At 40.0% G+C, this 237281-nt stretch overlaps 11 protein-coding genes across 18 annotated transcripts; 4 read left to right on the top strand and 7 right to left on the bottom strand.

Moving 5' to 3' along the window:
• Nucleotides 1–3748: 3748 nt before the first annotated feature.
• Nucleotides 3749–21837, bottom strand: LOC124135617 (cytochrome P450 2U1-like). Of its 2 annotated transcripts, none has more exons than XM_046501026.2 (6): nt 20908–21836; nt 9183–9395; nt 8420–8549; nt 7710–7972; nt 6324–6451; nt 3749–5768 (listed from the first exon to the last, which is right to left on the bottom strand). In XM_046501026.2, the coding sequence occupies exons 1-6, from the start codon at nt 21460–21462 to the stop codon at nt 5540–5542; spliced, it is 1518 nt and encodes a 505-aa protein (XP_046356982.1). In that variant the 5' UTR covers nt 21463–21836; the 3' UTR covers nt 3749–5539. The 2 variants fall into 2 exon arrangements, with proteins under 2 accessions (XP_046356982.1, XP_046356983.1); XM_046501027.2 differs by having other exon boundaries at nt 5597–5768; nt 7705–7972; nt 20908–21837.
• A 1895-nt stretch (nt 21838–23732) lies between these two features.
• On the top strand, nt 23733–25399 carry LOC124135666. The gene is made up of 3 exons (XM_046501107.2): nt 23733–23835; nt 24098–24202; nt 24695–25399. The coding sequence occupies exons 2-3, from the start codon at nt 24115–24117 to the stop codon at nt 25309–25311; spliced, it is 705 nt and encodes a 234-aa protein (XP_046357063.2). The 5' UTR covers nt 23733–23835; nt 24098–24114; the 3' UTR covers nt 25312–25399.
• Nucleotides 25400–30278: 4879 nt separating this feature from the next.
• LOC124135667 lies at nt 30279–32310 on the bottom strand. The gene is made up of 3 exons (XM_046501108.2): nt 32180–32310; nt 31564–31648; nt 30279–30924 (listed from the first exon to the last, which is right to left on the bottom strand). Exons 2-3 carry the CDS (start codon nt 31640–31642, stop codon nt 30332–30334), a joined length of 672 nt encoding a protein of 223 aa, XP_046357064.2. The 5' UTR covers nt 31643–31648; nt 32180–32310; the 3' UTR covers nt 30279–30331.
• Nucleotides 32311–35105: 2795 nt separating this feature from the next.
• Nucleotides 35106–47794, bottom strand: LOC124135569 (cytochrome P450 1A2-like). The gene is made up of 6 exons (XM_048391601.1): nt 46854–47794; nt 45282–45494; nt 44520–44625; nt 37857–38119; nt 36052–36179; nt 35106–35468 (listed from the first exon to the last, which is right to left on the bottom strand). The coding sequence occupies exons 1-6, from the start codon at nt 47406–47408 to the stop codon at nt 35243–35245; spliced, it is 1491 nt and encodes a 496-aa protein (XP_048247558.1). The 5' UTR covers nt 47409–47794; the 3' UTR covers nt 35106–35242.
• Nucleotides 47795–57758: 9964 nt separating this feature from the next.
• On the bottom strand, nt 57759–85717 carry LOC124135619. Of its 4 annotated transcripts, none has more exons than XM_046501031.2 (5): nt 85625–85717; nt 64351–64515; nt 60238–60435; nt 58110–58192; nt 57759–57856 (listed from the first exon to the last, which is right to left on the bottom strand). In XM_046501031.2, the coding sequence occupies exons 2-5, from the start codon at nt 64478–64480 to the stop codon at nt 57818–57820; spliced, it is 450 nt and encodes a 149-aa protein (XP_046356987.1). In that variant the 5' UTR covers nt 64481–64515; nt 85625–85717; the 3' UTR covers nt 57759–57817. The 4 variants fall into 4 exon arrangements, with proteins under 4 accessions (XP_046356987.1, XP_046356985.1, XP_046356984.1 ...); XM_046501029.2 differs by lacking the exon at nt 85625–85717 and adding an exon at nt 73316–73462; XM_046501028.2 differs by lacking the exon at nt 85625–85717 and adding an exon at nt 73125–73294.
• A 12-nt stretch (nt 85718–85729) lies between these two features.
• Nucleotides 85730–107766, top strand: LOC124135620 (AP-1 complex subunit mu-1). Of its 2 annotated transcripts, none has more exons than XM_046501033.2 (11): nt 85730–85846; nt 92266–92327; nt 92634–92858; nt 93557–93687; nt 94538–94682; nt 95757–95883; nt 98312–98454; nt 99078–99149; nt 101232–101390; nt 104435–104560; nt 105140–107766. In XM_046501033.2, exons 2-11 carry the CDS (start codon nt 92286–92288, stop codon nt 105236–105238), a joined length of 1269 nt encoding a protein of 422 aa, XP_046356989.1. In that variant the 5' UTR covers nt 85730–85846; nt 92266–92285; the 3' UTR covers nt 105239–107766. The 2 variants fall into 2 exon arrangements, with proteins under 2 accessions (XP_046356989.1, XP_046356990.1); XM_046501034.2 differs by having other exon boundaries at nt 85744–85846; nt 95757–95874.
• LOC124136809 (uncharacterized protein K02A2.6-like) lies at nt 87206–91249 on the bottom strand. Its single transcript, XM_048391597.1, has one exon. The coding sequence runs from the start codon at nt 91247–91249 to the stop codon at nt 87206–87208; it is 4044 nt and encodes a 1347-aa protein (XP_048247554.1).
• Nucleotides 107767–113781: 6015 nt separating the features above from the next.
• On the bottom strand, nt 113782–121668 carry LOC124135621 (serine-rich adhesin for platelets-like). 2 transcript variants are annotated; one of them, XM_046501035.2, is made up of 2 exons: nt 121595–121668; nt 113782–118998 (listed from the first exon to the last, which is right to left on the bottom strand). In XM_046501035.2, exon 2 carries the CDS (start codon nt 118968–118970, stop codon nt 114276–114278), a length of 4695 nt encoding a protein of 1564 aa, XP_046356991.2. In that variant the 5' UTR covers nt 118971–118998; nt 121595–121668; the 3' UTR covers nt 113782–114275. The 2 variants fall into 2 exon arrangements, with proteins under 2 accessions (XP_046356991.2, XP_046356992.2); XM_046501036.2 differs by having other exon boundaries at nt 121578–121657.
• Nucleotides 121669–121950: 282 nt separating this feature from the next.
• On the top strand, nt 121951–130409 carry LOC125377684. Its single transcript, XM_048391596.1, has 6 exons — nt 121951–122027; nt 124373–124458; nt 124754–124978; nt 127809–127875; nt 129128–129331; nt 130370–130409. Exons 2-6 carry the CDS (start codon nt 124410–124412, stop codon nt 130407–130409), a joined length of 585 nt encoding a protein of 194 aa, XP_048247553.1. The 5' UTR covers nt 121951–122027; nt 124373–124409.
• On the top strand, nt 130368–163570 carry LOC124135622 (DNA excision repair protein ERCC-6-like 2). 2 transcript variants are annotated; one of them, XM_046501038.2, is made up of 23 exons: nt 130368–130435; nt 130787–130890; nt 133990–134118; nt 135078–135161; nt 136551–136669; nt 137913–138012; nt 139225–139284; nt 141741–141856; nt 142492–142607; nt 142948–143031; nt 143750–143898; nt 144934–145170; nt 147324–147395; nt 148721–148866; nt 150816–150911; nt 151289–151388; nt 155193–155345; nt 156319–156502; nt 156993–157169; nt 157874–158025; nt 159157–159317; nt 160695–160921; nt 162353–163570. In XM_046501038.2, the coding sequence occupies exons 2-23, from the start codon at nt 130804–130806 to the stop codon at nt 163321–163323; spliced, it is 3720 nt and encodes a 1239-aa protein (XP_046356994.2). In that variant the 5' UTR covers nt 130368–130435; nt 130787–130803; the 3' UTR covers nt 163324–163570. The 2 variants fall into 2 exon arrangements, with proteins under 2 accessions (XP_046356994.2, XP_046356993.2); XM_046501037.2 differs by having other exon boundaries at nt 144880–145170.
• Nucleotides 163571–165121: 1551 nt separating this feature from the next.
• Nucleotides 165122–199032, bottom strand: LOC124135623 (choline transporter-like protein 1). Its single transcript, XM_046501039.2, has 20 exons — nt 198895–199032; nt 194978–195094; nt 192012–192154; nt 189836–190081; nt 188570–188669; nt 183869–183932; nt 182548–182656; nt 181599–181713; nt 179470–179517; nt 179010–179081; nt 178428–178494; nt 176762–176823; nt 174076–174182; nt 172435–172488; nt 171675–171761; nt 171276–171391; nt 170160–170326; nt 168769–168861; nt 167749–167841; nt 165122–166862 (listed from the first exon to the last, which is right to left on the bottom strand). Exons 1-20 carry the CDS (start codon nt 198937–198939, stop codon nt 166785–166787), a joined length of 1983 nt encoding a protein of 660 aa, XP_046356995.1. The 5' UTR covers nt 198940–199032; the 3' UTR covers nt 165122–166784.
• Between the last annotated feature and the right edge of the window lie 38249 nt (nt 199033–237281).

Genomic DNA, 237281 nt, shown 5'->3' with positions numbered 1-237281 from the left:
ATGAATAACTCAGGTATTGATTATATGACAGTGTATGTACATTAGAACAATATTACAATCTCATAAACGTCTTTTCTGAGCAGTCAGATCAGATAAACAAGACAAATTCTGAAGAGAAATAACATTTAAACATTTATGAAATATGAATACCGGTAGAATGACACCCTGTCCTTAAGTAATGAACCTTTATGTGAGTGGATGGACTGTGTGGTCAAAAGTGGATGTATACATGCGTGTCATTATCACCACGATTATAGTGAAGGCATTCAGTTATAGAGAATGAATGAACTTCATTAAAGTCTACTATACATGATCACAAAGATGATTTTTTTTGTCCCGGGGATGGGTGTTCATTAAAGATTTCCCCTGACCCCTTCCTTTGGACCTAGTGGAATGAAACTTGGCATAGGTATTAGTCTTTCTCCACATAGGAACCACCAAGAGTTACACACTTCTCCCATCGTTTTATGCAACTATGGAGACCTCGCTTGTAAAAGCACTCATTTTGCGTCTCAAACCAGGACTTGACTTCAGAAATCAGTGTTTCATCATCTGTGAAACGTTTTCCCTTCAAAAATGACTTCATGGTTGGAAAGAGGTGGAAGTCAGATGGTGCAAGGTCAGGAGAGTAAGGAGGATGTGGAAGGATTTCATAGCCACAGGACCGCGCGTCTGGCTGGGCAACATGAGAGTTGTGTACTGGAGCATTGTCTTGCAGGAGACGGACACCCTTGGTCAGCATGCCACGCCTCTTAAGCTTCATAGCGTCCCGCAATTTCCGCAGCAGTGAAGCATAATAAGCTCCTGTAATTGTGGTACCCTTTGCCAAGAAATCCATCATCACAACTCCGTGCTGGTCCTAAAACACCGTGAGCATGACCTTGCCTGAAGAGGGTTGGACACGTGTCTTCTTTGGGGGTGGGGGTGGGGGGAGGGGTGGGGGGGGGGGGGGGGGGGGGGGGAACTCCACATGCTTCTATTGCATCGACTGAACTTTAGTCTCAGGATCATAGTGATGGACCCATGTTTCATCCTGTGTGATAAGTCTGTTTGCCTGTTTTTTTTGGCACATGTCCAAAAGATCCTTTGAGCAATTGACTCGTTCCTGCTTTTGGAATGGTGTGAGCAACCTGGGAATCCATCGTGCAGACACCTTATTCATGTTCAAATTGCCATGGATGATTTTTTCCACAGACCCTACACCGATCTTGAAATCTTGTGCTAACTGGCGAACAGTTATACGTCGGTCTGCCAAAATGGCGGTCTCCACTTGATGGATAGTGTCCTCATCAATGGCTGAATGGGGGCGACCAGGAATGGCAGCTGTTTCCACAGATGTCCGACCACACTTGAACTGGCGATGCCAGTGTTTAACAACGTCATATGATGGGGCATCTTCCCCATAAGTTGCTTTCATTTCATCAAAAGTTCCTTTTGTTGTGCGACCTTTCAAATATAAAAACCTAATCACTGCTCGGTATTCTACTGGCTCCATTGTCACACCCTACTCGATCATAACACCTGTAAAAGTGGTAAGATTAATAGTTCGGTGCTGCAAATTCAGACATAACCCATAGATACATGTATCATTACACATGTGAAATTTCAAACAAATATGATAACCCTAAGTGGTTTAGGGGAAATCTGTAATGAACACCCCTCGTATGTGTAGCGAAATTCCTAACTGAATTGACAGATTGCAATTTAAGAAAACGTACAACTTCACGGATAACAACTTCTGGTTTATTGCATATAGCGACGTTACGATACAGATTCTTATCAAGCTGGAGTAAAGATGTGTGATAAGGGTGTAAGAATCTACATCAAAACGTCGCTGTGTGCACTAAACCTGAAGTTGTTATCTATAAAGTTGTACGTTCTCTTACCCACCAACATCGAGCGTGTCAATCAAACAGTTAGATTGCAATTTGATGAAAGCAATTGTATAATTATATTAACATTATAAATTATTTCTGATATGATTAATAAACCAGGGGATGTTACAATAACAGTAGATACTTGATATTTGTTGCTTCTATTCAATTACTTCGAAAATTTTAAATTGTATTTTTCAGACAGAAATATTGAAAGGAACAGACTTCCCAGTAACACACTCATTAGTTTGAAAAAAAATTTCATGATGTCCTAGTGAGTTGATGTGAATATATTTCCTCAGCCTACATCATCTGAACATCTAATGCTCTTTCTGTCAGCGTTTTGTTTGTGTCTGTAATAAAACCTGTCATGACCACCAGATGAAATCAAATGGGTATCACTGAAAACTTCAAAGGACATGGTAGAAATCAGCCACACTACAAGTCATGATAATACCAATTCAGATCAGCAACATCTTGCGCATGTGGATTATGACGTTCACACTGTTAGCCGCGCAGCAGAGAAATCCAAACAGTCCTTTCACAATTGACTGTTGATTTATGTTTGTTGTTTATTTGTTGTTTAACGCCGCTCTCAGCAATATTCCAGCTATTTGACGGCGGTCTGTAGATAATCCAGTCTGGACTGATTTTATCTGTTTTCTTTTTTTTATCTTATGCCAGTGCTGAATGTCACTGATAATTTCAATATAAGCATTGAAATATCACATTGTTATAAAATACAATGACGTGGATATAACTATCACCGATTCTTTTCCTAAAGACTCAATACAGCTGCCATAAACAACTACCGCGGATTCCGTTGTGCGACAAAGCTGCCATACAGGTTGTGTAAGTGAGTATGGTTTTACGCCGCTTTTAGCAATATTCCAGCAATATCACGGCGGGGGACACCAAAAATGGGCTTCACACATTGTACCTATGTCGGGATTCGAACGAGCAAACGCTTTAACCACTAGGCTACCCCATAAAGGTTGAACAGCACGTACTTCGCGTGAAGCTCCGGGTTAGAATAGGTCTTCTGCAATCCATGTTTGTCGTAAGGGGCGACTAACGGGATTGGGTGGTCAGACTCGCTGACTTTGTTGATGAATGTCATCGTATCCCAATTGCGTGGATCGATGCTCATGATATCAATCACAGGGTTGTTTGGTCTAGACTATTTACAGACCGCTGTCATATAGTTGGAATAATGTTGAGCGCGGCGTTAAACAACAAACTAAACAAATACAAGCTTTTAGACTTGGTAAAGTATATACACAGTCTCTTAACATATAATATATGTTAGGGGAGATAACCCCTTCTACTACATTTTCCCTTTATCAAGATCTAACCACATGAAGCGTAGTAAAATCCGACCCGTCTCGCGAGAGATAATTGATACGCCAGCAAAGAGATTCTTCGAGTCTCTGTGAAGTAGGTATTTGAGTATGATAAATGGAGAGACATCATCTAAACTCAAAAATATTAAACCATAACAGGATGCGAATCAATAATGTGCTTCGTTCCGCTCTTAGTTTTTAGATTTTATTGGACTACTATGTGTAGCAATATTCCAGCTATATGACGGCGGTCTGTAAATAATCGAGTCTGGATCAGACAATCCAGTGAATAACGACATGAGTATCGATCGCAATTAGGATAAGATGACACCAAGTCTGACCACCCGATACATTTAGTCGCCTCTTACAACAAACACAGGTTGATGGGCAGCAAAGAACTCCCAAATGTACCGCTTTTTACGAATCTTTGTGTATTGTACTTGTAATTCACCGAAGAAGGCCAATGTATTCACTGTATTAGACATATGTATTGACTGAAGTAGACATATGTATTGACTGAAGTAGACAATGTTTTATGTATTCACTGAAGTAGACAATTTATTCACTGAAGTAGACAATGCATACACTGAAGTAGACACATGTTTTATATATTGACTGAAGTAGACAAAGTATTCACTGAAGTAGACAATATATTGACTGAAGTAGACATATGTATTGACTGAAGTAGACAATGTTTTATGTATTCACTGAAGTAGACAATTTATTCACTGAAGTAGACAATGCATACACTGAAGTAGACACATGTTTTATGTATTGACTGAAGTAGACAAAGTATTCACTGAAGTAGACAATATATTGACTGAAGTAGACATGTAATAAATGAAGTAGACAATGTATTCACTGAAGTAGACACGTATTTTATGCATTCACTAAAATAGACAATGCATACACTGAAGTAGACACATGTTTTATGTATTCACTGAAGTAGACAATGCATTCACTGAAGTAGACAATGCATTCACTGAAGTAGACAATGCATTCACTGAAGTAGACACATGTTTTATGAATTCACTAAAGTAGACAATGTATTCACTGAAGTAGACAATGCAGTCACTGAAGTAGACAATGCATACACTTAAGTAGGCACATGTTTTATGAATTCACTAAAGTAGACAATGTATTCACTGAAGTAGACAATGCATTCACTGAAGTAGACACATGTTTTATGTATTTACTGAAGTAGACAATGTATTCACTGAAGTAGACAATGCATACACTTAAGTAGGCACATGTTTTATGAATTCACTAAAGTAGACAATGTATTCACTGAAGTAGACAATGCATTCACTGAAGTAGACACATGTTTTATTAATTGACTGAATTAGGCAATGTATTCACTGAAATAGACAATGCATACACTGAAGTAGACACATGTTTTATGTATTTACTGAAGTAGACAATGTATTCACTGAAGTAGACAATGCATACACTGAAGTAGACACATGTTTTATGTATTCACTGAAGTAGACAATTTATTCACTGAAGTAGACAATGCATACACTGAAGTAGACACATGTTTTATGTATTGAATGAAGTAGACAATGTTTTGACTGAAGTAGACAATGTATTCACTGAAGTAGACACGTATTTTATGCATTCACTAAAATAGACAATGCATACACTGAAGTAGACACATGTTTTAAGTATTCACTGAAGTAGACAATCCATTCACTGAAGTAGACAATGCATTCACTGAAGTAGATACATGTTTTATGAATTCACTGAAGTAGACAATGTATTCACTGAAGTAGACAATACATTCACTGAATTAAACACATGTTTTATGCATTCACTGAAGTAGACACATTTTGTATGTATTGACTGAAGTAGACCATGTATTCACTGAAGTAGACGATGCATACACTGAAGTAGACACATGTTTTATGTACTGACTGAATTAGGCAATGCATTCACTGAAATAGACAATGCATACACTGAAGTAGACACATGTTTTATGTATTGACTGAAGTAGACAATGTATTCACAGAAGTAGACAATGCATTCACTGAAGAAGACACATGTTTTATGTATTTACTGAAGTAGACAATGTAATCACTGAAGTAGACAATGCATTCACTGAAGAAGACACATGTTTTATGTATTTACTGAAGTAGACAATGTAATCACTGAAGTAGACAATGCATTCACTGAAGAAGACACATGTCTTATGCATTTTCTGAAGTAGACAATGAATTCACTGAAGTAGACACATGTTTTATGTATTCACTGACGTAGACAATGCATTCACTGAAGTTAGTATTAATGTGCACTGTATATATTAACTGAACCAATTAAATGTTTTCACTGAAGCAGAGGACGGGTATCTCTCAGTTCCACCTTGCACAAGACTTTCTCTGGTTGAAGAATTAAACCTGGTGACCAGGTTCTCACATCGGACGATGACGTCATCCCGCCCTCTGGAGGTAGAAACTTGAAATGCTGGCATAGAGTAGTTATTAATAGAAACATCCTCGTTTTGGCAAACACTTCTCCAGGACATTGTCGTTTTCCTACACCAAATGGCAAGAACCTGTGTCGGCAGAAAATAGAAACTTAGGGCCCAACCATTTGACATTTCGGGAGGAAGATTGTTTAAACATGGTGGTGGGGGTGGGGGGTGGGGGTGGGTGAGGTGGGGTGGGAGGGGGGGGGGGTGTTTTGGGTTCAGATAAAATTGGGTCATTGCATTTATGTAGCGCGTGCGTGCGTGCTCTTGTACTAGTCCGGACTTTTACCGGTCTTTAAGTGTTAGCCCACTGAGATACCATGCCACAGTATAACATCAATGGATACACACTCAGGCAGTGTATATTGACTCCAAGGCCGACCAGTCCATGTTTTATCCTCTTAATACCAAACACCAGGCAGGGTAACAACAAGTACCATCTTTTAACATCTTTTGGTATGACCCGGCCGGGGATCAAACCACCGACCTTCCGCTCTCTGGGCAGACGCTCTATCCATAAAACCACGGAGGCGGTCCATATTTTAAGTGGTGAAGATACAAGTAAGTTTGGTTCGATGCCTTTTAATGATGTATCTTGAAAGCTGATCATACTTAAGAATGTACAAAAGGATTGTTTACCGTTGCCGAACTGGATGATCTGGCGGCAGTAGGTGACCTTGGTCATCAAGGAAACGCTCGGGCCGAAACACCCATGGGGAGTCCCACACCTTCTCGTCATGTGCCATTGACCAGAAATTGGCCAAAATCTGTAAAAAGACGAATTAAGTAATCTGTAAAACAAGGAGTATAATCAAGAATAGCACCAAGACGGTAAACATTCAAGTCGAATGTGTCAAATGTTGTGAAATCTTCAGCCACCAAGAAAGGGAATTGTGGTTGTGGTTATTGTGAAAGTACAACATGTTCATGTCAAGTGTGACCATATTTGAACAAAGACGTTGACGGGTGCAACCGGTGGAGCAGGATACGCAAACACTTGGTATCATTACTATCTGATAGCTGTTCTCAAGCACATGCTCATGGTACAATCATGGAAGCAGAGCTTTCTTGTGGCTATAGAAAGGGTTTTGTCGCGTGTATTTATATGTATGATATTATAATTCGCAACATCATGAGTGGAGATGATGGTGCATAAAAGAAACGTATAATTAATTTCACCAAGGTTCAGCTTGATCGCTGTGATATTCTAACGTTTAATTATATAAAAATTGCAAAAGAAGGTTTATGTCTGAAACTATATGCCACGATTTAATTTGTTTGGAGCACAGCGTTTTGAAAGGGAGGGGGTGAGTGAGTGAGTAAGTGGTGCTTTAAGCCGCATCAGCAATATTCCAGCTATTCGCGGCTAGAAAGAGAGGGAATGCACTACAGCATGCTAGATGAGCATAATTCGGGAAAAAATGAGTAGTAAAACATTACACGTTGTTTATTCAATGTGGACAACAGAGTTGACATGGATTACCACCTTTCTCTTTATCCCAATGCGACGTGTAGGTACAGATGCTAGTACGCTTTTCATGCATCTTCTAAAGGACACTCAAACAATTCATTGTAACTTCATTTTGAAGCATGATGTTTTGTTTGTTGTTTTACGCCGCCCTCGGAAATATTCCAGCTATATGACGGCGGTCTGTAAATAATCGAATCTGGACTAGACAATCCAGTGATTGATATCATGAGCATCGATCCACGCAATTGGGTAGGTTGGTTGGTTGGTTGGTTTGTTGTTTAACGCCTCACTCAGCAATATTCCAGCGATATGACGGCGGTCCACGCAATTGGGATACGATGACATGCATCAACCAAGTCAGCGCGCCTGACCACCCGATCCCGTTAGTCGCCTCTTACGACAAGAATAGAAAGCATGATGTAGTAATATGTTTTCGTATACGCTTATATGTCTCAGTAAACTTGACAAAAGAGGGACGCGCACAGAACGCTCTGGCTCCGCGTTTGTCGGAGAACATGAACACCTTATATATAGAGGTTTCTGCCAGACCTTACAATTGAATCCTTGGGTATCCTGTAGCTGTCTATCTCCATGTCCTTGTTGGTCCGGTGTGGTAGGGATACCGGCCCGTGGGTTAGGTATCTCAGGACTTCCAGTACCATGGCATCCACATACGGAATTGACCCTCTGTCCACGACATTGACCTTTCGGTCGCCTACGCTGGCCTTGATGTGTTCGTACAGCGTGTCTTGAAGATCCGGTTGTTCCATCAAAGCGAGGAAAAGACCAAGTAACGTCCCTCTTGTTGTCAGGTATCCTGTGAGGGGAGTCACGTGGGTGTCAACACTGCACTATCACACACATACACGCACGCACGCACACAGAGAGGCAGAGTTGAGGTTAGACTTCACTCCAGGACCGTGCAGAAGTCCCTCTTTAAGACATTAACGCTCCCTCTTTAAGACACTAACGTCGCCTCATTTAAGACAGGAAGCCTCCATCTTTAAGACGCCCTAAAGCTCCATCTTTAAGAAGCACTACCGCTCCCTCATTAAGTGAGTGAGTGAGTGTGATTTTACGCCGCTTTTAGCAATATTCCAGCAATATCACGGCGGGGGACACCAGAAATTGGCTTCACACATTGTCACATTGTTCGGGCTGACGAGCGAACGCTTTAACTACTAGGCTACCCGACCGCTAATTCAATTGAACTTGTTAAAAATGCAAAGGACATTAGTTCTTTAAATGATGACAGAAAACTTACCAGCTGAGATTATTTCTAGCATTATAAACCGGATGTGATCATCCGCCATCTTGGATTTGTCGCTCATGTTGTGTTGAGTTTCTAAGGCAGCTTGAATCAAACCGCGGGGCTCACCCGGGATGTACTGGGCCTTAAAAACAAACAAGAAATTAAGAGTAAAATACAGTAAAGTAAAGAACAATAATAGAGCATTGCAAACACGGAACAGCGTCGGGGAGTGCAGCTTTAAATTTCTTATTGCATCCTCTTTTAGCCCCCTGACCTCAACATATTTCATGTACAGCTACAAATTCCTGTTTTTCACATGGTATATATTTTTCTTCCGGTATCGCGTTACTTACGAAAACAACTTTACATATCACCAGTGTGTATACTTGAGAAGATCATCTTGAACCTTGACAGCCTACATCCTGAAAGCTGAATTTGGGAGGAAAAGAATTGTGCAGAGTTGCGGGCCTTAGACGTGCCAGGACCCTATGGGCATGGCTTCAAATTCTGGTTCACCCAGACTATGTTTATAGGTTTCAGCACCGTGTTCGTGGATGTCACCACAGTGGTAAACGTTTAACACCTTCATCACTTCGTGTTTGCTTCCCACATAAAGTTGATACATCGTTATATGACTGACATATTGTCCAAAGTGGTGTTAAGCCCAACTCACATAATCACTTAAAATACGAAATTATAGCCAACAAACATACTAATTATAGGAAATCTAACGATATCCATTAACTAAAAGTGGAGATTCAAAGTAAAACGTTACCTTCATATTCTCATATATGGATGCGTACAGCGCTTCTATACAAGATTTCACATTGTCGCACTTCGTTTTGAGAGGCCCCGGTAGATAGCGCAGGAAAGGCATTATAGTCAGAGGTTGGTCAACTTCTAGTCCAAACAACCTGTTGACAGCGCTGTTGTACTCTTTCATCTGGCGGAGTGTAGAATCGCCATCGTTTGGACGTTCATCTGTCAGCTAAGGAAAGGCAATATGAAAATGTTTGTTACTGTTGCGCAAAAAAAACATTTGTATTTTTGGAACCTGTATTACCTATTATTTCCCTCGAGACTCTGATTTGGAAAAAATACAATTAATATAAATTCAAAACTCACCAAACTGGTAAAAATGAATGGTTTTACTTAGACACCCACCCACTAAAGCGGTGTCGGGTAATACAAAACAACCGGCTATTACCCCAAAATATCTAATTTTATTTCCGTGTTTTTTTCTCACATCGCCTATTGTAACCGTTATTTCTGTGTGCAAATTGATAAAAGTAAATTTCCTCTTCAGAAAGGTGTTTCGCCTGATACGCAGAAAGTTTCTAAAGTTTCATTAGACAAAGTCATAACTATGCAATATTGCACAGACGTCAGTGAGAAAATACAGCACTCTCCTACCCAGAGTTCCATGCGGCCGGTGTCACGAAATATATTCGCCCCCAGAATAAAGTCTCCCCCCGGCGAATTTATACCGGTACAGTTCCGCCCCTCTCGAAATAAACTCTCCCCCACCCTACGAAATAAAGTCTCCCCCCAGAATATTTCCACCCCCGGTCGTTTTATAAATCCTTGCCATGCAGTTCAATAGTTGATGTTATTTTGGGTTAGGTAATATTGTAATCTATTTTTAGCCATTGATTCCATTACTTTGCATAAGTTTGAAGTTGAGATTTTGGTCGATATGAGTTAGCTTGATTAGCTGGTTTATTAGATTAGGGATTGGTATGACTAGGGCCTGTTTCCAGGGAGTAGGATATAGTTTTAGGTTGTTTTTTTTAATTATTTGTTCAGAAGTTAGGTCTAATCCTGGGGCTGTGCCCTTTTTCCTGTTTTGGATTACGTAGAGGAGCTCCTCCATTTTGTAGGGTTGGTTTATTTCTAGATTGTTATTGTTTGGTTCTTTTGTGGGTTTGTTTTTTGTTTTAAGTTTATCTTGGAATTTTTGGCTGAAGTTGGTGCTACTGCTAACGGCCGAAAAGTGGTTGGCGAGATTATTTGCTTTTTGGGCGGGGTTGGTTGAGTTGTTAATGTTAGTTTTTTATGTCGTTTTAAGCCTCTAATGGCGTGGATTTTGCGCCAGACCGTTCTGACCGTTGGCATCTGTACGGTTTTTTATACATTCGCAGAATTTTTTCCAGTCTCTACTTTTGGCTATTTGGACTAGTTTTTGAACCTGGTGGTTTAGTTCGTGGGCTAAGTTTAGATGTGTGTAGTCGCGTTTTGCTTTATTGAAGGCTGATTTACGTTTTCGTCTAGTCTGTTCTATTTCCTCATTCCACCATGGTACCGTGGGTTTGCCTGATGTTTTGAAGGGGATGGAGGTTTTGGCTGCCTTTATTATATATTAGTCTGTTAGGTTTTTACAATAGGTTTCTGGGTCATTATTTTCTATTTCGTTTAAGTTAGCTTCGTTGCAGATATCTTGGGATTGGTCCCAGTTAGCTTATTGTAATAGAATTTTGGTTCTTGGTTTTCTGTTTTGATTGGTACGGTTGTATTTACTATGGTTATGTTTATCGGGAAGTGGTCACTACCTAGCGGGACGTCGTGCACTTCCCATTGAGTACTTTGAGATAGATCTGCGGTGCATATGGTTAGGTCGATAGCCGACATTTTTTGGTTTATCTTATCGTAACTCGTGGGTTGGTTGTTATTTAGGAGTACTAGGTCGTTTGTTTCTATCCATTCGGAGATTAATTTGCCATGATGATCTATTTTATCATCTATGCTCCATGTAGGATGGTGAGCGTTAAGTTTCCTAGGAATATAGTAGATTTATCGCTTATTTGAAGTAGTTTGTTTAGATCCTCAGGTTGGACTTTCGTTCCGCCCAGTGGTATATATTTATGATGTTTATTTTTCGGTTATTTAATGTGATTTTAATGCAGTTGGCTTCTAGGTTTGGCGTGTCTATTTTTATTTCTTCGTAATTTATATCTTCCCTGATAAATATGATTAGTCCTCCTGCGGCTCTTCTTGTTTTTGGTTTAGCTCTGTCAGTTCTAACTTAGTTGTAGTTAGGTAGTGTGGATTTGGATTTTTTTGAGAATTTGGTTTCCTGGATACAAGCAATGGGAGGGCCTTTATTTAGTTTAAGTTTAGTTTTTAGTTCATGGCCGCGGGAGGTGAGTCCGTTGGCGTTCCACTGAAAAATATTTAGTCCTTCCATTATTGGGTTCGGGTGATAGGTGATTTAATTTTTAGTTTTTATTTTATTCGGTGACTTCTTTTAGGTGGAGGTTAAAGAGGAAGAAGAAAAGATCGGTTAATTTTATATTGAAAGCTACTTTGTGGAAGGATTTCATGCTAGCTTTTGGTGAGTTTTGACTATGCATGTATACTAGGAGTATTTAGGAGGTTATTTAGGTTTTGGGTGTTGGCTGGTTGGGGAGTTTTGCGGTTTAGTTATTTCTTCCTTTTGGGGGCTGAGAGGGAATTTTGGTTTGTTTTAGTTGGAGTAGTGTCTATTGTTTCCTCAGTAGTGGAGAAATCTTCATCATCGGTTAGATTAGGTTTAGCTGTTTGAGTTTCCATAGGACGAAAACACATTAAATGGCCTGGCCCGTGTGCGAAATACGCATCAGTCGAAATGCGCAGGTTGAATCTCAAAAGTAAGTAAGTAAGTAAGTCAATAGTTGAGGGTATTGCCTAAAAGTCGGGCCAGCCGGGCCAAGACGGACCAAAGTGTTATTGGCTAATTTCTTCATTATCGGTGATCATACCTACATATCATTGATGCAACATAGACACATGAGATTTATGAACAAGCACCAACCAAAAATGAGATGTAAGCGTCGCTGATCTAGGTACATGTAAAAGATCAATCGTTAAACGAAATAAGATTTGAAACGTATCAAATACTTCCAGCTATCCTGATACAAATTTCCATCTGTCGGCGTGGCGTTTATATTTATAGGAACGTACTATTGCTAAGTAAATACCACTTTATAATGTCACTGTTGATCGTATTTAAAGCAGACACGTTTGTTATAGTAGACCTCTTCTCCCCATACTCTCAACTGTCACGCAAGTGTTCGGTCCGACTTGGCCCGGGCTGTCAAGATCAACTTAAACCTCACAGATGTAACATGAAATGGACTCACACCTATAGACTAGTATTATATCTACCTTAATACCACTTTATAGTGTCTCAGATCGCGGTATTTAAAAAAATAAGGTGCTCAAAGTGAAGCGCTTTTCCCTCTACATTATCAACAGTCTCTATCAGAAGTGTTTGTGTTCTGTCAGACTTGGCCCGGGCTGTCAAAATCAACTTTAAACACACAGATGTATCATCAAATGTGTTTATATCTATAGACAAGCAAATCACTTCTGATAGACTTACTTACTTATATTAGGAGATTTTACGTGCGCTTTCCGACTGGAGCGTATTTCGCACACGGGCCCGGCCGGGCCATTTAGTGGTATAAAAGTGGTAGCGAGAGGAGTGCAACCAAGGAGGGGGGTTTAGTGGTTGCTTATATAAAGTTTTGAAATTTTGAGATTTGGAATACATGCCTTGGGGGAGTGGTTGGGACTAAGGGAGTGTGTGGGGGTGAGTTGATGTTTTTTGGATGTTTAGTGTTGGTGGTTTAGTGAAGTTTTAAATACGGTTAATTAGTTCTGTTTTGGTTAGGTAAATGCCTAGGGCTTTGAAGTTTTCTATTTTATTTTGGGGGTTAAGGATTGCTTCTAAGGTAAGAGCGTTATTTGGATTTAGGTTGGTTTGTAATGTTGTACGTTGTGTGAGGTAGTGGGTGCAATGTAGTAGTACGTGGTCTATTGTTTCTGGGTGAGTGCAGTGTGGGCACTTCCCGTTTGCGTGTTTTTTTAGTTTTAGAAGGTGGTTATTTAGTTTGGTGTGTCCTGTTTGGAGTTTGGTGATTATTCTATCGATTTTTTTGGAGGGATGGAGGATTTTTGGTTTGGTGAGGGGTTTTTTGAGGGTTTTTAGGATTTGGGTTTTTGTGTTTTGATAGAGGTTATGCCATTTTTGGGTGATTTTACGTTTGTTTATACTTTTGATTTCTGCTTTAGATATTGGTAGCTTAAGGCTTATGTCTGGTATTTTTAGGGATTGTTTTGCGGCTCTGTCTGCGTTTTCATTCCCGTAAATTCCTACGTGAGCTGGTATCCAGATAAGTTGTATGTTTTTGCCTGCCTCTGTTAGTTTGTTTACGCTTTTGAGAATTTGGTTTATTAATTTGGGGCGGTTTTTGGTGTTTTTGTTTTGGAGGGCCTGAAGTCCGCTTAGTGAGTCTGAGAGTATTAAGATTTTTTTTGGGTTTTTGGTGTGATGGCTGTGGAGCGCCGTGGCGATACCCATGAGCTCTGCGGTGAATATAGATTGGTTGTTTGGGAGTCGGAAGGATTGAGTATTTTTGACTGGTTGGGCTATATGGACTCCGAAACCTGTGTGATTTGTGATCGGATCAGCGGATCCGTCTGTGTATATGTGACACCAATTTGGCCATTTTTGATGGATGTAAGCTAGTGATGTGCTTTTAGCTAGGTTTGGGTCGGTTTGTTTGTTTATTGTGTTGGCTAGGGATGTGTCTATTTTGGGGATTTTAAGTTTTGGGGTGAATACGTTTGATTGTTTGCAGTTTTGTTGTTGGTTTCCTATTTGGTGTTCGTTATGGTAGTTTATTATTCGTTGGGATATTGGGGTGAGTAGAGGGTGTTTTCTAGTTAGTGCCTGGTTTTGGGGACGTATGTTTTGGTTTAGCATGTTTTGGAGAAGGGGGTTTGATTGAGATGCTGCCCAGAAGTTTAGTGTTAAGTGTTGTCTACGTAAATTTAGTGGCATTTCTCCTGTAAGGGCCTGAAGTGATGTGAGGGAGGTGCCATGTTGAGTACGTGTTACTAGTTTGAGGGCTTGATATTGTATTGAATCTAGTTTTTTGGTTAGGGTTTCGTTTAGGGTATCGTATATGGCACAGCCGTAGTCTAGTTTAGATCTGATTAGGGATGTGTAGAGGCTGAGGAGGGTATCTTTAGAGGCTCCCCAGTTGGAGCCGGTTAGGCATCTTAGTGTGTTTAGATCTTTGCTACATCTGGTGGTTAGGTTTTGGACGTGAGCATCCCAGGAGAGATGCTCGTCGAAGATTAGACCTAGGAATTTAGTTTGCTTTTGAAATATGATTGGTTTATTGTTTAGTTTGAGGAGAGGGGAGGCCCGTCTCATATTTTTGTGTTTGAATACTATTCCTGTCGTTTTTTCGGAGTTTAGGGAGAAGCCCCATTTGTCTGCCCAGTTTTGTATTTTGTTTAGGGATTTTTGTAGTAAGTCCTGAGATGTTAAGATACTTTTGGAGCGGATCCATAGGGCTCCGTCATCCGCAAATTTTGAGGTGTTTATTTTGGGGGATAAGCCATCAAATAGGTCGTTTATCATTATGTTAAAAAGTGTGGGGCTAAGAATGCTGCCTTGAGGGGTGCCGTTTTCCAGGGGACACTGCTCTGACAAGGCCTGGTCTATACCCACTGTAATTTTGCGGTTTTGGAGGAAGCTTTGGATGTAGTTTACGATTTGACCTTTAAGTCCTATTTTTTTAAGTTTTTGGATTAATCCGTTATGCCATACCATATCAAAGGCTTTAGAGAAGTCCAGAAAGATGCCTGTTGTGTATTGTTTGTTTAGTTGACCGGTTTTAATATCCTGTTCGAGACGAGCGAGGTTATCTAGGGTGGAGCGGCCAGGAGTGAAACCGCTTTGATCTGAGTTTATTATGTTATTTTGAGATAGATAGTGTTGAAGTCTATTTTTGGCCATGGATTCCATTACTTTGCAAAGGTTGGAAGTAAGAGAGATTGGTCTATAAGAGTTAGCTTGGTTGGTTGGTTTACCGGGTTTGGGAATAGGTATGATTAGCGCCTCTTTCCAGGGGGTTGGTACATGGCCTTTTATGTAGATTAGGTTATATAGTTTGAGTAGTGTCTGGAGTAATTTAGGGGGGAGTTTTTTTAATATTTGGTAGGAGGTTAGGTCTAGTCCTGGGGCTGTTCCCTTTTTCCTATTTTGGAGTTCATAATTGAGTTCTTCTATTGTGTACGGCTGATTTATTTCTAGGGCGTCATTATTTGGGTCTTGGCTAGGTTTGGTTTCTGTTTTAAGTTTTAGTTGGAATTTGTCACTGAAATTGTTATTACTGCTTTTGGTCTGATAGAGACGATGTTTAGTTTATATGCTAGTCGTTAGGTACAAAGATTGTTTTGTAACTTTAGAAGTTATTAACACGTGTCGTGTCAGCCCTAAGACATTCGCGATTGTCCACTTCCAGAAAACATCCTGTGTTGGTTTAACATGAATTAGTAAAGGTTCATTAGGGATGCCCAACACGTTAATTAATGAAAGACGAGTAGTCAAAACACTGTCATTTCCTGCCCAGGATATCACACCCCTACACACTAAGGTCGGTGAGAAACATTCTCATCAAAGAAAACAGTCAAGACTATAGATTCCCGTCGTCTAGCTACACATCCTGTGATGAATTAAAGGTTGAAGAATTTTAAACTGAACTGTCCTAAGTTTATATCTAAAATTTTGGAATTGGATACAGTGATAAAGTCTTATATACTCATAAATATTGGTTTTATGTTTATGCGCCAAACCGCGCACTATGGAAACAAAGTCGCCGAACTTTTGAGCATACTTTTTGCATAGCATTTCAAAAGCCTGGGTTGTTTGCATTAAAATCAAAACAAAGGAATCTGTAATTAAAATGTGTAAGGTGAAAAAGCTTTTACATAAAAGAGCAAAATACATGGGGGAGAGTAAATATATAATTCTATATAACTTTTCTTGAATGGAGCACATTTGAAAAAAAAAGATAATCCAAGAATATTCGATATTACCGTGTATAAAGAATTTATATAAGTCATATATTTCTAACTTAGATCACCCGTATGTAGCCCAGGTAAAGCATGCACATCGGGGAACATTGTAATGTTGGTACAGTTTATCGTGTCTTCTTGCTTTAGTATTACACATTGGCTTTTCATATTCCTCAAGGTTTGAATGTTTATTTGTTTAATAAAAAAATGTATTTTTTATTATTTTTTTTCTCTCCTTTATTTGTTCTGGGTTATATATTTATCTAAATATACATTTAGTTACTTGTGTGTGTGGTTGTTTCCTTTTATTTGTTGATTTTGATTTTGATTGATTTTGCGGGTATTTTTCTTTCTTTTTTTTGGGGGGGGGGGGGGGGCACTTTTCCTTTCGTTTTTCATAATATTATTTTTTTAAGTTGTATATAACGTATGAATCCCTTCTCAGATTACTTTATCTCATTTCTATATGACGTGCTATTTTACTTCTCTGTGTTTTTCTTGTTTTCTCTTCAGTATGAGGTTATACTGTATCATTTTTACTATTTTGATGGTTGTGGTCGATCAGTTTCGGTGTGTCTTTTTAACAAGGTGTTCTTCATTAAGATTCACGGCCAGCCCGATTGTAACAATTACATGTACACTTTGCTTTGACGATGCCGGTTGATGTTATTCAATACAGGCTGGGGTGGGTTTTTAAAAAAATCTATTCTACATGCTTATCATTTCGGGAAGATGATACACATTTCTCTATATTTTGGGTTACTTTGCTTATCTAATTTCCGATTATCATTCTTAGTTTTACTTTTTCTCTTCGGCTGCGGTGATATCCATCCGAATCCAGGACCTTTGCATAGTCCAGATTTAAAGATTATATATCTAAACGTACGCACTCTTAAAGACAAAGTAGATTTTATCAGTGCTGAATTAGATAGTTATGATGTTGTATGTTTAACAGAAACCTGCTTGCACCATGATATTCTAGCCACTGATATTACACTGATACCATTTTCAAATCGTAGCCTGTATTAAGGAATATATTTTAGATCTTAAATCAGAGTATAACGGACAGCCTGAGCTGGAGGCGCGCGTGGATATGTTGACAGTTTTTACGTAGTTAGTGGTAAAACAGAATGTTTGCGAGGATTAATAAGATTTCTGAATTCTGTTACAACAGTAACCGTACATGTATTTGTTACATTAAGTCATTTCATTCAAATTTGTTTGGTATGATTATGTCTTATAATTATTTTAGGATGGAAGGTACAGTTACCAAATAAAATATGCTGAAATATCAATTCATTATGACCATATTTCATAATCTATTTTTTAAAGTAACCCTCCTTATATTAAAGATAACTATTTAAAGAATATAGTACTTAAAGACATTGCAACAAACCGAATAATCAGGGGGGGGACTTTATACTGAGGGGGGCGCGAAACATATCCGCCCGGGGGAGATTTTATTTCAGAACAGATTCTCCGGGGGAGAATCTGTACCGGTATAAACTCTCCGGGGAGAGAATTTGTACGGGGGAGAGTTTATACCGGGACACCGGCAGCCAGCTAGCAAAGTACCTCTGCCACAGGCCAGAGCCATGTGACGATTCGTCACATCTTTCATAGTCCATTCAAGATATTGCATATGCTTTTCATCCGTTTCATGTTTGACAAGTCTACACATTTTCATAAACAAATGTCAAAGAATGGTTAACTTTCATTCAGAAAGTATGCAAATACGTAAACATCTACTTATTTTTGCTTAGTGATCCTATGTTTACATTGGTTGTACGGCTCCACGTGCTGTCATCGAAGCCCAGCGGAGAGCTAGCGACACGGTCACTTTGATGCATAAATATATATTGTCATGCATCTCACTGTCGCAGTTGTAGTAGCATATCTATATAGTTATGCAAAACAATATGTAAAGCTCCCCCAAATACTTGCATTAGTCCGTTCTATACTGATTTCTGAAAAAGCGCGTTTGTTTACAAACAAGAGAAAAGTCCGGTCACGTGATATGCAAATTAGCCTGTGGCAGTGGCGTTATGCTGAGTCACCACTGCGACGGATCGAGTGTGAAAATACAGGTCCTGTTAGCAGCGCACGCACGCTGTAGAGATTCGTGTCCGGGTAGGGTTACGCCATGCAGACTGTACGTTCAAGTGACAAATGAAGGGTCGACGGTTGCTCACGCTATAACAACCTTTTGAGAGAGAGAGAGAGAGGGGGGGGGGGGGGGGGGGGGGGGGGGGTGTTTCTTTCCAAAAAGAAGATCGAGAGCGCTAAAAACAGATGTCCGGTACAGTATCCCAAATCCAGCCGAAAGGGAAAGTCCCCCGAACAATGTGTAGTCAAGTCCGGTTGAATACCACACTAAATGGTGCTAAAACAGAACCTGTTCCTGTATATACGGAAGTAACTGTATCACCAGGAACCTGTTTTTTTAAGTGCTACAATCTCATTGTTATACGCATCAAGTGAAAACGGTGTTGAATGAATTTGTAGTTGTTGATGCTATAAACTAAAGTAATGTTTGTCCCAACATATATAAGGCTGTTAATCCTCTTTCGGTACACGCGAATCAGAGTCTATTAAGAGCAATATGGGTACGCGGGATGCAAATAGAATCGTACGAAGATTTCGGAGGAGCATCTTCCCGAGGCAAGAGAGTTAACTGACTTTAAACGTCCAGTTTCCACCCTTGCTGAACTGGGCTGGAATTCCTGGGCTCGATCGTAGCGCCACCAGTGGTTATTACGAGTTATGTCTCTTCTTAACCTCTCCTCTGGACCAATCAGATTCCTACTCTCTGTATCACTGGCATTTTATTCAAACAATTCGGCGGCGCCCAGTCAAGACGATAATCAAGATCTATATTGTGATAAAACGGGTCCTACATCGCAAATTGCATCGAATCACGTGAGCACCTTGTTTAAAATCATAAAAAGATTTTTAAAAATGTCTGTTGACAACGAGTTAGCGGTGCACATGCTTTGCAAATCCTGCAATCGACCGAAATCAGCACGACAGTTTACGAACCGGATTTCGATTTCGTTGCGCGATTTTGATTTGACTATGCATAGACTCGTTAGCCCAGTCAAAATGTAACTCCATAATACCAGCCTAGTTCGGCAAGGGAGGAAACTGGACTTTTATAGTCAGTTAACTCTCTTGCCTCGGGAAGATGTCGGAGGAATGGTGTATACGTAACAATTAAAATCTTTAAATTTTATTTTTTTCACTAATTTAATTTGAAATCGAAACTTTTCGCAATGTTTTTTTCAGATTTGTGCAGTAGTACTCGGGATTCAGGGTGGACTGTGAGACGTAAGATACGGCGAGTGAGATGTACGCTTTCAAAAAGGTCGCCCAGAAAACGATTTTTCCGGACCCCAAGCATTCGGATTAACGAGGTCCCACTCTATCTCTTTTCCTTAAACTTGTCAGTAAATATCAGTAAACTACGGTTATAACGAACTCAAAGGGACTACTATTTTAATTCGTTATAACCGTAGTTCGCTATAAGCATATATTCAGCATAACTACAGCAAATAGCCGGGACTAAAATGTTAGTTCGTTATATCCGTCAGTTCGTTATAAGCGTGTTCGTTATAACCGTAGTTTACTGTACTTTGGTTTGTATCAACATACCGACATATGGGGACCCCTGCCAAGCCAGACAGGGAAACTTAAACGACACACACGGCACCTTAACCTTCGGCTCAGTTTTTCTCATAATTCAAGCAATATAATACCTCCGACATTTGGTATTTCGCGTCACGCCTGTAATCTACACAATTGATAAATATAAAGTCACTGGTGGAATGCAGAATTGCTTCGTCCCGTAAACACCAACACCACTCAACGACATTGTGTATCCTTCATGCTCTAGTTGAGGAGTTAATACAACATTACTCATAAGAAAACTAGACCAGAAATAAGCGAGTTAATAAAACTCGTTTGTGCACTTGTGCAAGTATCACTCAAGATTCTCGCGCACCAGTGTATTGTTTCCGTCATCCGAACGGCATTGTTGACGTAATTCGAATCTTGTTGTGATCTATGTCGGAATGACGCTACACAAGAAATGACGTCATAGCTGAATATTGTTACGTCATTCGATAAAAAAATGTGTTTTTCTCGGACAGCGGTGGTGAACATTGCATCTTTCTAAGGGGGAGCTCAAAAGCATTAAAACATTATGGGTAATAAAGAAACTCGTGTAGGAATGCATGTATTACCCTCAAACTCGGGAAATACAAGAATTCTGACACTCGTTTCGTATATCAGTATGACACACATGCTCGCATAATAATCTCTATGACAGCTACCGCGTCATACACATGGGATGTATCGTTTCCCTACACTCGATATATGAACACTATAACTGGGTGCAACTGTACTACAAACAGAGTCATCATGACTGTCCCTGACTTCCTTTTTATGAAAAAAACTCGATACACGGATCTGAATATATGTTTTTTAAATAAAATACCCACTGCAATTTGTTTACTGAATAATTTGTATTCATATCGCATGTTATATGTTAATGGCATCCCGAATTCCCCAATCTGTATCCAAGATTGTTCAGCAATCGCCAATTAAGTGACATCGTTGCAGAAGGGACTTAAAATATATACAATACTTACGAGAATGTGTATGGCATTCAGCAAAAAGTTGGATATTATTTCATCCAGTGGTACTTCCGCGTTCGAGTTAATCTGCAACACAACGCGCCGAAGTTCTTCAATGATCGTGTCCTCAAAGCACTGGACGCCATCCCCGTAGAGTTTCAAGGAACTGTGAAATAGCTTCCTCATTCGTGTGTGATGTTTACCCAAGGAGCTCACTCCTATACACTGGTCCTTGAAAACGAACCTTGAAGCGAACGAGCTCGGTCTATCATTGGTGACCATTTTCAGGGAATCGTCACAGAAAAACCTCTTCATTAACCTCCCCTCGTTAAGGATGACGATATTCTGCCCAAACAGTGCCACTGAAACGATGTCCCCATACTGCCTCGCCCAGCGGTCGGCGTGGACGTGGAGAGTGAAGTTGGAAACAGCATTTACAAAATTGAAGAACGTCCCTAACCCTCTTGGTCCTGGGGGTAAGGGCTTTGACGATATATCTCTCCATTTTTGATAAATCAACACAGAACAGCACACGCTAAGCAGAATCACCAATAAGGTCACTAACTCCATAGCATAGACAGAAATCGTTTCGACGGAAACTCACGGAGTACTGTTGTAAAGTGGAGCTTCCTGGTGTGACGCCACACTTCAACGAGATCGCAGTATGAAATAATTACCCTAACGTACAGTTGTACTGACAACATGGGTGGCTGATCTGGCAGTTGTACATTGTAGGGATTTCGGCCTTTCGCCACATGTAACACAGGTGGGCTATTCAGGTCACAAGGCGAACTGTAGCTTCACTATACCTTGAGATAATTTGAGCCTGGCGCCATTATTCTACCATCTGCGTTGTAGAGTGTCAGGTGTGTGGGGGAGGCTCAGTGAACAACCCTACGATAGCTGTGAACAACGTCAGTGGCGATGGGTTGGGTGGCTCTGACTAACCTGTGCTACGTGCAGGGTGTGTTTGTGTAATCAAATAGTAGAAACGGGGTAATGCTACCCATATTTGTCATTTGAGTGAAAACCGAGTCGCAATAATACCTTGCTTATATTACACAACATTTGCTTTGGTATTTAAAACATTTCCTTCTCATAAATCAGATAAACACATGCCTATTTGTCGGTGGGTAGACCGCGAACTGTTTCCATCTTAATGCGCATGCAGTCACGTTTAAATATACAGAACAAAAAAGTTAGTGATCATGAATATTTTTGTGGATATTTTTTTATACAATTGTGAACTCGGTCTTCACTACAAAACAGATATTTAAAAAATGTTCATTATTCACTTTTTTGTTAGTATATATGGTATAACGACTTCATGTGTGTGTGACTCATTATTGCCGTCTCTACTCTAACCACCTCCCTCCATCTCAGTTACCTATCTCTATCCGGTCTTTTCTCCACCTTGTCTCCCCGAACTAACCACCTATCTCTACCCTCACACCCCTCCCCACCCCAACCACCTCCCTCCACCCAACCCACCTCGCTTCACCCGACACGCGTCACTCCATTCGCCTCTCTCCACCCTGAGTATGTATGTCCACCCTACCCAGCTCTCTCCACCCAGAACACCTCTTAGTCTCATATCTCCACCCCCCCCCCCCCCCCCCCCCCCCCCAACACACACACACACACACACACACCCTTAACCACATATGTCCACCTGTGCACCCTAATGCTGACCACATCTCTCCACCCTAAACACACACACACACACACCCTTAACCACATATGTCCACCTGTGCACCCTAATGCTGACCACATCTCTCCACCCTAAACACACACACACACACACACACACACACACACCACCACCACCACCACCACCACCACCCCAAACACCTCTCTCCATTCTCGACTCTCCCAACGTTTTGTTTGCTGTTTAGCGCCGCACTCAGCAACATTTGTGACGGCGGTCTGTAAATAATCGAGTCTGGACCAGACAATCCAGTGATTGACATCATGAGCATCGATCCATGCATTTCGGATACAATTCACGTACATTCCAAGTAAGGGTTGGCTATATTTAGCAATGCGTGCTTTAAACACTACACGAGCATGCTTTTTCTACGCGATAATCGCGATATTACCTGATTTCTTTCAAGTGGCGAGGACTACAGATGCATTAAAAGTGTATTTCATGTTTTCAAAATATTGTGGTTTTTTTAATTGAGAAATCATAAGTACATTTAGTGATATCAGGTATTCATTTTGTTCCTCATAATCGCATTATTGATAACAGTTATACATGTTTGGTTTTGGTTTGGTTTGTTGTTTAACGCCGCACTCAGCAACATTCCAGCTATATGACGGCGGTCTGTAAATAATCGAGTGTGGACCAGACAATCCAGTGATTGATATCATGAACATCGATCCACGCAATTGGGATTGATGATATGCTCCAACCAAATCAACGAGCCTGACCACCCGATCCCGTTAGTCGCCTCTTACGACAAGCATAGTCATCTTTCACGGCAAGAATGGGTTGCTGAGGGTCTATTCTACCCCGGATCTTCACAGTTATACATGTTGTGATATCTTAAAATAATAGTGAATTTTAGATATCAATAAATTTAATATGTGATATCAACAATTATACTATTTTCACATTAACAGCTCTCTTGCCTGTGAGGATTAGGAGTAAGGGGCAAGCTGGACCCGTGTCTCATACCGCAATATATGCTGGCAACGCGCATAGCGAGCCGAAACCAGTTTAAGTGTGGGGATGCATGTTCGGCTTATTCCGCTCCTTACATAGGCGTGACGAAAGCGAACGAAGGTTGCCGACAAAATGGTCGCTATGACGTCGTCTTCCCATACTGTGACGTCATGTCATTGTCACGGCTGTAGCCACAGAGGGATCACAGAACAGCTCCACGATTATCGGAATTAATTCAGTTTGTGAACGATTTCAGTTGTCTGTACACATTTTAGGTAAGAAGGTATTACATTTCCTAACTAACTAATGTATGTGGACGTGAGCTAACGATTTATTACTCAATTTTAACATAAAAATAAAACCTTACACGAAGTACTAGGCCTAAATGTGAAAACTATTCTTATCAGGTTCTTATCATTGCATCTGATTGTGTTCGATACTTGTCTAAATGTGAATCTTTATGAACCTGTAGGTCTTCTATGTTATGATTAAGATATCCTAATATCGTGTAAACTGTTTCTGGTTTGTTTTGTCTAGTTACAACGAACTGTAATATGCCGGTGGACAAACTTCTGTCCGTGTCTGAGAGTGAGGGTTACAATTCCGAGGTGGCGGAATGTTCTGCCCCCACAGAGTCGACGGGTATGTGTATAGTAACCTTGAAATGTAGAAATATCAGTGCAGGTTTTGTTGTTTAAACAACAAATCGTTCATAAACAAGGGAGATAGTTATATGGCTATACATCTTCTTTCTTACAATGAATGCCCCGTTATGGTGTAGCTGCAGTCAAACACCGTTGTGTCGAGCTTTGATGTGTCGAACTTGCGGTTGTCTCGAATAAAATTTCGTTCCCTTCGTATCCCTTCTTTATTCATTATTTGCGGTTATGTCGAACCTCGGATAACTCGAAGTATTTACGTAGATTCCTTCAACTTCGACACAACGGTGTTTGTCAATCCATGGAACCATCTCCGTTGTACTTCATACAAAATTCTAAATGCTACTTAAACCCAAATCGTTTGTACTTAACAATAATTTACTTATTATTAATTATGAGCCCCGTTATCATCACCATAGTCATACTATTATTGATAATTGGTCAACCGATACGCCACTTTTTACATTTGTTTCAGTGTCCCTTGATGCGGTTCCAAACTTTGTCACAATCAAACCAACCCCCATCCGTTCTCAACCACCATTCCAGTCGGACTTCAGTAAAGAGGACACACAACAAGCGAGGAAGCACGAGCTCCGCGTGCAGATGATGGCTGCCCTTGCCCAAGTGGAGGCTCTCCGCTCTGACATCCAAGAGGCTCGAGTCTGTTACAGATGTCTGGATCTGAATAACCTCCATCTGAAGACACAAGTCGGACAACTGTCGGATCAGAAAGACTCCCTAAGGGAACAGGTGCAACGCTTGGGGAAGGAGGTGGACATGCTGAAAGGGAAGGGACAGCGTGTACATTCAGGGCAGGATGAACGTGATCTACTTGCTCAAAGGTCAGGGGTCATACAGACCACATGTTTTGACCAGACTGGCCAAGCCCAGAATATTATGATGTCTCATGGCCAAGACAAGCTGTTACCAAGGCGTCAACTTGAACTCTCTCAAAGCAATCTGCCATCAAGGAAAGACTTGTCATCAAGCGCAACCCATTTGATAGAACATCGTAACACGGAACAAAATGTACAGAAATCGAAATCTTTCTTTAATGGTTTAAGCCAAATGTTCCGAAGACACAGATACTAATGTGTGTAAAGTCTTTAACGATCTATGTTTGCATAAACTTGATAATAACTAAAAAGAAGGTCTTGGTTATGTGTCCTCAATGGGCGTTTATTTAACGACAAAAATCATTAAAAAAATCCCGCTATCTGTGTTGTTGCCAAGGAAACGCTAACAACTTCACCTTTCAAAAAATATTGCGGGAGAGAATATGTTTGAAAATGTGTTTGAAAAGAAGACAGGTTTTTGCAGGTATAATTTTGGTATTGGCAATAAGACGAAAATCAGGTGACGAAAATAAGCAATCTGATTGGTAGTTTGTATACAGACACGTTGTAAAATTCTGACACACGGTGAACGAAAGTTCCAAACTACTGGGTGCACAGATGTCGGCCTGGAACAGAGCCGGTCTCTTTCTCGCCGACAGTTTGAGGTGAAGTTAAAGGGGGACACGTGGGGTATTTTTTGTTGCAGATGATAGTTTAACCGATAGGAACTGTCTCGTGTGGCATGGGTTTTTATTGACTTGATGATACCTTCATTGACTATCTATATGTCGTTAATGTACTTGAATTGTTTTCTTTAATTTTAATCTTCTTGTATGTCTACTGACGTTATGCATACTACGTCGAAATTAACTATCGGAACATTAGCCCAGTATTGGTCAAGGTGTTAGGAATATCACTATATTGAAAGGAAATCAATGACACATGGATACAGTTGATCCTTTTTAACAATTACTATCAGTAGTAATCGTATTATTGTCATGATTATTACGCATAGAACTCCACACCTCGCAGAGGGATGCTCACATTTAACGACATTTCTACCCCGGTTAAGACATCAATGTGCATTCACAATCTGTTATCAGTTCTCTAACGTATGTAACTAAGCTGAAGGTTTTGAATCAACCATTACCATCCCATCCTACCATTTGATGGTGGGTGAACGGGCAGATGTTGAACAAGGTCATTTTAAATAACCTGTGTTTCAGTGTCGGGGAGGGCCGAAGCTTTAGAAAGTCAGTGTTCAATCTTGAGCGCTGTCACCCATCCAGCTACTCTCCCCCGCCAGCGGTTAACATAAGATCTTTGTGTACTGAACCACCTGCAACAACCAGTTATATAGCATCTAGCGGATTAATCCATTCGAAACTATGTTCACAATTATTACCAAGTTTGTCATACGATGAGGCCTTCATTATTATATGGTTTATAGGTCCTATGAACCGTGGGACGGTTTGGAATACAAAAACAAAATTGACTTATTTTCTTATCGGAAGTTCAAATTCTCTATTTGGTTATTTCAGTCTTCGAGCACATATAACTTGTGTGACTCAGGCAATTGCTGCTTTTTGTTTCTTGTAAGTGCGATTATTAGGTTCGGTGGAAAAAAAGACACTGGTAAAAAACAATGTCATTCGTAACAAAATTTACACTCCAATAAGCGGATACACGCACGCATCACACAGATATGTGCTCCAGAAAGAGTGAGTGAGTATGGGTGTACGCCGCTTTTAGCAATATTCCAGCAACATCACGGTGAGGGACACCAGAAATGGGCTTCACACATTGTACCCATGTCAGGAATCGAACCCGAGTCTTCGGCGTGACGAGCGAACGCTTTAACCACCAGGCTACCCGACCGCCCCTTATCCAGAAAGAACGAAATGTAGAGGGAAACTTTACTTCACTGTGGAATGAATGAGTGAGTGCGTTGGGTCTAACACCGCTTTAAGCAATACGTCAGTCATATCACGGCATGTGTGTTGGTTAACCAATGAGCACGGGTATGGTGCAGACATAATCATGGATTCGAACCCACGATCAGCAGATCCTGATGACTGTTTCGCGTAACTTGAACCACAAGACTACCTATGGCCACTTCTGGCGAGTGAAAGAAAACATTCAGACTCGTACACAAAGATATAACAGGTGCTGAAAATTCCATTGACAAACAAATATAGTTCTTCGAAACCAGTTTGTACAAAACTCCATGTGACCGGTCTTACTCGATGCATGGCCTCAACAAATACGGAGAAGGGGTCTACAACGTTATCCAATGAGGATAAAGACAAAAAAAAATCAAAAAAGTGAACTAAAATATGAAACTACATAGATGGGATATGAGGGTTCACTGGAAATGCCACGTGCTTTCAAATATACCCTTTTCACCTACAAGTCATATCTTTGAGTTGCACAAACACAAAGATATAACTATACACGAGAAGCTGGAATATGTGTTTGTTTGTCTGTTGTTTAACGCCGCACTCGGCAATATTACAGCTATATGACGGCGGTCTGTAAATAATCGAGTCTGGACCAGACAATCCAGTGATTGACATCATGAGCATCGATCCACGCAATTGGGATACGATGACTGCATCAACCAAGTCAGCGAGCCTGACCACCCGATCCCTCTTACGACAAGAATAGTCACCTTTTACGGTAAGCATGGGTTGCTGAAGACCTATTCTACCCGGGATCTTCACGGGACTGTAGCTGGAATAATTTGGAGTGCATTACAAACCCCGTGGGATGTCAAAATTCTTCCACAACATCTTCCCGAACATACGACGGATCGAAAGAGGTTTACTTGGTGAAATTAATTTCGACGCTCCGAATCTGGACATAATTTAACACATAAGGTTTGACGCTACAATTCCAACATTAATGATTTTCCTGAGAAGATAATCCCAGTTCAGTTCATCTCTATTGATTTCGTGCACATCATACAAATACGCCAGCTCTCTCATATTGTTTCACGTTGGCTTTCTGTTAAAAGTTACTACAAGCTTCAACTTTTAACTATTAGTGAAGGGCGGTGGGGTAGCCTGGTGGTTAAAGCGTTTGCACTTCACATCAAAGACCCGGGTTCAATTCCCCATATGGGTACAATGTTTGAAGCCCATTTCTAGTGTCCCCTGTCGTGATATTGCTGCAATATTGCTAAAAGCGGTTAATGGGCTATAGTTAATTGCGATCTAAATACGACACAGTGGACTTCCTATTATACATACCATTTCAGGACCAGTGCAAAATCGTGATGCTAATAACAGTACGTTGATGTGGGCCTCGTTTTGGGATTAAGCATCGGTCGGAATATGTGCTCGATATCTACCTTTAGTAGGAAGAAAGTCCACGGTGACGCATGTTACATGCGTTTACTACTTTGGCGAAACCAACACCTGCGGCTGTGGTGCTGACAAACCAAGGATTATTATTTGGGATTCGAACTATCAGCCACAGAATCGTGGCAGCTAAGGCCACACCTCTATTCAACGATGTTCCAACCATATCGCAGTGTTATTATCGTGTCTGGGCCACGCAACCCAGTGGTCGGTGGGATGAGCAACAACTAACGCCAGCGGATATCATACAGACATCTAGTTGACACATTGTCACCATCTTCCCGAGGCAAGAGAGTTTACTGGAATTGCTTGGCTCGATCGTAGCGCCACCAGTGGGTATTACGAGTTATGTTCCTTCTATGCCTCTCCTATGGACCAATCAGATTCCACCTCTCGTATGCATTTGATTCAAACAAAATGGCGGCGCCAAGTCAGGACGATCAGGGCCCACTTGCACAAAGCGATCTTAGCGCTACGACTATTGTAAGCCTTTGTTAAAGTATGGGAGTTACGATCATCTTAGCGCTAAGATCGCTTTGTGCAAGTGGGCCCTGGTCGATAATCAAGACCTAAATTGTGACAAAACGGGTCTTACGTGAGCAACTTGATTAAAACCATGAAAAGATTTGGAAAATATCTGTTGACAACGTTTTGGCGGTGCACGTTTTGCAAATCCTGCAATCGACCGAAATCTGCATGACAGTTTACGAACCGGATTTCGATTTCATTGCGCGATTTTGATTGGAATCGTTAGTCCAGCCAAAATCCATACTCAATAATACCAGCCTAGTTCGGCAAGGGTGGAAACTGGACTTTTATAGTCAGTTAACTCTCTTGCCTCGGGAAGATGATTGGTCACCAGCCGATGCTCATTGGTCCGCTCTTACTGGGAACCTATGAGTGTGCATGCCTTCAATTGAAATATCATTCATATCTTGGGTTAGAATTATCCTCAGCAATCCATGCTTAGGAAAGGTCTTTTCGTACCGGAAACAAAGTTCTATGTTTCCCTCCCACGATACGTAGATTGAACCGTTCAGGTCAGTGTTGAAGGCGCATGCAGTGAGCATGGTTTTACGCCGATTTTAGCAATAGTCCAGCAATATCACGGCGGGGGACACCAGAAATGGGCTTCACACATTGTACCCATGTCGGGAATCGAACCCGGGTCTTCGACCTGACGAGCGAACGCTTTAACCACTAGGCTACCCGACCGCCCCTGAAGGCGCATTCAAATGAACTCGTCATTTTTCGTCGCTTCATTTTTTCGCCAAACCAAAAGACCAGAAACATAATACCTTTGTTGACTTTATACAATTCTGATATGCGAATCTAAGATCACATTATCTGTTAAACTACTGGCGATGACGTAATAACTCATTGTCGTTATTTTCCACAGAAACATTGGCATCGACAAAATAGTCACATCTTAGCTTTCCTTCGACATGTTAAAATAACATAGTCTTAAAGTTTACTGGGGCAGAAATTACTTGATAACTAAACTGGGCGAGGGCATGGGTGGCGCAGCCTATGAGGCGCAATGTTGCTGTGGAGAGCTACATGTATGTCCCTAAGGCGTACCATTAACTTCGGATCGTGGGTTCGAATTTCAGCTCCGACCTCATAATGTTTCTATGATCGTCAGCGCGTAGATTTAAACAAATGGAAAACGTTTAAAAAACTTGTATCACTGAAGGTTTTCCTCTCTCATGATGCTAACACGCCGCGATATAACTGAATTACTATTCAAAACGGCATTGGACCCATTCACTCCATTCATTACCATAGTCAGCACTTAGCAATGTATCACACGTACTCTATCCAACACAATCTAATAAATACAAATAACTATAACGCATTATTTTTAAGCTTAAGTTAAGAATTTATGCAAATTTAGATCGTTATAGACATACATCAGGATCTGTGTCTTCGGAACATTTTGCTTAAACCACTAAAGAAAGATTTTGATTTCTGTACATTTAGCTTCTTGTTACAATTTTCTATCAAAAGGGTTGAGCTTGATGACAAGTCTTGCTTTGACAGATTGCTTTGGGAGAGTTCAAGTTGACGTCTTGGTAAAAGCTTGTCTGGTCCATGTGACATTGTAATATTCTGGGTTTGGCCAGCCTGGCCAAAGTATGTGGTCTGTGTGACCCTTGACATCTGAGCAAGTTCAACACCTTCACCTTGCCCAGAATGTACACGCTGTCCCTTCCCTTTCAGCATGTCCACCTCCTTCACCAAGCGTTGCACCTGTTCCCTTAGGGAGTCTTTCTGATCCGACAGTTGTCTGACTTGTGTCTGCAGACATCTTGAACAGACTTGGGCCTTCTGGAGGTCAGATCGTAGAATGTCCACCTCGGCAAGGGCAGCCATCAGCTGCACGCGGAGCTCGTGCTCCTTCGCTTGTTGTGTGTCCTCTTTACTGAAGTCCGACTGGAATGGTGGTTGAGGACGGATGGGGGTTGGTTTGATTGTGACAAAGTTTGGAACCGAATCAAGGAACACTGAAACAAATCCAAAAAGTGGCCTTTCAGTTGACCAATTATCAAGAATAGTATGATTATGGTGATGATAACGTGGCTCATAATTTGTCCAGAATATTGTTGATAATGATAACATCATCCTTTTCTTAAATAACTAAATTACTGTTAAGTACAAACATTTTTTCTTTACGTAGCATTTAGAAGTTGGTAGAAAATGTACCAGTTTAGTATAAACTTCCCTACAATATGACGTTCCATGGTTCCTTTTACTGACCCATTGATGAGGACGATGAAGAAAACGAACATCTATTTTTTTTATAATAAATTCAACCAAATACGAACCCTGAAATTAAAAAGGCATTTTCAGTAGGCCAATTTTCAAGGAAGTATTATTGTGGCAATGGTGATCACAACTGACTTTTCCTGGGGGCACGGGTGGCCCAGTCGTCTAAGGCGCCGCGATTCGCTGTGCAGAGTTGCGTCCCTTGGGTACACCAGAAAACTATGATTGTGGGTTCGAATCCCGGTTCGCCCCAATTATCTTTCTAGGTTTGTCAGCACCATACCTGTGATCGTGCGTTTCACCGAAGTGGTAAACGTCTTTTAATTGAACAAAGTAAAAAAGGGTTTTCACGTTTATCAAAGTAACAGCGCACATACCTGTCGGCTCTGCAGGGAAACACTCCTTCACTTCGGGATCGACCCCCTCACACTCACACAGAAGTCTGACCACCGGCATATCGGGCTACGTTTGGGATAGAAAGCAAAGCCAATTTGCTCGAATCCTTACTATAGTTGCACATATGTTGGCATTTTCTCAGCAATCATATAGATTTACATCGCAAACGTTTGAATGAGGGTAATATCTATAAGTTGTAGCACGGGATGCGAGCGGTACCTTTGATCTTACCCGTGCTGTATCATGGTAGTAAGAGCACGGTTTGTTAAAGATTATTACCATTGGCTGATGCCAAGATCAGCAAGCCCCGCCTACTAGCTTCAGAAATTTCAAACTTACAACAATGTTTCTTCAGTGTTGTACACAGTGTTCAAGAGTAATTACGTAAATAAACAACAAAAAACAATTGAAATGTGTATAACTTGATTAAAAGATTACAATGAAACTGCCCCTCGGTCCTTTTGTCTGTCAATCAAATGCCAAGCCAAACCGTGCTCTTACTGCCCAAACAACTCGTCTTGATGTGTTGTAACTATAACATAAATTGCTAGATCGTGTAAAATTGTATAACCCATTCGGATGTAAGTAGTCCCTTACCAAGCTCGTGTGCTGACAACGGGAATTGTTCTCAAACTGAAACTTATCTTGACAAACGTAGAGATGTGTCTCGACGCCTTTGTAGCTAGCCAGCTAATAGCATGACGTCACAATATACCCGAATGACGTCATAGCGACCATTTAGTCGGGAACCTTCATCAGCATCCGCAGAGGCAAGTTTGCAAAAGTTTGCTTCACTGCAGCCCATATTTCTCGAGTTCTAAGCATGTATGCCAAAATGCTGTCCATTATTTTTAAGGAGAGGAGAGTTACGAGGACACTATAAATACATATATGTAAATTTACTATGCGTTCACATGAAAAGCATTTAGGTGTGTAAATAAAGTATGTAAATTGTGTAAGGCACACATATTCGTCAGTCTGTTCACGACTTTCAACACAAAACAGGTTGTTTTCCAATAAAAGTTGAATGAGAAGGGAGATACTTTCGCGTGAAGCAACATGTGTTTGATTTAATTTAGGTTTTGACTCCTTGAAACCAAAAATAACCACCGTCCGCTCAACTCTGTATATACGTATAAAAGTTGACAACTGTTGACAATTTGTTTGGTGTTGGCAAAAGAACAGATATTAATTAGATCATCCTCTTACGTTGACATAAACGTTCACATTGCAACATATTCAAACAGTGCAAATTTACCTTTACATGTGCACCTGCTCCAGACATGATACAAAGTATACTTACGTATGTATTTCTACACACGCACGCACATATACACATATGTATAGAGGCGCATGTGAACGGGGTATGTAGTGTAGTGTAGTGTAGTGTTATTAGTGTTATTAGTGTTATTAGTGTTATTTCTCTTACTGACCAGTGGCGAGGTATACCCCTTCACATGCACAACATTTACTCACGTAAGTAATTTTACACATGTATAACTATACATACGTGTGTATATGTAAATTTATCATATAATGGGTAGGTTTCTCGTCAGGATAAAGCTAACGGATAAAACGATATCCGTTGGGGGTCAAATGCGGATAGAGATGCAAATATCAAAGGTCAAGTAGGGACTACTTTCAGTGGTTATAAACAAACATTGCGTCGCCCATATATAATTGTCATTCGGCAATCGAGTCGGAATTAACCATCGAGAATCTGGATAAACTACAGAGATAATTGCTGTCATTATCAAAAGAACAGTCTAATATACTGAAAATCAGTGTCTAACTGTTAGGTCGCTAAGGCATTTTATATGTTTTGGCAACTTTGGAGATATAAATTTCGAAACAATTTTGCGAGGGCGCTATGCCTAGCAAAACGTGATCAGTAGCCATATCTGACTCTGTGCTTGTAGACCTTTGCGGCTTGAAACCTTTTCAACAAATTATAATAGTTGGATTTGGCCGAAATATGTTTGAAATGTTACCTTGTTTCGTTTTGTCGCTGTGTGTACATCACTTCTTAACGTTATGACAGGACAGACCGACTATCAACAACGTCTGAACGTGGCCGTGACGACTAGGGTTAGAGTAGCTTCCCTTTGACAAAGGGCAGTTTCTTCTAGCGGACAGACCGAATGATTGCCGCGAAATGCAAGTAAAAACAATTGTTGTTTTGCATATATGTTGCTTCGCTACTGTATAAGAAACAGATTTCAGTTGGAACTATATTGGCTACTGTCACTGTCCGACTGACACATCACTTACCCAGTGACGTAATAAATATTAATGCGCGCATTACAGGAAAACTCGCAATGTTTAGGTAATATAATGTTTGTGAGAGAGGGAAAGCGATTTCCAAACACAGAAGTAAAGAATGACATTATATGATAAAGAGGTTATCACGCTTGTGTGTTTGGGGATGGTAAATATTCTGCATTAGAAATAAACACTATGTATTTAGCTCGCCAAGGCTCGCTAAATACAATCTTTATTCCTAATGCAGGATATTTACCATCCCCAAACACACTCGCGTGATAACCTCTATATACTTATTACTATGCGTTCACATGAAAATCAACTTATGTGTGTAAATATAATATGTAAATGGTGTGAGGCACATATATTCATCAGTTTTTTCACAACTTTTTAACATACAACAGGATGTTTACCAATCAAAGTTGAATGAGAAGAGAGTTACTCTACCGAAATCTTCGCATGAATTAATTTGTACACAAAGTTTTGACTCCTTGAAACCCAAAGAAAACACCGTCCGCCCAGCTCCGGATGTCCGCGTAGGAGTAGGTATTGCTGTATACTGAATAGCGTCAAATTCAGAATACAGAGCTGTTGACAATTTGTTTGGTGTTGGCAAATCAACAGACAAATTAATTAGATCATCCTCTGACGTTGGCATAAACGTTCACATTACAGCATATACATACAGTGCAAATTTACATTTACGTTTGAACCTGCTCCAGACATGATGCAAATTTACTCCTGGTGTAAATATACAGTACACACATGAGTAAACGCGTTCACATGACAAGTATACTCACGTGTGTATTTTTACACACGTATGCAAATATACACACATATGTATAGAGGCGCATGTGAACGGGGTATTACTGTGCATTCAGCATACGTTATCTCATTGTAATTTCATGAATGTCAGCGAAAAGATGACATACATTGATAAATAGGAAAATATGAAGCTCTCATGCTTCCATCCTTCTAGAAAGGCATATGGCCCCGTTTCACAAAGCTATCTTAGCGTTACGATGATTTTAAACCTCTATTTTAGTATGGGAGTTACAGTCACCTTGGCGCCAAGATTGCTTTGTGGAACGGGACCTGCGTGTTTGTGCGAAGAGGTAATGGCGGCGAAAGCGCAAAAATATCTTTTGGGTTGTAATTTTCTCCCCGAAAAGCTGTATCTGCCCCTGAAAGACAAGACCGGATTGTATCCACACCCTACCTCCCCAAAAAAGAAATAAAAAACATTTTGCAACAATGTAATTTTCGTCGCATTCAATTTATTTTTCCAGTCTGAAAGCATTATTATTTTATTCAAGAAGTTTGTGGGACAATTTATTTTTCTCGATAAAATCCCTAGGGGATTGTAGCTGTAGCTGATACAATATCTATCGTCGGTTGTCACAGAAGTGGGCACGTCTCCCTTCGAACCACTCTACATCCAGTTGGCAAAGGCTGAAGAATTATTCCTGGAGACCATGTTCGGGGATCGGAAGATGACGTCATCCCGCCCTCTGGTGGCAGAATTTTGAAATGCTGGACAAGAGTTGTGATAAACAGGAAGAGTCTCGTTTTGGCGAACACTTCCCCTGGACATTGCCGCTTTCCTATCCCAAAGGCCAGGAACCTGAGGCAAAAAAACAACAAACCTTTGGTGTACTTCCGTCTGGGATCATCGTTAACTTTTCTATAAAATCAGACAGTGTTTACGATTAACCTTAATCAATCAATACAATTCTCTATGTCTTTGAATAATCTGTTCAAGACGAAGCGGCACAAACACCCCCCCCCCCCCCCCCCCGGTTTTTTTCAAACTTTCGACTTGGTATTTTGTGCCTAGTGATAACCAGAATCAATCAAACCACCATTTAATTTTCCACATTATCTTATAGCGTTATTATATTGAGGAACGGATATCATCAGATTGACTAAACATCCGTAGTGAGTGAGTGAGTGAGTATGGTTTTACGCCGCTTTTAGCAATATTCCAGCAATATCACGGCGGGGGACACCAGAAATGGGCTTCACACATTGTACCCATGTCGGGAATCGAACCCGGGTCTTCGGCGTGACGAGCGAACGCTTTAACCACTAGGCTACCCGACCGCCCCCTAAACATCCGTAGTCGTATGTCTTACCATGGACCCTAAATCGTAATTAAGTGTCCGTGGTCCTACCAGAGATATGACATGATGTCTGGCCCTACTTACTGTTTTCTGATCGGATGTTCCGGTGCTAGCAGTTGGCCCTGGTCGTCAAGGAAACGCTCTGGTCTAAACACCCATGGATCATGCCAGAGACTCTCGTTGTGGTTTAAATACCAAAGATTGATCAGAATCTGCAATTGTATTATGATTAATTATCCACAGTCGAAAATGAAGAAATATTTGGCAAATATGTTAGGCGATACCTGATATTGCGTATCGTAATTTCATCAATTGTATCGTAATTTTCATCAATGGCCAGTGATAGTTCCAGGTAATAAAACTAATATTTCTTTCACACTCAGCGTATCCTCGAGTATTCAGAATTATAGCTGCATTCCATGGCATACTATCTCATCCCACCTAACATTAACATACTACCTTCTGATTGGTTTAGGAGCGGGCAAATATTTTCCATGTAGCCACCTCGAAGGTGGGGTACAAATATGTGTGTGTGTGTGCGTGCGTGCGTGCGTGCGTGCGTGCGTGCGTGCGCGTTTGTACTAATCCGAACTAGTGCCGATTTTATATAGATAGCGCACTGAGATACCGTGGCGCATGAATACCCAACTCAGACGCAGTATACAGACTCCGAGCCGACCAGTCCTTGTCTTAGCCTCGAAATGCCGAGCGCCAGACAGGGTAACATCATGCCCCATCTTTTATCGTGTTTCGGTATGACGCGCCCGGGAATCGAATCACCGCTCTCCGGGAATCGAACCACCGCTATCTGGGCAGAATCTCTATCAACTGGGCCATAGAGACAGTCAAAATCGCTGTTTTGCAACCTCCAAAACTCTTAATTTTTGTCTGTCTATTCATATTATATAAGTGTTGCTCAATCAGTCAGGTAAAGACCATATTTCACAGTCTCACTTTCCAGTATTACGTCTAGACCTCGACTGGGCATTTGTACTAGACAGTGGACCATATTTGTCTTATAGACCTATGAACTTTGAATGTCTGCTCTCGAGCAATGCAGTAGTATATCCAGTGTGGGAAATATCACACCCATCCTCGATTAGCCAGAGTGTTATATCTCCGTTCTGACGTGGTAAATACACATGGAGATAAAATACGCTGGACTATCGAGTGAGTGAGTGAGAGAGTGAGTTGGGTTTAACGCCGCTTTTAACAGTATTCCAGTTATATCACGGCGTGTCAGCGTAATGTGGGAGGAAAGCCCGAAGTGATGCATGTCTCAGACGTTTACCACTTCGGTGAAACCCACGAGCACGGGTGCTGACAAACCTAGAAACATAATCGGGACGAACCGGGATTCGAACCCAGTATCATAGGTTTCTGGCGTGCACAAGGGACGCAACTCTGCACAGCGAATCGAGGCGCCTTAGACGACTGGGCCACCCGTGCCCCCCTGGACTATCCAGGATATACAAGGGCTGGTCAAGTTTTTCTATCTCCTTCATTGATAGATGCTGAGGGACGCCCAGACCTAGGTCATGAATTTCTTTGGGGGGGGGGGGGGGGACTTTTCTCTGCAGTCAAAAACTGAATGACTACTCGGTACTTTTTCTATTAATGTGTCCATTTGGACCCCTATCACGTTCAACTGGCTGTCACTAATATACAAAGAGCCCCAACAGACCAAATACACATGCAATGAACTACTCAAACAATGTACTACATTGACTAGTTCATTTTGGTATGGCATAGTGGAAAGTTAGTCATGCATAGAACTTTTTTACCAACCCTCGTAAAACCAAGAGGACTGTCAGTTTACAACGACCTGCAGATTCCTTTATACGACTAACGGGATCTGATGGTCTGATCTGATAGAAAGAGATTCTTACTATCGCCTGATTTGGGATCCTGTAACCGTTCACTTCCAATTCCTTTGTAGCCATGTGTGGAACTCCGTGGGTACCATGAGACAAATATCGAATAGACTCGAGAATCACGGCATCAACATAGGGAAGGTGAACTTTGTCCTCGACCTTGACACGTCTGTCGCCGACAGTGACCTTGATCTGGTCGTAAAGCTTTTCTTGCATTTCCGGTTGCTCTATGAACGCCAATATGATTCCAATCAACGATCCTTTAGTTGACAGATATCCTGAAAAAATATATAGATTAGATGTCACCAGTATGAACACATGTTTGTGTTAAAACTAGATTGTTGAAATATGGTCTTTACGCGTGATCAACAAAGATTTTGTCTGGCCTAGACCCCATTATTTACAGGTTGCAGTGATGTGGCTGGGAGTGAAACAACACTCACTCACTCACTCACTCACTCAAGTAGTTTTATCCTATTCATTGTTTTACTCGACGATATAATAGTTCTAAACTGTCGGGCAAACGAAACTATATTACCCTTGTTCAATGGTTACTAAAAATGACACAAACAAGAAATGGTTATTCGATGTTGATACGTACGGTGGCCCATAAGGGACATGGAGTCTGTTTTTCCATATTTTGATATTTCACTTACTTTTGTCGTTACCTTTTGCAAATTAACACGATTTGTCTTACAAATATGTGGTTAATCATGTGTAAAGAAGATATTGAATCGCTGAAAAGTGAACTAAAAAACTAAAATGAAAATGTCAAAAACTAAAATGGAAATGTCAAAAACAAAAGCGAAAATGTCAAAAACTAAAATGAAAATACAGAAAACAATTTCCACCGCGGTGGAAATAGTTTTCTGTGGTTTCATTTTAGTTTTTGACATTTTCGCTTTTGTTTTTGACATTTCCATTTTAGTTTTTGACATTTTCATTTTAGTTTTTGACATTTCCATTTTAGTTTTTGACATTTTCGCTTCACATTTCAGCGACTCAATTGACCTTTTTCACACTTCGCTACTTCCGGTTTGAAAGCGAGGCTTGGAGAGCGGAAGGTGAAGGCTGTATGGCACATGAAACACATGGAGATGTCAACAAGGCACGCAATCGGGACAAACTGTGACAATTTAACCATCCCGGTACATTTATCGTAAGTATTGAACATTATTCTTATTGACAAACTATTCTACTGTTATCTGGTCTCCTTAACAATATAAATTTGAGTCTGGCCGTTCTGTTGTGATTTCAATTTAAAATATCCATGACCACCTGGTAACTCCCAGTGCAGTTTATGGTAGCTGAACAGACTTAATACAAATGCTACTGAAATCTTGTAAAGAATAATTCATTGTTTACACACCATTAAGCCAAACTATTTATTGTGAGTTTAAATAACTTTGCGGGTTGTATTTGAAGTCGAAATATTGACCTTTTGACCATATCTAGATATATGTCGGAAACTAACTAAATTGATATGTTGATATAGGCTAATGTATCAAATTGTAACCTACTGAGAATTTACAATCGTAACAAATCAGAAGTTTGCATCAGTTGCGTATTTGATGTAAATTGTAATGGACTCAAATGCATTCCAATAAAATATTAGACCTCTAGATCTACTTGTGCTGTTGTGATTGTGAACAGTTGTTATTTTGATTGTCAATGTTGACAGATTAGATAGCATGAGGTGTAATATTTCAACTGAATTATAACATAAAGGGTGTGTAAATATTTAAAGTAAAGTACAGTTTGATCTGCAATTTTGGTAACAATTAATATTTCTACCAAAAGGATATTTACTTTACTGTACGAATTTAATCATGTCATGAAATGAACAAAAACCCAACTAATTAATGTCCAGTAAATGTTCAATCTACATGTGATCTTTATATAATTTACAGAAACAGATAACTCTTTAACAGTTTGTATTCAAATATTTCAAATGCATAAATTGATATTGACATTACTAAAAACTTAAAGTATAAAAAAGAATTATTTTTAATTCCCATGTGTATTGCAATCATAACTCATTTCTTCCCTTTGTTTAATTGTGATACCCATCTGGTTTTATGTCCACAAACATGTTTTGAAACTTTTGAAACAAAAAGATGTCTTTTGTGCAAGCAATTGCCATGTATTATTGATTATTAATCATTTCAATTTATATATAAGAATATAGTTGTGCTTACTGTGTCATTTTGCAATAATTATATTGTTATGATGTAATATTTTACTATTGTTATCAATCTTAGTTTATTTCAATCAAGTCAAGTGGTGTGATCATTTTGATATTTTTTTATAATTCAATCAAAACGAGAAAAATAAAAAAATATAAATACATAGAAGAAATATGTTTTCCTTGTCAAATAACGATGATAGCATGAATTTATCTCATGCTCCTTGTACAGCATGCTCCTTTTGAAAATTCATTCCATTTCTTCTTCGAATGTACCTTATATGATGATTTTAGGGAGACAATACTGACAGCTATCGATAATCTTTGAGGACAAAAAACCCTACATAGTATTCTTTTTGGTGATCCAAACTTAGATGTTTTCCTGAATACAAAAATATTCTTGTCTGTACACAAATTTATAGAAACGACTAACAGATTCAGTAGCTAGCATATTATTGTTTCCAAACTGTTAATCAATAATATTGTTAAATCTATATTCAACACTAAAATGTATAATATTAGGATATGTATGAGATGCACACTGTCTTCACTTTCCAGCACATTGTACATATCCTTCATATGAGCACTGTATATATATTGTGCACTATGTTTCCACAATGTGAAGCTTCAACTGTAAATTGTTCATTTTCATTATGCAATATTATGTATAACTGTATATAGGGAGATAGGGAGGCGGTAATAAGTGCTGCCCTTTGTCTTTTTGGACAATAAAATATATTTAATAATATTTCATCTTGTGATCTGACAAAGTTAATATTTTCAAGTCAAGATATCAACTTTAGTAAACCACATGAAGAGATAAACATTGCATTTGACAAAATAAATTCAAGTCTTATTTTTTCTTTGTGATCTTCATGACCTTACTCAGAAAACCATAGTGTCAATGAGGCAGACTGACTGTAGGTGTGACAAAACGTGATATTTCACCTGATTTTAATAAAAATCTTATTTATTTCACTCTAGCGAAAGTATGTTTTCAGCATGGTCAGTCTAAATAAAGTATTTCATGATTAAATACATACCGGTAATACAAATATCAAAACGTGTTTCATTAAAACAAGAGTGAATTTCTGTGTGACATTGATATAAAGAGCTGTAGTACACTGTCATTAAATTGATGCATCTGTGGAGTTTACCGTTTAAACAGAATATACTGTTTGAGTTTTCGACATATCAGATGAATTGATGCCTTCAAGATTGTTCTAAAGTAGCATGTAATCTCACACACTGTGATTAATTTTCCTTAAACTTCTCTATTTCAGAAGAATGTTGTTTTCTAAATAAGCAATATTATGAGAGAAGGTGAATATCCATTGTTTATAAAAAAAAAAATGTTATTGAAGTAGGAATATTATTACAATATTGGGGGGTCGGGTAGCCTAGTGGTTAAAGCGTTCGCTCGTCACGCCGAAGACCCGGGTTCGATTCCCGACATGGGTACAATGTGTGAAGCCCATTTCTGGTGTCCCCAGCCGTGATATTGCTGGAATATTGCTAAAAGCGGCGTAAAACCATACACACTCACTATTACAATATTATTGAATTATTCATTTCAGGCCAGCGAGTCAACACGATGAAGTACTAGTATCCGGTGACGGATGTCTGGAGGAGCTTTCTGCTGACAGTAACACAATGGTTACAATGTGCATCCTGTCAAAGGACGAGGAAGTGAAAAGCCATATTCATTCAATCAACAAATGTGCTTCCTGTCACACTTAAATAGGATGAGGCAGTGAAAAGCCTTATTCACTCACAAATCAACATGGCCAATATATATCGGACACTGAAAAAGCACATTGTACCATTTGTTTACAAGCAAGAAATTTTTTTTCTCCTGGTATTTAATTAGGTGCTTTTGACTGACAAAGACACCCAGTCCATGTTAAGTTTTGAAAACTTATATTGTGAGAAATAAAGATATGAAAATTTTGGTTTGTTTTTTCTTTGTTAAATATGAGAAATCCAGATTGTTCCATCAACATATTTTGTACCGATACATATATTTTATCTGGGCTTGATTACCAACTGAAGTTGATTCCTTTTGTTATTTTATCTGTACCGTATTTTCTTGAGTATAGTGCGCACCCATGTATAATGCGCACCCCCCTCTAGCGGGTTCAATATTTTGGAAAAAAAGAAATTTGAATATTATGCGCAGAATTTTTTTACACCGTACCCTTTCAGCGAAGTCCGGCAAACGAACGGGTGCTGAGAAACTTGTCAGTACAAATTCGAAATTCGAGATAAAAAATCACCAGACATGTTTATTTACCGTTTAAATAGTATTTATTGTTCTGCTAGGCATTGTTTTATATTTAGGGATTAAGATTACCTTGCGTATTTTCTCGTAAACTAAGCTGGAAACAGCAATCAGCTGTACACACGTTTTCTTGGAATCGACCGGTGATTCGGTCAAGACACACCCAATGATATAACTTTATAAGATTTTTAATGCAAGGATCGGCAACAATTGTATCTGAAACTATTTTATTTATCAGGAATAATATATTCCATTATTTTCTTAGTTATATGCAACCTTTACTAAACATATTTAAAATAATAATAACCCTAAGCGAAGCAGCTGATCGCTATTCCCGGGTATTATTTTTTACATGGAACATGTCTGACCAGTCACCGTCAAGGCTCACGCGCACGTAATCACGTGATAGCGAGAATTTCATGTTGACATAGAATCGTCAAACAAAAACAAATATGACTTTTAACGAGTCAAAGTATGTCATTTATGATATATGTATCCATTCTCTGTCAACTAAAGTTTGTTTCAAGGCGTCAATAGCGGTATTCTGACCGTGGTTGCTGTTAATAACGGTGAGTTGTGCGATCTTCCGATCGCTTCACACACGATTTCGCCGAAATTTATAAAAACAATATTATAAGGAATTTTGAATAAAATCAATGAAATAAGTTACAAACATAAGTCCAGATATACAAAGAACACTTTTTATAGCCAGACAGTGTAATTACATAATTATTTTGCGTACTTCAGTATGGATTTGTTGACATGGTATTCCCGGTGTTTCGTGCTCACAGTAATGTCTTTCCATGGGGGGAAAAAACATCCAAACTCATAATTCGTGTATACTGCGCACCCCCTTCTACACAGCTGTGTTTTTTCGAAAAAAAGTGCGCACTATACTCAAGAAAATACGGTACTCGTATCTGATCAAGACATTTTCAAACTATTCAGGATAAATGTATTAGTAGCTTCCTTTTGATATACAATTACCTATCATCATACAGGATTAGGTGAGGGTGTTCAAGAAGTTCATGCATTATTTATATTTATCAATTTTTAGTTTCCTTTTAACTTATTTAAAACAGTTCACACATTATTACTTTTGTTGTGCACGGAGCAATCTCAATCTGCAATAATCAGTTAAGTAAGTGATGTTTGAAGAACAAGTAAAGTATCATCTGTCATTGTACACACTGAATAGAGTTATCGCCCCTTCTGAATATTTATTTTGACACCCGAATTATTTTCATAATAAACATTGTAATATGTTAAAATGAAAATCATAGCAGAAAAAGTGTCTTTTGTCAACTGGACTCCTGGCAAAACGATAGTGCGTTGTGCAGCAAACACCACTATGAAACGTGAAATAAACATGATCTCAATCTTGATCTAGAGTTCGCCAAGCCACGCATTGACTGAGCAATTTTGCAAAAGTACATTGACGCGTTTCACGTCATGCGGATTATTTACGATACAAAACTTCTGTCATTGAATGTACTGTCACACTGTACCTATATGCCGACAAGGTTATGATAAAACAATCTATTTCTGAAATACGTATCTCGAAATGCACCTTTCGATTCACTTCCGGGATCCTGAAAGCAAAATGCTAATTCCAGTGTATTACAGGCATATTTTAGTTGGACCTTATGATTTAATGTATTAGATACAGAGGATACCATTTTTGGTTTGTTTGAAATGTCCATCAGTGAAATGCACAACATGCTGTCTGTTCCCTATGAGCTGATGCGACTCTCACTGCATGGAGCTATGCTCTCCAAGCCTCGTTTTCGATCCAAGATGGCGAAAGTGTGAAAAAGGTCAATAGCTACTTTAAAGTTCATTTTCCATGTTTTTGATTGGTTTTTATACATGATTCATCACATATTTGTATGACAAATTACGATAAAAGTAAGTGAAACATCAAAATATTGAAAAACAGACTCCATGTTCCTTATGGACCACCGTAGATACGGGTATCATAAACTGTATTTTGTACCTTAAGTTTGCAGTGTTTCCGTGATTGTTTTCAGCCCAGTAACGTGTGATTTTTTCGGGTGAAATCCAATTTCTGCGTGTATACTTTCTTTTGCCCGGCAGTTAATTTCTGGGTATTTTAAGTGAGAATGAATTACATTATTATCTTTGATCCTCAGTGGGATCTTGAACATGTTTCATTGCTCTGAACAAAACATTGGGTTCAGGTGTGTTTTACCAGCAGCGATAATCTCAAGAATCAGCAACCGGATGTCTTCATCCGCCATATTGGATTCCATGGCAGCATGGATCAGCCCTTTAGACCGTCCAGGTATATAAGATTCCTGTAATATGAACGTGATAAAATCTGTATCATTTGTTTGCTCCAGAAAAGACATGAAGAATAATTTGGCTTCGGGTTCAAACCCGCATAAATGATTGACAAGTCCTGCTATAAAATGAGTTGTGGGTCCGAAAACTTGCTTGAGCTCGTTCTTTCAGAGAGTAAAAGTCTGTGTCTTGCAGCGGTTACCGAAAACATTACATGATAATAGTCGGTCCCATCCCACCCCACACATACAAATATGTATCCCTTATAATACCCCCAATTTCCTGCATCCCTAAAAGGATATGTTATATTGTTTGTTTGTTGTCTGTTGTTGTTTTTTGTTTAATTGTAAATTTAATCAGAACCCCGATCTACGCAGTTTGCATCAACCAAGTCAGCGAGCCTGACCACCCCATCCCGTTAGTCGCCTCTTACTACGACAAGCACGGGCTGCTGAAGACCAATTATACCCCGGAACCTGACGGATGAACAAGATATGTCACATCCCTTAAGCTACCAGTGGAAACATGTACATCCAGCAAACAATCCAAAATTAAATAACACTCAGAGCCCTAAAACATGAGTTGATGCCATATCCATCGGTTTAGGCTCTAAGTTTTGGATTCAAACTGATGAAAGTTAATTCTAAAAGTTTCAAATAACAACACATACCTTCATAGCATCGAACACAACATGCAACAAGTGCTCTGTTCGAGAGTGCGCCCTATCACAGGTAGTTTTAAATGGCCCCGGCACATGACGTAGAAACGGCATCGAGGTCAGTGATTGGTCGATTTCAAGAGAGGCCATCTCGTTAATGATGTCATTGTTTGCTATCATAGCTCTCACCGTGTTTCCGCCATCATTCGGCCTTTTGTCTGTCAGCTGTTAAGAAAGAAGCGGGTCAATTGCAGATGCCATTTTCACTGCCTGAAAATTACTAGCACTTTGTGCACTAGGATTCAAACAATTCTTCAAAATAGTTTTACTTTTTAACTGTTACTATAATTTGATATTTTTTAATTTTTTTTTAAAGTTTCGCATAATACACAATTGTTTATTGGTATCTTAGACATCTTATTTTTTCGGCAAAAATGGATGAAATACCGCTAAGGGTGTATGTAAATGTGGCGAGAAGAAGTTTAGTACTGATTAATGTAACTTTGTTCTAATATGGGTGAAATATTGCCGATGTGACCTTAATTTAACTCACTCACTCATGGTGACAGTTGAATTACAACATTTGTATTAGTAATGTAGGGAACTTTTAGGGAAAGATTGTGTTGAACAAGCTTCTCTTGATTCCCTTCATTGTATTGGTGATAATCACAGGCCTAATACGGAGCCGTGGCACAAACGCCTCATCGGCCATAAAAAAACAAACACAACATATACGAGGTGCACAGGAGGGTCCAGAGGGGGTGGAGTGGGGGCGTCTAAGTTTTGAGAACCAACTGTAGTATTATGTTGACAACCAATTGTAGCATTATGCTGACAACCAACTGTAGTATTATGTCGACAACCAAATGTAGTATTATGTTGACAACCAACTGAGAGAGGAATTTTGGACCCCTCCGTTCTAAAAATGCTGGATCCGCCCTTGAGGTGTAATATATCTCCATATATTGAGATAAATACTCCATTCGCTACGATAGCTACGCTTTGAGTCTGATACGAAATACGCAACGCTAAAAAGAGGCGTCCAATCAAATTACACTGGTGAGCAAAATAAATTTTGTTACTATAACTGATGGAGATTGTGACGTCACTTCCTAAACGAATCTATGGAAGCGAGTGGATCCAGGGTATTTATCCCAATAGAATGGAGACATAATAAACTGGATAATCGAGGATCAGAGAATGGTAGAATAATACACAATAATCGTTGTACTTGGAATTATTGTGAAATGATCATTATTTTTTATAACAAGTGAGTATGATTTCCAGCAAGAAAATGTTCCAGTCATATCGAGATAGAACATACCAAGATTAAACATAGAACACTCTTCAGGAATCGAACCTGGGTTTCCCGTGTGACGAGCGAAGACATGAAACCCCTCGGACTCGTTTCACAAAGCGACCTTAGTGCTACGACTATCGTATGTTTACACTGAGGAATACCCGCAGTGCAAAAGCCGCTTTGTGAAACGGGCCTCCCTGGTTCGTATACGATCCCTCCCACGCTAGAAACCAAGGTTCGATTTCTGAATGCAAGAAACAGACAATTACTTCATGTATACTTACCAAAATATAGATAACATTCAATAGGGAAGTGCCAATAACTTCCTCTAATTGAAATTCCGGCTGAGAGTTCATCTCCACAACGAGGTTCTGAAGTTCATCCATAATGGTATCTTCAAAGGCTTGAATTCCATCCCCATAAAGCCTCAGAGAGTTGTGGAAGGTCTTTCTCATCGTCGTGTGATGCATCCCGGCCGGGCTAAATGCCAGGCTACGTCCTTTGAAAATGAAACTAGATACAAAGGATTTCGGCCTGTCGTTAGTATAAGCTTTATACCCATTGTCACATAGAAGTTGCTTTGCCAATTTGACTTCATTGACAAAACACAACGTCCGATTGAAGAGAGTGATTGAAACTATATCTCCGTACTGTTTGGCCCACGTTTCGGAATAGAAGTGCACAGTGGTATTCCTTGCTGCTTTCAGAAAGGTGAGCAACGCAGCTACCCCTCGTGGTCCCGGGGGTAGCGGTTTTGAAGCCTTGTTCGTCCAGCTTTTAAATAACAAATATACAATCATCAAAGCTGACGCCAAGAAAGTCAACGTTGTGAACACCATGTTTGATACGTGACTGTTTGTTCAAGTGACCTATAAACCATATGTCGTCAGTCCTGCGTGACAATAAGTTTATGTATGCCCCCGTGGGTGATGGAGAGATTGACGTGTTGGTAACACTATAGTCTAGTTAACCACCTCGTCACCGTGGATCGCGTTTATTTATGTGCCTCTTGCAAAGTCTTAAGTTTCAAACACTCTGACGACTACAAGATGAGATAGACATCGAAATTTTCAACGTCTCTGGCCAAGTACATAAAGATAAAGATTATCAGCAGGAGGTATGTTATAAATAAGGTCGTAGATATAAATTAGGAATAAAACGTGTATATATGCGAGTCTTTGTATCGTGCTATAGAAAAGTATTCGCAATGTAGCGTAAAGGGTTAATGACCCCCATCGCCAGACATTGTACAGAGAGCACGAAAAGTACACGGCAATGGATAGTTCCTTTTATGTGTTGTGTTGACTGGTTGATCGGGTTAGTATGGAATACTAGACGGGACATTTAAAAATATTTAAAATATTATCTTATCTTATCTTTAAAAAGATCGGAGTCTAACAATGCGACAACTGGTTAAATCACCAAGGCCGTAGCCGGGAAGGTGGAGGGGGGGGGGGGGGGGGGACGTAATAAATATTACCTTTTCTTCGGTCTGTGGTTATAAAACCGTCGTCGCTCTTTTGTTCATCTTGCCACCGACAACGCGACAATGTCCCTCTTGGCTTCCATAGTTCAGGTTCAAAAACCTCATCGCTCCGAAGAGTTACAAAATGAGCTGTTTGTGTGTTTAAAATACAGTTATGACGCCACTCTGTTGTTTCAACTGCAGATTTCGTGTAACTAAATGACTACTGACCTATTTTATGCAATACAAATTTAAGCTCATGCATTAATTTTAAGCACGTGCATTACGAATGTCCTGGCTACAACGATCAAGTCGTGCAAAATTAGATAGATAGATAGATAGATAGATAGATAGATAGATAGATAGATAGATAGATAGATAGATAGATAGATAGATAGATAGATAGATAGATAGATAGATAGATAAAATACAAAAGTCCAAAGATGAGCTGTATAATTTACTCAACCGGTTTCACGCATGTGATTTTCAAGAGTCTTTGAATATTTTCAAGAGTTTTATATATATACATATATATACGGGTTAGTTCAAATGCAGCACGGATATCGAAGCAAGAAGTTAAAGATTCTCATGTATTACTGTATGGAATTTCTGTGCAGCTTATTTATTTATTTATTTAACTTTCAGGCTGTATTTCAAATCTGCTTACGCAGTATTCGTTACAGATAATGATATTCGTCATCTCATAAATTACTTGAAACGAATGTCCAGTTACCGTGCGGTATCCTTAGAGGAGAGAGTTCGGGATGACTGAAAGAGTGAATATGCTCCGTGGTATCTTATCCATATTCAGTCTACGCCTAGACTTTGTAATAAGGATTTTTTGTGAAACTGAGCCATTTGTCTCTAAGTAATTAGGGTATTCATGAGGACGCCAGCCTACACATACCCTGACACCCGGTTACCATACTATTTTTCATCTAATTAATATCTGTTCTTTTGCCAACAAATTGTCAACAGTTGCCAACTTTTATGCGTATATACAGAGTTGAGCGGACAGTGTTTTCTTTTGGTTTCAATGAGTCAAAACTTTGTGTACAGATTAAATCAAACACGTGTTGCTCCACGCGAAAATATTCGGTGAAGTAACTCTCTTCTCATTCAACTTTGATTGGAAAACAACCTTTTTTGTGTTGAAAGTCGTGAACAGGCTGACGAATATGTGTGCCTTACACAATTTATATACTTTATTTTCACACCTAAGATGCTTTTCATGTGAAGGCATAGTAAATTTACATATACTCACGTATGTATAGTGTATAGTTACTTACGTTAGGAAATGTTGTGCATGTGAACGGGGTATGAGTCTCATTGCCCACCCCTAAATCCCGAATAATACTTAACATAAATCCCAAAACACTGAGAAAAGTTAAATTACTGATACAATTATCGAAAAAATATAATATAAAGTTTTTTATAAAGGAATTTACATACACCTTCAATATGCGTACCAAATACGATAATTTTTGCGTCCCGCATATCCAAAATGCGGAGTCTAGAATACCCTCTAAATAGACCCCGAATCCCACGGTTTGCAACCTTACTCATAGGTTTTTAGAGTTAAAAGACAATCAATGTGTTGTTGAACATCTACAATACATCTACGGGTTTAAATTATATCTACCGTGATGGAGAGAGTGAGTGAGTTGGGTTTAACGCCGCTTTTAACATTATTCCAGTTATATCACGGCGTGTCAGCTTAATGTGGGAGGAAAGCCCGAAGTGATGCAGATATAAGACGTTTACCACTTCGGCGAAACCCACGAGCACGGGTATGGTGCTGACAAACCTAGAAAGATAATTGGGGCGAACCGGGATTCGAACCCACAATCATAGGTTTCTGGCGTGCCCTAGGGACGCAACTCTGTACAGCGAATCGCGGCGCCTTAGACGACTGGGCCACCCGTGCCCCCCTACCGTGATGGAGGAACGTAGTGTATACAAAATATGTGCAGTATTGACGATGTGTTTCAACATCAATCAAATTTGCTGGGGCTTGTCGTATAGTCGTATATTTTTAGGCGACTATGCTTGTGAGAGGCGACTGACGGGATGGGGTGGTCAGGTTCGCTGACTTGGTTGATGCATGTTATCGTATGCTCATGATATCAATCACTGAATTGTCTGGTAAAGACTCAAATATTTACAGACCCCTTGAGTGTGGCGTTAAGCAACAAACAATGCATAGCTCGTGTTTAGTTGCCGACGAGAGGTTGCTTAAACATCAAAATCCATTTTAGAAATCTGCTGAACATCAAGATTTGACTGTCTCATATTTGACTGGGGTGATTATTGAAGCTTTGTTTGGGTAATTCCTAAGATAACATAGAAATGTACTCCACTCTATTTTAGAAAATTTCAGGTATTATACATTATAACTGCTTATCCGTTTTAACTGTAACATATATACTCGGACCCCGTGGTACCGCGGCATTCATCGTATCGCGGCATTTGTGATTTCCGATAGTTCACGCGGGACACGCCTCTTAGCGGCTGTTTATTAATGCAAATGAGTAACCAGGAATGGCTCACTTCGTAAACAATTTCAATTTCCTCGAAATGTTCCGTCTGCTGTAAGTAAGGAGTTATTAATTGTTGATACATACTTCTGGCATCTTTTTTAATATTGCCTTACCCCCATCTGTCAATGGCCAACGATATAACCCGCAGTTCCCCAAGTAAACTTTCTCTATCGACCTAAACTAGATCATCTGCATATTTATGGCGACTAATAAGGTAACGGAAGTACGTAATCCGCACATTTTTCCCGCTCTGTGCCCAGAATCTATTTGGAGATCATAAGGGCCATAATGCCAAATTTAGAAATACGTTCTCCACTAGTAGCCAAAATATAAATACATACTTTGGGCATACTAGGAGTGTTTTTTATATATTTATTGTTGACTTTTAACATTTTTCCATTTTGTGACAAATTATTGTCATCCAATTTATTTTAGAAACAATCTTAGAATATAATTTCTGATATTTTGTTGTTGACTTATAAAAATATTTTTCTCTTACTTTTCGGTAAATATGCATTGAATACCTATTGCTGATAACACATTTAGAATTTTACTTGTGCTGTCTTTGCACTTGTCTGGACAAATCACTGATGTCTGGCATGATCATACCAAGTGGTTGGTAGAATTATGTCCTCTTTTTGTCCAATTCGGACCTCCATACACAACTTTTCTCTGTACCATGATACGATGGAGTTCTCTCCCTTGTCAAACAGAGCGCGAGGCCCGGCTTTTACTCGGAGCTACTAATGTAAATAATGAACTTTTATCAGTGAAATATGCATTGTTTGATAAAATAAATGATATCTGATATGGAGAACACGAATAATCATAAAGGTTAGTGAGTGCATTTTGTTTCGATTAGCGTACGTACATGACAAGTATCGCGATACCCCGAGGTTGCAGGCTACATTTTAACATTAAATCTACGTTAGTTATTAAATTACGTCATATAAGTGGAAGAATGATTGCGGGAGTTGGGTTTTAACCCCACAGCATCACAGCCCTTTATGGGTATGGAGGGACGTTGTGTCAATATGACATTTATGCCCGCACTACCTGTATCTGTATTTGGTGTTGTCTTGGCGTATCTGCCATTTTTTAAAACTGAATTTAGTGACTGATAGAACGAAAGGGTCTAACGCTGCTTTGACAGCAAAGTAAACTGTAAAAAACACGTGGACATACGAGACGAAAATTCAAACTTAATGACGTCGGAATAAAGGACAAGGGGTCCACCATTGAATATTCGGGGGGGTGGGGGGGGCTTGGAATTTTGTTGGAGACTAGAGACTATTAATTGTTTCAGTCACTAGTTAAAAACACGATTATTTTTTTTTGAATTGAGGATCAGAACAATTTCATTTGTTTCACAGCACATTCTTTACAGAACATCAGGTGAAATATATTATTTTATTTTTGTAAAACCTAACAATATTTATATTTTTCTGGAAAAAATTAGGTTTTTGGTCCAGTGGAAAGAACCCGGGGAGCGGACCGGTAGGTCGGTGCACAGGAGTCCGTATCTAAAAATAGACGCCCTCATGCATATTCATGACCCTTCGGGCTCGCGTGTGGAGATGGTCATGAATATGCATGAGGGCGTCTATTTTTAGATACGGACTCCTGTGGTCGGTGGTTCGATCCCAGGCCGCGTCATACTCTTAATTCAAAATAAAACCATTCTGAAATAAAGGGGCCTGGTAGGATTTCATCATCGGTATTTGTGGAATAAAATAACATCAAGGAGGTGATAGTTCTATGCCTCAAATGTGTGCGGATTTCAAACGTCTTCATTACCCATCAGCCAGTGCAGGTAAGGGAGGTAACCTACTCCACTGGCACATCCAGTAACCTGGTGGTAAAAGTGTCCATTCATCGAAGGTAGGTTTTGATTCCCTTTATGGATTTTTCTTTCCCTTGGGACACTGCTATAGCATTACAAAAACAGTATTGATGCCTTAATAATCTTCGTGACCAAATTCTGTTATTAATGCAGCCAATCACAGTGACAAGAAAAATTGCAGTTATCATTAGAATCAAACCCCAGACCTCTGTGTAAAAAGAGAACACACTTTCAACTGGGCTACTGTCATATGAATAAGAAACATCTACAGTGATGAAAGAAAACAAACTTCCATTGATTGTAAAATATGTATTTACAAAAAATAAATGTTTTACTTGCATTCAAGTTATCCTTACAAAGCTGTCAATACATACATAAAGAAAATACACTGTATTATTTACATCACAAACAGGACTTAAACCAGTTATTATTTTGAAATGAATTAATACATACATCTCTTCATAGTACATAAACTACATCTTACATAGGAAAACAATTCCAATTTTAAAATGATAATTGATTGTTTTATAACAATAATAATATTGCTATAAGCCCCATTGCAGTTAACATGCAAAGTTGGTCGCAACATTCCATTGTGTTACACAGCACACAATAAAATCAATTCTAACAATCAGGTCCAGACACCTGAGTGGGTGTTGGAGGGAGATTAAACAAAATTCCCACTATCATACTTGGGATTTTAAATCCCGTGTGAAGTGACGCGTCAATGTATATGGCCCGTGAAGATCCGGGGCAGAATAGGTCTTCAGCAACCCATGCTTGCTGTAAAAGGCGACTATGCTTGTTGTAAAAGGCGACTAACGGGATCGGGTGGTCAGGCTCGCTGACTTGGTTGATGCAGGTCATCGATCCGAATTGTGTGGATCGATGCTCATGATATCAATCACTGGATTGTCTGGCCCAGACTCGATTATTCAAAGACCGCGGTCATATAGCTGGAATATTGCTGAGTGCCTCATAAAACAACAAACCAACCAACCAACGTTAATGTATATACAGTTCTGGTTTGTTCCGCCACTGCACAAGTGGATTCAAAACCTAGTCAATTTCACACATGCAACACTATTCTCAATATAACAAAAATAATAACAAGACAATTTGTATTGTGTGAGAAACTGAACATCGAAGACAAGTTCACAGCGCACAGAGTTAAAGTCACAAAAAACATGGTTCAAAGTAATTTAAACATAAATAACTAATACTTAATACGAATACTCATGACAACTACGAGCACACAGACATTCTTTTCATAAATATACAAGACAATTAGTATTTATATAAAACCATTCAGATGTGACTGCACATTTCAGTTAATGATCAATTTACATAAACAAAATAAACCTAAACCAATAAACATTTTATTACATATTCCAAATTATAATTTCTAAATTTCACAACATGGCTTCAAAAACTTTCAGCTGCAAACAAAGTAAATGCCATGTGGTATTTGGGTTTGAATCAAAGGATTGGGAACTATTTAAAAAATATGTTTCGGGTAAAACAGCGGAAATACATGTTATGAAAAAGTTCATAAAAAAAACTACTTCAGCTGAGGTTCAGGTTAACATAAGTTTGTGACGACTTCATTCTGTAATATAGTTGAAGCTGTCATTACAAATCATCTGAGGTCATTATACAAATATCTTCAACAGATGATGTCACAGGTGGTTTCTAAGATCAGGGAGTGCGGCATTAAAAAAATAAGTTCATAAACAGACAGATGAAACAACTCTGTTAATCTCATGCTGTTTATTTGTTGTTTAATGCCGCACTATTCCAGCTACATTCAGGGCTAACCTCAGGAAGAAAGAGTGAGTGAGTTGGGATTAACGCCGCTTTTTTATTTGTATTCCAGTTATATCACAGCGTGTCAGCTTAATGATGGAGGAAAGTCCGAAGTGATGTAGGTCTCAGACGTTTACCACTTCGGTGAAATCCACGAGCATGGGTATGGTGCTGACAAACCTAGAAACATAATCGGGGCGAACCAGGATTCGAACCAACAATCATAGGTTTCTGTCGCGCTCAAGGGATGCAACTCTGCACAGCGAATCGCGGCGCCTTAGACGACTGGGACACCCGTGCCCCCCCAGGAAGAAAGACGAGAGGCTTATTGAGTACCAGACCTAACTATTTTCTTGGTTTTAAACATCGCTCATGTATATTTAGAATGTTTTTGTGTTAAAGAATTCTGGGACGAATTTAATGCTTTCATAAATGTTATTTTCGGACATGTTTTCATTACAAAACAAGATATCTATTTTGGACATACAAACAACATCTTATTAAATCACTTATTGATATTTGCAAAAAGACACATTTACGTAACACATATTAAAGGAGTAAAATCATATCTTAAGTCATACAGAAATATACTGAAAGATATTTACCATGTCGAATTGTTCCTTGCAAAATGAAACGGGACAATAATTTCTTTCACTTAAAAATGGAGTTTAATTGAGAAAACCATAACGCAGACGGATTAGCTTCCTTAATCTATATCTCTTACAATTATTACAATGTATCAAAGGTGAACTTACTGTCATATCACTTCCTGTACATTTTTCTCATTATAATTAACATGTAATTTGATGCCTCCTATGATATGATGACTATGTACCCTCTGGAATGAATAAAAACAATTAAAATTATTTATTTTTTTCTTATTTTATAGATGTTCTCATGAAATTGGTTAATACCGGGGTACACATATGGCTGAAATCTTATTATCAGGGTTAAAGTGACGTTCCTATATGAGAAAGTACTTTTTAGAAGAGTACCAACAAATAGTTGATCTCTATTTTCAATCACACATTATGTATTTGATTTTTTTAAATTTTGCAATTCGGGAACCACGTAACCACTAAAATACAAAACTCTGTGCTTATGTTAGACATACTGAGATTCTCATATTAAAATTTCAAAAATAAAATCCAATGTTTGTCAAACTGTGAAGTAAAAATATATATATTATACAAGTTGATTTGCTAACTGCAATAAAAGTAAATCCGAATAAGATCACATGTAAATATTATTATTAAAAAATATCACATCAAAATGTAACTGTATAAAATGGCATTTGACTGGTTGTTCAAACAATGGACAGTGGTAGCGTCATCCTGCAGACAAGCATGGCTACTGAAATACAAGCTTGAGCAATTTGAGACTTCTCACATCAGGAACGCACCAATAAGGGCAAAATATGTAGGTATATCTAGGGTAAGTGACATATTCTTGTCCTGTATTTATTTTATTTATACATACATATCTATACTATCTGTCTATTATGAGGCAAAATGCATTACACTGTATACAATAATAGAAACTGGTACTCTGTTTGTATAAGGTGGAACATAGTATATAGTCCCAAACAAATTGACCGTGTACTCATAGTGAACACTTTCTTGATAATGCATCTTTTCTTAACTTGGTTTACTGAATAAATGACTTAAAATTGTCTTACACTGCATCAACAATTTTCCGGGTATCCGTGGCTGAATGCACATACCTAAAATAATGAAAAGTTAAAAATAAATAAATCTGAAGAGCAACAATCTCTGTCGAATGCAACTTATCTGTGGATCAGGGAAAATAATTGTGCATTCAACAAGTTAAACGGCAAGACTGATGAGACAGGAGACCGACGAGACATACTCAGATAACCTTTACTTGAAAAAAATAAAATTGAAATGTCTTTCATTTATTTTTTTCCACCTACCAAACCAGATTTTTCCCAAATGGATCTATAAACCCAAAAATCTAAAGGTTTGGCCTTAATGTATTTCTGAATAGCTGAATCATGAAAATGAAAAAAAGGCAATCACTTCTCTTCCACAGCTTGTGGTAGAAACGAAGAATCTTTGGGCAAGGTATGTCATCGGGCTGTTACTTCCCGGGTACCCGATCCCCTATTACCCGACACTACCCGAATACCCCCTGTAGGTCTCAAGTTGGCTACAAAATGTCCAACTGAGAATTGTTTAACAGGAGCCCTGGCAAAAAATACTTAGCCACATGCCTTAAGCAATCTGTTCATGCATACATGGAGCTGACCGAAGCTTTATCTTTACGCAAACATATAAACGTCAGAAGCAATGCGTGCATAGTTAGAAGGAAATGCGAACATTTAGCGACTTGTTGTGTAACATGGAGTTAGATTGTCATTGTCATCAAACAATATATCACATGACGGGTAACTCGAGTACCTGGTTCTTTCTCAGGACCCACCCGACCCGAGTACCCGAGTTACCCGTCCCAGTCCCAGTATGACAGTTATCTAGTGGAAAACCTTTGATTGGATGCCAAATGCCGAGTGCACTGATTGAATCAAAATCATTAAAATCAGATCTTAGTTCTGGCTATTGCTAAACAAAGATATGAGGACATCCCATAAAGTACACGTCAGAACTACCTTTCATCTGACCAATCAAAGCGTCGCTTACTAGGTCATGAAAGTGAGTCGGAATGTGTATTCTAATCATGCAACCTTGAAAACGTTAACATGGGGTATTCCGAACGACAGTTATGGCCCGTACGACTGATTCCGTCAAAATTATTGTCTATCTCTTGCTTCCTTGGGAATTTTAATCAAGAACTGCTTCAACATATTTTTCAAACGTTGTCTGAAAATGGAAGTCGCCAAGTTGAAACGAGTGCCGTAAAGCTCGAGAAAGCTGCTATCTAATTGGCTGATGTCGACTTCTTTTTTGTTGTTTCGGTGGTCGGTCAAAGTTCGCTAAAGGTAATTCTGACGTGACCCATAATGGGATGTCCTCAAAGCTTTGTTTAGCGGCAGCGAGAACTTAGATCTGATTTTAAAGAGATTGCTACATGCTTACCTCAAGAATCATTCATCCTCCAAAACAAACAAACCACTTAATACTATCCACATAACTCACAACATCTGAAACTTAGGGAACATTTAAGCAACACACGCTTCATGCTCCTTTGTGTACATATACGTGAGACAGCAAGGCCACATTGCCAGTGTGCTCAGGTCATTGACAATAAACAATATGGACCCTCTGCCCATACTTCTGCTTCCTAACCCATGATCACTTGACCAAGAAAAGGTCTGATTCAGTCTGCTGTGGCTCCCCACGGAGCTCGGGATGTGGAGTGAAGCAGATGGTGAGTGGAGCCAATGTAGAGGGAGAATGACACATGCCTGACATACCTGACAAGCAAATATGCCACCATTATGATGAACGCATCACTGCACAGACTGGTCTCATCAAATAATCAACCACAAGGCAACAGGTGCGAAATATGCATCAGTCGGAAAGCGCACGTTAAATCTCCAAACAGGTAATGTCACCCATTGCTATGCTGCTGCTGCTACTGCTGCTGCTGCTGTTGCTGCAGGCACTGATGTCAAAGTCACAACTTTTGTAGAAACTGCTGGACAGTCATGTACTCCTGTCAAAAGGGATAAAATGACAATCACAAAAAGCACAGACTAACACTTAGTCTCGGAAAATATATATTTTTGATAGAAACATGCAACTCCACTTAGATAGATAAGGAACCCCAGTGAGATGGGAGATTCAGAACCTGTGGAAAATCTAGACTTGCTTCATTTAGGGCTATTGCATTTACACGAAGGGCTGGGCGGAAGGGAAAATAATATGGTTGAGGGACTCTGAGACTGACTGTCAAATTTCAGAGTTACCTGTAGATTGGTGAAGAGGAACGATCGGGCAATGTAGAGCTTCTTCTCCAGCTTGTCATACTTCCACAGATGCAGCACCCGACCTAGGGGAGACAACTCATGTAATACTTGTTGAACACCCAACCTAGGGTAGACAACTCATGTACTACAGTGGAGCACCTGACCTAGGGCAGACAACTCATGTAATACTTGTTCTTATTGCATGAATAGTAGTGATATTGCCTGAATCACTGCACCATGGAACGCCAGATCCTAACAATAGACTTTACAAAATGTGTATATAATTGTTCATGCAACATAATAGAAAATGTAATGGGACTGAAATGCATTCAGGATAAAACATCTGAGCTCAACAAAAAACCTTTTCATTTCTTTGTTTTGTTTGTTGTTTAACGCTGCACTCAGCAATATTCCAGCTATATGACGGCGAGCTGTAAATAATCGAGTCAGGACCCGACAATCCAGTGATTGATATCATGAGCATCAACCCACGCAATTGGGATACGATGACATGCATCAACCAAGTCAGCGAGCCTCACCCCCAGAAGCCGTTAGTCGCCTCATATGACAAGCATAGTCACCTTTTACAGCAAGCATGAGTTACTGATGACCTATTCTACCCCACATCTTGACGGGTCATTTCTACCTAATCATGATAATATGTAATGAGACCAAAGCCATGAGGCAACTGACAAGCAACATCATCATGTTCTATAAGCATGCCAACCATTATCAAGGAACCATTGTCTTATCACCCAGAACTTGGATCACAGATCCAACTACTCCAACTTTTTAACATAATATTTAGCTTTTTTTTCTGCTGACCATATATGCTGACATTTCCTAACCTTAATGCAGCAGGTATGAAGCAAAGTGCAGACTAACCTTCCTACTATCATTCAGCATCATAGTCTGACAGTGTTTATGAATACTGTGACCCAAACCAAACACTAAACAAGTTGGGGTGGTGGGGTAGTCTATAGGTTAAAGAGCCAAAGACCCGGGTTCGATGCCCCACATGGGTACAATATGTGAAGCCCATTTCTGGTCTCCTTCTCACAAAATGGGTTAATCTACATCTTACTGCTCCAGGACAGGCGTATTACACAATAACTTACAGTTTCAATATTCATCTAAACAGAATATAAAGGTGAAATGCTGCACCCAAGACTTGCCCCTAAGGTTTATATAGATTCTGCATACTATATTTTTGTTAATCCCTGCTTGCTAACAAAACAGCTTTTGAGCTCTCACATGGTTCAGTGTTGGGATCACAGGCTTAATCAATCATATATGTTCGTTTGTGACACTTTAGGTTTGTTTTCATAATTTTATGTGTCTCATGACCTGACTGTCCCTAGCATTTTTATTTTATTTTTTAGCACTTTTTAATATAATTAAGAAACATTTTTTTCCCACAAAAGAGGTCATGTGGTGCATAAAATCAAGTTTACTGACAGTTTGGTAACCTACTGAACATGCTTAAAAAATAAAACAAACAAAATAAAACCTCCTTCCCTATTTATCTGAAACAAATAATGCAAAACTTAATCAAAGGGCAACAGTAGTTTTTGACAAGTGGGAATTGTAGTTCAAATATTAAAGTCCCAGCTGAGAAAAGAAATTTTGTCAGCATCATTTCCCCTGAAAACCAGTTCATCTGTGACTTTTTATAAATGTTCATACTGAATAGATAAAACTACTTTGATGAGTGAATGAGTTGGGGTTTATGACACTTTGAGGTATATTCCAGCCATATTATGGCACCAATGATGTTTGTTTGTCTTTTGTTTAACGCCACACTCAGTATTTTAGCTATATGACAGCAGCCTGTAAATAATACAAGACAATCCAGTGATTGATATAATGAGCAACAATCCATGCCTTACGGTACATTGACACGCCATCAGATTAATTACCAAGTCTTATCATCCGATGCATTAAATTGCCTCTTATGACCAGCATATGTTGCTAGGGAAGTCTAGCCCGGAATCCAAATTGTTGGCACCAATAATGCGTATCACACATAGCAACAGTATTACGGAAACAAACTCAGGTTTTCAGTGCGACCAGGAAATGCTTGAAACACTCGGCTACCCAACTGCATCTTTGTTTCGTCTCATCATACCTGGGACAGTCTGTGAGTAGCTCCCTTGATCGTCAGCTATGAAAAAATCCCCTTCTCCACAACTGATCTGTTCATGTTTGAGTGAGTTTATCAGCAGATCCTCGAAAAGTGGCTTAAACAAGGCGGTTCCTGTCGGATTCCACTCTTCAGTGTGGAAGACACAATTGCTGCGGCGGATTGGGAAGAAATGGTTGTTTCCTAGTGAAACATAAATCATGTTAAAATTATATAATTACAATAATTTACAAACCTTCAAAATAAACAATATTAAAATTTATTCTTACAAACAGAATTCAAATACTTGTCACTTGGGTTTCCTCCCCTGATATTCTCTGGCCAACCCTCCCCATCGTCATGGGTCTGTATGAATCACACACTGCATTCCTTCATCACCTCATCTTCCCGACTGTGACTGACTGTAAATGTCCAGTTTCCCCCCCTTGCTGAACTGCGCTGGAATTTCTGGTTTTGATCCTAGCGCGACAAGTAGCTATTACCGTATATGACCGCAGATAAGCCGACCCCGTAGATAAGCCGAGGTGTTAACTTGACCATTGAAATACGTAAGAAAATGATATGACCCGCAGATAAGCCAAACCAGGAAATGAAAGGAAAAAACACTGCGAAGTCGGACTGCAAGACATGTGCCGGTACTCGCAGATATTCAAAAATATCAGATGAAAAACGTTGTAATTATATTAATAGTCCCTTCTACATCCCTGCTATTGACCAATCAGATTCCACCTCTCATATCACTTGCATTTGCTTCAAACAAAAATGGCAGCGCCAAATCAATACAATCTGATTGATAGGGGTGTCACGATAAATCGAAATATCAATATATCGCTATCGGTAAGCAGTAAAAGTCAATAAATCGATTGTTAAATCAGTTTCCAATCAATAGTATCGATTTCAGTTAGGAATATTGAAAGTTTTGATTGTATTTACCAAATCCATAAAATATATACAATGCTGTTCGAATTTGTGTTTCTTTTGATCATGAGTGTTAGTAATTTACACATGGTAATGTGGAAGTTACTTTTTCTTAAATTATTAGGGTAAAGAAAAAACGAATCAGTCATATCTCAAACTCTACTTTTTATTTGTTGTTATGGTTATCACATTCAAAGGAAACTTCAGTTCCAAGGTTTAATTCAACTGTAAGATCCATCTAAAATGACACTGAAAACCATCGATATTTATCGCAATAGATGCTTGTAATATCAATAGTTATCGCAATAGTTTCTTTCGATATCAATAGTTATCGCAATAGTGATTTCCAGTCCATTAGTCACCCATACTGATTGATAATCAAAATCTGTGAATTCATATGTCTGTCATACGATGTTGTCGCTATTTTTAACAAATCAAACAAAGGCCGAAGTAAGCGAGTAATGAGCGCTCAGTTAACATTGCACATCTTCCCAAGGCAAGGGAGTTAACTGACTAGGCTCGCTTAATATTTTAGCTGCACTAATGAGTCTATGCATAGTCCAATCAAAATATCACAACGAAACAGACATCCAGTTCGGAAACTGCCATGCAAATTTAAGTCGATTGCAAGATTTGCAAAGCATGTGTACCGCAATTTATCGCACAACATATATGTTCCAAATCTTTTCATGTGTATATTCAAGGTTTTCACGTGATTTGACAGACATATGTATTCTCAGGTGATGGCATCTTCCAGAGGCAATATCGAAATCGAGTAATGAAAATGGTGCAGATTTCGCTCGATTGCAGGATTTGCAAAGCATGTGTACCACCAACTGGGCGTCAACAGATATTTTTCCTAATATTTTCATGTTTTTAATGAAGTTGCTCACATGACTTGATGCACCTTACCAAGTAAGACCTGTTTTATTACAATAAAGATTTTGATTATCTATCAGATCGTCTTGACTGAGCATCACCATTTGTTTGAAGCAAATGCAAGTGATATGAGAGGCGGAATCTGGTTGGTCAATAGGAGGGACATAGAAAGGACATAACTTGCTCTAGCCACGATTGAGCCCAGAAATTACAGCCTAGTTTGGCTGTCAATGTCAGCCAACCAGAGGGTTCACACTATGTTCATAGAATGAGTCGGTTTTATTTGACACCTATGAAACATAATTGACCTCATTTCAGAGGTACAAACCCAGGGAGTGTTCAGATGAACTGCCCCTAATTCTCTCCAGATCACACTCCACATTTCTGTCTTGCCTATCCTCGCCGCATTTCATCCAGCCAACCCAAACATTTTTCTCTCCATCTCACCCTCTGTTGTTTTGCTCCTGACATCTTAAACTCTCTCCATCTTTTCCTCAATCTCATTAAAATCAGATCTAATGCCGCTAAACAAAGATCTGAGGACATCCCATTACGGGTCACGTCAAAACGACCTTTCGTGAACTTTGACCGACCACTGAAATGACTAGCAAGAAGTTGACATCAGCCAATTAGAAAGCAGCTTTCTTTAGCTTTATGGCACTCGTTTTAACCTAGCGACTTCCATTTCAGACTACGCTTGAAAAATATGTTGACACAGTTCTCGATTAAACTTTTGAAAAGGAACATTCTGGAATGTCTAATATATGGTTGAGATTGTATGGCAGTGCTTCCCACATTCTGTGCAATGCCTCCTTCATTCAAATGTTTATCCCACGTAAGTGAGAGATAATTTTGACAGAATCAGTCGTACGGGCCGTAACTGTCATTCGGAATGCCTTGTGTTAATGTTTTCAAGGTTGCATGATTAGAAAACACATTCCGACTGTCACTTTCATGATCTGGTAAGCGACGCTTTGATTGGTTGGATAAAAAGGTCGTTTTGATGTGACCCGTAATGGGATGTCCTCAGATCTTTGTTTAGCAATAACGAGAACTAAGATCTGATTTTAATGATATTGTCTTTTCCTACACTTATCAATCTATAGTGACATCATCCTACTGTTAGGCCTACATTTTATTGAGAAACCTCACAGATTGTCAAGACAGTTAAAATTTGTTGGAATAAATGCCGTATTTCCCGAATCTGTCTTCCTTTGATGTTTATCAACATTTTGAAGAACCTCTCATGAGGTAGTGTTTACATCACTAAAGATCTATAAACATCTTCTTAATATGCATCTAATGTTGATTATTGACACATCAAAAGTCACAATGTTTTCACATGAAATTCCATTCAGAAATTTGAACCTGCAAGCTCACATATCATAATTAGTAATATGCCACCGGGGCAGGTAATGAAAGGGTCTTCAATCTTACATGTCCCGAACTTCAGTTTCTTTTTCTCACCCGCTGTTATCGAATTCGTTTTACACCACTACTGTTTTGCTTCACTATAAGCATCTTCCCGAGGCAAGAGAGTTAACTGACTATAAAAGTCCAGTTTCAACCCTTGCCGAACTTGACTGGTATTATGGAGTTACATTTTGGCTGGGCTAACGAGTCTATGCATAGTCCAATCAAAATCGCGCACCAAAATCAAAATCCGGTTCATAAACTGTCGTGCAGATTTCGGTTGATTGCAGGATTTGCGAAGCATGTGCACAGCCAACCCGTTGTCAGCAGATATTTTCCAAATCTGTTCATGTTTTTTATCAAGGTGCGATGTAAGACCCGTTTTATCATAAAATAGATCTTGATTATCGATCAGATCGTCCTGACTCAGCGCCACCATTTTGTGTGAAGCAAACACAAGTGATATGAGAAGTGGAATCTGATTGGTCCATAGGAGAGGCTTAGAAGGGACATAACTGGTAATAGCCACTTGTGGCGCTACGATCGAGCCTAGTAATTCCAGCCTAGTTCGGCAAGGGTGGAAACCGGACTTTTAAAGTCAGTTAACTCTCTTGCCACGGGAAGATGCACTATAAGATATCACAATGGTTTTTTAAACTTTCTGGTATTTTTTGCAATTAGATGGTTCTTAAGTTAGATTTTGGTTGAAAACGTAAAACCTTGAGCAAGGGCTTTTCCCAACCAAATCCTCAGAGTTGTGTTTTAACTGTAACATATCTCACTGGCCCACCCTCCCCTTTATGATCGAGCTTGAAAACATTTATTCCTTTGTGATACAGCCCATAACCATGGCAACAGTTAATCTAGCCTTGTAACTCATATTCTTACCTGTAATCATTCCGTTGCTGTTTTTGTCACAGGAATCGTTCACCTGGCAGTCATAGTCCTCTAATCTGCGTCGTTTACCTGCGATGTGGCTGTTGTTTACCTCAGCTATCATGCATCGTTGGTTGGCCATGTCACATCCTCCTCCCTTCCCTCACCTTACCTCATCTAAAACACAAACATCTCTCTAGTCACATCATCATCCACTTTCAGGGCCCTTTGTTTCCATATCTTTGCCCCAAATAAGGATGTTTTCATCACAGCTGCAGAAATATTACATTGAAAACACAGTTCAACATCTTAATAATATGATCCAGGCCATGGATATACTCCTTCAGGGCCATACTCTCTCACCAGTCAAACCTAACTATGGAAAATGTAATTTCAGGGTTATATTCCCCCCTTCAAAAGTTCAAGGTTACAAGAGTCATTATAGGCTATAGAAGTGGGCCATGTTATAACACCTACTATTTTGGGTGAGGGTCTTTGTTAGATGGGAGATCCATTGTTCATAGACCCCCTGGTCTGTTTTACATGAGTGACTCATCATATTTGTGGTAGGTTGTACTTGTAGGCTGTCAGTTAGCCAGCCAGTAACCAGCTGGTGACCATTATATAAGGCAACATCCTTTTAATTATTACATTTACTGACCAGGGTATGAAACTCCCAAAATTTTCAGCCAGACCACAGGACTGGCTAGCTGAAATACTTGCCGGCCCTGACCAAAACCTGCCTGCCCACTATAATCATATGTTTCTCAGGATAATTTAATTAAAACTTTAAATCGAATTCATTGAACATGAAGTGATGCAAGAAAAGAAATAGAAAACACTTTTTAGGTCAGATTTGTATTTAATATCCTAGAATACATCATGTAAATAATGCTTATCATCGGGAAATATTTAGAATATTTTTACATATGAAATATAACCCGACCGTCGGGCAGGGGGATTTGAAAATCTGGCAGCCCGAGTTGAAATCAACCCGTCTCGGACGGTCGGGCAGGCAGGTATTTCGAACACTGTTCTGACTGGTTTTAATTTATTTTATTTCATCTGTCTTTGATGAATTAATAAATAATAAACATACAATTACAAAACTCAAATCAATATTTTTGAATAATGATCAAATATATAACACGTCAACAACAAGTCTCACTTTTGTGCCAAAACAGATTCTATTGGACGTAAAAGAAAAATAGCGGTAAAATTTATATGAAAAGATCCCAGAAAATCAGGGATGACACCAGGTGTTCGTAAAGGGCAAGCATTACCTGACCCACCGGTAGCACTTGCCACTCACACAAAGTTATTATTTTATTGTTGCTGACGCTACACAGCAGTACTCCAACCATGTGACGACGGCCTGCAAATCCAATGACATGACAGCTCATCCACTCATTATTTTGACACCAAAAATGACTGGGTCAACACATCATCCCGTTGCAATAGTCTTTGGACCAGTTTTCCTGTTTGCAGCAAGGCGTCATGACTTCATGACTGCCACCACATTCAGAAATGACCTGCAGAACGACAGAGGCATTTACGTTTCTCACGTCTCAACTCCGATCTGGGAGGGCATGCATTCGCATCCCACAGACTTGACATCACAGGAAGGCATGTTTAGATTGGGCTGAAGATCACATCAATTGGAGATACCAGGACTGAGCTTCAGTACTTTTCACTGATGAATCATTTGTTCGTCAAGCCAAAGACCCGAGTTCAATGACTGAGAGGTGTACAATGTGGGATGCCCATTTCTGGTGTCCTCCACTGTGATATAGCAGGAATATTGCTAAAAGCGACTCACTCACTCACTGATGAATCGAGATACTGTCAGACTTCACAGATCGTTGTGCCCGAGAGAAGGAGAAAGATTTCAGGATTCCAAAGTAGCTGAACATGACCACAATGGAGGGGGCTCAATCATGATTTGGGGTGGGATCAGTAGAGCTGGAAGAACCAATCTCCATGTCCTACAGCAGGGCACGATGACAGGTGTGCACTTGAGGGATGACATTCAGGACGTGTACTTGAGACTGCATGCTGGTGCAATCAGACCGGACTTCATCCTCAAGGACGATAAATCATTGCCTCATCGCGCCAGGTTCACTGATGACTACTTAGAGGAGGAGACCATTGTCCACATGTGAGTGGCCAGCCCTCACCAGACCTCAACCCCATTGAACACAAGTTAAACGAGCTACAGACCGCCATCTCACGATAGCCTATCTTTCCAGCAACTCCACAGGAACTCAGCAATGCTCTTACTGAAGAAGGAACAATCTTCCTTTGGCAACACTCCAGACACTTATTGGGAACATGAGACGCCGGTGGCGTTGTGTGGCACATTACAACAGACTTTTGTTCATTAAACATGTCTTCACGCAATATCATCAGAAGCAAACCATTTGACCTATTACCTTTTAAAGTGGTGACCCTTAGCAAACTTTGAGTAGTATACCTACAGCCAGGATTTTACCTTGACTTCCAAAACTGGGGGTCCGGGGGGTAATGAATTTCAAGGGTCCTTATAGGAAATATTATGAGGACCCCATGAAGTAACAAAAGTAACAGAATGGTGTAGTGTACTGTACATTACTTTAATTTACAGGATCTTTATATTTCATGGGGGAAGCACCATCTCCTTCCATTCTCTACATTAGTGCATACTGGACACATATTTCTGCATCATGCAAAACCCTGCCTGTAGCTACCTCAATAACAAATATTATACTTCTGGTCCGATTACCTTGGCTCTCGGTTTTACCTGACCACATACTTGATAATTGCAAGTTGGAAACAAGGATGCTAGCTCCTACAAACATGTGACACAAACACACCTGGGAGTGGCTCAGTGAACAAAGAAGCAGAACTACGTTAAGTCACTCAAAATCTTTCATTGACCCAGAGTTTTATCTTGACTAACAAAAGACTGGTTCCAGGGAAACCCAATAATAAATTTGTAGGGTCCTTGCAGGCAATATGAAGGTCCTGTGGAGTAATGAAATGGTGTAGCATACTGTACGTTTAGATAATTACTTTAGAGCCTGGAATTAATCATTGATCATCTGGACAGTGGTCATGATTGATAGATGAAATGACAGACGTCCATAACTGCTCTTGATGCGCTATAGCTACAATGACACAGCATATTCTTTTTCTGCGTCCATTCACTATATTTGTGCATACGGTACGCATATTTGTGCATCTCGTATAACCCTGTAGCCCCAACCCAAGGATATGTAGTAGTGCATGACACTGAGAGTGAATTTGAGTGACAAGTATATCAACAACATTCCCAAGGGCTACACATATCAACATATCAACCAAACATTAACATCTGCTAAAAGATACTTCATTTCTTATTTGGATTTTGAACAAGGCACATGAGCTTTCATGTTACGTTTACCTTGAAAAGTTATTTATTTATTTTCTACCATGAAAATATTACAGACTGTTTGTGTTGGCAAAGATACTGAGTGAAGAAACATGGGTTGAGTTCAATATTTTTATTAGTTGAACTGAATTCAGGAAACCCCAATAATGGTCCCTTAAACAAAGTAGGTCACTGTACATACTCAAATATTTGGTGGTTCGATCTCCAGCCACATCATACCCCCCCAAAAAACAATTAAAAGATGGTGCTTTTTGTTACCCTGCCTGGGGGTCTGTGGTTCGATCTCCAGCTGCAACATATAAAAATCCTGTTAAAAGATGGTACTCTTTGTTACCCTGCCTAGCGGGATTGAGGGGATAAAACAAGGACTGGTCTGTTGCAGGAGTCAGTATACTGTGTCTGAGTGTCTGAGTGTCTGAGTGGAGTATCCATGTTAAAACTGGGGCATGGTATCGCAGTGGGCTATTATTTGGAAAATTGGCATTAGTCTGGACTAGAACAAACATCCACGCACGCATGCACGCACGCACGCACGCACGCACGCATGCACACACGCACACACACATGTACATGCACAATCTCAATAAAAACAGATACTAGTTCTCGCAACACAAACAAAGATCTGAGGACATCCCATTAAGGGTCACGTCAGAACGACCTTTCATCCGACCAATGAGAACGTCACTTACCAGATCATGAAAGTGACGGTCGGAATGTGATTTCTAAACACAGGGTATTCCGAACGATAGTTACAGGCTTAAAAACTGAATCCATACAATCTAGACCATCCATTAGCCATTCCAGAATGTTCTTTTGTTCAGGTTTCAAATTTCTAATTGAGAATTTGTCAAAATATGTTTCGAAGCGTTGTCACCAATTTGAAATTAGTACCGTAAAGCACGAGAAAGGTGCCCTCTGATTGGCTAATGTTGACTTCTGGTCAGTCATTGCATTGGTCGGTCAAAGTTCACGCAAGGTTGGTCTGACGTGACCCATAATGGTTGGTTGGTTTGTTGTTTAATGCCGCACTCAGCAATATTCCAGCTATATGACAACGGTCTGTACATAATCGAGTCTGGACCAGACAATCCAGTGATCAATATCATGATCATCGATCCACGCAATTGGGATTGATGACATGCATGAACCAAGTCAGCGAGCCTGACCACCCGATCCTGTTAGTCGCCTTTTACGACAAGCATAGTCACCTTTTACGGCAAGCATGGGTTGCTGAAGATCTATTCTTCCCCGGATTCTTCATGGGTGACCCATAATGGGGTGTCCTCAGATGAGGACCCATAATTGGGTGTCCCCAGATCTTTGTTAGCGGTAGCGAGAACTAAGATATAATTTTAATGAGATTGGTACATGCCCATAGCTACATAAATGCAATAATCTTGAATGCGACATTAAACCCCACCCCACTTCACTTCACCTCACCTCACCAGTAAAGCTGTAAGTCTTTATGATGACCTGAGCCTAGACTGTAATGACAACATGGAGACATACTTGACATTGTCCTATACTATTTTCTTTCATTACAAGCTCATTTTATCATTTTTCTAGAATACATTTAATTAGACTTTACAGTCTGTTGCATACAATACTTTGTTATGTTACAAATACTCAATAAATCTTTGGTATGATTGAAAACATGACTATCAGTTGGTTTCATATTTCCTTGTTAGCCTTGAGTCCTAAGTTACACGCAAGTGGGATCGATGACATGCATCGACCATGTCAGCAAACCTGACCACCCGATTCTGTTAGTCGCCTCTTACGACAAGCATAATCGCCTTTTACGGCAAGCATGGGTTGCTGAAGACCTATTCTACCCCGTATCTTCACGGGTCCTATCTGCAATGCGAATGTGTTGGGCGGTGGGGTAGCCTAATGGTTAAAGCATTTGCTGGTCATGCCGAAGACCCTGTTTTGAATTCCCACACAGATACAATGTGTGACGCCCATGTCTTATGCCCCCCGCTGCGATATTGCTGGAATATTGCTTAAAGTGGTGTAAAACCATTATCACTCACTCTAAACACGAGCATTACAAATATACTGGCTACAACGATCACATGCTACAATGATCATATCTGATTGAAGGTTATCTTTTGTATCCTACTTGTAAAAGAATGTAATTCAAAGTATAACTGACTTACTTTGTATAAGCAGTCAAATCTTGTTGTGTCAAACTCTGATGTGTCAAATTCCCAGTTGTCCAGAACTCATTCAGCATTTCCAAGTATCCAAATTCAGCATAAAACTCCCCCGATGTCTCAAACCCTGGATAACTCTAACTTTTGTCCAGGTTCCCACGGGTCGACACAACAAGGTTTGACTGTATCTTGTACCACACAGATGGCAATCAATTGAATAATTATTCTCTCACTAGATGTGAGATATTGCTTTTCCCTGGCTTGTTGGTATACACACTGCCAACAGAAACGCGAACAACAGAAACACATAGAGAAGTATGTACGTTAAGAAGAGATGTTTCCAATGTGTACCGCTTAATGACAAAACTATCAATAAGTCAAGTGTTATTACAGCGTGTCTTTATTCTTATCACAGTATGCAGCAAATGATTTCCAAACTATACACGCTTATCCTGCACATAACAGTATGTTCATTTGTGCATCCAACCAATCTAAAATCTTTTGAATATGAGAAATTATTCATATATTAACCAACATGTATGGTATTCGCATTTCTGTTGTCGGTGAGTATATATGCAAACTGTGCACAAAGCAGGGCCCATATAAACTAAGCGCCCTGCTCTAATAAGCGCCCACGGCAACATTTGCTAATATACTGGCAAGTGAACAATCCCAATTAGCACCCCTTCCGATTGATCAATGTACACAGGACTTATTTATTCGTGTATAATACGCACTCGTGTGTTGTATGCACCCTTAATTATGGGCAATTAAATTCTGGAAAAATATACCTGTCATACATAAACACTTCAGGCTGTCAGCATAAACCACAAAATTTATCTTTCAACTCTGTTTTTTTCCACCAAAATAATATTCTAATAAGAGCTCCCTATTTCTAATTTTGAGAGCGCCCTGGGCGCTTATTACGTCGAATACGGTAGTTAGTTCCCAAAAAGTGTTTTGAGTTTATGAAATCACCCCTGTCTTTCATGCAGTGTTTACTTCTGTATATGTAGAGACTTTTCCTGGATTCTAAACTAAGTGACCCTGGCAGACAAAATAGGAAAAAAGTTATTTGGCTGAAAATAGGCAATTTATTTAAGATCTTATTTTCAATGGTGTTTTAACATTGTGTTTTGTAAGTGATGCATATGTAGATACATATGGGCAGAACACTAACCCCCTGTCATGAGCTGCATGATGGAACATCGTCACACCCACTACGCTGGAGAAACTGAGACCTATTCTCGCCACACTTCAGCAACAAATATCAGAATATAGGTTTGGCATATGAGAGAGGAATAATTACGCAATAGATCCGATTTATACACAGGAGTGACTTCCTCAACCATTAACAGCTATTACCCTCTGCACAGGATTCATGTAACCACAGTACAAATTAGACTGGTCCTATCATGACTATAGAGCACAGTGCATCAAGTGTAAGGCACTCTGTCCCTGGGCATGCAAGGCCGGAGTTGGTCTAAAGTTAAGGCACCCTGTCCCTTAGCATGCAAGGCAGGAGTTGGTCTAAAGTTAAGGCACCCTGTCCCTGGGCATGCAAGGCAGGAGTTGGTCTAAAGTTAAGGCACACTGTCCCTGGGCATGCAAGGCAGGAGTTGGTCTAAAGTTAAGGCACACTGTCCCTGGGCATGCAAGGCAGGAGTTGGTCTAAAGTTAAGGCACTCTGTCCCTGGGCATGCAAGGCAGGAGTTGGTCTGAGGTTAAGGCACACTGTCCCTGGGCATGCAAGGCAGGAGTTGGTCTGAGGTTAAGGCACACTGTCCCTTAGCATGCAAGGCAGGAGTTGGTCTAAAGTTAAGGCACTCTGTCCCTGAGCATGCTAGGCAGGAGTTGGTCTAAAGTTAAGACACTCTGTCCCTGGGCATGCAAGGCAGGAGTTGGTCTAAAGTTAAGGCACTCTGTCCCTGGGCATGCTAGGCAGGAGATGGTCTAAAGTTAAGGCACACTGTCCCTGAGCATGCTAGGCAGGAGTTGGTCTAAAGTTAAGACACTCTGTCCCTGAGCATGCTAGGCAGGAGTTGGTCTAAAGTTAAGGCACACTGTCCCTGGGCATGCAAGGCAGGAGTTGGTCTGAGGTTAAGGCACACTGTCACCCGGCATGCAAGGCAGGAGTTGGTCTAAAGTTAAGGCACACTGTCCCTGAGCATGCTAGGCAGGAGTTGGTCTGAGGTTAAGGCACTCTGTCCCTGAGCATGCTAGGCAGGAGATGGTCTAAAGTTAAGGCACTCTGTCCCTGGGCATGCTTAGGAGTTGTTCTGAGGTTAAGGCTCTCTGTCCCTGAGCATGCTAGGCAGGAGATGGTCTAAAGTTAAGACACTCTGTCCCTGGGCATGCAAGGCAGGTGTTGGTCTGAGGTTAAGGCACACTGTCCCTGAGCATGCTAGGCAGGAGTTGGTCTAAAATTAAGACACTCTGTCCCTAAGCATGCAAGGCAGGAGTTGGTCTAAAGTTAAGGCACACTGTCCCTGGGCATGCAAGGCAGGAGTTGGTCTAAAGTTAAGGCACTCTGTCCCTGGGCATGCTAGGGAGGTGTTGGTCTAAATCTAACAAAACTGGGGGAAATGGGTGATCACAATGGATGCTGGCTGTGGACAGTCCTGGGATGAGGTTTCATAAAAAGACACTGAATAGTATTCCAACATAGCTAAAAGTAGGAGAAAGTCTTTGTTTTGGCAAAAATATGAAAAAAGATGTATTTTATCAGAAAAACAAAATATTGAAATCAAACTTTGCACTTAACCTCTCCTATAGGTATTAAAAGTGTTCACTTAGTTTGAAAAGACTCTATTTAGTTTTGAAAGTTATAGGTTGCACACAAAAATGTCATCAGAAGGACAGACGGAAAGAATTCCTTGGTGCAACTATATACCCCCACCCCACAACTATCTGTATTGGCTGGGCCCTGTCAATCCTCCAATAAGGGAATATGGCTACTTAGGATAAAAGATCAGTTTATATGTATCACATTGTGTGTCAGAGCATTCCTGTCACGCCTATTCCTTGCTCATATTGAGAGATACATAAAATCTCCACAACCTTAGTGAAAGGATGTTTATGTTAACGTTATGTTATAAATGATATACAAAACATTCCAATCCTTTAAATTGCCCGAGCAGTGCATTGTAAAGATGACACCAAAGCACTTAACTATACAATCCTATGGTTGACAGGTTTTAGTAGAACTCTAAACTTACCTCAGTACTACTCGCAACAAGCAAGCAACAAAAACGAAAACCAGCAATGCTAGGCGCAACTCTGCAGTGTATGACCCACTTAATCGTCCTCACCAAACCATGTCACAATAACATCACTCCACACAACATAACATTGCCCTACCACACATGCACATGTTTACTTAGTGCAAGTATAGGACCTGACTACTTACACGAAGGCTTGGTTAAGTCAAGTGCAGCTATAACTGAATACTGTCAAATCACCTTGGCCTAGAAACGTTGAACAACATACATCACAATATTTCTAGCTCCACAGGATAGGGTAGATCTGTATCAAAAGAGAGGTCCTGTTCGGTGAAGCATGATCTTCCTCAGCTCAAAAAACCTGCGATGTTCGCCGTCATGCATGAAAGCATGAATAATGGATTCCTGTGTGTGACAGGAATATATCTGCACTGTCATAGATTGTCATTTTATACGTTTGACATTTCCCCTCTGGGAGAGTGATTATGGCATAAAACTTATTTTCATTCACGGCTGCATGTGTTGGATTACAGTGAGTGAGTGAGTGAGTATGGTTTTACGCCGCTTTTAGCAATAATCAAGCAATATCACGGCAGGGGACACCAGAAATGGGCTTCACACATTGTACCAATGTGGGGAATCGAAACCCGGGTCTTCGGCGTGACAAGCGAACGCTTAAACCACTAGGCTACCCGACCGCCCCGTTGGATTACAGAGAAGGGAACTCTGAATTTGTTTAAACATAAGTTGCTCCAAAAATTACAGAAAAGTAATACACCATGGTACAAAATTTCCCAAGTCACCATGGTGACCGTGGAATATATGATGGACTTTGTACTAGTTGGCTGATTGTTTTTACTGTTAGTGACATCAGTATATATACAGTGACATATTAAAATATATTTGAATCTGGACCAGACAAACCAGTGATTGATATTAAGAGCAACGATCCACACAAACACACACCATCAACCAAGTCACTGAGTCTGACTGCTTGATCCATTTAGTGACCTCTTACAACCAACATAGGTCGCTGGGGACAAAGGGGTGCAGCTCAATGACGGCACTGAATTACTTTATCCAGGTCCCTGGGAACTTATAAATAGACGATGGGAGGGTGTTTATTGATGAGTTGAATCAATGATTCGTCCCAATTACGATCCTTGATCTATCAGATGAATACTACTATAATATGGTACACATCTTCACCTGTGTCTCTGGGTTTGCCTCCCACATTAACACATCGTGACATACTGTAGTGGGGGCGGTCGGGTAGCCTAGTGGTTAAAGCGTTCGCTCGTCACGCCGAAGACCCGGGTTCGATTCCCGACATGGGTACAATGTGTGAAGCCCATTTCTGGTGTCTCCCGCCGTGATATTGCTGGAATATTGCTAAAAGCGGCGTAAAACGATACTCCCTCACTCACTCACATACTGTAGTGCTCATAATAAACACCCTGGCATTTAGAAAATTGACAAAGGGAGGGCACTTATTAAAGATTTGAATCACAGATTAGCTCCTTGATCTTTCAGAATACCTGCAATTTACAGATGTGGTAAACATAATATGCAAAATAAAATACTGAATGTCAAGTAAAAGATCAGCTTCTTAAAACAGATTACTTACAGACTGGTCTACAAGTTGGCTCAAAATAGCAAAAGGCACCAGCTGATGTGCAAAGCATATTGCAAGTTTTGTTGAAAAACATTGAACGGTTCTCAAGTATTGGCTCAGAATAGGATGGGAACGCCAAAGCCAACGCCAACGGGAACAAAAACAATATGATATTATATAACATAACATAATGAAGTAAAATGTTAAAGATGTAAAAATGGACATACAACCTCTGAATCCAACCAGAAATACATTCACAACTAAATTGACCACCTCCACAATACACCATATACACAGTATATATATATACGGTACATACCACACACAAAGTCACTCTGATCCCCTGCAGGTCAAGCATGTGTAAATCCAGGCCTTGCTGACTGAGCAGTGAGGTAATAGGTGATCAAAATGGACCCAAGCTGTGTCATTGTCCAGCATAGACAAGGTGTCTACGAGTGTGGTGATTGACCAGGCACAGTCTATAATCAATGGGAGTTGATGGTAACAGTCTTAATTGATGAGGCTTGATAAAATAAATTTATTGTTTCTCATTACTTTCATGACCCTAAAGTTGCCCTGCCCCCTTATGATTTTAACTATTAACCATTGTTCAGAAAGGACTCTTTCAACCCATTTTGGACAAAATTATGATGTTTTTCAAATGCTGTGCGAGTCAGATCCACAATAACTGAGTTGGGTTTTCATCGCTTTTCAACGGAATTCCATTGAAATCACGATTGCTGTTGAAGAGGAGGGTACCAGAAATGTATTTTACACATTACACACTATACCAAAGTGGAATCAAACCCTTGCATTTATCATGACAAGCAAAAGCATCAAGCACTAGGTTACGTCACGACCCCTTACAGGGGAGTCAAGGTCACCATGGCCTCAGGTCTGTCTCTTAATAGTTCTCGGAGGTCACCTGGTTTACTTTGATAGATTTGTAACTGGCTAAAATTGAAAAAAATAAATAGAATCCTCCCTCCCTACCCAGTTTTGAAGGTCAGGAGAAACAACACTATTCATATAACTGTCCTCGGCTAGGTAACTGCTACTGATTATAGCTGAGCCATAGTGGAGGACAATGCTGGCTGTATAGTAGTTACATGTAATCTGTTAAGTCCAATGGATAACTCAGTGGTGCATTTAATTACATGTATGACATTGTCAATATATGATTATGACAAATTTGACAGCTGTCATTTGATTAAACTGTTTTTTATCTGTTTTACTGAGCTGTTAAGCCCGGTGGATGCTTTTTCGTCCTTTATTGAAACACATTTTGACATTGTTAATATTGATTAAATTAACAGCTGTCATCTGACGTAACTGCTTTTCTTGACAAAATTTGATTTTAGTTTATCACGTTGCATTTCACTTTGTACAGCAAAAACATCCTTGTCTGTTTTTGTTCAGAACAATCTCTGCTATTGGATCAATGGGAAAGTGACATTGTCTACATCCGATTTTCAAATACTTTGAGAAAGAAATATTTCATTAACTGGTAAGATGGCTGGCCAAAATGTTCTAAGCCTAATAAACAAAACCAACAATTGTGAAAGTGTTTTTAGTTTTGTTTTTCAACATAATCTCCCTGCTTTTCAACAAACTTCTCATATTGACACAGTGAAGATTTTCAATTCCAGTCAGGAAGAGGTTTTCTGAAGCTACCCTGAAAAACCCATTCATGACAGCTTTTGAGGTGAACGAGGTTCTTCGAACCCACATTGTCACACAGCAGCCTTTGCAAGTCAAGAGGTGTGAGAAGAGGCATTATCATGAAGGAGTAAAACTCCAGCAGTCAGCATTCCTTGCAATCTCATCTAAAATCAGATCTTAGTTCTCGCTACCGCTAAACAGAGATCTGATGACATCCCATTACGGGTTATTTTTTAAAATGTGGGCCCACTTCTCTCCAGGCATATATATGGTGATCCAAACAAGTGGGCCCACATTTGTACATCTCCAAGCTTCATTACATTGGCGACACATGAAGATCTGTGGTAGAATAGGTCTTCAGCAACCCATGCTTGCCGTAAAAGGCGACTGTGCTTGTTTTAAGAGACGAGTAACTGGATCAGGTAGTCAGGCTCGCTGACTTGGTTGATACATGTCATTGTATTCCAATTGCAAAGATTGATGCTCATGATGTCAATCACTTGATTGTCTGGTCCAGACTCGATTATTTACAGACCGTGTCATATAGCTGGAATAACCTGAGTGTGGAGTTAAACAACAAACAAACATTACGTTGGCTTTGTGTTGATAATCAATTTCTAAAGGTAGGACAAGTTTTTCCCTCATAATGATTGCAACACTTTCATCTAAACTTGATTGGAACTTGGAAATGAGACAAGCCTATGACCAATGATTTCAAACTATCCCAGCAATTTGTTCCCTAAAAGATATTATTCATCATGAATATTAATGAACGCATGATCCAGTTTTGCAAAGTTCATTGAAGTGAGTTCTGCTTTAATTTTCACACATTTGCACATTCTAATCCAAATAAACATTGTTAAAAGTCAGGAAACTTACTTAATATAGACAAAATAGTAGTTTTTATACAGTTTTTAGACATAGTACATAGTCTCTACAAGTACATTCAGTTTTTAGTGTGGGCCTATCTTGCCATATCGATTAGGCAAGCAGAGTTAGCTCCCTTCTTGAACGACCGCAATGATAGAATGGAGATAAACATACATGTTTTCAATGTAGAGCTAGGTTACCTGTAGATTTAACCGCACTAAATTTAACCTTTGAAACCTCACGCTGCATGTTCGGTTCCAAATTCAATTTAGCGCAGTTAAATCTACAGGTAACCCCAGCTCTACATTGAAAACACAGTATGTGGATCTCCTAAGTGGTGCATAGTGTTCCACCATGAATACACTTCAACAGAATGTCTACATATATACAACAATTGTGTTCTAATTAATTGAAATAATTGAAGATTGATCGAATGGTCCAAACAACCAAGCAACCAAATGCAATCTTCCATAATGGAACACAAACTCGAAATTCTCAACTGTTGAAAAAATCAGATTACACAATATATTGTGTCTGTATTTTAAAACACATAGATAATTTTGTTTCCGGGGGTGTATTCAATACTTACTCCTTTGTTCTTGGAGGAAAGATTGACATAAAGTGCTTAAGTAGGTATTTGTGTTTGTTTTTGTTAGGTGTGATCTAATTCTACTGAACTTAACATTGAAAAACAACAAAACGATGCTAACCAATTCATTTGGATGATTGGTGGGGGATGACCAAATAAATCTTGATTTTACAACCAAATTTCCAACAATTTGTGTACAAGCTGTAAATCACTCCTGCAATTGCGTAATAACTGAAAATGCCATCTGCACTTTGTCTTTGTTCTCATATAATAGGGGGCACGTGTGGCCCAGTTGTCTAAGGCACCGCGATTCGCTGTGCAGAGTTGGGCACGCCAGAAACCTATGATTGTGGGTTCGAATCCTGGTTCGCTCCGATTATGTTTCTAGGCAGCAATGAACAGAGACCAAGGCTATTATATCCCGCCTGCTTACCATCACCTAATTGCTAAATCCCTTTGTCCATCCAATTAATACAGTGGCTTCCATCATCTCCATCAGTCTGCTTGTTTACTCTGCTTGTATACTCTGTGTTCATTAGTCATCCACTGGCTTCCAATTAGCTTAATCACCTCTCTGTGTCCATCAACTAGTCACTGTAACAACTTAGATGTCAATAAGTGTATATATACCTATGTTGTTTAGCCCTATCCATCACTTGCTTGATAAAGGTGTTAGGATCTACACCGAAACGTCGCACTAATTGTAATAAAGAAGTTGTTCATCCATAGAACTCGTCTTACTTAATAATAACTTATCATTGTGTAACATTTATACAAAATTTCATATAATCATAGTTAGCAAGTAATACATTAATCAAGAAAAACTGCAGATACAAAATATCAGTAGTTTCAGTTATAGCTTTTTAGATAGATGCTAGCCTAAGGTGACAAGATCCCATCTCCCAGACATACTAATCAATACGACAAAAGTTATGTCTACATAGTTTTATAGATTGCCTTGAACTATTTTACTTAAGTAAATCTGTCATCACCTATCTTAGAATAACATTAAGCAATTACTTCAATTTAAACTCTTTAAGGATTAGCCCCCATACAAGCTCGTCTATACTGATACCATAATCTCTTTCCAAGCACCCAGTAATTATGTCAACAAGATTATTGCCAGTCCAACAGGATTAACAGGATTAAGTAAGTATTCCTCTCTGTCTAGCCATTCTTTAACCATAGGGCACACCCCATCGTGTATCAACCAATCATATTCTTTTTTATTGTTCTAATCTTTGTTAAATACATACAGAAGCAAAATGTTAAGCAGAAGGGGTTTGACGCTCATACCAAGCAGACCTCTCTCCACAGCCCAGAGGGTTGTACCGACTCTCTGTGGCACCCTCAGCTATATTCTAAGATATTGTTAATTGTTCTTGTAAATAAAATTGTGATTAGTCTCCTGTGACTCCAGCTCTTTGCTGAGCAATTCCACCAAGAAAACCAGCACGCCATTTGGAAGGTTTTGTTCATCTGAATAGAACCATAATACCTCCATCAACCATTGTCCACATGGTTCATTCCAGCCTCTAAAGTAATTATCTAAACATACAGTACAAGTCAAGGTAAAATCTTGGTGTATCATATGTGATTTCATTGTTATCTAAAAAAGAAATGAACACCTGCCCTGCTCCTGCCCTGCAAATTGACCAGATTACACGTCAAGGCAATATATTTGGTACAGTTTGAGTGTATACATAGAGGTTATCAGGCGAGTGTGTTTGGGGATGGTAAATATCCTGCATTAGGAATAAACATTGTATTTTAGCGAGCCTTGGCGAGCTAAATACATAGTGTTTATTCCTAATTCAGGATATTTACCATCCCCCAAACACTCAAGCGTGATAACCTCTTTATCATATAATGTCATTCTTTAATTCTGTGCTTCAAAATCGCTTTCCCTCTCTCACAAACATTGCCGAAACATTGCGAGTTTTCCTGGAATGCGCGCATTAATATTTATTACGTCACAGGGTAAGTGATGTGTCAGTCGGACAGTGACAGTAGCCAATATAGTTCCAACTGAAATCTGTTTCTTATACAGTGGCGAAGCAACATATACGCAAAACAACAATTGTTTTTAATTGCCTTTCGCGGCAATTCATCGGTCTGTCCGCTAGAGTAACTGCCCTTTGTCAAAGGGAAGCTACTCAAACCCTAGTCTATGAGACATCACGGCCACGGTCAGACGTTGTTGACAGTCGGTCTGTCCTGCCATAACGATAAGAAGTGTACTCAGATGTACACACAGCGACAAAACGAAACAAGGTAACAATTCAAACATATTCACGTCAAATCCAACTATTTTAATTTGTGGAGAAGGTTTCAAGCCGCAGAGGTCTACAAGCACAGATATGGCTACTGATCCCGCTTGGCTAGGCCTCGTGCCCTCGCCAAAATGTTTTGAAATTTATATCTCCAAAGTTGCCAAAACTTATAAAATGCCTTAGCTACATCACATTTAGACACTGATTTTCAGTATATTTTACTGTTCTTTTGATAATAATAGCAATTATCGCTGTAGTTAATCCAGATTCCCGATGGTTAATTCTGACTCGATCGCCGAATGACGAGTGCGACGCCATGTTTGTTTATAAACAGTGAAAGTAGTCCCTACTTGATCTTTGATATTTGCATCTCTATCCGCATATGACCCCAACGGATATCGTTTTTATCCGTTGGCTTTATCCTGCCGAGAAACCTACCCATTATATGATAAATTCATATATTCCGTTCATGGTCTTGCATACTTGAAACCCTGTATGTGTTTGATTCTGCAGGAAAAGCCCCACTCATTTTATTCATCACACGTTCAACTTAAATACTGCCTCAGGATCAACCACTGATGATTATTTCAGTCATATTCTGTGTCTAAATTTGGAATAAATTACTGTATGACAAAAAGCTGTTTTAGGTCAGACAAGTGTAAATATGGTGTAAATTTTTAGAGAAATTATAAAACATTGCCAAGACATAATTTTTGCTTAGTGGGATTGTTATTAGACACTTATCTGTAATACTTCTTTTGGGCTCAAAAACCAATAACACAAGGATCCTATAATATTTCAATGTATTCACATTTTAAAAACCTTTTAATCAAATAATGCTGTCTTTATAACAATGTGTTGGTAAATATTTCTGAATTTCATAATTTTACTCCGATAGATAGGAAGGCCTGTCCTAATTGAGACAGACAATACTAAGTCATTGTTTTTTATCAGTGAGTGAGTTTGGTTTTTCACCGCTTTTTAGCAATATCACGGCAGGGGACACCAGAAATGGGCTTCACACATTGTACCCATGTCGGGAATCGAACCCGGGTCTTCGGCGTGACGTGCAGACGCTTTAACCACTAGGCTACCCGACCGCCACTGTTTTTTTATCAGCCTTTCATCTGCAGGTAGTGAAAACATGATATGATGAGCACTGAGATGAAGTTGAAATCATTAGTTTGTGTTAAATGTCAAAATTCATGAAATAGATTGGTGTAAACAAAGATTTTATAATCAATGATAATGCTTTTGTTAGTTTGGTTTAAGCTTGTTGGCGTTTTAACTATTTCACATAATAACTCACCGATCATGTGTATAATACTTACAGGGGCACTAGAGGAGGGTCTCGAAACAAGCTTCCTGGAATAACCTTTCAACCTGTCAGAAATTCTAACTCCTCTCTTAGATTTGGTGAAATAAATGTAAGATCAGCCAAAACACATAATCAATATGTTGACAAAACCCCAGTAACCATGTGACCTTGTATGTGAACATAATATGGACCTTCTGGCTATCACTGAAACTTGGCTTCGATCAGGAGATACCGATCACATAGCCATGAGGAAGATAACTCCCACTGGATACAAACTCGTTGTTGTGGAGAAAAAATAATAAAAACCAAACAAACATTGTTTCGGTTCATGTAACATGAACATTTAGCACAAACGCAACATGCTTCGCAGAAATCAGATCGTGGCTTTCGTTTCACGTGCAGAAAATGAATGCTGACACGTGTTGCATTGCAATCGTCAGTGCAGGCTTTTCGTTCTTTGGAGCAAGACACACTTTACTGTCGTTGACCAACATTTGTGATCTTTATAGGAACTAGTTATCGTTGAACCAATATTCGTGGTCTTGGTATAAACTAGATGGGACAATATTCGTGGCCCTTAGAAACTTAAAGTGTGTACTTGCTCCTATAGTCAATTATTCATTCCTGCATTCGTGGTCATGGACCTTGCATAGTTTCTTTATTTTTCATTAAGAAGAGAATCATGTTTAGTTCCCCATTATGTCATATAAATAGAATTATGTTTAGTTCCCCATTAATCGTATAATTTCCAGTAGAATAGGAAAGACGAAAGGTAGACACATGAACATTGTCGCCTTCCACTGCGCAACACTCATTCATATACCAAGACAAGGTAACGTGGCGGTGGATGTGCCATTGTCTATGACAGAGCTCTTGGAACCATCTCCATTTGAGATTCTTTCAGCAAGACTTGAAGTTTGCGGTGACATCATACAGTTCAATGTTGTGTATCCACCACCCAAATCTACGCCTCTGGATACTTTCTTCATCGAATTCGAAGATCTGACAGATAAACTGAACAATGTCGGTGGAAAATTACTGATTTGTGGCGATTTCAAAATCCATGTTGACAAAGCATATGATAGTATTGCACAGAAGGTAAAATCTGTATCTCAAACCAAAAATCTAATTCAACATGTCCTACATCCGACACACATATCCTGGACTTAATAATCTCTAGAGCTGAAGAACTTTGTTGTCATGACTTTATCTATGATCACTCGGTACTCTCCGATCATTTCTGCATACTGTGCTCCAAAAACATTCAGAAACCTAACAGAACTCAAAAGGAGATCAGTTGTAGAAAGTGGAAGGACATCGACATGTCCTTATTCTCCTCTGATATTGAGTCCTGTATAAATTCTCAACAAGTAGACACTGTGTCTGATGTGGTCAAGCTGTATGAGGATACACTCCGAAATACCCTACACAAACATGCTCCTATGAAAATACAAAGAGTGACTGTATGCCACCAGACATCTTGGTATAATGAAGATGTTTGTTTTGCTAAGAAAATTTGTCGGAAGCTAGAGAGACAGATGCACAGAACTAAGTTGACCATCCATCGTGAGATGCACGCAGCTCAACGAAACATCGTAAATAAATTGATTGAAGATGCAAAGAAATCATACTTCACATCAAAGATAAACAGTGCAGGAAATCAGAAAGAAGTTTTCCAAGTTGGAAATTCACTGCTCTTCAAGAAAAAGCAGAGTGCTCTCCCTTCTCATACAACAGTTGATGAGCTTGCCAACAAATTCATTAACTTCTTGACGGAAAAGATTGTAAACACCCGCAGTGAACTGTTTGAATCACAAGACAGTATGGTGTCAACAGGCGCTCGCGACCTTCCAGCTAGACCGGTTGAAATTCACTTGACACGTCATACTGACGCTTGTGATCTTCCGGTTAGGCTGGTTGGCGTTCACTTGACATACCTCCCACCAGCAAGTGAAGAAGAAGTGACAAAACTATTGGCAAAGAGTCTGACCAAATCCTGTTCTCTCGACCTATGTCCAACATGGCTACTTAAGAACTGCCAAAGTGTCCTCATACCAACCATCACGGCTATCATAAACCAATCACTGTCTCAATGTGAGGTTCCCTCTTCTCTAAAGGAAGCATTGATAACTCCACTCCTCAAGAAGAAAACCTTAGATCAAGATGTTCTAAAAAAAACGACCGCACAGTTTCCAACCTGCCATTTATTTCAAAGGTGATTGAGCGTGCGGTAGCATCACGTCTTCATGACCATATGCATGCAAATAATGTAGGTGAAATTATGCAGTCAGCCTACAAGACTGGCCACAGCAGGGAAACAGCCTTGTTGCATGTGCAGCATGTGCAGATTGACCTACTTCATGCTGTCGATTCTCAGGGAGCTACAGTTCTTGTGCTCTTGGACCTATCGGCGGCTTTTGACACTATAGATCATTCCAATCTACTGATAACACTCGAATCACGAAGTTGGCATTACTGGAGATGCCTTATCTTGGATTGCTTCATATCTCTCAGGACACTATCAATCAGCCATCATTAATGGAGTAAGATCAAGGAAGTATGAACTTAAGTTTTGGAGTGCCTCAAGGCTCTGTCCTTGGCCCAATACTTTTTCACCATCTACACCCTACCAGTAGGAGATATAGCAAGATCTCACAATTTAAGCTTCCATCTGTATGCTGATGATACACAATTGTGTCTGGGATTCTGACCGTTGACTACATCATCAGTCAGCACTGCCTTTAAAGCAATCTCATGCTGCATAGATGACATCAGATGCTGGATGAAAAGCCACTTTCTCAAACTTAATGATGACAAAACTGAGCTCTTGATTATCAGCTCTAAACAGATGCAGTCCAAAGTACGAGTTCCTTGTTTGAAAATTGGGGACTGTACGGTTGAGCAAAACTCTTGTGCCCGAAATCTAGGCGTGATCATTGACTCAACACTTAGTCTGGATAACCATGTTAGCAACACGTGCAAGACGGCTTATTTTCACATCAGGAACATCAGGCAGATAGCAAGATATGTAGACACAACACAGCATCAGTCAAGTGCCTAGTCCATGCATTCGTAACATCAAGACTTGACTATTGTAATAGTCATCTGTATAGTATCCAGCAACATCATCTGGATAGACTACAGCGTGTGCAAAACACTGCTGCCAGACTCATCACATGTAAGTCAATGCATGAACACATTACACCCGTCCTGAAAGAGCTGCACTGGCTACCTGTGAGACTCAGGATCGTGTTCAAGCTGATCATGTTTTTCTACAAATCGATCCATGGGTTATCCCCAGCATACTCCAGGAACTCACTGCCCTTCACCAACCAGCAGAACAACATATGGCGACAGAACCTTCCGAAAAGCAGGAACAACTCTATGGAATTCACTGCCCATTGATGTCAGGGGATATGAAGATGGTAAGACCTTCAGATCAAAGCTCGAGACCATCCTCTTCAAAAGAGCAGGGGGCATGGCTGGCCCAGTCGTCTAAGGCGCTGCGATTCGCTGTGCAGAGTTGCATCCCTTGGGCACGCCAGAAACCTATGATTGTGGGTTCGAATCCCGATTCGCCCCGATTATGTTTCTAGGTTTGTCAGCACCATACCCGTGCTCGTGGGTTTCACCGAATGGTAAACGTCTGAGACCTGCATCACTTCAGGGTTGTCCTCCCACATTAAGCTGACACACCGTGATATAACTGGAATACTGTTAAAAGCGGCGTTAAACCCAACTCACTCAAAGAGCATACGACTGAGCGCTCTTGAGCAGCGAGTATATCTGGATAAGTAGCTCTATATATGCTTGATTTAATAATTAATTAATATCAACTGTTGATCTACAGCATCAAATTAAAAATATAAACACTACAAACTTCAACTTGACAAGTTTGAAATTGAAAAAGAGGTTCAGGGACATTTATGCCAATATATATTGTCTCAAATATGTTTTCTGTGTATGTCATATGTGATGTTACTTACCGGAAATATTCAAAGGTTATTAACTTATACTGCAGTGCCTGTCAGAGGTAGTGATGTTATCATGACAACAAAATTCCATTCCACAATTTCTTTCTTCAGGCTTGCGATCGATGTTGATCATGTTTCTAAGAACCGTTACTATATGGACTGATATAACACATGCCGAATACGGACAACAAGTTACCTCAGTAATTAGGACGCAGTTGATAAGTTATTTGAGCTTCCCGCCGCAGGTAAATGTTTAGTCTGTTTACACGGAAACAGGAAGTGATCCCCCCCATCTTAGCGCATGCGTGACACGCACCTGTAATGGTCGCCGCTTCCGCTTTATGTGAGGTGGAGAAAATGATATGAACCGGCGACTGGAAACCAAATAATTCGATTGACGATCTTTGTGGTAATTCAGGTACTTGGCCCCTTTGAATATATCTCCTTGTTTATAAAACTGAAACTAACAATGTGTGATTTGTGCCATTATTACAATGTTCGAGCTGCTTTTCCAGCTGGCTTTGGTAAATAATTGCTCATATCTAAAGATATAGTCTGCTGTTTGTGGGAGAGGAATAGACTGTGAATCAAATACTATCTTTATACATACCGCAGTCATGTATATGGTAAGTGAATAATACAGGCAGTAACCATGATGCCCTAAACATGACAACGAGTTCCAATTGACAAGACTAGTCGTATACAGCCATAGGCCAATATCCTGTTCATGTTTTGATTGTGTTAATCATCTGAGTTGGTAGTCTCAGGTTAATTAATGAGTACGTGGCTCGTAATGTATGCATGTAGGATGTCTATGGACAGTGAACATAAGCATGGTGCTGAATTTATTGATGAGGTTCCAATTACGAATCCCTCGAACATGATCAGGAATTTTATCACAGAAATGATCCTCAAATTCTTATGGAGATTAATGTTTATGTTACTAACCTTGGTCATTGTTGGAGAGATGAGTCATAGCCATGATAGCAGTGGTCCTCAGCCAAGAATTTATAGGTAACTAGCATTACTTTTACAAGCAGGAAAGATTAATCAATAGAAAGGGTTCATGACAATCAACAGGTAGTATTGCTATGATTACTAGTCACTGCTGTATTTGTCTATTGGCCACATTATGTTCACTGCAGTGCTTCAATAAGCACCCACTGACCAACTTCTTGACCAATCTGTTAGTAATTTTTATTTATAAACACCTCTCTATACCATGTATACATGGTTTAAGATCACAAGTTGCATGACAATCCAGATTTTCTTGTGAATATTACAGATATTTTTGTGATGACTTTGGCAGCTACAACAAACACTTGGCTTTCCGGGGAAAGGTTGTATTCTCTCATTACATGTCAATACACTCAGTCAAGTGTAGTCGGCAGCCATGTGGTCTGCTAGCGCACAACACACACACTTCCGGCGCTGTTACACGTGCGCACTCATTTATATAGAGACATCGTATGGATAAAGCGAGTGACTGGTTATATGATACTAAAACGCTACATTCCTCCCCCTTTAGTTAACAACTTGTTGTTTAAGCAATTAGTGAACAATGTTACTAACTCATCAGTCACTGAGAAAGAAATAGTGATCAACTCCAGAGGTTCAAAGGAAATTTTCCCATAAAGTTCACTGAAGTATTCTTGAACACTGAAATTCACAAACTTAATGTTTATTCACTTGGTTTCTGAAATAAATGAATTGAGCAAGCACCTTAAAGTTCAATCTGAAAAAAACCCCAAAACACTTAACAATGAAATACAGTAGTTTACAGATTTAGTCTATCTGGAGCTCGACGCTCACGAGTCGATCTTCTCAACTCAACAGATGAGGACAGTTCTGGACTAGTGTCACATGTAGGTAACCTGGTACGCGGAAATGGCGTGTCTGCGGGTGATACTGGTACAGAACTAGGCTCTGGGAGCTCTGGTGAGAAAGTGATGACAGACTTCGACACTTCACTTTCTTCCAACAATTCTGGGGATTCTGGTTTCACAGCATCGGGGTCCACATAACGCTTGATGAGGTGATCTACATGTCGCCTCGCAATTTTGTTATTTTCCAAGCTGACTTTGAAGGAGATAGGACCTGTACACTGGATTATCTCCCCTGGTAACCATTTAGGCTTACCAAGAAAGTTCCTGACGTAAACAAGATCACCGACAGCGAACTCCCGTGACTTTGTATGTCTATTGTGGTAGTGTGCCTGCTTCTCTTGTTTATGTTGAACTTTAACACCGATGTCAGGGTGAAGCAAGTCAAGATGGGAACGTGGACGTCTTCCAAATAGTAACTGCGCTGGAGATGACCCTGTCGTAGTCTGCGGAGTGTTACGATACCTGAACAGGAATCTTGACACCCTGGTGTTGATGGAACCGCCGCTGAGCTTCTTAAATCCCTGTTTGAACGTCTGGACACTCCTCTCTGCCAGTCCATTGGACGCTGGATGGTAAGGGGATGTACAGATGTGTTGAATTCCATTTCTCTTGATGAATATAGCAAATTCATCACTTGTGAAACATGTCCCATTATCAGACACTATTGTCTCAGGTAGACCATGAATGGAAAATGTTCTCCGAAGACACTCAAGAGTGGCACTCGTAGTTGCACTGTTGACAGGGAAAACATCCATCCACTTAGAGTGAGAGTCTACGATGATGAGGAACATTTGACCTTGTAAGGGACCTGCATAATCAATGTGCAGACGTGACCATGGTTTGGACGGCCAGTCCCACGGATGTAACTTTGCTTCGCAGGGTGAAGAACGACTCTCCTGACATATGGAACAAGTCCTGACCTTGTTCTCCAGCTCTGAATCAATGCACGGCCACCATACAAGACCTCTGGCAATAGCTTTCATCCTAGCTATTCCAGGGTGAGCTTCATGCAACACATCTACACACTGTTTCCTACCCTGAGGTGGAACCACTACTCTGTTACCCCACAGAATCACACCATCCTGAACACTTAGCTCAGTTTTCTTCTGAATATATGGCTTTAGCTCTGTATCTGGCTTCAGGTTTTCTGGAAAACCACATTCCACTAACTTCTTCACTCTAGCTAACAAGGGATCCTTCCTTGTCCAAAACTGAATTTGTCGCACATTCACTGGGAATTCTGCCATGTTCTCGAGGAGCATTATTGTGTCTCCTGGAACAGGCGGCACAGACACAGAGGTTTGCAGAGGCAATCTGCTCAAACAATCTGCGTTTGCTAACTTTGAGCCTGGTTTATACACAATACTGTAATCATACGCTGCCAGCATCAAGGCCCATCTCCGGAGTCTGGCTGACGCCATCACTGGAATGCCTTTCTCTGCATCAAGTAGACCCATGAGGGGTTTGTGATCTGATAACAGCTGAAATTTTCGTCCGAACAAATACTGGTGGAATTTCTTTATGCCAAACACTATTGCCAGTGCTTCTTTATCAAGCTGTGAATAGTTCTTTTCTGCAGGTGACAAGGAACATGACGCAAACGCCACAGGCTTCTCAGTACCATCTGGCATGATGTGTGACAGGACGGCACCTACTCCATATGGAGAAGCATCAGCTGCTAAGTTGAGAGGAAGGTCTGGATTGTAGTGAGTCAAGACCTTACATGAAGACAAGTGAGATTTCACCTTTAGAAATACTGTATCATGCTTCTTGGTCCATGACCATGGAGCGTCCTTTTGTAGTAACCCATGTAGTGGCACTAACGTCGTGGAGAGATTTGGCAGGAATCTCTGGTAGTACTGTACCATCCCAAGGAATGACTTTAACTTTGTCACATTCTGAGGAGCTGGTGCGGACACAATAGCGTTTACCTTCTCCTCTAATGGATGCAGTCCCTGTGCGTCAATCCGGTGTCCCAGGTAAGTGACTGAGTCTTTCTTGACGTGACACTTTGAAGCGTTAAGACGCAAACCTGCTTTCTGCAATCTGTCAAGGACTTCATTCAGATTCTTGTTGTGTTCTGCATCATCAACACCTGTGACGAGAATATCATCGAGGTAGACGCACACATGTGGCAAGTCGCTGAGAAGACATTCAATTGTCCGCTGGAAGATAGCAGGAGCTGCCGACACCCCAAAAGGTAATCGTTGGTACTCGTATAGACCTTTATGGGTGTTAATTGTGGTGAGTTTCTTGGAATCATCGTCCAACACTATCTGCTGGTAGGCATTACTCATGTCCAATTTCGTAAACTTGCGACCACCTGAGAGTGATGCAAATAAATCCTCAATCCTGGGTATTGGGTAACAATCTGGTTTAGCAACCTGGTTGACTGTTAGTTTGTAATCTCCACATATGCGCACTGAAGACTGATCCGACTTCAACACTGGTACGGTGGGTGCTGCCCACTCTGAGTACTGCACTGGTTTTATGACACCCTGCTGCTCTAACCGTTCAAGTTCATTCTCAACCTTGTCCCTCAAGGCATAGGCCATGTTCCTGTGCTTGTAGAAGCGTGGTTGTGAAGGAATAGATATGTTAATCTTCACTTTTGTATCTTTCAACTCACCAAGTTCCTCCTTGAAGACATCGGAATGTGAGTTAAGGATACTTTGCACATCATCACAATCTACTCTGAGGATTGTTCCCCAGTCTAGACGAACATGTCGCAGCCAGTCGCGACCAAAGAGATTAACTCTTCTCCCTTTCACTACAATCACTGGCAGTTCTGCTGACTGTTTGCCGTAGTTCACTTTCACTGAGCATGAACCAAGCAGAGGTATCTTCTCACCTAGGTAAGTACGTAACAAGGTATGAGGAGGTCCTAGTTTGGGTGGATCTTTCCCTAACGATCTGTAAGTGTCCTCATTAATCACTGAAAATGTTGCACCTGTATCCAGCTCCATGCTTAATGGCAGACCATTAAGTGCTAAATCAATAAACATTGGTGGTTCCTTCTCTCTCCTCCCAACAAAAGGTGTAGAGCTAGTCTCCATCTTGTAAATGTCATATATTTCACTTTCAACATCATCATAGTTATCAGGAGTGACCTGATTTGTCGCTGAACGCTTGTGCTGACCCCGACTTCGACCTTGACCTCTAGATCGATACGAGCCACGTCCACAACGAGAACCTTTACTATTCTGTGACTGACGACATACCTTCCCAATGTGGCCAATCTTACCACAATTGTAACACTTTGAGGTACGAAAATGACAGTCCGGAGATTTGTGATTTCGTAAACCACATCTGTCACATGGCGGGTAGACAGGAGCATGTTGAGATGATGACATCTTGTGCATGTTACCCCCTGTAGCTGCTGAAACACTTGAAGCACCAACTTTAATATCTTCTTCATTCTTTGCTGCCAATTCCATTGACTGTGCTAGTGTAAAAGCCTTATTGTAATCCAGAGCTTTCTCTGCTAATAATCTCCTCTGTATTGCATCATTATTAATGCCACAAACTAGTCTGTCTCTAAGTGAATCATCAAGAGTAGTACCAAAGTCACATGTACTTGCCAGTTTGCGCAACTCGGAAGCATACGCTGCAACACTCTCTTGAGACTTTCTATCCCTCTTGTGAAATTTAAGTCTTTCAACTATCACTGACGGTGTTGGGTGTTGATGATCGCGCATGACTTTCACTATCTCAGCAAACCTCATTTCCCTAGGTTTCGTAGGAGCGCACAAATTCCGGAGAAGTGTGTAGGCTGTCTTACCCATTTCACTAAGCAGAATAGCTCGTTTCATCACAACATCCTCGTCATCAACACCTCTAGCCGTAAAGTACAAGTCTAACCTCTCACAATAAATGTCCCAGCTGTCAGTCTCTGTATTAAATTCGTCGATCTTCCCGGAGGTAGACGACGCCATGTTTATGGAGCGAGTGAAACACGACAGACGTTAATCACACAAAATGTCCACAAAAAACGCTAAGACATCCAGTTTTATCTCGTCGCCAATTTATATGATGACTTTGGCAGCTACAACAAACACTTGGCTTTCCGGGGAAAGGTTGTATTCTCTCATTACATGTCAATACACTCAGTCAAGTGTAGTCGGCAGCCATGTGGTCTGCTAGCGCACAACACACACTTCCGGCGCTGTTACACGTGCGCACTCATTTATATAGAGACATCGTATGGATAAAGCGAGTGACTGGTTATATGATACTAAAACGCTACAATTTTCATGAAAACAGCAGCACTGAAGTGGTATAAAAGTGTTGCCTCGTAACATTTGAACTATATTTGTTCACTACTGTCCGCACACTCTCTTACAACAAATTAGACTTGTGTATGGTTTGAATGCGCTCACCTCTTTTAAATTTCCTTATTACATCAGGGGCACAGGTGGCCCAGTCGTTTAAGGCGCTGTGATTCGCTGTGCAGAGTTGCGTCCCTTGGGCACGCCAGAAACGTATGATTGTGGGTTCAAATCCCGGTTCTGTCTGATTATGTTTCTAAGTTTGTCAGCACCATACCAGTGCTCATGGGTTTTACCAAAGTGGGAAATGTCTACGACCTGCATCACTTTGGGCTTTCCTCCCACATTCACATGATTAAACTAAAACACCCTGATATAATTGGAATACTGTTAAAGGCAGCGTTAAACCAAACTCACTCACTCACTCTTATTACATCATCACGCTAAATACAGTATACAGTTAGGGAAGCCTATATGATATATCATGTATACACCATGGAATTGATGCTTTATGATACAAGTATCATTTGAAGACCATTTTCTGGTACTTAGAGTTATGTCGCTTGTTAGAGTTATTTGTTATGCCATGTGATTAAATTTGTTGACCACAAAAAGTGCTGTTACTATTATGTCCTTTACCATGTTTACCTTATCTAAAAAATCATATTTGTTTTTGTTTGTAGGTGTCACTGACTGATTCACCATGTCTGCTTCAGCCATTTATCTCCTTGATGTCAAGGGAAAGGTAATGCTATTATTATGCTAAACCCGTGAAAACTTGGGTTTTTGAAGGTATGCTAATGATAATAAGAACCTTTCTTATGTTTCATGGCCATTGAAAATGCCAAATTCAAGTTAATGAAACACTTAAAATTATTTTTTCTTCTATTTGTACTTGCTCATGTGACTATGTTTCTACCACTTGAACATTTTGAACTTCTTAATATATGAACATGTACAGACACATGACTAGTAATATGAGAAAAAGTTGCAGGTCATTTTTGCAGACTAGTGGCATTCAATTTTATTTCAACCTTGTCTGTATTTTCAGGTTCTGATAAGTCGGAACTACCGGGGTGACATCGACATGTCTGTGATTGACAAGTTCATGACCTTAGTGATGGACAAGGAAGAGGAGGGCAATGTATCCCCCATCATCCAACATGGTGATCTGGCGTACATCTACATCAAGTACAACAACCTGTACCTGGTGGCCACTTCCAAGAAAAACGCAAATGCGGCTCTGATGTTCTCCTTCCTGCATAAACTTGTACAGGTACAACAGAAGTGCTGCTTTTGCCCTGTGTGAAAAGCACTGTTAAATTTGGAATTTGTAGCTTTTGAGACTTATAAATAATGATGCTGCTGAAGTTTGGAAGAGATGTAAGACTCATGCCATATTACGCCATGTTTTAATTTTAGTTCTTCAGAAAACACTTTGAAGTGGTTAAAAAATGAAAAGTTAAATAAGATCTTATGATTATATTATACATTTATACACCACACTATTCCAGATACTGGTATCTGCTCATGTGCAGTTTGTTATCCCCGACCAGTGGATCCGTATGCACTCCAGTTATCGTTTTCAACTCCCTGGGGAGTATATAACCCAAGCTGCCTACGGGTGCTAGGGTTGTTTTTACATCCACCTCACATATCTGGTTCCCATTCCCTGCTGGGTGAACAGAGGCATTATTGCCCAGGGTGACACCACACATTTTGACACTTGTGTTTCGGATGTATGTAGGTATTCCTGTTTCACTGTTGGCAAAGCAATCGTAGTGCTAAGGTGAACATGAATCACATACTTTAACACAGACATACAACAATCAGAGCGCTAAGATCGCTTTGTGGAAGGGGATCCTGGGGTACTACAACAGTATTTAATCTCATCCATTTCACGATTTTGATTTCAAACAGTGCTTGATATACTTTGGCCATGATGTCACAGTTGAGATATCTCCTTTCTTACAGATATTTGTGGAGTATTTTAAAGAGTTGGAAGAGGAAAGTATCCGAGACAATTTTGTTGTCATTTATGAGCTTCTGGATGAGGTGATGGACTTTGGCTACCCTCAGACTACTGACAGCAAGATCTTACAAGAGTGAGTATACCATGTGGAGCAGTATGTAACCATTAGAGGATAACCAACAATCTTTCGGGACACATTATGTCCTGAGGCATCGGAAGTAAGAATGGTGGATGTTCCAGAGAAAAATGGTGATGATTTCATCCAAAGTTTTGATCCAGGGATTTATTAGAGTTTTCAGTTACATGCCAATGGAAAGGAGAATATGAAACCTTAGTTTCTTAAATAAAGACTTCTTTGGGCGTATTCGAGCATTGCATTCAATGCAATGATGTAAACCGAAGTACTAGGTCCATTTTCTTTATTTGTCCTATTATCGGTTAGGTTGGGTAGGGTTGGGTTAGGTTAGGTAAGGTAATGTTAGGTTATTTGTTGTTTAACGCGGCACTCAGCATTATTCCAACTAAATGACGGCAGCCTGTAAATAATTGAATCTGGACCAGACAATCCTGTGTTTGACATCATGAGCATCGATCCATACAATTGAGATACGATGACATGCATCAACCAAGTCAGCAAGCCCGACCTCCCGATCCCTTTAGTTGCCTCTTACGACAAGCAGAGTCGCCTTTTACAGCAAGCATCGGTTGCTGAAGACCTATTCTACCCCGGATCTTCACGGGTCGGTCCTGTTATCAGTGAGATGCAAGTCACCACTGCCAAATATGAATGTTAACCTGAATTAAGAAAATGGTTTTAGTCAATTTTTTTTAAAATGAACTTGCATTTGCTTGGATCATGTGGATGAAATTCCTGGATTATGAATATTCTCATTGAGTTGACATTTGTCATTATTTGTATGTGCCAATGAGTAATTAATATTGTTATGTCAATCATGGATCTGTATTGCATGTGTCTGTTACAGGTACATCACCCAAGACAGTCACAAGTTGGAGATTGCTCCTCGTCCACCCATGGCTGTCACCAATGCTGTGTCGTGGCGATCGGAAGGCGTGAAATACAGGAAGAACGAAGTCTTTCTTGATGTCATAGAATCTGTTAATCTTCTCGTAGGTGTACTCAGATCTGTGGCATAAAGTCAACTGAACATACCTTTCAGTAGAATTCTCTACATTTCTAGGCTTAACTTATGGAATGTTGTTCTTAGTAGTGTTTTACTAGAAGCTCACTATGCATGGAGGTAGTTTTCTCCAGTGAATAGAATAGAATGGTGTGTAATCAAATGAGCAGTCCTCAGTGCATGAACTTACCATTGCCTGATATTGAGGCAGTGTGAGGCCTGTGTGCTCATTGGTCTGAACGCTTCATTCATTGACTCACTTCAAGCTTTCCTTCCCAAAAATGACTCGCCATGATATAACTGGAATACTGTTAAAAGCGGCGTTAAACTCCACCCACCCACCCACTCACTCACCGAATTCACCGAACCCACCCACCAAATCAAAGGGATATTCTGGGGGTAGATCTAACTACAAATTTGTATGTAGCCAGCAGAGCTTTTTCCTTTTAAAAGTTACTGGCCCGTCATCAAACTAACGGGCCCACTACTAAAATGATGGAGTACCCGAAGCAGCCAAACCCGAGGTCACATAGCGACTGAGTTATCTGGGGGGGCTCAAGAAATTTTAGAACCCCTGTTGTTGTAAGCAACATTACAAAATGGCAGCCGATTGTCATTCCACTGAGATAATCGATGTCTTACTTTCTTTCACCTAACCATGACCTCACGCCCCTGTATATTTTCTCATCTAAATTACACGATTCATGAGATGCATCCAAGTTAAAAAAAATTATACATATACACAGAGAAATGGTGAAATTTTGAGTAATTTACATTTCAGCAAGCCCTTTGCAAATTTAACTGGCCTCAGGCCAGAAGGCCACCTGTTAAATCGACCCCTGGTGTCATACAAATAGTTTCCATATTGCCATGCAACTGGAGCATGTTCAGCTTCAATTAGAGTTAACGAAAGTAAATATACAATTAATGTACACCAGTTACGTAACAGTATTAATTGCCCAGTATCCCACTAATGTTTGGAGTAGTATTGACTATAATAAACACTCCATCTTGCTTTGTCTTCAACTAGAGTGATGTTGTCAGATGTTTTCTCTGTTCACAGGTGAGTGCCAACGGCAATGTGTTACGGAGCGAGATAGTAGGAGCAATCAAAATGAGGGTGTTTCTGTCAGGAATGCCTGAACTACGCCTCGGCCTAAATGATAAAGTTCTGTTTGAAAGTACAGGCAGTGAGTAATATTGATATTTAGTTATATTTCGTTCATGAATATGAAATGTTGTTTGTCAGGTTTATGTTGATGATAATGATGTTTATACAATGATAATTAGGTTAATAGTAATAGTCTTGTAAAGCCCATAACCACTGATAACTCATGTGTATGTATGCTCGAAGCACTGCATTGTTATCATCGATTAAACAACATTATTCCCCAAATAATTTAAAAAGTCCCGTTTATGCCTGTCATCTTCAAATGTGTATTATTATTTTAATCAATACATGTTAAATCGACTTTTGACTTCATCTTACCATGCTTTGAACAGCTAAAGGCTCAGGTCCAGTCACATGTAGTACTGTTATTAAAGAAATAAGTGGCTAGGGTGCCTTGTTCTTCATATTGTGTGTGGTTTATCGTGCGGCTGTCAACAGTGCCACTCAAGGTGTATGTGCCTTGAGATTTACACAAATGCATGGGCTTTGAGTTGAAAGTGATAGCGCTGTTTGCACTCACTATTCACTATGTACACTGATATGCTATTTGCTGAACCCAAGTATTGGCTGTGTTCTGAGGACTCGTGACATGACATGGATGAAAAGGAACAGTTATGAGACCAATAGGACTCATCTTCATCCCACACTTTGTTCTTGTAATGGTACCTTTATGTGCTGGTCCAGTCCTGCTACTTGTCCTCTGTTACTTACCTGTGCGGCTTATGGGTTAAACTTGGTCCCTAGCTACCTGGTCGTAAGAGGCAACCAAATTGATCGGGTGGTCAGACTCGGTGGCTTAGTAGATTATGCGTCATCGTACCCTAATGGCTGCTCATTATATCAATCACTGGATTGCCTAGTCCAGATTTGATTATTTACAGGCCGTCATCGTATAGCTGGAATATTGCTGAATGCGGCTTTAAGCAACAAACGTAACATGAGTAACACAGAGTTTCGTTAATGTTCAGCAAATGTGAATGTAAGCTGCAGTCTGATTGAAAGATGATGTCAGCTGAAATCTTCTGGATGATGTATGGATCCTTTTCTTTCATTGTTTGCTTTCCAGAGTGATGCAGTGTTTCTCCCGGTTGTTTAAATATACAACAGGGAATTTTCTAGGCAAAATATTTCTATTTATCATATAATGGGTAGGTTTCTCGGCAGGATAAAGCCAACGGATAAAAACGATATCCGTTGGGGTCATATGCGGATAGAGATGCAAATATCAAAGGTCAAGTAGGACTACTTTCACTGTTTATAAACAAACATGGCGTCGCCCTCGTCATTCTGCGATCGAGTCAGAATTAACCATCGGGAATCTGGATAAACTACAGGGATAATGGCTATCATTATCAACAGAACACTCTAATATGCTGGAAATCAGTATCTAACTGTGACGTAGATAAGGCATTTTGGCAACTTTGGAAATATAAATTTCGAAACAATTTTGCGAGGGCACGAGGCCTAGCCAAGCGGGACCAGTAGCCATAATATCTGTGCTTGTAGACCTCTGCGGCTTGAAACCGTCTCCACAAATTAAAATAGTTGGATTTGGCCGAAATATGTTTGAATTGTTACCTTGTTTCGTTTTGTCTCTGGGTGTACATTTGACTACACTTCTTAACGTTATAACAGGGCAGACCGACTGTCAACAACGTATGACCGTGGCCGTGACGCCTCATAGACTAGGGTTAGAGTAGTTTCCCTTTGACAAAGGGCAGTTACTCTAGCGGACAGACCGATGGATTGCCGCGAAAGGCAATTAAAAACAATTGTTGTTTTGCGTATATGTTGCTTCGCCACTGTATAAGAAACAGATTTCAGTTGGAACTATATTGGCTACTGTCACTGTTCGACTGACACATCACTTACCCTGTGACGTAATAAATATAAATGCGCGCATTCCAGGAAAACTCGCAATGTTTCGGTAAAGGGAAAGAGAGGGAAAGCGATTTTAAAGCACAGAATTAAAGAATGACATTATATGATAAAGAGGTTATCACGCTTGTGTGTTTTGGGATGGTAAATATCCTGTATTAGGAATAAACACTATGTATTTAGCTCGCCAAGGCTCGCTAAATACAATGTTTATTCCTAATGCAGGATATTTACCATCCCCAAACACACTCGCGTGATAACCTCTATTGATCAAAGTAATGATAATTTTTTGGCCAGATTTCCTGGCAAGGGCACTTAGTTTGGAATCCTGGATTAATCTCTGTACACAGAAAGATTATGCAATGGAAACTTTTCGGTGCAGACATAAAATCAGCACTTTCAGGTCCTGAGTCGCTGATCAAAATCAAGTTGTTTTCCGAGATCATGTTGGAATCATTATTCCATAAATAATATGTTCCTCATTGCTTTAATTATAAATGATCCAGTCTGATCTTGACAATGTTGTTGTAGTGTGATCTAGATGTAAGAACGTGTGTGATCTATTGCAGGGGGGAAGAGCAAGTCAGTGGAACTCGAGGACGTTAAGTTCCATCAGTGTGTGCGACTGTCCAGATTTGAAAATGATAGAACCATCTCCTTCATCCCACCAGACGGAGAGTTCGAACTCATGTCCTACAGGCTCAATACTCATGTAAGTCATGCTGAGCTGCATCTTTAGCCTTCGTAGAGATGTTATTGAGATGTTAGTGCTGAGTATGAATGGACTAATGGCTGACTGGGTGCACTGTAAAGGCAGCTGTTATGTTGTGACTTGTTGGTAGTTTATTCCAGCATTTTGTCTGCCAGTCTCAAGTTCAAGGTGAGTGCACTGAAGTCATTTTGATCTGATGCATCAAGAGTTGTGTCCCTTGGGCCACACTTTGTTAAGGCTTGAGACAATAAAAGAATTGTTTTTTCAGGCAATGGCTTTTGAAAATATTGTGTGGGCGGGCAGTGTGTTTTTTGTTTGTTTTTTGGTTCAAGCTAGTATATATATTTTGTTTAAAATAAATTCGGCGAAATCATGTTCTTAAGTATTGTAGCATTTCACTGCTGGGATCGTGTGTTCAAGATGCGGAATATTTAAAGATATATTTTTTTCGGAAAATGGAAATAAAAATGGAATGTACGACAGACTTAATGATGTTAAGCAAGTTTTAGAAGATCTACGACAGATAGCAGATCCAACTGCTGTTGTTGTTTCAGCCAATTGGCATGAGCCTTGTCGCCCTTTTATCTGTTCTCTGCTATTGTTATTGTGTTGTGTTGTTGCAGGTGAAGCCGCTGATCTGGGTGGAGTCGGTGATTGAGAGACACGCCCACAGCAGGGTGGAGTACATGATCAAGGTAAACATACACCTGTATTGTCATGTTGTCCTTGAGGACTTGTTCCTAGACTGGAAATATGTAACAAAGTGATGCCAGTAACATTGGTTCAGATAAGAGTAAAGCCTTATGATAAGTACCCTTTATCAACCGACATGCTGTGATATAATGGTAATACTGTAGCATTATACTAAGTTCACTCACTCACCTTGAGATTTCCTCCCAAGTTATCATGGTTATGCTGACTTCCTGATATATATAAATATGTAAATAACTGTCAAAGCAGTCACTCACTCAAGCACGTTGTCTGCTCCTTGCATAAACTTTGGTGACATGGGGACAGTGACATAAACCCAAAGCATCATGAATTTGGAAAATACCCTATTCTGATTGGTCAATCAGAGGTTTTAAATCATGATAACTGCCTCTGATTGAAGCACACGTTGCCTGCTCCTTGCATAAACTTTGGTGATATGGGGACAGTGACTTAAACCCAAAGCATCATGAAATTGGAAAATAGCCTATTCTGATTGGTCAATCAGAGGTTTCAAATCACGATAACTGCTTCTGATTGAAGCACATGTTGACTGCTCCTTGCCTAAACTTTGGTGATATGGGGACATAAACCAAATGGAACCATGAATTTGGAAAATACCCCATTCTGATTGGTCAATCAGAGGTTTCAAATCACGATAACTGCCTCTGATTGAAGCACATGTTGCCTGCTCCTTGCATAAACTTTGGTGATATGGGGACAGTGACATAAACCCAAAGTATCATGAATTTGGAAAATACCCTATTCTGATTGGTCAATCAGAGGTTTCAAATCATGATAACTGCCTCTGATTGAAGCACATGTTCATGCTCCTTGCATAAACTTTGGTGATATGGGGACAGTGACATAAACCCAAAGCATCACGAATTTGGAAAATACCCTATTCTGATTGGTCAATCAGAGGTTTTAAATCATGATAACTGCCTCTGATTGAAGCACACGTTGCCTGCTCCTTGCATAAACTTTGGTGATATGGGGACAGTGACTTAAACCCAAAGCATCATGAAATTGGAAAATAGCCTATTCTGATTGGTCAATCAGAGGTTTCAAATCACGATAACTGCTTCTGATTGAAGCACATGTTGACTGCTCCTTGCCTAAACTTTGGTGATATGGGGACATAAACCAAATGGAACCATGAATTTGGAAAATACCCCATTCTGATTGGTCAATCAGAGGTTTCAAATCACGATAACTGCCTCTGATTGAAGCACATGTTGCCTGCTCCTTGCATAAACTTTGGTGATATGGGGACAGTGACATAAACCCAAAGTATCATGAATTTGGAAAATACCCTATTCTGATTGGTCAATCAGAGGTTTCAAATCATGATAACTGCCTCTGATTGAAGCACATGTTCATGCTCCTTGCATAAACTTTGGTGATATGGGGACAGTGACATAAACCCAAAGCATCACGAATTTGGAAAATACCCCATTCTGATTGGTCAATCAGTAGTTTCAAATCACGAAAACTACCTCTGATTGAAACATCTGATTTGATGTCCACATCACTGCAGAAGCTAATATTCATAATAAAGTACCGGTACTTCTTTCTCAATTATCATCATATTTAAATACCAGTATCTCCAGTACTAGGTTGCAATGTTAAATTTAGCATTAAATCAACAGGTAACCTAGGTAACAGGTCTACATTGAAAACAGTATCTTTACCTCTTATCACACTCACTGCCTTATCAGGGGGCACGGGTGGCCCAGTCGTCTAAGGCGCCGCGATTCGCTGTGCAGAGTTGCGTCCCTTGGGCACGCCAGAAACCTATGATTGTGGGTTCGAATCCCGGTTCGCCCCGATTATGTTTCTAGGTTTGTCAGCACCATACCCGTGCTCGTGGGTTTCACCGAAGTGGTAAACGTCTGAGACCTGCATCACTTCGGGCTTTCCTCCCAAATTAAGCTGACACGCCGTGATATAACTGGAATACTGTTAAAAGCGGCGTTAAACCCAACTCACTCACTCACTCACTGCCTTATCATGATCTTAGCGCTTTGTGCACGGGGACCATGATCTTTATGTTGTGATTCTTCCAGGCCAAGAGTCAGTTCAAGAGGAGATCCACAGCCAACAATGTTGAAATCATTATTCCGGTACCAACTGATGCGGATTCCCCCAAGTTTAAGACGTCTGTTGGGAGTTGTAAATACTCTCCAGAAATAAGCAGTGTTGTCTGGAGCATCAAGTCTTTCCCAGTGAGTACACGACAGCCTGTATGACAAAGGATCAACTTGATTAGGGTATTAGCAATGGTAACTGTGCACATAACTTTTGTGTCTTAACATGCTTGTGGGGACCTGGATAATAACAGCACCCCAGCACTCTATTGCTTGTCATAACAATAAGAACAGGCAATGAAATTGGTTTGATGGCAGGCTTGGTGGCTTGGTTGTTTGTGTGTCAGGGATTGATTTAGCTATATAAAACATGCACAAGTGCAACCTATTATTGAAAAATGCATCCTAATAGTTATGTCTCCATGCACAAAGTCATCTTCCCGAGGCAAGAGAGTTAACTGACTTTAAAAGCCCAGTTTCCACCCTTGCCGAACTTGGCAGGAATTACTGGGCTCGATCGTAGTGCCACCAATGGCTATTGCCAGTTATGTCTCTTCTAAGCCTTTCCTATGGACCAATCGGCAAAACCTCATTATCAGTGGTTCATATTGGGAAAGGGAGGTCACTCTAATTTCAAACGGGAGCTATCTCCGTTGTTTTCGTATTTGCGAGAAATGGCGTCACCCACGCTGCACGTTGTTGGTCCAGCTATTAAATGCCCAGCTTATCCCTGAGGTAAAACGTAAGGTAATTAAATGTTTGAATGCATTATATATTTATGTTTCCATTGGTACATCTTCTAAGATTGGTTTAGTGGTGATAACCATTTTCTAACATGTGGGCCCACACCTTTCCCGTCATCTATGGTGATCGAAACAAGTGGGCCCACATTTGTATTTCGCCTAGCTTTGTTAGGTTGTTTCATTAGTTCTGATAATCAATCCCTAAATGTGGGCAGACGTTCTTCTGTCATATTGATTGCAACAGGAGGGACCACATTTATTAATCGCAAAATTCTATTTAAATATTGATAATCACTTTCTCACATTGTTCCCGTCATATATGGTGATCGAAACAAGTGGGCCCACATTTGTATATCGCCTAGTGGGTAGACGTTCTTCCGTCATAGTGATTGCAAAAGGAGGGACCACATTAAAAAATTGCTAGCTTCATTAGCCTGGCTTACTTATAACCATTTTCTAAAATGTGGGCCCACATTGTTCCCGTCTTATAGTGATCGAAACAGGTGGGCCCACATTTTTAAATCTCTGGGTTTCATTAGGTTGACGAAGTCATTTAGGCTATTGGGCTCACGTTTGTCATTATGTGACATTTTATATTATTCATATTTTGTAATATTGATGGGAAATATCTTTATAAATCATTTCGTGTGACATTAATTCCATAAAAGGCACAAAAGTCTTTGAAGTTTGAATAACTGCGTCATAGCTGACCACACTAGTTTTACAAAAATAGCTACCAAGCAAGAAACTTAAATCTACTTCAAATTAAATTTACAGAGGCAATACCACTCATTCTACTTTTTCCAATATAACACATCAATCTAATCATAAGTGTTGGTGGCGATATAAGCCTGAACATATGTCTACACTTGAATTGATCTCGGACATGATACAAGCCTCAGACGTTTCCGAGAACTTGTTCCATAAAAGGAATAACTCATGAATATTAATGACCCCACGACCTAGTTTGGCGAGGTTCGTAGAAGTGCTGTATTGCCATCTTATTTGTACATTTTAATCCAATTATAAGTCATAATACTTATTTTAAATAGACAAATTATGAGTTCGTTATGCGGGTTTGTTTACGTAGTATATATTCCAACAACAAGTGCGTTTACTTTCGAATGTTGGCCCACCTCGAACTTTCGATTAGGCAAACGGAGTTAGCTCCCTTCTCGAACCACCGATAATGCGGTTTCGCCCAACCAATCAGATTCCACCTCTCGTATCACTTGCGTTTTTTTGCTTCACACAAAATGGTGGCGCCGAGTCAGGACGATCTGATCGATCATCAAGATCTATATTGTGATAAATTGTGTCTTACATCGCGAAATGCATCAAATCTTGTGAGCACCTTGATTAAAAACATAAAAAGATTTGGAAAATATCTGCTGAAAACGAGTTGGCGGTGTACATGCTCTTTAAATCCTGCTATCAACTGAAATCTGCACGACAGTTTACGAACCGGATTTTGATTTCGGTGCGCGATTTTGATTGGACTATGCATATAGTCGTTAGTCCAGCCAAAATGTAACTCCATAATACCAGCCTAGTTCGGCAAGGGTGGAAACTGGACTTTAATAGTCAGTTAACTCCCTTGCCTCTGGAAGATGGCACCAAGTGGACATCAAAAGGTTTCGAATTTTGCGTCTGACTGACCCTTACCTGTCCACTCAAAACCGACCTATGAACACACTCAATGCCGCTAAAGTTTATTTACCATACTACATCACTAATCCCTGTCTTACGTGTTAGTTGGCATACTTTGGGCTTGACGTCATCAAACTGTGGGTACTTCAAGATTATGTGCACAGTATTACGTTTTAAAGCAATGCGTCATAAATTTATGTGACACTGGCAGCAGACCGGCCTCTGCTTCATCTTTGATAAATTTATGGAACTAGGGTGCAACTTGGTTTTCATGTCAACATGCATCTGGTGCAAGTCAAGTCAAGTTCCTTAAATCAAGTTCTGTGTATCATCATACCCTGTTGTCGATAATATCAATCACTGGTTTGTATTACCCAGTCTCGATTATTTACATGCCCCTGGGGACCCGTGAAGATCCGGGGTAGAATAGGTCTTCAGCAACCCATGCTTGCCCTAAAAGGCAACTTTGCTTGTCGTAAAAGGTGACTAACAGGATCGGGTGGTCAGGCTCGCTGACTTGGTTGATGCATGTCATCGATCCCAATTGCGTGGATCGATGCTCATGATGTCAATCACTGGATTGTCTGGTCCAGACTCGATTATTTACAGACCGTCGTCATATAGCTGGAATATTGCTGAGTGCTGCGTTAAACTACAAACCAACCAACCAACATGCCCCTGGGATAGGGTTGGAATATTGTTGGCTGTAACGTAATTCAAGTTTTCAGTCAGATTGAGTTCCTACAGTTCCGTACTGTTAAAACACTGTAGCAATAACCTTTCTTCCAGGGAGGGAAGGAGTATTTGATGCGAGCCCACTTTGGTCTGCCCAGCGTGATGAGTGAGGACCTTGAGGGTCGGCCTCCAATCAATGTCAAGTTCGAGATTCCTTACTTCACTGTATCAGGAATTCAGGTAAGTTCAGTGTCTTGACTTCCAACATCATAAACCTCCGCCTAAGATGAAGATGGGCTAGCCTTTTCCCACACTCACAGCTTTCATCAGGACTTGGATACATCTGAACTATAGTCCTAGAGGTGACAGATCCTCTTATCATGTGTCCGATTCTTGTCCTTCAACACTGAAACGGCATGCTCCTTCCCAGCAAGAGACCTTCGTTATCAGTATCATTGCTGCAGCGGTGTGCATGTAGCCATTACAACAATATTGAAAATATTTCCTCTTGCCCCAACTGTAGTGACTTATTTTTGTGTGTATGTCTTTTAGAATGCCATTATAATGAATTGGGAAAAGATTTACGACTGACATAGTTCATTACAATGAATTCTCAAGTTTGACTTTCCCACACTGGTACAAACTTCAATCTATGAAGAATAGTATAAGTGTAATTGTGATCTTCCTAGATTATTAATGTGACGCTAAACCATTTTCATTCATCCTTGCCTGTGAAGCCTGACCTCAAAACAAGTCAAATGTAGTGAAACTGGTAGTGTTCTGTGTCCTGTGTTCAGCTGGATTGTGTACTTGTTGCAGGTTCGCTACCTAAAGATCATTGAGAAGAGCGGGTATCAAGCGCTGCCATGGGTGCGCTACATCACACAGAACGGAGACTACCAGCTGCGCACCCAGTGAGAAGCTGCTTCTCATTGTCTGGCATCCTAGGAATCCATGTACAGTCAGACTATAAGCTCATCGTTGAAACAAGCCCCTACGTTCGGTCCTTGTATGTCACACAGAGGGATTGTAGCTCAGAACAAAATGGAGATCATTTTTGTACGATACAACGTGGATGATTTTAATTATACTGACAGAGAACTATATGTACTTTAAGTGTATGAAACTATTTATATATTTGTTTATGTAAGAAAATGTAAATTTTATTGTTTAAGGAGAAAGAATTATTTGTTTTGAAATAACCTAAACTGAAACACTTTGAAAACACATATCCATGGGTTTTTTTTATGTTATTTGGCAAAATGGCAACAATAATCAAATTAGATTGTTCAGTGTATTTAGGCATGAGGTATTCAAACACAAAATTGTCTTCGTTGGGTTGGAATCCCACTCGATGTGTTTAAGATTATGTGTTTTCATTGTGTGTCAGTATAGCTTATTTCGTTTTTAGTTGTAGGAATGGTGGTCCAAATAATAACACATTCATTGCAATGTGGATTGGCAGATCTATAGCTGTCATTAAGGAAGCTATTAGGATATAGTGTTGGAGTATGGAGAGGATTTTCTGATAAGAGAAGCTCTATGACTTTTGTCATGGATACCGGTATATTATGTGTGACATGAAATGATGTAACTGTTTGATGCCGTCTTTGTTAGTTGGTGAATTGGCTATTCCGTGGACAGCAGTTTGATGTATATACTTGTTGTTGGCCACAAGAGACGGACACACACAGATCCTCTTGTATTTATTTGTGTTGAGTAGTTGATCCATCCTGTTTGCTACACTTACATGTCTGATTTATTTCGAGTACTGTTTAAGTATTACAAAGGTCAAGGATGATTTGTTTCATTTTGTCGTATATATAATCAGAAATTGTCAGCAATCAAAACATCAATCGTAACCTTAATTTAAAGATTGTGCTGAATGCTTTTTAGAATTTTTCAGTTTGTAGTAATTTGATATTGTTTTGAAAATATTGAAAATATATATGTGCAGTATGTGACGTATATAACATATATAACACTTTAACAAGTTAATCAAGTTAATAAATTCTGCCAGCAGTTTTCAATAAGATTGCAATAAACATTATAAGGTATGTGACTGATTTTAAGGATCAGTAGCATTAGTTGGTGGATGAAAGGACCGAGGAACAGAGATGTTACTGAATAGTATAAATATGTGATATATAAATGAAATATTAGAATGATGCATGTTATCATTGTTATGACAATGACTTTTCTGAAGATAATGTTAAAATAGCATTGATAGATTCATTGACTCCATTTCATTGAATTAAGATCAGATGTTATAAAATTGAGGTTTCAATGATGTCATGATCAGTGCTTTTCCAAGTTAACTGTAAAATATCACGACTAGAATTGATTATATATGTGGGATGTTATTTACCGTTAATGAAATGTTGTATGGGGCATTGATTTACTTTGTGTATGTTTTATGTCACTTTCAATACAGCTATTTAAGTATTCATGGTTGCTAGACTTTTGACCATCAGCATATATGTCAAGAGGTCATATATATGTTTCAATCACTCCTCAAGGTACAACATAGGCATACGTACTTTGTCAAGCATTTTTCTCAAACTGAACCCAGTTATAACAGCATTTTACCTCTTAATATTTCCGGTAATTTCTGTATCTCGGAATAGGTTTACCTCAATATATTTATTGGTCCATCCTCACAACATAAGCAGGTTCCAAGATTTTTCTAAATACATTTGGCACAGGAAATTTGTTACTGAAATAGGTTATCATGTTGCTTATGAGTGGCACATCTTGTATTAACACATTTGTTCAATGATATATTTTCTCAAAGCCTTTGGTCGTTTATGAAATATAAATAAATTTAGTTTTGTCAAATTTGAGAGGAATGTTAACAATTTTTTCGAGTTCAGACTGTTTGGAGTTATGGTGAGTGGATAGTTATGAACAGGTGATATAACATGTAGCACTTTTCTCAGAACTGTGATGTTTTTGTTCATAAGTGAGATTATCAAGCTTGGTGTTGGTTACCACATAAAGTTTAATAGAATGTTTTTTTACTCTTTCCTGATTGTTAATTCCGTAGACCTCTAAACCAAGTAAAACAACATAAACAGCCCAATCTCACTGATAAGAGGACTGTGCCATGTTTTACTAGAATGACTTTTCGAACACTATTATACACAATAAATTGTATTGTAATTTTGTTATGACATTAGTGTGAAGCAAATATGGTAACAAGAACTAGGTAAGATTTAGGGGGAAAATGTGAAAGAATGAAGTTTGAGATATTGTACTGGTTGCTATGACATGTTTGCGACAACTAGTGTAAGATTATGTTCGCAGCCTATGTGACAAGTCCTGGAAATGACATCGAGATTGAAGGAAGCTGTCCTTCTGTCAGACTAATAAGCAGTGTGTCTACATTCCTCATGGTTACACAACTTGTTTGTCATGTATTTCATCAATTAAATCTGCAAGTGCTATGATGTTTGTTGTTTTCTTTGATGCAAGGACAACAGGTGTTCCGGTCGTCTATGGCAATGTAATTCACTGTGCAGAGTTGTGTCCCTTGGGTGAGCCTGAACACTGGGCCCCGTTCCACAAAGTGATCTTAGCTCTAAGTTGATCGTAACTCCCATTCTTTAACACTGACCTACGGCAATCGTAGCGCTAAGATCGCTTTGTGGAACGGGCCCCTGGTCAGCAGAGATAGTAGGTTCAAATCCTTGATTCACTCTGATAATGATTCATTTGTCAGCATTACAATGCATGTGAGTTTTACCAAAGTGGTTAAAGTTCAAGAACTGTATCCCTTTAAGCTTTCCTCCCCATCAAGCAGACACGCAGTGATGTAAATGAAATACGGCGGCGTTAAACCAAAGTCTGTCACTCGCTGTAATAGTAGTCCATTATCCACACCAGGGTAAGGTGATCATGGGTTAAAAATAGAACACCATATCCATCTTGTTGGTTTCATTAAAATGGTGAATGTCGGTGACTTATGTCACTTTGGGCTTTCCTCCCTCTGAGGTGCTGTTATATATAAACTTAAAGTAAACACTGGAAATAAAAAGTGATCCACAACTTTTACATCAGTGTCCAATACAGATTCTTCATAGTAAAAAGATAACCCATAAGGTCAAACTTATCTCCCTTTGATCGGCTGTGTAGGTCATTTCAATAGTCCAAAGACTGGTCTTATAAGCTCAGTTAATAAAAGTCAGCGTATCAACAATAAAATCTATTGAAAAGTAGACTAGAAAGTTTTATAACAAACTGAATTCACCCTTAAACATGTTAAAATCATACTTGAAATATATTCAATATTCTATCTTGCATTTGCCTAAAAAAGTCGTGGCCTAGTGTTCTGTCTTGCTTCTAAGTAATGCCTATCAAACAATTTGTTCCATCTTGCATTTGCCTGAAGAAAGTCGTGGCCTTGTGTTCTGTCTTGCTTCTAAGTAATGCCTATCAAACAATTCGTTCCATCTTGCGTATGCCTGAAGAAAGTCGTGGCCTTGTGTTCTGTCTTGCGTTTGCCTGAAGAAAGTCGTGGCCTTGAGTTCTGTCTTACGTTTGCCTGAAGAAAGTCGTGGCCTTGAGTTCTGTCTTGCGTTTGCCTGAAGTGCACCATGAGGCCTTGCGAGTAACAACATATCAATCCTTCCATTCATATCACTGGATTTTATTTGACATTTTTGGTATTGTTGATTAACATGGTCAAGAGGATCATCCCTGATTAACATTACAACAATAATTCTGAATATACACATATGTACAAGTATTACATTTACATAACAGCTGTACAAGCCCAAAAACAAACACATTTTGGTAACCATGGTATCAACTAAATTGCAAGGTTATTCTATACTCAAAATAAAATAAAACATATAAAGCATGTTTGAGGTACTAAAAAATGCCCAAAAAGCAAAATAATGTACATGCACGTCATCATTGGGGCCTGCGTCTTGAAAGTGAAATGGTTTATACCTATTGTGGGAAGTGGTGAACAAATATATTTGTTACAAACATATTAACACTCTTGATTATTCAATGTATCTCGCCATTCTATTTTGACAACACCCAGGACCAATTCGCCACCAAAGATAAGTTTCAGAATCGATGTCACCAGCTCCATCTTACTTGCCACCAACCTATTACACCTGCGCTTAAAGTCAACAATCGATCAAAACAGATTCTTCTAAATGAGAGTTTGGCATAGATCTATTACTCATAGCTCACACGAGCAAACCCTTGATACATTAAAACAAATCGGAAGAGTGAGTGAGTGAGTATGGTTTTACGTCACTTTTAGCAATATTCCAGCAATATCAAGGCGGGGGACACCAGAAATGGGCTCCACACATTGAACCCATGTTAGGAATCAAACCCAGGTCTTCGGCGTGACGAGCGAACCACTAGGCTACCCGACGGCCCCACAAATTGGAAGACTAATAAATGATCTTAAAGATAGACAACAATGATCTCATTTGAGTCCGATAGAGGAGGGAAGCTCTTATGCTTCAAAGGGTTCCCTGTTGTATTTGAGACAGTATGCAACAATGCGAGTCCAGAACTGGTAACATCACTGCTAGTTGCAATCGCGAAAGAACAAATAATTTGATTGGATGGCTATTTTTAGCATTGTTTCATCTGAACAAGACTCCAAACAAAGCTACAGTGGCAAATGTGTCCAGAGATATTTACACTGGATAATCGTCCATTGAGAATGAAATTCTGATGGCAGAAGGTTCCTGCTTGCATTCATGAATGAGTGAGTGAGTGAGTTGGGTTTAACAGTTAACAGTTATGAACACTATTTCAGTTATATCTCTGCATGTTGGTTTTATGTGGAATCAAAAATAAATAATGCATTGCCTCCATGGTCCCCGGTCACTTCAGTCTTCCTTTGAATAGAAGAAAAAAAAGCTTTTCCAGAACTTCAGAAGGCATTACCTATACATGATGTTACTGTAAATATACTAAACATGCTGCACTTTATCAGTGTTAAAAATACCTGCCTGCCCACAAGTCCAAGAGTGCCCCCAACCTTGTATAAGCGCCTACCCTACCTTGTAAATTTTGAAAGTGCCGAGTAGTATTACGGTGAAATAAAGTATGTCCTACCATGTTAATGTGGGAGGCAAGGCAAAAGGGACACAGGTTGAGATGTTTACTACATTGGTCAAACATGGATATTCTACTGATAGGTCAAGGACAAGACTGTCATTCAAACTTATGCAAACCAGCAGGTCCTGGCTCCTAAGGGAACCAACTCTGCATAGCAAATTGAGACACCTTAAACCTAATGTGCCCCCAGATATAATCGGTGATGGGGACAACAGAATCTTGAGCCTCGGAGAGAGCAAGTTGGGCTTAAGTCTGCTTTGAAGAGACTTTCAGTTCTATCACGATGGGTCAGCTTTGTGTGAGGAAAGCCAAAAGTCTTAGATGTTTCACTTTATTATGAGTATGGCGCTAATAAAACTATAAACAAAACTATAAACAAAACTAAGCTTTCAGAGTATGTAGACATACGTAATCAGTTAAGGTATACCATGCAGTTGTTGCTAAAACCAACCTGTATGTTCACTACTCATAGCTAGCCTTCAGGTATGACATGTTTCCTATTGTCTCATCCAGAGTAAGGGGCGGTAAGGTGGTCTAGCGGTTACAGCGTTAGCTCGTCACGCTGAAGACCCAGGTTCGATTCCCGATATTGGTACAATGTGTGAAGCCCATTTCTGGTGTCCCCCGCCGTGCTATTGCTTGACTATTGCTAAAACCCCGCAAAACTCACTCACTCACCCAGGGTGGAGGGGAAGTAATCAGCAAACAGTACTATATACTAAGCACCAGGGTTTTCAAAATAATTCATATTGCGAACATTTAAACAATAATTGGTGTGACAAAAGCACGAAACATGGAACTCATTACACATACCTCTGCACCAATACAATACTTGTCAAACTGACAGTCTTATTTCATTGTTCAAACACTACTTGGCTGCAACTCAAAATTTATGTTGAATTTCAATCAACCAGATAAAGATTCCCCAAAGTGCTGTATGTTGTGTTTAAAACTCCTCATGTAATTTGTATTTTATAATGTCAGTGAAACATTGGTGTCAGCTGGCGGTTTCAAATGTTCAAATTTCATGGCATCAAATACCCAGTAACACCTGCACATCTGAAAACATGCAATGTTATCTCCTAACTATTGTTACATTTGATAAAAAGAAAGCTGGGCCCACTTGCACAAAGCAATGTTAGCATTAAGACTACTGTAAGTCTATGTTAAGGTATGGAAGTTCAATCCTGTCTGTGTTAAGATGGCTTATTGCAAGCAGATCCTGGTCTGGTGCCCTATTCCAGAGTAGATCTAAGCATAATTAGTACCCTGCAGTCTGTAACTTTAGCCACTTGTCCATAGCCAGAGTCTAGAAAACATTCCTTCGGTCTTGTAAGCTTTGCAAATAAAATTCCATACATTAATAATTAATAATACTGAGATCTGCCGGTACGGAAAATGATGTCAAGAGACATGTCTGGGTGAGTAGACTCACTCCAAAGTTTGGACCTGTTATAAGATATTTCGTTAATGCCAGATCTAGATTGTAAAACATGAGCTAAAATATCATAACAATCCCAAAGTAAGACATGCAGCTCAAAGACATTTACCGGTACCACAAGGATAGAAGTAAAATTCACGATCACAGTAGGTTGCTGGCAGACCAATTATCATAATAAGTGAACATTCAAACCCATGACAGCTGATCCTGGCATCGCCATGGGACACAACTCTGAACTACAAGCTGCTGCGCCTTAGATCATTAGTCCACCCCCTGATGACAAGAATGCTGAACGCCATTTCATTGGGCTTAACCCCATCAACGATCCAGGGACTCTACACAAAGTGGAGTCAAGATGTGGTGTTCCAGGCAACAAACATCACATCTCCCTGATACAGTGGAATCTGTCCAAATCAGACTCTGCTAAATTCGGATTTCCGTGGAAACTGGACTTTTTCTGCAGTCCCCTCAGTTCTCGAATAAATTATCATTACTCAAACTGACCTACATGTACAACTCTCTAATTCAGACTTTTTACACTTTTGACTTTGGACTAGAATTACAGTCCCAACAAATAATTTATTATTGAAAAAAAGCTGTATAAATTGTCAGCTAAAACAACAACGCTAATCCTGCATGAAAACAAATTGATCTGAACACTTTGTCCACTTAGTTAATTATAACTTTTTCACTGGTTAATGAGAAACTCAGCTTAATCAGATTAACTCAGTGTCAATAAATAACTGTAACAGCTGGTCATTATCAATCGCTCCCAGTTACCGAGACACTTATTTGAGATTGACCTAACAATGCATAGAAAGAGAAGGGAAATTCTTCTGTTTATAGATAACACTCCATCTCATCCAAACATCATATTGCGCAGTGTGAAAATTGAATTTTTGACTCCTAACTGCACCTCTGTGTAATCTGTACCTTGTCGTAAACCAGACTTTCTTATGAGTCCCAACCGAGTCCGAATTGGACAGATTCTCTCTAGCGATTATGATCATTCCTATCTCAGTACAATACAAATTATTCTTGGTTATACATATACAATCTGGACTGCCTCACTGAACAGGATGAATAAATAATAATAAATATAATAACTGACTTGTGATGCCAATGGTTTTCTTCCAGTGGGAAATCATCAACAGCTGGATTAGTAAAACCTCTAGGAATCTCTTTTACCAACTGTAGCTGAGTGAGTTTGGTTTGTTTGTTGTTTAACAACGATCCCGTTAGTCACCTCTTACGACAAGCATAGTCGCCTTTTGTAGCTGAGTGAGTTTGCAAGATTAATGTCTTTGAACAGTATTTCAGTTATAAACAGTGTCAGCAGAATGTGGGAATAAAGCCATGCAAGCCCAAATGTGTCACAGAAAGTGTTTGATTAACCAGTAGTGATCAGCAATGTTCAAGCTGAAGGGTGCCCTCGGGTCATTGAGATTTGCTGCTATCCTTTACATCTGGGGACTCCCTAAATCTCTATTGCTATGACAAAGACCCCTTGGTTTCCAGCCTAATATTGCCCAATGGATCAGTGATGTTTGTTGTATGCCAGCTACTCTCCATCCCTCTACCTATGTATCCAACACTTGCAATAAGTGAATCAACCACACCGGACAGAAATTAGTTTACTCAAGATCACACTTATTTCTGCATGCTGGGCCCCCACTTCACAATATGACCACACTGCTACTAATTATCATCTTCCCTAGGCAGGAGAGTTAACTGACTTCAAAAGTCCAGTTTCCACCCTTGCCGAACTTGGCTGGAATTCCTGGACTAGATCATGGCGCCACCAGTGGTTATTAAGAGTTATGTCCCTTCTAAGCCTCTCTTATGGACCAATCAGATTCCATCACTTGCATTTGTTTAAAAAAAAAACGGTGGCGCCCAGTTAAGACAATCTGATCGATAATCAAGATCTATGTTGTGATAAAACGGGTCTTACATCGCGAGCACCTTTATTAAAAACATGAAAGTGTTTGGAAAATATCTATTGACGAGTTGGCGGTGCACATGCTTTGCAAATCTTGCAATCAGCCGAAATCTGCGCGTCAGTTTACAAACTGGATTTTGATTTCGTTGCGAGATTTTGATTGGACTATGCATAGACTCGTTAGTCCAGCCAAATTCTAACTTCATAATACCAGCCTAGTTCGGCAAGGGTGGAAACTGGACATTTATAGTCAGTTAACTCACTTGCCTCGGGAAGATGCTAAGTATAGAAGCTAAAACAGTCCTAACTCTATGACTGCTATATCCATAAATATAAAATCTTATGTACATGATGTACAGGGTCACCTGTAAGATCCTCATCGGTTCAAATATATAAATGCACACTAATCCAAGAATGATCTACAAGACAATGTAGTGCATGTGAGTGAGGAAAGACATAAGATCAATCAACACATTCATTCAGTCTGATACTATTTCTCCTTCACTCAGTGACTCTTCTAAGTCTCTTGTCACTAAAGGTTGATCAACCTGTCTGTTAGGACTTGCTGGTGAGTCAAAGTTCTCTGAGGAGGAAATATCATCATAAACCTGCTCATCATCACTATTATCACTTAGTTCTCCCGAACTACTATCGTCATTATCACTATTTTTAAGTCTTGAGTCCACAGCTGGTCTCACTGAGGTCTCATCCAACCCCCTTGACATGCTTGCTGTTGATGAAGCTTTAACAACGGTTGAAGAGTGTCGTGCCTGATTTGACTGAAACTGGGATATTCTATAACTTTCTGAAGCATGTCTGCTGCTGCTGTCATCAGACTCTGAAGACACATTGCTGAGATCCTCTATCTCTTGAGGTTGGACGTCATCATCGGAAGAAATTTCGCCCTCATCAGAAGAGTCTGTATTGTCCCCAATAACTTGAGGATTAAGTTTAGAAGATCCTGATACAGAACTAGGAGTTGGTTGAGGGACCTCCCCGAAATCACTCTCCTCTGAAGATATATCACTAGCATCTGCAATGACTTGGGGATGTTTCTGGACAAGTGCCTCCTCTTCATCCGAGGAAATTTCACTCACACCTTCAATCATTTGTAGTATAGGAGCTGGTTGCGAGTCACCATTTTCAGATGAGACAACCTCGCCGTCGTCAAGAGAATAGTCACACCTTGCACTGGTTCCTTCACCAGCGGAACTGATTTCAATGTTACTTTCAGCTTCCACAAAATGCGATGACATGCTATCAGATGACAGTTCCCCATTGTCTTGTTGGGGAGAATTCTTAGGCAAATGTGAGGTTACATTATTACTTACACTAGCAAGAAGTGGGTAAGGCTGATTTGCAGAATTGCTGACACAGGCTTCTGCCATGGGCCTAGTACTGTCAGCATTGGGTTGTCCACTGTTCACTAACGGAGACATCAGGTGCATCTGTTCACTAGCAACAGGCTGTTCTGAACCATTTTCATCTGACCCAGCATCTCTGGAACTAACAAAAGCGATGTCATTTCTCATTCCAGCATCAGAATCTCCAACTACATCAATGTCCATAGATTCTTCAGACCTGTGGTCGGTTGCAGTTCCGTTTCTATTATTTACTGGAACTGGGTCAGATGAATGGCCCCATTCAACTCCTACATCAATGGATTCTTCTCCAGAGGTGGATGGATTCTGGCTTATATTTTCATTGCTGCTGTTACTATTCTTTATGGAGTTATCGGAAATTTTTGATGCACAAGAATCCCCAGTAATCATCTCATTCTTGTCAGTGTCAGGATCAGAAGTGTTGGCTGTTGAGGAACTTGCATTCACGGAGCACGGATGATTCGGATGTAAATCTTGTGAATCATGTAGTGCGTCTGGCATAACAGCTGAAATTAATTCTGGTTGTGAAGTGTCCCCGGTCTCACAAGGAAGGTCTTTGCTGACACCATCTGTGTCTTTGGACTCATCCTTCTTGGAGGTCATTTGTGTCCTCTCTGGTGTTGAGAGGTCCTGAGGTTCGTCATCACTGTCAATGACCTCCATTACAGCATCGGAGGCTGTTGGTCTTCCAGTAGAACTAGCCTCCTCGATGATGGTATCACTATCCGAATTCACAACACTGATTTCCTCTTGGACTTCAATACTCTTATGACTATGTATCTCATCACAGAGAACAGGAATCCTGTCCATGAAGTTGACTCTCATCAGGTCCTGGAGTCCTCGGTCTCGGACAGAATTGCTGCTGGATGACACTGCTTGTCTGGAGCTGTTATCTACAGATTCTACGACAACATCACTATCATCACTGGAACTCACCATCACTGGGTGGTCCAATGAGGTCACTTGAGCAGGAAGTCTTGGTAAGAAGTTTGACAAGCTGGACCAATCAGCAGCGGGATAGCCATACATTAGACTGGTATCAAATAAATTTGACATCATCCCAGGGATAACTGCTCTGAAATCAGATTGTGGAGTCTGAGAAAGCCCTTGGTTACTCAATCCTTGGAACAAATGAGCCATTGCATCCAGTACTGGGATCCTCTGGTCAGAAACTTGGGATACACATGTACTACTGGTCACGGTGCTTGTGGAAGGGTCAGGAAGCCGTGGTAACTGCCTCCTGCTTTTCTTGTGTCCAGATGGATGTTTCTTGAATGACTTTCTCTTAACTTCCACACAGTCATCAGAGGAGTCCGAATCTTCCTTCTTTCTGTCAGAGCCTTCTTTAGGGGTTGCTGGTTTCTGCAGAGTAGATGAACTGGTTTGGTTGTGTGACTGTAGTGTGGAGCTTGTACTAACGGGGATCTGCTGTGTGGAGCTTGTGCTCTCTTCACTTGTCTGTGTGACTGTCTCATTTGATGCTTCAGTTGTACGCTGAGGACTAACTGGCTCTGTTCTGATAACTAAATTCTCAGGGATATCTATCTCAGGATAAACAACTGGAGCAGCATCAACAGTGCTGGACACCACAGGTGTATCTTCGGACTTATCTCGTTTGATGGTGATGGACAAGAGAGGGTCTTTGGATGATTTTCCATCACATTTATCCTTAACTATTTTATACTGGACATTATTAGAACCACTCTTCTCTTTATCTGTGTCCCGGCTTCTTTTGTGCTTCTTATGATGTTTCTTGTGTTTATGTTTGCTTGTTAAGACTTCAACACTAGAACTTCTTGATCCTCGATGTCGTCTAGAACTTTTTGATTTATTATGTCTACTTCTGTGGTATTTCTCAGAGGATTTCGACCTTGACCTAGAAGAGGAGTCACTGTACCTTGAGTTTCTGTGGCGGTCCCTTTTCTTCTTCCTTCTAGCGTCTGAATGTATCACACTGTTTGTTTCTGGAGAACGTGCTGTGCGTCTTGAGAAGCCAAATGCATCCTCGTAAACAAGAGATCTGGATCTATTCCTTCTTTTGTATCTTGACCTAGAGGATGGTGAAGGAGACCTATATCGCTGATGCCTTGACCCTGACCTTGACCGACTGCGATAACGGGAAGATGTTGATCTTCGCCTACGTCGATGTCTTGACGCCGAATGAGATCTACTTCGCCTGTGGTTAGATCGGGATGACGATGACCTTGACCTTCTTCTTCTCCGTGATTGTGAATGAGATGGACTTCTTGACCTCCTTCTACTTTTCTTGGAGTCTTCTTGTCGCTTGGATTGGGCTTTCTTTCTCTTAATTTTCTCAGCCTTTTCTATCATATTTTCTTCTTCTGTATCTGTTGAAACAACTACTGGAGTCCTTTCTTGCCAGGGCTTGTCATACCCAGTACACACGACATCACTACCTGACTCCGAATCTGACTCAACCAAATTCGTCTCCGAATCTACATTGATTCCAGCAGCACCTTCCACCTTAACCTTTGACCTCTTCCTTCGGGCTATGTTATTAAGAAATTGATAGCTTGGTCCTGGCTGTGAACTGGAGCTTCCAGGAATTGCAAGAGCACTGCTGGTGTCAGGAGTCAAGTGCCAAGAAGGACCAGCAATAGGAGATTCCCAGCCTGAGTGGGATGTGATTTGGTCATCATCTTCCTCCAATAAGTCCCGGAGACTGACAGAGTACGGAGTTATCTCGGACCGAGGGTGGTGGAGTCTTACGGCCCCAGGGTCACGTCTTCTTCTTGCAGGATTAGGGACATAGCTCGGGGATGTTGGACAATAAGTTGGGGATACTATCATAACATCGCTGTCATTTCCGTCAGAGTGAACTGAATCTGAATCTGATACTGATTCTGGTTTTTGCTCATAGATAGCCTTTTGATCATAGGATGAAATACAGAAGGGCGACTTTGCAAAGCTTTCAAATTCATGCATGAAGTGTCTTGTGTGTCTGCTGATAAATGGAAACACGTGTTGAAAAAATTCTTCACTCTGAATAGGGAACCTTTTAATCAGATCCATGATCAATTCCAGAACAAATTGCACATGTTCCTCATGATTGTATAGCAAAGCATTCAACTCCCTGTTCAACCAGGGCACAAGGCGATGGGATGTGGCAGGGTTTGAGGCAAAGAATTCAGGTGATATATTCCTAGATCGTCCACTTGAGTCTCTGATTCCTACAACTCGCATGCCATTGATGTAAACGCGTCGCCTGAATTCTGACGTAGCTGCTTCTCTCTGCCGACGCCAGTTTTGACGGGTGGTAATCGTCGTAGGTAAACGGCTTCCGATATCAGGATGCTGAGAATTTCTTCTCGGTCGGAAACCAAAAACATGATCCTGGGTCAATGTTGTCCGATAACGAAAACGGCGTCCGTTGGGGCTACCAAAAGAAAACTGGTTCCCTACCGCGTCAACTTCAAGGTGGTATTGATCATAGTCATCATAAGAGCGGACATTGTGAATAATACTCTTGAATGGCTGTTTGCACAATGGGCATTCTGCCTTGATTTTGGACCACTCCAGGAGACACACAAAGCAGAACATGTGAAAGCAGCTGTCAGTGAATGACTTATTCTCCAGCTTGCTGAGACAGATAGCACAGTTGGGGTCTGGAGATGAGGTTGATCGTGATGGAGAGTCCGGTTTATCCATTTCTTTGTCTTCATCTTTGTCATCATTGGCTGCCATAGGTTCTTCCAATGCCTTATTTGCAGCCTTCCTTTTACTCTTTCGAGTTCGACCATCGGAATTCGGCACCTCTGCTACGTCAGCCATTTTCTGAGTTTTTCATCTCATTCTATTTCTGAAATAAAGATAAATCAGTGTTAGAACTTGATTGTTTTGTTGCAAAGGAGAGCAAACTTGGCTCTGTAGCTCACTGTATCTTTGAGAATTTGCATCAGTGGATACAGGTTTCATATAATCTTATAAACAGGCCAAATCTGGAATGGTGTAGCAAAGTATTAATGTCGCCTATTGATATTTTAACTTGTAATCTGTGACTTGACATCAGCTTATGGAACTTTTCAGTGCATCATTGAATATTTTTATAAAATATTACAACCACCATGACCAAAGCATTGTCAGTGCAGTGTTAGAGCACTATTGATAAGAAAGTTAACACCTGTTGTGTAAAAGTCATTTTATCAGGTAGAAAGATTTGTTTGTTTGCTTGTTGTTTAATGCCGTACTCAGCAATATTCCACCCATATGGCGGCAGTCTGTAAATAATCGAGTCTGGACCATACAATCCAGTGATTGACATCATGAGCATCGTTCTAACCAAGTGGGATACATTGACATGCATCAACCAAGCCAGCGAGCCTGACCAACCAATCCCGTTAAGTCGCCTCTTATGATAAGCAAATCGCCTTTAACGGCAAGCATGGGTTGCTGATGACCGATTCTAACCCGGATCTTCACAGGTCTCAGGTCTCAGGAGGCTCATACAGATGGCACATTCATGACAGGATGTTTTTAATGCCATGAAGAATATCTCAAAAACATTTCCGTCATATCACAGCATGTTCGTTGGACGTAGTATGAAAGCCCGAAGTGATCATTTAGATGCAGGGCTGAGACATTTATCACTTTGCTGAAACCCTCGAGCACAAGTATGGTGTTGAAAAACCTAGGAATACAATCAAGACAAATCTGGGATCATAGGTTTTGGGCACCAAATTGCGATACCTTAGCCAACTCAATATAAGTATGGCTCCACAACACCTGTGAAAAGACATTTTCAGGTCATAAACAAAGTCCTGGTCTCTACACATGCTCCAGATCAACCAACAACTGATCATCCAAGGGATACCATTTATGGTATGTCAAAAAGTTAGCAACTGATAAGTATTCAATGATAAAATAACTTACTTATATAAAAAACAACAACTGACATCTCATTTCAGCATTTCGTGTAAAACAATATACTTTATGCTGAAACTAGTTGTCTATCCCTATGTCCCTAGATCCATGATACCTTCAATATGTTCAAATGATCAACCAGCGATAGACAATAACATTTTTAATCAACAAGTCCTTATATTGATAAGATATAGCAAAACTCTTAAAAAAAGGCAAATTTCTACTACTAGTCCTTATGATACCTTAACTATTGGGCAGTTTGGCAAGGACTACAGGACCAGTGCCGCTTTCTATCACTGTCAATAAGAAATATTTTTGGATGATAATTAATAGTATGCACGGTATGTAAGAAACAGAATATATACTCTCTACACTGGGAAACAAATAAGCATTTGCCTTGAGCAATCTTGCCCATGGTCATAATGTTCAAAGGATAAGTTGTAATATTTGAGTTTTTATATAAAGTCAAGCATATTCATGTTACTTTTATAGGCTTTGTATCTGTACATTGGGCTGCAAGGGTTAACATTGTAATAATGAAAGTGGGAGAAAGACACCTTTGGTGTCTTTGTCACATCATGCAGACAAGACTATCAAACTATCATTAGTCTGTGTGATTACCATTTGTTGACAGACAGGAAAGTTGTTGTCAGTTATTTTCCAATTTAGCCCAGCCTTAAATGCCTGAACCAACAGCCTAATTATTAAGCCAAAGGCAATATATTTAAATTTTACCTTTAACATGTTTACCTCCTCATGTACCCTATTTTCGAACAGAAAACATGACATTGAGGATATTCGTTGGATGAGTGAATCAAATCTCAACATGCTCAAATTCTGCTTCATACCAGTAGTTGATGTCTTCAACAATACAATTTCACCTATATTCCAAAAGAAACAAAATCCTTGATAAAAAGCGTGACTGTCTGTAAACTTCTGCTGCAGTCGAGTGATGTCATCTATTGTCAAACTCCTCATTGGTTTGGTACTTTATGTTCTCAAAGGTAAGACTAAATTTTAGCTTATCATGCTTATTTGGATTGTTATTAGACACGTATATCAGAAGTACTTCTTGGAGGCTTGAAAACACATAACACAAGGATATAAGTATGGGTGTACCAGATTTGGAAATTAAAAACAACAGGGATGCTGTCTCATTAAATATCAACTTACACTGAAATTAAACCAACTGTCAGACAAAATGTCCTGTGAAGGAGGATATCCTACAAATTATATTGAAATGAGAGTAATAAGACTTAACTGTTCATTTACTATTAAGTTTGTAAAGTGTTAATCACTAGCTACAGAGAGCTCGATAAGAAACTTTATTAGAAAAGCTATAGAATGCACCGTCATTCAAGTCAATTTACCGTCTGGCCGACTTTATAACCCACGATGATAGAGAAGGAAACACGTATTGAGTGACAAAAGAAAGGATTTCAACTAAATACATTTCTTCCTAGTCGACCCAAGAAACCATCATTTGCGAGACGAGTGAATGAACTACGTATTACAAACCTTTTGATCGTACTCACCATTAAATAAAGGTGGTTTTGATCATTCAAATGTTCACAAAATTACAGCAATGTCAACCATCATTATCAACAACCGGAAACTAAATTTTCGAGCACATGCCTTGGATTGTTAATACGAGGATCTCCATTGGTTCACCTCTGATATTTACACCAATGGTATTCTACGTATTAAAAATAGGGAGTAATTATTGTTTGTTACTGTATAATTATCGAGGGGTAATTTGTTGACAAACATTGGTCGTTCTAATGAAGTGATCTTGAAAGTTACAGTAATAAAATATATTTTCTAATTTTTCATAGTGTATTTGTCGCGTGATTTTGACAATAGACAATAAATAATCATACCATGTATCAATGAAAAACCCATGCTCCAGCTTGTCAATTTCTGCATGGTTTCGAAAATGGACTTTTACCCGCACGGAAATCAGATAAGGTGATAATGTAAAGTCAAATATAGCAAATCTTAGATGCATGACAGGTCACGCTAGCTCCAGGTTTTCAAAAACCTTATTCAAATGCGATGTCATTCTCAATGAATTCGACCAACATAGTCTGTTACTCTGAGACCAGTCGGCTGTCTGCTATCACTGTATTACACTGTATCAGCTGGCCTCCCCATTATTGCTGTTTCGAAGAAAAACAATCAAATTGGCCTAACCCCAAATCGCCAAAAGCTATTTTAGCCTGTCTTTCCCATCGCAATGGAATTTAAGTTGCAAGTACATGTTGTTATATTACATTCAGCCAAGTTTATATAGTCCATTAGCCTACGTATCCTCGTGCTTATGTTTAGATTTAATGTTTTTAGAAAACCTGTTACCCAAGTTTTTACACCAACACTAAAACAAGGGTATCCAGGAATACAAGAAAACAAGAGTCAACATTATTATGTTTGTTTTGGTGATAGGTATCGGCTAAATGGATCCATATGTTCCTGGAAAAAATGGTGTGAAATTGGTGAAAACACCTCAACTCATCTTGGCAAAAAACATCATAAAGAAACAAGAACTAGATCTATGTATATGAGAGAAACTGAATTTAACCCTGTCATTCAGTAATCAAACATTTATTTAATATCATAAAAACTGAGTAAACTCATACTCCACAGTGGAATCCCAGAACATTTCAGACCGCCTCAGTGGCCTTGTGGTAGAGCGTCCGCCCGGAGAGCGGAAGGCCCGGGGTTCGATCCCCGGCCGCGTCATACCAAAAGACGTTAAAATATGGTACTTGTTGTTACCCTGTCTGGCGCTCGGGATTAAGGGGCTAAAACAAGGACTGGTCGGCTCGGAGTCAGTATACTGTGTCTGAGTGGGGTATTCATGTTAAACTGCGGCATGGTATCTCAGTGGGCTAGCACTATAAATCGGCATCAGTCCGGACTAGTACAAGCAGCCACACACACACACACACACACACACGTGCATGCACGTCGCTATATAAGTGCAATAATCTTGGACGCGACGTTAAACCCCATTCCACCTCACCTCACCAGAACATTTCAACATGCAGGTTATGATAGTAGTTTTCTTCGTCTTTGATAATGGGAAACAGTTATGAAAACAGGGACATATACATCTTATAATATAGTTTTATTAAATACCACTACATGTATGCCACTATTTTTTCACAGTTCTTATTAATTTCTGCAAAAGTCAAAACAGGAAGCTTTTTCATCTTAAAGGGACAGTATAGATTGACAGTTCTGTGTGTTCTTAAATCATGTATGATATGATTTCTGAGTGTGATGTCACATGCCTGATTTGATTTTCAAACTAAAACAATAGAACTCTGCACCGTGAAGGTGACAATGCAAGTGCTGTGCAGAGTAAACTGGCTTCAGTTATGTTTTTTATTAGAGGCAAATTGAAGTGAAAAGCTTGCTTGTTTTCCTTACAGATGAGTTACAAACTTCTAATTTCCTAAAAAACAACGTGCAAGAAATGGTGGTGCCAACTCCTTGTAGATTCTTAAGTAATTGTTTATATTATTTCAGTTGAATCAAGAAGCAATTTGTCCCTTATTTTTCACAATATTCAGTATTATAATGTCTGAATACGTAAACTTTTACAGAGCTCCAGATAAGCTGCGTATCTGCGTAAAATACGCATCAGAAATGCAGAAATATGCAGTAAAACAAAATCCAAGCGTATCAAATACGCAACGAACATTACAGATATGCTACAAATATAAAACTTGTGCGTATCATCAAAATATTGTGAAGTAACCCTGCGTATTCGATTAGCAAATCAGCAACTTATTTTGAAATATAAACGGGCATTCCGTCAACCTTGCCAAACTCCACGATGACAGTTACATCATGATCATTTGCCATCACACTTTCTTGTGGAAGAATCGTGGTATTTTTGAGTCCTGTAAAGCTCTCGAACCCACACGACACCAGTTTGCAGGGACTAGATGAATAGTTTTTTTAAATATTTAACTTAAATACCCACATGTGTAAAAGTAGTGGGTAACAGAAATTTGAATACCCAGATAGAATTACTGATACCCAATGATTTTAAAATGCATGGGTAAAATACCAACATTACCAAAAGCTTATCTGGAACTCTGCTTTTAAGATGGGCAGGCAACAATTGTGGGTCACCTGCCTGACTGTCTTGTTAAGATTTAAGATTATTTCGAACACTGCACTCAGAGCATGCTGAGGTGGGTACCCGGAAGTTTCAAGTATGAAGAGAAAGATACGCACGACGTATAAACCAAACATGATTTTTTTAAAAATGTTTTCCAATCAATGGCTATGTGCTACTGCAGAAGAAGCAACATGGGTTAAACCTTGAGCAGAGTGACGATGCCCCACACCAGTGATGAGGAAGGAGATGATAGAAGTAAGCAGAAAGGTAAATCAATGTCATGATGATTATTATGTTTGTGAGTCCATGTTCATTATAAATGTTACCATGGTTACATGTTGGATCGAAGTCACATTATTCTGTAATAGTATGTTCCAGGTAAAAGAATAAATCTATATCTAAAATAAGTAACAGTCTAGTCTTTGTGTATAAGGAAGAGAATATATGGACGTCAACTTTATTATGAGGGACACAAGGTTTCGGAGTGTATGTTTACTCCTTCATCAGTCTTTGTGTAATTATTACAGATTCACTGATAAAAGTTAAAAACATATTTCAACAGTTTGGGCCCGAGGTGAGAAATGTCTGGCACCATATTCTGGTGATGGGGAGCTATACAGAGCATGCATCAAAGAGATTCACCTTGGAAACAGAAAGGGGGTATTTGCTGTGGTCAAGTTTGATGAGTATGACTCTGAAGAAAATGAAGAAGTCCCTATCTCCAGCCTCCAACCAACCAAGCAGAAGTCTGGATGGAGGAAAAACACTGTGGATTCTGCAGAAAAAGGTGAGCTATGGCACCAGTCTGCGACAAGTCTGAAGCCTGAGTCTAGTAAAATTCTTTTTGGTCGAGTAAGCTCAGCTAATAGTTGTCCATATAATAGCACTGTTGAAAAAGATATTTAGAGCCATGTTCAGGCTAGTAGCCTCAAAATTATTTGGCACAGACTGTGGAACTGAAGATCTTTTGGAAAACTTGAAGCAGTACTGGTTCCAAATAATTTGAAATAATATGAAAGTCAGGCCAATACCCATCACTAGTCTCTGACTAACAGACTTTCTGGCCATGTCCGTCCTGTAGTGTTTAGGTTCTATGTATTCATTATTTGGACAAGACATGTTACTGGACGAAAGACTAGACTAGCACATCAGGGCGATGGACATTAGACACCAGATGACACACTTCCAGTGAATTTAACAATTGAAAATGAGGTACAATACTAGGGCTGGGACGGGTAACTCAGGTACTCGGGTAGGGCGGGTACTAAGTAGGACCCGGGTACCCACAGGACTACCCAGACCCCTGGTTATTCACATGATATATTGTTTAATGACAAAAAGTATCTAAACCTCTATGTTTAAACTATAAGTCACTAATGTTCGCAGTTCTTCATGTCTACTACGCCAAATCCTTCTGACTTTTATATGTTTGAATAAAAATATAACTTCAGTCAAATTCAGTGTATACACCAGATTGTTTCATACAAACACATTTTACCAGAGCTACGGTCGACTTTTTCCAATCTTGACAGTTTGTACCTACCTCTGGGGGACCCGGGTAGGGTCGGGTAATAGAGGGGTGGGTACCCAGGTTGTAAATTTGGACTCGTCCTAGCCCTATACAATACACAAGACTTCTGGTTAATGACACTATACCCCTAACAACTAAACAACTAACATAACACAAACTTCTGCTGAACTCTACATGTCCCTGGTTTTTTACTCACCTGACTGAATGTCAAGTGAACATATTATGGCCTGCTTGTCCAGTGTCTGTCAGGGGGGTCAGCAGCTGTGTCAGCACCTGTAAACATCTATTCCTCAAACAACACATGGACCACATGCTTATTCCCACTGATGATAAAACCTGAAGTTCATCAGTTCATCAGTTCATCAAGAGGTTCCAGTCTTATGTTCAAACTGGTCACCATGGCAGCCATATTAAAAAAAACCCCTTTAATGCCCATAACTTGGCTCTCTTTTAACAAATTGTAAAGAAGTTGGTGCATAACATATATGTCCAGTTTTTGGGGGGTACTCTGAATTTTGACCTTGATTTGCCTTTTACACTTTTGCCATGTTTACCAAGCTCTTAAATTCTCACAAAAGACATTGTTGGCCCCCGTAAAGCTGCTGGACAGGTGAAGCTAAAAATACATGTTCCTTCTAATGATGGCATCATATTTCAGTTTTTCTGTCGCAAACATAATACATATTTCAAAAATTTCACAAAAGATTAAACTTTAACATGTTGACCTCAAACAGCTACAGTTTGAGTTACATTAGGAGAGGTTTTGTCTGTTTGAGTGTGTCAGCTACCCCTTAGCCTGTCGGGGGCACGGATGGTGCAGTCGTCTAAGGCGCTGTGATTCGCTGTGGGTTCGAATCCTGGTTCGATTATGTTTCTAGGTTTCTAGCACCATACCCGTGCTCGTGGGTTTCACCGAAGTGGTAAATGTCTGAGACCTGCATCACTTCGGGCTTTCCTCCCACATTAAGCTGACACGCCGTGATATAACTGGAATACTGTTAAGCGCGGCGTTAAACCCAACTCACTCACTCACTCACTCACTCACTCACTCACTCACTCACTCACTCACTCACTCACTCACTCACTCACTCACTCACTCACTCACTCACTCACTCACTCACTCACTCACTCACTCACTCACTCACTCACTCACTCACTCACTCACTCACTCACTCACTCACTCACTCACTCACTCACTCACTCACTCACTCACTCACTCACTCACTCACTCACTCACTCACTCACTCACTCACTCACTCACTCACTCACTCACTCACTCACTCACTCACTCACTCACTCACTCACTCACCCACCCACCCACCCACCCACCCACCCACCCACCCACCCACCCACCCACCCACCCACCCACCCACCCACCCACCCACCCCACCCACCCACCCACCCACCCACCCACCCACCCACCCACTCACTCACTCACTCACTCACTCAAACCCCAAACATCCACTGCTGTGATTGTCTAGCAGGGCAAGGGACCTTGGTTGTAAATATCTTCTTTTCTGATAACTGCTTGCCTGATGCAGCTGAAATTTTGCATGTATGATACTTCTTACGAAGACATTTTAGTTAGTTAAAATCATTATGAAAAGTTTTTGGTAAAACATTTTAAAGTATAATACAGTAAACTATGGTTATATTGACCTTGAACCGCAAATTTTAGTTTGTTATAACTGTATTTCATTATAAGCGATTTGACCATCTGACGTTTTGGATTGCATCATGTGACTTGATAAATAACAAAAGTGTGCATTGTATAAGTAAGTGTTTAATCATTTCATAAATGACATAAAAATATATAACATAAGTAAATACATTATATAAATGTATTATTGATACAGTTTCATTGACATACAGAGATATGAGTCACTTGCATTGAACATTGAATTATTGTTAAATTGTTTGATAGGCATTACTTAGAAGTTGACGGATGACGAGGTAGACACAATTTTATGGATAACAACTTCTTTAATACTGTATAAAGCGACGTTTCGGTATAGATCCTTATACCGTTGTCAAGCAAGGTGTCAGTACTTGTCAACACATCGCTGAGATACCACCTTCTTTACAGATGAGGATGCTCTTGAGAAGAGTATGTTTAAACCACTGTCTGGCAACGAGGAATATTTACGACTTGAGTGAGTATTTATGCATATTATCATTTCAATGACAATAAAACTCAAATCATCTTGCATTCATAGTGACTTCCTGAACCTAGCAGGCTAGCAAGCAAGCTGTTTTTATGTTTTTGCAATAAAAGGACAATGACCATCTTCCTGAGGCAAGGGAGTTAACTAACTGTAAAAGTCCAGTTTCCACCCTTGCAGAACTAGGCTGGAATTTCTGGGCTCGATCGTAGCGCTACCAATGGCTGTTACAAGCTGTATCCCTTCTAAGTCCCTCCTACTGACCAATCAGATTCTGCCTCTTACATCACTTGCATCAAACAAAATGGCGGCGCCCAGTCAAGAGTCTTGACTCTTGACTCTAGACGATCTGATCAATAATCAAAATCTATATTATGATAAAACAGGGGTTACTTCACGATTTGCATCACAACACATGAGTGGCTTGATTAAAAACATGAAAAGATTTCAAACATATCTGTTGACGCCGAGTTGCCGGTAAACATCTGCAAATCCTGCTATCAAATGAAATCTGCACACCAGTTGATGAACCGGATGTTGATTTCGAGTCCATAATTTCAGCCTAGTTTTGCAAGGGTGGAAACTGGACTTTAATAGCCAGTTAACTCCCTTGCCTCGTGCAATGTCATTAAAATCAGATCTTAGTTCTCGCTACCGCTAAACAAAGATCTGAGGACATCCCATTACGGGTCTCTTCAGACCAACCTTGCGCGAACGTTGACCGACCAATGGAATGACCAATCAGAAGGTAGCTTTCTCGTGCTTTACGGAACAAATTTCAAATTGGCAATTTCGCTTCAAAACATATTTTGACAAATTCTCGATTAAAAATTTGAAACCTGAACAAAAAAACATTCTGGAATGGCTAATAGATGGTCTAGATTGTAAGGATTCACTCGTTAAACCCGTAACTATCGTTCGGAATACCCCAAAATTTTCGAGATTGCATGATTAGAAATCACATTCATAATCTGGTAAGCGACGCACTGATTGGTCGGATGAAAGGTCGTTTTGACGTGACCCCTAATGGGATGTCTTCAGATCTTTGTTTAGCGGTAGCGAGAACTTAGATCTGATTTTAATGAGATTGTAACTCGGGAAGATGGACAGTCCCTTTTATATGTCTCAAATGACCATAGTTATCTAATTTCTGTTAAATCTGATTATTCCACAGATAATGTATCTGTACTTTGAAAATAATGTAAGTATGTCTGTCTCCTTAAGTCACCTGTTTCTATTCTAGGGGAAAATTCCACACGATGGACAGTGACAGTGATGAGGACCGGCAGTCCCATGCACCTAAAACAAAGGGTAAAGTTTCAGAATGGATGATGAGCCTGTCGAGTGCAAGGGGCTCAAAGACAAAGTCTCATGGCAAGACGAGAGCCGTTGTAGCCATCGGAGGAAGGAAGAAAGATAAAAGTACAACCAAGCATCAAAATGCTGGGTAGGAATAGCTGAATGAAAAATACTTTCATGTTAATATGGTTAAAATGGCTTAATATTGAGTTTAAACAATACAAAGTAAAAGTATGTAAAATAATGTAAAATTTTGGTCCTAGCATATTTTCAACTGTCCAAATTATAAAACACTAATTACTGAATTAAATAACATTAAACACACACCTTTAGAAGTAAGGAAATGACAAACATTCAGTTGTGTTTAAGTGATACTTATTGCAGCTCTACATACTTTAGTATATTTATACTGGTCCCATGGACAGACAAGTTCTGAAAATCCGATGTTTTCTCAAGAGGATCGCAAGATCATATTTAAACATAATAAAAATTTGTTTTCAAAATGTCAATATATTTTTTCAAGAGAGCAACCCCTCATGGATAAAATGTAACCAATTTTCCCTTCTTTTTTTTGACAGTTCGTATTTTTGTAATGACTTCCCTATTGTAGCTTTATGTTCATGATATGTTTCTGCCAACACTCTAGAAGGCTTCGATATTATAAGATACAGCTTTCCCTGGTCTTATGAAACAATTCTGCTTTATTTACATATATAAATTTTGAAGATATTAATCTATAAACATGACATAAGTGTCTGCCGCTCCAAGGAGGAGGGGGCATGGGTGGCCCAGTCGTCTAAGGTGCCACGATTCACTGTGTAGAGTTGCGTCCCTTGGGCACGCCACAAACCTATGATTGTGGGTTCGAATCCCGGTTCACCCCGATTATGTTTCTAGGTTTGTCAGCACCATACCCGTGGTCGTGGGTTTCACCGAAGTGGTAAACGTCTGAGACCTGCAGTACTTCGGGCTTTCCTCCTACATTAAGCTGACACGCCGTGATATAACTGGAATACTGTTTAAAGCGGCGTTAAACCCAACTCACTCACTCGCTCACTCCCAAGGAGGAAGAAGGTCTGGTGTTTTGAGAACTCATACTTCATTACGTTTAATCACTTATTGGTTCTACTCCTGAACAAACATACCAGCATTTTGAAACTCAAAAAGTCCATATGTTTCAGACCAGATGTCAGGTGTGTAGAGAAGAGAAACAGGACAACAACTAGCACGCGAGACGAGGATGCATTCTCAGGTGAGGCTGAATATATTTTGACATTTGGATCTGCCTGTACCAATTTTGAAATAAAAATTGAGCTTTGTGGCATGTTGTCATTCCATCACAGGGTTTCAGATAACTTTTTTAGCCATTGAGTATTTTCTTACATGCTATCATTACATTTGATAGTGATTTGTGCAACGACAACAAAACAAGTGGTATGATAAAATACAAATTTATTAATATTATGATAGTTTTGTTTGGTTATTCAATATATTTTTACTCAATAGGGTCCATTCCATTGGTGATTTATGTTGCAATGAGTTGACATGTTTTGGGAATGATTCTGTATATATCATACAAGTACTTTGGTTTTATTTTCACCAGGGTTTACTGAGGATGATATGGAGAAGCCTAAATTTTCCTTTACGCAGTCGGCTAGTAAAGTACCATTCCTGTTGTCTGAGCATGGGGAGGCACCAGCTGTCCAGGTGAGTCACAGTGAGTCCAGGTGAGTCACTGCATACAGGTGAGTCACTCAGTCCAGGTGAGTCACTGCATACAGGTGAGACACTGTGAGTCCAGGTGAGTCTGTGTCCATGTGAGTTACTGTGAGTCCAGGTGAATAAGTAAGCCACTGTAAACAGGTGAGTCACTGTGAGTAAAGTGCCATTCCTGTTGTCTGAGCAGGGAAAGACACCAGCTGTCCAGGTGAGTCACTGTGCCAAGGTGAGGTCAAGTGTCTAGGTGAGTCCAGGTGAGTCACTGCATACAGGTGAGTCACTGTCCAGGTGGGTCACTGTCCAGGTGAATCCAGGTGGGTCACTGTGTCCAGGTAAGTTCATGTGAGTCACTGTTTCCAGGTGAGTCACTGAGTCCAGGTGAGTCTGTGTCCATGTGAGTCAGTTTGAGTATAGGTGAATAAGTAAGTTACTGTATCGAGGTGAGTCACTGTGAGTCAATATTAGTTAGTCACTGTGTCCAGGTGAGTCACTGTGTCCTCCTTACAATATCATGACCCTCACTCATTAGGGCCCAGGGTAGATGGGGGCCTAAGTACCGGTACCTTGTTGGTCATAGAGGACTAGGCCTGTGGAATAGCCAGGTGATTCAAACTTTGGCCTCAATAGGCTTGGCACACACTGGAATTCCATCTCCATATGTGTTGAATGTGGGCCATTACTTGGTGTCCCTCCCGTGATGTAGCTAAAATTATTCTAAAACTCAATCCAGGGGTTTATTTGGCCTGCTCAGAGCCCAATATTCAGCTTCACAGAGCTACAGATAAGCTGCGTATTTTCGTAAAATACCCCCCGAAACTATTCAAAACCCAATTACTTTCAATTAACTTGTGTACAGAAACGCATGCATTAAATGGAAAACTGTTTGAAAATTGTTTGAAAACAGCATGCATAAATACCCAATGCGGAGCTAATTTCAGAAACACATTTACAAGCTAATTTACTTTCCGAGTCAAGCCTATATTTAGAACCGTTATATTACATCTAAAACATTATTTCATATTTTTTTTAAATCACATTTTTTGGAAAAACCCAATAGAGTGATGAATAGATGAATGAAAAAAATTGGTTACCCAATGAAAAATGTGATACCCAATTAAAATAGAAACCGTCGAGTAAAAACTCAATTGCACAAAAAGTTATCTGGAGCTCTGGCTTCAAGCCTGCAGCAAATATCAGTAAGTATTTCCAAATTGAAATTATAAATTTTCCAATTTATGTTAAATAGTAATGTAATAAGAAATGTTATGGCCTTGTACAGGTGACATGTATCATTGCACAATTTGAGCAAAATAAGATTTTTTTTCCCATGTTGCCTGCCAAGAGCACTGACCGTAGTTTGGAATCCTGGGCTGATCCCATTCATGACCAACTCGTGTTATTCCGGGACAAGCCGAATAGCGACTCGTGCCCCTCTCATGGCCATTTTTGCGACCGGGTTCCATCTTAGTGCAAACGGGTATACCTAAAACATTTGTCAACTCGTTGCGTAATGGTTCACATATTATTTCCCCATGTATTATATATATTTCAGAAGCAATTTAAAGCACATTGGAACGTGCGGAATTATACAGTATGATTGAACACATTTAACTGTGTCTTGGGTATATTTTTAGATGCAAGACATGTAAAATCTAAAATTATTTCTGAGGGATTCTTTGACGAAGAACTTGAAATCATACACGCATTCTGATTGGTTTGTCGTATTTTCGCACATAACATTCATCGATAGAGGGACGAGTCTTCTTGCAGGTTACGGAAAGGGGCAAATCCCTGCAGTCAGGAGGACTAGTTATCACATCAGCTGACAACAGTGGCTGTTGAATGTGGATGAGATTTATCTTGACAGTCATATATATACTCTCAGCCTTTATCAAATGTAACTATTTAAGGTGTAATGTAGTTTTTTTGTAAACAGAATTTAGATCAAATTTTAGCTTAAACTTTAATCTGATAATTCAGCACATATAGTCATTGCTTCGGTACAAGTGTGGCTGAGCATTGTTATCGATCGTGTCTACATCTTGACACTTTCTCAGTGTTGATATGTATTTTTGTCACAAAACATAAGTTAAAAATAATGGATTATGAATATTACTAAAGGTTCGTAGTTTAGGGCTCGCTATCAATGTAGATCATAGAGTTCAATAATTGAACTAAATTTTGATTAAATGTTGATTAATTTCGGAGATGTAACTTTGAATAAACATACAAAGAAGTCTGAAAGAAATCAACTTATTTCATGCAGCATTTAGTGGCGACACATTTATTCATGGATTACTTTGTGGACATTTAATATATAACAAAAACAGTTGCTTTCCGTCTTCGGTAATGGACATGATTGACAATAACAACTTTGTTTCAGTATACTTAATCTTCATTTCGTCACAATAGTTTATCTAGGATATTATTGATGACACAATTTTCATATCGATAATCGTTAATTTTTCTTCCCATCAACGATAATTGTGATTATCGATCTTATTAGCCAGCCCAAGTGTATTCATATTTCTTCCAATTAATATTTAATCATCGTACAGGGAACAGGCTGTTGATTTATTCAGTGTCATGTCTGTCTGTTGCTCTCTGTATACTGGTTTCACTGCAAAATATTTTCAAAGAATGTTATTTTACATATGGTACTTGCGTTGACTCAGCTAGCTGTGTAGTGTGTCATGGGTAGATTCTTCAGATTAGATCAAGGCAAGTATCATCAATGTGATGCAACACAAACACTACTATGAGGGACGGTGAGGTAGCCTAGTGGTTAAAGCATTCACACGTTGCGTAGAAGGCCTGGGTTCGATTCCCCTCATAGGAAAATCGTGTGAAGCCCATTTCTTGTGTCCCCGCCATGATTTTGCTGAAATATTGCCAAAAGTGGCATAAAACCATACTCACTCAATGCATACTTATTCCTGTGTGAAATGATAAGTAAAACAGATATTACAGTTGTAAAAACGTCTTTAATGAAACAAGATATTTCTCTCCAATATGAAACAGACCCTGTGCTAAATAAAAAAGTCCTGGTATAAAATGGAATGTAATATTTTCAATAAATAATTGTAGGTGCCGGCAACCATCAACCAGTATCTGCGAGACTACCAGCGGGTAGGCATCAAGTTCCTGTACTCGCATTACAGAGAGGGTCGAGGTGCTATTCTCGGGGACGACATGGGACTCGGCAAAACTGTGCAGGTACTTCACCTGTTGTCATAGAAACGTTCTACAGAGATGTCAACCTTTATGATTTGGGCAGAATCATTTTGATGAGCACCAAATTCCACAAAATGGAAAAGTGATATGTGAAATGATAAAGTGAAATGCATTACGAAATAAAAAGAACGAAATATTGCCAGTAGTTTTGACTGGATTTTGACATTTTGTAAAGATGGAGCTGCTTCTGGTTATTCAATCAAAATATTTTCAAAAGAGGTTGGTTTAGGGCATTCCTCCTCCACCTTTATGCCTGATAGTATGGCCTTTATAATCAGCCAATAGCCCATTTTATACAGTACAGTAGAACATGGATATAATGAACACGGATATAGCGAACAAACGGATACAACGAACTGTTAAAAAATCCCCGATTTATCTCCTATATAATATCATATAAACTTTACGTATATAACGAACTCTCTACAGCGAACTAAGGGATACAGCGAACTGATATCTGATCACCGACAAGCCCATCTATCACTAATTAGTGACGTGTATAGCGAACTGAGAAATCTCACTCAGTGTCAAGTGTCACTGACAATTGGCTGTATGCAATCAGCGGCGAAGCAAAAGCAAAATCACAGACTACACATCTCGTATGTAAATCGAAAATGATAAATATGTTTACATTTTGTACATGTATTTGATAACAATCTTCAGAAAATGTTATGAATTTAATGTTATTCAATGCTGCAATTACATGTGTTGTGTTTTGTTTTATCCAAGATGGCGGACGTTTCTGAGCGAAAACGTGTATAACGAACAACGGATATCACGAACTGATTTCTCTGGTCCCTTGTAGTTCTTTATATCCATGTTCTACTGTACTTGCATTGATGCAGCTAACAATTAAGTGTGTCATGGGTAGATTCTTCAGAATAGATGAAGACAAACGCCTTTCTTATTTTGCGTCTATGAGTGTGCCTGTGTGTGTGAAGGTGATTGGCCTGCTGGCTGCCTTGCTGCACAAGCAGGGAAACAGGGTGGACGTCATGAGACTGAAGCCCAAGTTCATCAGAGAGGTAAGCTTTGTACACTAGAACAACATATGTGGTAACCATGGTAACTGGTACAACCATAACAATATATACTACTCAAAAGAAGGTAGGCACTGGTCATTTTTTATGGGCAGGGGGGAGGGGATTGGTCTTCGGACTATCATATGCTGCTGACAACTTCCCATTATTTTTGGTAACATTTTTCATGACCCCCAAAACATGTAACATTGTAACATTTATTCATGAGTCCCGCTCTAATCAATATTTAATATATAGGTTTGAAAAAATAGGACTGTCAGGGTTTTTAATTGTGAAAGACTCGGGTGTTCTGTAACTTCTTTTGAGTTGCATACTTTGTCACAAAACAACATGAATCTCAAAATTCTCTAGGGTCGCAGTACAATGGAATTGCAGTGGTATGGTTGTGATATGACATGCAATACATGAAAAGTTTCCATATGTCTCATGACACAAAATGTCATGGCAGAAATTATTGTATTTAGTGTTAGGACAATATACCAACTGTGCAATCCGATACATATCACGATACTTTGCTCCCGATCCAACGTGTATCGCGTTACTTGCATGTGCTCTTATCTTTGGTGCTTTTTGATAGACAAGATAGATGAAAATATTTATGTTTTTACTACTCATTTTCACTAGTAATATGTGTTTGGTGTAACATGTATTAAAGAATATGTTTAAGGTTAGAATTTATACTTTTTACTCAGAGTGCAATTGTGATCGATGCTTGTATCGAGAAGTGAAAAAAGGGTGATCCACCGATGCATCTGCGTATTGCCCCACTACAGTGAGTGAGTGAGTTGGGTTTAACGCCGCTTTTAACAGTATTCCAGTTATATCGCGGCGTGCCAGCTTAATGTGGGAGGAAAGCCCGAAGTGATGCAGGTCTCAGACGTTTACCACTTCGGTGAAACCCACAAGTACGGGTATGGTGCTGACAAACCTAGAAACATAATCGGGGCGAACCGGGATTCGAACCCACAATCATAGGTTTCTGGCGTGCCCAAGGGACGCAACTCTGCACAGCAAATTGCGGCGCCTAGACGACTGGGCCACCCGTGCCCCCTTGCCCCACTACAAATTGCTTTGCATCACTATACTGTTTGACTAACTTTTTACAGTGTTTTGAACACAATGACACCTGATTTGAACACAATGACACCTGATTTGAACACAGTGGCACCTGAAATACAACATGTACATTGTACAAGTAGTAGTGGCTTTGATAATGATATCCATCAATTGAATTGTTTTAGGTGAAGAGAACAGAATATATTTTTTTCTGTGCCCATTTGTTGGCTGCTTGAAAGAGTAATATAAGTCCACTGGTTCACACATTACAATGATACACTTGATCTTCTGTATGTGGGAATCATTTTGTGACGACAGTTGTCAGATTCCTCGGACTTCGCTGATATAGACTACAAACCCTTCCTCATCATCGGCCCTGGCAGCGTCTTGTACAACTGGCTGGACGAACTGGACACATGGGGATACTTCACAGCAAGGTCAGTCAAGGGTTATCTCCCCTTAATTTATGTACAGCCAAGCTCCTCACAGTGATAGCCCTTTCGCAGAGTTCTCCATACCATCGCTGCACCAGTCAAAGCTCCCCACTCTGACAGGCAGCCACAACCATGCATGGAGTTGAGCTCAAACAAGTGACGACAGTAGTGACGATGAATACTCTTCCCCCAGCTTAATTATTTTCTTTGAATGTCAGTTTGAATTTCTATTTCATTTCAACTGTCATGTCATTAGTATTGTGAGAATGTAAGGGTGAAGTTGGTTGCTTTTCTGGTAGTCTGCAATCTCGAACCATTCTGATTATACAAACAAAACATTAATTCATCGAGGAAATAGAAAGCCAGTCATAAATCTTTTCAAAATTCACTCTAGCAGCAATTAGAATTGGTCTTCAGCATCGAGTGGGCAGTCTTGGTGACCTTGGTTGATACATATGATTGTATCCCAATTACGTAGATTGATGCTAATGATGTCAATCACTGGATCGACTGGTCCGAACTCGATTATTTACAGATTGCCATCATATAGCTGGGATATTGCTGACTGTGGTTTTAAACAACAAATATACAACATTAAATCAGTTTTTATTTTATTTTAAAGTGCCTGTTGTTTAAAAAACCCTGTGAGGACAATCGGTCAGAATAGGTTGCCAGTACTGCGCACTTGTGGAAATAGTAAAGAAGCTGTGGGTGGTCAAGCTTTGAGACTTTGCCGATTCCATATGATTGTACCCTATAGTGCTCATGCTATCAGTCACTGGTTTGACAGGTCCAGACTTGATTATATCTCTATCTTCCTTGATACGACTAGAATGTAGCTCATTGGCGCATTCAGCAACATTAAGCTCATTCAACTCACGTTTCGTAAGGGACCAGTTATGTGACAGGTGTAGATGGGTCAGAGGTCTACGACTCACTAGCTAAAATTATTAGCTCTCCCCTAATGCTTGTCATATGACCCTCCCCCTTATGCCTTGTACATTTTTTTCACGAACCTTCTCGAAAAGACAAAATGCAAAAAAATGTGTCCATTTTTTTGTGAACCTCCCCAAATATGTGTATTATTTTTAATGACCCTCCCCTTGAGACTCATATTTTTGGGTGACCCAGCCACACCCTATATTAAATGACTGGTCCCTACCAGCACCCAGACATCCTGATGAAGAACGTTGATATAGTCATCCATTCAAACTTGTTTTTCGATATACGTAATTTTTATCTCCAGAAAGTTTCATGGTTCAGACAAGAAGTCATGTTTGGCAGAAGTGAAGAAAGGAAAACTGGAGGTTGTCGTGACAACGTTTGAGACGTTCAGAGACAATATGGTCAGTTCAGGCGTGAAAGCAGATTATGAATTAGTTCCATTGTTCACTGGTCATTAGGGTTTGCTGACAAAAAATATTGCAAGCCATCATCATAAGTTACTAGCCCTACTTATTTTGTGTTAACCAGAATGTATTTTATATGTTTTTGGGGCCAAACAACAGCGAAGCTGATTGGCTGATTTGTACTGTACGTTTGTTTGAAGTTTGGGGTGGTTCTTAGACTTTCACATGCATCTTTCATAACACATGCACATGTATGTCAGTCATAATCAATGTACGGAAGAACCCAGTTTACTGCTTCATGTGGGTTTCCCATAAACTTCAAATGAAAACAAAATGATAACAGACTTTGATATTGAATGACGCCTTAATTGACATGATGAGTCGTAGAAATATAAATGTATTCACTACTGCTTTTCAACTAGACAGTCGGCCAGCTTTATGGAAATGTTATCAGCCCAATTTAAGTCACTGGCATTTGACTAGCAGGCAGGTTACTATTTCGATGAAAAATGTTTGAACTCACTGGTTTTTTTTTTCGTTCTTCCAAGTCTGTTGACGAACATTACTTCTAAGTAGGCTAATAAGATGGGAGGTAACCATAGTAACCCATTAATTTGTCATTAAAAAATAAGAACATATAATATTTACTGTACAATACTATATTTTAGAGTGTAAATAATGAATAAAAACAGGCCTCTTATGTATGTTCTACATTCATGATGACTATTATGCAGAATCTTCAAGGGACATTACATGTATCAAGTGTGTCGTACATGTTATTTCTTGAAACAGGAACAACGAATAAGGAAGGCGTTTGCTTTGTTAACATTAATGTATAGTGTTTCATCAAGGCTCCAGACAATATTTGAGCCATTGTCAGTCATATTGGGTATTGACAGTTTTTTGGGGTACTCAACATACTTTTACTCCCTTGGGTTCAGTCTAGAGATATAGCACTGTTGTGCATTATTCACTGCAGTTGAGTTCATGTATATGTGATGCCCTCATTCAGTAAATACATATCTGTAAAGACATCAGGGCCCACTTGCACAAAGCGATCTTAGCGCTAAGACTATCGTAAGCCTATGTTGAAGTATGGGAGTTACGATCATCTTACATGTGTCTTTTTACGCAAGTATTGGGTTATGGTGAGTTATATTGCGTATTTTACACAAGTGCAGCTGATGTGGAGATCTGTTCATGTTGTAGGAGGAGCTGAACTGTGTTGACTGGGAAGCGGTGATAGTGGACGAGGTGCACAGAATCAAGGTGGGTGAAAGGGGCAGGGGTGCCACCAGTAACTGTTACGTGCACCAGCTGGATGGGGAGGAAAGCCCGAACCTATGGGGATCGTTTTCTATTTTAGGCTTAAAATAAAACAATGAGTTCTCAGGCAATGGCTTCTGAAAAAGTAGTGCAGGTGGTCGGTGTTTTTGCTTGTTTGGGTTATTCATACTAATTTGTAACCAAATAAGCAGTTGTGTAAGCAAATATAAACTGTTGTGTACAATCAACTTGAGAAAGGGCCTCCCTACATAAATGTTTTCCTTGATGAGTATAATACTGAAATACAGTATTTGACTGCGGTTGAGCTTGGAATATTTATACTGGGAGTACTGGAATATTTATGGATTTTTTTACAAATTGAAATAAAAACGAAACTTGCGGCAAACTTTATGATGATGTGGCCGGTGCCTGAGAACCAAGACTATTATTTTTTTAGCCTTAATGAAACTCACTAGAACGAGTATCAGGCAGATCAAGGAGGTTGAAAAAAAAGTAGGTGCACACTACCCAAGTCATGACAGATGTGTGTGTGGTTGGATCAAAGCAAGGGTCATCATCTGTTTGTATCTGGGATTTGAACCTTCAGTAACCAGATTTGTTATGAGGGTTCACTGTGTTCGAACCCCTCGCTCTTTTAAAAATAATGTGTGTACCCCAGTGACATGAAGCCAGGTCAGAATGAGATGGTTTGAAAATGTAATCATCATGACCAAATGGCGTGGAGTCGTTGCTCATTCTTTCAACCTCTAGTTTGCCCTGTCTAGGGCTGGGACAAGTCCAAATTTACTACCCAGGTACCCACCCCCCTATTACCCAACCCTACCCGGGTACCCACTGTAGGCCTCAGGAGATGTCTCTAAATGTCCGCTTGGGCACATTTTTAGGATAGCCCTGGCAAAACGTATTTAGATACATGTATTAAACAATCTGGACATTCATACACTGAAGTTGAATTATATCTGAGTTATATCTTTATTCAACCATATAAAAAATCAGAAGGTATGGGTGCATAGTCAGAAAGAAATGCCAACATTAGTGACTTGTAGTGTAACCATAGAGTTCTAGATAATTTTTGCCATTAAACAATATATAATGTGACTAACCACTGATCTGGGTAGTCCTGTGGGTACCCGGGTCCTACTCAGTACCCACCCGACCCGGGTAGCCGAGTTACCTGTCCCAGCTCAAGCCTTGTCCCTGCTCTATTTATAGCTGCTTGCATGATATTACTTGAATCTAGCACAGAATAACACACACTGATTAACTGACCAAGAAACAATTCAGGGGATCATTCTGAATCCAAATCACAAGTTTGTGGCTAGTTGTGGAAGAAAAGTATATTGTGATCCACATATTACGATGTTCCATTCTATCTTCTGTATGTTAGTCTGTGGTTTCAGTCAATAGTCCAAAACCTAAGTCTAGAAAATTATGTGCATTCCAGTGAAATCGGCTAATAAAACTCATGAAAACACTAAAATGTATGTGATGCTTACCTCATCAAGAATTCAAAGAGAAAACGATTTGCTTGCGGTGCTGCTTTCAAGGTCAAGGTTGTTGCCTTTGCTGAAAGTTCAAATCACTCTGCTGCTGCACATGGGTTTACGATAAGCAAGTCCATGGTGCGGAGTTGGAGAAGACTCTGACTCGGTGTTCGGTGGATTCACTAAGGCTGATTTATGATTGTTCGTTATGAAAATGAAAAAAAATGTATAAAATATATGATATTGTTTTTGTTAGTTGTTTATGGCTGCAATATTCCAGCAGCCTATATGTAATTCACTCTGGAAGAGACAGTTGTGTGATTTGTATGAATTAGTTTATGGTCAGTGTGTGCGTGTGCATGAATAGATTACTTGTAACTTGAAATATGTTCTTATGTTATTGGGGCGGTCGGGTAGCCTAGTGGTTAAAGCGTTCGCTCGTCACGCCGAAGACCCGGGTTTGATTCCCGACATGGGTACAATGTGTGAAGCCCATTTCCGGTGTCCCCCCACCGTGATATTGCTGGAATATTGCTAAAAGCGGCGTAAAACCATACTCACTCACTCTTATGTTATTACTTCATGAATGAACTTTATTTTACTAGCACCAACAAAATGGCGCTGTTTACTAGAGTTACAAACTTAACAAAGCATTGTTTTCTTTGCAAATGTAAGGTTGTGTGTGCGCTGGTGATCGCTTTATAGGCGGGGTATATGATTTAGCATCAATTATGAATGGGTGTACAGGTGTCTGCCTTATAAGTGGGATCATTCTATAGTCGACGATATACGGTATAAACAAGTTCGGGTAAGTGGACTCAAAGTTTTTGGCCAGAGTGTATATGGGAATCTTTTTATTTGTTTTTTTTTTGATACATTGGACATCCTAACCTTGTTCCGATTGAAATGACTGTTAGAAAAGGTGGTTTCATGTGTTTGATGTTGACACTGCAGGGTCTTAAGGCACAGACAACTCAAGCCCTACGTTGTCTGCACACCAAGAAGCGCTATGGTCTCACTGGAACTGCATTACAGAACAACATGACAGAACTCTGGTCTATCCTGGACTGGTAAGGACTGTTAGATGACCAGGGATGCAGGTGAACCTGAAACTTTACTACAGTACCTGGGGATTCCACAGTAGAATTGGTCCCAAGCAGGGAGGGGGCACAGGTGGCCCAGTCGTCTAGGCGCCACAATTTGCTGTGCAGAGTTGCGTCCCTTGGGCATGCCAGAAACCTATGATTGTGGGTTCGAATCCTGGTTCGCCCCTATTATGTTTCTAGGTTTGTCAGCACCATACCCGTGCTTGTGGGTTTCACCGAAGTGGTAAACGTCTGAGACCTGCATCACTTCCGGCTTTCCTCCCACATTAAGCTGACATGCCGTGATATAACTGGAATACTGTTAAAAGCGGTGTTAAAACAAACTCACTCACTCACTCACTCACTCCAGAGTAGAATTGGTCCTAAGCAGGGTATACGAGTTGTTAGAGACAACTGAATGGACCAGGTGTTCAGACTCTATGACTTGGTTGATGGTGTGTCGACCCTGACGCCAAGAATGGTTTCTTTTTTCGTGATATACCGAGGGTACATTGTATTTTATCACTTAGATCACTTTATTTAGATCTCAACATTCTGCCATGGAGGTAAGATAAGCTATTATGTCGAATAACTGGTTGGTGTGTGTATCCATGTTCCAGGGCCCAGCCAGATGTGATGGGAAGACTGTACGAGTTTGAGACAGAGTTTGTCCAGGTCATAGAACGAGGCCAGGGATATGACGCATCAAAGAGGGAGCTAGCCCTGGCCAGAAAAAGTGATAATTTTGTTAATATATTACATCACCGCAGACCAAAATAAATTAATAAAAGAATAAAAAATAATTCTTTACAATCTTTCAATGTAGCAACGAAACAACTTATTGCCATCAATTACTCACCCAAATGAATTTTTTTTAAATATTCCATCAGCCAACTAAAAAAACATTTCTTGTCAAATTCTTTTAATTATGTTATTTTCCCCCTGCCAAGTAGATTCACCCACTAACTTGTGATCAACACCCTCAGCCTCATCTGGATAAACCCAATGTTTGAAACAAATCCTAAAAACTGTATTGCATTACAAACAGTTATCTGAAACACTCTTGGTGGTTTCAGAAAAAGAGGAATTCTCTAACAAGCGGACAGGCATGATGATCAGAAGAACAAAGAAGATTATTGCTGACCAGCTGCCAGAGAAAGGTAAGTTGCTGAAACGTTTGCCGACCCTAGCAAAAATGTGAAAAAAATGAATATACATTGCAAAAACAAATTTTGTATTTTTGAATTTTTAATTCATTTTTATTTTGTGACTATTCCCATTAGCCACTATGGCCTTGTTTAGAGTCAAATGCTAATAAAGAGTTTCACCCTGAGTTTCAAAACACTCATTGCTAATTATGTCACTCACTCACTCACTCACTCACTCACTCACTCACTCACTCACTCACTCACTCACCCACTCACCCACCCACCCACCCACCCACTCAATCACTCAACCACTCACTCAACTACTCAACCACTCACTCACTCACTCACTCACCCACTCAATTACTCAACCACTCACTCAACTACTCAACCACTCACACAACCACTCACTCACTCACTCAACCACTCACTCAACCACTCACTCAACCACTCACTCAACCACTCAACCACCCACCCACTTACCTATTGCTTTCTGACTTTTGCTTACTCTTCATAGACATAAGAGGGGCGGTCGGGTAGCATAGTGCTTAAATCATTCGCTCGTCACACCGAAGACCTGGGTTTGATTTCTGACATGGGTACAATGGGTAAAGCCTATTTCTGGTGCCCTCCGCCATGATATTGCTGGAATATTGCTAAAAGCGGCGTAAAACCATACTCACTCACTCACTCACAGACGCAAGTGTTTTCATTCTCTTCTCTACACAATCAGACGACAACGTGGTGTTCTGTAAGTTGACGCCGCTCCAGGAAAGTGTGTACAGAGCTGTGCTGGGTCATCCTGACATGAGCCTCGTTATGAGAATGCACGACCCCTGTGACTGTGAGAGCACAAGAACAAGAAGCAAATGCTGCTACAAGGTAATGTCAGCTGTGAAGCACTGATACAGTATTGCATTCTTCTCAGCTCATTATGTGCAAAGACTCTGATGGGATCAACATGATCAAATAGGAGATAAAGGTTATGTGTTTTCAAATTGGAGGGTTTAATTGTGTATTTGGTGCCCAGAAATTTCATTTTGAACTTCCAGAGGTAAACATTTAGGTGATTTCCATAGCACTGTCTTGCACTCTCACATCAAATGCTTGTCGTAAGATGTAAGAGGCAACTAATGGGATTGGGTGGTCAGGCTTGCTGACGTAGTTGATGCGTGTCGATCCCAATGACGTAGATTGATGCTCATAATGTCAATCACTGGATTGTCTTGTCCTGACTTGATTATTTACAGACCGCCGTCATATAGCTGGAATATTGCTGAGTGGGGAGTTTAACAACAAACAAACAAACATATCAAATACCTAATAACACCAGCAAATGTGCAGGATTTTATGTTTATCTACATTGTAAATACAAAATATTAGGAAGGTCTGTGGTTTACTCCCCCCGGCCGTGTCATACCAAGAGACGTTAAAAGATGGTACTTGGTTTTACCCTGCCTGGCTCTCTGCATTAAGGAATTAAAACAAGGACTGGTTAGCTCGGAGTCAGTATACTGTGTGTGAGTGGGGTATCCATGTTAATCTGTGGCATGGTATCTCAGTGGGCTAGCACTATAAAACCAGCATTAGTCTGCCCTAGGATGTCACTACATAAGTGAAACAATCTTAAAAATTGTTACACCCCATTTCACCTCACCACTACTCACCGCACCTCACCTCTTGACATGTTCAGTAGATTCAAGTATTTGTATTTGGACTATTATTAACTGAGCTTACGAGACCAAATAAAACTATTCTAGACCAAGGCCTCATTTCACAAAGTGATCGTAGCGCTACGATCCCATACTACATTATAGACTTATGGCAGTTGTAACGTTACGGTTGCTTTATGAAAGATTTCAGGGTGAACAGATACTGGTGTTCTGGGAAATCAGAAACAGAACCTTTGTGTTGAAGGTCTCCCCCGAAGGTCACAGCATCGCAAGCATCATGTTCTCCTTCATGCACCTGCTTCTGAAGACAGCCAATCACGTGGCTCTGCTCACGCCTCACGCCAACTCCAGCCCACAGCAGCTGAAGAGAACGAGGGAGGTGTGCAAGGTTGCATTCAAGGACCACCCCCAGTTCCTGGAGCAGACGCGGGAAGCATCCTTCCGGACACTATCCGATCCTAAGTACTGTGGAAAGATGAAGGTTTGTTGAGCGAACATTTCTAGTCATGGAAACTTAAAACTTGAGAACAGGAACTAAATCACAGGAATATAGGATTATGAGAACAACCAACAAGCTAAGAGGAACATTGGATTATCTGTTCTGGGCAATTGAATGGTTAATGAACTGGTCCCCCTGTGTGTATGCACCGCAACCTTAGCTCTAATAGTTTTAACCAACCAGTGTCAGCCAAAAAAGTGGAACAAATCTGTATCATATCCTTGTTTCTGACTATAAGTCCGCTATTTGTATTCATAGGATAAGGGGGCAATGAATGCTATGTTTTGTATCATCCAGTCCCAGGCTGCACGCTATTTGTATTCATAGGATAAGAGGCCAATGAATGCTATGTTTTGTATCATCCAGTCCCAGGCTGCACACTATTTGTATTCGTAGGATAAGGGGGCAATGAATGCTATGTTTCGTATCATCCAGTCCCAGGCTGCGCGCTATTTGTATTCATAGGATAAGCAGCCAATGAATGCTATGTTTTGTATCATCCAGTCCCAGGCTGTGTGCTATTTGTATTCATAAGATAAGAGGCCAATGAATGCTATGTTTTGTATCATCCAGTCCCAGGCTGCGCGCTATTTGTATTCATAGGATAAGCAGCCAATGAATGCTATGTTTTGTATCATCCAGTCCCAGGCTGCGCGCTATTTGTATTCATAGGATAAGAGGCCAATGAATGCTATGTTTTGTATCATCCAGTCCCAGGCTGCGCGCTATTTGTATTCATAGGTTAAGGGGGCAATGAATGCTATGTTTTGTATCATCCAGTCCGCTCATTTAGGTAGACAGGAACCTAGTCTAAATAGTTAAACCCCCACAAAGGAAATTATGAAAATCATGGGCTGTCAACCCTGAATTCAACCTTAACTGTAGTCAGCTTATTGTTCAGATGACGTATGGGTGTAATATTGTGACATCGTTGACAATAGATGATGGCATATTGTATTGGTATCAACAATGAAGCAGTGTCATGTCATATCACTTGAACTGACCAATCGGCATTGAGAATTCATTTTCTTCTTAAAATGACAATAGACAATGAGTAGTATTTAGAAAAATGTACCCCAAACTCAGAACTACAGATTATCCGTCTGCCCTCACAGGACTTTCAATGCACAATCTCATTAAAATCAGATCTTAGTTCTTGCTATCGCTAAACAAAGATCTGAGGACATCCCATTACGGGTCACGTCAGAACAACCTTTCATCGGACCAATCAGAGCGTCACTTACCAGATCATGAAAGTGACAGTTGGAATGTGTTTTCTAATCATGCAACCTCGAAAACATCAACACGGGGTATTCCGAACGACAGTTACGATCTCACGCTTCAGTGGGATAAACATTTGAACGTAGGAGGTGTTGAACAGTATGTGGGAAGAACTGCTATACAATCTCAACCATAGATTAGACATTCTGGAATGTTTGTTTGGTGAGTTTTCAAAATTGTAATTGAAAACTGTGTCAACATATTTTTCAAGTATAGTCTGAAATGGAAGTCGCCAGGTTGAAACGAGTGCCGTAAAGCTCGAGAAAGCTGCTTTCTAATTGGCTGATGTCGACTTCTTGTTAGTCATTTCAGTGGTCAGTCAAAGTTCGCGAAAGGTCATTATGACGTGACGTAATGAGATGTCCTCAGATCATTGTTTAGCAGCAACAAGATCTGATGTTAACGAGATTGATCATTCAAATTACCTTATAACTTGTTTGTTATTCTCTAAATAGCAATTTTATTTACTATATATTGAAACTATGAAGTGAGTATATGTATATATATTTGTTAGTTCTACAGTCTGTGCCAAAAGCTTTTCTAGTCTATTAGCCCGAACTTAGTACATTATCAAATGGTAGTCTATTACCTCATCTCACCAGACTGAATAGTCAGCTTTGGACTTGTGGCTAATGTTGCAACTGTTTCTGCTTACCTAATAAATGTTTCAGGATGTTTCAATTACGAAAAGGAAACATGGAACAATCGCTCAGACATAAACCGGATGTGATGTCATCATAATTTCATACTGATAATAAGTGGCACCAAATCTAAAGATTGGAACGCCTATGCTGTATGAATGTGAGAAGTGAACATTTTATCATGTATGATGACATTTGTATGTTCCTCACTAGGTTCTCCAGGGTCTCCTCTCCGTGTTCTACAAGACTCACAGCAAGGTGTTGGTGTTCTCCTACTCTACCAGGGTAATAGTTTTTCTGTTAGTCTTCTGAAATAAGTGGGCTTCGAGGTTGGCCCAGATGTGTACGGTCATACAAATTTTCAGTCCAGAGTTGCATCGCTTAGAAGTGTCATTATCCTATGACTGTATCCCTTGGGCTAGTCACAGTATGTCTGAAATACTGCCAGTGTGGCTTAAAATTATAACTCATTCACTCCCAATTGTATGATCATTGTTTGAGTCGCAGAATTGACCTTTAGATACTTGGTTTGTCAGCACAAAACCCATTCTTGTGATAAATGAAACAAGTAAGGGAATTCCAGGGAAGAACGTGTTGCATGTATCCCATGTTTGTTGGATATTTCACCTTGGCGATGTGTATTATTATGCTAAATATGCAGCGTAAAACAACATTCACTCTCTTACCGAAATAACTGCCTCATAAGCACCAATGAAGAAGTGTTGATGGGATTTACTGATAAACATAATATCACTCTGAAAAACTACCATAATCATAAGATTATCTAAATCATGATAAAAAAATTATTGTAAAACAATGATTATATACTTAGCATTCCTTATATCGCCATGTATTAGGTGAGTTTTTCGTACCTAGAACTACAGGGCTTTCAAGGGGGGTCGCCTTATACACTGGGTTAAAGAATTTTGATGTTTTTTTTGCATATATAACAAGGTCTTGCAGAACAGAAAATACAATTTAATCGGAAAATCATCATGTCTAGTAATGTTTTATCTGTAATTTTAGATTTGTTTTGACCATTTTTTAAAGTTTAATTGTTATCACCTGTTCATTTACCTGAAATCGCTGAAGGGATATGATGTGTTGTAGCTAAAATGGATAGAATTATCATTAAACCGCCCGCATGTTATCAAAAATGAGTGGGCCGCTGTAACTTGATAATGCCCTCATGTTTCTTGACGACGGGCCATTATCACGCCCGTTGTTAGGTGACGTCATAGGATAGGGATAGGTGACGTCACGTTCAATAGTGATGTCATCTGGTTTGTTCTATGTTGTTTGTGCGAAGTGGGTCGGTGATATTCATGTTGATTGCAGTAAATGTTTCAAACCCGATATTGTTGTTTCTTTTTATTTGATAACAAATTCAATCCATTTTCGCGATAATAACGGTCTTTTCAACTGCCCTCCTTTGTCGGGAAGTTAATGGAAGACCTCGAGCTACTGCAAGTGATAATCCCCTGAAAAATAGCGTTACCCTTATAATGTTTTTCTGCAGACTCTGCAGAAGTCAGTACACTTGTGAGCGCAGGCTATCTGAAGCTGGCTCAGTCTGTAATGTAAACTCAATGTTCATCTTCCCTCTCTAGCTGCTGGACATCCTGGAACAGTACATCATCAGTGACGGACACGAGTATCGCCGCATCGACGGCACCGTCAACAACCGGCGTAGGATGGATATTGTACGCGAGTTCAACAAGGACCCAAGCATCTTTGTCTGTCTGATATCTACAAAGTGAGTTGTGTTAAGTTTCAACCTGCGGGGATTTCAGAGATGCCAGCAGTTACCATCTTGTGGAGTAAATCAGATTAATAATACAAAATGTTTTAGGAATTTGGTATGCAAAACAACATTAGTAATTTTAGTTAGTTATCGACCAGGACTGCCTCTGTGGTCGAGTGGATATAGAGCATCGGACTGGTAGAGGTGCGCGTTATAACCGGTATACCGGTTAGCCGTGATGTGGCTTCGTGTCCAATACGTATTGCAATACAGTTTCAATATTGCAATAAATTGTGGCCATTTAAAAAAATGTATTACCTATTTGAATTTCGTGTTTTAATTCAAGGCGATCAAAGGCGATCGATAAAGCTGATGTCACGTTCGATTAGAGTTATGTCCCTTCCTATATAATAACGCGATATGTTACGAGATCTCGCCGTATCCGTGGTAACAAAATTGGTGAGAAATACTCGCGGTAAATCCGATGTGTGGCAGCATTTCGGGTTGAAAAAGCGTAAAATTGATCAAACAATTGAAGAAAATGTTGCTGTTTGTAGCAAATGTGAATCGTTTTATGAAATACGCCAGCTAAATAATAACACTTCCATTAGTTTATTCCTCTTGGAATACTCCATGATGATAATGTGTCTTTTCTAGTCAAAAAGAAAGTTTGTTTTTACCCAAATATAATAAAACAAGTCTTAAAACAGAAGAACTTCTTTATTTTTTCTCAGAAGTTGAAAACATTTTGTTTTGGCAATATATTGTGGTACGTATCGCAATACACGACTTTGTATCGCAATATATTGCAATACAGGTTCAAGGGGCAGTACCCATCACTACTGACTGGAGAGCAGAAGGTCAGTGGTTTAATCCCGGGCTGCATCATATGAAAAGAGGTTAACAGATGGTACTTGTTCTTACCCTGCCTGGCCCTTGTCTGAGTGGGGTATCCATGTTCAACTGTGGCATGGTATCTCAGTGCACTAAGCCAGCATTAGTTCAGACTACTACAAGCAGGGTCTTTGTCCCACATACTACTAATCAGTAATTTATTAACAATACGTTTTTGATTTTAGGGTGATAAAATAAAATGTGAAAGAAAATATATTTTCATCGAAATCATATAGACAATAATCCCAAAGAATTGTTTTGAAAGTGACTAATTTGAGACCCCAGTTATCCCTGATATTGCAGGCACGCAGGGTCTGGTGAGTTATGTGACAAGGCAGGTTGTGGATTATCATGCATCAACAGCATGGATCATTGCATGTGTTGTCGCTGGCCTTGTTTATTTTTGTCTGACTATTATGCTAAATATGCTGCGTAAAATAACATTCACTCACAGAAATAACTTTCCCATGAAGCAGTTATTGAGGAAGTGTTGATGGGATTAAACATGGCACTCAAAAACACTATCATTGGCATAAGATTGAACAATGTTTTATTTAAGTCCAAAGTATCTTTGTGATAGTATCCAGAGATGACCTCGCAAGATCATTGAGATCTTCTTATCTCAATCTCCTGAGACACCAAAACGGCACCTAAAATCATTCAGCTGCCGTTCCTTCAGTTACACTGCTCCTGTTCTGTGGAACGTCCTGCCACATGATTCTCATGTCTTAACATCACTAGCCTCCTTCATATCCCACTTAAAAGACCTTCCACTTACCAAAGCATTATCACTGCTTTTCATTTCTATTGCTATCATTACCTGTGTGTATGTATGATGTATATAATATCCTGAAGCGCTTTGTGCAAATACTAAGTTTCCAAACGTTTTAGCGCAATATTTATTTATTTATTTATTTATTTATTATTGACAGCATTTCAAGGAAAATACTTCATTAGAATTTAAGTTGTACATAGTGAATGCATGTACGTTGTTTATTTTTTGTCAGTTTCAACATATTCTGTTATCCATCTTTCAAGGTCAAACTATGATTTGTTCATGGTTTCAGAGCTGGCGGGTTAGGATTGAACTTGACTGGGGCCAACAAGGTCGTGATCTTTGACCCCAACTGGAATCCAAGTCATGACCTTCAAGCTCAAGACAGGTGAGTGCTCTCCCTTGAGCTGTTTCTGGTCCATGGAGCTTGCTCTGAAAACTGGATGCAAACCTTACTGTCATGCTTACTGTCAGTGCATCTCATTTATTACTACTTCCCTGCGAAGATCCAGGTTAGAACTTGCCTTCAGCAACCCGTTCGTAAGGCGTCTAACAGGATCGGGTGGTCAGGCTCGCTGACATGGTTGATGCATGTCATGGATCCCAATTGCATAGATCGATTCTCATGATGTCAATCACTGGATTGTCTGGTCCAGACTCGATTATTTACAGACCGATGTCATTTCCTTGAGTATCACCAAGTGAGACGTTAAACAACAAACAAACAAAACATTTATTTCTAATGTTAATCGTTGCCGATTTCAGAGCATACAGAATTGGTCAGAGGAAGGATGTGAATGTGTATCGCCTCATCTCTGTTGGAACAATAGAAGAAAACATTTACCTACGTCAAATATACAAACAGGTAGGCTGTTTCAAGTGGTTCAACCCTATGGGGATTATGGGTAAGAACGGGTCAACACCACCCTCCGCTGGTCATAAGAATCGATTAGACGATCAGGTGATCTAGCTCTGTTGATTGTGTGTCATTATACCCTGATGATGTTGATTGATCCTCGTACTATCAATCACTGGATTGTCTGGTTCATACTCAATTATTTATTGGCCACTGTCATATAGCTGATATATTGCAGAGAGTGACCAAAAAAAACCAAGCTTCTTTGTGCATACTGAATGAGTTACAGTATAACCAACTGTTAAGGTTATAACAAAATTGAAGGGACTACTAATTTTAGTTTGTTATAACCATAGTTAGCAGCATTTGTACAGCAAATGGCCGAGACCAAAAACCAGTTTGTAATATCCACCAGTTCTTTATAAGCTTGTATTTAAAGGGGCACTGATCTAACGCAATTCCCCGGGACTGGTTGTTGCCTTTGTTATTGTTTTTTTCCAGTGAGTACCCGGATGTATAGCAGAAATCTAGACTAGTTCGCGACCTCTGCTGCGCCATTCGTAAGCGCATTAGTCGCTTTTATGGGTAGTAATAAGGGCGTATGGTCACATTGATCAACAAAATGAAATACAGTTTTCGAGATAATAAGGAAATGTAGGTATCTTTGTGGGTAGCATCGGTAATGGTGACGAAGTTTTGATAAGTCACTTGCTTGGTAATTTTGCGATTTTCGTTTACACTATTTTGACTTGCAACACAAAGTAAATATTTCACCTGAGCATTGCTTTTTTTATAGTGTGTATTTTTTTTTACTGTCAAATGTGTCACAAATTTATTAAACGTCTAAATATTCAGTTATTTTACAAAGCGACTGAAAACATTTCCATCTGTATTATTATGATAACGAATTCCAAACATTTTGATGTTTAATGTCATCACCAAGAGACAGAAATCGTTACGTTGAGAAAAGTACATTTCTATGTTGTTTGGCTTCTAATCCTACATAATAATCTGTTGTGATGTTTGTAGGCCCTTTTGATCGTCTTAATCAATCTGGACGGATTTTTTAGTCAAAATGACTGAAATATTTACACATTTTATAAATTGCCTGAGAGAATCACATTTTACAAATTGACGGTAATATATACACGCTTACAAAGGAAAAGAACTGAAAACAACGTCTATCGCGCATTGAAGAATTTCCCAACCAAGACGTAGAGAAACAAGAACGAATCGGTTCAAATGAAGGAAAACAAAATGCAAATATCATAATTACAACCTTCCAAATTTATGTGTATAAATTTTAGGCAGCTTCCTTGTTCGAGGAATGTATCCGTGAATATCCACACAAAGGAACAATATCCCACTCGACTGCAGCTGTACAAAGAAACTTATTCGATGTCACGTGTCTCAGTAACAATCAAATATTTTAATAGATATATATCGTTTCGGGATATTAGAACCCGCGTTCGTTTCTCAACTGATCACTTGGATTGTTTCAGGTCTTTTACATAGGTGTCAACTCTCAATGGTCGGCTGAGAAAGCCCACGTGACAACTATTTTCATAACGTTCACGGTTCCTAAAAAATCCATTGAGTGATAGATAACAATGATCAATCAATCAACGTATTATAAGTTAACCCTTTGAACAAAGTATGTTGTTTTTACATCGGCACTTCACGCCATGGTATGAGTGTATTCCCTTTGTTTTAGTAAACCTAGACATGTAAACACTCACTCTTGACATATCCACTGTGCAAGTTAACAGTGATTAATCAATCAACGTATTTTCTGTTAATCCTTTGATGACTAGGAACGTTCCGTTGATTTACAAAAAAATAAATCAACTGATCATTCATCTCTTGCTGGGCTGCCACGTGCATATTACATAACACACATTTCACCTCACTTCAACCCTGGATTTAGATTGAATAATTACCCCAGACACAATAAATGCCAAATGGGAACCTTTGTCAGGTAATCTAAGTGGTGCTACCACTAATTGTACCTGTAATAAATTCATTAACTGAGCATCAAGTGAATGACGACAAATACACAAGTGATGGGTTATACGAGAAAACGTGGATGACAACAAGGGAGTAGTAATCGTATTGTCGACGCAAGCCGAAATCCGAAAATGCTTTCACTGCATGGATACTTTTTTTTAGTATAAAACTATAACCATCTGGGGTATTTCCAAATGACGACATCTGATGAGCTCCGCTGTTCTTTTTGTCTGCTTGTTTAGGCTGAAGAAATTAATTAACATGCGCCCTTTGTCGAAATCTTTATAGATCACAGTTAACCAATCAGTGTTTATGCAAAAATGCGTAAAACAAATATTGCCTCCAGCCTCCAAGTTTATTTAGCTGTCCTTGCAGTCGGTAGCCCAGTCTCTGGTCACGCTCAGTTGCGTTGCGTATCATCCGGGTACTCACGGGGGAAAAAACAATAACAAAGGCAACAACCAGTCCGGGGAATTGCGTTAGATCAGTGCCCCTTTAATACATATCGATCTGGCAGTATTATTGTTATGCCAGAGGCTGAAACAATTCACCAATGCCATGAGAAACCATACTGTAACGGTAATGCTATTTTTCAGGGCATTATCATTTGCAGAAGCCCGAGGTCTTCCATTAACTGCCCGACAAAGGAGGGCAGTTGAAAAGACCAAGGGCTTCTGCAAATGATAATGCCATGAAAAATAGCGTTACCGTTATTATAGCTAATATGGATGGAATTTTTTATCAAATATAAAGAAACAACAATATCGGATTTGAAACGTTTACTGCAATCAACACGAATGTCACTGACCTACTTTTACAGATATTGAAACATCATAGAACAAACCAGATAACATCACTATTGAACGTGACGTCACCTAGCCTATCCTATGACGTCACCTAACAACGGGCGTGATAATGGCCCATTGTCAAGCAATATGAGGGCATTATCAAGTTACAGTGGCCCGCTCATTTCTGATAACATGCGGGCGGTTTAATGATAATTCTATCCATTTTAGCTATAATCAATGATACTTTGGTGCACAGGTGGCCAAATCATCTGATGCACCATATCCGTTCTTGTAGGTTTCAACGAAGTGGTAAACTTCTAGAACCTGAATAAGTTCCTGCTTTCCTTCAGCATGAAGCTGACTCATATAACTGTCATAACTGAAATAGTGTTCAATAGCATTAAAACCTTTTCACTCACTCACTCAGTAATATGTTACACAGTAAGCTTCATTCTGTATTGATATGTATCTCTTCACAACTTGTATACCATTGCATGCATCAGTTTACAAACTGTAAGTGATCATTCTTTTGCGATATGATCTGAGGGTAATCTGATCTTGTATCAGTGTTTTGTTAACATGAAAAGGATTTGTGAAAATATATATACCTTATGTCATCCTTTGTTATTTTGAATTTATCCATTTTTACCTGAAATAGGAACTTGATACGTAACATACCGTGACTTTGGTACATCTTTCCAGCTCCATGAAAATCCGGGTTAGAATTGATCTTCAGCAACCCATGCTTGTTCTAAGAGGCGACTAATGGGATCGGGTGATCTGTCTCGCAAACTTTATTGATGCATGTCTTGTATCCCAATTGCGCTGATCGATGCTCATGATGTCATGCACTAGATTGTCTGGTCCAGACTTGATTATTTACAGACCCCCGTCATAAAGCTGGAATATTTTAATAATAGTGTGGGGTTAAACAACAAACAAACAAACCATATTTCCAGCCCTAGTTCTTACCATGCATGTTTGGCTCAGATTGAGTGAAATACTCTCCCTCCTACAGCAACTAGGAAATGTTGCTGTTGCAAGTGAGAATGCGACGCGTTTCTTCCACGGTATCCAAGGTGATCGCTTCCACAAGGGGGAGCTGTTTGGTGTGAAGAACATGTTCCAGATCCGCACAGGGGACTCTTGTCTGACTATGGATATTCTAGAGGTACGAGGATGCTGCTGAGTGTGAGAAGCCATTTCTGTTTTCCCCCTTTAGATGCCAGTCAGAATACTTCCCCAGTATCTGTTGCTTGATGTTAGGGCTGAATCGACCCGTGAAGATCCAGGGTAGAATAAGTCTCAAGCAACCCATGCTTGCCAAACGGGATCGGGTGGTCAGGCTCGCTGACTTGGTTGAAGCATGTCATCGATCCCTCTTGTGTGGAACGATGCTCATGACATCAATCACTGGATTATCTGGTCCAGACTCGATTATTTACAGACAGCCGTCATATAGCTGGAATATTGCTGAGTGCAGCATAAAACAACTAAAAAAAGAAAAAAAAAGGAACTGAATCAAATAGGGATTGTGTTTTCAGTGACTTGATTGATTGCGTGTAATTGTGCTTAATGGTATTGACTGTTGTAAAACATATTTACACAGATTTGATATTATAGGAATATTGCTGACTTAGGTTGTAAGCGACATTTGCTCTCTCAGACTTTTCTTTTTCTTTTTACATCAACAATCCAAATGTTATTCTTGTTCTATGAGAAAAATCCAAATATTCAGAGTTAAAAAACCCCATTTGATCATCCTTTATTCTGTGATGTTTACTGTGTGGTGTTTTAGTCTTATGAATAATAACTGTATTGTTAAGTTGAAATTAAAACCTGATGCTCAACACAAATAGTGTGATGTAACAATGTTCTACAGTCAAGGCAGTATTGTGATACAATAAAACAAAGTGAATCATATTATTTGCTCTTCACATTGTCCTGATTACCTGGTTGGGTAGCCGAGTGGATTCTGTGTTTGCTTGTAACGCCAAAGGCCTGGGTTCAATTCCCCACTCAGATACAATATGTAAGGTCCATATCTGGTGTTCCCTCGAAAGTTGTTAGAAATAATAATCCCTCCCTCCCTCCCTCCCTCCCTCCCTCCCTCACTCACTCACGGTTTCATGACACTATTCCAGAGAAAGCAGAAGATGGAGGCTGGTTTACATGGGTTCAAGATGTTGAAGTACGTAGCTCCACCATCCGACACCACGGAGGAGACACTGAAGGAGGATGGAGATTTGTCTGACGAAAACGCTGACCAGCAGACAGATGATGAAGAGTCTGAAGATGCACTCAGACATCTGCTGGGCACGGATGATGGTAGGATGATGTGAAGACAGCATCGTGTACTGACTCACTTAAATGTCCATTCAACTGTCTAGCATCCTGCTTGGGTAGAGGGAAGTTATAATAGGGGTGGCACCTTTCCTTAAGGTGTTTTTTGTTTTTTGGGGGGGTTGTTCAAACTAGTATGTAACCAATAAACAGTTGTGTTGTCAATAAACAATTTTATACAATCAACCTGGTGAAAGGGCCTCCCTACATAAATGAGTAAAATACTGGAATACAGTATTTGTCTTCCGTTGGACTTGGAATATTTAAGGATTTTTTTGTTTTGTGCGGAGAACTTTATGATGATGCGGGCGGTGTCTGAGAACCAAGACTATTTTTTTTTAGCCTAATAAAGAATATCATGAATATTTGATAGCTATCTAGTGTCAGTTAAATGATCCATATGTTGATCTAAATTTTTAGTAGATAATTTCTTGTGGTCTGTAAGTACATTAATATAAAAATACTTAACTTTCAGACTCAGGTCTGGATATTGCATCACCACGTCCCTCTCCACCAAGGAAGACTAAAGCACAAGTGTCTAGCACAAGGAGCTCAGGGCAGAGACACACTAACACTGCCTCAAGACTGAAGGAGTTGTCTGCCCCTGATGCCTCCGTGGCTCAGTCCTTCACATCAATCAACTCTGTGTTTGGTAATACTCTCTATAGATTGTGATATGATTCATACGATCTGTGTTTATTTAGGAGATAAACATACTTAATGTAGAGCTAGGTTACCTGAAGATATGACTTTGCTAAATTAAATTGGGAACCAAACTTGCAGTGTGAGGTTTCAGATGTTAAATTTAGCATAATAGCTTTTAAATTTACATGTTTTATTAAGGACAAATAAAATGGTCTCCATTCCCATCTTTATTTACTAGACCTGTGAAGATTTGGGTAGAACAGGTCTTCAGCAACCCATGTTTGCTGTAAAAGGCAACTATGCTTGTCGTAAGAGGCGATCGACAAGCAGGATTGGGTGACCGCTGACTTGGTTGTTGCATGTCATCATATCCCAATTGCGTGGATGGATGCTCATGATGTCAATCACTGGATTGTCTGGTCCAGACTCGATTATTTACAGACTGCCGTCATATAGCTGGAATAGTGCTGAGCGCGGTGTTAAACAACAAACAAACAAACAAAACAAAAAGCTTTATATACTATGAATGTTTTTTTTATTACTGAAGTTGAGTCAGATTTGCTGGGAACAAGAGCAAAATGTTTTAAAATTGAAAGTTTTTAAATGTTTTATTCAGTAGCTGGTATTTGTGAAATTTCAGGTTGGCAGGTCTACAAGTAGTTGAAAAACTCAATCTGCTTATTGAGTGTGTTTATCACTGTCTGTCCTCAGAGAAATGTGGTGTTATGCATGTCCATGAGAACCCCAAGGTGGTCGGTGCATCTCGAGCAGAGAACCACATGTCTCGACAAGCCATCCAAGATGTGTACGAGCTGCACCAGAACTCTCAAGTACCAGCCATGGAGGTTGACCCTTACTCAGAGGTTAGTATTTTCAACCATGTTTCAAAAATATTTTTTGGTCCATTCATTTCTCCATCCGTCATGTTTTGCTTTTTTGACATCCCTCATCCCTAAAACACAAGGATTATGATGCTGAAACTTCACATGTATGACACCAGAAATGTCTCTGTATATACATTGCCCACAGAAACCTGATCCAATATTCATTTTTTGTTTAATGAAACTTCAATTCAATCTGCAAATCAAATTTGTAAATTCTTTTTAAAATGAATTATTTACATTTATAGCGAAGGTAAATGAGTGTATTTTTTCAACAGTTATTCATTCTGAATGACTTGATGACTGAGAAGATCCGGGGTAGAATAGGTCTTCAGCAACCCATGCTTGCCATAAAGAGGCGACTAACAGGATCGGGGTGGTCAGGCTCGCTGACTTGGTTGATGCATGTCATCGATCCCAATTGCATAGATCGATGCTCATGTTGTCAATCACTGGATTGTCTGGTCCAGACTTGATTACTTACAGACCGTCGTCATATAGCTGAAATATTGCTGAGTGCGGCGTTGAACAACAAACCAACAATGAGGACTGAGAACCAGTTGATTTTGTGTTCTATCAACAATGTGATATTTAGTGATAACTTTGTCGTATTTATGAAGGTATAAACATAAACACCGGTGTGCACACTGTGTAAATCCATAAATGTCCAATAAAAGTCAAATGTTATAAATAAATATGTCAACAACAGGAACTCAGACTGCTTATTTAATCATTAACACACAAAAATCTGGAGACTAGTCACTACTATGCGAAGTTAAGTGGTATTATTCAGCGCAGTATTACAACACAAGCCCCACCCATTCTAATATCAGCCAGGAGACAGTAGTGCATTTGTGGGTCCCAATTGCATGGATCGATGCTCATGATATTAATCACTGGATTGTCTGGTCCAGACTTGATTATTTACAGACCGCCGTCATATAGCTGGAATATTGCTGATTGGGGTGTTAAACAACCAACCAACCAACCAACCATTTGTGAGCGTGGTCTAATTGTTTTTCAGTTTTAAATGTGGAAACAAATGCGAAAAATAATTGCTTGGTTAGATACAGAATCACTTGCAATGTTTTATTTGTACATATGTTGCTGTAGTCCAGTGAGGAGGAGATCCCTACCCCTCCCCCACTGAAGAAGGGTGGAAGCAGAGGGCGGGGCCGCGGTAGGAAGCCTGGGCCTGATCACAATACCCCACGGGCTGTAGAACACGGGTCTTGTAGGCTCTTGATTGGCCAGACACCCACAGCCATTAGAAGGTAGGAAGCTTAGTAGGATTATTACGTGTTTAGTTTCTTAACTTAGGACAGCTTAATTATTTCTTAGTTAACAGATTTTTTGGGGAAAATTTGTATTTGGTAAATGGGAAAAATAATAAAATAAACAGGGATTTATCTTTTTCTTTCAGTATTTCTGAAATCTCGCCAGAAGACCAAAAATCGGGTTAGGGTGCATTTCATTGGAAATACACAGAACTACCAAGCCAAATTCACACTATACCATAGAATCATCTGGCAAAATCATTCACTATGTTAAGAGTTTTGTATAAAGGTGTAATTAATTGGATTTAACGTTTAAAATATTTTTAACAATTTATGGAACATTTGTAGGTAGGAAAACATCATTATACATGTGTATATGTTAGTGTTTTTTTCTGGCAAATCAATAAAAATGTGAACATATTCGTATTTACCTCAATTTAAAACATGTCTGATGTGCAGGGATGAGAATTAGCAGCGACATTTTATGGATGATGTCATACAGTGCCATTATGTCACACTATGCAGATATCAAGTTTTAAAGAATGTTATGGCATGACTCTCAATCACCTAGCCACATGCAAATACAGTCAAGTCCCGTTAATCCGACATGGCTGCTTGCATATGATTATGTCAGATAAATGAGTGTGTCAGATAAACGAAATTAAGTTGTACCAACGTTCTTCTGTCATAGTTCGCAAAAGGTTCTTCTGACGTGACCTGTAATGGGATGTCCTCGGCAATAGCGAGAAGTTGTAACTGATTTTAATGAGATTGGGGTAATCTAAGCATGTGATTAATCCTGTTTTCTTTATTTCAAGCATTAATTGTTTATTGTTAAACAAGTTTATCTCTGCAGCTTTGTAATATGCAGCTACCAGCCGACTTGCCTCGCATAAAAACACTGGCTGTGTACTCGCGGGCAGATAACCACAGAGTACGCTGATCACTGTGTCAGATTAACGAGACTGATTAATGAGTGATTTCGGTAATTAGGTGTGTCGGAGTGAGAGACTGTCGGATTAACGGGTCTAAATAGCATTGATTTGATCCGGTCCCATCATTAGTGTCAGATAAAGCCGATTGTCGGATTAACGAGTGTCGGATTAATGAGACTTGACTGTATGTGTTATGATGTCATGAAATTTGAATTAATTCCATTCTATTACGCAGATTCTTGAAAGATTTGTCTTTTAGTCTATGATCCTTGGCTTCATCATTTCTGACAGTTAACTTACATTTTTTTGTTAAAACACCCCCATACACGACAGTGTGTGCAGTGATTATGAAATGTGGACATGCTATGATAAGTCTGTAATACTATTGAAAGCAGTATTCACCTCAACTTGCATCGAATACATATCTTCTATTTGCTAGACAACACTTTGCCAAGATGGCCGCCAGTGAAGCAGCAGACCAGATGGCGCTAGCGGAGACAATCCTTGGCGGTGATACAGCGTCGCGCCTACAGTTGCTAAGAGATTTCTATACCCAGGAGCACCCTAACCTGGAGGATGTGGTCAATACGTCCTTGACCATCACCAAAACTGATGACAGTTCAGTGGTCAGCAGCAGTGTTAAGAAGCCCAACAGTCTTAAAAACGGTGGGTTTTGTAGCAGATGGTTGATCCTTGGGCAAAATTGTATGGATATGATAAACATGTGGACTAAAAAAATATGTTATTTATATCAGCAGTTTGTTATAATATTGAGTTATGTACAGCTTGTGCACAATAAACAGAGGAAGCCAGTATGGTTTTACAACACTTTTAGCAAAATCATGACGGGGGACACCAGAAATCGGCTTCACATATTGTACCCATGTGGGTTATCAAACCCAGGCTTATGGCATGAGCGACTGACTACTTAAAGGGCAAGTAAAGTCAACATAGCAACTTTGCATATTTTAATACTTTACGGCATGCTTGATCACAAATGCTTGACCAAAATTAAATTTGAAAATCGGAAATGGTGTTGAAAAGACGATAAGAAACGACATGCATAATCGTCCCCCAAATAACAAATACCCTCCAGGAAGGGGAATCTCCTCCCTGGAGGTTAAAACGGGTTCCAGCTGCCTGACGTGCTGCGCAATTTCAACAATGAGGATGGTGCCAGTCTACCGGGTCTTTCTGCATGTCCAACACCTATTGTTATGGGTGGTGATGGGCAAGTCAATGGAGGATTAATGGGGGTATCTCACATACGACAAGTAATCGGTGAATATCTCACAAAATATGACACATCTAATTGGTGAAGTCTATTCACATACACTGTACTGAGTGAAAGCATTTAAGATATATGTCAATGAACGGAGAACATATTAATCATAAAAAGGAATTACAGACAAGAAACAGTATTCTACCGTGGCAAATGCACAGGTTGATTTACAGTTTATTCCCAGTTCATTCCCAGTTCTAAGAGGGATCGCAGCTAGGTTTTTGACGGATACAAGTTCACAATTAGCAATATGGTCAATGTTATTTTTGTAGGATTAACAGAAACTGCAACACTTTTAGATTGACCGCGTCCTATCATATGCATATGGCTGCCAAGCATCACAACATATCAGCCATTGAAAATATTTGTCACCCATCGCTGCACCGTTGCGCTGGTAACTTGAGGCCACATCCCTAAACAGTTTTGTTTTTTAATCCGATAACGGAGAATGTCATTTCATCACTTTTACTTGGACATTTAAATACTTTTTATGATTATTATATTTTTCTTTCGAGAATTGACTTAATATCTGGGACAATTGATATACGCAACAAAATCACAATACTTTTTTTCACTTTACTTGCCCTTTAAACCAATGGTCTACCCATCCACCCACATGCATAGACAAATGTTGCATGGTGTTTGCAAGGGTAGTTGTGTTAGAAACTCTGCAGCCTTTTATTGCACCGTGAATTTTTCTGCCACTTTGGAGTTTTGGGGGCACATACAATTGTGAGGAATATAGAAAAGGCGATTTCGATATTATGGCAATAATTCTAGATGTTGAAATCTTAAGTTTTGTTTCATTTTTTCAGGTAAGGAGAGTAAAACTGACTCTAAAATTCAGCCTAAGGGTCGTCCAAGGAAGTCAAAACAAGGTCTCACTTTTATCGAGTATGATGACAGTGAATCTCAGTCCATTCCACAACCCAAACCAGGTCCAAGCCGACTTGACCACGATGAGAGTGACCTGTCCAGCATGGAAGTGGGCAGGACAATAACACAGAGAGGAGTCACCACTCGGACACGTACTCCTCGTGGGAGACGAACCAAGTCTCAAGGACAGAGTCTGGCCACTAGAACGGTTGCTGCATCCAATTTCGACTCGCTGTTTGAAAGTGTTCCACAAAAACTTAGTAAGCATTCAAAGGAAGAGGAACAGAAACTGGTTAATACAGAGTTGGAATTTTCTGAGACTGTCATTGTTGATGAAGTTAAAGTGCCGTTTGTAGGAGACGAAGGATCAGATGTAAATGAGTTGCTGTTTCAAATTGGTAACTGCGGTAGGGAAAGGGAGAAGAAAGCACAGTTAGCGAGAGATGCAAAAGAAGATGAGGAACAGTTAGGTGTTTCCGTACTTGATGATCTATTCACCACTTCCACATCACGGAGGAAGCCTGCTCCTCCCAAAGCCAAGAAGAATGAAAATTCCTGCGACCTGTTTTCCCCAGAATCATCAACTTCTGAAAAAGATGCAGATTTGACATCGGACTTACTCAACGAGAGCACTTTAGCAGATGAGAGTATTGACTGTTTTAGTGAGCACAGGAAGTGGAAGAAAAGGAAAGCATCGCCAGGGAAGTCACCCGGGAAATCCCCGGGGAGAAGAGTTCAAAGACTTCTCCAAGAAAGTAGTGATGATTTTGAGAAGCTGCTGGAGTCAGGAAAGTTGCGGAAGAAAGATGGGAAATCAACAAGAAAGAATTTACATAGAGATTTTGATGATCTAAATGACAGCATGGATAGAGAGCCCCAGAATGTTGACAGTGCCAGCCTATTCTCATAGCACTCTACTACAGGTACATGATATGTCACCCATCAAAATGAGATCTTAGTTTTCGCTGCTGCTATCCAAAGATCTGAGGACATCCCATTACAGGTAACATTGACCGACTAAGGAAATGACTTACAAGAAATCGACATTTGCCAATCAGAAGGCAGCTATCTCGAGCTTTACGGCACTAGTTTCAAACTGGCGACTACGCTTCGAAACATATTTTGACCTATTCTCGATTAAAAAAATTAAAACTGACCAAAACAACATTCTGGAATGGCTTATATGGCCTAGTTTGTATGGATATAATCATAAAACCCGTAACTGTCGTTTGGAATACCCTCTGTTAAATATTTCGAGGTTGCATGATTAGAAAACACATTCCGACTGTCACTTTCAGGATGATATCGATATTGTATGTCACCCTTCAGAGATGCCACCCTTTATGATGCGGGAAGATAAATAATCATTCAAATATTTGGAACCCAGTTCTGCCAAAGGGATTAAGTGATATATATAATGAATCTTGTAAAAAAAACACATCACCTGTAATTTAAGCTAACTATTAACCTCGCTACAGTCATTGTCAGATATAAAACTTTTAATTTTTTTTGCTTGTGATAAGGTTTACCAAATTTGGGTGATCAAATATGTTTTATTTTTATCAGAACCATATAAATCAGATATGCTGATTCTGATGTAATTATTTTTTTTTACAATTAAATAATTTTAAGATGGCAGTTCTCCCAGATATTCCTAATTGCCTCAAGTTAGGGTTGGCTTCTCTGGTTTACTTCTCAATAAAACAGTGAACAGTCATCAAGTGGTCTGAGACCTGGCATGTCTTTATAAGCCTATTCTTGGTGTCATCAGTCACAGGCTTTCATTTCCTCCATTGTTTGGTGGCACGGGTGGCCCAATCGTCTAAGGCGCCGCGATTCGCTGTGCAGAGTTGCATCCCTTGGGCACGCCAGAAACCTATGATTGTGGGTTCGAATCCCGGTTCGCCCCAATTATGTTTCTAGGTTTGTCAGCACCATTCTTGTGGGTTTCACCGAAAGTGGTAAACATCGTAGACCTGCATCACTTCGGGCTTTCCTCCCACATTAAGCTGACACACTGCGATATAACTGGAATACTGTTAAAAGCGGTGTTAAGCCCAACTCACTCACTCCTCCATTGTTCAGTATGCTGGTCTAACGTATCTGCCCCTGATTACATACAAATGAGCACTTACTATAGTTCCAGGTCCCACTTGAATAAAGCGTTTTTAGCGCAACGACAATCATTAAGTTATGTTAAAGCATTGTTGTTACAATCGCTGTGATTGCTAAGATCGCTTTGTGCAAATGGACCATGATCTGTCCATCCTTGAAAAGTTATCAAGTGGTCAGATCAGGCTTGCTATCAGCTGTGAGGGTAAATGATACATTCATAAGGGCAGCAAGTAGCTTAGTGGTTAAAGTGTTTGTCACCCCGAGGATGTGGGTTTGATTCCTGTAATGGGTTCAAGCACAGGACAATGTAACTAATAATACCCTATTCAGCGTTATAAGCGCCCCGCTCTAATAAGCACCCATGGCGATATTTGCTTATATATTGGCACGTGAACAATCCCAATTAGCACCCCTTCCGATTGATCAATGTAAACAAGACTTATTCATTCGTGTATAATACGCACTCCTATGTTATATGCACCATTAATTATGGGCAATTAAATTCTGGAAAAATGTATCTGCCGTACATAAACATTTCAGGCTGTCAGCATAAACCACGAAATTTATCTTTCAGCTGTTTTTTCCCACCAAAATAATATTTTAATAAGAGCCCCCTATTTCTAATTTTGAGATTTTACGTCGAATGCGGTAGTAACAAAAAAACCTCGCAGACGAGGCTCTATGATTTTTTTTGCAAGTTGTTTTTAATGTTTTTATTAGTTACATGGTCCTGTGGTTAAAGCTGTGAAGTCCATCTGTGACTTGAGCCACTAGTACATCAACAGTAAGCTCCACCTGAAATTATGTCAAGTGACAAGTTTTTGGATAGTAGTGTCAACTTTTGAAGCAGACTGTGAAGGCTATTCTTGTGTCATCAGACATGTTTTTTCTTCTTCTGCCCATCCTCCATCGTAGTCAAACATGTCTGCCTTTACAAACAGGTCTACACAACACATTTGTAACAGGTTACATACAAAATATGCACTTTATTATGAACATTTGAAATTACATTTAATATTACATACAACAATGTACACTGTCAAATCTCAAAACATAGAGTTAAAATGGCAGTAAGAATTCAGATTGGCATATTCTTTTATTTTATACTTCAATGTCAAATCTCAGAACATACAGTTAACATGGTAGTATAAATTAAGATGGGCATATTTGTCCATTTTATACTTCTAAGAAGGTGAACAATGGCAGAGGCTACATGTACTATGCATTTGATCTGTTGTTATTAAACATGTTAATTCTTGATGGTTTTATTGTTATACATGTATCTTTTTATTTTTCTCTTCCGTGTGTGATGGAGGGGTTGGTAAATAAGAAAAAGTTTAACTAGTTCAATTTGATTTTCTGATTTGCTTTTGGCTGAGAGGAGTCAAATCCTTAAACTGTCGGCTCAGGAAACAATATCAGTGTTCCAAGGCGAGTTATTTTACACTGCAGTCCACATATTACAGCATATTCCTTCAATATCGTTACAGTCTGCATATAATCAACTCTGATTCAAACAAGACATCTTATATGAAGATCTATAATCAACCAGATCCGACATTGTGACCACCTGATCCACATGTTAGGAGGTTCTCGTAACAATCATGGGGTAGTGGGGCCCTATTCTAGCCTGGAATCCTGATGAATTTAGTTTTCCAATGCATCCTATAAACAGGCTATTACCCATTTGAAGCATTTATAAACTAACCTATACAATCTCATTAAAAGCAGATATTTTACTCTGATACAATACCTCTCAGGATGACACCTCTGTGAGGTGAACTTTTTCATCAGTCAATTCGCGTTGTGGTTCTAAATCACTGGTACAAGTGAGCAAAACATTCAAACCAGCACGTCTGATTTCATCTCAAAACGAACTAAAACAACAAATATAGTGGTGCTTGATATTGATGTTGATTATGTGGATATTCATACATCCTATCATTTCTGATGCTGTGGCATGTGCACTGAAAAGGGAATAGCAGTGAATGAACATTTGAGGTCTGTGTGGCTTTCCCCTTGTATAAATCTAAATTTCCTAATTGAGGCCGTAACAAAATGAGGCCAATTCATTTTCATTCTGGTTGGGCAATCTGATCTGACACTCATAAGCTGAGTTGGAGGTGTGCTACCTGCAACAGTAAAGAGATTGGAACCTATGGGGATTCCATGGTTGAATGACATACTCAATGATGATAAGCATTTAAGTAAAAGTAATCATGTGGTGTTGTCTTTTAAAGATGCTTTTGTGTTCTCTTAATCTGTGTCTCGTTTGGTTTTGTTCTTCTTTGCTTCTCTGTTTTCAGCATCCTTGTTTACATTGTTAACAAATAGCTGTGGAAAAAAAGATAACACTTGTGCATCATGACAGTTAGGTCAATTTTCTACTGATTTTACAAAGTAGTCTCATGACGTATTTCATGCTAAGGCAAGACTAGGTTAAATTCTGGTCATACGGATCTGGCCAAAATGGGACATGGTTGAGCGAATGAAAGGCTACTCGTTTTTTTTTCTTAAAAGAGCTGTTCATTATTAATATAAGATAACCCACAGGACTGATTTTGTCTTTTACAGGCTTCATGTGGTGCCTAATGTTGGCAGACTTGCCTGTAAAAGAGGATTTTGATTGTCGTGTCGAAAGGACAAATTACAATTGCTAAACAAATAGAGGGGTAATGATCGTAGATGCATGATCCACAATAAATTTGTCAAATGATCAGATGCAACATCAATTCTGTCTTTCCCTATCAACATTATCAATAGATAATTAAAAAAAAGTCCACAAATATTAAATGACTTTTCAGCTACCAGTATCATGTGGTTAATATATCACCTATCATATATCAGCAATCAAATTTGTTAACATCTGATTGCTTCCCCCATAAACACCCCCAAATTATGGACCACGTTCCATTGCAAAGAAGTTTCAGCTAAAAAGGAAAATATCCATTCTCATTCTTGAATATTCCCAAAGACAAACATACAATATAAATGCCACCATATTTGGAGTTAGAGGAATTTTTTCAAGATTTTTGTAGTGGCCACTTGCCCACTGGTGACAGCAATGATACCAGGATATTGTAGGGCGGTAAAAGTACTAATTAAACAGTCACAATACTATTGCAGAAGTTCTACCTGTATCGCAATAGTGCCCTTTTCCACCTTAATTTCTGTGCATATATTCTGGCTGTCCCTTGTTAAAAAAATCATCTGGACATACCATGAGATTCTTGGACATGAAGTAGGGTTTGGTGACGCCATCATTCTCTTCACAGTCTTCACAGAAACACAGGAAGATTGTGTCCATGGTGATCTGAGAAACAGTAACAATTATCATTACTAATCTCGCCCCCATTGGGATTCTGGGTTGGAAGAGGTCCCCAGCAGCATCTGCTATGAGCTGACTAAACAGATCAGGATTTCAGGCGTGGTGAGGATAGCCTAGTGGTGAAAGCGTTTGCTTGTCACGCCAAAGACCCGGGTTCGATTCCCCACATGGGTACAGTGTGTGAAGCCCATATCTGGTGTCCCCCACCGTGATATTGCTGGAATATTGCTAAAAGCGGCGTAAAACATACTCACTCACTCAGGCTTGGTGACATGGTTGATAATGCATAATCATATCTATCATTTAAACTATGTTTATCAGTGTATAAAAATTCCCGCAAATTAGAGTCAGACAACCAGAAATATCTAGACTAACTAACTAAAGTAACAAATGGGTAAACATAAGAATAGTACTGTTTAATGTTCTCAGAAAATAAAAATAAACTGGTTGATTGTCAACTTTGTAATAGTAAATCCCGACCATTGGGTGTCCAACTTTTCAAAACTAACCCTCCGTGGGCAAAATAGACAGTCTCCGACTGGCAGGCAAGTGGGTATTTTAAACTGTTTTTATTCTATATTCCGATTGTGGCTTTTGGCTAAGGTATGTCAGATCATAAAGCCAAAACATAAGAAGTGGTGGGGTTTAATGTCCAGATTAAGAATATTTACTCATGTGCATGCACATGTGTTTGTCCGGATTTTTGCCGGTTTTGTAGTGCAAGCCCTATCAGATACCATGCCTTAATTTAACATGGATACCCTACTCAGACACATTATACTGACTCCGAGTCAACCAGTTCTTGTTTTCGCCCCATTATTTTTAGTGCCAGGCAGGGTAACAAGAAGTACCATCTCCTAATGTCTTTTAGGGTGATGCGTCGAGGCATTGTTCAGACTACACTCTCCTTACCTCATAGACGAGCATGAAGCAATGAGCGATGGCAAAGGCCACAGCACCAGCAGCAGTCAAGGGGGCCCAGACGTAGTTTATATCATCTCGCATCTGCAGCAACAACTCTCACATTTTCAAAATCAAAATATTTTTTTAAATGTTAATTTTGGAGGAAAATTCATGTTGATTTAAAACATGTCTGTCTAATACACAACTAAAATGAGATATAATGATAGGATTATTTGATGGATTAAGATAACTCAAGAGATATATGTTGGATTCAGATTTGATTGAGTCTCTAATATGTGTATGATTGTCTAGATTGTGGCAGGAATGTGCCATGCTTTAAACAGGATGTGAGAATTCTGTTAGAATATGTCTTCAGCACCTATGCTTGTCATTAGAGGCAGCTAAATAGGCCAAAGAAAACCACCAGAAGGCTCCCAAACTATGGAATATGTACTCTTTAAATAGAGAGGCGGTCGGGTAGCCTAGTGGTTAAAGCGTACGCTCGTCACGTCGAAGATCCAGTTTCAAATCCCAACATGAGTACAATGTGTGAAGCCCATTTCTGGTGTCCCCCTGCCGTGATATTGCTGGAATATTGCATAAAGCGGCATAAAACCATACTAACTCACTCTTTAAAAAGACATAGCCACACAAATTACTAACAAGACACAATGCCCCATAATGTTTGCATCGTGATGATAGGAACCCAGCACATGTTCAATGGAACCTGAACCAGTAAATCATGCAGTGTGTAACCATTTGTTGCCACCTGCGTGATTCACTGTCTCAGGTTCCACAGATAGAGGCTTGTCAGGCTTGGATGACGACGTGTCATCGTATCATTATATCAATTACTGGTTTGTTTGGTCAAGACTCAATAATGTACAGATTGCTGTCCTATAGCTGAATGGGGGGAAGGAGGGCAGAAAAAACCCCAAAGCAAACCAATATGTACCATCCCATGGATATTTCGGAAATGAACATACTGTTTTCTCATCATAAGAGGTGACTTAGGGGATCGGGTGGTCAGTCTTGCTGACTTGGTTGATGCATGTCATAGATCCCAACTGCGTGGATCGATGCTCATCATATCAATCACCGGATTGTCTGGTCCAGAATCGATTTTTTACAGACCACCGTCATATAGCTGGAATATTGTTGAGTGCGGTGTTAAACAACAAACAAACAAAAACAAACACACATTTGAAACCAACACTATAGGGTACTGTAGACTCCTCCAGAAAACAAAAAAATAAATTGATCTGGCCTAAATGCTTCTTCAAGCTCCAGTATTTTCATTTCTGTTTGACCTGAAAATGAACTGTGTTGATGTTGAATATAAACATACCTCATTTATATTATAAGAAATAATACAATTACTTCCTGGCCCTATCACTCACTTTGAAGAATTCGTTGCCAACTAGCACCGTGACTGCCACACACCCGATCTTGGCCAGGAAGAGAACGAAGTTACCGATGGAGTTGATGGCTGCTACTCTCAGAATATTGGCTAGCAGTATCATGAAGGCCTTCTTGGCGCCAGTAAAGAAATTGTACCCATGGGATGCTGGAAAGTAAGGCAAGATATATATTTGGCACTCACTCAACAATCCCATCTGTGGTCAAGTAGTTTTTTCTAAAGTACAAGGTATGATATGGCCCATGTGATCTGCATAATCTAGGAAATGCTTAAACTTCTAAAAATTGTTATGAAGACAGATAAACCACAATGCTTTTTATAAGAAATCTTTTTTAAGTATATGTACACCCCCCTACCCCGCTCCCATTTTATATAACATCATTTTTTACACTTTCTACTTGAAAAAAAATATGTCATTTTTTTTCATGCCCCAACCAATACATAGTAGTGGCGACCCTCCCTCTATCGCTGTCATATTTTGTGGTTTTCAGGAAGTGTTTTTTGAACATCAGCAAGTCTTTGACCCAAGCTGAGTTTCATTGGATTCCTAATGTCTTCAATTAGCAACACACTTTGTTGTATATCAGGAGACCTTTAACATTTTGTCAATCTATCAAAAATATGAAGCAGTGCAGCCAATCATATGCTAAAATTCAAAGTCCTAGATACATTGTTACCATATTCGACGTAATAAGCGCCCATGGCGATATTTGCTAATATATTAGCTAGTGAACAATCCCAATTAGCACCCTTCCAAATGATCAATGTACACAAGACTTATTTATTCGTGTATAATATGCACTTGTGTGTTATATGCACCCTTAATGATGGGCAATTAAATCCTGGAAAAATATATCTGTTGTGTATAATATGCACAGACTTTTCTTTTGTATCATTTCAGACAGTAAGCATAAACCACAAAATTGACGATCTTTCAACTCTTTCACCAAAATTATATTCTAATAAGAGTCCCCTATTTCTAATTTTGAGAGCGCCCTGGGCGTTTATTACGTCGAATACAGTATATATCTTACAAAGGGTAACTTCTGATGTGAGAGCATCATGACACGACAAGTTGAAGCACATAGGACCCTACCTGTCATAATGTAAGCATTTCTGTTGAGATACTTGATGAAATTCTCAAAGCAGTAGAGACAACACTGTAGCATCTTCAGGAAGAAGTCCACAAGCTTGCCACTCTTCTTATGAAGCCTTAGAACACAACATAGATGGTTAAAACTTCAACAGATACCTTGCATATGTGTATCCCAAACTTACGACATGAGGGACTGACAGGGGATCCACCAATGCGTAATTAAAGGATCTTGACACTCAATCACCAGGGTGTAGTTGTACAATGTGATCTAATCGCTTTGGTGATCGTAACTATACACCTTGATAAAGACAGTGATGACCAGAATTTAGTTCTTCAGTGTCTCATTTGAACTCTTTGGAAATGTATTGAATTTGAATAATGAATCATTGGTCTACTTACCTCTTTTGAATCCTGGACAGGATGAATCTGACGATCCTTATTATTGCTAAGATGAGGGATCCAAAGGCGACTGTACCCAGGTGATACCTGCAGATAGTGTTCACAAACATACACTGGGGCCATCTTGAACAATATCCCTGTTTTGGGTAACACAGTAGGTAAGTTAAGGTGGCTGGGTATGTAAGTGGGTGGGTAGGTATTTTCCTTTACATTTGGACAACAAAACAATTTGGAATGGGCATCCATCCTGATGGCTATATCCTGCTATATACCCGTGGCTTGATTGGGGGGCAAATATTATTATATTTACTATTATTAAAAGAAAGATGAAAATTAAAAGCTGCCAAATTATATTTGTAGAGGCTCTTTGTCAGTGTTCATGGGTTGTCCGAAACAAAGGCCATATGGTCCCAATGGGTGCAGATAGTTTTTGTATAAATGATCAATTTACAATTATGACCTGTAAAATCATGTGATATTCTACTCTGGCCTGACATGGGATCTACTCTGACATTGTCAAAGTCTGGGTTCCCTGGTCCAAGTCTGAAGGCCCCTGTGATGTAAATGTTATATTGTTAGCTTGGGAATAAAACCTCATCTATTATCCATACGTTCTCTCATTCATGAGTTTGCAATATCTTCGGAAATTCAATTCAAAGGAGGTAAAGTTGGCTGTATTTATTTAAAACGCGTTACCCCACAATGTTTTAAATTATTAAATTAAAAGGAATGGAAATAATTTAAAAGCTGACATATTTACCTTATTAGATTGTATATGGATCGACATATTGGGCATCCAAGTTGCGATTTGTCACTGAAATAAAGAATCACAGTTTAAAACATTGTGAAGTTGTACTTTTACTGGACACATTGACACCAATATTTGAACTCCATGTTGGAGCAGGGGGTGAGGTGAGTGAGGCATCGAGATCGAGTGAGCGCGTGAGGTGTGGGAGGTCTAATGCCCAGGGATGGGAATGGATATTTTCCTTTTCAGCTGAAACATCTTTGCAACAGAGTGTGGTCCATAATTTTGGGGTGTGGGGAAGCCATGAGATTTTAACTAATTTGTGTTCACTAAAATTCGCAGTTCAGAGGAAGATTCTCACCCCTGAATGCCCCTTTGAAAAGTAGTTCAGCTGACACGCTTGAAGTCAGATCCAACTAGTCTGCAGCTCATTTTGGATTAGTGGATTATTTACAGGATATTGAATTGATATTGAAAGAAAACAACTAGTCCCTTTAGATTTTCACTAGTCTTGGACTAACAAACTGGTAGTCTTTTTTTGGGGGGGGGGGGGGGGGGGGGGGAGGGTTGTTGCTTAACGCCGGCCGCACTCAGCCATATTCCAGTTATATGACGGCGGTCCGTGAATAATCGAGTCTGGACCAGACAATCCAGTGTTTGATATGAGCATCGATCCACGCAATTGGGATCGATGACATGCATCAACTAAGTCAGTGGGCCTGACCACCTGATCCCGTTAGTCGCCTCTTACGACAAGCATAGGCACCTTTTACAGCAAGCATGGGTTGCTGAAGACATAATCTACCCCGGATCTTTGTGGGTGACTGGTAGTCAATCCCTGCTGAAACAATACAGGTCTTGAACATTTAACACTCTGCAGGCAGTGTGCATGGCTGACAAACAATGAGTTTGTTTCCTAGCAGAAACAAACCGTAACTGTTCTAGGTACTACCCAGTGTTACATGAGCTTTGATAAGGAGATTGTCTTCACATGTCATGAACAAAACTGTCAGACTTTCCTATTCTTTTATCAAAAGATTTGTTTTTTCAAATCCTATTGATGAAAAGTACTTTCAGATTACATTTTTGGCTTTACAGCTATTTGAACATGTTGTCATGTGAAGTGGTAGTAAGGTGGTTTGTTGCTTTATAACCAACTGTTACCTTTGGTCTTGCAGTTTAACCTATTCTATGCAAAAAGTATTGTTATTTGTTTAGGGTTAACAGAAGCAGTGCCGTAGCCAGCCGGGGGAGACAGTTGCCCCCCCTGGATTTTTTTTTATAGAAAACAGTTTTATTTGAATCATGAAAATACAAGTTGGGGACAAGTGATACCTGTACAAATATTTGCCCCCGACCCACCCCCCACCCCTGTCAAAAAAAAGTTAACTACGGCCTTGAGAAGTCACAGAATATGTAAAGAAGTAATGAAGAGAGTTGTTTTCTTGCAACATCTTGATGAAGGAACTTGTCCTGACTTCTAAACTCCTCAAGGCTCCCTGATTTAACCATATATATGTGTGTCATTTTTCACTATATGGTATTCAAAAAATAGATGTATAAGGTTAGAAATTATCCTAGGATGGAAATTTCTTCATGAAAGATGCATGACAAAAATCAGATTGATCCTTTTAGAAAGTAGACACCACCCACCTTGAAAAATACCACACAGACACTGCCCCTGCTATGATGAGATCTTGACAAGCTACAACAAAGGCAGACATCCACAGCACGCCAAAGAAGTGGTACCATCGTAGATACTGAAACATGATAGCAATCACTGTAACATGTAATATTTGCAGATATGCCATCACTTTGTAAACAGTGATACCATAGTAGATAGTGAAACATGTCACCACAAACTGAAACATGTTCTGTCAACAGATAAACCATCGCTCTAAAAACAGAGTACCTGATCCTAGTTACCTAAACATGGTACCTAGCACTGCAACATTTGATAAAAAATACATATGCCATCACACTGTAACAGTGGTACCATGCTATATACTGAAACATGGTACCAAGCACTGCAACTTTTAATAAAAAATACATATGCCATCACACTGTAACAGTGGTACCATGCTATATACTGAAACATGGTACCAAGCACTGCAATTTTTAATAAAAAATACATATACCATCACAATGTAACAGAGATACTATCCCTTATACTGAAACATGCTACCAAGCAGTGAAACATTTAATAAAAAATACTAATGCCATCACACTGTAACAGTGGTACCATCCTATATACTGAAACATTTAATAAAAAAATACATATGCCTTACCACTGCGACAGGGATACCATCTATATATATTGAAACACTCACTGAAACATTTTCTTTCAGAGAAAAACGTCAATGTGACAAAGGTGGTACAATCCTAGATACTGAAATGTAGTTAGGAGCACTGAAAAGCTTTATATCTGCAAGAAGGTTGTCAATCAGACAGTAGTCTGCGTAAAAATATAATCAAAGATAAAAAACAACAACATTCCGAAACATATTATCGAAAACCAAACAACGGTCACGGATTGTCCTTTTTTCGATCAGAGCTTTCAGCGTCATAGGTTTTCGGAAATCATACATTTTCTATCACGAATACTTGCACTATAATGTGGGTGTGGCGTCACACAGAAATTGTAAATACTAGGATGATGGCTTGTTTTTAAATAAAGGTGTCTTTTATCCTATAAGTGAATGAGATGTTTTACAGTTGTTTATGTGATTAGCGAGAAAACTATGAATGTTTCTTCAGCGTCCGAAAACCCATAACATGGGGATATATGTTGTATTTAATATATATGTTGTATTATTATGTTTGAAATGGAGTTTTGGTTTTTTTCAACAAAAGGTAAGTAAGTACAAGGTAAGTTTTTTTCAATATGCTTCAACATTGGGAAAGGGTCACACTTGTGACAGTTGTCCTTGAGTCTGGGGGAAGGGGGGTGAAGTTCATGGCAGTACTGCTCCCAGACCTGGCGGGTAGCCATGTGCGCAGAAGCTATGCCCGATTTTTTAAAAGTACTGATTTAACTTTGAAATTTTACTGCATCCGCCATCTTTGTTTATTTGACTTATTGACTTTTACCATTGACTTATTACATTTCTTGGTGTGAATGTTGTCCAAACTGCACGAAATTGCTTAAAATGCAATCAAATGTTTAAAGACCCCCCTCGACTTTTCCTCTTTTTTTAATTCTGGAAAATCTGCTCACATCCCTGTTGTAGGTACTACAATGTAGTACCAAGAACTGACACATGTCAGCAACAACCACTACACTTTATAACAGAATGTCATTGCATATAACAATCTGAAACATGCCTATTTATCAATAGTAAGCATACTATTAACCACTGCACTAAATGTTACATTCAAGTTCATTCATAACTGTAGAACCTTTTTGACATAATTGCTACTAAACAATTCGGGTGGTTCTTAATTTTTCAGTAGTATAGTACAATAGTTCTACACTATCCAGTAAAGTTATCTTTATGGTAACAGTTTCAAATTAAAAGAAATCCTAGGGTCCTTCTGGTAAGGGAGCCCAATATTCTTAACTTTTTTAACCTCAGTGTTATGAAGGAACACTTTGACTTTCATGCTGAACCTCCGACACTGGGATGGGGCACGGGTGGCCCAGTCGTCTAAGGCGCCGCGATTCGCAGTGCAGAGTTGCGTCCCCTGGGCACGCCAGAAACCTATGATCCCGGTTCGCCCCGATTATATTTCTAGGTTTGTCAGCACCATACCCGTGCTCGTGGGTTCCACTGAAGGGGTAAACGTCTTAGACATGCATCACTTCGGGCTTTCCTTCCACATTAAGCTGACACGCCGGGATATAACTGGAATACTGTTAAACCCAACTCATTCACACTCCAACACTGGGTAATAGACAGCACTTTTGTAGGTCTCATGAGAGAATAAGCAGGGCTCTTAACGGACATGTATTCAGTGAGTGAGTGTGTGAGAAAGTTAACCTTCTTTAAAGTCTGATCAAATGGCAAATCTCTACTAGTCCTTATGATACCTTAACTATAGGACTGATGCCAATGTCTAACAGTGGTGTCACCATCATGCTGGAAGAAAGCCCAAAGTGCCCATGTTATTAACATCAATGAACAGCACATGTATGGTACAGACAAACCAAGGATTCAAAGAAACATGGAATATGGGATTCGACCAGGAATTTGGCAGCCAGGTTACAGGACTTTACAACACATTTTACATTAACACAAGTAGAATCTAATTGCAGCAAAGAAAACTCTGTGCCAACAATTTTTTTTTACAGTTTACCGAAATCTGCAAATAAATAAATTATGAAAAACAACCAAGGTACCTGCATCATATCATTCAGCTCATACTTCACAAAAGTAGTCTGGGCGTCTATGACAGGCTCTCCTGCTCAAACAGAATAGAAACTACATCAAACACAGCTGTAATTAGGAACATAAACGAACTACACCTTTATGTACATGAACGATGGCATCTCATTACTCACTGCAGATGACTGAGGTGGTTTAGGTGAGGTGAGGTGAAATTGGGTTTAACGTCGCGTCCAAGATTATTGCACTAATATAGCGACGTGCATGCACGTGTGTGTGTGTGGCTGCTTGTACTAGTCCGGACTGATGCCGATTTATAGTGCTAGCTCACTGAGATACCATGCCGCAGTTTAACATGAATACCCCACTCAGACACAGTATACTGACTCCGAGCCAACCAGTCCTTTTAGCCCCTTAATGTCGAGCGCCAGACAGGGTAACAACAAGTACCATCTTTTAACGTCTTTTGGTATGACGCGCTGGGGATTGAACCCCGGACCTTCCGCTCTCCGGGCAGACGCTCTACCACAAGACCATGGAGGCGGCACACTGAGGTGGTTTAGGGGAAAAGACTCTGTGATTAGCAATTTTTCAGCAGTAAAAGTTCAAATATGTTAATGCAAAGGCATAAACAAAGAAATAATGAGTAAGCTGGGTTAAACCACACTTTATAGAGTTTTTCAGATAATTATCATAGACTGTCTCTGCTTTAAATAAGTTTACTGTTCCTATTGGACACCCCTATTCTATTTCTAAGCCCTGTTGAAAAATGACTTTTGAAGTCTGATTTCTACTTTATGTACCCCAATGACAATACCCAATGTATCCTCTGCACGGGAACCCAGACATCTAAGGCGCCGCGATTCGCTGTACAGAGTTGTGTCCCTTGGTCACGCCAGAAACCTATGATTGTGAGTCTGAATTCTGGTTCGCCCCGATTATGTTTTTAGGTTTGTCTGCAAGTGTGCTCTTAGTGATAAACGTCAGAGACCTGCATCACTTCGCGCTTTCCTCCCACATTGAGCTGATACGCTGTGATATAACTGGAAAACTGTTAACAGGGGCGTTAAACCCAACTCACTCACTCACTAAAATGTGTCCTAAACAGGTTTTCGGCAGTCTCTTTTTACTTGGAGACACAGGGTGTGAGTGAGGTCACAGGTACATTTTTACAGGTTTACTCTTTTTAAATCTGTTACCTACAAACAAAAAACTATCCCTACCTCCCTACCTAGTCACTTTTGAAAAAGGTCATGAGAAACAAAAATATGCGTTAAAATGTCTTATGTAGGAGTGAGGGACTGAGTTGGGTTAAAAGCTGCTATGAGCAGTATTCTAGTTTTATCACAGTGTGTCATCTTGATGTGGGAGGAAAGCCCCAAGTGATGCAGGTCTGATGGTTACCACTTCAAAATTGTGAAACCCAAAAGCACAGGTGTGGTGCTGACAAATCTAGCAACATGATCAGTGATAACAGTGATCTGAGCCCACGATTAGGTCTCTGGCATACCCAAGGGACGCAACTCTGAACAGCAAATTGTGGCACCTTAGACGACTGGGCCACACATGCCCCCTGCCTTAGGTGGGCAAAGGTGCAGGTCAAAGATATTTGCCACTTTGGTGAAACTCACCGCTGAGAGATGAGGACAATATTTTTCATCTAAGGGACACAACTCTTACCTGCCGTCTCTATGTAGAGCCCAATGAAGACCAGTGCTCCAACCACAGACAGAAGAATGATCAAAGTCTGGAATAGATGCTATGCTTCAGGAGAAAATATATACAGCTATTCATTGAATGAAAGACTCCATTAACAATGGTGCAATGGTGGCTGTGGGATACTGATGAACTTAATGTCTTCATTTCAGTTATGGTAAGGTATTGTTTGAGTTATGTTATGATAACTGGACCCAGTCCATACACTGATCATACATCAGGAAGACCTGTAGGGATTCCCAAGAAGAATCTATTATTTTCTATTAAACACTCCCCTCTTCACTTAAGTTTGGCTTTTTTCTTAAAAAACAAGGCACCTGTGGCCATTCACTGTAGGACTATAGGTTTCCAAAGGGCTGCTTGTGGACTGAATGCATGGGGTAGATTGATATGGTAGATTGAAAATCACCATATCCGAGCTGCATGGGTCTATCCTCTGATGTCAATCACTGGATTGTCTGGTCTAATTGATTATTTACATCAATTAGCTCAAGCATCGATGAGTGCAGCCTTAAACAACAAACTACATCATGACATGCAACATACCGAGACAGGTTGTATCAACAGAAGAGGGATGCTTTCAAAGACCGATCCTGCTTCTTTAAACAGCTGCACTACCTGGAAGAAACAAGGGTTAAATACTCCCTACACTGACATTAACATTAAAGAGACAAGGCCTATCACTACATCCACAACAATGACCTCATCAGAGTCACTATTCTCGTGATCAATATTGTTCCTACTTATAATGACCAGAGAATAAATAGAAGTATTTGGTTGACATGAAAATACAATATATGAATATGTATTTCAGTTTAAGTGGGTTTGGCATGCTTTCATTTCCTCAAACACCCAGCTATCCCAAATGTACTTCATGTATACACGGAGTGTCAAAGCAAACGAAGCACCCGTAAAATGCCCCTGAGCATTTGACACTTTTGTTTTATCTTTCAAAAACTTTTAGTATTTAACATGTTTATGCATTTTATTACAATTATAGTCTCACCAGTTTGATTCTCTTCCATAGGAAAATTACCAGGAGAAATACAATGATCTGAAAAAGAAGAGACTGAAACCTGAAATAACCTTCATGGGCGGATACAGAGAGAGAGAGAGAGAGAAAAAAATCTTTATTTCTGTATAAATTACCACCAAAGACAATAAATAGATCTTAATTGTGCACTCCCCCATTTAAAAAAAGCTGTATCCGCCCATGCATATATTGTCTGTCATTTTGACCAAAACTATGTCCCCATTTGGATACCATGCTTGGCAAACAATGAGTGAATGCGTTTTAATCGCGGAAGCTTGCCAATTGCCACTAGGCATGCATACAAATACCTACCCTACCTACCCTATATTTCATAACCTTTTGTTTGTTGTTTAACGCCGCACTCAGCAATATTCCAGCTACATGACGGCGGTTGGGCGGTCGGGTAGCCTAGTGGTTAAAGCGTTCGCTCGTCACGCCGAAGACCCGGGTTCGATTCCCGACATGGGTACAATGTGTGAAGCCCATTTCTGGTGTCCCCCGCCGTGATATTGCTGGAATATTGCTAAAAGCGGCGTAAAACCAAACTCACTCACACTCACTCACATGACGGCGGTCTACGAACTGAATGGTCTTGTACACACCATACATCCTTAACAAGACAACTCTGTTGTCTAAAGACATACTCAGTGATACTCATTGTCAGTGTTAAAGGGCCCGGACTCATAAAGCGTTTTAACGGTAAGACGTTCGTAACTCAAACATAAGCTTTACGGACAGTTTGTTTGTTTGTTGTTTAACGCCGCACTCAGCAATATTCCAGCTATATGACGGCAGTCTGTTAGTAATCGAATCTGGGTCAGACAATCTAGTGACTGACATCATGATCATCGATCCACGCAATTTGGATATGACGACAGGCATCAACCAAGTCAGCCAGTTAGACTACCCAGTCAATTTAGTGGCCTCTTAAAAGTGGCGGTGGGGAAGCCTAGTGGTTATAGTATTGGCTCGTGGAAGTCCCAGTTCAAATCCTCATACAATGTGTGAAGCCCATTTCGGTTGTTTCCTGCCGTGATTGTGCTAGAATATTGCTGAGTGCGGCGTTAAACCATACTCACTCACTCACTCTTGCGACGAACATAGTTTGCTAAGGACATAAACTTCTTACCTGGCATTGCCACATGTGTCTTCTTTTTTAAAACCTAGACTTTGTGAGGAGTATTCGATTAAATGTATTGTGTGGTATTTCTACGTGTGTTTCTGATCATATTTGCCTGTTCTAAACCACGGTCCGGCTAAAAACAAAATATCATGTATTCGAATAGAGGTGGCAACCTATATAAAGGTAAGGCTGAAGAAACAACAACCCAATGTTTCTCAGGCACCAGCGCGTCACTTTAAATCCAGCACGTCAGTTATTATTATTGCCAACAAAAACATTTTTCAAATGTCCCTCATCATGCAAAACATACTCTGTTATCCATGCTTTACCACAGACATTGTATTAACCGATTTGTGACCAGTTGTGTTTTTTGGAATTTTTGGTGTGAAAACATGATAGAATGTCCAACCTACCTCCTCACTTTTGCACACAAAAAATTGCCCAGGAACATATTTTTATGCAGGCTTAGTTGTTATTACCCCCTTGAACGGACTTCTCTCATATCAATGAAAGGTGAGTATATAGTTTATATCACCGTCAACTCTATTATACATTTTCTTGGTCGGCTTTAACATAATCAAGTCTGGATCAGACAGACCTGAGGTTAAAAGCAGTAACCTCGTATTGGTATTGCCAACCTGGTCCATGGTCATAATGGCTAAAAAGACTCGCCCCTTTCTGTTACCTCAACCAAAGCTTTCAGCATCACCCATCGTGTTGAGAGTGGATTATGAGCTTCACTGCCATATCAAATTTGGCTTCATAGTAATTAGTAATGTCGGACTCCTGGCAACAAACTTTTTCAATATGGCAGACCTTGGTGCAGTTGAACTGAACGGAAGTAAACGGAAACCTTGTTTTTCTGAAACATTATACGACCTGATCAGACAGCAATCATGCCTCTGATTGCACTTTCTTGTTTGGACTATTTACGGAGTGTAGGACCAGGCTTAGATGTCAATAATCCCCCCCAACCCACCGCAATCACAGATGCAACAGAGGCATACACCATCCAGGTATCGACCTTCGCCTGCATTGCCGTCGTTTTGACCACCTTTTCTTGGAGATCTGTGTGCAGATTGTAGAACAAATACCTAGAGGAACATAAATAGCATATTAGTACCCGTCAGTCGTTGCGGTTGTGATCTGAGGGCTGTGTTCATTTGGAGTTTTGAATAACTCATGCTATTAAATAATAGCACCTCACAGATTGGTTGTTTCAATATATTCAACACCACGATATTCAAGCAATATGACGGTGTAACAAATGTTATATTTGGGATAACACTTTCTTAGCAAAGTACAGTTTCTCGTACTTTTGGGGGTTTGAGTCCCATCCGTGATTCTAAACAACACTGCAAGAGTGAGGCACCTAATCGCCTGCACACAAAGTCAGCGATCTAACCAACTCAGGCGTCCACAAAAATAAAAGTCGACAACTGGTAGTGTCCATCACGTACTTTGTGCACCCTTCAGATAAATGTAAATTGGCACGGCTCCCATGGCCAAAAATTATGAAAAAGACAGATGACGGTGGCCTGTAATAATAAAATCTTCACCAAACAAACCAATGATTGATATCATGAGCAACATCTCACGCCGTCGGGTTACTGTGAAAAGTAATCCCATATAAATGATGTTTGCAAATATGGCAGGTATGTTTAAACATAACAAAGAAAATAAGGGGCAAGTTTAACTAAGTAACCTGAAGTAAAGTTGTCTGTGTGGTTGACAAAAACAAAGAAACTTCAAACCAGGAGTGCGTGTCAACATTGAGGAAGAACACCTGGCGATGAGTACTTCATCACGTTCACCAGACATCTACCTCACATATATGTAAAACACTGTTTTTAATGATGGTCAAAATCTAGCAGAACATATCATTTCTCAAACAACATCTGTCTCCAAATGCATTTACTGAGACTCACCAGCAGTATCCGGCTGCTGCGAAAAACACAAGCAGCATTAAGATGATTACTGTCCAGACGACAATCGCCGCCAGGAACCTGAGCAGTACGACGATGATAAGGGCGATACCTGTGCAAATGTTGGAGAAAACTTAAACCAATTGTCGATTTTGTAGCTCAAGGTCCATGTGAGCTTATGTTATTGCATTTGTTCATGGTGGGTACGTTGTAATCGTTTGACATTTTCGACATATCCTCTCAAACAATATTATGCCTGGTGTTCATCCATTTATTCATGTAACAATGTCAGTTCTTAATTTTATATGCAGTAAGTATGTGCGTGTGTGTGTGTGTGCGTACGTGCGTGCACACAATAATAGTATTCTCGCAGCTTTGACCTTTGATTTTCATGTCATACTTGGAATACACAGATATCGGATCGGAAAAGAATATACCGGTACTAGCAATTAATCATTAAATGGTCTTATATTGAAGCTCATACTGATAGCGTCATTCGGCTATATTCAAGCTATATGGTGGCATTGGCATCATGAGCACCTTCTCGACGGCGTTGGGGGTACAATGACAAACAATGAACCAGATCATAAAACCTGATCACCAGACCCATTCAATCGCCTCATGCAAAGGTGAGATGATTATTGCAAGTATATATATACTGAATCTGAGCCGAATCTTGTTTATCCCTTCATACCGAGCTCCTGGCATGGCAAAGTTTTAAGTACCATCTTGGAACGCCTTTTGGAATGACGCAGGTGGGGATCGAACCATATACCGCTCCTCTCTCCAGGTAGACGCTTTATCCACTAGACCACGGAGTCTGTCTACTACTAGAGGTTACATGTGTCCCTATCGATGTATGGGTAGGTAATTTTGTCCACAGTAAATGTGTAAAAGGCTGGCCACACGTATCACATTGTTTTCACCTTGTTACAATTACATCATAACTTTTGACAGCAGCTGAACTATTCAATCTACTGCATTTGTTCAATCTAAAACCAAAACAAAAGTTCAAAGATAAAGAAAAAAATAATTTCTTGGGCCTTTTATAAACTTATACAATATGTGACATACATGTATATCAAAATCAATCAGGTGAACAACTGTGTCTCATAGATTCGTTTATCTTTCGATCAAAATAATTTTTTGATGAAGCTCTGTCAATTCTGACTAGAAAGGTCATTACATGATTTTAACGTATAGCAGAACAAAACAGCACAATGAAGAAATAACGATATGTGTGTGTGGTAATATGTGTGTCTGGCAATACAAACGATGGAGTTTAGATGAAGTATCTCGATCTGTATTGGAGACTGGTGCTTACCGAAGGATATTCCTGCCAGATACAACTGCTCTCGCCATGTATTTTGAATATCTGTAAAAACTCTCTGAAATAGCAAAATGCATTATACCTGGGTTATTAAGTGGTTAAGTAGAAGAGGGTAAGGGCGTGCGCATGTCAATGGCATTGATTCAGAATAATTCCCAAAAGAAAAGTCAATAGACGAAAAAAAAGAAGCATATTAGGCTATTAAATCTAAACATATGTATAATGTATAGAATTATAGATTCCAAATTCAGGTTTCGCAGTCAATACTCTGTATGTATGTTGATGTTGGCCATTGAGTTAAGGGGGGACATATTTTAATAAAAACCTGGTGGGAAAAAGTATACAGCTCCTAATATGCTGTAGCCAGACAAAACATAATTACATATGACATGCAAACGTTCTGAAACTCGTACATTTTGTTTGATTAAGATATAATGGGAAATACGAAGGAATTTCTTTCTGAAAATTGTGTTTGTGGCACTCCGTGCTATTTATGTAAACCATTAGCTTAAGACAGGAAAACATCGTAAACAGCATAATTGGCAGAATCCATCAAAAGAGTTTACCAGACCATGTGGTTACCTTCAACATCAGTCGACACAAAATACACATAATTGGATTCAGCATTTATGGGTAAAATACTTTGATGGGATTCAGTGTATTTTCACAGTATATAAATCCCATTTTGCACTGTTTAGAGTGGCCCGTTACTTAAACAACACCCAGCAGCGATTTAACCCAGCCATTTTTTGTGACTATTAATATTTCCAACAAATACCTAATAAATACAATTCTCTTCTGAGAGTGAGTGACTCAGTGCATGGATTCAACGCAATTGTGAACAGTATTCCAGTTATATATCAAATGTCACCTTTGTGTGGAATTCGAAGAGATCCATATCTTAGAAGTTGACTACATTGTGAAACCCAAAGCCGCGGGTATGGTGCCGACAAACCTATAGGAACATTATCAAGGCGAATCTAGGATTGGAACCCAAGTTTCTGGCAAGACTGAGTGAGGGACGCAACTCTGCATGGCGAATTGCAAGGTATTGCTATAACAAACGACTATGGGAGGTTGTTACGACGTAAATTGTAATAAAAAGGTAAATTGTAATACTTGCAGCAAATTGTAATAATTTTGACGTAAATTGTAATAACAACGTAAATTGTAATAATATTTGACGTAAATTGTAATACGCAAATTGTAATAAAAATTGACGTAAATTGTAATAATCTCTACTTGCGGTAAAATGTAATAAATTCTTACGTAAATTGTAATAACCTTACTACCGTAGTGTCCAAGACGCCAATTGACTAGAAATGATCTTTGTCAGTTGAGCTTGTGTTTCACATGTACAATTCGAGAAATACTGTGTATGATGACAAACGTACAAAACTGTTAAGTTAGGGATGGTTGGTATAGGCTTTATCGTACAATCGTCATTAAAGGGTGGTATCAACATAGTGAAAGGCCTTTATTGGAAGCGATGTGATGTTTGTGGCATGCTATCATCTACGTAGAAGATACTACCATCTGCGTAGAAAATACTATCATCTACGTAGAAGATACTCTCATATACGTAGAAGATACTTTCATCTACGTATATGATAGTATCTTCTACGTAGATGATAGTATGCCATCTAGATACTATCGTCCACTTACATACTTTCATCTACGTACATGATACTGTCATCTAGAGTATGTAGAAGTGCAGTCATATGTGTGATACCAATGACATAGAGCTCACATTAACTGTCATTACATACACACCTACATGCGCGCACACACATACATACGTACACACACACACACACACACGCGCGCGCACACACACACACACACACACACACACACATACATACATACATACGTACGTACATGTATACACATAGTGTTTATGTGGGGGTGTTTTTGTATGGGTATGTAGTGTGTGCAACACGTGTTTGTGTCTGTATCTGTGTGTGTGTGTGTATGTGTGAATGTATGTGTGTGCGTGTGCGTGTGTGTTTGTGTTTGTGTGTCTATGCTGTCTATGCTTTTAACAAAGTATGTTGTAATTTCATTACAGTGCTTGTTGTTTGTTGGAATTACTTTAATCCTCTTAAACCCCCAGAGGAGGTTATGCTTTCAGGGGATTATTGTCCGTCTCAAATTAGTGATAAAAAATGAAAAACGTATTATCTACGAAGAATATACTTATGTCTTTGTTGGACATACTTTTGTCTACGTAGAAGATACGTTTATCTAATGTATTTGCTACATCCTAATTCGTATATCTACAGGTTTGTGTTTCTATTTTATCTTTTAAAATATCTTACTTTGTCCATTTGTTACATTTTGCATAACCTTTAATTGCTCATATCAGCATTTTTGTGGGACCTCTCACAAAGTAGTGTCACTCATCTTTCACTTGGAACTATATGTAGAAGTGCAGTCATAGATCTGATACCAATGACATATAGAGGTCGTATTACTGGCATACATACATACATACATACATGCATGCATGCATGCACGCACGCACACACACACACACACATACATACATACATACATGTATAAACACATACACAAACACACACATATACATACCTATGTGTGTATGTGTTTGTATGTATGTGTGTATGTTTGTGTGTGTGTGTATACTGATGAGGGCATAGTATCGGAGATAAATATAATTTGGTTTCTTAGTTAGTCACTATTCTTTTCATTGGAATGTTAAGATGGTATGCTATAACTTCAATATTGTATTACAGTGCTTGATGTTAGCTTGAATTATTTTAATCCTCTTAAACCCCCAGAGAAGATTATCCTCTGAGGTAATTTTTGTGCGTATATATGTCACAAATTAGTGATAACTTATGAAAAACGTAATTATCTGTTTCGAAAATTATGTACCGCATTATACGTGAGGTACCAAATTTGGTATCAAGGTTGCTTGGCGCAATCAATCAACGATTTAATGATTTTAGAGTACTCTTCGTATAAGGTCAAAGAGAATTTTTACGTTAGTGACAAAACCCTTTTCATTATAGATTTTCCATCCTTTCAATTTTGATCAAAACAAATATATTTCAGCAATAATTGATTGCAACAAATTTTATTATACATTCTGATGCTCTTTGAAACTCAACAAGACATGCCCGAAGATACCGGATATTATTTTTGTATGCTTTGAATTTTATGCTATATTAATTATCCATATGTTAATCATATATTGCTACAAATATTGCATAAGTTAACATGGTTTGCATTTATATATTATTATTATTTCTTTGTCTGTGAGAAGTTCACAGAGATCGAGAATACACAATATCTAATAGTATATGCAATGTAGGTAAAAAATATCCACGCCCCTCTTTTGATATTAATAAAAACATTGTATATAATGTTATGTATTAAGTATTCTCCTTTCCCATGCATGGGAAATCTATGCTGCATTTGCTGACGACTGGTTTTTTTTCATTTGACATTGCACAGGAGATTTGTCACTCATTTGATGTATTTGAATTCTTCGTGAAAATATAATACAAAACACACAGAGTATTTCTCAAATAAATAAGAAAACTAAGTTCATTCTAGTAATTAATCCTCTTCTGGACAACCATAGAAATGAAATTCCAATGCGTTTATATATACATATAATTATACAACAATTCACGATAACGACCTCAATCCTCCCCCACACCCATACTTTAATGACAATTGTACGATAAACCCTGTACCAACCCTGACAAGGATAAGTTCTAATCATTTAACGCCTTTGACACTAAACTTATAAGGTTATTACTTTTTACGTAAAAAGTTATTACTTTTTACCGCAAGTTGAGATTATTACAATTTACGTCAATTTTTATCACAATTTGCGTATTACAATTTACGTCAAATTTTATTACAATTTACGTTGTTATTACAATTTACGTCAAAATTATTACAATTTGCTGCAAGTATTACAATTTACCTTTTTATTACAATTTACGTCGTAACAGAGGTCAACACCTGAAAAAGCTGCCATCGTTCCTTTTCTATTTAATGCATTTAAATAATTCTAAACAGCGTGAGAAACTATAGTTAAGGTATCCTAAGGATAAGTAGAAATTTCCACTTTTTAAGGGTTTTGAAATGTGTTATCATTATAAGGGCTAAAACTGTTCGTTTCTATCGCTGCTGAAGTATCGATATCAACAATCGAAAGTTAAATTTCCTTGTAGGATAACAATTATTTGTTTAATTTATAATACTTTTATTTTGCCTGAATCAATAAATTAAACTAATAAGCTTTAACTATGACAGCACTTGGATGCCCCTAACTAAAGTCTACCTAAGTATGACTAAATCAGTTAGCATGTGCTAACATTGGTCACCCAAAGTTAAATTGGCTTATACCTTGGTCAATACCGGTTCATCATAGTCCTCTTGGGTTTTGAAGTGGAATGCGAGCTAATTCATGCAATCATAATTTCATGATGCCAAATAACGATGGAACACAATATGACCAGGTAGTCACAGAGAGTACATGCTGAAAAGGTCTAGCAGTGACAAGAGGTGAGCAATTGAAATTTCTGGCTGTGTTGGTATGACATCCTAAGATGTTGGGCTATACTTACATACTTATGATTGAGAAACTAGTTTGGGCTCCCACTGATGAAGCCCAAACATTGCACGAGTAACCCCACCCACAAACACACCCACCTGCGGGACTTCTCCTGATATGGCTGTTTTAATACTTGATGTGACGGCTTCTATCATGACGGAAAAAGAGGATGGCACACATCGGTTCAGGAGCGTCTTGCTAAAACCAAGATATTTCAAAGATCATTGTATGAATCTCAAATAGATATTTATATACGAGAGCTGATAAGTTCTAAGCCTCACTCTGCTGTAACTGCATAACAGTGAAATCTTCTTATGGACAACATGATGTCACAGAGATATATCCACAAAAGATGGAGTCAAAAGAGCTGTAAGATGTCAGTAAAATAAGCAGGGCTCTGTTACCTTTGGAAAAGGTTGGTTGGTTTGTGTGTTGTTTAAGGCCGCATTCAGCAATATTCCAGCTATATGACGGCGGTCTGTAAATAATCGAGTTTGGATCAGACAATCCAGTGATTAATATCATGAGCATCGATCCACGCAATTAGAATCGATGGCATGTATCAACCAAGTCAGCGAGCCTGACCACCCGATCCTGTTAGTCGCCTCTTACCACAAGCATAGTCGCCTTTTACGCCAAGCAGACAAATTTGAACTTTAATTAAACTATTACCAATTCCTTCTACATGAGGCTTATAACTTATCAATCAACCCTCGTACTCGCCGTTTTCCAATAGTTGTCAATGAATTCGATTATCTCTTTTGTTCCCTTGTCACATGTAAATCCTTGACTTATAAAATACTCAACAATGAGTGAGTTGTGTTTAACCCGGCTTTGAACAGTATTCCAGTCATATCAGGGTGTGTCAGCTTGATTTGGGAGCCCGACAGTTTGTAGGTCTCAGACGTTTACCACTCTGGTGAAACCCACGAGCACAGGTATGGTGCTGACAAATCTAGAAACATTATCGGGGCGAACCGGGATTCGAACCCACAATCAGAGGTTTCTGGCGAATCCAAGGGACGCAATTCCGCATAGGGAATTGGGGCGCCATAGCCGACTTGGCCACCCTCGTCCCCTCATTATCATGATTCAATAAAATGGTCGTAAAAATCTTCGTTTGGTCCTATATTTCATTTCATTTCACTCGAATGTGAAATCTGCTGGTATTTATTATATGAAAACAGGTATTGTCAGCTTGGATGATAGGTCTTGCTGCAACAACTACATACATATAAGTATAATATATATTTTGAATACACAAAAATAAAAAATGCGCATTCAACAAATGAAATGGTTATGAAAGCTAATGACAGCAAATGATTGTAAGCATTATTTTGTGATTATTGTTATCATGGACTTACTGAGGGAGCACAGGCAATGATGGACAAGTCCCATTGTCGTATGTACACAGATATTCTATACTGGAGGAAGTAACTAGCTCGGTTGTTGGACATTCGACCACACAAACGATGGGGTTCGTTGATGTTAGGGGGTCACCCAGTTTCCAGTTGGCCAGTGAAGGGGGCAGATTTATACGGAACGTGTCAGCAGGGAAAGAGGGTAGGAACTTCTTGAAGAAGTATGCTTCGTCTTGGAAAAAGGTATTTCTGAAAAATAATTTCAAGTGTTTAACACCGTACTATGCAATGGCATATCTCCAGATAAATCCAGAGGGGACCCAGAGGGTGTATGAGATGGTAGTTGCAGGCAGGGGAAGTATTGCAGCCTGTACAACAACACCAGCCGACCAAAACTGTTAACATCGACGTAATAAGCGACCCGCTCTAATGAGCGCCATGGCGATATTTGCTAATGTATTGGCTAGTGAACAATCCCAATTAGCACCCCTTCCGATTAATCAATGTACACAAGACTTATTTATTCGCATATAATACGCACTCGTGTGTTATATCCAGCCTTAATAACGGGCAATTAAATTCTGGAAAAATTTCAGCTTGTCAGCATAAACCACGAAATGTCCGATCTTTCAACTCAGTTTTGTTTTCACAAAAATAATATTCTAATAAGAGCCCCCTATTACTAATTTTGAGAGCGAATTACGTCGAATACGGTATAAGTTTTGTGGTTTTATTTTCCTATTGACTTGAATCCGCCTCTGCTATTTTAGTAGATTTGTCTTCCACAAAATCGACCTAATGTACATAACACATTACATCCTCATCCACCTTGCCGACAGAAAAGGAACAGTGCCTAAACAGACCTTCCTATCTATCGGAATGAAATGAAGAAAATCGGAACAAATTATGGACACATTTGTTCTAAGGCCACGTTGATTGGAAAGTCATAAAATGTGAAACCATTGTAATATCGGATATGAAGCCATCCACAGCAGAAGACCCGCACAACAGCTAGCGGACAAGCCATACGCCTGCAATGAAAACATGTCGTTCACATCCGTTAAGAAAACGATCTTCGCATCTTATCAAGTTAAATATATTACAAAAAACATTGTTAATCTGCCAATGAATTAGATAACATGGCATAACAGATTAACTGTACTAATAAGAACGAATCAGGTGATCCTTGATTTGGTAGTAGTACACCTAAGAAAACGTCGCAACGTCAATGCATTACTCCCTGCTAAGGTTAAGCAGAATTATAAATGTTAAAATTGATTAAAATTTCAAAAACAAATCTATGTTGCTATTCACGAAAAATAGATACATGGGCTCTGTAGCTCATCTGGCCTTCAACTTTGGAGGAGGAAAGATGAACTTGTCAAGCAGATCCTTCAGCAAAACAGATTATAAACTTAATGTCAAAACCCACTGTGTACTAGCCACGTGACTTGTATAAGATTTTATCGTAGTAAACAAAGACCATAGAAACGAAATAGTAACAGTCAGGTATTTTGCGATAGGCACTTGGCGTTAGGAGATTTGCATGACTTTGTAATCTTTTGATATTCTCCTATTATCGCTTCCAACGGTAGACAACACCCTGGAGTGAGTGAGTGAGTGAGTGAGTGAGTGAGTGAGTGAGTGAGTGAGTGAGTGAGTGAGTGAGTGAGTGAGTGAGTGAGTGAGTGAGTGAGTGAGTGAGTGAGTGAGTTTGGTTTAGTCGCAGTAGTCCAGTTGTATCACGACCTGTCAGCTAAATGTGGGAGGAAAGCCAAAAGTGATGCAGGTTTCAGACGTTTACCACTTTGGTGAAACCACCCAGAAAAGGTTATGGTGCTGACAAACCTAGAAACATAATGAGGGCGAATCGGAATTCTGGCTTACCTAATGGAAGGAACTCTGGAAAAATGCGGCGCCTAAACCGACGTGAAAGCCTGAACGTTAAACAAACTTACATGATCCTTTTTATTGTAACCCAACATTATCTTCCAAGCCTAAAACTAGGAATGTATGGTTACATCTGGGTGATTATTGAATGTCACGGTAACACAGTAGCGAGTATCGTTTGAAGTTTACATGTTCCAGCATCACTTATCTTAAGAGGGCCGTGATACAGCTGTAATATTGCTGACCAAGGAGCAAACAACACCACCTCACTCTCTCTGTCAGTACGTACGGTCGCGTTGTCATGTCTAGTCCTGAGTAAACCACGTTAGCAATCTTCTTGTTAGGCCGCCCGCACACGTTTCCCCAACTGTCGTAGCCGTTGATGAGGCGGTAGGGGTCGCCCTCTTGTATCCCGATGTAGCTCACATACCCCTAAACAAAGGACACACAATAAAATAAAATACACTCGCATACAACCCGAATGGACTAAAGCCCATTGAGTCAAAGCATATTTCACTCACTCGTGTAGGCAGGCTATAGATTCAATCAGCACATATCGTAATTGATTTCGGTCATAAATGAGACGTATGTGTTAGTGCTGCCAGTAAATATTATCAGTTAATAGTTCGAAGTTGTTTGATCCTTGAAAACATCTACATGTCCGCTACCACGTGACAGTGACGACTGTCGTTGATCATTATCACTGAGGAAACAACCAGAGCAATGATAGCGAGCCGCAGGACAAAGATCATCATCAGGTGAATTTATGATTCGTCCCCACGAACAGCTTTACCTGGCACCGCTGAGGGATGAAACTCTTCACAGTGAAATGTGACACCTCATAAACACCTGGCCACTGGTGCCCCTATGATCATATAACGATATATGAGCTTAAGTAGATACAATAGATGACAACACAGTACGTAGAACACAGGCTTCTATAAAGTTTGCACCTTTGCACGGCTATTGATCGTATTCATTGCGAACCAAACTCCAGGAACAGCAACTTATAGATATTTGTATTTATGTTATTTTAACTTTAAATGTGTCGGTTCCATGGCATGGCATATCTGACACGATACATATCATCTCCAAGCAGTGAGTTAACTTCATTACAGGGACACTGCCCACTGGTGGCCCATTTGCCTAAGGCACCACAATTCACTGTGCATATCTATCATATAATCTATCATTGTGGGACAAACTCTAATGGTGTTCTGATGGTGTTTATCAGCACCATATCCGTGATCATGGTTTCACCAGAGACCTGCACAACTTCGGGCTTTCCTCCGTATCAAGCCGCCGTGATATAACTGAAATACTGCTCAAGCATAGTTCAATCAAACTGGGTCACTAACATTCACACATACTTGGGACCCAATACGTAGAGGCCCGTGAAGATCCGGGGTAGAATAGGCCTTCAACAACCAATGCTTGCCTTAAAGGGCGACTATGCTTGTCGTAAGAGGCGACTTATGGGATTGGGCGGTCAGGCTCACTGACTTGGTTGATGCATGTCATCGTATCCCAATTGCGTGGATCGATGCTCATGATGTCAATCACTGGATTGTCTGGTCAAGATTATTTACAGACTGCCGTCAATATATCTGGAATATTGCTGGGAGTGGCGTTAACAAACAAACAAACAAACCATCCGTAAAGTTGATGTTGAAGTGTTGGAGTTACGAACGTCTTACCGTTAAGACCGCTTTATGAGTCCGGGCCCTATAACACTGACACAATGAGTATCATTGAGTATGTCTTCAGACAACAGAGTTGTCTTGTTAAGGATGTATGGTGTGTGCAAGACCATTCAGCTCCTATCCACATGCCAAAATGTGAAGCGTAATGGACATTTGCTGTGTCTAACCTCTCATCTTGAAACATATACCGTATCTAAATATAATAGAACAATAAAGTCGAAATGAAATTGCTTTTGATGACTAGCATCAACTACATAAGTACTAACGTAAACACGTGATCACGGGCTCTGTTGCAAACATGTAATAGAATACATAATATTATATTAGATGCTGCCCATCAAACATGACATGGAAACAACCTTCAAGTAGGATTACATTTTTTTCTGTTTAGCAAAAGATGTCAAGGAATGTTTGAATGACACACGTTCTTGTCAAATGTTTGAAATTTACTCTGTATAAATCTAATAATCGTATAAAGTAAAGGAATGCCAATGATAAGATGTTATTGATTTTCCCTTCTGTTTGGTTTAGGCAAAGAGTATATTTTGTTGTTTAACGACGCACTTGGCAATATTCCAGCGGTTTGTAAATAATCAAGTATGGAACAGACAATCCAGTGATTGGTATCATGGGATTCGATGACATTCATCAACCAAATTACCGAGCCTGACAATCCGACCCCTTTAGTCACCTCTTATGAGAAGCATAGGCTGCTTCGGACCTTTATTCTTACCCAGAATCCCCACATGTCCAGAGAGTGTATGAACAGACGTAATTAATCATCAACCACATTTAGCAATGTGTGCAATTCTGTACCTAAACATAGTCAGCTTTTCATGTCTAATTCACAACAAATGTACCCGAGATTGATGATATTAAAAAGAAGGAAGAATTAAATTGCTGTATCCTAATTCCGTAAATAGTATTTACACACCTAAATGAGATAGTGAGTAAGTGAGTCATGCTGTTTCATGACTGTTTCCTAAACAAACCATTGACTGATATTAGCAACGTCAAACGTCGTCAGGTGCGATGACGTCCAACATATTCATAGTCAACCAGTCTTACTACCCGATCCAAGGTCCTGAAATTCTGGGTTAGAATAGGTCACCAACAACAAATGCTTTAAACGTTAGATGCGACCAAACGGACCGGGTGGTCAGGCGAGGTGAACTGGTTGATTGAATGTCATGGTACCCAGGCGGCGTGGATCGTTTACCACAATATCCATCATTTGGTGATCTGGTCGATTATTTACAGGCCGCTGTCATACTGCTAGAAGAGTGGGCCTTAAACAACACACAAATGTCACCATGTACGACAAGCAGAGGTTGCTGGGGACCCCCAATCACCATGAGAATGTACTCTTATGTACTATAAACATTAAAGAAAAGAATTTTAAAAAGTTGTGACACTTTCCTTTGAATTTCCTTTTGTCAGTAATGGTTACAACTAACAGAGTGCCTATTCAGGGCCCCACAGAAAACTTGTAACATTATGAAGCTGTATTTGCCCTAAGTAAATCTAAATTTTATAGGTATTTGTTGTGTACCATTCCTCCAATAAAAGCCAAAAACAGAAGAAGGAAGGGTATATCGGTGCAGCTTCTTCCTCCTGCTACTCCAACAGCGTAGTCTTCAGCAGCCATTTGCGAGATCGTTGGACTTTGCTGCAAAATTAACAATACCTTATATGCAATGAACTGCAATGCAATGTTTGTAAATACGGACTTGAATCAGAATATCAAATCTTACTTTGCAACAAACAAGCTGCAGAAACTACAGGGATGTAAACCGACCATTTGATATTCTGGGCAAAAAACAGATACCTTTTATATTTTATTAAATATATTTCTTTTATTATTTTCAAATCTTGCTGACATACAGGACATAGCTGTGTTTGTATGACGACACATAGTTCACTTACGGGATTGGATACGATGATCCAAAAAAATATATTGTCCCTGAAAATTCTTGAAAAAAATAGTTATGCTTCTGAAGAAATTGTCTGCCACAAATTTTGTTGCACATTGTGGCAATGAGTATTATGCAAAATCTCAACAAAATCTCCTTCCACATATACTGAGTCAAATCAAAAACTTCACATTTTTAAAAGTAATCCCATATATGAAATACAACGGACAAATGTATCAGAGAAGGTAATTTTTAATCATTAATGTCCAAAGAAGGAAGTTAATTAACGGTGGTAACAATAATTTGTTCCAAGCACCTACGGTATTCGGTAATAACATCAACAGTTTAAATCATAAGTCCCAAGCACGAGAATCTGATGGCACACAAGTTCAGTAGCGTGTATGGCCACCATGTGCGTTGACAACTGCCAAACAACGCCTCCGCATGGACCTTGTGATGCTTGTGAACACATGATTTGGAAGACGACGCCATTGTTGCTGCAAAATGGTGCCAAGATCTTGCAAATTCTGTGGTTGGTTCTGGAGAGTGCACAGACTTCTGCCAAGAGCATACCAGACGTGTTCGATGGGATTGAGGTCGGGAGACCTTGACGGCCAGTCCATGACGTTGACTCCCGCATTCTGAAGGAAATTCCTTGTCAAAATTGCTGTGTGGAATCTGGCATTGTCGTGTTGGAAGATCAAACCGGGTCCCTGTGCTGCCATAAAAGGCAGAAGTTCTGGTGCCAGTACCTGGTCGCGGTAAGCAGCAGCGTTGAGGTTGCCACGGATGACAAGAAGCCTGGAACTTTCATTGCCACAGAAATCACCGCACACCATGACACTTCCGCCTCGAAATCTGTCAACTTCCTGTACACAACACTGGGCGTAACGTTCATGACGGCGCCTCCACACCCTCGCCCTGCTATCAGCAAATCGATGATTAAATCGGGATTCATCACCGAAGACGACTTGATTCCAATACCTCTGAGTCCATCGTAAGTGTCGCTGTGCCCACAATTGACGTTGACGTCTGTGTAATCGAGTCAGAATCGGCCCGCAGTATGGCCGTCGTGCTTGAAGGTGAGCAGTTCTCAGACGGTTTCGAACAGTTTGCGCACTCAGTCTACCCCTAAACAGTTCATTTCTGGTTGATGTAGCCTGTCAAAAATCGGTTACGGAGTTGACGTAAGACAATCTGACGATCCTCTGCATGTGACGTCACACGTGGTCGACCTGGCCGAGGGCGATCAGCGGTGGTACCCGTTTACTGTAGACGCGTCTGTAAATCATAAACTGTCCGTCGACTACAACCCATCGTCCTTGCGACCTTCAGCTACGGACGTTCCCGTCTGCAACATGCCGATGGCACGTTCACGTTGCACATTTGAAAGGCGTGGCATGACAAATGGCCGTAAAGACTTTTGTTTTCTTGTGTTTTCCATTACTGTTTAAATACACAATAAGGGCCCACAATGATAACTGGTCAAAATGTTAAAATTTAAGGATTGTGAAGTTTTTAATTTGGTTCAGTATACATACACTTTTGCCAAAAATGTTGTAGGGATTTTATCCCGTAGAAGTCTTTATCCTGGCTGTCCAAATGCTATCCACAGTTGCTATGACATAATCGTTCGAGTCGAAATGAGTTCCGGCTAGAGATTTCTTCATGTTTGAGAACAGATGGAAGTCTGATGGAGCCAGATCAGGAGATATCTTTGGAGTGAGTGATTATGGTTTTACGCGGCTTTTAGCAATATTCCAGCAATATCACGGCAGGGGTCACCAGAAATGGGCTTTACACATTGTACCCATGTCGGGAATCGAACCCGGGTCTTCAGCGTGACGAGCGAACACTTTAACCACAAGGTTACCCGACCGCCCCAGAATAACTTTGATCAAAGCCACACTCGTGGATGGTCGCCACCGCAATGGATTATTTGTGCTGTGAAGCACTGTCTTCACTGAAGAGCACACCTATACTCAGCCTCCCACGTCTCTTTGTCGTAATTTGATCCGGTAATGTTCTGATTTCATTGTTGTTTGGACTCATTGTTGTTTGTTAGTCACAAATCATTGCAAGAAGTTTTCTGGTTAGTTTCGGACCAGGCTAGATTATCAACAGACATGTGCCTGGTGGTTCTGATCAGATGTCAGAAGCTTTGGAACCAGACAAGCTGATACTTTATGCATTGCCCACGTGTTTGTGATATGTACTTTCTCCTGAGACATTACCAATGAACTAACAAAATGAGCCCCGTCGGTCGTCACCATATCCTTGATTTTCTGGTGTTGTTGACCTGACAGGCTTTCCAAGTTGGTGGTCGTCTTCAAGGCCCTACCTACCCCGCTTAAACATCTTTACGGTGGCATAGAAAGGGGCATCCTTCCCTTGCGTTGTACTCATATCTTCATGGAAGGATTTTGGTGTTAAACCCTTTTTGTACACGATAACTGCATGTTCCTCAACTTCATCCTTTTTCCAAAGATCAAATATCCTTGCTTCTTTAACTTTAATTCAAATACGTTTTCACATAACACCTAAACCTACTCATAGGTTAAAAAGCCTCAATTTGATTGTTGTTCACATTCATAATACTATTTCTGTGACTATTTGTGTATCGTAATCTCGTGTGTGATAGAGCAATGAATAAAATTGGTAAACGTCCTTAATTTTTTACAAATTGGGCTTTTCTTAAAGGTTCGTATTTTCCTACACTCGAAAGTATTTCAACATTGAATATTTACATTGCCGTCAATGCAATAATATTACCAAGCAACAATATTAGTTATAATTCTATTATATATAAGTTCTGAATATTCGTGATTGATAAACAAATGCTTATGAAATAGTCGGAATCGAACAATGTACTCTAGCTGTTTTAGCCGATATTTATTAGGATTACAAAAAGTGTTATTTAATTGTAGATATAGCGGTATAAACTGTTTGATCCCAGTTTGGGAATTCAGATTTTGCTACTGACATTTGCTTAACACGCACTTTCGGTTGTCACCCTGGCCACCGTTCAAAATCATTTAGTAACCCAAGTGAAAACGAAAAAAATCCCTGAGTAGTTTGCTTTTGCCTAGTGGAAGGTAGCATCACAAACCAATAAAAGAATCCACGAAGTATCTGAAAAAGACAAGCTTGCCTTGTCAATGTGGAGGTAAAATGTGGTTATGTGTGCCGCTTTAAAACTTTCATTAGTTTCGGCTAATGGATTACGGTTTTCAAGGGTGGTAATTCTTGCAAGAAACTATTCATAATAAGAGTTACATCCCTTGGAACGGTGTCGGCTTCCAAGGAAATTATATTAGTTGTCATTGATATGATATTAAATATAAAAAAAACACTTCCTGTTCTCAAGACACCAGTTGCAGAACTAGAAAAGGCACATACATGTACCTGATTTTACACAAAATAATCGACAAAATGGCGTGCAAACGAGACAATATACCCAGTCAGAGTTCTCCTAACCCATACCAGTTTAGAAGACCAGATCTATTGAATGCAACGAAATACCATTGCAGTAGGTATATTATTTGCATAATCTTACCCTCAAATCAGTTACTTCGTTTCCGGAGGCGCAACACCCCATCATAAGAAGTAGATGCTACACATTTTAGCGAAAGCATTACCGGAAGCATGAATACTCTCTGCAAATGGCGCACTTTCCTGCCCAGAGTTCTTTGCGCATTCGTGACCAACTCGTGTTATTCCGGGACAAGCCGAATAGCGCAGGTTACGGAAAGAGACGAGTTGTGACGAATGTTCTTTGCGGTCGCCAATCTAACGTCCGGCTATTTCCGTCTGGTGCGCTGACGTCATGGTTTGACTAACGTCATAACGTTTGTGTCGTACACCCGCGAACTTCCTCATACATAGAGGATATTTCATGTGTCGAGTGAAATATCATGTTTCTCTCATCGAGTGACGGGGGGAAAGGAGATATTTTCACGAGTGGTGTAACCATGAAAATATAACTTTTCTCAACTTCAGAAAACTCAGTCTTTCACACTGAAGTATATAATAAATAGAGGATATTTTATGTGTCGAGTGAAATATCATGTCTTTCCTTTTCCCCTGTCACGATGAGGGAAACGTGATATTTTATGAGGAACGTGGAATATCCTATTTAGTATATAATTTTAGTGCATTTGTCTATCGGAAATTAAATTATTTCATTACAAATGTAAAAGCTTGAAACGTAAATTCTCCCTACCTAACACACAGGGACGGTTCACGTGCCATTCCTTGTATTAGAAAGTAGTTTCGTGTTTGCAAAATCTTGAAAGAAATATTAACAAAATTCTTTATTAATATATATATCTAGATATGATTATATACTAAATCAATTTTATTATTAAAAAAATATTCTTGAAAACTACGAGAACGCTCTTGGAAACGAAAGAATTTACGCTTTTCAAGTAACAAAAACGGTGCTTTGCGAAACGAACAGTCTTCAATCTACAGTTTATAACGAAACATTTTCAAGAGAATAACAAACGACAAGAATTGATATTATCTCCATAAATGACCACCTGTATTTATTTTGCCTTGTCTATTTGGATCTAACGTAAAATGAACGTCAGCAGGCGTACGGGCTAGACACTAACGATAAAGGGACACAATTCGAAGGGAGCTAACTCCTGTATGACAATAGCTCTGTCAAGTGTTATGTTCACTGCAATGTGAATATCACTTTTCTCAACTACAGAAAACTCAGTCTTTCTTACTGAAGTATAAAATACATTTGTCCTTCCGCAAGTCGTAAATGGATGCATAAATGGAACAGTTTGTTTGTTGTTTAACGATCCAGTCATCAACAGTAAAGATTCATGTAAATATATAGACCGACCTGTAATTAATCAAGTGTTGTATTTGACTGCCTGGGTCAATCTCCTATTACGATAAATAAGATCTGTAGACTGCTATAATTATGGACTTATTCTATCCGGAATCCGGATTGGGTTAAATGTTAATGAGACTAAGGTACGACACTTTTCTTTGAACTCCTCTGTTTTCAATAAGGGTTGTATATAAAATGTAGATGTCCAGTTATTCTCGAGTCGTCAAGAAGTTTAAATTATTATGTGCTAACGAAAAGAGAAAACATAACATGAACAAAACGGAATGACAATACAGCTGGTAAGTTGTATGTTGTATAATGTGACTGACCACCCGATCCCATTAGTCGCCTCTTACGACAAGCATAGTCGCCTTTCCCGGATCTTCACAGGTCTCAGCAGGGGTGAGTTGGTCATGGTAACTAATGTGATTAAGGCCCTATCGTAGTATCAGACAGAATTTCATTGTCAACTCCTTTATGGGAGAAATAGTGCTAATCAAAAAGCAAGGACACGTTTCTGAACACATCGATTTTCAAACCGCGGCGGGATACAAACCTGCATCCTCCTGATTGGTTGTTGTCCTTCACGCTACATCACCTGTGAGACAGAGACTGTTATCACAAGTGTCAATTTTCTACTCACCATTAAACACAAACCCATAATTTTGACGTGTTTAGGGTCTAATCAAGTTTAGGGACTGAAGTGGGAGAGGGCCGTAAAACACACATGAACGCACGCACGCACGCACGCACGCACGCACCCACGCACGCAGGCACGCGCGCGCACACACACACACACAACACAACAAAAATTCATCCTTGGTAAGAGTAACTGTTACTTAAAAAAGTAAGTAGTCTATCGTAATAATCAGGTATAGTTTTATTGTCAGCTTCCATTTTCTGTATGTACAAAACTATTAGTCATACAGCAACAAGACATTCATGAAGACACCACTTTTAAAACCTCGGCGGGATAAGAACCTGCAACCTCTTGATGTGAAGTCCTTCACGCTATAACACCTGCGCTACGGAGATTGTTGACGTCACAAACGTCAATGATTCTTGATTATTATGTTAATATTGTATCAAGTTTGTTGTAAGTCCTATAGTTGTTTATGTGTTATGCACATGCCTGTGAATCTGATTTGCACATCTAATTTCAATACATACTCTTCAAAAAACGAAACGCAAAAGTGATTTCAGATGTGTATTTTATATATCATATAAACAATCAACAGATGGTAATCGATTGTTTAAAATTGGCACACATCATTGTCATCGACCCAGGTTCCATATGGCACACATGGAACAGTATATTTCCCAGGTGGTCATCTGTTCTCAATATCTTGTATGGCCACCATTAAAGTCCAAAACTGACTGGCATCGTTGTCCAGTGGAAGCAATCAGGTGCTGAATTGTGGCCTTGGGAATGTTCACCCACTCTTCCTGCAGTGCTTGTGTCAACTGTCGGAGGTTCGATGGTTGCTGCTGAAGTGCTCCTGGGCAGTCGTTGATCAATTGCATCCCATAAATGTTCGATTGGGTTTAAGTCTTGAGACCCGGAGGGCCCTGGCAGGACCTGGGTGCATTCGTGACCAACTCGTGTTATTCCGGGACAAGCCGATTAGCGACTCGTGCCCCTCTCGTGGCCATTTTTGCAACCGGGTTCCGTCTTAGCGTAAACGGGCATACCTAAAACAATTGTCAACTCGTTGCGCAATGATTCACATATACTTCCCTATATATTATTTATATTTCAAATGCAATTTAAAGCACATCAGGACATGCGAAATTATACAGTATGATTGAACACATTTAACTGCGTCTTGGGTATATTTTTAGATGCAAGACATATGTAAAAACAGAAATTATTTCTGAGGGATTCTTTGACGATGAACTTGAAATCATACGCGCATTCTGATTGGTTTGTCGTATTTTCGCACATAACATTCATCGATAGGGGGACGAGTCTTCTTGCAGGTTACGGAAAGGGGCGAGTGGTGACGAATGGACCTGGGTGTTGTGATCCCTGAAAAAGGCTGTTGTCAGTCTTGCCGTGAGAGTTCGTGCGTTGTCCTGTTGGAAATTGGCGTTCGCTTGTTGCATAATGGGAAGGACGCGTGGCCGAATAATCTCATCCGTGTAACATTATGCCGTTAAATTCCCCAGATCCTGTACCAAGTCTGTTCCACCAGTTTAGGAGATGGTTACCCACATCATCACACTTCCACAACAGTCTACTGTCCACTTCCTGTATGCAGTGTTTCGCATAACGTTCCCCGCGTCGCCTGTAAACACGACGGCTACCATCCGCACGGCGATGCAGGTCCGTCAAAATGATACCTCAAAATGGTGGTCTAGCGCGAATACCTTCAGCGCGTAAACGGTTCCTCACTGTATGGGTTTATATCCTACGGAATCCTGGTATTGTCGTAGTTGTAGAGGTGATCGTGGTAGTTCTTTCCCTCTGCTCTTGTAGTGATATGTGGTCGACCAGATCTGGGGAGGTCCCGTGTTGTCCCGTGTGTCTCAAAACGGTTCCACAATCTTGTAATGGTGCTTGGTGAAAGCTAAACAGCTGAAGATGATTCTCCTGTTTGCAATCGGACGATGGCGTTGTTGTGTTGGGCTTCCGTCTGTAGTGGCATGTTTTTGCTTTTCACTTGCTGTAAGAAGCAAATGAAAACCCAACGGTTTTATAGCCGCGATGGTGCACGTGAATATCACGTGGTTGTGTTTTTGCGACTTTTCCATCTTTTCACCAAATTTCTGCATTATCTCATTCTTTCCACGCATATAAATCCCAAATCCATTCAGAAATCATTTTTGGTATTAATTTTGTATGGATGTCGGCAACACTGTCAGATATTTACGATTTTACCACTTTTGCGTTTCCTTTTTTGCAGAGTATATATTATTATAAATCTCTTCTTAATTTGACTAACTGCCTATTGAAATGTATTTTTAAATTATGTTCAAATTCTAAACATGTTTGGACTATGAGGATAATACACAATGATATGCATTTTGTTTTAAACAGGTTGTGAATATTATGAGGATGTTGTGTTTAGGTGGTGTTTAGGCTGTGAGACGATAGCTCATTTCATATGTTTAGACCCTAAACATGTTAAATAGAACATACCAAATGTGTTTTCCGTTTAGGATTTAAAACACAGTCTTAAACAGGATTTGGATCTCAACATATCTTGAATGTGTTGACACATTGTTGACATTCAGTGCTTAGAAAATAGCTTTGATTTGAAGAAAAAAGCAAAAGAAAAACAGTTGAACATTTACAAGAAGACTATGATGGATTCCCGCCTGTGCTTGTCGAGGTTTTATTGGATCGAGATGAGTCGAGGGACCCGAGGTATAACGTAGAAATGGCGGAATAAGCCGACTAGAACGGAGTGAATATTATATATGACGCGGCTGAAACAGGAATACGTGTAATGCTGTTATGAATAACTATGCACTAATCAAATCAAGGCTGCCACAAAGGTGCATAACATGCATCATAAATGTCTGCACCAAAGATCAAAGGTGCAGTCCATACATTCAAAGGTGATGTAACGACTGGGGGTGTTTCCAATGTCTGCCTGTCCTTTTAATACTGTCTCCTGACGGACAACAGTGGAAACTGTCTACACTCGTACGTTAACATCCTCATGTAGACTTCAAGTGCAGGGAAAGCCTTTTGCAATAACCTAATATTTGTTGTTGCACGCCACACTAAGCAATATTCCAGCTTAATGAGGGCTTCATGTAAATAATCAAATCTGGAGCAGACAATTTAGTGATTGACATCATGAATATTCCACGCAATTGGGAAACAATGACATGTAAATCAACCAAATCGCCGATTGACCAGCCAATCCATTTCGTTTCCAACAAACATACCATAAATCATTGAATAAAAACGCCTGGAGTTTATTTCAGATGGCCCACTGTATATCGTCATCTTCAAACGCGGCACTGAACTATATTTACGCGTATTAATATACTCCTCTTTATAAGATGTTTCTACAAAATATACCAAATGATCAACTGTCTTCCTTTTTTAGGAACAATACTAAGATGGAAATAATACAAGCAATCCATATTCAGCAGATGCAGCTATTAGGAGAATTTGTTTCATTTTAAAAATATTTCAATTATAAACTAAACTGCGTCAACCACTTCAATATTAATAGCATTGTATAGTTTGATTGTCCGTTTGACATTTAAGCTTTCCATATTAATCTAAAACTCTTGATGCTAAAACTCCCAACATTGCTCTCGTATTTACAGCTTTCCAATTTTCGGTTTGAAGGACTGTCATATTGTGATCGTAACGATATTTCCAAACGAGAACAATTGTCGTAAAATTGAATTTAGAGCAATGTTTGAAAGGTTGAGAGCGATATAGGAGCGAGAAAACGCCTGTCGGCTTTCTGTTTTTAGGTGTCAAGCCGTATACATGCGAAAGCTGTTTGCAGTTAGGTGGTTTTCTCCCTTTCATGTTTCAAATCCAGTTGGAAAACAAGACTGATGTAAAGTTTTTGAGCTTTCTATCATTCAAATAGGTACACCTGAAAATATATTAAGCACCGCTGACGAGATATTTTCTGAAATCATATCCTGTATTCATTTTCTCACGAAAAATTAGGTTTTGTTTACTAAGTGACATAATCATATTGAAATACAGAAACTGAAATCTATTCTGATTCCGATTCTGATTTACAGTCTTTTCAAAACAACAACGTCATCTGCTTCTTTGTATAGTGTATATGAAACAGTACTTGCGATCATCTACAATCTCATTAGAATCAGATGTTAGTTCTGACAAGATCCGTAATGGGATGTCCTCTGATCTTTGATTAGCGATCATTTGGAGAACAATGCAGTGTTAGCGTGGCAACTATTCAGAAGGTGTCGGTGGCCGGCCCGCTGACTTGGTTGAAGCATGTCATCGTATCCCAATTGCGTGGATCGATGCTCATGATGTCAATCACTGGATTGTCTTGTACGGACTCGATTATTTGCAGACCGCCGTCATATAGCTGTAATATTCTTGAGTGCGGCGTTAAACAACAACCAACCAACTTATCAAGTTAATTAATCATGCTTCTGAATGGACACCCACTAACAAGGTGTATTTCAAATCAAAACGAATGGACAATTTAACGATTTTTTTTCATTTTTCACTTTGTGTGACCTTGTAACCAGTCATCGATGTAATGCACCAGTCAACTGTTACACCCCTCGCATCCAACATTGACTAGCGGACAGGTTATGTGTGTCCAACACGACGGGCGGACACATACTGTCTCGTTCCAACACGTACTAGCGGACGTACTGTCTGGTTCCATGATGGACTAGCGGACGTGCTGTCTGGTTCAGTCATGGTTTAGCCGACATACTATCTGGTTCAGTCATGGACTAGCAGTCATACTGTCTGGTTCAGTCATAGACTAGCGGACGTACTGTCTGGTTCAGTCATGGACTAGGCGACATACTGTCTGGTTCAGTCATGGACTAGCCGACATACTATCTGGTTCAGTCATGGACTAGCGGTCATACTGTCTGGTTCAGTCATAGACTAGCGGACATACTGTCTGGTTCAGTCATGGACTAGCGGACATACTATCTGGTTCAGTCATGGACCAGCCGATATACTATCTGGTTCAGTCATGGACTAGCGGACATACTATCCGGTTCAGTCATGGACCAGCCGATATACTATCTGGTTCAGTCATGGACTAGCGGACATACTATCTGGTTCAGTCATGGACTAGCGGACATGCTATATCTGGTTCAGTCATGGACTAGCGGACATGCTATATCTGGTTCAGTCATGGACTAGCGGACATGCTATATCTGGTTCAGTCATGGACTAGCGGACATGCTATATCTGGTTCAGTCATGGACTAGCGGACATGCTATATCTGGTTCCAACAAGGACTATTGGACATATTATCTGGTTTCCACGCGAACTAGCGGACAACCTATCTAGCGGACATGCTATCCAATTCAGTCACGGACTAGTGGAGAAACTACGTGATTTTGGACATACTATCTGGTTACAAACACGGACAAGCAGAGATACTACTTGATTCTAACACAAACTAACGGACAAACGGACTTACTGTCTGGCTCTCATATTAACCACGGACAAACTGTCTGGCTCCCATATTAACTAACGGACAAACTGTCTGGCTCCCATATTAACTAACGGACAAACTGTCTGGCTCCCATATTAACTAACGGACAAACTGTCTGGCTCCCATATTAACTAACGGACAAACTGTCTGGCTCCCATATTAACTAACGGACAAACTATCTGGCTCCCATATTAACTAAAGGACAAACTGTCTGGCTCCCATATTATTTAACGGACAAACTGTCTTGCTCCCATATTAACTAACGGACAACCTATCTGGTTTTCACATTAACTAACAGACAAACTGTCTGGCTCCAATATTAACTAACGGACATAATGTCTTGCTCCCATATTAACTAACGGACAACCTATCTGGTTTTCACATTAACTAACGGACAAACTGTCTGGCTCCCATATTAACTAACGGACATACTGTCTGGCTCCCATATTAACTAACGGACAATCTATCTGGTTTTCACATTAACTAAAGGACAAACTGTCTGGCTCCCATATTAACTAACGGACATACTGCCTGGCTCCCATATTTACTAACGGACAAACTGTCTGGCTCCCATATCAACTAACGGACATACTGTCTGGCTCCCATATTAACTAACGGTTCAACTGTCTGGCTCCCATATTTACTAACGGATCAACTGTCTGGCTCCCATATTAACTAACGGACATACTATCTGGCTCCCATATTTACTAACGGATCAACTGTATGGCTCCCATTTTAACTAACGGACAACCTATCTGGCCCCCATATTATCTAACGGACAAACTGTCTGGTTCGCATATTAACGAGCGGACATACTGTCTGGCTCCCATATTAACTAACGGACATACTGCCTGGCTCCCATATTAACTAACGAACACACTATCTGGCTCCCATATTTACTAACGGATCAACTGTCTGGCTCCCATATTAACTAACGGACATGCTGCCTGGCTCCCATATTAACTAACGGACAAACTGTATGGCTCCCATATTAACTAACGAACACACTATCTGGCTCCCATATTAACTAACGGAAATGCTGCCTGGCTCCCATATTAACTAACGGACAAACTGTATGGCTCCCATATTAACTAACGGACAAACTGTATGGCTCCCATATTAACTAACGAACACACTATCTGGCTCCCATATTAACTAACGGACATGCTGCCTGGCTCCCATATTAACTAACGGACAAACTGTATGGCTCCCATATTAACTAACGGACATACTATCTGGCTCCCATATTTACTAACGGATCAACTGTCTGGCTCCCATTTTAACTAACGGACATACTATCTGGCTCCCATATTTACTAACGGATCAACTGTCTGGCTCCCATTTTAACTAACGGACAACCTATCTGGCCCCCATATTATCTAACGGACAAACTGTCTGGTTCGCATATTAACGAGCGGACATACTGTCTGGCTCCCATATCAACTAACGGACATACTGCCTGGCTCCCATATTAACTAACGAACACACTATCTGGCTCCCATATTTACTAACGGATCAACTGTCTGGCTCCCATATTAACTAACGGACATGCTGCCTGGCTCCCATATTAACTAACGGACAAACTGTATGGCTCCCATGTTAACTAACGGACATACTGTCTGGCTCCCATATCAACTAACGGACAAACTGTCTGGCTCCCATATTAACTAACGGACAAACTGTCTGGCTCCCATATTAACTAACGGACAAACTGTATGGCTCCCATATTAACTAACGGACAAACTGTCTGGTTTTCATATTAACTAACGGACAAACTGTATGGCTCCCATATTAACTAACGGACAACCTATCTGGTTTTCATATTAACTAACGGACAAACTGTATGGCTCCCATATTAACTAACGGACAAACTGTCTGGCTCCCATATTAACTAACGGACAAACTGTATGGCTCCCATATTAACTAACGGACAAACTGTCTGGCTCCCATATTAACTAACGGACAAACTGTATGGCTCCCATATTAACTAACGGACATACTGTCTGGCTCCCATATCAACTAACGGACAAACTGTATGGCTCCCATATTAACTAACGGACAAACTGTATGGCTCCCATATTAACTAACGGACAAACTGTATGGCTCCCATATTAACTAACGGACAAACTGTATGGCTCCCATATTAACTAACGGACAAACTGTATGGCTCCCATACTAACTAACGGACATACTGTCTGGCTCCCATATTAACTAACGGATCAACTGTATGGCTCCCATGTTAACTAACGAACACACTATCTGCTTCCAACATGAACTTTGATGTTGATGACATGCGTGGCCCACCTAATCGGCTTTATTCATGAAGGATGCTAAGACGTCACTGACACCTATCACTGACAATAACATACTGACAAACACCTGGTAATTACGATGACCTTTGAACAACACCGCGATGTCTTCAGTTAACAACCAACATCCAGCGAATTGCCCTTGCGTGATTCTATAAGTTAAAGATGCTTATATAATTGTGATTTGGAAAAAGCAATGACGCCCGTTGGTAAATAGATAAATTAGTTAGTCGCCAAACCAATAATAAGAAATTACCTAACTTGTGATGGTGACCTTTTTGAAACTTTAAGTTCAAAACATGTCTAGATCTGTGGAAGCAAAGCCCAAAGTGGTGCTAGACAGACGGTTCCAACTTTGGCGAAACCAACGGATATGGTGCCGCCATAGCTAGAAACATTAACAGGGCGAAAAGGGATTCGAACCCACCTCTCCTTATGACGGCATTCATCTCAAGGTGAGGTGAAGTGAAATTGGGTTTAACGTCGCGTCCAAGGTCATTGCAATCATATAGTGACGTGCATGCACGTGTGTGTGTGTGTGTGTGTGTGTGTGTGTGTGTGTGGCTGCTTGTACTTGTCCGGAGTAATGCCGATTTATAGTGCTAGCACACTGAGATACCATCCCGCAGTTCAACATGAATACCCTACTCAGACACAGAAAACTCTGGCTCTGACCCGACTAGTTCTTGTTTTAGCCCCTTTATGCCGTGCGCCAGACACGGTAACCATCTTTTAACGTCTTTTGGTATGACGCAGGCGGGGATCGAACCCTGGACCTTCCGTTCCCCGGCCTAACGCTCTTCCACTAGACCACGGAGGCGGTCCCTTCATCTCAATACTTAATGAGGGAGGAATTAGCTTTAAGATGTACAGTACGTGTTTTTGTGATGATGAATAAGCAGGGACACTTGTTGAGCCAATCTTAAGGTATATAGCTCAAAAGTCCTCTCATTTTCTCCGAAGATATAAAGTGTTGTATTTAATTGAATTTAAAATCATTTATATTAATTTTCACGTTTTAATATATGGTCACAGTTACTTTTGTTATTGTGTATACAAAATTACTTTAGTTTAAACATCGTATCCCAATTGCGTGGATCGATGCTCATGATATGAATCACTGGATTGTCTGGTCCAGACTCGATTATTTACAGACCGCCGTCATATAGCTGGAATATTGCTGAGTGCGGCGTTAAACAACAAACAAACAAAAAATAGTTAAAAACCGATCACAACCCTTTTAAAACACGGATTGCACTGGACACATATCTTCGTTGAATCAGGTAAGCTATACAAAGTCTTTATAGACTCCCTGGTTGAATTTTCACAAAACGAGTATGACAACTCACACGAAACCTTCCTCTAAGAATCCTATTAATCAGTATACTTTCCTCTATATCATGAACAGAGCCTGTAGACGCTAACAGCATATAAACAGCAGCATCCTCCTTCGCATGAGCCCACGATATGATCAGCACTACATAGCGTTTGGCGGGAGGAGAACAAGGTGATGAGGTCCGCGTTACATGGAATTTCTAAACGCGGAGGAGAATCGATGTCATTCATTGTGGGGAATAAACACGGATTTGTTTGCGTGAACGTGCAGGAGTTCGCGTTACAGGGTAAAAAAGGCATCTGACTGAAGGGAATATCGAGACGTGAAATCAGGGCTATATGAGACGCTCTTTGTCTGGCTATCATTCGGCAGCAAAGGAACAGGTCGACCTCGAGATGACCAAGTGTGAGTGTTGTGGTGATAGCAGGAAAGCAATGTGTCTGTGCCTGTTTGATCTTTCTGACCTAATGCTATCTTCAAAGATCCACCTTTATCAACCAAACGACCGGATAGCTGTGTACTTTATACAAAGGACCAACCACTCGGAAATACGACGACCAGGCACTCAGAAATACGACGACCAACCACTCGGAAATACGACGACCAGGCACTCAGAAATACGACGACCAACCACTCGGAAATACGACGACCAGGCACTCTGAAAACAAAGAGGAGATGTTGTAGTGCCAAGTGTTTGGTCGCCCCAAAGGGGACACAACAAATTGTTTTGAATGCGAAGGGATGCGTATTTAACCAATTCGAAACATTTGACAAATAACAAACACATGTCTATCTTTTAGGACACATTTCATTTCTCGGTTGGCCTGGCAACTGATGAGGTCCTTGATCTATGTGTTAATGTTTTTTACGACGCGGTCAGCAATATCGCAGCTATTATCATGGCGTCCTGTATATACACAATCGGCCATCTGGGCTAGACAAACCGGTGTTTGACAACATGAGCGACGATACATGTATATTCAAGGCCCAGTTAGGGTTCCGTTTCACTAAAGTCTCTTTAACAGCGCCTTTATTAGAAACCTTCTTAGAATAAGAGTTCATCTTACCTTGCATAGCAACGCTATACAATCAGACCGGAACAGTCCGCAGTTGATTAATTTTGCTCTCGGTAGAGTCCGATGCCAAACATGACAGAAATAAAATCTTATTGTTAGTACTAAATTACAATTCTGTTGAAGTTTAAATGCTAATCTATTACGTATTAATCTGATGGTGTAAATATCAAATCCAACGACAACTTCGGCAAGAATAGTAAAGTTACTTTTCGGCAAAACAGAAGATTTTAATATTAGAGTTATCCCCCCTCGAAACGGAAGCAGACGACATATAGGATTGTAATATCTCGCCTAATATTTCTTCTAGTCAAATTTATTTTATAATATTAGTGTCGCCATGCCAGACACAAAATGTCATATAAAAAGTGGTCAAATGTAACAAAGGTTTTATTTGGGATAACACTTTCTGAGTAAAGTACAGATTCTCGACGGGGATTCGAACCACACTGACAGTGAGGCACCTAATGGCCAGCACACAAAGTGAGGGATCTAACCCACCCAGCCATCGAGGCTTCCACAAAAATGAAAGTCCGACAATTGGTAGTCTAGATCACGTATTTTGTGTACCCCTCTGACAAATGTAAATTGGCACGGCTACAATGACCGAAAGCTATGAACACACAATGCCATATAGAAAATGGTCAAATGTTACAAAGGTTATATTTGGGATAACACTTTCTGGGTAAAGTACAGATTCTCGTATGGGACTCAACCCCAAAATGTACGAGAATCTGTACTTTACTCAGAAAGTGTTATCCCAAATATAACCCTTGTTATAGTTACAAAGTGCCTCCAGCTTTGTGGAACGTCATAATAGTTTTGGAGGCAGCTTTGTGGAATGAAACTCAGATCTCACATTGTAACCACCCGATCCTCAGTTATTCATTTATTCATCCCCCATGACAAGAATGGGGTACCCAGAACCCACACCTCCTTCAGTTTGTCCACCCATGATCGTGTGTTCGATTCCCGTTTCGCGCTGAAAAGGTTTCTAGGTTTGTCAGCACCATACCCGTGCTCGTGGGTTTCACCAAGTGGTAAAGGTCTCAGACCTACATCACCTTTCATCCCACATCAAGCTGACACGCCGTGATATAACTGATATATTGTTCAAAGCGGCGTTAAACCCAACCCACTCACTCACCCACTCATTTGTCCATTGTTATCTCATTTTTTGGGTCAGGATTATTCTTTTTTACAATTATATCTGCGGCATATATTGCACCACGTAATAAATGTTCTGTCATCTCACGTGAATGATTGTTATTAGAAAGCTGTACTACCGTGAAAATCTCGTTCGAGATCTCGTACACGTCCGTGAGAAAAAGCCTGCATTTAACAACGCCTGTTCAAACCAAGTAATAGGCGTCATAGGTCTTTGATGCTTATCAGAATTCATGTTTTTCATTCAAGTTTCAACCATAAACACTCTCGAAAGCACACCCTTAAGGCTATTCAACAACATAAATAGTCATGCTCGTCCTTCGAAGTTGGAATCAAATTGGAAGCAGTCGTGATGGAGGGTCTGGAAAACGATCTAACATAAACACGTTGGCATAGATAGTAGTTGCCTGAACATTAGAACACCGAAATGTATACGTTTACTGACAGTGTACTTCAGCAGATCAGCCACACAACCCAAGACAGATCAGTCTTCTGCCAACGTGCCAAGGCCATCATAGCTTGCTGATTTGAACTCACTCACTAAATGACGATTCATTGCTGATTAGTTGAGGAGTGTGAAGAACCGTTCGAGAGGGCTCTTTTGGTCAATTTCCCCCGCGAAGAAGTGGAAGGGGGTATAGGAATGAGGGCTTGGCACATAGATAGGTCTAGTGGTGATCTGGGTCCACTTGCACAAAGCGATCTTAGTGCTAAGATTATCTTAACTCCCATACTTTAACATAGGCTTACAATAGTCTTAGCGCTAAGATCGTTTTGTGCAAGTAGGTCCTGGTGCCTTTTGATAATTTGGGATTTTTGACAAATTTATTTTTCGAGTTTTTATTGCAACGACTTTAACTTAGACTTAAAATGGCGACATTGGCGTATTTCATGCTTGTTTTATAGTTCATCTAATTGCCAGAGGCAGGGAACAAACGGTTGTGTAATTTCTATAATGTTGTTTATCTGCATGTATCGCATATTTTGCCATGACGGAAGGCGCTGCATGGGTGAGGTGATCTGATTACTTGTATCAACACTTGAACTAAATCTCCGTGCTGCGTGGCTCACGGGATGAACCACGCTCTCGACTTATATGTAAATGCCTCTCATTGCCTGGTTGTAGTCACCCCAGCTTAATAACGGGGTAAGAATCTACATCGAAACCTCGCTATGTAAAATAAACTAGAAGTTGTAATCCATAAAGGTGTATGTATTCTTATTTACTCACCAAATTCTAGAATGCCAATCAAACAATTATTAACCACATAGCCAAATAAGGCACCATTTGCCTGATCAGAAACTAGCGAGTAAATATGTTTTCAGCAATATTCTTCCAATATCTTTCAATAGGGTGGACACTAAACATATACCCTTGCAGGCAATCGAAAACCCGGATCGTCAGCGTGGCAAACCTCCCGTTATTCCCCACAGTTCCAATATGAAAAGAAGTAATCAGTTCTTTGCTGCTCAGTATTTTTGTTTGAGATCAGCATTTTAAAAAAATTATTTTTCCAACAAAAACAGGTGCTCGATTATATTTTATTAAATAAATAATAACGAACTATATTCTTCCGACAAATTCCTGCAAAGAAAAGGGAATATTATTTGTATATATTCAAATTCCGGAAAATCAAATGGTTGCTCCCTTATCTTGTGATATATCTAATCCTAGTTTTGATAAGCTCCTTTCATATTTACCTCCAGCTTACGTTACCGATATCGCTTGAACCAGTTCACGTGCACTGTATCAACGAATCAGAGGCGATTTAGGGCCAATCTACTTTGGAGCTCCCTTGGGTCAATTAGATTATTAGATTTACAAATGCTACTTGATCTTATAAATATATGTACGCCTTCCTTTTAGCGAAAATACAGTTGTTTGATTGAGATGGACGGGGGACAAAGTCGTGTTCCGCGTTCTACAGCCGACGTGTTCTGCGGGTGCCCCAGGTGTATACTCGGCGCAGGCTTTAGGTATTATCCCGCGGGGACTACGATTGATTGTCCATGGCCACACAGAGGGAACATCAAACCGTATTCCCCACAACGTACCCTGCGTACAAGCAGACTTTAAGTGTACTGAGATACGAAACTTTGTCGCCATATTGCCATATTGCCAGACAAAGGCTCTATGCATCACGTGCATCTAAAGTTAGTCTTTTAATACATTACGCGACGCCGATCGCTGTAAAGAGCTTGAATTTCAGAAATAAAGGCGATCGACACTGGGCCCTCGTCATGTACATGTGTACATCAGTCGAAATAATCGTGAACACTCGCCCTTTCACAGGGTGACATGATTGGTCACGAATGCGGTCGAAGGTACGGAACCAGACGAGGTTTTTCGATTGTTGAAGCTTTGAAGACCTTCAACCTTTAAGCCGTTGAGTACCAAGTTATAAGCTTGATCATGCCGAGGATGAAGTGTTTGTTTTGTCCTCTTAATCTTTGTATTAATAGGAAACCTCCGACAGCGATGTCTCCTGCCATTGTATAAGTTACAGCTGAGCACACAGGGAAGAGCCCGGGATATAGGTAATCCAAGGACGAGTCGTAGCAGCGCTGTAGCGTTATGTATAGGGGGATTCATTTAAGGGATTTTTTTAAAAAGTGCGGGGGAGTTCTCATCGCCTGTCTCTTTCAATTAACTATCATATAAGCGAAACTATATATTACTTTTGATTGTTTAGGTAATCACGTTTGTTTCTTTGTCGTCTAAAGCCGGACTCAGCAATATGCCAACTGTATGACGACGGTCTGAAAATAATCGAGTCTGGACCAGACAATCCAGTGATTGACATCATGAGCATCGATGTACGCAATTGGGATACGACGACATGCATCAACCTGACTAGCATGGGTCGCTGAAGACCTATTCTAACTCGGATCTTCATTTGTTGTTCGTGTAATTTTAAGAACGAACACTGCATAAACACTGCATAGATGGATTTAAATGAAATACACGTATTATTCAATGATGTCTCCGTCAATGCCCTGAAGCCATACGTGGGTACTGAATAAGTACTGAAAATACTGACCAAACGCTTCACTCTCATGAGATGGTATGTGTCTTTGACGCTGAAACAACACACCGTTCAATACCTAATCCGTCGGTTTCTACATTGATTGATGGATTGATCTAAATATATATAACTTTTTGATTGCATACGGCAAACGTCTTCAGACAAGAAGTTAATATACACAACTCATATATTTAGCACCGGGACTTTTATAATCATAAGCACTGAAAGATATCCGATGCCATATTTACTGCAGAGATTTGTCCGGTAAGCAACACAGATAAATTATAACAGGACAAATAGATTGTCTTTTCACTCAAGTAGCATCTTGAACACACCGCTGCCCTGTAAAATGAAATAGGCTAAACTGTTTGTCGTCGGATTACAATAAGGCTTATTTTACACATAATATCCTGTCTTAGTCATGAGTGGACCCCCTGCGGCGTTCCACGTTTATTGAATCTGCACAATTTTGTGTAGACGTTGTGGCGTTGAGCTGTAGCAGCGCTTCATGAACTGGGGATGTGGTTAAAGGGTTCAAACCAACCAACCAACCAATCCACCAGAAACAGAAATCAGATAGGCTGTTCTGAATGCTCCCACACTGATTGGCTGATTGGAAAGTTCTCCTGCCGGGACATCTTATGGAGAAAATGTCATCCAGGTAACGCATCGAAGTAAACCAATTGATTTGGTTTCTCTTCTCATTCTTTATTAACGAACTTGCTGAACAAAAACCCGTTATTACGATGAGGTATTCAAATACACCCACAAACTATAAAAAATATTTATGTTACTCTTTGCTGATGATATTGTTATGTTCTAAAGTTCTGTAAAAGACTTACAAAGGTTCATAAATCAATTAGGATTATATTGTAAAAATTTGAATCTCAATGTTAATATAGATATGAGTAAGGTTATTGTGTTCAGTGAAGGAAACAATCTCATTAAAATCAGACCTCAGTTCTCTGTACCGCTAAAGAAAGATCTGAGGACATCCCATCAGGGGTCACGTCAGAACGATCTTTCATCCGACCAATCAGAGCATCGCTTACCAGATTATGAAAGTGACAGTCGGAGTGTGATTTCTAATATTGCAACCTCGAACACTTTAACTTCGAACGATAGTTACGGGTTTAACGGCTGAATTCATACAATCTAGACCATCTATTAGTAGCCATTCCAGAATGTTCTTTTGTTCAGGTTTCAAATTTTTAATCGAGAATTTGTCAAAATTAGTGCCGTAAAGAACGAGAAAACTGCCTTCTGATTGGTCATTCCATTGATCGGTCAAAGTTCGCGCAAGGTCGGTCTGACGTGACCTGTAATGGGATGTCCTCAGATCTTTGTTTAGCGGTAGCGAGATCTAAGATCTGATTTTAATGAGATTGTGAAGGAAACGAACTCGCAAAAGAGGAAATATACTAGTATTGCAAAGGCAAAACATTAGAAACAGTTACTTCCTAAAAATATTTAGGTGTCACATTTACAAATACGTTATCGTGGAAACAATATACTAATAATGCGGTGATTCAAAGGACGAAGTACTTTTCGGGGTCTTACATACTTTACAAAATGTAAGTGACATTTCATATAAGACAGTCTTTAATATTTTTGATACATAGATTTCCCCAATTCTTTTATTTTACTTTGAAGTATGGTGGCTATGTGAATCTAAATAGGTTAAATCAGTTTATCTCAATGTATGTAAACGATTTCCTGGTACAAAATACTGTACTTTAAATGTAATTGTGTATGGAGAGAGTGGACGTTCACCGTTATATGTTTCACAATATATTGCAGTTACTAAATAAATGCCATGTTACCGATTACTAAAAAAACATTTTACAATATGAAACCCATGGATCTAAGAACTGGGCTTATCATGTGAAGAACAATCTTCCCGAGGCAAGAGAGTTAACTGACTATAAAAGTCCAGTTTCCACCCTTGCCGAACTAGGCTGGTATTATGGAGTTACATTTTGGCTGGACTAACGAGTCTATGCATAGTCCAATCAAAATCGCGCACCGAAATCGAAATCCGGTTCGTTAACTGGCGTTCAGATTTCGGTCGATTGCAGGATTTGCAAGGCATGTGCACCGTCAACTCGTTGTCAGCAAATATATTCCAAATTTGTTCATGTTTTTAATCAAGGTGCTCACGTGATTTGATGCATTTCGCGATGTAAGACACGTTTTATCACAATATAGATATTGATTATCGATCAGATCGTCCTGACCGGGCGCCACCATTTTGTGTGAAGCAAACGTGCAAGTGATACGAAAGGTGGAATCTGATTGGTCCATAGGCGAGGCTAAGAAGGGACATAGCTGGTAATAGCCACTGGTGGCGCTACGATCGAGCCCAGTTATTCCAGCCTAGTTCGGCAAGGGTGGAAACTGGACTTTTATAGTCAGTTAGCTCTCTTGCCTCGGGAAGATGGTGAAGAACCTATTCTGTAAATGTGGTTACGGTTATGTATGGAACAACATATATGTACCAAAATTTCAAGAAGGCTTTTCTTAATATCACTAAGACAAATTATTGTTGATATGTTCACCCAACAGTGGACTTCTCTTGTTGATTCATCATGTAAATGTTTCTACTATAAGTTAGACAAATCAGACCGCCTCCGTGGTCTAGTGGTAGAGCGTCCGCCCGGAGAGCGGAAGGTCCGGAGATCGATCCCCGGCCGCGTCATACCAAAAGACGTTAAACGATGGTACTTGTTGCTACCCTGTCTGGCGCTCGGCATTAAGGGGCTAAAACAAGGACTGGTCGGCTCGGAGTCAGTATACTGTGTCTGAGTGGGGTATTCATGTTAAACTGCGGCATGGTATCTCAGTGAGCTAGCACTATAAATCGGCACCAGTCCGGTCTAGTACAAGCAGCCACACACACACACACACACACACACACACGTGCATGCACGTCGCTATATAAGTACAATAATCTTGAACGCGACGTTAAACCCCATTTCACCTCACCACCTTATACAAATCATTGTTATCTGATGACAGCTATTCCATGGATGTGAACCTGAGAAAGTTTTAGTTAGAACATCACTATGACAATTAAATGCAGTCCATATACATTAATGAACTAGGAAGACACAATAATACACCAAGAAATAAGAGATTGTGGACGCTATGTAATTCAAATTCAGTGGAGGATGATGTCACTTGTTATTGGTATGTACTAAATACAATAACTTGAGAAACATATACCTAAAACGGTTCTATTTTGTTCATCCAAATGTAAACAAATTTGTTTCTTTGATGAATGAGTGTGGGAGTATGGTTTTACGCCGCTTTTAGCAATATTCCAGCAATATCAAGGCGGGGGACAACAGAAATGGGCTTCACGCATTGTACCCATGTGGGAAAGCGAACCCGGGTCTTCGGCGTGACGAGCGAACGCTTTAACCACAAGGCTACACGACCGCCCGTTTCTTTGAGGAAATCAGTTACTAATAAACATTGTTTGTAACTTATCAATGTTTATTTATCATGCCATGTCAATTAGAAAGTAATTTCAGTGTACATACTCCCCTCTTATACTTTGTAATGCATGTACTTTGGACATTTCAGTATTGAGAATAGAAAAGATTGACTGATTGAATTAAATAGTTTGTCTACCATTACTAGAAAATATATAAACCAGGGGTGTACATTTTCCTGAAATACACTGAATATATGCGCAGTTTTTCATGCGAGCCCCGAACGAGTACTCAAATAAATGTTCGTTGGTTTGTAGAGGCGGAGGGGGCACGGGTGGCCCAGCCGCCTAAGGCGCCGCGATTCGCTGTGCAGAGTTGCGTCCCTTGGGCACGCCAGAAACCTATGATTGTGGGTTCGAATCCCGGTTCGACCCGATAATGTTTCTAGGTTTGTCAGCACCATACCCGTGCTCGTGGGTTTCACCGAAGTGGTAAACGTCTGAGATCTGCATCACTTCGGGCTTTCCTCACACATTCAACTGACACGCCGTGATATAACTGGAAGACTGTTAAAAGCGATGTTAAACCCAACTCACTCACAATTGTAGAGGCGGATGTTAGCATTTCTATAGATGAAACCATAACATCACAAGTAGACAGGATGTAATGGGATTTGAAGTACCAGAAAGGAGAATTCTACTGACATTCTGACTGGAGCCTTCAGCCATACTTCAACTTTATCTGAGTAAAACGATTGAGTTAGTCTAATGAAATCTATAATGTATGAATGTGTGTTTCATCAGACAGAAAATGTCTGCATGACTTTCAAGATAACATTAAGACTGTGTCGTGAAGGCAGTACACTAAGAGCATTTGGGTGAGTATCGTCGTATCATAGGCAAGCTAACTGATGTATTTCCGTATGAACAGTTACTTTTGATCCGTGTGGTATAAATATTTCAAGTTAATCACTTTCTTTTTTAAGTTAACGTTCATTATTGTGTGTTCTAACTTATTATTTGGTCATTAAAGAAGTGATACTGAATTCGTGAATCGGAATAATTCTCGTTTCAAGTTTCACCGAACCAATACTCTTGAACTTGATCGAGAATTTCATCGATAGACAATGATTACTTTTTTGTCTGTGAATTGTGAATTATTAACTTGATTCACAAATTGCAAGACAAAAGTAATTTGCTTTCTGCATCACGGATTTATAAGCTGCTTACATTTATCCCCTGAAAGTAATCTGGATGATTGAATGTTCAATGAGACATGACTCATTCAGCATAGAATCACTGGGCGATTTTGCCTAGAAATGTTATTGTTCTGAGTGAGTATATTAGGTTAACATCTGCGTTATACAGCATTTCAGATATCAGGTGAAGTTAACTAACGTCGGTCGCGGAGAGTAGTTGGATGGGTGACCACGTCCAGCAGCTTGACTCCTGCGAGTTTCTTGGGCTTCGGTCCTTGCTCAACACTGAGGCACATGTGGTGTCTACATAGGCATGTGTACATCCAGCACTGAATGGGTACCCGGTAGAATGAGATGGTAATGTCACTGGTTGGGCTCATTATCAGTTCAGGGCCCTTGCCCCCTCTACACGCAGCCCAGACAGCAAATTGGACTTTTCCCAGGAAGCGCTGCCTGGTCAAACCGACCCAAAATTGACATTTCGAAAGCGAAGTCTGTATATTTGCCATATTTTTTCTGAAGCATATTAGTGTCCAAAGGGACAGAGAATTCAATGATATAAATGATTTCATTGGATTTATCAAAAAGGACAAGATCAGGTTTGTTGGCCTGGATAAGTCTGAGGTCGTATACGGGCCTATTCCAAAGAATTTTATATGCATCATTTTCCATGACGCTCTCGACATATTCTGGGTCGTACCATGGATGGATCTCTGAGTCAAAACCACAAGCATGGCGAAGATGGTAATAAAACGCTACACAATGTGTTGGACAGTCTCATTCAATCTCATTAATGAGATTGAGTCTCGTTAAATTCATTGCATATTCCACATTTCATATCTAGATTTTAATGCAAAACCCACCTTGACGGTTTCGAGTGGAAAGCAGACTGGTCCTGAGCAGCAAACAGAAAGCCTTCTGTTTTACTTTTCAAGCCAGACGAACTATTACCATTGTGTGTACTCCAGAATCAGTGGTGTACTCCGGAATGTACTTTTCTGTACAATCCAAGCTCCACTACACACCGGTCGTGTGGCATAATTGGTTTATACAGTTAACCTGTCGCTGTAGGGAGCTCTTGGATTGCATTTTGATAGGTTCCCGAAACAAATATTAATATCACAGGTATGACAACCTTTCTTTTAGGATCGTCCTTGATAACGGGTAATTGATGTCAAAAAGTGCTCATGATTTCATTTCATACAATATTAAATTACTCATCGTTAGCTCTCATGTCGAGTACCGTTCATATTTCTCTGGTTTCGCCTTTAGGGTAAAAAAAACTATTCAAAACGTCCGTGTAATTAATTATCGTCTGCCTCAAAACAATTATCTTCCCGAGGCAAGGGAGTTAACTGACTATAAAAGTCACGGTTCCACCTTTGCCGAACTAGGCTTGGAATTCCGGAGTTACATTTTGGCTGGACTAACGAGTCTATACATAGTCCAATCAAAATCGTTTAACGAACTAGACACCTTGTTCGTGAACAACATGGATTTCAACGTGCAGATTTCGGGAACTGGCAGAACTGGGCGTCGACACATACATTTTTCAAATCCTTTCATGTTTTTAATTCAGGTGCTTCAACGATTTGATGCATTTCGCGAGATAAAACCCGCTTTATTACAATATAGATCTTGAGTATCGATCAGATCGTCTTGATACGGAGCCGCCATTTTGTTTGAAGCAAATTTTAGTGATAAGGAGAGGTGGAATCTGAGTGGTCAATAAGAGGGACACAGAAGGGACATAACTCGTAATACCCATTAGCGGCGCTTCCATCGAGCCTGGAATTTCCTGGCAAGTTCGGCAAGGGACACAAACTGGACTCTTATAGTTAGTTAACGCCCTTGCCTCGCGAAGATGCAATATAATTTAACACTTAATCGAAACCACAACCGCCGCCACCACTTTCTTTTAGAGCGAAGCAGTCGCAAGGCATGTATTACCCTCTATTCCATCATGTCCTCCTATCAACATGTCACTATCGATCATTCCAGGATCGCCCCGAGATGGACTTTTAATCTCTGTAAATCTCCCGGAGGGAACGCATTAATCTGGTCTGTGTGAAAGTGCATTGCGTCCCATCCTCTTGACGGCAGTTTATCCACATTGCTGACTCTCAAACAGATGAATTATTCTGTTTTGCATGAGCTTTGATTACTCGGGATCACTCGCCTTTTCCCGCTTCCGACACAACACGTCCTATTTGGCAGAGATGAGAAAGAGTGCTTTGATCACATGATTTTGCTCAATTTTAGTCAAAAATTAGCTTGACCGACATTCATAGCGCGAAAAAATCAACCAGTTGCGGCCATGCCTGTGCCAGCTCAACACAGCGTTTGTATCCGACTGTCGCTGTGTGGAACAGTACAGCAACGTGTAATATTCTCCAATACGACAGTCAAGATTGATGTCAAGTTGGGCATGTGGCTGAACAGAGGTATTGGAGAAACATCGCGGCGTTTAATCTTAATGTGAGCGGAGAGCCCCAAAAGACGCGGTCCATGATCGTTTATCACTTTGGTGAATCCCAGGAGCGCCGGAGTGTCACACAACGTATCACAGCCTCAGCGAATCTGGGACTCGACCCGGAAGTCATTGTGATAACTGACACTGCTTTGTCAATTTTCCAGCCATTTCATTGTTGAATGCCCCAACAATCCGTGTCACAGTTGTACTCATGTTAGAACTCGAACCAGGGTGCAAGTGCTTTAACACATAGCTACCCTACCACCCCTTGAATGTTATTTTGAGATAGAGTCATGAATGGGGCAAGATTATATGTGTGTGTGTGTGTGTGTGTGTGTGTGTGTGGGGGGGGGGGGGGGGGGGGGGTTTCGGGTTGGGGGGTTGGGGGGGGGGGGGGTGGATAGAGGGGCGTCCCCGAGGAAGAATAAGGTCATTGTACCTGATGGTGGGTGTCAAGTGGGGTGGGGTTGGGTGGGGAGTAGTGTTGGATTGAAGGCTGGGGCGTCCCCGAAGAAGAATAAGGTCAATGTACCTGATGGTGGGTGTGGAGTCGGGTGGGGTGGGGTGGGGTGACGGGTGGAAGGCTGGGGCGTCCCTGAAGTGGAATAAGGCCCTTGTACATGATAAAATTAATGCTTTCTGGAAGGGCTCCCATGGTTACAACGTGAGACCTGTTCATCGTTCCCAGATTGCTTGGTTCGTTGCTGGCTATGATTGTTGACCATCACCGTTATACACAGAGTACATCAGTAAACGTATGGCGGTAAGATGTTTCAAACACCTCACAGTAATGACGTGTAATAGAAGTGTTATTATTGTTCGTCATGTCAGACTTGTTTCGATTGCCCTTCCAACTGCGAAAACAGTGTAGATACATAACTATTGACACAAACCTGATCACATGATCCCCGTGAAGATCCGGGTTACAATTGGACTTCAGCAACCCATCCCAATTGCGTATATCGATGCTCATAAAGACAATCACTGGATTGTCTAGTCCAGACTCCATTATTTACAGACCGCCGTCATATAGCTGGAATATTGCTGAGTGCGGCATAAAACAACAAACAAACAAATCATGATCATGACGCCATGTTTAATGTTATTCGGTAAAAACAGGAGGAGCGAGCCTTGTTTTCAACCAATTTTACAGTTCTCGCCACTTGAAATAGAATCACGAAATATCGCGATTATTGATTATCGAAGATAGCTGCATGTGTACTAATTCTTAAAGTTAAAACAAGCCATTCCGCCTATAAGCAATATAACTTAAAATAACAAAGTGCTCTTTTCAAGAAATCTTCTAAGAGATGAACATCATCAGGGAGTTATGATCACATGGTTATATATCCGGTTGAGAATTTGGGGCACGGTTGGCCCAATCGCTTAAGGCGCTGTAATTCGCTATGCAGAGTTGCGTCCCTTGGGCACGCCAGAAACCTATATGATTGTGGGTTCGAATCCCGGTTCGCCCCGATTATGTTTCTAGGTTTGTCAGCACCATACCCGTGCTCGTGGGTTTCACCGAAGTGGTAAACGTCAGAGACCTGCATCACTTCGGGCTTTCCTCCCACATTAAGCTGACACGCCGCGATATGACTGGAATACTGTTATAAGCGGCGTTAAACCCAACTCACTCACTCACTCACCGGTTGAGAATTGAATCGATTGCCTACTGCCTGTTACGCACTTTTCAATTTTTGTCATTACTGCAACCACTGAGCTACCTCAGCGCCTCTGTCCTCCAGCGGCCGCCAGTACTTCACCGCACAAATCATGTGTTCCGTGTGGTGATTTGCTGAAGTCTAATGTCTATTTGGATCCTATCAACCTGAATATGTCCTATACTCGCCTGCAGCGTATTGAGATCAGAATTCGCTACACACTTTCCTTGTTGTCCTTTTCATTATCTGAGAAATGAACAATCACGATAGTGCATTCATCGATTAGAAGGAAATGAGAATTTGCAATGAAAGGAAACAAGAGTTCATTCCTGGTGCAATATTTCTGATAAATTACTGTCTGTAACCTGCGCTCAGTTTGTGTGTGATGAAGAATATCATCAAAAGTTTCAGTTATGAACGGAGATGTCTTTAATGTATAAGATCCAAGTTGACGTTAATGGCAACAGTTGATGCTCACGTCAATACCTTGATTTGAAAACCGTGACGATCCCGGTTTGAATTAGTTTTCAGCAACCATGATGCTCATCGTAAGAGGCGACTAACGGGATCGCTGACATCATTGATGTCATCGTATCCCAATTTAGTAGATCGATGCTCATGATGTCAATCACTGGTTTGTCTGGTCCAGACTGGATTATTTACAGACCGTCGTCATATTGCTGGAACACTAATACTTCCATCTCTTGTGTATGGTATAACATATAAATATATTTGAACATGAGCTTCAACCTCGTCCAATTAAGCTATGGCCGGACTTACGAAAGTTGAGTATGTCTTGTCCCAGAAAGGTGCCCCACAAGTTCTCCTAGACGGCTACACGTATGCTAAGTACAGGACGACATGGGTGGATGACGATGCCCGGTTCCCACCTCGACTGTGGAATCACCATGCGACACAAGGGCCCCGTACAAACAACAACCTAGAAGGTTTCCACTCCAGAATAGACAAGTCCCGACAGCACAAGCATCCAAACATCTTCAGATTTATCGAACTGATCCAGAAGGTAGAAATTTCGGAGAGAGAAACTAGCGCAGATTCAATTTGGAGCAGTACCGCCACCCAGGAAGGTTGTCTACAGAGAGAAGGAACAGCTTCATCGCCGTGAAAAGACACCCCTTCAGTACCTGGATGCAGTTGGTCCACTGATGATAAACAAGTGAAAATGACTGATAATCATAGATGACAATGAAATAACATTTGAATAAAAAATTGTGAACTCTACCCAGCTTTCTTTCTTGTTACATGGGTGATACCATTTTACTTAAGGGTACAGGGTACTAAATACTGATGCAACCAGCCATAACGAGTGTTGTTTTAACGGGTCTGCGTTTTGGCAGGTCTACGTTTTGGGAGGATACCTTGCTGAGTGCGGCCTTAAACAATAAACAAATAAACCTAGATTTGATCGTAGTTAACTCTGACTCCAATATATGTTTTTTTGTTGATGATGTATATTTTAGATCATACTGCAGTTAGCGTTTACGGGAATAGATCATAGTTGACATTGAGTGTATTCTTACATTCCTGAAATGATCAAGTAGGATTAAAACCAGGTATCCAATTCCATTCGATATGTCAAAATAAACACGCTTTTCATACAAACGCCTTGCGTATAACAGTGACTGCCGGTAACCTAGACTTGCACAAGTCTCTAAGCCATTGATTATTTTTTTAAATAAAAATGTTTGGATTATGTTAATTATAAAAACAAGTTGTCCCTATGCTAGACTGGCGTCCTGTATTGTCGCTTGTTTAGACTTGCATATTATATGGCTAGACTTACTTATCATTCAGTATAGCTTTGGAACTTATCGAACAGCTTATCAAACATGATGAGGTCTATTTCTTAACACACACAATTACGAAAAACACATCCTGAACACAGCGTCACAGCCAAACAATCATCGGCCATAAAAGTTTCAGTTTCATAGACTCCCTCCCTGTACAATGCTGACTCAGCTTCAGCTAATAACGGCGGTATTCAGCCATAATTCAGGATGAATCTGTTGGCAAGGAGGTTGTGCCAGCAGGATCATTTTCACAAGTAAATCATCACGTTAATGGCGAACATAATTATAGATCGGAATTGTCCCCTGAGTTCCGGCAATTTGTAAATAGCGCCATCACCGTCAATCTCATTAAAACTAGATCTTAGTTCTCGCTACCGTTGAACAAATGGCTGGTGACATCCAATTACTGATCACGTCAGAACAACCTTTCGCGAACTCTGATCGAAATAGGGAAAATAGTTCGAATTCCAAAAGGGTGAGAAGCTACATCATAATAAGTCCGAATAAGGTGCTGGTTATTAGATAAGAGTGGGTTAGAATGATCTAGTGTAGGGGAAAAGGTGGTTGACCAATGATAGATGGAAAAATAAGTAGAGCTGTGACATAGGTACCGGTTTAAAAAGGGGCAAAAGCCCCAAATCGAGAGAACGGCTAGAGAGCGGCTAGGTAGCGGCTAGGGAGCGGCTGGGGAGACTGCATCTGGACTGGTGCTCCGCTCTCGGCTTGTTGTCACGATCTTTCGAACCAGAAACCAAGCTTAGGCACCAGCATTTCGACTGAGACTGAAGCTTTGCGGCCGGAGTCTCGTATTTAAGTGACAAATAGTGTGGGTTGACCGGCAACACAAAGTGGGAATAAAAGCTGTTAAACGAAGATCACTCTTTGTGCTTGTTGGAGGAACTACGGTAAAAAGTCCAAGGCCCTCGAGTGCTGACATTGTACCTCTCGCTCATCCCTGCAGTCAGCACCAAAGAACGAGGGGATTACCGTAGTTCAGAAGAAGAGGTACGCGACTGGCTATACCCTGGTAATTAACAACAATTACCGCCGGTCTTTAAGGCGTTAAAATTACCTTGGACACTAGAAGTCGACATTAGCTAGTTAGAAAGCAGCTTTCTCAAGCAAACCGCACTTCCATTCCAGACTACGATTTGAAAAATGGTTTGACAAAGTCTCGATTCAAAATTTAAAACCTATTATTTCAAAGCAACTGCTACATAAGAACAACTTCAAAAAAACTAAAACACTGTGATTTTATACGTTATTTGAGAAATAGATAACATCAGCGTTTTTGTCACTACTTCTATAACCTGTCACCACGACAATGGAAGAAGTCATGTTGATTTCCAAGAAATGACTTGGCTGGGTCCAAGCAGTACAAATAAATAACAGCTTTCGATGAATATATATTTTGTGGTTATTTCATCCATTCTATCTCAAAGTATGTTTTTTCACCAATATTTTGAACTCGTCACGTAATTAAACTTGAGTAATATATTTTGTTTAGGTTTTTGTCACTACCTGAAACTCCTTTCAGGCTAAGACACCTGGCCTATTTTCCCATGAGAAAGTACTCATTTCAAGAGAGCACCGTTTTAAAAGGGCTCTTGTCGCCGTGGTAGAATGGATATACGCTCACCGTGTTTTGAATTTGAGGTCGTCTAACTGTAGATTAGATACCTCTTATGCTTGGAACCGAGTACTTTAGCATTGAAACATTTTTCGTTTCATGACATCCTAATTCAAAGATTAGATCATAGTTGACATTAACATATCAAATTAAACAGATTAAACTGTAGTTAAAATATGTACGCCAGAGACGAATCAGTCACGAATATTGGCCAAAAACATAGGGTGTAAAATGCAAAATAGTGATATTCTTAGATAATATTTTGATTGACGTTTAGATAATTATATTTTTAGCTTAGATTCTAATTAACGTGTACATATATTCCTAGATCAGATCATTGTTGAAAATGTATATGACGATGATACATGCAGGTCGACGATGACGGTAACCACTGCCTGTTGGTCAAATGGAGCTTTTCCGTCGTTGGTAGTCAATACAACGTTCAATTTGGATCATGTGGCTCGCTCAGCGTTACCGATTTTGAATTAAGAATCAATTCGACTAGACCGAGAATGGATACAGATGCATGACCTGCCTTGAAACCTCCAAACTTGTTCTTGTCAACACAAATTCATCAGAGCTTCAGAACAATCCTACCACGAATTTACTGACGGGTCGATCTATTTATCTGGAGGAAGAGTTGCATAGTTTCTGGTGAGTGAGTGAGTGAGTGATATTTTACGCCACAAATTCCAGCACTATTACGGAGGAGGGTATTAGAAAAGGGAACCCGTGCCGGTCTTCATGTTAAACTGCGGCATGGTATCTCAGTGAGCTATCACTATAAATCGGTATCAGTCCGGACTAGTACAAGCAGCCACACAAACACACACACGTACATGCACGCCGCTATATAAGTGCAATAATCTTGGACGCGATGTTAAACCCCATTTCCACCTCACCTGTATTTCACAAACAACTGACGGTATTTATTTACCCGTTACATACCGTCTCTCCTAACAATGTGTCTATATTTGGTTTGTTTTTGAGTGTGATTCTTCATCTCTCAAGTGATATAATTCTTTAATAGCTCAGCGCCAAAAGCTACACAACAATATGAAAGAAGTAAAGCCCCCTTCTCAGACAAAATCGAATTATTTTGAAAGTATTTGTAACGTGTTTGTGGGCTGGAAAGGGTTGCTTGGGGGTCGGTTGTGAACCGTCTGTGGTTCTTCCTGTGGGGCGTGATCTTTTGAAAGACATGTTGTTTACTGATTGTGTCGCAATCTTGTGGTCTGTTATACCGTTCAACTTTAGTTGAGGGGGATATTAAATATTACATTTGGGACAACACATGACGCAATGAGTGAGTCAGTGAGTATGGTTTTACGCCGCTGTAAGCAATATTCCAGCAATATCACTGCGGGGGACACCAGAAATATATATAAAATATAGAATTCAACTTTGGTGAGGTTTTACGTGGCTTTCATGTGTTTCCGTGTTGGTTTCAGCTGAATAGTTGACTTGCCTTTGCATGTGTTTGTGACGGCTGCCACAGGTGGGGCAGGATACGCTCATCCTGTATCATGACTATTTCATAGTGATTCATAAACACATGTTCATGATATAGTAGGAATCGTAACTCGATTTTAAACTTAAGTGATTTCTTCTGAATATGGAAATATTTGTCACTTTCACTTTTCATGATATTTAGTTTTGTTTTGTATAATAGCTGTATTTCATTACCGTTAACAAACAACTCACCCACTCTTTTGTGTCTTTTGAACCAAAATAGTTTTACATAGGTTTTAGTACCTTGTCGACGGTGTGGCTGTGTTGTCAACCTTGCACGTTATAATGCCCGAGCTGGTTTGATTATTAAATAATTCATGAACAAGTAATGGTTCGTAGGAGGTGGTATTGATTGATGTTTTGTTTTCCCATTTTTGTAACAGAGATCAAATGTTCTTCTGTCAACACCTTTCTGTGGGTGGCCATTTGGCGTAGACAAATTGGATGAAATAAATGCCGATTGAGCTGGACTCGTAGTACGGGCGTTAAGTTTGCTTGATGAAAAGGGGATGGAGAAATTGATTGGAAAGCCTGCATCACCATCTCTCGCAATGTGTCATAATTTGCAGAGGCTCAAAACAACATATTTTCGAACAAAGGAACTTTTACTGAACTGTATAAGGGGGGGGGGGGGGGGGGGGGGGGGAGTTTCATTCGTACATTGACCGCCTCCGTGGTCTAGTGGTAGAGCGTCCGCCCGGAGAATGGAAGGTCCGGGGTTCGATCCCCGGCCGCGTCATACCAAAAGACGTTAAAAGATGGTACTTCTTGTTACCATGTCTGGCGCTCGGCATCAAGGGGCTAAAACAAGAACTTGTCGGGTCGGAGTCAGTTTACTGTGTCTGAGTGGGGTATTCATGTTAAACTGCGGGATGGTATCTCAGTGGGCTAGCACTATAAATCAGTATCAGTCCGGACTAGTACGAGCAGACACACACACGTGCATGCACGTCGCTATATAATCTTGGGCACGACGGTTTTCTGATAATGCAGGAACAAAATAATTTGGCCATGGTTTAACCAAAAACATAATTTTCCCTGCATTAATGTATCGTGAAAAAGAGAATATCGCTAATATTGCTATATTGAGCTGTGAAACTATTAACGTACAAAGCTTTAGTGACCAGTCGACAGTGTTGGAAGTATTGTTAAAATATTTCTTTCAAAAGTAGTACCGCTAATATTGTTTTTTAGACGAGGCCATGGAACCCTGACATTGTAAACATAAAACGTCAACGCCAGAGATTAACCAGTCTCGCTTATCCGGCGAAACAGATTCCATTCCATAAAAGGCAAAACAGTTGTGAAAATTGTATGATTAGATCACTGAAAATCTGTGATGACGCCAGGTGTTCGCGAAAAGGGTAAAACTGTCCATCCTGTTTGAATTACCGTAGAATACTGTACACACACTCACATGTAATTCGTAAAATTCAGTTTGTAATTTTAGGCACCGGTCTTGGTCACTGGTTGAGAAATGACAATTGAGGTGTAAGATGTGATGTCCGACAATTGAGTCAGATGCCAGAAAGGTCAACTGATATTCCAGTTTTAAAATAGGGCGTTTTTGTACTTTTTATCTTTAGCATGAGCGTAGGCATACATGTTGATATTACCATTTACTGAAGGGACTTCGTGTTGAAGATCTGAATTGTGTTGCTATGCTTTGTGTTAAAATGTAATTTCCAAAGTAGTGTAGAGCTGTGTTGTGTAGCTGCGCTGTGTTTCTTCTGAGATGTACTGTACGGTGTTGCGTTGCGTTGTACTATACTGTGTTGTGCTGCGTTGTATTTCACTGTGTTGTGACGCGCTTTACTTTACTGTGTTGTGGTGAGTTTTACTTTACAGCGTTGTGCTGCGTATTGCTTTACTGTGTTGTTCTGTTCTGTATTTTACTGTTGTTTTGCGTTGTACTTTACTGTGTTGCGCTGCGTTGTACCCTACTGTGCTGTTCTGCGTTGAACTTTACTGTGTTGTTCTGCGTTGTACTTTACCGTGTTGTGATGGGTTGTACTTTACTGTGCTGTTCTGCGCTGTACTTTACTGTGCTCTTCTGCGTTGTCCTGCGTATTGCTTTACTGTGTTGTTCTGCGTTGTACTTTACCGTGTTGTGATGCGTTGTACTTTACTGTGCTGTTCTGCGTTGTACTTTACTTCGTTGTCCTGCGTATTGCTTTACTGTGCTGTGCCGCGTTGAACTTTATTGTGTTGTGATGCATTGTACTTTACTGTGTTGTTCTGCGCTGTACTTTACTGTTTTGCGCTGCGTTGTGTTTTACTGTTGTGCTGAGTTTACTTGCAATTGTGTTGTACCGCGTTGTACTTTGCTGTGCTGTTCTGCGTTGTACTTTACAGCGTTGCGCAGCGTATTGCTTTACTGTGTTGTGTTGCGATGAATTTTACTGTGCTGTTCTGCTTTGAACTTTACTGTGTTGTAATGCGTTTTTCTTTACTGTGCTGCGCTGCGTTGTACTTTACTGTGTTGTTCTGCGTTGTGTTTTACTGTTGTGCTGAGTTTACGTGCATTTGTGTTATGTCGCGTTGCACTTTACTGCGTTGTTCTGCGTTGTACTTTACTGTGTTGTGCTTCTTTGTACTTTACTGTGTTGTGCTGCGTTGTTTTGCGTTGTACTTTACTGTGTTGCGCTGCGTTGTACTTAACTGTGCTGGGATGTGTTGTACTTTACTGTGTTGTGCCGCGTTGTTCTTTACTGTGTTGTGCTGTTATGCTGAACTGTTACTTGTTGTATGGTGTATGTATTAAACGCAAGTGTACACATGCATTCATATCGTATAAACACTCAAACAACATAGGTAACACGAACGAGGTATCACAACGAAACTCGTTGATATGTTTCTCTGAAGTATACATCTTTCTAAATATACACTAACTCGTACTTACTCGTGACACGGTAAAAACATACCGATGCCATTTTGACAGTGTGATCTGTTTTGATTTTTAAGTCTGTAATAATACACTTCTATGTACTCTTTTGCTTTACCCGTAAAGATCCGGGTTAGAATAGCACTTCAGCAACCCATTCTTGCCGTAAAAGACTATGCTTGTCGGGATCGGGTGGTCAGGCTCGCTGACATGGTTGATGCATGCTGACATGGTTGATGCATGTCATCGACCCCAATTGCGTGGATCGATGCTCATGATGTCAATCACTGGATTGTCTGGTCCAGACCGCGGCGTTAAACAACATACATACAAGCAAACAAACAAAACCACTGTTGGTGGCAAAGCAGGACATGCTTACCCTTTTCTCTTATTCCCAGTGATCCATCCATATACTTTCATTTTACGCCCAATGGAATCTGTTTCGTCGGATAATCGAGACTGTGTTTTCTCTGGCGTTGGCGGGGGCACGGGTGGCCCAGTCGTCTAAGGCACCCTTGGGCACGCCAGAAACCTATGATTGTGGGTTCGAATCCCGGTTCGCCCCAATTATGTTTCTAGGATTGTCAGCACCATACCCGTGCTCGTGGGTTTCACCGAAGTGGTAAACGTCTGAGACCTGCGTCACTTCGGGCTTTCCTCCCACATTTAGCTGACACGCCGTGATATAACTGGAATAATGTTAAAAGCGGCGTTAAGCCCAACTCACTCACTCACTCTAGGGTTGGCGTTTTATATATTTAAGAGGATAAATTGTTTCTGTTTTAACTTGATAACATGCTGCTGATAACAAGATGATAAGGAGGGTGCCTGAAGTGTTATTGAGCTTTTGGGAGCAAAACATGTTGACGTGTTGAGACTGACTTCTGTTTTATGGAAATTCTTTGTCAGAAAAATATTCCGGAAGCCAAACAGTCTTAACAAGTACAAATGGAACTGACTTTTCTCGCCGCTGTCAGCCCCATGAGATTTGTCTTGGACTTATTCCTGGTATTGGCGTGCTATTTGCATGTTTTTCGGCGCTAGTAAAATGGGAGTGTAATTGTTTTCAGCGCGCAACATATGGTGCACGAGGGAGCGGTTATTGGATCGAAAGTTGAGACGTGGAACAAATTAAGTTAGACAGTGTAATGCTTCATGTAGATGTCGGATATAATAGGCGATCCCGTGCACTTCTGTCTCCTCATCTGGACAAAAGGAACTGCCCTGTCGTCTCTGCTTCATTCATCTGTTGGCGGCTGGAATCACCATCCGCGACGAGTAAGTAGGGTCTTGGGCGTCTCCTAAGCTCAGGGAATTCATCTTAGGGTCATTACGACGTCATTTAAGCAAATTATGTCACTCGCCGACATCTCAGCGGAATCTCTTTATAGACCACTAATGGACATCAGCCAACTTACATGTGGGTCACCTAGTTTCAAGGGGGCACGGGTGACCCAGTCGTCTAAGGCGCCGCAATTCGCTGTGCAGAGTTGCGTCCCTTTGGGCACGCCAGAATCCTATGATTGTGGGTTCGAATCCCGGTTCGCCCCGATTATGTTTCTAGGTTTGTCAGCACCATACCCGTGCTCGTGGGTTTCACCGAAGTGGTAAACCTCTGAGACCTGCATCACTTCGGGCTTTCCTCCCACATTAAGCTGACACGCCGCGATATAACTGGTATACTGTTAAAAGCGGCGTTAAACACAACTCACTCACTCACTCACCTAGTTTCAAAGGTTCACACACAAACTCATATCTTTACTTTGACGTACGTGAGCTGAGTTAGGGTCATGTGATTGTTGCTATCTGGCCAACTTAACTTAGGAGGGAATCAACATCCTTGCCACCGGGGTACTGGTCACTAGTTTGTCTCTGTGTAGGGTTCTCTATCTGTGTGTAACCCCCCCCACCAACCCCATTTCCACCGCCCCCGTCTGGGCATGTCTTTCATTATCCGTAAAACCCGTGAAGATCCGGGGTAGAACAGGTCTCCAGCAAAGAGGCGACTAACGGGATCGGGTGGTCAGACTCGTTGACTTTGTTGATGCATGTCATCGTATCCCAATTGCGTAGAGCGATGCTCATGATGTCAATCACTGGATTGTCTGGTCCAGACTCGATTATTTACAGACCGCCGTCATATAGCTGGAATACTACTGAGTTCGGCGTTAAACTACAAAAAACAACAACAACAAAAAAACATTATCCACAACGGTCCATCATTCTGTGCCTTTCTGTCTCTTTTTCTTTTCTACTTTTTGCCTTTTCTGTCTGTCGACCGTTCTATCTTATCCTGCCCACCTTCCTGTCAGCCCATACATCGTTCTTTCTTCCTGACGGTGGGGCACGGGTGGCCCAGACGTCTGAGGCGCCGCGATTCGCTGTGCAGAGTTGCGTCCCTTGGGCACGCCAGAATTATATGATTGTGGGTTCGAATCCCGGTTCGCCCCGATTATGTTTCTAGGTTTGTCAGCACCATATCCGTGCTCGTGGGTTTCACCGAAGCGGTAAACCTGCATCACTTGGGGCTTCCTCCAACATTAAGCTGACACGCCGTGATATAACTGGAATAATGTTAACTGCGGCGTTAAACCAAACTCACTCACTCTTTCTGACGATTGCTTTTCTTTCTCTTTGTCCTTGCATATTTCCGCGAGTTTTATATTTTGTCGTCTCTGTTTCTTTCTTTTCTTTTCGTCTCCCGGTCATCAAAGGCGCCACTTCTACAGAACTGAGTTCCTTAGGAGTGCCAGAAACATATGATCTTGGGTGACATATGATCAGCGTCGCCCTGATAATGTTTCAGCTCCAAACTGTGTTCTTTGGTTTCGCGGACGTAATAAACGTCTGAGCCCCGCTTTGTTTCGACATCCGTGATATAACGGAAATAGTGTTCAGTGTCGTTATACCAGCAATCTTCTTCACTCCTCTGTGTCTTTCTTTCTCTCTCCATCTTTCTTTCTTTCTGTCAGTCTATCAGTCCGTCAGCGTGTTTGTCAAAGAGCGATAGTAAAAACAATTAAAGATATTCTTTGGCAAAACTTACAAAATATTCTCTCGGGATAACGGTAAACGTATAAACACGTGCATGACTCGAATGTACCTAATGTCAACGTGACATTCAACCCTTATACAATCAAACTTAAACCCTCCACATGTTTAATATAGAAACAACTCAACTTAATGTCAAAAAGCATTAAGGAACATGGACCAAAATTTTCTAATCGTGCCCTACATAAAGAAATAAGGTGGTACGGTCTCCCCCTTTACAATAAGGACTATTATGCTACACGTAATGAATGTGTGTTATCACACAACGTATCTAAAACGCCCAGGCCCCGTGTTACGCGATACAAGCGTTTAAGCACGAACATTTTCTTACAGAGGTAACTTTGACTTTTCCCAAGTCACAAGAAACTCGTCTGTTTAAACATGTAGATGTATTATTAGATTTCGATCAGCACTTAGCTCGTGATCATATGAATAAAACCGCGGAATCTTGAGAAATGAGAAACGTATCGTTGTACCTTTCAATGTTTGCTTAACGCCCACTGACTAGCGATAGTGATCGGCGCGTATTTCGCTGTGTCAATTTCAACGCGGGTGATGGACTGTCATGCTGATATCTGTATGGTAGGATGAGACACAATTTTACACATGTGAGTACAGACGGTTATTTAAAAACCAGCTTATATGTTTCTGTAAAGCCGGAGGACACTCTATGGTTTCCCGGTAGTTTCGGGAACGCATACCAGCGTCATGGTTACCCCACTCAGACACAGTATACTGACTCCGAGCCGACCAGTCCTTGTTTTAGCCCCTTAATGCCGAGCGCCAGGCAGGGTAACAGCAAGCATAGCGACGTGCATGCACGTGTATGTGTGTGGCTGCTTGTTCTAGTCCGGACAAATGACGATTTTGTAGTGCTAGCACACTGAGATAACATGACGCAGTATAACGTGAATATCCCACTCAGACACAGTATACTGACTCCGAGCCGACAGTCCTTATTTTACCCCCCTAATGCCGAGCGCCAGGCAGGGTAACAACAAGCATAGCGACGTGCATTCACGTGTATGTGTGTGGCTGCTTGTTCTAGTCCGGACAAATGACGATTTTGTAGTGCTAGCACACTGAGATAACATGACGCAGTATAACGTGAATATCCCACTCAGACACAGTATACTGACTCCGAGCCGACAGTCCTTATTTTAGCCCCTTAATGCCGAGCGCCAGGCAGGGTAACAACAAGCATAGCGACGCGCATTCACGTGTATGTGTGTGGCTGCTTGTTCTAGTCCGGACAAATGACGATTTTGTAGTGCTAGCACACTGAGATAACATGACGCAGTATAACGTGAATATCCCACTCAGACACAGTATACTGACTCCGAGCCGACAGTCCTTATTTTAGCCCCTTAATGCCGAGCGCCAGGCAAGGTAACAACAAGCACTTCCTTTTAACGTCTTTTGGTGTGATCTTCCACTCTCCGGGCAGATGCTCTATCCACTAGACAAGGGAGTGTTCCGGAAAGGCGAATGGTCAAGAACGGTGGCCACCTTTGAACGTCTTTTGGTATAACGGTGCCACGGGTTTGAACCACCGACCTTCCTCTTTCCGGGCAGACGCTCTCTCCACTAGACCAGGGAGGCGGTCCCATCGCGTATGAACTAAAACGATCATAAAAAAGCTATACTTGCAGACTTCTGTCTTCAAACATCCGGGAGGATAAACGCGTCACTCTGCAGTCAACTGAACATCATAAATACTGACACGTGTAACACGTGCGCCATATGGAAACATGCCAGCGTAGTTTTATTGTGGGTCAGGATGTTCTCACCATGATTTTCATAATATATTAAAATTGGCACTTGGCAGTGTTTCGTGTATTTGACATATTGCATTTGGTTGATCGTGGGATTCCCGCAACTTTTGTCGAGTGAGTGAGTGAGTGAGTGAGTTGGGTTTAACGCCGCTTTTAACAGTATTCCAGTCATAGCACGGCGTGTCAGCTTAATGTGGGAGGGAAGCCCGAAGTGATTCAGGTCTCAGATGTTTACCACTTCGGTGAAACCCACGAGAATGGATATGGTGCTGACAAACCTAGAAACATAATCGGGGCGAACCGAGATTCGAACCCACGATCATAGGTTTCTGGCGTGTCCAAAGGACGCAACTCTGCACAGCGAATCGCGGCGCCTTGGACGACTGGGCCACCCGTGCCCCCAACTTTTGTCGATGATGCATTAATATCATGACGGGTTTTCAGAATTCGTGGGGGTCTGTGTGCGTCTTGACAATGAAGCGTCCATCTCAATCTTTATGTATTGGGTTGTCTAAAGCGTCGCAATTCAGACTGCAGAGTTGTGCCCCTTGGGCACGCCAGAAACCTATGATCGTGGGTTCGAATCTCGGTTCGTCCAGATTATA

Source organism: Haliotis rufescens, unplaced genomic scaffold (genome assembly GCF_023055435.1).
Source record: "Haliotis rufescens isolate VD_foot unplaced genomic scaffold, xgHalRufe1.0.p SCAF_92, whole genome shotgun sequence".
In the NCBI taxonomy this organism is placed as follows: Eukaryota; Metazoa; Mollusca; class Gastropoda; order Lepetellida; family Haliotidae; genus Haliotis; species Haliotis rufescens.
The sequence above is the reverse complement of the archived record's forward strand: the minus strand, read 5'-3'. Positions and strand labels throughout refer to the sequence as shown.

Coding starts and splice junctions, on each gene's coding strand:
- LOC124135666 (XM_046501107.2), top strand. CDS start 24,115: ATGCCGGTGGACAAACTTCTGTCCGTGTCTGAGAGTGAGGGTTACAAT. Junction 24,203..24,694: donor TGCCCCCACAGAGTCGACGG/GTATGTGTATAG, acceptor CATTTGTTTCAG/TGTCCCTTGATGCGGTTCCA.
- LOC124135621 (XM_046501035.2), bottom strand. CDS start 118,970: ATGGCTGACGTAGCAGAGGTGCCGAATTCCGATGGTCGAACTCGAAAG.
- LOC124135667 (XM_046501108.2), bottom strand. CDS start 31,642: ATGCCGGTGGTCAGACTTCTGTGTGAGTGTGAGGGGGTCGATCCCGAA. Junction 30,925..31,563: donor TTTCCCTGCAGAGCCGACAG/GTATGTGCGCTG, acceptor GATTTGTTTCAG/TGTTCCTTGATTCGGTTCCA.
- LOC124136809 (XM_048391597.1), bottom strand. CDS start 91,249: ATGGCGTCGTCTACCTCCGGGAAGATCGACGAATTTAATACAGAGACT.
- LOC124135617 (XM_046501026.2), bottom strand. CDS start 21,462: ATGGAGTTAGTGACCTTATTGGTGATTCTGCTTAGCGTGTGCTGTTCT. Junction 9,396..20,907: donor TGAATGCCATACACATTCTC/GTAAGTATTGTA, acceptor GCCTTTCCTTAG/CTGACAGATGAACGTCCAAA. Junction 5,769..6,323: donor GATCATCCAGTTCGGCAACG/GTAAACAATCCT, acceptor CTGCCGACACAG/GTTCTTGCCATTTGGTGTAG.
- LOC124135623 (XM_046501039.2), bottom strand. CDS start 198,939: ATGATGGGGTGTTGCGCCTCCGGAAACGAAGTAACTGATTTGAGG. Junction 178,495..179,009: donor TGTTGATACAACCTGTCTCG/GTATGTTGCATG, acceptor CATCTATTCCAG/ACTTTGATCATTCTTCTGTC. Junction 168,862..170,159: donor TTGGCAACGAATTCTTCAAA/GTGAGTGATAGG, acceptor TTGTTGCTGCAG/ATGCGAGATGATATAAACTA.
- LOC125377684 (XM_048391596.1), top strand. CDS start 124,410: ATGCCCCACACCAGTGATGAGGAAGGAGATGATAGAAGTAAGCAGAAA. Junction 124,979..127,808: donor TGTGGATTCTGCAGAAAAAG/GTGAGCTATGGC, acceptor CCTTCTTTACAG/ATGAGGATGCTCTTGAGAAG. Junction 129,332..130,369: donor ACCAAGCATCAAAATGCTGG/GTAGGAATAGCT, acceptor GTTTCAGACCAG/ATGTCAGGTGTGTAGAGAAG.
- LOC124135569 (XM_048391601.1), bottom strand. CDS start 47,408: ATGGTGTTCACAACGTTGACTTTCTTGGCGTCAGCTTTGATGATTGTA. Junction 45,495..46,853: donor TGAATGTTATCTATATTTTG/GTAAGTATACAT, acceptor CTTTCTTAACAG/CTGACAGACAAAAGGCCGAA. Junction 36,180..37,856: donor GGATCCCAAATCAGGCGATA/GTAAGAATCTCT, acceptor ATACAATTGCAG/ATTCTGATCAATCTTTGGTA.
- LOC124135620 (XM_046501033.2), top strand. CDS start 92,286: ATGTCTGCTTCAGCCATTTATCTCCTTGATGTCAAGGGAAAG. Junction 92,328..92,633: donor TCCTTGATGTCAAGGGAAAG/GTAATGCTATTA, acceptor CTGTATTTTCAG/GTTCTGATAAGTCGGAACTA. Junction 92,859..93,556: donor TCCTGCATAAACTTGTACAG/GTACAACAGAAG, acceptor CCTTTCTTACAG/ATATTTGTGGAGTATTTTAA.
- LOC124135622 (XM_046501037.2), top strand. CDS start 130,804: ATGGAGAAGCCTAAATTTTCCTTTACGCAGTCGGCTAGTAAAGTACCA. Junction 139,285..141,740: donor ACGAGGTGCACAGAATCAAG/GTGGGTGAAAGG, acceptor TTGACACTGCAG/GGTCTTAAGGCACAGACAAC. Junction 157,170..157,873: donor ATCAATCAACTCTGTGTTTG/GTAATACTCTCT, acceptor GTCTGTCCTCAG/AGAAATGTGGTGTTATGCAT.
- LOC124135619 (XM_046501031.2), bottom strand. CDS start 64,480: ATGGCCAACCAACGATGCATGATAGCTGAGGTAAACAACAGCCACATC. Junction 60,436..64,350: donor CAGCAACGGAATGATTACAG/GTAAGAATATGA, acceptor ATGTTTCACTAG/GAAACAACCATTTCTTCCCA. Junction 57,857..58,109: donor TCCTCTTCACCAATCTACAG/GTAACTCTGAAA, acceptor CCCTTTTGACAG/GAGTACATGACTGTCCAGCA.